General features: G+C 63.7%; 9 protein-coding genes across 25 annotated transcripts; 7 read left to right on the forward strand and 2 right to left on the reverse strand.

Annotated features, from left to right (window-relative positions):
* The first annotated feature begins 8,015 nt into the window (after positions 1 to 8,015).
* SEC16A (SEC16 homolog A, endoplasmic reticulum export factor) lies at positions 8,016 to 92,787 on the forward strand. Of its 2 annotated transcripts, XM_047698786.1 has the most exons (65): positions 8,016 to 8,352; positions 10,008 to 10,089; positions 26,319 to 26,581; positions 27,150 to 27,488; positions 29,443 to 29,565; positions 29,911 to 30,144; positions 30,475 to 30,630; positions 30,830 to 31,015; positions 31,160 to 31,273; positions 32,115 to 32,228; positions 32,359 to 32,592; positions 32,692 to 32,802; positions 33,233 to 33,425; positions 34,416 to 34,561; positions 34,710 to 34,823; positions 36,403 to 36,522; positions 36,810 to 36,962; positions 37,476 to 37,704; positions 38,290 to 38,491; positions 39,176 to 39,329; positions 39,418 to 39,602; positions 40,087 to 40,219; positions 40,532 to 40,789; positions 40,864 to 40,976; positions 41,426 to 41,997; positions 42,170 to 42,598; positions 43,086 to 43,234; positions 43,935 to 44,151; positions 44,286 to 44,373; positions 44,465 to 44,630; positions 45,176 to 45,471; positions 46,603 to 46,750; positions 46,842 to 46,939; positions 48,140 to 49,127; positions 64,464 to 66,928; positions 67,640 to 68,038; positions 69,835 to 69,974; positions 72,830 to 72,927; positions 74,208 to 74,334; positions 74,818 to 74,992; positions 75,090 to 75,264; positions 76,348 to 76,490; positions 77,046 to 77,107; positions 77,219 to 77,357; positions 77,664 to 77,909; positions 78,897 to 78,994; positions 79,633 to 79,714; positions 79,919 to 80,036; positions 80,223 to 80,334; positions 80,519 to 80,624; positions 81,208 to 81,348; positions 82,178 to 82,291; positions 82,510 to 82,702; positions 83,272 to 83,514; positions 83,979 to 84,061; positions 84,864 to 85,007; positions 86,947 to 87,027; positions 87,176 to 87,232; positions 87,338 to 87,449; positions 87,840 to 87,977; positions 88,197 to 88,291; positions 88,854 to 88,928; positions 89,361 to 89,420; positions 90,281 to 90,340; positions 91,154 to 92,787. In XM_047698786.1, the coding sequence occupies exons 1-65, from the start codon at positions 8,292 to 8,294 to the stop codon at positions 91,220 to 91,222; spliced, it is 13,518 nt and encodes a 4,505-aa protein (XP_047554742.1). In that variant the 5' UTR covers positions 8,016 to 8,291; the 3' UTR covers positions 91,223 to 92,787. The 2 variants fall into 2 exon arrangements, with proteins under 2 accessions (XP_047554742.1, XP_047554743.1); XM_047698787.1 differs by lacking the exons at positions 8,016 to 8,352; positions 10,008 to 10,089; positions 26,319 to 26,581; ... (29 more) ...; positions 46,842 to 46,939; positions 48,140 to 49,127 and adding an exon at positions 60,449 to 60,623 and having other exon boundaries at positions 64,399 to 68,038; positions 69,838 to 69,974; positions 74,821 to 74,992.
* A 331-nt stretch (positions 92,788 to 93,118) lies between these two features.
* Positions 93,119 to 104,612, forward strand: INPP5E (inositol polyphosphate-5-phosphatase E). Of its 4 annotated transcripts, none has more exons than XM_047698805.1 (11): positions 93,119 to 93,151; positions 93,993 to 95,041; positions 98,730 to 98,853; positions 99,193 to 100,151; positions 100,686 to 100,810; positions 100,921 to 101,040; positions 101,278 to 101,385; positions 101,934 to 102,095; positions 102,176 to 102,291; positions 102,785 to 102,921; positions 103,223 to 104,612. In XM_047698805.1, the coding sequence occupies exons 2-11, from the start codon at positions 94,236 to 94,238 to the stop codon at positions 103,353 to 103,355; spliced, it is 2,790 nt and encodes a 929-aa protein (XP_047554761.1). In that variant the 5' UTR covers positions 93,119 to 93,151; positions 93,993 to 94,235; the 3' UTR covers positions 103,356 to 104,612. The 4 variants fall into 4 exon arrangements, with proteins under 4 accessions (XP_047554761.1, XP_047554762.1, XP_047554760.1 ...); XM_047698806.1 differs by lacking the exon at positions 93,119 to 93,151 and adding an exon at positions 93,170 to 93,214; XM_047698804.1 differs by lacking the exon at positions 93,119 to 93,151 and adding an exon at positions 93,462 to 93,704.
* Positions 104,613 to 106,366: 1,754 nt separating this feature from the next.
* PMPCA (peptidase, mitochondrial processing subunit alpha) lies at positions 106,367 to 115,455 on the reverse strand. Of its 4 annotated transcripts, none has more exons than XM_047698816.1 (13): positions 115,314 to 115,455; positions 114,011 to 114,213; positions 113,531 to 113,610; positions 113,208 to 113,290; positions 112,238 to 112,332; positions 111,080 to 111,180; positions 110,378 to 110,641; positions 109,658 to 109,750; positions 109,459 to 109,577; positions 109,272 to 109,362; positions 109,062 to 109,124; positions 107,617 to 107,761; positions 106,367 to 106,629 (listed from the first exon to the last, which is right to left on the reverse strand). In XM_047698816.1, exons 1-13 carry the CDS (start codon positions 115,385 to 115,387, stop codon positions 106,460 to 106,462), a joined length of 1,581 nt encoding a protein of 526 aa, XP_047554772.1. In that variant the 5' UTR covers positions 115,388 to 115,455; the 3' UTR covers positions 106,367 to 106,459. The 4 variants fall into 4 exon arrangements, with proteins under 4 accessions (XP_047554772.1, XP_047554775.1, XP_047554774.1 ...); XM_047698818.1 differs by having other exon boundaries at positions 106,487 to 106,625; XM_047698817.1 differs by lacking the exon at positions 106,367 to 106,629 and adding an exon at positions 106,644 to 106,898.
* A 52-nt stretch (positions 115,456 to 115,507) lies between these two features.
* ENTR1 (endosome associated trafficking regulator 1) lies at positions 115,508 to 121,620 on the forward strand. Of its 4 annotated transcripts, XM_047698812.1 has the most exons (10): positions 115,508 to 115,710; positions 115,845 to 115,994; positions 116,624 to 116,692; positions 117,541 to 117,656; positions 117,933 to 118,346; positions 118,868 to 118,941; positions 119,261 to 119,372; positions 119,567 to 119,629; positions 119,951 to 120,090; positions 120,640 to 121,620. In XM_047698812.1, exons 1-10 carry the CDS (start codon positions 115,641 to 115,643, stop codon positions 120,731 to 120,733), a joined length of 1,302 nt encoding a protein of 433 aa, XP_047554768.1. In that variant the 5' UTR covers positions 115,508 to 115,640; the 3' UTR covers positions 120,734 to 121,620. The 4 variants fall into 4 exon arrangements, with proteins under 4 accessions (XP_047554768.1, XP_047554770.1, XP_047554769.1 ...); XM_047698814.1 differs by lacking the exon at positions 116,624 to 116,692; XM_047698813.1 differs by lacking the exon at positions 115,845 to 115,994 and having other exon boundaries at positions 115,509 to 115,794.
* Positions 121,621 to 122,709: 1,089 nt separating this feature from the next.
* On the forward strand, positions 122,710 to 144,242 carry SNAPC4 (small nuclear RNA activating complex polypeptide 4). Of its 6 annotated transcripts, none has more exons than XM_047698793.1 (24): positions 122,710 to 122,771; positions 123,436 to 123,574; positions 124,297 to 124,343; positions 125,257 to 125,424; positions 125,529 to 125,654; positions 126,178 to 126,256; positions 126,616 to 126,697; positions 127,480 to 127,584; positions 127,671 to 127,743; positions 128,078 to 128,242; positions 130,719 to 130,866; positions 131,045 to 131,151; positions 131,298 to 131,392; positions 132,986 to 133,080; positions 134,002 to 134,081; positions 134,398 to 134,877; positions 135,774 to 135,857; positions 135,993 to 136,233; positions 136,654 to 136,724; positions 137,190 to 137,300; positions 137,952 to 137,976; positions 138,520 to 140,186; positions 141,156 to 141,279; positions 142,177 to 144,242. In XM_047698793.1, exons 2-23 carry the CDS (start codon positions 123,445 to 123,447, stop codon positions 141,270 to 141,272), a joined length of 4,296 nt encoding a protein of 1,431 aa, XP_047554749.1. In that variant the 5' UTR covers positions 122,710 to 122,771; positions 123,436 to 123,444; the 3' UTR covers positions 141,273 to 141,279; positions 142,177 to 144,242. The 6 variants fall into 6 exon arrangements, 5 of the variants coding, with proteins under 5 accessions (XP_047554749.1, XP_047554747.1, XP_047554748.1 ...); XM_047698791.1 differs by having other exon boundaries at positions 122,746 to 122,792; XM_047698792.1 differs by having other exon boundaries at positions 122,761 to 122,813.
* A 6-nt stretch (positions 144,243 to 144,248) lies between these two features.
* Positions 144,249 to 152,130, forward strand: CARD9 (caspase recruitment domain family member 9). Of its 2 annotated transcripts, none has more exons than XM_047698810.1 (12): positions 144,249 to 145,607; positions 145,781 to 145,918; positions 146,521 to 146,825; positions 146,892 to 147,071; positions 147,228 to 147,377; positions 147,660 to 147,785; positions 149,136 to 149,327; positions 149,798 to 149,839; positions 150,054 to 150,099; positions 151,310 to 151,386; positions 151,755 to 151,831; positions 151,932 to 152,130. In XM_047698810.1, exons 1-12 carry the CDS (start codon positions 144,980 to 144,982, stop codon positions 152,029 to 152,031), a joined length of 2,061 nt encoding a protein of 686 aa, XP_047554766.1. In that variant the 5' UTR covers positions 144,249 to 144,979; the 3' UTR covers positions 152,032 to 152,130. The 2 variants fall into 2 exon arrangements, with proteins under 2 accessions (XP_047554766.1, XP_047554767.1); XM_047698811.1 differs by having other exon boundaries at positions 147,234 to 147,377.
* Positions 152,131 to 152,199: 69 nt separating this feature from the next.
* Positions 152,200 to 154,022, forward strand: DNLZ (DNL-type zinc finger). The gene is given in 4 exon segments (XM_047698860.1): positions 152,200 to 152,541; positions 152,988 to 153,127; positions 153,769 to 153,884; positions 153,887 to 154,022. Coding segments are annotated over 4 exon segments (507 nt in total). The 5' UTR covers positions 152,200 to 152,340; the 3' UTR covers positions 153,937 to 154,022.
* A 3,448-nt stretch (positions 154,023 to 157,470) lies between these two features.
* On the reverse strand, positions 157,471 to 176,552 carry GPSM1 (G protein signaling modulator 1). Its single transcript, XM_047698924.1, has 12 exons — positions 176,419 to 176,552; positions 175,573 to 175,708; positions 174,806 to 174,948; positions 174,149 to 174,272; positions 173,846 to 173,961; positions 173,006 to 173,162; positions 172,168 to 172,276; positions 170,879 to 171,002; positions 165,186 to 165,255; positions 159,642 to 159,798; positions 158,994 to 159,201; positions 157,471 to 158,380 (listed from the first exon to the last, which is right to left on the reverse strand). The coding sequence occupies exons 2-12, from the start codon at positions 175,690 to 175,692 to the stop codon at positions 157,471 to 157,473; spliced, it is 2,238 nt and encodes a 745-aa protein (XP_047554880.1). The 5' UTR covers positions 175,693 to 175,708; positions 176,419 to 176,552.
* Positions 176,553 to 199,004: 22,452 nt separating this feature from the next.
* Positions 199,005 to 234,913, forward strand: CCDC187 (coiled-coil domain containing 187). The gene is given in 36 exon segments (XM_047698866.1): positions 199,005 to 199,226; positions 199,228 to 199,254; positions 199,383 to 199,483; positions 199,486 to 199,908; positions 200,007 to 200,105; positions 202,027 to 202,120; positions 206,021 to 206,121; positions 206,124 to 206,207; positions 206,641 to 206,661; positions 206,664 to 206,708; positions 206,711 to 207,652; positions 207,655 to 207,687; positions 207,690 to 207,790; positions 208,048 to 208,142; positions 210,131 to 210,510; positions 210,513 to 210,623; positions 210,626 to 210,688; positions 211,085 to 211,193; positions 214,008 to 214,123; positions 218,209 to 218,273; positions 218,518 to 218,631; positions 219,601 to 219,697; positions 219,700 to 219,733; positions 219,845 to 219,936; positions 222,155 to 222,232; positions 223,061 to 223,204; positions 223,207 to 223,258; positions 224,219 to 224,311; positions 225,475 to 225,508; positions 225,510 to 225,617; positions 226,525 to 226,661; positions 229,021 to 229,184; positions 229,577 to 229,710; positions 230,058 to 230,170; positions 230,695 to 230,771; positions 231,232 to 234,913. Coding segments are annotated over 36 exon segments (6,309 nt in total). The 5' UTR covers positions 199,005 to 199,155; the 3' UTR covers positions 232,989 to 234,913.
* The last annotated feature ends 5,340 nt before the right edge of the window (positions 234,914 to 240,253 follow it).

The raw sequence follows: 240,253 nt of genomic DNA on the forward strand, positions 1-240,253 counted from the left end.
CCGTGGACACAGTGGCCCTCTCCCTGCTTGCTGTGGCGCGGAGGTGAACCCCCCCCGACATCAGGCATCTGGCGCCTGTTACAGCTGAAGAGGGACCGGCTGTGCCCACGTGCCCACGTGCCCACGGTGGACCGGGAGGCAGGGGACCGAGAACCTCTGCTCTCTCCACCCTCCTGGGATGCCCCAAAGCCACCTATGAGGGAACCCCAGTTACGCTGCCCTCAGCCCTCACGTCAGTCCCTAGGGTCACGCTCCCAAGCGCCCATCAACGTGGCACCTTCAGACCGCAGAGGCTTATTCTCCCCCGGTTCTGGGTTGGGAAGTCTGACAGGCGTCACAGGGCACGCTCCCTACAGAGGCTGTGGGGGTCCCTTCCGCCTGTCCCCACCCCTGCCCCTGATGGTGGTCCTCGCAGTCGCACGCGTCCCTGCTGCTCTGGTCCCGAGACACAAGTCACTGGAGGACGGCCAAGCCCCCTCTGGCCTGCCTCATCTCAACTCGACCACACCTGCGAGGGCCGCGAGGGAGACGTGGTGTGTGGACAGGAGCAAATTCACCCAGATTCCCATCAAAGGACCCACCATGGGCCTGCGGCTCACCGGGCAGTCACCGATTCCTTGTGGCATCCGCGGTGGGTCCCCACGGGAGCGGGGAGGCAGGGTGAGGACAGGGAGCTGCTCTGGCAGAATGTTCTTCCCCACATCCCTGCACGCCGGCCTCTCACTTCGCTGGGTCTCTGCTCCTGGGTCACCTCCTCATGGAAGCCTCCTGCACTGACCCCCACCCCAGACGGTACCCCAGCACTCTCCTCCTGCCTTCTCTTCCTCCCCCAGGAGCAGGGCACCCCCAGAGCCACGGAGAAGGGACGCTCTGGGTCACTGTCCCGTGTCAGCACCGAGCACGGCAGGAAGGTGCCCCATAAACACACCCCGGGTCTGGAGACCCAGCGACCTCCTCCGCAGCCCTGCTCAGATCTACCCAGCAGCTCCCTGGGCCCCCTGGGTGCACCAAGTTTGTTCTGCTATCCAGGCTGGGGTCAGCCCAGGTGGCCATGAAGCCCGGGACTGGACGTGTAACCGCTAACCCGGGGGAGGGGCCCAGCTCCACAGACAGACGGACGGCTGGGCAGGTGGGCAGGGAGGGTGCTGTGGCCTATGACCTGGCACATGGCGTCTGGCTGTCTGGGACCCGCAGGCCCTTGGTGGCAACAGTGTGGGAGGGACGGGAGCTGTGGGTGGAGGGACAGGGACACCTGCGTGTTCTTCCCTCGCATCACCTCCAGGGCTGCCGTCCTAAGTGGGAAGCCGATGTTGAGTACAGCCTCACTTGGGAAAGGAGGCCGGATGGCCCCCTTGAGTGAGGGCCTCTGGGGAGCCGGGGGAGGGGTGCAGGTCCCTCTCACGGGCAGCATCTCGCCCCCTGCAATTCGAAGGCTCATCTCTCCCCAGCCCTGCCCTCTGGGAACCAGCTTTCCTTCGAAGTAGGAGAGCCCGTTCGTGCATGACACCACCAGAGAGTCCCTCCCCACCCAGCCTCACGGGGCAGCCACATGCACAAGGTGCCCGCGTGCTGGGCGCTCAGCCCACACCCAGACATCCACCACCTGCCCCCCCCCCCGCCGCCCTGAGCACAGCACCGGCCTGAATGCAAGTCCCGAGTGGTGGGGCTTGGCCCAGCCCCAGCACCCCGGACCTGGCCTGACAGTGGCCCCGGGCGCCCATGTCCAAGTCCTGGCCGAGGCTGCAAGGCCCCCCACAGACACACACCCTAATCCCATTAGGGCCCGCCTGCTGGTACTGCCAGGGGAGAGTATGCTGTCTCCCCTCTGCAGGGTGACAGGCCGGGTGGGGCGCTTCGATCTGATCTGCTCCATGCAAAGACCCTACTGTGGCTGAGGAAGCCCGAGACAGGCTGGGGCAGGCCAGGAGCCCCCTCCTCCAGCCGGTCCCCGCACGCCCACCACATGAAAGACTTGCCTTTCCTTGCTGATTTTTGAAAATTATTGCACCAAATGTTTACCAGTGAAGCGCTGATTGTGATGATAAGGAGGCTGGGGGAGCCAAGAGAAAGAGCCCAGGGCGGGAGAGAGGGAGGTCACAAAACCCCCTTTCTGGGCACGGAGCTCCAATCCCAGAGCGTCCCTGGAATTTGCCACCAAAGAGCCTGTTTTTATTTAAATGGCCCTGAGCAGAGTCTCTGACTAAGCTAACATTCCCACGCCAACACGCAGGCGTCTCTCGTTTTTTGGCCCACTTTTTCCTTAGCTGTCAAGGCATTAATATAGAAGAATTCTGGTCTTACTTAAGCACGGGGTTGGGGGGGTTTCCCTTCCCCTGGGAGATGCAGAACTAGCTCCAGCTGGGCTCTACCTGCGGCCCTCTGAGCTGCGGTTTGCTTCAGGAGCACTGTGGGCCGAACCCCGATTTCCAGCCTCGCTCGCTCGCTCGCTCGCTCAATCGCTCGGTGGCAGGGGGGCCAGGGGGAAGTGTGGGGGAGGACGGAAGTTCTAAACATGTTTAAATGTGTCGGGAGCAAGCGGGAGGGAGCCTGAGAAAGAGGCTGAGGCCAAGGATGGTGGAGCCCCACCTGGGCTGTAGGGCCGCCTGGCCCCTCTTGCGCAATTCTTCCCTGTGAAAATAAAAGTGGACTGACTTTTAAAGGGAAATTTCCAGCTATTTTTAACCCCAGAAAGGAAGAAAGGGAACGAGGAGGAGGAGGCCAGGAGAGAGGGAGGGAGAGAGGGAGGAGGGACTCCCTGCGCAGCGGCCAGCCTTTCTGTGAGTGACTCAGGCCTGTGCTAAGCCGCCGTTTCTACTGAGCCTGAGGGGTGGGGCTGAGCAGTTTCGTCCCCTGGGGCCCTCTCTTTTTGGAGAAAGTTCTGGGCTGCAGCCAACCTGGCTGGGCAGGGTGGAAGGTCCCCAGAGCTGTCCTCCTCAGAGCCCCCCCTTCCTCCTCCCCTGAAGGTTCTGTGGGGTCCTGGAACCCATGGGGTGAGGACTGGTGTGAGCAGACCCCGGTGCCGGGCTGGGTTCCACAACCACACTCAGAGCATCGGTGTCCTGTCCATCCCCCGGGCATGGGGACAGCTTCCCTGTTGGGTCCCAGCCCCCTTGGCCAGCCCCTGCCTGGAGGGTCATGTCTGAGCTCCAAAACCCTCTCAGAGCCTGTGCCCATGATGTCCCTCCTCCACAGGGCTCCCCTGATTTTTCCAGCATCCAAGCAGTACCCTCGAGTCCCCACAGAGTTTTCCTCCTCGGAGCCTCAGCCTCCAAGGGACACCCAGAGTTAAGCCACCAAACCCTGAGTGTCCCAGCCCCAGGCCCGGCTGGGCTGGGTTCCAGTTCTGTGGCCCGCTGAGGGAATCCAGGGGCCTGGAGAGGTCCACGCAGGGATCCTCCTTCTCAGGGCAGGGGACGCCATGCCCAGGGCCACCTGCAGTGGGGTTTCCGTTCTGAGCAGTGCAGGGGCTGCTGGGAGAGGCAGAGGCAGGTGGTCTCTGTCAGGCTTTGGCGCCCCGGCAGCCCGTGTCTCAAGTGACAAGTCTGTGGTCGTCACAGGCCACCCCAGCCCATGCTCACTAGCTCACCTGCTCAGGAAGGCGGGCTACCTGTTCAGGGACTTGCCCAGGCAATGCACTCCCTGGGCTCCAGGCCTGCCTCCGTGATCCCAACCCTCCTTCCTGGCGCTCGCCGGCAGGAGGGAGCGGGCCCTCGGCCTGCGCTGACAAGAGGACTTGGGCCTCCTGCGCAGTGACCACCAGGGTAAGTAGGTGTACAGGACCCCCGCAGGCAGGGCCCCGTGCAGGTTCCTGCTAGTCACAGCTGCACAGGGAGTGACAGACGTCATCCGGGAGCTCTGCGATGGCTTCCTGGAGGAAGAAAAGACTAAGGGGTGAGGGGTCATTTCTGCAGAGGATAAGACGATGCAGACAGCAGAGCAGGGCTCTGACCCATCGCTGATGGGTCCCCAGGGAGACACCCAGCCCCTGCAGGTGGCCCCAGCCAGCCCCCTCCTCGGGCCGACGGCCGGGTACACACCTGGGCCTGGTGACTGCGGACCCCTACATAAGGAGCAAGAGGCAAATGGGGAAGTGAACTATAGAGCTTGGCCTAGGCCCTTCCTCCTCAGAACAAGGGGGAGCCCTCCAAGGTCTGCTTGAACCCATCCCCAGGCAAGCACAACAGCACGCTAGGGGCCCCGCATCCAACTCTGGGGACTAGGTGGCTAGCCCCGCCTGTCCATCCGAAGCAGGGCCTCAAAGCCCTAAGTCCACACCTTGGGAAAACTCTCAGCCCTCTGGGAAATGCTCTTGAATTTAGGAGATAGGACTCTGGAAAGGACGTGGCAAAAGGGCCACTGAGGCCCAGGGGCAGTGCTGGTCCCTTGGGGGGACCAGTGGCCAGAGTCCAGTGCTGCGCCCGCACCTGGCGTTGGCTGGTTGTGCCCGGGGTAACAGGCCGGACACTCCTCAGGCCCCCAGGCTCTCTTTACAAGGAGGTCACACATGTTTTACAATCAGCTTCAAAAGGTGGTGAGTGAGGCCCTGCCCCTGTGTTCTACAACCTTCCCACAGCTGCTCTGGAGGGCACCCCTCCCCCAGGTCAGGCCAGCGCCCCTGTTACGGGCCAGACCCAGACCCTCAGCCCAGTTTGTGAGTCCTAGCTCCTTCCCCTCTGCTCCAGAACCCATGAACCCACACCAAGCAGACGTGGGCTCACACCCTAAGTCCCACCGGCTGCTCCCACCTCTCGAACCACATCAGTGGTATCTGCCCGGCCCACCACAGCCCTCCAGGGACCCACCTGCTGCTGTGGACAGCGGCCCAGACCAGGCCTGGCCAGGAGCCAGCCTTGGCCTAGCTTTTCTGAAAACTCAGGAGCACCTGCTTACTTTTCCCCAACCCCCCAGGGCTGTGAGGGGCCCCGGGGGGCCCAGAAGCACCCAGACCAACCACAGGGGGAGGAGCAGGCCCAGCACCCGCCGACCAGGAGACTTGGGCCTCGCCACTCCTTAGAATCCTGGGGAGCTCTAAACACATTGCCCCCCCCCCCCGCCCCCAAAGCAGGCTGAGTCACTGCTGACCACCCCCTTGCCAAATGGGCCGGGAGGGGTTTTCTTATGGGGGCAGGAATGGCCCAAACATCAGCATGGCCTCCCCAGCCTGCCCTGACCATGGCACCCCAGTATCTGGAGGCAGCAGGGAGAGGAGCGGACCCAAATCAGTCCCCCTAAGGTGAGCGTGTGGGGCTCTTTTCTCCGCTGGGGCCTGAAAGCTGGCCAGGGGAGACACCGAGAACCTGAGCTGGCCCCTGGCCACAGCCAGCAGCCCCTCCAGAAGCCAGCCCTGCAGCCTCACCCCTACGGGTTCAAGCTCCCCAGCCAGCCTGGGGCCCCTTCCCCAGAAGCCTTGTCTCAACCAGGAGCCCAGCCCCTCGCCACCCCACCCCACACCCTCCATCAGGTTTCTGGAGTGGCCTGTGCCCTGCGTCTACCTCCCTTCCTTTGCTTCTCCCAGGTGCCCCACATCTACCATCCACACGTCGTCATAGACTGGCTGAACCCCTCCCCTCCCATCCCCTCCCTCCAAACCCCTGGGCTGGTAAGTTTGATCAAGAAGAGTCAGGCCAGGGGCGCCTGGGTGGCTCAGTGGGTTAAGCGGCTGCCTTCGGCTCAGGTCATGATCCCAGGGTCCTGGGATTGAGCCCCCGCATCGGGTTCTCTGCTCAGCGGGGAGCCTGCTTCCCTCTCTCTCTCTGCCTGCCTCTCTGCCTCTGTGATCTTTCTCTGTCTGTCAAATAAATAAATAAAATCTTAAAAAAAAGAAGAAGAAGAAGAAGAAGAAGAGTCAGGCCAGGCCAGAAAGCTCAGGCCTAATTTGTGAATGAAAGAGCTCTGGGTCCCCAAGCCAGGGGCCCTGCCCACCCCCATCCGCCTCAGGCCAGCCCCTGCCTTGGCCAAACACAAACTCTTCCCAGTCCCAGGTACTCTGGCTTTCCTGGGTCTCCTTGGCCCCTCTTGCCCATGGGGGTACCCCAGGCAGCAGGTGGCACAGGGGTTGGAAGCCTGGGAAGCCTGGCTGTCCTGTCTACCAGGGGCTGAGGAGAGCCCTGGCTCCTGGGTGAGGCCCAGAGTGGAGTTAGCACAGCTGGGCCGACCCAGGTAGTGCTTCCCTCCGCAGTGCTCCCTCCTCCCCTCCTCCCTCCAGGGCTCCCTCCTCTGGTCCTTCCTCCAGAGCTGCCTCCTCCCCTCCTCTCTCTGAAGCTCCCCCCTCCACTCCTCCTTCCAGGGCTCCCTCTACCCCTCCTTCCAGAGCTGCTCCAAGGCAGGAGCGTGAAAACCTGCTCCCAAGCCCGGGCTGAACTTTTGGCCCAAAGCCCATTGACAGAAGGCAGGGCCCCAGCCGAGGGCACCCAGGCAGTGGCTCAGGGAAGAGGGGGTTTCTCCTGAAGCCTTCAGTTCTTCCCCAAGAGTAGAGGGTGTGTGGTGCTCAGAGCCCTGTGCCTGTGGGCTGGGGAGGGGGGGACAGAGAGGGACTTTGCAGCCACTCTCTTCCTTCTACGGACAATCTCCTCCAGCCCCCCCACCCCCACCCCGCTGCTCTACATAAACATGTCTCTGCCTCCAGGCGCCTCAGCTCCCGGGCCAGTGCCCGGGAGAGAAGTTACCCCAGGCTCTGGGAAGTGCAGCCAGCTTCTGGGGGGAGATGGGGGCAGCTGCCCTGGCCTGGCCTGGCTGTCCCTCCAGCACTCACAGCATCCCAGCCGCCACCAGTGCCACACACAAGCCCAGCGCGACAGGTGCGCTGAGAAGAGTCAGGTGTCCAGTCTGCCCACCACCAGCCATCCCACTCTGCCCACGCTGAGGCGCTCCCCGCATGCTTCGCGGCCTGGGGTTCTGCGGACCTGCAAGTGCTCCTTCCCCAGGCTCCTTCACCCAGCTACCGCCCTCTCAGCCTTTGAGGCTCCCCTCGGGCAGCACCTACCCCAGGAGCCCCCCAGGACGCGGCGCCGCGGCGCCGGGTGCTTGTACCTCCTCCCGCGGTGCTGACCGCCCTGTATTGGGACAGAGGTGTCTGTCCCCAGGGCCAGGCCATTAACTTTGGTTTCAGGGGAGGCTGTGGCAGACATTTCCAACGCACAGCGCTTAACCCGGCTGGGCACAGGATGCCCAAATCTGGCATCGCGGCGGAGAAATAAATCATGCGGAAGGAGCACGTGTGAGGCACCCAGGGCTGCATAGGCGCTAGCAACGAGACTGGGGGGCTCGTGGGCTTTCCCGGGCATCTTAGGCTGGAGGCACCAGAAAAGGGGCTGGACTGTGACCAAGGAGCGTCTAGGGGCGGGTCCCTCCTGGGGGAGTGGCAGCGCAATCGTGTGACCGGGCGTTGGCCCCAGGTTGTCTCGTTGGGGCCCCCAGAACCCTCTTTCCAGAAACCGCAGCCCTGGTGCCACCGTCCCTCGGGGTCGCTAGAGCTTGAGTGTCCGTCGGGTCTCCTGGAGGCTTACAACTGAGTCCTCAGGGCTGCTGGGAGGAGAGCCCTGGTTCAGGGTTTACGTACGGCTGTCGGGGCATGACCTCTCCCGCCCCGGGCCTGGGGACCCCTAAGCGGCCTCGGCCGCCCGTCCCCACCGCGCACGGTACCCTCAGACTCCCCTGTGCCCACTCCGCCCGCGCCTCCTCCGCTATTGAGATGCAAATCTTTGCCAATTGTCGCCGAGCGCGGCGACCGTCGAAGCCGGATCCTTCCGCAGTCCGGAACCAAACTTTTTGTCGCTGAAAACTTTCGAACAAGAAGTAGTCCCTAGGGCTGGCCCTGGGCGCCCCTTAGCCCAGCCAGGGCCTCCAGCACCGGGGAACCAGGGTTCCCGACGCGCGCCCAGCCGGAGCAGACGAGGGCGGTCGGCGCGCGCGCAGGGGCGAGGCCTGGGAGGGCAAGAGGGGTGCGGAGGGATCGGCGGGGCGGGCCCGGGGGGCGGGGCCGGCGGGCGGGGGCGGGGCGCACGGCGGACCGCGCCTCACTAGTGCCTCGGCCGCGGGAGGGAGCGCAGGGGCGCGGGGCGCGGGCGCGGGCGCGAGCGCAGCGGAGGAACGAGCCGGGGAACGAGCGGGGGCACGAGCCGGGCCCGGAGGCCGCGAGGGTCCCAGCGCCGCCCGCCCGCCGAGAAGCAGAGAGCAGCCGCGGGCCGCCGCCGCCGCTCGTGGGACCGTCCGGCGCGCGCCCGTGCGCCCGAGCCCCGCCGTCCCGGCGCAGGAGGCCGCCCCCCGGCGCAGCGGGCAGGGGGCGGGCAGGCATGCTGCGGCTCCCGGCGCCCCTGCTCTGCCTGGTGCTGCTGCCCGCGCTCGCCGCACGAGGTAGGCGCCCGCCCGCGAGCCCGAAACTTTCCGCGCCCTCCGGAAACTTTGACTGCGACCTGCGCGCGAGCCCCGGGCGGCTGGGAGCGGGCGGCCAGCGCGGGGAGGGGGGACCCGGCGACCCGGGGCGCGGGGAGAAGGACCGAGCCTCCCCCGCGCCGCCTGCCCGACCGGGGTGGACCCGCGCCGCCCGCGCCTGGAGCCGGGTTTGAAGCCGGGCGTGGGGCGCCGGGGGCCCCCGGGGCCCCGGGAGGCCCAGCCCTGGGCTCGCCCTCCGTCAGCCACGCGTGGGGCTTGCCGCCGGGGCGGGCGGGCGAGCTGCCTACTGCTTTTCGATTTGAATCGAGTCGGTTTTGGTTTCCTGTTGCTTTGGGGGCCAGTATCTTTTCCCTCGCCGCTGGTCCGCGTCGCGGGCGGATGTTGGGGCGCGGAGCGTGGGGTCCGGGCCGTCGCGCTGCCCTTACAGAGCTGTGCGGCGCGGCCAGGCTGCCTGGCCGTGGTGGGCAGCGGGGCGCCAGGCGGACCGGCCTCCTCCCCATTCAGGACAGTTGGCGAAGGGCCGGGCGAGGGGCGCGGACCCCGGGGTCTCCTTCCCACGCGCGATCGCCACCCCCAGCCAGGCCCCCCGGCGGTCTGGTCTGGGCGGGGGCCGGGGGTGGCGCGGGGGTGCGGAACCCCCAGCCGGGACTGGCGGGACTTTCACTTTGCGGAGTTGGAGTTTGGAAACTCCGAGGGTGAAGGGGGACGTGGAGGAGGCGCCCGTGTCCCTCTCCACTTCACGTCGAGGGATCCAGTGGAGATTAATTCCTCTCTGGCCCTTAAAAGTTGGAGGGGAGACTTAGCGCCCCCCTCCAGAAGGTGGGGTCCCAAGTCACACCCGTCCCCACCCTGGAGGGGCTTAATTTACACAGCGCTGGCGAGATGGGGAGGCAGCGACTGGCTTAATCCCTTCTGGTCGAATTCCTTCCAAACGGGTGTCTTCATTCCCCTCCCTTGGGTGAAGCTGAAGATGCCCGCCCCCCTGGGGCAGGTATTGGGTGTCCTAGAGGCGGGGCCAGGTCCCTGAGGTGTAGCCCAGTGCCCCAGGAGGCGGCCCTGGTGACAATGGGCTGCTCTGATTCCTAGGCGGGCTGGGCGTCAAGCCTCGCAGCTGTCGCCTTTTCCCACGAGCTGGGGGGGGGGCGCAGTGTGGCCACCCCACCCCTCAGCACCGCCCCCTCACAGAACATGTTTGAACAGTAAGACAGTCCTGGTGGCTGGATAGGGGCCCAGCCCCCCTGGGCTCCCCGCTGAAGCCCCATTGAAGAGGGGTCGGGGGTGCTTGGGAGAGTGGCCCAGGGTCATGTCAGATTTCTTAACTGTTGTCCAGATGGCATTTCAGGCCACCTTGTCCACTTTGAGCGTGACCTGCCCACCTGCCACCCAGCCAGCCTGTTGCCCTTCCTCCCCATTTCTGACCACGGAACTCTGGGCAGAGTGTTGAAACCCCTTGGGGTTCACATTTGGGGGTTTCTGAGGTCCCTGGCCCCCAGCAAGCCCATGATGACGCAGAACCTTGTAGGTAGAGGGGTGGCTATGCCGCTTGGGGAGGCCCCTTCCCTGGGTTCAGGGCCCTCCCACCACCCAGGCTGACCTGACGTCTTGCCCCTCCCCAGGTCTGCGATGTTCCCAGCCCAGTGAGGGCTGCCTGAATGGCGGGAAGTGTGAAGTGTTCCCCAACGGCACCGAGGCCTGTGTGTGAGTACGCACCCCTGCGCCCCTGTGGGGACCTGTTGCTTTTGTCGGGAGCAGAGCCCCTGCCTTGTGCATCAGGGGCCAGCGGGGACAGAACACTAGGCCATTGTCTTGTGGAGATGGCCCAGAAGGCTGGGCGCGGTCACGTGCTACTTTTATTGGACAAAGTCTGGCAATTACTTAATCACCAGCAATTACACTGTGTGTGTGGAGCTGGTCCGGCTGCTGGAGGTTCGAGCATGCCTTTGTGGGCCACCTTGGACTCCTGGGGTGTGCTAGGTGGGAATTCCTGGTACCCCATTTCTCCCTAAAGTCCCTGAGAAACAAGTGACCCTCCGGAGAGGCTGGGGGCCTTCAGAGAGGCCCGGTCCCTGGGGGGTGCCTCCTCCGGGCAGGGCCTCTGAGCCAGAAATGGGCTGGTTCAAAGCCAGACCCGCTCCTCTGGCCCTTCCCGGCTCCCCCTCTCTGACCTCAGGGGAGGTTGGGGAGCTCATCCCCCAGGTTGGGGGGGTTACGCGTGCCTGCCGGGGCTCAGGTTCTGTCTTGGCATCTATAGCTCCAACCTCCCCCCCCACCCCCCTTCCCCTGCACCAGACGCCCATCACCCCACCCATCGGCTGCCTGGCCTTGGTCCCCAAAGCTGGGGCAGGAATGTGTGTTGTGGGGTGCGTACCCAGGGCTCGCCCCGATTGGGAAGGGGACTCCTGGTTCAGTCCCGCACCCCACCTGCCCATGCACACCGGCCGCAGAGGAGCGTTTATGTTGTGCCGGTGGCCTGCGGCTGGACTTGGTGAGGTGGGAGTCCGAGGAGGTGGTTGGTGGCTGGAGGAGGGGCCCCTCCTCCCCTGGGGTGGGGGGCAGGGGCACCGAGGAAGCAGGGGCTCCCCAGCCGGTCCGGGTCCTCCGTTCTCCTCGGGTGAGCTGCATTCCCACTGCTAAGGGCCCCTTCCCTTGACAACCCTTGGCCAGTGGGCAAGCAGCCCCTCCTTCCCTGCCTCCACCCTCCCCGTACTGAAGCCAATTAAGCAGGTCTGTGAGCGGTTTAATAGACAAAGAGGACTGTGTCTTTGTCAGATGCTAATGAATGCACACTACTTTTTTTTTTTTTTTTTTTGGTTTTTTGGGTCCTTTTTCTTCTCCTGCAGAAGCCTCACCAACGCTTGATGCCCTAAATCTTGTTTCCTTTCATTCAGAGACCGACAGCTGGGATTCAGGGGAAGCGCGGGGGCTATTGTCGGGAGGCGGATTAATGCCGTGTGATTAATTATGCGTGGCTTCCCAGAATGCATGACTCCCGACTCCCTTCCCGCCGACCCTGCTCTGGCAGCACTCACCCATGGGGCGTGTGGGGGGGCGGTCCCTGCACCTCTGCAGAGGCTCTGGGAAGGCAGGAGGGGCGCTGTGCTAGGGAAGGTCGGAGCCATCTTTCATCAGTGCCACCAAGGAGCAGGGCCATCCCGGCCCAGGAGCCACTGGGGTCTCCCTGGACTGGAGCCTGGGGCCACAAGGGGGCTGCCTTGGGATGTGGCCCCCTCCTTTCCATTGGGGCGAGACGCTTCCAGGGCACAGAGTAATAGTGCAGCATGCCCTCCCCTCCCTCCGTCCTAGCACCCTGCCAGCCCGAGCCCGGCCAATGGGGGCTGGGGTGGTGGGCTTGTCTCCTCCCTGGGGCCTGAGGCCCCCTCCTCCTTGGCGTGAAGCCTGCCTCGGTCTGGCCTGGCGCTTAGCCGAGCTCAGCCCACAGAGACCCCATTGTGCACACCCCACAGATCCACTTGGAAGACGGAACGGAAGCCCTGTCCTCAGAGGCCCTACCTCTGGGTCGCACCGCGTTGGAGACTGGGGAGTAGGGATGGGGTGCCTGCCAGCCAGGCCCAGCGGTAGAGAGGCCCAGGTCTGGACTCGGGATGCCACTCGGGGACGTCATGGCCAATCCTGTGGTGGGCCCTGGCTCCCTCTGTGCCTCGGGCCAGTGCCTTCTGCTGCGACCTTCTGTTCCCCTTGAGGCCCTGGAAAGTCTGCTAGGTGGGAAGCTGATCGGGGAAGGCACTTTCTTTCCCCCAAGGTGTGAGGGCGGAGGACCCTGGTGCCAGCCTAGGTAGCAATTCCGACTCTGTAGCATTCGTCCTGGACCCTCTCAGAAAGTCCTTGATCTCTCTGGGTCGGTTTGCTGGCTCCCCTATGGAGACGGTAGTGTCCCAGTGCTGGACACGTTAGTACCTGGTGAGTCATATGTTTCCACCCGAAAGAGAAGAAACCTTTCCCGGAGCCCCACTAGTCAGGTGGCTGTAGGGTTCAGGGTTAGGGAAGAGGTTTTTGCTGGTGTGAAAACTTTCCCAGGACGGGCACCGGGACTGGTGGGCTAGTGGCTGCCAGGGACAGGCCATGGGGCCTGTCCCTGTGGGCCGAGCGCCAGGCCCAGGGCAGTCAGTGCCAGGGGCAGGGGACACTCATGAGGCCTCCCCCTCTTTTCTTTTGTTTGGAGGAGGGAGAAGGCCCAAGGGGATTGTTGTCCACTGGGGTGAGCGTGAATCCTCCGTCTGAAAGCCTTACGGTGGGGGGCTGCCCCGCCCTGGGTGGGGAGCTGAGGCCCCAGGATTGCTAAGCTGCTCCCCCCACCCGTGAGAAAGTCTGCTCCCCAGGTCGCCGCCCAGGTGATCGCAGAAACAGGCTGAGCCATCATGCCTGGAGCACCTGGGAGGGAAGGCCAGTGGGCTGGCGGCTGGGGGCTTAGCTCCGGGACTAGCCCGTGTTTGAGGCTGGCTCCGCCACCCACCAGCTCTGTGACCCCAGGTCGCCGGGTCACCTGAGCTCCGACCCACGACTGATCTCTCCGTGGTGTGAAGATTGCGTAAGGGCTGCTGGCCGAGTGTCCGGTCCCCCCACTTCTCCCTTCAAGCTGACCGGGCAGGTTTCAGGATCCTCGTTCTCAAGTGTCTGGTCGGCCCACCAGTCCCTTTGGTGGCGGCAGAAGGCGCTGCCCGGGGAGGGGCTCCCCGGAGCTGGCGGTTTTATTGCGGCCGCTGGCTCGCACCCCCAGTCCCCTGTGCTCTCCCCCAAGATGCTTCCGAGCACCTGCCGGGCGCTGCCCAAGGAGCTGGCTGGCAGGCGCAGGTCTGCCCCAGCCTGGGCCCTCCTGGGGGTGATGCGGTGACTTTCCCGGCAACACCACGTGGGTGTGACGTGTCGGTCGGTGGTGAGCGCGTTGGGCGGGGCAGCCTGACCCGGGGCTGACATGGCTCCGGCCTGTGACACCATGTGGGTTGGGCACGGGGCGGGGGGAGGGGGGTGCCCTGCCCGGATGGCAGAGCACAAAGTGGCACCTGGCCCTGCCCCTCTCTCTCTCCAAGCCCGTGTCCCTACCTGCCGCCCTGTCGCACCCACGCTGTCCCCAGCTCTCCCTGGCTGCTCTCCGAGGAAGCAGGGCCTGAGGGACAACTTCCCTTTACCAGAGGAGGTTGGGAGGTTTGGGTGGGGAAGTGACGGGGCCTAGCTTCAGAGGGACTGTCCGTCAGCTCCCATCACCTGGCCTGGCGGTTTCCACTGAGTCACCTGGGAGTCTTGGGCAAGGCTGGAGGAGGCCTTGCCTCCAGGCCACCGTGGGGCTTCCTCTGTTTCTGCGGCGTCTGGGACCCGGGACTGTCTTAGACACACACGGGCGAGACACCCAGGGTGAACCAGACCGGCCTCCCCTGCTTATCTGTTCCGTGTGGAGACCTCAAGGAACCCACCTTCTTTTGAAGGAACACGCCTCCTGGGCCCAGGCCCTGCCCCTGCACCATGGCTAACATTTTTCCCGTAGCAAGAAATATATATATTTTTTTTAAAAGAGAAAGGAAACTGTGCCCTTTGCAGGAAGAGGGTGGGTTCGAGTCAGCCGTTGATGGAGGAGAAGCTCTTCAGCAGGATGGCGGGGGGTGCAGCTCGGGGCTGGGACCCCCAGCAGCTGGCGGCAGGGGAGGGGCCCACGGGACCCCACAGGAGCCGGTGACAGCCCCTGCTGTGCTCACCATGCCTTCCACGGGCAGCCGGGGCCATGCTGGGCCGAGGGGTGCACCGTCCCGGAGTAGGGAGGGCACCTTTCCTGTTTCGCGTCTTGTCTAGAAATAGTGGGAGGATGTGGCTTGCAGACCTGGTCGAGCGTCTAGATTGCTTTCCTCAACAATGTAGCAGGAAGACGTCCTCGCGCAGATGGTCGCCTTGACCGGCCCCCGAAGGCCCTGGCAGACCCGTTGCTCGGCTGGCTCATACCCCCTCCAGGTGCGGCCGCCGCCCGCTGGTGCTGGCCAGCACTGCTTGTCTTTTTTTTTTTTTTTTTTTTTTTAATTTCATTTTTTATAAACATATAATATATTTTTATCCCCAGGAGTACAGGTCTGTGAATCGCCAGGTTTACACACTTCACAGCACTCACCATGTCTTTTATTTTTTTAAGCCAGTTTACAGGTGGGAACAACTGAGGTGGCGAGGGGAAGGGGCGGGCGGGGGCTGGGGCTCTGCCTATGTCGGCTCTGTGTGCAGCCATAGCCGCAACTCGCCAGAGGCCGTGACAGGCAGCCGGCTTCGGGGCATCGGACTGTGGGGCCGGGGTGTCTGTGGTCCCGAGGCTCCCTGGGACGGCCGGGGCTTAGCTGGCTCTGGTGGGCTCTGTGGGCTCCCCACCCATGTCCCGCCATGCACAGTCTAGAAGATGGCGGGGCCCCCTTCAGACACACATCGCCTCCCTAGGACTCAGTTTCCCCCTCTGTACGTGATGGCGTTCCCCTCCGTGGCATCCCAGCAGGACCCTGGGATGGGCCCATAAATGCCCGGGTCAGGGCAGGGGTGCCTGGCAGTAAGGCGGGGCCGGTGGGGAGGGCAGGTTCTGTGAGTCTGGGCCCCGCTCTAGGCTCCAGTGTTCCCAGCAGATGCCCCCCCACCCCGGGGCTGGGCAGTGCCTGCTGGGGAGGGCGCGCTGAAGCACAGGTGTTCTGGAGGAGGGCAGACAAGCCGAGGAAGGCCCTTTTCGGGAGCAGCCCGGGCCCTGGGGTGTCTTCTCAGACTGGGCCCCACCTCCCCACCCCAGGACAGAGGGGCTGACAGATGGGTATTTGGGGAATCAGTCACAGGCATCGTGAGTTTTGCTGTTTTAGCCACTTGGAGGGCACCATCGGGCACCTACTGCATTCCTAAGCCTGTGCCAGCACCAGCGCCATCCGGCTTGGGGCCTGCCGTCCGTCCGCAGGTCAGCCCTGCGGCACCGCATCTCCTCTCCCACACGGCGGGGCCTGCGTCGGCCTTGCCCGCCTCCAATATCTACTAAGCACTCAGTAGAAACCCTCCTCCCGCCACAGCCCTGCAGCACCAGGCCCCGGGCCCCAGCTCCACAGCCCTGCGAGCTCCTGCTCTAGACCTCTAGGCCCCTGCCCTGGCCAGCCCTACCCTGCTTTCCGCCCCCGATTTGCCTGTCCTGGACGTTTCCCACAAGCACAGTCCCACGACGTGGCTGCTTCTGGGCAGTGTCTGTCTGTGGGGCCCACCTGCCCTGGACCCCAAGTCCCCGAGACCAGGGATGGGCTGGTGCTGGGCGTCAGCATCCAGGTCCTGTGGTCTCGGCTGAAGTACAGAGGAGGTGGGGGTTGGAAGGCTTCCTGGAGGAACTGGCACTCGTGTCTGGGCCTGGGTGGCCGGCCTGCAGTCCCAGTGACCCTAGGCATGCAGCTTGGCATGTCCCCAGGGGAGTTACCCGGGAAATCCTGACTTGCCTGTGGCCCTGGCCAGGCTCCATGTCCACTCTGGACCCTGCTCTCACTGGCCGCCAAGCACCAGCCCGCCCCAAGGAGCTCGCAGGGCTGTGGCGGGAGGAGGGTCTTACTGAGCACTTAGTAGGTGTTGGGGCAGGCGAGGCAGACGCAGGCCCTGCCGTATGGGAGAGGAGATGCGGTGCTGCAGGACACACTGCAGGACAGACAGCAGGCCCTAGGAGTAGGGGTGCAGTCATCAACCGCTGGCCTTTCTGGACTTGAAGGATGGGCTCAGAGTTACTGGGTGTGGCCCTGTGGAAGACAGAGAGGGCTGGGACCCAACCCCTCACTCTTAGATGCAGATGGGGCCCCTGCAGACTGCCTTCCGGGCTAAGGCAGGCTCCGTGTCTCCCCTGGGGCAGCACCACGGTCCCTCCCGGTCAGGGTCCCTCCCGGTCAGGCAGACTTGGGCACGCTGGCACCCAGGCTCACCCCTGTCGGTGGGGGTGCGGCTTTCTCGTGTTCTCTGAGACCTGTGGAATTCTGGGGCAGAAACTCTCCCCCCTGCAGTGTTTCACCAAGTGGTGGCAACGTCCCACCCCGCGCCTCCTGCTCCTGGGGGGTAGCATTCTGACAAAGGCGTCCCTCACAGCTTTCTCCCGGCTGGGGGCAGGGATCAGCGGGGATCAGCGTGTCAAGTCATTAGCGCTTTCAGGCGAATTACTTTGCTTAAGCCCCTGCTCCCTGGCTTCCCCCTGACGCTTCTTTGAGTGGGTTGTGGACCCCTCGGTCTCCCGCTGGGCAGCCGACCCCCTCCTGCCCCCACTGCCATTTGTTGTCCTGTAGGTCTTGAGCTCTCCTGGGTGGGGGTGGGGGGCTTTCTCAGGAGGTCACACCTGCGCTTCCCTGCCCCGCCCCCAAGCAAATGAAGGCAGCTCTCTGGGGTGCACAGCTTCCAGGAAGAAGGGCCTGGGGTCCTGCTCTCACAGTGGGCCTTGGTGGGGAGGTGTGCACTGGGGAGCCTGGCCTCCGACCCCCACATGTGCAGTTTCCAATCCCAAGCATCCCCTGGACACAGCGGCCACCCCCTGGCTGAGTCTCGGTCTGGGATGCCCCACACGGTCCTGGTCCTGGCCCAGCTGTGGCTTTGGACCCTTCAGCCCGAGAGCTCTCCCTGCTGAGGTGGGGACCCTTGCTCGCTCCCCGGGCCCTCCCCCGTGCACAGGCTGCTCAGAGATGGGTGTGCATGTGGCGGGGGGTGGCGCTGAGAGGCTCGCCAGAGAAGTGGCCACATTCTGGCGTGGTGCTGGTCTGGGACTGGGACCTATCCTGGCCACATGCTAATGAGTGGGTGAGGATTTGTCCCCAGCTGTCCCAGCTCACCCCTCCGTGGGCCGGCTGTCCGTCGCGTGCTCTTGAGGGCTGCAGTTGGTTCCGTTAAGCTGGGTAAGCGGCACCCTTGTCACTGTTGACCCTGTTCATTTGCTGAGCAAACAGCTCCCCTATGGGGGAGCTGAGGCCTCGGGGATCTGGGCGGATGGTCACGGCCGTCCTGCCGTCACAGCAGTGGGCCCCGGGAGGCTGGGGTTTGAGAGGTGGTCCCAGAACATCTGAGACGCCCCTCAAGACTTCTTGGCCCCACACGGGGTCATGCAACATGATAGGAGGATACCGTGATGGCCCGCAGGCCCTCGGCTGCTCCCTTCCCTGGGGACACTTCCGGGCCCGGGCGGTCGCCCGGCTGCTGGCCTTCTGCCTTCTTCACCCCACGGTCGTGGCCGGGCCTGGGTCACAGCTGAGCCACAGGCATCTGCCCAGGGGGCCAGAACCGAGGACCCAGCCAGACCTGCAGTTGACCCTCCGCCGACCGGCCTGGGTCACAGAGCCTGCTCAGTGCGCCTGCCCTTGTGGGGTGTCCCCTTCTGGGACAGGAAGCTGCCAGGAGGAAGCAGCACAGGCCTCCCACCAGCCCGGCCAGGCTGCGGAGGACAGGCAGCGGGAGAGAGGGATAGCCGCTGTAGGACGTCGGGAGGGGGGTAGGCGGGGAGAGCGGCAGCTGGCAGCCTCTGGAAAGGTCTGTCCAGGCGTGCGCAGCAGGGCCCTTCATGGGGCTGGGGACCTGCCTCCCACCATTTCCTCTGTGTCGGTTGTTGGTGAGCGGAAACTGCACAGTTACTGGAAATGAGAGGTTTGGGGAAGAAGCCAGAGTTTTGAGTGTGTGTGTGTTTTTCCCCTGATAGCTTTTCAGTAAGAGCGACGCTGAGCTCAGCCCGGGCGGTGGGGAGGGTCCTGCCGCACGTCCACCTGTGCCCCAGAGCCTCTGTCTCCCCTCCCTCAAGGGCTTGGGTGAAGTGACTACCTCTGGGCCTTCCGGGCCAACCTGTCCGCCTGGCTGGTCCCGGCTCCCATGGGGCGGCCCATGGGGCGGGGCGGCCCCCTCCCCACTTCCCCTCCCTGGTGTCAGAGTGAGGGCGGCCTCGGCCCTGTCTGCCCAAGAGCCCGGCAGGCCAGACCGTGTGTCCCGGCGTCCACGTGTGGCCGGGGCTCAGCACGTGACAGCCTGTTCCCCTGGTGCTCTGCAGGCACTGTGCTCTGCTCCTGAGCCCAGGCCAGTGCTGGAGGTGGGCACACAGCAGGAAGTTGAGGCCAGAGGCCGCTGGGTGGCTCGAGGTTCTGGAAGGAGCGGCAGCCCAAGCTGGTTGCCCTGAGCAGGGCTTTCCCCCGTTTTAGCACGCTGCTCCCGCGGAGCTGGGGTGGCGTTTCCATCAGCAACACAGGCCGGGCAATGCACTTCCTCCCCCACCCCCCTACTGGGCTGAGTGGCCTTGGGCTGCCCACTCACCTCTCTGAGCTCCTTTCCCTTGGGGAGGACCGGGACCAGGCGCCTCTAGCCGGGTGAGGCGTCCCGTAGAGCTCCTGGCCAGCAGGTGCGACCCTTATGGCCTGTCTGAGGTGATTCCAAGTCAGTGTCCCCTTTCGGTCTGTCTGGGTTCACACGTGGCTCTAACATGGTCGGTCCCTGACAACAGGTTGGGTGAGTTCTCTGCACCAGAGCCATCCCCTCATGCTCCGAGGCTTCGTCTAGAAAGTTCTCCTGAGACAGGCCCCACCCGGGCACCTGGGCCGAGCTCATGCCAGGGCAGAGGGTCAAGCACAGTCGGAGAACTGGCTGCAGGGAAAAGCCCTCCTGAGGACCGTAGACCCATGCCAGCTGTCTCCAGACAGCTGGGTGTCCCCAGAGGATAACAATGCAGGCCCCACCTTCACCTCCTCAACCCCAGGCCTGGCCTCTGTCTTCTGGCATTTGCTGCGTCCCAGGGCACCTTGGAGGCCGTGCCGAGCCTGGGGCGACGGCCGGGGCGACGTAGCCAGGTACGCAAGCCTGTGGGGGGAGCGTGGGGCCTGGTCTTGGGGCGGGGGTGCTCAGGGGGCATGAGTGGGCAGCGGAGGCCAGAGAGAAAGGGCTGGTGAGCGGTGCAGGATGGGAGTGACACAGGACGGGAGTGAGCTCTGGGACCACCACAGACCGTATTGCCGTGCTGTGGCCCGGCCGGAGGGAGCCCACAGGTGGCCCTTCCAGGTCCCCGCAGGCAGGGTAGCCCTGCCGTGTGCAGCAGGGGGCAGGCTGGCTGTGAGCTCCGGCCCTCTCGCGCCAGCGCCTATGGCTAGGAAAGCCCCCCAGCCCCGTGGAGGAGGATGACCGGCCCTCCCGCTGGACGAGGGCTACAGGGGAGCCGGGCCCAGAGACGGCCCACCCACCCGCCAGCTGGCTGGGAGGCTTCCTGATTCCCACACCCCCACCCCCCACCCCAGGTTTTGTGTTTCAGCTGAGCTGGGGGTAGGAATGCATTGTCTGCTGCATCCCTCTGGGGCTAGGGCGGTCAGGTGAGAAACCCAGGCCTCCTGGGCGGGGTATCTGGGGTATAGGGGACACACACCCTCCCGCTGGACGCGTAGCTGCCTCTGGGAGGGACTGGGGGACAGCCTGGCTCTGATGGCCCCTGGAGGACTGGCTGCTGGTTAAGAGCTGTGTTCAAGTCCAGCTGGTGCAGTGGGCATAACGTGCTGGGCCCTGGTTTCCTCATCTGTGAAATGGGCCCAGTATGTGCCTGCAGGGCCGGCGTGGGAGCCCGGTGAGGGGAAGCCGGGGGGTCTTAGCACAGGTTCTGTTTCTTAATTCTGGAAGCCATGTGAGAGGGTCCTTGGCGTACTCTGCAGACTCTGGGAAGGAGCTCAAGTGCCCCTGCGGGTCCACCTTGGCTGGCCGGGGGTCGGGGGTGTCACTGTGCAGGATTCTCCTCTCCCCACGTCTCCTGATATGGCATCTGCTCCTCAGTGGAGGCGGGAAGCTGCCAGAGTCATTTCTGGCTTTGGCGGGAGCTCAGTCTGCGGTTGCTGACTTCATTAATCGAGTTTTGGATTAAGCCCTCCCTATGGCCTCATGTGCCTGTCGATTCCTTCATTGCTTCTGAGAGATTGGGGGTGTGGGTCTGGGCTCCATCCTGCTTGGGAACAGAGGCCCCTGCCTTTGTGGGGGGCAGTGGGCCTTCGGGAGAGCCCAGGAGAGGTCACACCTGCCACCCTTGTGTCTAGTTTGGGGCTCTGTCTTTTGGCGGTCCGGGGTGGGGAGGCGAGGATTCTCTGAGTGGGGGTGGGCAGCAGACTTTCCTCACACGCCTCATCTCCACAGGGCTCTCTTGTGACCCTGGGGGACCCTGATCTTGCTGGCTGTGCCAACCAGCAGCCCTCCCCACCCCACAGTTGGGCCTGGATTGTCTCTGTCCCCGGGTGCTGGGCCATCTCAGAAAGCTTCCTGGTTCCCGCACTGGCTCCTGCACTGGCCTTTCCCTCCCTCCAGACCACTGGCCACTTCCCACGCCGAGGGTGGGGCAGCCCTGAGTGACATGGGGACAATGAGCCACTGGGGGCATTGTTTTCCCTGCGGTGGGAAAGGTGACTTCCCAGGAGAACAGGTTCCTCCCCCACACAAAGGGCTTCCCCCAGAGCTGGGGAAGGAAGCCGGGCTCTTCCTGCATTTCCTCTTCCCAGCGTATTTTAGACCTTCCAAAGATGCAACTTGGGGAAAAGATTCAAGACAAAGAGCCGCAGGGCCGTCAGCAGCTGTTGGGGCCGGAAAGCCTGGGCCTTGGGTCAGTTCTTCCATCTCCAGTGGGGGGCGCTCTCCCCAGAGCTGAGCTGTCCTGGCCGTTCCCAGTGGGAAAGGACACCTGGTCCCCAGATCGGCCACCGTTGTGGGAGGCCCACTGAGGTCACCGAGCTCCCTGCCCAGCCTGTGGTCATCACGCCATCACTCAGCTGTTGCCTCCTGTAAGACAGGTGGCTCCTGCTGGGTTGTGGGGGGACTTGGACTGGCCCTGCCCGAGGGAGGGGCCGAGGTCCTAGGACTCCTCCCCGCCCCCCGCCAAGCCTTGACCAGAGAAAGACTTGAGCTCACTGACCCCACTACCCACGGCTGTAGCTCTGGGGACCTCGGGTCTGAGGTCTCTCTGACCTGCCCTCGGTCTACCCCGTAGAGAGAGAAGTCCACGGGCGGCCCCGTTGAGGCGGGCTGGGACATGGATGGTTCTCTTCTCCCCAGGCCAGGGGTCTCCAACACTCCCGGCCCAGTTGCCCAGGGGTGGGTGGGCCCTAGTTTTATGTCTGGTGTTGGTGGTTTGGCTGGAAGATGGTGGTCCTTTGCTGAACAACGTAGGATTGGGCTCTGGGAGGAGCAGCAGGCAGCCAGGCTCCCCTGGCCCTGGTCACCAGGGACATCAGTGATGTTGACTTGGTTGACCCGGACACAGCAGGAGCCCAAGGGCCCCTGAACTGCTTCCTGGGCGGAAGACTCGTGGAGGGGCAGCAGGGGTGTCATGGGAGGGGGCTTCTAGGCAGGCAGTTCGCTGCAGGCCGGGCGGGGGCCATGTGGGGGTGGGCAGCTTGGGGGCCGGGGTGGTGAGGAGTGAACCTCCTTGTTCTGCTCCCCAGTAACCGATCCTGTGGCCACAGGGCACCGGCCCTGCCGGTGGTGGTGGGAAGATGGGTGGTTCTGTGGGGCCGGGTAGACTCGGTGAAGGAGGGACGCTGATCACATCCCAGTGGCTCTCCACAGCAAGGAGCCCTGGCTGCAGGCTGCCCGGTGGGCTGGGCGCGGCACTCCTTCCCTGCGACGGGAGGCATGGGCCTTGCTCCCCTTTGGAGTGCCCCCCACCCCGAGTCCTGCACTGGAGCTTGTCCCGGTCCCGGCAGGTTGGGTCGCCCCTGGGAGGGCACGTCCTTGCGTCCCCACAACTTTCCGTAAACACGCAGAGCTCAGCTGGGTCCGTCCGTGTGTTCCCAGAGATGTGGTGAATCACGCAGAAACCAAATCCAGTGCTGGCGAGTGTGAGTCCCCTGCGCCGATCGGGGAGGTCGCCGGATGACATGCACGAGGGCCCTCTGAGCACGTGCAGTCCGTTGAGCTCCCCCCGACTCCACTGCACTCGGGAAACTGAGGCCCAGGCAGAGTGGGACAGAGTCCCTCCTCCACCTGAGCCCCCAGAGCCCCTCTGCTCCCGCTACACTCCCCCTGCACCCCCAGGAAGCAGCTCTCCTGGGGTATTGGGTTCCTCCTACAGGGACAGAGCGAGGGGTACCCCATTGCTGCCCCCGGCCCCCAGCTGGCCAGGGTGCAGGCCCCGTGCTTCCCTCTGGACCTCAAACTCCTTGAGGGCAGAGCCGAGCCCAGCTCTCCTCACCCCTCCCTCCGTCTCTGTCTCCTAGTTTGGGGCTGAGGGAGCTGTCATCTGTCCCCTGGGGGTGGCAGATGGCTGCTTAGCTTAGAAAGGAAAACAGCACAATTTAGAATTAGTCCCGGGTAAAAGGTCACAGCAACATCTGCCTCCAGATGCTTTTTGGAGTCGCATTTCTATGGAGCGCCTGGTGGGGAGGGCAGGGGCCAGCAGGAGGGAGTGGGTGGAAATACTGAGGTGGGAACAAAGCTGGCCAGGGCTGGGGACAGCAGGCCCAGCAGCCATTTGGCGGTCCTCCGTGGGCCAGGGTGGCTGCCGGAAGCCTGGCCCGTCTCGGCCCCCTCCGTGGCCTTCCCCTGGAGCCCCCAGCCCACCTGTCCCTCACCTGCCACGGCCAGCGTGGGTCGGCCTGACGGGCGGGCAGGCAGCTCAGAAGACGGGAGAAAGGGCAGGTCGGGGGCAGATGCTGGGTGGCCTCCAGGAGGGAGCCGCTGTCCCTGTCTGGTCTGCAGGGGGCTCCCCCCGCCTGCCCTGGGCTCTTCACCCTGCCCGGATAGGAGGATATGCGGACCCGCCCGCAGGAGCCTTCATTCGGGTCACTTGAGGCCCCCCCGGGCCCGCTCTAGGCTGGCCGCTGTCGGGTGCTGTTCCCCTGGCCAGGCCGGGGCCCCTTCCCACCAGGCACTTACTTAGAGCAGCCCTCCAGGACCGGCACGGAGGACAGACCGGCCTCCTGGTCCCCCCAGCCCCCTCTGGGAAGTCTGGGGGCTGTGGGCAGAGGGGCCCACAGGTGTCCATCCCCGGGCAGCTCCCGTGCTGTGGCGGGTGGGGAGAGAGGTATACACAGGGGCAGAGGGGAGGGATGGCAGGGTCGGGGGCTGGAGGGGGGACAGGCACAGTGGGGAAAGGGTGGCCTCCAGGACTGGCCCAAAGCTAACCCAAGCACCTGCCATCCCAGACCCTGTGTCTGGCTCAGGACTTCCCCTTGGCTCAGGCTCCTGGCTGAGCCGCGGTTATAGGTCGTACCCCACACGGCCCCACAAAGCATCTGCCTCTATTGTCCGGTCTGCAGGGACCCCCCCCTTCCCTCGTGGGCCTGGCCGTCCTGGGGTGCGGATGGCGTCCTGGGGTCCTGGGGTGGCGGATGGCGGCCACGTCCAGGCCCAGCCCAGGAGCCAACCAGGCTGGACAGCATGCCTTCACGGTAGTGTCTGCCTGGCCTGGGCAGGACTAGGGAAGACAATGGGCCTTCTCAGCTGCCGCTTTCCCCCCACAGAGGAGCCTCCCTGGCCCCTGCCCCGCCCGCCCTGGTTGGCGCCCGGCTGGGAGCAGCTGCCGCCCGCGTCCCCGGCCACAGGCGCACCTGCTCCCCGGCCAGCCTTTGTCCATGCTACCGACGCCTGATGTCTTGGCGTACTTTCCCCCGCTGGCCTCATCGGCGAGGATGCCACCCATCCCGGTGGATTGTCCCACGGTCTTGCCACCAGAGTCCCCCTCCTGAGCCGGAGCAGGGGGGCTGTTCACAGGGGCTCTGTCCCACTGCTGGAGGGTTTAGGGATGAGCCTTCCAGTCCATCTGGGGATGCCCAGCATCCCAACAAGTTAGGAATCCATCTAGTGGCGGGGGGACCCAGGGATACCCCCTGGGGGACCCTGAAGGCTTCCCTCCCCTCAAACCAGCAGAGCTCCGAGAGAGAGGGGGAGGTGTGGTCAAGGTAGGCTCCCACCCTGCTCTAATGGCCCAGCGTCCTCCACCCAGCACCCACTGCCCGCCCGCCCCATCCGTGGCTGGGAGAGAAAAAAGAGCCTTTTCTCCCAGCGGGAGCAGTGGCCAGCTCCTGCCTGACAATGGAGGGCATTGATAGGTTGGGGGAGGTGCTGCCTGTCCCCCTACACCCGTCCCCCGTTGCTCCTCTCTGGGCTCCCAGTACCGCTCAGGCCAGGAGTAGACGGTCAGTAACTCCCCAGAGTCCTAGAGCGTGGTGGTGTGTGGGGGGCGCCGTGCCAGAGCCACCAGCCCCATAGCCTGCTTCCTCAGCGGGCTAGGCAGGAGCCTGTCTCCGTCCTGATACCTCCCTGCCCCCCACAAAGGGCGACTGGTTTTCCTGAGGCCAGCTGGCTTGGGACTGTTGGCTTCTGACAACAGACGGTGGGTCAGGGTGGCCATTTTGTGTTGTCCTTGTTGCCTTCCACAAGTGGCCGCCACAGATAAAAACCTGCAGGGAGACAGATGCAGCCCAGGCCTTGGGGACAGACAGGGGACAGCTCATTGCTGAGAGATGCGGAGACCCTGAGACCCTGGCTCCCCAAACTGCCACCCCCCCATGTGGCTCTGGCTCTAGCCCCTGGGGCAGGCCGTGGGGAGGCAGTGAGGACCGGCAGGCTGCCTCCTGCTGAGGGTGGTGTCCCCAAGGGACGGCTGTGGCTGTCGCTTCGGTGCCAGGGCCGGGGGCAGCCCCTTCTTGGCGGGGCTCTGGCAGATGGGGTGTTTCTGTGCTCAGGAGAGCCCCCTCTTCATCCGGGGGCCTGAGCTTCCCCGCCCACCTCCGCTTCTCTGCCAGGGGGCGGAGGGCCTGCCAACCCGGTGCCTGGAGCTGTGGGTGTGGCATCCCACTGGCCTTCCCAGGCCACCGTGGGCCTGAGGCAGTCCAGGGCCCTGTTACACCTCGCAGCCTGCGCCCCTGGGAAGAACGATGCCTGGCTGGTCCCAGGGCCTCACTGCACTTCCCCTCGAGTGCGAGGCCACAGGGTGACCTCAATGGCCCATGTGAGGCCCAGGCTCCAGAAACTGGGCCAACAGGTGTCCAAGGTGCTCTGGGATGGGGGTGGTCTGTGCAGAGCCCCATCCCTGCAAAGAACCTGTGAGACGCCCCTTCCCAGTTTGTCCACTCCCAATGGAGCCTGAGCAGCGGGTTCTGGGGCAGGGCACGGAGCTGGCCAACGTGCCGGCCTTCACCCCCTGCTCCCCAGCCCCGGGCTGGCTCACCGAGAGCTCGGGAAGGATGCACTTCTGCACCTTGATTTCTGTTGCCGTGAAATGGGTGTATTTTTTTGCGGCTGATGTCACCTGGACATTGTGAAGACTTGATCCCAAAGGGGGAAACCGTGTCTGGGTGCTGGGCGTGGGGGATTAGGGGGTGGGGTTGGGGCACAGACTGTGTCCTAGCGGTGTTCCTGTCAGCTAAGAGCCCCCAGCAGAGGGAACTCCACCTCAGAAAGGAAACGGGGAGCAGTCTTCCACATCTCGGGCCTCTGTGTGCTGGCGATCCATGAACCCTTTTATTACCCAAATAAGGCTCGCTGGTTGCAGGAGAGGTAGCAGGGAGAAGCGGACAAGCCCCCAGCAGGGGAGCCGCAGAGTGCTCCTTCCTGGGGCACAGCTGGCACTGGCCGCGTTGCCCCCTCTGCCTGCTCACCCAGCTGCTCACGCAGATGCCCGCGCGGGTTTTGAAACCCAGGCTGTGCCCACTGTGCATTCTGCTCTCCAGCCCGTTGCCCCAATTAACATGATCATTTTTTTTATTGAGATGGAATTCACTGAATGTGAAGTTAACCACTTTAAAGCGTTTAGTTCAGAGGTGGTTGGCACATCTGTGGTCTTGTGCAACTACCTCCCGTGTCTGGTCCCAGAACCTTCCAGCAGCCCGGAGGAGCCCCCAGCCCGCGCCCGGCCACACGAGCTGTGGGCCCTGCCGACGCCGGGGTGGGGAGCGGGGGCCAGGCCGGGGTGGGGGGCCGGGGCGCGGGCATGAGTAACCGCTCTGGTGTGTCCCCCACAGCTGCAGTGGGGCCTTCGCGGGCCAGCGGTGCCAGGCGCCCAACCCCTGCCTCAGCGCCCCCTGCAAGAACGCTGGGACGTGCCACGCTGTGGACCGTGGGGGTCTGGTGGACTACGCCTGTACCTGCCGCCTGGGCTTCTCCGGGCCCCTCTGCCTGACACCCCGAGACAACGCCTGCCTGTCTACCCCCTGCCGCAATGGGGGCACCTGTGACCTGCTCACGCTCACCGAGTACAAGTGTCGCTGCCCCCCAGGCTGGTCAGGTGAGAGCGGGCGGCGGCCCTGAAGACCCCCGGCCCTGACCCTGCCCCGGCTGCCCACGTGCTGGGACGTGCAGGGCCAAGGCCCAGCCCATCGGCGTGGCAGGGAGAGGCTCTAGGGCTCTTTTCAGTTGGTTGGGGTTGGTGACCCCTTCCCTAGAGTCTGCATGCCCCTTTCCAGCCCTGAAATTGGTTTCCGCTGCTCTGGGGCCCCCGCTCCTCCTCACCTCCATGAGGACGGGGCTCCTCCGTCTGGTCTTGAGCTCGGGGGCGGGCCAGCTTTCAGTGAGGAGCTCTGATGCCGCACCGGGCCCTGGAGGGGACAGACCGGCTCAGGTCTCGAGGTTGCCTCCCCCCACCAGCCATGCGTCCCGGGCACCTCAGTCCCTATCCACAGGAAGATGGCCACATCCTGCTGTCGGGTCCTGGGGACTAAAGAAATGCTGCTTTAGGACTGTGCGGGGTGGGCTCCTCCGTGGTGCCCGGAAGCCACCCCCCGGGGCCTGGAGGAGGCTCTGGGTGCAGCCAGCCGGGAGCCCGTGTGACCCGCTCGCTGCCCCTCGCCCACCAGGGAAGACGTGCCAGCAGGCCGACCCATGCGCCTCCAACCCCTGTGCCAACGGCGGCCAGTGCCTGCCCTTCGAGGCCTCGTACATCTGTGGCTGCCCGCCCGGCTTCCACGGCCCCACCTGCCGGCAGGACGTGAACGAGTGCAGCCAGAACCCTAGGCTTTGCCAGAACGGGGGCACCTGCCACAACGAGGTCGGCTCCTACCGCTGCACCTGCCGCGCCACCCACACCGGTCCCCACTGCGAGCTCCCCTATGTGCCATGCAGCCCCTCCCCCTGCCAGAATGGGGGCACCTGCCGCCCCACGGGGGACACCACCCACGAGTGCGCCTGCCTGCCAGGTACCGTCCCACCGGCCGAGGGGGCCCCAGGGGTGCGGGAATGGGGTGTCCAGTGTTGAGGCAGGGAAGGGTCTGGAAGGGTTACCAGTCAGGAGGTAGACTGCATGGGGCCTAGGTGTCACCCCAGTCCCTGGTCATCACTCCGTGCCCTGGGGGGGTCTGCTGTGACCCCCTAACACTTGTTCCCCTGCCCCCTTCGGTAGGGACCCAGGGTCCCTGCAGCCCTCAGGACAGGCTCATCGGTGAGATGCAGCCCTGGGTGAATTGAGCTAGACAGGGGTTCCCTCTGCCCCCCAGGCACCCCTGCACTCATGGCCCCTGGCTCTTTGCCCTGCTCTGGAACTCCTGGGTTGGGCACGAGCCCCCTCTTCTTGAATTCCCTGGAAACCATGTGCCGGTGGTGAAGCCCACCACAGCCTGCCTCCTGTTTCACTGGGACATGTCTCCTGTGGGTATAGGGGACCGTGAGGGGCGGCCACCCACGGCTGGCCCCCAGTAGTTCCACTGGCCCTGCTGCATGGGCTGGTCTTTGCACCGTAGTTTCTGAGTCAGTTTTCCTGCTGCCGATCTAAAAACTACTGACGGGAAGCTTGCAAACCTCGCAGTCTGTGGGCTGCATGGCCGGCACTTACCTGGGCCTGGGGCAGGGGAGGAGCAGGAGCCGAGATGGTGGGGTCGTGGGGTTTGGCTGCTGGGTGTACAGGGCCTAGCTGATCTGGGGTTACTGGGAGGGCTGCCCCAGCAAAGGGGAAGTGTCCGCCTGCCTGCTGGCCACAGAGCCCTGGGCCTTGTTACCGCATCAGCCACCTTTGCGTGCAGACGCCGGGCGTGTGCATTTCCTGGGTAGCGCTGGGTGTTCCCCTTCCTACCTGACCGCTCCAGTGCTGCTGGCTGTTTGGATCGCCCAGGCGGGCTGAGAACTAAGCCCGCTTGCCAGGACCACCCCTGGGTTCTGGGTTCGGTTGCCTTTTTGCTGGCCTGGTGAGCTCGGGCCTGGGACCTCCCATCCAGCCACGTGGCTCACAAGGAGCCTGCCTTCCCGGGGCCACAGTGAGGGCTGGAGGACCCACCAGAGGATACCCCGTGCCCGAAGCTTGTCCAAGGGATGGGGAAGCCATGGTCAAGGCCGCTCCAGCACATGTGGGAGCCACAGCCCAGGCTTTGGGCTCCCACTTGGAGGGAGCGTCCTCCAGAATGCTACCCACTTAGCACCTTGGCTCTTTCCGGCCTTTTGCTTTGGCCCCCACAGCACTGGTGGGGTGGGGGGCCCCAAGGGAGGAGACGGCTGCTCCAATGGCAAGAGAGGGGTTCAAAGGCACCCCGGGAGGGGCATTAATTAGTAAGCGGCTGTAGGTTTGGTCTGTTGCCAGCTCACCTTTCTTGGTTGATGATTGAGCGAGTGGGGGTTGAGCGGGTTAGTAGCTGACCTGCGGGGAGGCCGTGAGGCAGAGGTTGGCCCCAGCTGAGGGAGCCACACCTCTGTTCCTGGGAAGCCGAGGGCCATGTGTGGGTCCCCTGCCCAGAACCCTCCCCAGCCCCAGGGCAGTTCCCTAAGACAGGGCATGTGCTGCGCCCCCATGGGGCGCCCTGGGGACCCCCACATGGTGCCTGGCCTGGAGGCAGCCACAGGGAACTCTACTATATGAGGCTGTTTCCAAGTGAGCCTCCAGAGTCCCGCATTCCCCAGTCCCCATCTGTTCAACAGGCCCTGGGCCAAGTGATTGCTCAGAGAGGAGCGTGTCACTGCTGGGCGCTGGAACGTAGGGCCTGGTCCCACAGAGAACAGGGGACAAGGCCTGGACCCCAAAGGCCCCAAGGCAGCGGGCGCGCCAGGGCAGGCCGACGGCAGGCCACAGAGGGGCAGCACCCTGCCCGTGGGTGCAGTGGGTCCAGCCAGGAGGACACTGGAGCCGCGGGCTGGGCCTGACCGGGCCCCCGGCTCCCTCCGCCGCAGGCTTCACCGGCCAGAACTGTGAGGAGAACGTGGACGACTGTCCCGGGAACAACTGCGAGAACGGAGGGGCCTGTGTGGACGGTGTGAACACCTACAACTGCCGCTGCCCCCCGGAGTGGACAGGTGCGGCCGCCCGGTCTGGCGCGCAGGGATGGCGTGGCCTAGGGCAGCCCTGGCCCGCCACCAGCATCTGAGGTCCCTGCCCCCGTGGCCGCACCCACTCGACCTCAGCTGCCTGGCGTGGGCCCCCCGCAGCCTGGCCCTGGGCGGGCCGTGCTGCAGCTGGGCTCCCTGGGTCTGGGCCACATTTGGGGCTCACATCCAGCGGGTGGCGCACAAGCGTGGCCCCTGAGCCCCGTGCCCATGGCAGGGCAGCGGCTCGGGCTGCTGGTGGGTGGAAGGCTTTGCGGCGGAGGCGGCCCAGGGCCCTGGCGGCGTTCGCCCAAACCGATGGCCTCGGCCCCGCAGGTCAGTACTGCACCGAGGACGTGGATGAGTGCCAGCTGATGCCAAACGCCTGCCAGAATGGCGGGACGTGCCACAACAGCCACGGCGGCTATGCCTGTGTGTGCGTCAACGGCTGGACAGGCGAGGACTGCAGCGAGAACATCGACGACTGCGCCAGTGCTGCCTGCTTCCACGGTGCCACCTGCCACGACCGCGTGGCCTCTTTCTACTGCGAGTGTCCCCACGGCCGCACGGGTGAGCGCCAGGCTGCAGGAGCGGGGCTGTCCGGGGTGGTGGGCAGCAGGGGAAGGGCACCGCTGACTCGGCAGCTCCCCCGGCCGCGCCTGGCAGGCACATCGTCCCTGGGACACGCAGATGGCAGCTCCCAGAGTCCCCAGAGATGGCGCGAGAGGGGCCTTTCTGGAGGGAAGAGGGCTGGGGCGTGCTTGGGCAGGCCTGCTGGTGACGAACCTTCCGGCATGACCTGGGTGTCGTGAGCCTGACGGGGCCGCTTGGTAGTGTGGCCGTGGGAGGCCGGTCATCCCCAGGCAGGGGGTGCCTGACTGACCGCTGCCGCCCTGCCAGGTCTGCTCTGCCACTTGAACGATGCGTGCATCAGCAACCCTTGCAACGAGGGCTCCAACTGTGACACCAACCCTGTGAACGGCAAGGCCATCTGCACCTGCCCCTCGGGGTACACGGGGCCAGCCTGCAGTCAGGACGTGGACGAGTGCTCACTGGGTGCGTCAGGGCAAGGGATGCTGTGGGGAGCACAGCCAAGGGGGGCTGCTGGACCAGTGTTTACAACCTGATGGGGGAGCCATCGCTTGGAGGACTGCCAGTCTGATGGGGGAGGCAGGCCTGTCCCCGCACGGTCCAGAGGCTGGGGTGCCTGAAGCAGACTCTCACCGGGGCTGCACGCCCCCCCACCCCCCACCAGGCGCCAACCCCTGTGAGCACGCGGGCAAGTGCATCAACACACTGGGCTCCTTCGAGTGCCAGTGTCTGCAGGGCTACACCGGCCCCCGCTGCGAGATCGACGTCAACGAGTGCATCTCAAACCCGTGTCAAAATGACGCTACCTGCCTGGACCAGATTGGGGAGTTCCAGTGCATCTGCATGCCTGGTACGAGGGGCCAGCCTCCGGGCTGGCGGGGCGGGCCCTGGGGTGCCGGGCTGTGGGCTCTGCGGGCAGCGGGAGCTGGCGCCGCATCATCTGGGCCCAGGCTGCTCACGGGCCCCTGAACCCCCTCACCGCCCCCCACCCCAGGCTACGAGGGCGTGCACTGTGAGATCAACACGGACGAGTGTGCCAGCAGCCCCTGTCTCCAGAACGGCCACTGCCTGGACAAAATCAACGAGTTTGTGTGCGAGTGCCCCACGGGTGAGGCCTGCCCCCTGCAGGGCTGCTGCTGAACCCCACACTCTCTGGGCCGGGAGCCCCAACACTCTGCTGGGGGGGCGGTTCCTTGGCTTCATCCTGTAGGAGCATCTCCCTACTGCCCTGAGGGGGTGCCGCACAGCTGCCCCCGGGGCTGGGGGACAAGGACTTCATCTTAGGAATGACTAGGCCAGGGTGGGCAGGGGCTGCTGGCCCCTCACCTTGCTGGGGGCATCAAAGGAGCCCAGGACCCAGAAATCCTCCTTGCTGCCAGGGTTCCCTGGAGCCAAGAGCACCCTGGGAGAGCAGTGTACTCCCTGGACCTCTTAGGGGCATGGGTGGGGAAGAGGGGCCAGCCTGGCTCTCGGAGGGCTCACAGCTGGGAGGGAGTCGGCCTGGCCTGCACTCCCAGCAGTGGGAATGACCCGTCATGGACACTGGATATAGCCCACAGTGGACGTGACCGTCAGGAGCATCTGAGGGGCTCAGGGAGGGAGGGGTCTGTAAGCCTAGGGGTGCAGGGCCCCAGGAAGCATTAGCAGGTCAGAGCCTGGGCCTGCAGGGTATAAATCAGCCATCCCAAACCCTGGGCACCTCCTTCACAGCCGGACGCGGCTGAGGACACGGCAGCTGAGCTCAGCTGGGCAAGGGCCCTCTTGGAGGAGCAGGAGCTGAAAGGGACAAGAAGAGAGACTGGGAGGTGTCCCAAGCCCGGGCTTGGCTGCAGCAGGCTCTGGGGAGCCCATCGCAGGAGCTCCCCGCTCCGGTCCAGCTGGGGCTCAGCAGGGGTCCCCGGCACCGCTGCCTCTAACAGCAGTGACAGCAGCCCCTCCCCCGGCCACAGGCTTCACCGGACATCTGTGTCAGTATGACGTGGATGAGTGCGCAAGCACACCCTGTGAGAACGGCGCCAAGTGCCTGGATGGGCCCAGCACCTACACCTGCGTGTGCACGGAAGGTGGGAGCATGGGGGGTGTGGGGATGGGGGCGAGGGGAGGGTCTCCCATGGGGAAAGGCACAGGAGGGCCAGACCCAGCTGGCGGCCTTCCGGGAGCAGCCACCCTGACGCTCCGGGCCCTGCCCCGCAGGCTACACAGGGCCGCACTGTGAGGTGGACATTGATGAGTGTGACCCGGACCCGTGCCACTACGGGGTGTGCAAGGACGGGGTGGCCACCTTCACCTGTCTGTGCCAGCCAGGCTACACGGGCCACCACTGTGAGAGCAACATCAACGAGTGCCACAGCCAGCCTTGCCGCCACGGCGGCACCTGCCAGGACCGGGACAACGCCTACCTCTGCGCCTGCCTCAAGGGGACCACAGGTGCCTGGCTGGGGGCCGGGGATAGGGAGCACAGGGGCGCAGGGCTGGGGGGCGTGGGGGCGGGCACCCGGGCTTGACCGCTGCTCTGCCCGCCACCAGGACCCAACTGTGAGACAAACCTGGACGACTGCGCCAGCAGCCCCTGTGACTCGGGCACGTGCCTGGACAAGATCGACGGCTACGAGTGCGCGTGTGAGCCCGGCTACACAGGTGAGCGGCGCAGGGCCCCAGGCGGGCGAGGTCAGGGGCTACCGAGGGCAGGGTGCTGTGGGCCACCTCCCAGGCCCAGCTCCCGGGCTGCCTGCCGCGGTCGTGTGGCGGAGAGTGCGGGAAGCCTGGGGCTCTGAGTAGCACCGGGATGGGCACCCTCGGGCCTCTGGTCCCTGGTCAGAGCCAGACGCCTACGTGCATGTCCTGCATCTGCCGCAGCCTGGGCAGCGCGGTGGGGCAGTTGGGATGACGTGGGCCCTGCCCCCAGGGACCCTGCACTCACGCCGAAGTCCCTGTGGACCCAGGGAGGGGTTGCACGGCATCCCCAGGTCAGCAGAGGGAACCAGGGCTTGCTCACTGAGGTGCCTCCTCTTGCCGGGGGAGCTCGGGGCCCCTGGAGCGTGCGCGTCTGAGCCCTGCCCGCCCACAGGGAGCATGTGCAACGTGAACATCGATGACTGCGCAAGCAGCCCGTGCCACCACGGGGGCACCTGTGAGGATGGAATCAACAGCTTCACGTGCCGCTGCGCCGAGGGCTACCACGGCCCCACCTGCCTGTCCGAGGTCAACGAGTGCAGCAGCAACCCCTGCGTCCACGGGGCCTGCCGTGACAGCCTCAACGGGTAGGCACGGGGTGGGGGCGCTGTCGGGAGGCAGAGCTGTCGGTGCAGGTCCGAGTTGACCCGGAGCACGTGTGATGTGCTCATCTGTCCCGTTCCTTGTCCCGGCTGCTGGCAGCTCCCAAACTGCACTGAGTTCACATTCGTGAGGTGGGTGAGGTCACCCAAAGACGGGGGACTGGGGCGTGAGCTGCGTGACCTCCCAACAAAGGGGAGGGGCTGGAGGTGGAGTGAAGCCCCGAGGCCAGAGATGGAAGCTGGTGCGCTCGAATCACCAGGGGTCAGGGGTCGGGAGAGCTTCCGGGCAGAGGGCGCATGGAGCTGTTGGGAGGGTGGCGCCCAGACCGCGGGAGGCCTGGTGCCCCCGCTGGGTTGCTTCTGAGGTTCACTCTGTCCGACCACTCCCCCAGCAAGTACACTCTTCCTGCGAGTTCTGTGAGCCGTCCTGGTGCACTCTTAGCCTCGCGGACCGGGTCTTGGGACACTCAGTTGGTGGGTGACTGCCTGGCCCATGGGACGGGCGTCTGATGCGGGTGCCGTGTGTGCGCCCGAGCCCATCTCCTGCGGCGTGTCGTGGGACACCCGGCTGGCGTCCTGAGAGCTGGGGAGCCGGTTGGTGTGGGAGAACCTTGCTCATGGGGTGTCAGCAGTGCGAGGGCAGGGGGTGAGGGGGGCTTGCTTGGTCTCTGACACCTGCTGCATGCCCACACTGCCCTGTGGGGGTGGGGCTGTGGAGTGGGCAGGGATCCCTTGCTCTGTGTTCAAGGCTACGTGCTGGCTGAGTGGCAGGGGGCCTGACCATGTTCCTGGATGAGGTGCTGTCCCAGAGGTGGTGGAAACCCTGTGTCGGGCCTGGGGTGCTGTTACCCCCACTTTAAGGGGCTCTGACAGTCAGAGTGGACCATGGACCAGCACCTCTGCCATCAGACTGTAGGATGGTGTTAGAGCCGGGAGCATGGGCATGCGTGAACCGCCCCGTGGTCCCCACTACAGGTACAAGTGTGACTGTGACCCTGGGTGGAGTGGGGCCAACTGTGACGTGAACGACAATGAGTGTGAGTCCAACCCCTGTGCCAACGGTGGCTCCTGCAGGGACATGACCAGCGGCTACGTGTGCACCTGCCGCGAGGGCTTCAGTGGTGAGTGAGCGGGGCCGGGTGGGGGACTCTAGGCCGACCCATGGTCCCGCCATGGGCACCGGCTGCCACCGGGGTGGGGACCACGTGGGGCTCTGCTTCCACAGCCCCATGGTGACGGGCGTACCGACTGTCGGCACTCTCTCTCCAGGCCCCAACTGCCAAACCAACGTCAACGAGTGTGCGTCCAACCCGTGCCTGAACCGGGGCTCGTGCATCGATGACGTGGCTGGCTACAAGTGCAGCTGCCCGCTGCCCTACACAGGTGCGGGCGGGGTGGGCGGGCCGGCCGCGGGGTGGGGGGAGGGGCGTGGCGCCGCAGCCCCTGGCCAGTGGCTGGCCTGCACACCTCTGGGCCCTGCCTTGAGGCTCAGGCCTGGCCACACTTGGGCCTCCCCCTGCGGGGGTCCTTGCCAGATTCACTGCAGACGTACGGAAAGCTGGGGACGCGTCATCATAGGAGTCTGTCCCAGACTGTTGGTTCGGCCGGCCGGCCGGCCCACCCAGGAGCTGGGGTCCTCTGCAGCAGAGCTAGGAGCTGGGCCTGGGCTGTTGGCCTCCTCGACCCGGTGTCCACACTGCATGGGCCCCTGGAGCCAGACTGCACCCCCCCACCTTGCTGGCCAGGCTTGAGGGATCCCTTTGATGGCCTTCTTTGTGCTGGGGAACAAGGAGCCCTCTGTGAGGACCAGCAAAGGCGGGAGGCGTTTCCCTGGGTGTCCTGGCGTCTGCTGTTGGCCCCGCCAACAGGATCGCAGGACACGGTCCCCTCTGTGGAAGAGATTTACAGAGTGCTGCAGAACAAAAGTCCATAACCGGTCCCGCCACTGGGTCCCCCTGGGAGTGGGCAGGGGGCGCTGCTGCTGAGCCTGGAGGTCTGGAGGTGATCCTGTCGGGCCAGGCAGGTGGGGTGGGGGCCTGGGCCCATGCTGGCGGCCCCACGACATTGGGTAGCTGGTGGCCGACATGGTATTTTCTTTGATCGAGGCTGGGGACCTGGATTTTCTCTCCTGCCTCGATGAGGAAGCTCCCGGCTGGTAGCTGCCCAGGGGCCCCATTGCTGGGGACACACGGGTTCCTTTCGGATGCAGTATCAGAGGCTGGCAGGCCTGGTGGGGAGGAGCTGGCCTGTGCTGACCCGCTTCCCGTCTGCCCACTTCCTGCTTCCCTCTGCACAATTGTCGGAAACTCTGGCGAATTTCCTGCCTGCCTAGGTCACCGTGGAAACAGATAGAAAGAAAGGCTCTGGAAAATCACCCAGCAGGCCGGGGAGATAATGGGCCATGGGGAAGATAGTGCTTCCTTTCTTCCCCGGGATTCGACCCCCGTGGCTGTAAACAGGAAGGCTGTCTGCTGGGCTCTCAGGGAGGAAAGTCACCCCAGTGTGACACTCCTAGCGAGACTCCCTTCCCTGTGCCTCGGTCCTGTGTCACTGGGGCTCCTCCCCTGTTGTCCAGCCTCTGCTCAGGGGCCTCCAGGGCCTCCAGGACCAGGCCCTGGCTGCCTGTGGCACAGAGCCCTCGGGAGATGCTCCCAGGCCTCCCGGAGACCAAGAGAGGGGGTGAGGCTGTGAGCAGGCTGGGCCCCTGTGATGTGGGGGGCCGCCGGTCTGCTCCCAAGGGGTTGGCACCCAGGCTATATACTGCAGAGACGTTTTGGAGCAGGGCGTCCCTCTGATTTGTCTTCAGGGCCCCGTTTGGGTCCTGACCCAGCCAGGAGCTTGCTGGGGGTCCCAGTGCAGCACTATTCACCTGCCATGGGGCCAGTCATCGGGAGATACCATGGGGCATGGACCCACTGGGCCGGGCTCCCTGGGTCTCAGCCCTTGTCCCCCTTCCCCTTAGGAGCCACATGTGAGGTGGTGCTGGCCCCGTGTGCTCCCGGCCCCTGCAGAAACGGGGGCGTGTGCAAGGAGTCTGAGGACTATGAGAGTTTCTCCTGCATCTGCCCCATGGGCTGGCAAGGTGAGGCCTCCTGCCCTGCAGCCCGGCCTGGGTGCGGCCCTGGGGGCCAGAGGCCTAGGGCCGAGCCAGCAGGGAGCAGTGCACAAGAAGCAGACGCGGGCCCGATGGGGCCTCACTGCCCTGAGTTCCGTCATCGGCCCAAGGTCGGGGGCTCCCAAGTCAGAGCACCCTTCCTTCTTGGGATGTCCCCGGAGGACTGTCCTGGGCCACGGGAGGTCCCGCTGCCGGGAGGAGGGGAGAGAGGCCTGGAGGCAGGGGACTGAACCCGCACCCCCCCACCCCCCCAGGACAGACCTGCGAGGTCGACATTAACGAGTGTGTGAAGAGCCCGTGCCGGAACGGCGCCTCCTGCCAGAACACCGATGGCAGCTACCGCTGCCACTGCCGAGCGGGCTTCACAGGGCACACCTGCGAGACGGACGTGGACGACTGCCGGCCAAGTGAGTGGCCCTGCCAGCCTGGCCCCCCAAGATGCTCTGGGACCTGCAGCTTCTCGCGTGGCCATGGGGCAGAGAGCGGGCTGGGGTCTGCTCGGAGGACGGGTGTGGCAGCACCTGGGGGCACGCCCAGGGCGCACGCGGGAAGTGCCAGGGGTAGCCTCGCGTGGACCGAGGAGGGTGGTCCTGGGTGGCCTCAGAAGCCTCCAGAGCCGGACTGCCGGTGCCTCGCGGTGGGTGCTGGGAGCTCCTCCTGCAGCGCCATGCCTGGCCCCACCAGGCGTGCCCTCATCGGTCCTTCATGTGACCCACAAGGAGCAGGGCTCTCAGCCAACCCGAGAAACCAAGCATGTCGTCCAGAGCCGCCAAGCAAGCAGGGGAGTTGAGAGCCCAGCTCCGTCAGCCTTCAGGCTGCACGTTCTGTCCCCGCCCCACAGCCTGGGGCTGGGGAGCCTGTTAGGGAGCGTGGGCCCCCGGTGTCTGCCGCCCTAAGGCCTACCTTCTGTCCCCGCCTAGACCCATGCCACAACGGTGGCTCCTGCACCGATGGCGTCAACACGGCTTTCTGCAGTTGCCTGCCCGGCTTCCAGGGGCCCTTCTGCGAGGAGGACATCAACGAGTGCGCCAGCAACCCGTGCCGCCATGGGGCCAACTGCACAGACTGTGTGGACAGCTACACCTGCACTTGCCCTGCGGGCTTCAGCGGCATCCACTGTGAGAACAACACGCCCGACTGCACAGAGAGGTGAGTGCCACTGGGCGACCTGGACCGCAGGTGGAGGTGGCCGGGAGGTGGGCCAGGGGCCGGGTGCAGTGCCCCGTGCACCCAGCTGGTGTCCCTGGGCCAGCCCTCACTGCCTGTCCAGTCAGACAGGGTCCCCTGGATCCTCAAAGGGTCAGTGGGAGAACCAGGAGGCCTGGCAGTTTCTCCGGAAGAGCTAACGCGCCCTCCTCTGTCCCACAGCACCAACGCTGACCCACCTTGTTTCCTTCTTTACCTGGGCTGCCAGGGAACTCCACACTCAGTGATCTCGTCCTTTTTTTCCACCACGGCCCTCTCGTGGTGGCCACATGGGTTCTGTTTTTTCCGCACGTTTCCATTCAGCTGCACATTCCTGTGTTATGAAGCTCTCAGCTCGGCTTGTAAGGAAGGCAGCAGAAGTGGGTGGCAGGAGGGCCTGAGGTCCCTGGCTCTGAGGTCAGCCACACGATGTCACGCCTGCTCTGGCTGTCAGGGCCCCGCCGCCACTGTCTGAGTCAAGGGAGCAACTGCCCGGTGGGTTCCCACAGCCGTGCTCATGCTTCCCTGCCGCTGCTTGCCCACCTCCAGCTCCTGCTTCAATGGGGGCACCTGTGTGGACGGCATTGACTCCTTCACCTGCCTGTGTCCGCCGGGCTTCACGGGCAGCTACTGCCAGCACGATGTCAACGAGTGCGACTCGCGGCCCTGCCTGCATGGGGGCACCTGCCAGGACAGTTACGGGACCTACAAGTGTACCTGCCCCCAGGGCTACACGGGCCTCAATTGCCAGGTGAGTGAGTGGGCTGTGGGGGGGCCCGGCAGGTGGTGGCCAAGGCGGGGCACCGGCCCCCAGCGTGTCATCACAGCCACCCCGCGGGCCCCACTCACGTCGGCCTCCCTGCGCCACAAAGGAAAGCAGGAGGGCTAGGAGGGCAGGGGGGGTCATGGTCACAGGGCTCCCGGAGACCCCGATTGCCAGCCCAGGGCCTGGCCCAAGGCCACACTGTCCCTGGAGGAAGCAAGTGCAGAGCTGGGGCTTTCAGGTCAGGAGCAGAGGTTTATGGAGTGAGATCAAGAAGGGGAGGAAAACAGCTAAAAACCAGCTTTTTTATAGAAAATACACAAAAGTATTGAAGATGTACATTTATTGAAGATTTTCACGTCAGATACTTGTTACAGAAAGTCCCAACAGACTAGTTTACTTCCCAAGAAGAACCTTCCTTCAGGAAAGGCCAATCGGGATTGGCCGAGGGCCCAGAGAAAGAGAGCGCCCCCCGCCCCAACCCCGGCCCAACTGGCTCCTGAGCAGAGGGAGGGGCAGCCCCCGGCCTCAGCTTCCGCGTCTGTAGGGTGGGCTCCCAGCCCCCACCCCAGGCATGGGTACTCTGGCAGGTGTGTGCTGGGTACCGACGGGTGGGTGGGCCCAAGCAGGGTTGGAGGGGTAGTGAGAGTCCGGGCACCCCGCCGCCCCCAGAGCCTCGTGCGCTGGTGCGACTCCTCCCCCTGCAAGAACGATGGCAAGTGCTGGCAGACCAGCGCCCTGTACCGGTGCGAGTGCCACAGCGGCTGGACTGGCCTCTACTGCGACGTGCCCAACGTGTCCTGTGAGGTGGCCGCCCAGCGGCAAGGTAACCAGCTGCGGGTGACCTGGTGCCCCCTGGGGGTCCCCCACCTGCCGACCCCGGCTCACGCCCCTGCTCTTCACCTCCCCGCCAGACATCAACGTCACCCACCTGTGCCGAAACGGGGGGCTCTGCGTAGATGCGGGCAACACCCACCATTGCCGCTGCCAGGCAGGCTACACGGGCAGCTACTGCGAGGACCAGGTGGACGAGTGCTCACCCAGCCCCTGCCAGAACGGGGCCACCTGCACCGACTACCCTGGTGGCTACTCCTGTGAGGTAGGCACCCGTCCTGCGGGGGCAGGGGATGTGCTGGGAGGGCCACTGTGCGCCAGGCCCTAGGCTGCGAGCAAGCACGGCAGGGAAGACTAAACCAGACAGATATGGTCATGGGAAGGGAGGGCTGTGACAATCAGGGAGGACTGCCTGGTAGAGGCATCCACGGAAGAGGAAGACCACTTGGAAATATGGCGTAGAGTCGCCCTCTGTGTCCTCTTCCCCAGAGCTTTCCCTCTGGGCTCAGCCGACACCTGCTGAGAGGTGGCACCTGTTCCACGAGACAAGCTTTGGCCCAGGCTATGACCCTCCTCAGCGTCCACTGGGTGGGGGTCTTCCTCTGGGTTGGCCACGTGTGAGGGACTCAAGCCTTCATTGGTTAAGAGGGTAGTCCGTGTGGCCCTGTCAGCCCTCGCAGGGTGCAGAGGGCCACAGCTCAGTCCCCCACTGAGCTGTGGGCCTCCACCCCTTGTCTGTGTCTCCGCAGTGTGTGGCCGGGTACCATGGCGTGAACTGCTCCGAGGAGATCAACGAGTGTCTGTCCCAGCCGTGCCGGAACGGGGGCACCTGCATCGACCTCACTAACACCTACAAGTGCTCCTGTCCCCGGGGCACACAGGGTAAGGACTCGCCACACCCCAGGGCTGGGGTCCAGGGCCAAATGGGCGCATCGGGCGCCGGCCGCAAGCATGCCAGACCCAGACCCGGCTTCCGTTCTGCCTTGTGGGGCTGAGCAGAGAAAGATCCAAGGGATGGAGCCTACCAGGCCACTGGCACAGGGCAGCCTGTGGGGTGGGGAGGCCCTGTGGGTGCGTCCTTTCTCCTGAGCCTCTGTGTGGTCCCATCCTGACTGCTGGAGGGAGCGCCTTTGGGACGGAGCTAGGCCAGCATGAGGCCAGCGCAGGTCCCTGACAGCGCCCGGGCTTCTACAGGCATGCACTGTGAGGTCAACGTGGATGACTGCAGCCCCCCCATCGACCCCATCTCCCGGGGCCCCAAGTGCTTTAACAATGGCACCTGTGTGGACCAGGTGGGCGGCTACAGCTGCACCTGCCCACCCGGCTTCGTGGGCGAGCGCTGTGAGGGGGACGTGAATGAGTGCCTGTCCAACCCCTGCGACGCCCGTGGCACCCAGAACTGCGTGCAGCGCGTCAACGACTTCTACTGCGAGTGCCGCGCCGGCCACACTGGTGGGTGCCGTGGGTGGGCGGGGCAAAGGCTGGACTGTCCGCGGCCAGTGCCTCATGCCCACTCTCCTCTTCAGGACGCCGCTGTGAGTCGGTCATCAACGGCTGCAAGGGCAGGCCCTGCCAGAACGGGGGCACCTGCGCGGTGGCCTCCAACACTGCCCGCGGGTTCATCTGCAAGTGCCCGGCGGTAGGTGCCACGTGGGGCTGCTTGGTGTTTGGTGGCAGGAGAGTGCCCCCTTGCTGCCATTGATCAGGGAGCGCCAGAGGACAAGGGCCGGCTGGAGCTGGGCTGCGTCCTCCTGGCTCCCAGACCCAGGCTTTCTGCTGCGAGTTCATTTTCAGAGGCATCTGGGGTTCACAGCGCTGTGGTGCGGGCACTGGCCACGCCCCTTTCTCCCCGGTCCCGCCTATAGGGGTGACGAGGGGTCGGCCCACACTGGTTCCGCTGCTGCTGGTCAGGGTTCCAAGGAACCCAGCGGACATGCACCCTCCAGGGCTCAGTGCCCGCAGCTCCCGGAGCGCCCCTGACAACCCCTGGGCTTCTGGTACATGGTGGGGTGGGGGGTGCTGTGCCGTCCAGCGCACAGCGCACGGGCTGCGGGCCCCCTGATGCGCGGCCGCTGCCTGTCCCCACAGGGCTTCGAGGGCGCCACGTGCGAGAACGACGCGCGCGCCTGTGGGAGCCGGCGCTGCCTCAACGGCGGCACGTGCATCTCGGGCCCACGCAGCCCTACCTGCCTGTGCCTGGGCGCCTTCACCGGCCCCGAGTGCCAGTTCCCAGCCGGCAGCCCCTGCGTGGGCGGGAACCCTTGCTACAACCAGGGCAGCTGCGAGCCCACGGCCGAGAGCCCCTTCTACCGCTGCCTGTGCCCTGCCAAGTTCAACGGGCTCCTGTGCCACATCCTGGACTACAGCTTCGGGGGCGGCCTGGGCCTGGACATCCCGCCACCGCAGGTCGAGGAGGCGTGTGCGCTGCCCGAGTGCCGCGAGGAGGCGGGCAACAGGGTGTGCAGCCTGAGCTGCAACAACCACGCGTGCGGCTGGGACGGCGGCGACTGCTCGCTCAACTTCAACGACCCCTGGCAGAACTGCTCGCAGTCGCTGCAGTGCTGGAAGTACTTCAGCAACGGCCGCTGCGACAGCCAGTGCAGCTCCGCCGGCTGCCTGTTCGACGGCTTCGACTGCCAGCGCGCGGAGGGCCAGTGCAAGTGAGGCGGGGGGCGGGCTGGGGCGGCGCTCGGGGAGGGCGAGGGGGGGGGTGGGGCACAGGTAGCTCGGCGGGTGCAGGTGGGGGTCCCGCGAAGGGGGTGGGCTGGGGGGGCTGCCGGCTGGGCGGGGCCCGGTGACAGCCCGCGCACCCCCGCGTCCCTCCGTCCGCAGCCCCCTGTACGACCAGTACTGCAAGGACCACTTCGGCGACGGGCACTGCGACCAGGGCTGCAACAGCGCCGAGTGCGAGTGGGACGGGCTGGACTGCGCGGAGCACGTGCCCGAGCGGCTGGCGGCCGGCGCGCTGGTGCTGGTGGTGCTGACGCCGCCCGCACAGCTGCGCAACCGCTCCCTGCACTTCCTGCGGGAGCTCAGCCGCCTGCTGCACACCAACGTGGTGTTCAAGCGCGACGCCCACGGCCAGCCCATGATCTTCCCGTACTACGGCCGCGAGGAGGAGCTGCGCAAGCACCCCATCAAGCGTGCGGCCGACGGCTGGGCCGTGCCTGGCGCCCTGCTGGACCGGGTGGAGGCCGCCCTCCTGCCGGGCGGCGGGGCCGGCCGCCGGCGCAGGGAGCTGGACCCCATGGACATCCGCGGGTGAGTAGCTCCAGCGGCTCCCCTGGGCCCTCCGAACTTGATGGCGGGACACACAGAGGGTCCAACAAGACCGGGGGCTTCCAGGGCACTTCCCGACACCTCCCAGCAGGGGTGCAACACCTGGGGTCAGCTCCAAGATAAGGACTGGACTCCCTGAATCTCTGTTCTCCTGAGATGGGAGAAGGACACTTACGGCCCCTGGTGGAAAGGCAGAGGGCGGCAGGTCTGGCTGGGAGAGCACTTTGAGGGGTGTCAGGTGCCACAGCCCTGCTGCGTGCGGTGCTGGGCTTGGTGGGCTGCAGAGAGCATGGTCTGCCTCCGGGGTGGTTCTGTGCTGCCGGGGCTCCCTGTGGCCCTGGGGCCACCTCACCCATCCTGGGAGTGTCCCCCTCCACCACTGCGACGACGTTGTGGGCCTGAGGGGTAAATGGGGCGACTGCAGCGGCAGACTGGAGGTCTGAGCCCCCTGATCTGGGTGTTCCCCCAGATCCATCGTCTACCTGGAGATTGACAACCGGCAGTGTGTCCAGTCGTCCTCCCAGTGCTTCCAGAGCGCCACGGACGTGGCCGCCTTTCTGGGTGCCCTGGCCTCACTAGGGAGCCTCAACATCCCTTACAAGATCGAGGCTGTGCAGAGTGAGTGGTCCGCCCCAGCCCTGCTCCCGGGGGACGGTTTGCTGGCTTCTAAGGAAAGTCTGCCTGGGAGGGGGCATGTCTCCCAGTCCCCCCACCAAATGTTCGCATTCTTTGTGCCATTTTCCGCCCATGGGTGCATGTCATGCCATCCAGAGCTCAGGAAGCACTTTTGTGGGATTTTCTGCCTGGTGCACCCTCCCTACCCGTAGTGACAGCTGTCGGTGCGGCTGGCCCAGGGGACGGACACATCTGCCAGAAAGTGGGAGCCTTTTTCTCCCCCCCGCTCACTCCCCTGATAATTTTCTTTGTTGGGTATTATTTCAAAATCATTACAGCTTTTTAAAAAAGAGAGAGAGGGGGAAGAATTGATCGGTGTCATGTGAAGTGTTGAAGTTTGTATCTCGAAAATCCCCCTAAATCCTTTGTCTTAACAGCTCAATGCGAGTGCGGTGATTTGAAGTTGGCTAATCCTTCTCCCTTAAAGGAGAAAAAAGTAAAAGCCGTCTCCAGATCGTTGGCTGGCGCGGGAGAGAATTTAGCGATAGTTTGCAATTCTGATTAATCGCGTAGAAAATGACCTTATTTTGGGGGGTGGGATGGAGGAGAGCGGGTGAGAAGGCGCCCAGCCGCGGAGCCAGTCCTCTGCCCCCCGGCTGCCGGCCTGCCGCGGAGCCGCGGCCTGATGTCTGGGCGCCCGCAGGTGAGACCGTGGAGCCGCCCCCACCCCCGCAGCTGCACTTCATGTACGTGGCCGTGGCCGCCTTCGTGCTGCTCTTCTTTGTGGGCTGCGGGGTGCTGCTGTCCCGTAAGCGCCGGCGGCAGCATGGCCAGCTCTGGTTCCCCGAGGGCTTCAAGGTGTCGGAGACCAGCAGGAAGAAGCGGCGGGAGCCCCTCGGCGAGGACTCCGTGGGCCTCAAGTTAGTGGACGCACCGCGGCTTTGGGGGCTTGGGGGAGGCGGAGTGCACCCCTGCCGACCCGCAGGCCACGCCTCGTGCGGTCCGTGGCCTCAGGAGAGCCCCGCTCAGCCCCGCCTCCCACCCCTGCCCCTAGGCCCCTGAAGAACATGTCAGACGGCGCTCTCACAGACGACAACCAGAATGAGTGGGATGACGAGGACCTGGAGGCCAAGAAGTTCCGGGTGAGTCTGGCGGGCTCCGGGGCCTCCCCAGGCGGCCCCACCCCTGACCCAGCCTGCACGTGACGCAGCCCTCTGTTCACCCCTTCCTCAGTTCGAGGAGCCGGTGGTTCTTCCCGACCGGGATGACCAGACAGACCACCGGCAGTGGACGCAGCAGCACCTGGACGCCGCCGACCTGCGCGTGTCGGCCATGGCCCCCACGCCGCCCCAGGGTGAAGCCGACGCTGACTGCATGGACGTCAACGTCCGAGGGCCAGGTAGGTGCACAGCCGGCCACCTGCACCGCCCCCCAGAGGCTCTCAGGATAGGGTCGCCCTCGCCCAGCAGCCTGCCAAGGTGGGCATTCTGGAAGCTGAGCACCGGGGGCGTGGGGGGTGGGGAGGAAGCTGTGTCCCTCCTTGGAGCAGGGTGGGACCTCCCGGGAGGCTCCATCGTAGCCAGCTCCCGCCTGGGGGAGGCTCTCTGCCCACCCAATCAACTGCTTGTCCTGAAACATCCGTCCGGGGAGCTGATTTCTCAGCCATGCATTTCTTGCGTGGTCTCTTCTCAGCTGGGTTATCGGGGAGGGTCTCGTGCAGGTCAGGAAGCAGAGTCACAGGGTCACCTTTGCCCACCGGCCATTTGGCGGCTGGACTTGGCTCTGACCCTTGGGAAGCTCAAGTTGATTTTGGGGGCCCCGGGTGCCACGGGCTGGGCCGCACGTCCGCACACTGCCCACCAACTCGGGACCATCGGCACGCCCGCCAGTGCCGCCGCTGGGTGCCCGCCTTCCTGACGGAGCCCTTGCCCCGCTTTCACACAGACGGCTTCACGCCCCTCATGATCGCCTCCTGCAGCGGCGGGGGCCTGGAGACGGGCAACAGCGAGGAGGAGGAGGACGCGCCCGCCGTCATCTCCGACTTCATCTACCAGGGCGCTAGCCTGCACAATCAGACGGACCGCACCGGCGAGACCGCCCTGCACCTGGCCGCCCGCTACTCGCGCTCCGATGCGGCCAAGCGCCTGCTGGAGGCCAGCGCAGATGCCAACATCCAAGACAACATGGGGCGGACCCCGCTGCACGCGGCCGTGTCTGCCGACGCACAGGGAGTCTTCCAGGTGGGCAGCTGCCGCCACATGTGCCCTTTCACCAGCCCCTGGCCCAGCTACCTGCCTCCTGGTCCGGGCTGGCGACTAGGCCACGGGGCACCAGAGCCCCAACACTGAGTGGGGCCCATAGTATCCCGGCAGCCCCGCAGCTCCGAGTCAGGCACGCGCAGGGACGGCGGGCTGGAAGGGGGCCTGCAGGAGGTTGACGTGACCTGGGGGTAGAGGGTGGGGGCTTAGCTGGAGGCGTGGCTCCTAGTGGTGAGAAGGGCTTCATGGCTGCCACCTGCAGTGGCGGCCCTAGGGCTTTACCTCGCGGGGAGCCCAGGGATGGGGTGTCCCTGCACAGACTCCCTTTGCAAAGCCACCAGCGGATTCCCTGCTACGAGTCCCCAGGCTCCTGCCGTCCTTGCCCCGAACAGACAAGGTTGGGCACAAGTGGGGGGGTGGTTGTCACGAAGCTGTTACCGTAGTGGTTTGTGGCGCGTTATCCTCCTGTAGAAGTAAAGGAGTGAGGCTGTTGAGGGAGCACCGGGCAGACGAGCCCCTGGAGGCAGGCTCTGGCTGTGTCCACTCTGACGGCCTCTCAGGCGTGCGGACGTGTAAATCCCGTGGGCGCTCCATGGGAGTGAGGCCAGCCCTGGTGCTGCCCGGCACCCGGCCCCTTGCCCCACCAGGGAACAGTGACCTTCCTTCCCGCCTGGGACCCAGGGCACAGCAGCACCCGAGGGACTGCTGGTGCTTCTGTGTCCTGCATGGACGCGGCATAGCTCAGCAGTTCTCAGTCCGTGGTCCAGGCATGGCTCTGCCCACTGTGGCTGGGCAGGGATTTAATCCTTCCGTGTCCTGGGGTGGGTGGGGAGGGTGGCAGCCAGGCGCAGGGTGAGGATGAGACGTCCTCACTTGGGCATCGAGGGGACAGGTCCGTGTGGTCAACATGGCCAGCACCCCGGCTCCTGTACCCCCAGCCGTGGCCGGCACAGTTCCACTCTTCCTGTGCTCCTGCTGTCGTCTACACTGGCTGGGCCCATGCGGACCCCAAGAGGGGCTCTGTGGCGTTGCGGGCTGGTTCCCAGGCATCGGTTCCAGGCCAGCAGCCTCAGACCCCGGTGTGCCAAGCCTGAGCCCTGCCCTGTCGTCTAGATCCTCATCCGGAACCGAGCCACAGACCTGGACGCCCGCATGCACGACGGCACGACGCCGCTGATCCTAGCCGCCCGGCTGGCTGTGGAGGGCATGCTGGAGGACCTGATCAACTCGCACGCGGATGTCAACGCCGTGGACGACCTGGGTAAGGCAGGCTGCAGCCCGGCCCACGGTGGGGTGGGGGTGGGGCACCGCCGCCAGGGCTGCCCCAGCCTAGCCTCTGCTTCCCCATGCAGGCAAGTCTGCCCTGCACTGGGCTGCCGCCGTGAATAACGTGGAGGCAGCCGTCGTACTATTGAAGAACGGGGCCAACAAAGACATGCAGAGCAACAAGGTAGGCTCGGCCGGGGCGGGGCTGGCGGGTCCCTCCACCCCATGCCACACCTTTCTTAGCACAGCAGCACCGCACCCCCCCACACCGGCGTGAACCCCTGGGCTCTGACTTCCAAAGCTGGAAGGGCCCCCGATGAGCCCTGAGCTCAGGGCCTGTGCACAGCTCGCTCTTGGGTCCGTATCCTCATGCTTCCTGACGCCTTCCAAGCACTCGCGTGCTCAGCACGTGGCTTGGCCATGGCTGTCCTGCGTCACCAAGATCGGCACCACACCTTCTGTCCTCGGCGGTCCCCAGGGTGCGGAGGGTTGAAGCAGGTGGTGCAGAGAGAGCCCGAGCACTGCTGGATGTGGGGTTTGGGGCTTGGCACGGTGTGAGGCCCCCGGTGTGGAGCCGAGTGGCCCCCTTCCTCCTGGTAGTACCACGGCTCCTGGGGCTCGCCATTGCTCAGTATGTGCCCAAGGCTCAGGAAAGCCCATAGTCTGAGCTCTGGGGGCTCACAGGGTGCAGGCAGACACCCCAGCTCCCCAGCAGCTAAGCCCTGCCTGCATCTCCCTGACCCCCCCCCCCCCCCAGGTCTCTCTCCTTCCTTCCTGGGGGACACAGCAGCCATTGGCCCTTGGCATTCCTGAGTCCCCTGCGGGTGACATGTGACCCATACCCTCCCACTGGGGAGGCTGAGCCTCAGAAAGGCAGGGACTGCCAGAGGGCATCAGGCTGTGGCCAAAGCCCTGTGTGAGCCAGGGAGGCACCATCCGGCCGTGCAGCAGCCTCCCGGGGACGGGTGGCAGACAGGGAAACTGAGGCTCCAGGAAGGAACTAAGGTTCCCTTGGGGACCGTCTGGGATGGGGCACCCCCACCCTGGTGCCCAAGGACACACAGTGGGGTCCCTGAGCCCCTGAAGTTTGTGTGCTGTCGTGGCCGTGCTATGCTGGTGGCCAGGGGGAGGTCCTGGTTACAGGCTCTCACAGGGTCTGCGTCCTCCATGCTGCTGAAGTCCCAGTGACCCAGGATGCAGGGTCCCGCTGACCGCCTCGGAGCGGCTCAGAGATGGACTTTAAGGCCATTTGTTAGACCTGACCTGGGCAGCTGACCGTGGGGTTATGGGACAGGCTCCTCGCGGGCGTTTCTCTGCCTTGATCCCTCCGGTGATGGGGCGTGGGTGCGGGTGACCCCTTCACCTACCTGCCTGTCTATTCCAGGAGGAGACACCCCTGTTCCTGGCTGCTCGGGAGGGCAGCTACGAGACCGCCAAGGTGTTGCTGGACCACTTCGCCAACCGGGACATCACAGACCACATGGACCGTCTGCCTCGCGACATTGCACAAGAGCGTATGCACCACGACATCGTGCGGCTGCTGGATGAGTACAGCCTGGTGCGCAGCCCCCCGCTGCACGGCACCGCCCTAGGCGGCGCGCCCACCCTGTCCCCGCCACTCTGCTCCCCCAACGGCTACCTGGGCAACCTCAAACCGGCCGTGCCAGGCAAGAAGGCCCGCAAGCCCAGCACAAAGGGCCTGGCCTGTGGCGGCAAGGAGGCCAAGGACCTCAAGGCGCGGAGGAAGAAATCCCAGGACGGCAAGGGCTGCCTGCTGGACAGCTCGAGCGTGCTGTCGCCCGTGGACTCCCTTGAGTCGCCCCACGGCTACCTGTCGGACGTGGCCTCGCCGCCCCTCCTGTCCTCTCCGTTCCAGCAGTCCCCGTCCGTGCCCCTCAGCCACTTGCCCGGCATGCCCGACGCCCACCTGGGTGTTGGCCACCTGAGTGTGGCTGCCAAGCCCGAGATGGCAGCCCTGGGCGCAGGCGGCCGGCTGGCCTTCGAGGGGGGCCCGCCCCGGCTCTCCCACCTGCCCGTGGCCTCCAGCACCAGCACAGTCCTGGGCGCCGGCGCGGGCGGCGCAGCCGTGAATTTCAGCGTAGGGGGGTCTGCAGGCTTGAACAGCCAGTGCGAGTGGCTGTCCCGGCTGCAGAACGGCCTGGTGCCCGGCCAGTACAACCCGCTACGCGGGAGCGTGGCGCCTGGCCCCCTGGGCACGCAGGCCCCGACCCTGCAGCACGGGATGCTGGGCCCGCTGCACGCCGGCCTCTCCACCACGGCCGCCCTGTCCCAGATGATGAGCTACCAGGCCCTGCCCAGCACGCGCCTGGCCGGCCAGCCTCACCTGGAGCCGCACCTGGTGCAGGCGCAGCCGCCGCCCCCGAACTTACAGATGCAGCAGCCGGGCCTGCCGCCGCCGGGCGTCCCGCCCCCGCAGCCCCTGCCACCGCAGCCCCCGCAGCCACACCTGGGCGTGAGCTCGGCCGCCGGCGGCCACCTGGGCCGGGGCTTCCTGGGCGGTGAGCCGAGCCAGGCGGACGTGCCGCCACCGCTGGGCCCAGGCGGCCTGGCGGTGCACACCGTCTTGCCGCAGGACAGCCAGGCGCTGCCCACCGCGCTGGCCCCGCCCATGACCACCGCCCAGTTCCTGACCCCGCCCTCGCAGCACAGCTACTCGTCCTCGCCCGCGGACAACACCCCCAGCCACCAGCTGCAGGTGCCCGAGCACCCCTTCCTCACCCCGTCCCCCGAGTCCCCAGACCAGTGGTCCAGCTCGTCCCCGCACTCGCACGTGTCCGACTGGTCGGAGGGCATCTCCAGCCCGCCCACCAGCACGCAGGCCCACATCGCTCACGTGCCCGAGGCGCTCAAGTAGACCGCGCGGGGCGCCTGCGGGCTCTGCACCCGCACCCAACGGACGGAAGGGACCTTTGCTTAGGAAACAAGTTTTTATACAAAATAAAAGGACAAGGACTTTAATTTTTTTTTAGTATTTATTTATGTACTTTTATTTTACAAGGAAACACTGCCTTTTTATTTATACGTAATGTTTTCTATGGCTCCAGGTAACAACTTTTATCTGTTCCAAGAAAATAAACTAGTTCTCAGCCGTGGTTTTCCTACTTGTGATAAATATGGTTACGTATTTGTAAAATACAAACAAAGATTCATGATTTATAGATGCCATTTATTTATTGATTTTTTTTTTTTTCCTTCAAAATCCAAAAAGAAACAATGTTGGAGAAGGGAGGTTAGACCCAGCATGGTCCAGGCTGCTGCGAGGGTGCCTGGACCCGCTGCCACGACCCCAGATGCCCCCCCCCCCCGCATCCCCTGCTTTGTGGGAGATGCGTCCAGACACAGTAAGAACCCTCGTCACACCTTGGCACGTGGATTAATTTGCATCTAAAATAGGGATGTAAAATGTCAAATGATGGGGTTTATACATTTTGGTGGCTTTTTTTAAGTGATTTTTTTGAAAACATGCTTTTAAAGATGTGTTCTTGGGGTGTCCCGGAGCACACTTCCTGGTACTGATCATGAATCTTTGTTTGGGGTTCAGTATTATTGCCTAGTTATGGATTGGTCTTGTGAGTTCCTGTTCCTTCCAGAAGCTCCTCTGCCCCCACGCCTGGATGTTCAGGCATGTGTAAGAGTGAGGAGTCCGGTGGCCGTGGGGCGCTCACCTGGGCCGCCACGTGGAGGAATCCTACCCTTTTCTGGGGAAAGACACTGCCTGGTTGACCGCGATGGGCCGGCGGCACTGGGTGGGCCTGGGCTCAGCTGGAGGCCCTGTTCCCTTGAGAGACTTCCTAGAGCGACCTCTGCCAGGCTTCGGAAAAAACGGTTGCGTCTGGCCTCGGTTCACAGAGGTGGCTCATGCCAGGGCCCAGCGTGGCTCGAGGGTACGAGCAGCTGAGACGGTGCCTCTTGGGGCACGGGAGCCAGCTCGAGGACCACCCTTCCCGGTAATGGGGGGGGTGGCGGCGTGTGCCCGGGAAGGGAGCAGATTCTTACAAAATCAAGTATAAGCCTGTGGCAAAGTAAATGTCTGTAAATACATTGTCAAAGGTGGATTTTGTTTAAAAAATCTGAATGAACGAGTCTGTCGGGGTCATGCTGATGAGGGATGTCAGAACATGGCTCTGCTCGAGACCCAGGCCTGGCAACCTGACCTGCAGCCACCTGGACTGTAGCTCCGAAGAGCAAACCCAAGGAAGGCTCACATTGCCTCCTCCAGGCAGCCTCCCTGGCCTTGCCGGGGGCAGTGTTGTGCCATCCCTAGTGGGCATGACCAGACACGCCCTAAGATGTCGATTCTTGTTGTGTTTTGTAAAAATAGAGTGTAGTTTACAGGGAAAAAAAAAAAAAAAAACTTTTTAAAAGTTATCTACGTGCAAAACTGTAGGTGATGAAAATGCTGTATTTTTTTTTCATCTTTTTTTGTTAACTGATATGTAATAAAAGTAATGCTGATGGTCATCCCAATTTTGCTAAACCTGGTGGTGGCATCGGCTCCCTTTCTTGGAGGAAGGGAGGGCAGGCCGTTCTATTCCTAGGGAACCAGCAGTTCTGCTCCTTCTGATGGGGAGGATTGGAGACCAGCCAGCCCTAGTCTTTTAGAGGTTCCACAGTGTCTCTGCGTCTGTGTGGGCCAGGCCCCCCTGCAGGGGTCTCCTGGGTCTGGGAACGTGGCTGTCACCAGAGCAGGCTTGATTTAGGCTTCCCCCATCTGTTTCAGTCAGAGGGACAGGGCACCACTTACCCAACCTAGGGATGGCAGCCAGGAGCCCACTGTGGGCAGGAGGTATACGGGGAGGGGCCCAGAGGCCACAGTGGGAATTCCAGACCCCAGCAGGAGGGCAAAGGGGGCCACAGAAGCGTCTGAGCAGGGGCACCACGGGGGTGATGGGGGGAGTGGGGAAGGTTCTGTGAAGCCGAGGGAGTACCACCAAGGAGGCCTACCCCTGCCAGGCCCCCACAGGGGCCTCCCCTTCTCCCTCCTGCCTCCACCCGGCCCCACCCCAGCTGGTAGATTCAAACCAGATTAACAGAGGGGAAGTCTGGCATCCCCTTCTGTGGCAAAGTGCCTCCCAGCCTCCGCAAGCCCAGGTGCGACTCAAGATCTGAGTTTGGAGGCTTCGTTCCCACCTGGCACAGTGTCAGGCCCCAGGCTGTGTAGACTGGACAAGAGCTTCCAGGAAATGGAATATGGTGAGCGGCCTAGCGGTTGTGTATGGAGAAAGTAGACCCAGTCTCAGATCTGCCCCGAGATCTCCCAGCGCCCCGTGACCAGCTCCTAGGTGTACGCGCAGAAAAAGCACCAATGGGCCAAACAAGTCCACACACGCCCCTGTTCATGGCAGCATGAGTCAGAGCAGCCAAGAGGTGGGAACGGCCCAAAGCCCGTTGGCTGGTGCATGGGTCAACGAGGTGTGGTAGGCCATGCCGTGATGGCTCATTTTATGTGTCAGCTCGGTTGGGCCATTTGGCCAAACATGAGAGTGTTTCTGGATGAGATGAACATTCGAATCCACGGCCCTCAGCATGGGTGGGCCTCGCCCCATCAGTGAATGGCCCGCATAGCCCGGAAGGGCTGAGTAAGAAGGAAGTCCTTCTGCCTCACGCTTGTCTGGGGACACAGCTCCTTTCCTCCCTCTGATGTTGGACTGAAGCATCAGCTTTTCTTGGGACTCAAGCCTGCTGACTTCCCAACAAAAACTTAACTGTCAGCTCTGCCAGTTCTGAGGCCTTAGGACTCAGGCTGGAAACTCCAGCACCCATGGTCCCGGGACGCCAGCTTGCTGACCGCAGACCTGGGGACTCCTCAGCCTCCGTAATCTTACGAGCCAGCTCCTGATCAGAAATCTCTTGATACCTACGTGCAGCCCTGTTGGTCCCGTTGGTCCGGAGAACCCACGCTGAGCACACGGTGAATACTGTTCGGCCCTAGAGAGGAGGGAAGGCCTGACTCACAGCACAGAGCAGCCAGACCCCGACACAGGAGGCTGAGCCGGACACATCACTGCCCCGAACAGGGGGGCCCAGAGAGACAGAAGGCGGACTGGAGGCCCCGGGGCCTGCCTGCAGGGTCTGGGGAGCGACTATGGGGCCACGAAACGTGGGCGTGCACGGGGCTGCCAGTCGCACAGCATTCCGAATGTACTAACTGTGACTGATTTGCTCACTCCAGCAGCAGCCACTCTGTTTCATCTCAGTCATTGCTTCAGAAGAAGAACTCCCAGCAGTGTTTGAAGTTTCCAAGAAGCTTGTTTGCGTCGTGGGATCCGCTGATGCAGTGGGATGGGCCTCGGGGGTCCTGATGCTCCCCAAATTCACCGGAGCCCCTGGCAGCTTGAAGGGGGCCCAGAAAAGAGGGCAGGCCTTGGAGCGTTACACTGGGTGTGCTGGAGACAGGGCCCTGCCTGTGTTTCCCAGGGGAGGCCAGCCCCTGGCCGCAGGCTCTGTCCTGCCCTGCCGGCCCAGCAGTCTCTTCCCCAGGGACTCATCCCCACCCACCTGGCTCAGAACCACTGGCTGAGCTTCTCACCTGTTTTTCTCCCTAGGGCCCAAACCTGCTCCCTGACTCGAGCCTCTCCACCAGCGGGCTCTCCCTCTACCCTTCGGTCCTCATTCTCCGATGTCCATGCTGAGCCAGCCTATTCTGCCAGTCCTCACCCTCAGAATGATTCCCGTCTAGACACCATGGTCCTCCCCGAGAGGACACGGGCCCTGACTTGGGGCATCTGTTACAGCTAAACTGTGTCCCCCCCAGAATTTCTACGTGAGACCCGAGGTCTCGGGATGTTGGGACGTGGCCCTATGGGGAGAGCGAATGAAGGTAGACTGAGGCCGTCCGGGTGCACCTCCTCCAGTCTGGCCGGTGTCCTCAGGAAGAGATGAGGACAGAGACACGCACAGGAGACCACCAGGTGGGGACGCGGGAGCACATGGCCATCTACGAGCACAGCAGGGAGACCTCAGGAGGAGCCGCCCTGCCTGCGCCCCATCTCAGATGTCCAGAGTTGAGCACATTCACTTCTGTTAACCCCAGCAGACAATCTGAGGGGCCAAAGGCACATGCCAAGGGCCAGGGCGCCGGGAGCCCCTGCCCGCGGGCCCTCTCTCTCCTCGGGAGGCTCGCACTCTACGACACTCCAGCACGTGAGACCAGCACCAGAGCCGCCTGCCCGGCCCTGAGCCTTCCTTCCTTTGCGGGTTGGAACGGGGGACCTTCTTCGGAGCTGCGCCTTCCAGCAGAAGTATAATGCAGCCCACAAACGCAATTTTAAATATCTCAGTAGCCACATTAAAAAAAGTGAAAAGAAACCAAAAAACCTTATTCGTACAACTTAGATAATCCAATATATCCAAAATATTAGCAACTCAACGTGTAATTGACATAAAGAGTTAATGAGATCATGTGCATTCTTCTCTCTCTTTTACACTACGGCTTTAAGACCCAGTGTGTTTTGGGCTTTCAGCACACCTCCATGTGGACCGGCCCCGTGCTCAGCTGCCCCGTGTGGCTCATGCCCGCCACGCTGGACGGCACAAGTTCCAAGGGGCCTCCCGGCACCTGTCGGTGCCCAGAAAGCCCGAGACATGGCATCGGCGTGGTTCTTCCAGGGAGATCCCCAGATGTGGTTCTGCCCCCTTCTGGCCGGAGCAAGGAGGGGACGGCATCCGTGCCCAGAGATTTAACAGCCCTGCAGAGTTGCGGAGGGGCTGAGCTCCACTCCATGGCCACTGACAGCCTCCAGAGCATATCTGCCGGCCAAGACTGGGCTCGTTACTGGAGCCCATCTTCACGCTGGTGCCACTTGGGTCCCACTGCAGACGGGTGACAGGTCTTTCATGGGCTGGCCTGATCTAGAAACAACCCAGAGCCCCACAGGAGGAGACAGCACTGTCGGCACAGATGGGCCATGGAGGGCTTCCCGGGGCCATTCCTTGCGGGACCACCCCACAGTGGGGGTCCCTGGCACAGTGCCAAAGAGTTAGTCTGCCCAAGTGCCTCAAGCAGGAACCTAAGCGATGTGGTCTGGCTGGATGCCAGGGCACACGGAGACCAGAAAGAAGCCTTACGTCTCAAAGTGTTGCCTGGGGAAGCGGTGACAGGTTTGGGGAGCCCTTGGTCGGGCTTGTGTGTCCCGCGGATCTTGGAGAGGGCCCTCACGCCCAGCGGGTCCCGAGCGGTTGCAGCCTGAGGGGCCGCCCCAGGTGAGCCCAGGCTGCAAACACGGCTGTGCCTGCCTTGTGTGCCCGGCCCCACTCCCCGATTTGTGTCATTTTGGTTTCACCTTCCTCGTGGCCACCGTTGGACCAGAGGCAGGTGACTCAGCACCTCTGAGCCTTGGTGTTCTCAGAGGTAAAGTAGGAGCTGCTCGCAGCCTCCCTCCTGAGCACGTGGAGGGGACCCGTGAGGTTGCCGACAGAAAGCTCCCGGTGTGCGGTTAAGGATGCAGAAATGGCACAGCTGCCATTATGACAAGTTCTAACACCGTTGTGCTCCCCACACTTGCACGCCCGTGTGGTCCTGAAGCCTAGCGGCAGCCCCGATCACAAACCACAGTCGTCCTCCCCATCCCACATTTGCACTACAAAAACGTCGCTCTTGGTGTGACGGGGCAGGTGTGCAACGGGTCTGGAGGCTGGATTGCGAGGTTCTCCGTGCAGCCCTGGGGCTACTCCTGGACCAGAGAGCCCGTGACGTGTGCCCAGTGCTTACCACAAATCTAGGCTTCTCTGTGGTCATACTTACTGCCCATCCAGTTGTATGTTTTCGATGACATCGCAGCGTGTCTAAGGTCAAAGCGCCGCTGGCCTCAGAGCAAACACACCGCGTTAGACCTTCAGTCACCCTGTCTGGACGTTGCTCCTTCCTAAGCACTAGCCTCAGGAGAGTGCGGCCTGAAGTGAGTCACCTGCTCTCTCCCGTGTTTCCTTGTCTGTAGGACGGAGGAAAGGGAGGCCGCTGGCAGCACCTGGCGAGGGACAGGGTAACGCAGAACGCAGGGGCTCTATATGGGAGAGAAACACTTTCCAGCCCCCGGAGCCGTGAGGATGAAGTCAGTGCGCGCAGCCAGAGAAGCACAGGCTCTCTGCCGTGCCACCAAGCCCAGCTCTGGGAGGACTTACGGGGAACCTGCTGTGTTCAGCCCACCAACCCCTGCTCCCGGGGCCAGGGGAGTCCAGAGAGGAACAATCCCCTGGAGAGGGCCACGGTCGGGTGGTGATGTGAGGAGCCAGAATCTTTTGTCCTGTTGCACTGGGGCCAGATCCCACAGGAGCCCAAGGTGTCCCTGATGCCCACACCCTGAAGCCCGAGTTCCCCAGGCGCAGGCTTGCAGGGCCCATGGACTCGGAGGCGGCTCTCTGCCTCCACCTGCTGGCAGCGTCCGGCTAGTGCCCCCTCTGGAGAGCCGGTGGTACCACCGGGACTTGATCATTTCTGCTCCCGCTCACAAATCGCTCACGGTTCTCCCGTCACCGGCACCGTGTTATAACCCCGTTTCACAGATGGAGAAGCTGAGGCTTAAAGGGGCAGGTGACTTCCCCAAGTGCACCCATCTGAGCCAGGGCCGGTGATTCTCCAGGTCCATGTTCTCATAACATTTCGGGAAGACACATGGCTCGGCCACATCACTTGCAGACAAGAACACTAACGCTCAGGAGTTAGTGCTGAACCCAGCGTGGAACTTGGCAACGGGCAGATCTGGGCGTTCTTCCATGCTCCAGGTCAGCTCTTCTGTCTTCCCAATCCGCAATACCCCAGGCCTGAAAGTACTCCCCACGGACGCTCGGGGCTCTTGCCCTTCTGTCTTGTGTGCTCCTTTAGGTGACGTGTGTGCTGATGCTGTGCAGGGGGCCACAGCCGCAGCTGGCAGCGAGAGAGCTGGGTCCTGCCCTCGGAAGTCACCAGTCTGGCCCAGCAGCCTAACTGCTCCCCTGAGGCCCCAAGGCCACCTCGTGGGCTTCTGGCTCTCAATAGCACCTTGCCAGAACCAGGGAGAGGCCAGACTGATGATGTCACACCTGGTGGGGAGCCCCTGAGAGCCTCCTTGCTTTCAGAAATCAAGTACAGGACCCGAAGAGCCCCAGGCAAGGCACTCCCGCCTGAGGCCACCTCCCACTGTCTATGTTCCCGCCCCTTGCCACTACAAAGCTTCTGTTTGCTTCAGCCACAAATGCACCTTTTCCTCCATCCCTGGCTCTACCCGGTCACCAGCAGGTGGGACCCAGGCCTTGCCAGGTGCACCCACACTGAACACGTTGGCAGGTGCCCAGTGTTCATGCTCCCCAGGGCAGAGGCCTGTCCAGTCAGTCCCACAGCCACAGCTCCTAGCCATGCCTGGCACACAGTAAGGGTCCAGCAAACGACGCATACAGTTTTGTGAAAGAGGTCTCTCTCAGTTTTTTCCCAGGGCCCCACTACAGCTACCGGGACACGACTCACTTTCTCGCCTGACTCCAACTGTGGCCTGCCTCGCATGGATTTTGCGTCCTTCCTGTGCTTTCTAGGACACCCTTCTCACTATGTCACCTTACATGTTTAGTACTTGGCTCAACAAGGAAAAAAATGTTCTCCGAGGCTTCCCAGGTGCCAGGCATGTTTGCAGGTGCCGGGGAGGAGACAAGAGAGAAGGTGCCATGCTTGTGATTAGCCAGGGTCTGGATTTTTTCCTGCAAGGTGCCCCCTGGGGTCTGGGACGGCTCTATTCCTGCTGGCTTTCCCCCCTAGCTGCCCCCACAGAGGTGCCTCCCTCTCCTACTCCTTACAAACCACCAACCGGCGCTCCACACCATGGGGGCCACAGAGGCGGCGCGAACACCCAGCTCTCTCTGCCCCCCGACCTGCACTCTCCTGAGGGAACAAACATCCCCGTCCTCTGCATTCAGACCTGCTCAGCTGTATGGCCTCCTCTTCCAGAAGCCCTCCCTGCCAGCTCTTCCCACCTCTGCAGCCCTAACGCACTTTTCCCCTGGACCCCTCAGCTGGCCCTGTCTCACGGGGACAGCCCCTTGCTCTCTCCAGGCTGAGTCATGCAGGCCCCCTCCTGTGCCCCCAGCCTCAGCGCCCAGGACCAAGGGCTGGAGTCAGAGGCTGAGCAGAGCACCTGGTGTGGAGCAGAGCCGCCCCACCAGCACCCACTTACACACCGCCCTCCTGCAGCTACTTTATGCCCTGCAGGAGTGAGGGGCAGAGGCTCGTGGCTCAGAGCCACCAGCCTTCAGCTGCTGCATGGGGGGCCCCTGACCCCCTCCCACAATGTGCTCAAGGTCTAGACCAGCGTTGTCTGACGGAAATATGCCAGGCACATGTGGAATTTCAAACTTCCGATGAGCTACATTAGAGGAAACAGATTAAATAAACGTTAATAGTTTATTTAACTCAATATACCCCAAATGCTGTCATTTCCATGTGTGACAGAGAGCTGCCAGCGGGCCGTTTGATGCACCCTGGCCTTTGTCGTGTACTTAGAGCCCATCCCAGCTCCGCCCAGCCCCGCTCACAGGCGCTCAGTGGCAGCCTTCTCTGGACCGCGCAGGCTGCTGGGAGGGGAGAACGGCTGTGCTGGCCAGCGCGGAGCCCTGGGTCCAGGCGCGCTGTCCACAGGGCTGCAGCTCATTATGGAGCTTTGTGTGAGGAACTAACGACTCAGGAAAGGGCGACTGACTCCAGCCCCCACAGACGGGCTTCAGGGAGGTGGTGCCATTTGTATGTAGCCTCCATAAGCCAGGAAGGAGGAGGAAGGAGAGAACGAGGGACACACTGCAGGTCGAGGGAAGGATGGCAGCTACGATCAAGGCAGTGCACCCCCCTACCTGGTGCAGGCCCCTTGCCCCTGACGGGCCCGGACAGTCCGGTTCCTGCCTGCTGCTTGGCTAAAACACCAAGAGCACGTTGTGCAGGTGCTCACCCCGCCGGGACTCCGGGCTGGTGAGGATGGGATGGTCAGGAGCAAGGAAGCTTAAAAGCGGCGGACCTGGGGCTCAGAGCCCAGGATGCCTGACCTTTGGCTTTCCTGCGGGCCCAGATCCCTCTCCTGCACACCAGGCCACGAAGGGCCAAGCCTGTGAGGGCCTCCACTCAGGAGACTTAACAGGAGGGAGGAGGGCATGGGCCCTTGCACCTCTGCCTCTGTTTCCCCCTTTCGGGGGAGTTAACAGGGACCCCTGTCTCTGCGAAGCTGCTTGTTGGGACAAGGTGACTGCAGCAGGAAGTGAATCGAGGGCGGTGAGGGCCAGGGCTGAGTTCCAGCTCACGCGGACTCTGTGTTCAGATCGGTTGGGACCTTGATTTCTGCAAGGCAAATGTTAGCTTAGCAGAGTAGCCACGTCAGATGGGCTGAAAGTCCCCGGGGCAGGCCCCGGGGCCCTGACAGCGTGGCCGCTCCCGGCCAACGTCACAGCACACAAGTGGCTGAGGCACACTCCTTCCTCCTTCCCAGGCTCCCGAGGCCCACAGGTGACCAGGGAGCCCTCCCGCCTCGGCAGGCCTCAGCGGCTGGTGCTGCACAGCTGCGGCAGGCGGCGCGGGCACCGGGGGCACCGGGGGTTGCTGTCGGGTGGGCAGCGGCGCGCCTCTTCCCGCCCTGCGGACGGAGCCGGGGCAAGCGCAGGCAGACGGCTGCCCTCCCCGCCCCAGGTAGCTATGCAGGTGAGCGGACCCGGCCTGGTGCCTGCTTCCCCACCGACTGGACTTCCCTCTCCTCGCGGGGAAACGTGGACACACAGGGCAGCACCGCCTCGTCCCCGCGGTCCTCCACGGGAGGGCCCGGACGCCGCCGTCCACGGGCAGGAGCGGCAGGCCAGGCGCGGCGGCCGGTCCCTGGGGTGGGCGCGCGCAGCACGGGACACGCGCTCAATGGCCGCGGGACGCCGAACCCGGCCCCGGATCCCGTGCAGGCGGCCTAGGGGCCGCGGCCGCGCGCAGACGGAGCCGGGGGGGCTGCGGCGGGCTCGGAGGGAGGGGACAGGACGGCAGGAGCAGCGGGGCGTGCGCGAGGGCGGGGCCGGGGGCCGCCTACAGGACGACGCCAGGGTCGGGCTCCCGAGGGCCGCGCGCCGACCGAAACGAACTTCCCGGGCCCAACTGGAACCCCGAGCCGCCGGCGGCCGTAACCAGGCAACCCGCGAGCCGCCGCGAGGTGCGCAGGCGCAGCCCGCCGCGGCGCCGGCGCATGCGCGGCCGCCTCCCGCCGACCTCCAGCCTTGGAGGAAGTCCAACGGCAGGATGGGAGGGTTGCGCCTGCGCCAGGGCGCCGCCGAATAGCCGTTGTCGGCGGGGGCGCCCGCTGGCCTCGGTCGTTCAAGGCTGGTTCTTCACCTAGGTTTGACTGAAGAGCCCCGACTCTCCTCCCACCCTAAGACGAGAAAAGACTGGGAGAAAGAGCCGGCGGAACGAGCGCGACGTCTCCCAGCCGCCCGCCGCGCGCCCGGCCCGGCAGGTGGGCGAAGGGCGGGTCGCAGGGGGCGGGGCCAAGGGGCGAGGCCAAGGGGGCGGGACGAAGGGATGAACGCCGAAAGATTGGTCGCAGGCGAGGGGCGGGGCCAACGGGGCGGACGAATGGATGGCCGGCGAGGGAGAGGGCGGAGCGAACGTACGGGGCGCAGCGTCACGGGAGCGGTTGCGATGGGCGGGGCTGATGGGCGTGGTGGGCGGGCGTGGCGCGCGCTGACGTCGCAGTCGGACACGTCGGCGGCGCGGCGGCCGGAGCCGGATGTGCCAAGATGGCTGCTGCGGCTGTGGTGTCTGCGCCCGTCGGTGCTGCCGGGCCGGCTTCCGCCCGCGGCTCCTGAGGGCTTGGCCCGGGGATCGCGGACGGGCCGGGCGTGAGCCCTGGCAGTCCTGTGGCGCGCCGGTGAGGGCCGGGGTCGGGCGGAGGGGAACGGCCGGGCCGGGCCCAGCCCGGAGCGGACAGCGCGTCTCCGGGTGCCGCCGGGGGCGGGTGGGGACCCGCGGGGTCGGCTGGGGCCGTGGGGGGCCGGGCGCGCGGACCGCCTGCCGTGGGTCTGGCGCCCGCCTCGTCAGACTGAGGTGGACCCCGGAGGGAGGGCCGGCGCTGTGGCGGGCTCGGCTGTGCCGACCCTTGGCTTGGCCCCGGCGGCCTGCGTGGAGGCGGTGTTGGGATGGCTGGAGGGTAGAGCGGGCCGGCAAGTTTGTGAAGAGTGCCGGCGTGTCCGGGATGTCTTCGGTTCCGCGTGTGCTTTGCTTGTAGGCTGCCGAGTGGTGTTGTCCCCGTCGGTTGAGAGGTGTCCTGCGAGCCGCGCTGGTGAGCGCACGGGCTCGCAGCGGTGGTGTCCGTCGGGAGCTCCGTGGCCGGGCGACCGAGATGTCGCGGCGGAGGCCGGCCTCTTGGTTTCACGCCGAGGCTCAGAGAGCTGTGGGACAAGATCATTACAGCTCTTGGGGCGCAGACGTTGCGGTCGCGGGTCTGCGCGCGTCACAGCCGTTTAGGATCGGTTTTCGCTGCTTCACCTGCAGACGCTCTGAGATGGCTCGGAAGTGCCCCGAGCTGCCTCACGTGTGTGCGGACGTTAACGAGCGCAGAGCGCAGTCCGCCAGCCGCGGTGCGGCGGGAGCGAACCGGGTCTCGCCTGGTGTTGCTACACTGGTGCTTGTGCAAGTTGGGCGCCGCCGGCTCCCTGCAGGTGTTCCTCCCCCGCGCTGTTATCTGCGGTTCTGGGGGCTGTTGTCTTACAGAGATGAGGCAGGGGGCCTGTTCCTGCCATTCATTCACCTAAATAGTAGTAAGTCCCCACATCGTCCGGAAAGCACTCTCTGGCGTAGCCTGTTGATTTTAATGATTGCTTCTTGCTCTGCAAAGCTCCTTCCTGAATGTCAGTGTGTCCTTTAGGATCATTGTCATTTTTTTCACTTTTTTTAAAAAAAAGATTTTATTTACTTATTTGACACAGAGACACAGCGAGAGAGGGAGCACAAGCGGGGGGGGGGGGCAGGGTGGGGAGTGGGAGAGGGTGAAGCAGGCCTTCTGCTGAGCAGGGAGCCCGGCATGCGACTCGATCCCAGGATCCCGGGACCACGACCCAAACCAAAGGCCCATGCCTAACGACGGAGCCCCCCAGGTGCCCAGATCTTTGCCATTTTTAACAGTATTTAGACTCCCTTCTCTAAATGTGTTGGATCCTGTACGTAGGAAGGGTGGAGTTTATGGTGTCTTTGGTGGAGTGTTCCAGAGTCTGATAGGGACATCCACACTCACAGTTGCGGTGAGGGAGATTGTAGGCAAAGGGTCGTCTCCCAGGTGCCTTCTGGCACTCCTGTGGGTTTACACACTCCTTGCTTGAGGCAGCAGCTCTGAAAGGATAGGCATGGGCTTCAGGCGTCTCAGTCCCACAGTCGGGAATTTGTATTGGAAATAGGTTGTGCTTAAGTATTTCCCAGAGATGCAAGGCGGTCTACTCGAGGGCTGGGGTTGTGAGTAATGCCTCTGTAAGAGCAGCAGCTGGTGCCTCTGAAATACTGCCTTTTTAAGTCAGGTGGCCAGAGCTTACAGGACGACTTCTGGAGGGAGTTGAGCCCCCTGGGGTCAGGAGAGAATGTTCCCGGTTGTGCGGTGGGCATACTGGTTAAAAAGCTCTCAATTTCGGGCTGGCGGGGAGGGAGTAGGGGATTCTACTCTATAGGGAAGTGAGAGCATTTGCTTATAAAAGGGTTTTTAGTCTGGGAGTTGAGAAAATAGTTTTTAAAGAAAGTTTCTTCAAGGAAAGCATTTAAGTATAAACCTGTGAAATTTACATTTTTGATGACATTTCCCTATTAAACAACAGTAGGGATTAAGGCATCCCAGAATCTGCTGTGGGTAGAACTTTGTAAGATAAAACGCAGAAGAAACCTTGGAAATTGTCATATTGCTTCTCTCACTTTACAGATGAAGAGACAGGGTCACAGAAAGACAGGGAGTGTGCCCAGCGCCATTCAGCTGGGCACCCAGCCTTGCTCTCCCAGTCATACCTCCGCTGGGTAATCCTCTGGGCCTCTGCCATGTGTGGTTTTTCTTTTCTTTTCTTTTTTTTCTTTTCTTTTCTTTTCTTTTCTTTCTTTCTTTCTTTCTTTTTTTTTAAAGAAAAGCTTTAAAATGCTGCTTAGAGTGGCCGAGGGTCCTCTGCTAGAGCCTTGCGAGGAGGAAGTTGTGTCTTGGAGGGTGTCCTGGGTGCCTCTGTTGCGCAGATAACAGGAAGAGGCTCTGCTTGCTCTACTCTCAGTCTATGGAAAGCTGAGCAGTAAATGTTCTTGGTTTTGAAACAGCGGCTTATCACCCGGTGAGGTCTCCAGTGCTGATCCTAATATAGTGCATTAAATGTGAGTGAGTTTCAGCGTGCTCTTCCCCAGGAAGGTTCCCTGTTGGCCTGGGACAGGGCATGTGTGGGCAGCAGTGGTAGTTGACTAATGGATTCCTAGGACTAGTTTCCAGAGACATAGGAGCTTTCGTTTGTAAATAGCTGTATTTAAGAGACATTCATAAGTGCGTTCTTGTATCTGGCTGCCAGAAAGATTTCCAAGAGCATTAATGTTGTCCCTCTGCAGAAATGTGTGGGTTAGGCTCTGGAGTCCTTCTACGATTTCTCCCTCTGATGTTGACTTATCCCCGTGATGGGCTGAGCTTACCCTGTTTGTTTGTGAGGGTGGTACTAGGGGGAAGGACTTACACATAGAAAAAGACAGTGACTGGGTTTTTGTCTTAAAAGTACAGGTTAACTGTTCAAGATTATGCTTAATGTATTTTATTTAGGAAAAAACCCACCCAGCAAGAAAAAATACCGTAAAGATGAGTTTGGTCCTTTGTTTTCTATAAAAGTTTTGTTGGCTCTCTATTATTGAAAATTTTTGAATGAAGTCAGTTGGGCAGTTTTAAAGCTGCTTTAAGTTTACTTGGGGTTTTCATCCCGGGCATAGTTGTTACAGCTCTGCTGGGCAGAGGCCACTTGTCCTGCTGATGCTCTTCCAGCAGTCATCACACAGAAAAGGAGACCTTTTGCACGGGGGCATAAAAGGCGTTTTTATTTACTTTAGATTTTGCAGCTTGTACTACTTTGTGCTCTATAATGCTCTTTCGTTAAAATGGAAATATAAATCTTCAACTTGTGTTTTCAAGATTTGACGTTAACCTGTGTGAGAAGTGTGATGTGCAGTGTTAACAGAGGAGGAGGCTCTTTCGGGGTCTGGTGGTCATTTGGGGAGTTACCATCATACCTGGTGGTGAGACCAGCATTGCAGTTGTATTTCATCTCTGCCTGCTCGGTGAGGGTGTCGCGGAGGCATCGGGCATTCCGCGCGGGTATTCAGCTGGGTTACGAGCCGCAGAGAAGGCAGTGACTTGTGTGAAGTCAGTCAGGGAGCTCCGGGCGCGGCCTGCCTGCGTTTGCATCCCGGGCTGGTGTTGTGTGCCTTCTGGCCTGTGCACTCAGCGGCCCTCGCAGCAGCAGCAGCAGCCCCTCCAGGCTGCAGTTCTGGGCGGGAGGCGGTGGGAGCAGGGACAGCAGGCCTCGGGACCAAAGCCGCAGACTCATGAGTGGTTTCCAGCCTCTCTCTGTTTTTTTAGTTTTCCTAATTCTGTCTGGGAGTTTGAATATATGGATTTTATGCTAATTTCTTCTTTTTCTTTTTCCGTTCAGATTAAGGAAAACCTATATCCTGCTTCTTTCTGTAAGCAGCATCTAGTTGTGCAGGAGATCAGTCATGCAGCCGCCGCCGCAGGCAGCCCCGTCGGGCATGGTTGGGCCACCTCCAGCTGGGACTCCTCAGAGCATGTTCTGGTCCAACAGACCGTACAGGAGACAGGCAAATAATAATGCACCCGGAACTCCGATCACCTGCCCGCTGCAGCCCGTGACGGATCCATTTGCTTTTAGTAGACAGGCGCTACAAAGTACATCGTTGGGCAGTTCGTCCAAAAGCAGCCCACCCCTTCCGCAAGGCCCGCCCCCACCAGCGTTCCTTCAGCACCCTGGTCTGCCTGCGGCTCACACGAATGCCGGGGATACCCCCCAAGGACCGATGTCGCAGCCCAGAGCAGATGGCAGTCTGTTTTCCAGCGTGCTGACCCCTTCGGCACCATCGGATCCCGAGGGGAACAAGAGTGCCGCGGTGGCTCCCAGCTCAGAACCTGAAGCTCAGACTCTGCCACATCCTCAGTACGTTCCAGGAGCGGGTGCAGACAGTCCTCACGGGGGCCGTCCACACACGAACACGCTTAGGCCCGATAGGCCCCTGAGTAGGCAGAGCCCACACGACAGTGCCACGGCATCAGCACCATCCCCATTCTTCCCTCAGCCTCGTCAGCAAATGCCAGGGCACTGGGGACCAGGGCAGGGAGGCGCACAACCCTCAGGTCAACATTATTGGCCCCGCCCGGAAGGACCTGTTCAGAGCGCGCTGCCCCACGCCTCCAGCGTTTCTCACTTCCCTGCTCTGTCTACCCTGCATCATGGTCCCAGCCACGAGCAGCTCAACCCGCTGGTATCTTTGTCAGGACCCTTAGCCAGTGATGGAAGCAACGAGGTGGCCTGCCTGCAAAGTGGAAACCGTTCAGCAAATAACTTTGATCCTGAAAATGTGTTCAGGCAAAATTCTAAAGCTGGGAATACTCGGGCAAGCCAGGAGCTCAGGCCAAATCCAGGAGTGAACAAAGAGCAGTTGCCGGACCTTGCTCTCAGTAATCCCCTCACTCAGGGTAATAGCCCAGAAAGCCATTTGCACTGCCCCCCAGGGGCCGGGACCAGTCAAGCCTTGTCAGAAGCGGACTCCGGGGCGCTCTCCATGTTTTTCCAAGGAGGGGAGACAGAAAATGAGGAGAACCTCTCATCCGAAAACACCGGCTCTGCTGGTCGGTCTGACTTCGGTGGCTTCTCCCCCAGCCCCGCACTTGGTCACCCTCCTGCACACATGGGAGCAGGCGGCATCTACCAGGCCTTTCCCAGAGGTTCCAACAGTGAGGCCACGCAGCAGGGAGGACACCCGCAACCTTACTTTTATCAGACCGCAGGCGCCCCGCCTGACCACCCCACCGCGGCAAGTGCTCCCGTGACCACGTGGGGTGGCACACCCGGCGCAGGGGTGCACGCGGCCAGCAGCTCGCAGTCTGAGAACGTGGAAGACCTTGAATTCATTCAGAATCAGGAAGTTCTGCCAAGTGAGCCTCAGAGTTTGGACCTTTCCTCCCCCAGCGATCAGGTCAGATATGGGCCCCTGCCCGGGCCAGCAGTTCCCAGGCTCGGCATTGTGGGCCACTCTGGGGGTGGGGGCCCAAATCTCGAGGCGCCAGATTCAGCGCCGCACCCCGTGCGCTCTGATAGTGTGTCATCCGGTTACAGCGGCAAGAGCCACAGGAATCTCCCCAGTGTAGCCAGGCCCCAAGATGTAGGCACTTTCATTCAGCAGGAAGTTGGAAAACCTGAAGATGAGTCTCCAGGGAGTTTTTTTAAGCAAATTGATTCTTCTCCTGTGGGAGGAGAGACAGACGAGACCACTGTGAGTCACCATGGCAGCCTGTCCCAGCCCTCAACCCCAAGTCCCCCAAAACCCACTGGAATATTTCAGACAAGTGCAAATAGTTCTTTTGAACCAGTGAAATCCCACTTAGTTGGAGTCAAACCCATCGAGGCCGATCGCGCCAACATGGTGGGTGAGGTGAGAGGGGCCATTGCCCACCAGAAGCAGCGCAGACCCGCTGCTGCCCCACCTGACACCTCCCCCGGCAACCTGGAGCAGCCCCCGGACAACATGGAGACCCTGTTCACGCTCCAGGCCTGTTCTACCCCCTTTTCTGTACCTGCGGAGCCGGGGCACGGGCTCGTGCACACCAGGGGACCACCCCTGGAAATTCTGCCCCTGGCAGCCGAGAAAAGGCCTTTGGCCAGAAGCCAGGGGGTTGTGAAGTGTGAGAGCCCAGTGACGACGTTGTGGGCGCAGAACGAGTTGCCAGATTTTGGAGGCAACGTCCTTCTAGCTCCAGCTGCTCCTGCGCTGCACGTGCCTGTGAAACCGCAGCCGTCAGAAGTGATTCAGCCTCCGGATGAGGGTGTGTCCGCTCCACAGTCCCGGCAGCCAGGCTCTGGCCTTCTGCACAGTGGGGACAGCACTGGTGCTTCTGAGAACCTCGAGAACCCTCCCAAGATGGGAGAAGAGGAGGCCCTCCCGTCCCAGGCAAGTTCTGGCTATGCCAGTCTCTTATCCTCGCCACCCACTGAATCTTTGCAGAACCCACCAGTCTTGATTACCCAGCCCGATCGAAGCTATAATTTGGCTCAGCCCATTAATTTTTCTGTGTCCTTACCGAGTCCTAATGAGAAGAATCAGCCCTGGAGAGATGCTTTGGTCGGGGATAAACCCTCAGCAAGCAGCTGGGCTCTGGGGGGGGACTCTGGAGACAGCGCCCCTATGTCTGGGAACACAGCCGGCCCTCTCACCCGCTTGCCTTTGCCTAACAATTTTGCGCACAGTGGTTTTCCACAAGTTCCTGGTACTTCAGAAATAGTTTCTAATCAACCTGCTACTTCGCTGGTTCAGCCACCACCTCATCCAGTTCCAAAGAACTTGGTTTCAGAAAGCCAAAATACTGACAACGCAGAGAACGGTCTTCCCGAGTTGGTTAGTGGCCCTGCTGGAAGCACAGGCGTGACGTTGGTGCCGCCTGCAAACGCTGCCGCGGCACCCGCTGGTCATAAGGCAGATCGCTCCAGTCATCGAGAAGAAACTTCTGGAGCCCTAGACTTCACACTCAGTAGGACTTTGGAAAGTCCTCTAAGAATGTATAGCCCACCCCGTTCTGACGGCTCCGCGTGTCAGCACGCCGCCAGCAGTCATCCGAGGCCACCTGGGCCAGGGCCGCATAACTCAGACCATTTCTACCAACAGGTGATGAAAGACACTCAGGACCAGCGTGGCCTCGAGAGAGCCCAGCAGGAGCCAGCACCGCCTCCTCCACAAGGGCCCAAACCGACATGTTCAGAACCTTCAGACCCGGGAAGTCCACCTGTGCAGGGACAGCCCCAAAACTCAGTCCCACCACCCCCAAGTCCAGCTCCGGCTGACACAGGTCAGCCGCTGCCACCCCGGCCGCCTCGGTCCTCCAGCGCATCGGTCGCGTCCGCCAGCTCGAGTCAGGCAGCCGTGCGGTCAGACCAGCACTGGCTGCAGCCGCCTGCTCCAGACTTGGCGTCTTACTACTATTACAGACCACTGTACGATGGCTACCAGTCCCCTTACCCCTCACCGTACCCACTGGAGCCTGGCGCGGCCCCCCTCTATTACCAGGTACGATCAAGCTCTCGCACTTGAACCCTGCGACCAGTGGTTCCTTTCTCTTGAGTTGTGGGCTGTGGTGGGCTTCTGTTGCTCGGTTCGGAAGTAACCCATGGTGCCACCACCGTGCCGAGTGCCGGCTCCAGGCACCGTGGTGGGGGACAAGCGTGCCTCTCACAGATGCCCAACGCGGCCCGTCTCTTGGGAGTTTACTCTGCACGGCTGTGCATTGCATCGTAAGGGGTACCTGATTACTTCACACGGTATCCTCCGACTCCCACGGCTGAGAAGCCGTCTGCCCCTGTCCCAGCGGCGGCTTCTCTGTGGAGAAGCTTCGGGAAACTGGGATGGCCCCTGCGAGCTTCAGCGTGGTTTTGGCGTGAAACACCTACCTGGCGAGTTGCAGGGACGTGTAGTCTTTGAGGTCCCTCCTTGAGAACAAAAACATTTAGAGGTAAAAGTTAGGTCTGGAATGTCATCCTAGTGAAACAGCCACGGGGGATGAAATGCCATAGACTCTGAGGCGTCCGGTGGCCCCAGCAGCGGGGCGGGGGCGGCTGCTGTGCTGTGCGGAAGCCTCAGCCTTCACGGTGGCATGTCCTGGCGCGTGAGCCTTGCTGCGGTTGGGTTCTGCCCGGCCTGTGTTGCTCTGAAGCGTGTGCTTCGAGCACACACATTGGATCGCTGTCTGTATCTCATCACGTCTAGTCCCAGCCCAGCATCACCCAAGGTTAGCCGAGTTCAAAGGAGTGTGGGCTAGAGGTTTGGAAAGCACGGTCCTCCTGGGCAGGGGCGGGTGGCCATCCTGGGCTCTCGTAGTCAGAGGTGGATGGGGTTGGGCCAGGCGGCAGCCCCCAGTGACAGGAGGCTTGGGTCTCCTTTGTGGGCTTTGAGCATCTTTGGGTATGTGTGAAGAGCGCACAGCCAACCACCGAGAGCAGCAAATCCTAAATTCTGGAAGGAGCCCATAGGACTCCTGTTGCCACACATGGAAATTGACTTCCAGTGCGCCCAGAGCCCGGGGAGCTGGCAGAGTGTGAGGGGCCAGCGTACCTGCTTTGGGTCCTTTGTACAGCGGCTACATGTGCGTCCCGGGAGCTCCAGCCAGAGCCCGGCGTCACCTCTGGGAGCCCGCTTCCTGGTGCCCTCCGGCCTTGTCGCCGCAGCCTACAGCAGTGGTCAGGAATAAGTCCGTTTTACGTGATTCCTCCTCTTTTGCTGGGTGATGGCAGAGAGTCAGGCTCGTAGCCCAGAGGGCTGGTTCCGTCTCCTGCCAGGATCGTTTCATTCCTGCCCCCGGTCTTCGCACGGCCGCCCCTTAGAGACAGAGCCGTGGCCGTTCATCGGTCTGTAATGGGGCTGAAAGCCTCAGGAGAGGAAAACGTGATTCTCTCTGGAAGGCTTCTTGGAGCTCAGGGACACACTGAGGTGGAACCCTGGGGAGTTGGCTTACCTAAGATGGCATCTGAAACAGCACAAACTTGGGGGGTCACAGCACCTCCACATTCGAGACCTCGGGGACCAGAAGCCCAGTGGGGCCCTCTAGAGTCTCTGTGGCTCTGTAGGGGCTGCCCACTGACACACTGGCCATCTGCTGAGCAGGCCCAGGGCGGTCCCTTCGAGGAGGATCCTGCCACCCACCGGCGGCTGCAGATTTTGGACTGTAGGCTTTCTGTTTTGCATGAAGGAAGCCCCACGTCCAGTGCTTCTCCTGGAGGGCCATCCCCGGTGCCATTTAGAGCTGGTGCCAGGGGCTTGATGCATTGTCTCTTTACTGGTCTCTGATGTTATGCACATCCTTCTTCCAGCAGGACGTCTACGGCCTGTATGAGCCCAGGTACAGGTCCTACGACAGCACGGCGTCTGCCTATGCTGAGAACTACCGCTACTCCGAGCCTGAGCGACCCAGCTCCCGAGCAAGTCACTGCTCAGACCGGCCGCCTGCCAGGTGATGGGCCCCGTGGCCCTGGCTGTGGGAGTAACGCGGTGCCCTGGGAAAGACGGCGCTCGTGAAGAGTTGTATCGGCGTGTTTCTTCTGTGTGTAATCGGCACGGGCAGAGCGCACGGGCACTTTGGAATGGGACAAAGCCCTCCCCTGCGGCCATGCTGTGCGGTCAGCCAGCACTGGGGCGGGCAGACCCTCGGCGGGGTCCTCTCGGGGCCAGCTGGTCACCCCACTGCCGAGGCATGCGCGGCTCTGGCGTTCGGCTGCCGGGGTGTTCGGGGCCCTTAGACCGTGGCAGCGTTGCCCTCGCGCTGAGCCTCTGCCGCGCCACTAATCACAGACGTGCTTGATTCTTCAGTCAGGACGCCTGTCCACGTCCCTTTCCCAGCCCTGCCCCGTGCTGGAGGCCCCCGCGCACCTCTGTCCTGCTCTCTCTTGCTGACCAGGCACATCCCAGCTGTGGGATTATAGATGAGGGATTCTTTCTTTCTTTCTTTCTTTTCTTAAGGTCTGTTTATTCGAGAGAGAGCAAGAGTGCAGAGGGAAGGGCGGGGGGAGGGAGAATCTCAAGCAGATTTCCTGCTAAGCGTGGAGTCCGACGCAGGGCTTGACCTCACGACCCTGAGATCGTGACCTGGGCTGAGATCAAGAGTCGGGTGCTTAACCAGCCGAGCCTCCCAGGCGCGCCTGGATGAGGGATTTTGAAAGATCCCTGACTTAGCCAAGCAGGACCTCAGCGGGTCCCGGGGCTCCCACCCAGAGCCGCGGGTAGAGCCACAAGGGGCAGCAGGCCTGTTCCCAGTGCGGTGTTGCTGCCTGCCTTCCAGAGCCTTCCCCCATACTCGGCCATCGTCAGGTTACGGGGGTATGAGTCGGGGGTAGGTTTTACTACCAGAGTACGTGCCTTCTTGAACTTGTAATAGAGGAGGTCCGATCGCTGATAGAGACCTCGTGCGTGCGCTGCCTTTCAAAATCTTGGAGTCCTGTTGCTGGTCCTTGGGGTCCTTGATAGCTTGTCTGCAGATGAGGTTCTGTCTCCGTGAGCCTTTGCCTTTTGAGCTGCCCTCTCCGTGCACCACTGACCTGCACGTGGCCCAGCCTTCTAGGAACTTATGTAAGAAAGTTCCCGAGGGGTTAGCTCTTGGATAAGCACCTGGAAGGAGAGGTTTGAGGTTAAGTATTCTGACTCAGGGAAAGCCACGGGCAAGTGATTCCTAGAACCCCGTAGGCATGGAGGAGGGCACGGCCAGGGCACATCTCGCCATCCCAGTTCCTGTCTGCTTGCCCACCTGCAGGTTAACATGGAACCTCATTCTGAGACTCTGAAGGTGGCCCCATGCCCTTAAAAGTCACCCAACCAGAGGCTGGGCCCAGGTTGCACAGGAGTGGTTCCGTCCCATCTCACAGTGTCTCTGTCCTCCTCTTGTCTTCACCGCTCTCCTGCGCTGGCTCCGTAGAGCAGCCTGTCCTTCCTGCCCTGCTTTGGTTGGCGGATGTGTGTGCATGTGCATATGTGCTCGTGCCTGGCGTGAGCACGTCCCTGCACGAACGTGTCTTTCATTTTTGTGGCTATCTTTGCTGGTGGATGAATGGGCTTGGTTGGTGAGGGCAGCGAGGAGGTGGTGTGCTCTTGGTTCTGCCCTGTGTCAGGTCATTATTCTGAGCCCACCACTGGTGCCCTTGGGGGCCCTCACTCTGTAGATGGGTGGAGTGGAAGGTTCTCCTCCAAAGCCCTGGGAAGGGACCTTGTTCCTACAGCTGAGCCATGGGAGCAGGTGCTCCTCCTGGGCCGCCCGGCCTCAGCTGAGTGAGACATTCCTGAAGAGCCATGAGAAAAGTCACATTTTAAATATCAAACATTGTCTAAAAGTTGTTATTAATAAATACAAATGCTAGTAAGTGTTCCTGAGAGTCCGACTACCCCAGAGGGCGGCTCAGTTGGCTCAGCGTCTAGCTCTTGATTTCGGCTCAGGTCTTGATTTCACGGTTGTGAGATCGAGCCCCCCATAGGGCTCTGGGCTGGGTGTGGAGTCTGCTTGGGATTCTGTCCCTCCCCCGTCCTCCCAGTCACCTCGTGCATGTGCACTCTCATTCTGTTGGAGGGAACAAAAAGGAATTGCTCTGGAAGGTCTGACAGCTGACATCACTACGTTCTGCTTTCTGTGTGCTGAGTCAGACTAGTAGCCTGGTCTGTGAGGCCGGCCTCCATCAGGCGCCTTTTCGGCCTCACAACAGTCACTTTTAAGAGGCCCACGCCAGGGGCTAAGCCAGCCACAGCCCTGCACCTGGATGCACAGCGTCATGCGTCCAGAGGATGCGGCACGTGGTCTGTGTGTGTGGGTTTGACGGCTCAGGGCGTTTTGCTCCCACTGAGTGTGATTCCAGAGACCTGAGAATGGGTTTGAGCCTTGGCCTGCAGGGCACAGTGCTGACCACACAGAGGGCGGCCGGCTCGTGGATGCCGTGTGGCGCTTAAATAGGTACTCCAGAGGGGGGTTTTAAAAATTCTGTGTATTTGTCAGAGAGAGAGCACAAGCCAGGGGAGCAGCAGGCAGAAGGGGAAGCAGCCTCCGCGCCGAGCAGGGAGCCCGATGCAGGACTCGATCCCAGGACCCTGGGATCATGACCTGAGCCGAAGGCAGACGCTTCACCGACCGAGCCACGCAGGCGCCCCAAGAGAAGAATTTTAATGAACCGTGTGGGAGGGGGTCCTGGCCTCTCCCCGTGACTGTTTCGGATTTCCGGCACGTGTTTTTGTGGGTGCCGACGCCGCGGCAGCCGAGTGCGTGGCCCGACGTCCCAGCCTCGTCTCAGAAGTGAGTAGGCGGGTTGGTTTAATGGTGTTGTGTGCTTTCAGGCAAGAGTACCCCGAAGGTTATTACGCCTCCAAAAGCGGATGGAGCAGCCAGAGTGACCACTATGCGGACTACTACTCCGGCCAGTATGAGTACGCAGGTGCGTGCGGGCTTCTCCATGGCCCCCATGGGCGCAGCCCGGTGCTTGGCTGTGCTCTGCGATCGCTTCTCAAGAGACTGTTCCGCTTGTTAGTTCTCGTGTGTTTTTAATCCAGGAGCCAAAAGTAATTGAAAGTAAGCTGTGTCTGGAAATACTTATGTCGCTGTTTTTCATTAGGAAATGATGATTCGATTCTAGCGTTAATGTCTCTATCACGTTAGTCGTTTCCTTTGACTTTCTAGCAAAGCGTGGTGATGAGTAGTTCCAGAGCAGCCTTGTCTTTACGTGGTTACTTAAACTGATTAAAATAAATAAAGTGGGACACCAGCTTCTGGGTCGCACTGGCCATGTCTGGCACGCCAGTGGCCTCCCGTGGCCAGGGGCCTCCTACTTGTGTGGTGCAGACGTCAGATGTCCCCACTGCACCAGGTGCTGCCTGCTGGTCTTGGCGTGTTCCCGCTGGGCCTTGCGTGCCCATCAGCGGCCCTGCCTCTCCCTACTGTGTGGTGCTGGGAAGGGTCCAGGGCCCACAGCCTCTTGGGTGTCCCAGCACTGCCACCCCGTCTGCTGCTTCCCACAGGCCTCTTTCCCTCCTCTGTTTGTACCGTTGGAAACTTAAAGTCCACCCACACCTGCCGAAAGTGGCACATCTAGTTTATAATGTTAACATGTTTTTGTTTTTGTTTTCAATTTTTTAGTTTTGGAACATTTCCTAAAACTTCCTAGGTCACGTTAGAAGACATGTAAGGGAAATTTGTAGTCATGGGATTAAGTGTTAAAAAGTCGTGACTACGGGGCGCCTGGGTGGCTCAGTGGGTTAAGCCGCTGCCTTCGGCTCAGGTCATGATCTCAGGGTCCTGGGATCGAGTCCTGCATCGGGCTCTCTGCTCAGCAGGGAGCCTGCTTCCTCCTCTCTCTCTGCCTGCCTCTCTGCCTGCTTGTGATCTCTCTCTGTCAAATAAATAAATAAAATCTTAAAAAAAAAAAAAAAAGTCGTGACTACGAATAAAATTTAACAGAGATGTCTTCTAGCGGGTTTTTAATCGTGTGTGGAGAGAACACCCAGTGGCCAGCAGGTGTCACGCGTATAGGCGGGACACCACCCGGGTCTCACAGTTAATGGTCTCCAAGGTCATGCTGATTTTGGGGAGGAAAGTTGGGTTCCTCTAAGAGCCTGGAGGCATTCTTCAGTCCTGGGGTGGTGTGGTTTCTTTGGCTCGGCTTTCTGAGGACTGTCTTCTCTCTCCTGTTGTCATAAACCATGAATCCCCTGCTTACAGACCCAGGTCGCTGGGACCGGTACCACTATGGTTCCAGATTCAGGGATCCCCGCACCTGTGACCGGAGGTATTGGTATGACGCTGGATACGATGCGTACAGGAAAGAGAGCTATGCTTACGGCGACAGGTTGGTACAGTGCACTTGATGAGAAGGGCTGCTCGTACTCAGAGCTTTGCTCCTGCGTCTCTGCCCTCGTGTCTGTCAGTTACCCGAGTTGCCGTTGTGTTTGGGATCCTGGTGAGCAGCTGACACTGGGGTCCCTGTCTGAAAGAGAACCAGGCCCTGCTGACAGTTCCCACCTGGGCTGTTGGAGGGGAACTGGCCTCAGCACAGGCGCTGGAGGTCGGCTCCTCTTCCTCTTGGGTCTGGGAGAGGCGCGGCTGCACGCAGCACGAACTTGAAGGAGGTTTCTCCAGATCTGAAGGCAGAGATCTGAACTTGGGCTTGGGATGTGGCCGCTCTCCGGAGGGTAGGGCCTGACTGGTCTTTTAAGGGTCACGATCCGCAAGGGGGGTGACGACATGGTGCTTGCTGTTGGGTGGCAAAGGGCTGTCGTCCTGGTGTCACCTACCCACTGTTCTCTTTCCTCGCCTCTGTCCCTGGTTCCAGCAGGTCCGAGAGGTACGATGACCCCTGGAGGTACGACCCTCGCTTCACGGGCAGTTTTGACGACGACCCCGAGCCCCACAGGGATCCTTACGGGGAAGAGGCGGACAGGCACAGCGTGCACAGCGAGCGCTCAGCCCAGAGTCTGCGCAGTAGCTTCAGCTCCCACTCGCGTCAGGTGGGGGCCTCTCCCCGTCCCTTCACACGTGACCTCATGCCTGAGCCCCCTGTGTTCCCAGGAGTTGATTTTTCCTGTTTGCCTTATGTTTTCCCAGAGTCAGATTTACAGAAATCACAGTGTGGCTGCCGCTCCCTATGAGGCCCCGCCTCCTCCCGGCTCCTTGCCTGGCGGTTATGCCTACGGCGCCTACAGCAGTAATTTTGGCAGTGGCCAGGGCTTCCCGGAGTACGGCTACGCTGCTGAAGCGGGCTGGCCCACCACGGAGCAAGGTGTGTGTGTGCGCGCGGCACCCTGTGCTTGCACAGGTGCAGAGGGAGGTCGAGTCACACTGCCAGGGTAGCCTTGCAAGCCTAGGGTAGTGGAGGGAATGGATTTCAGCTCGTGGGAATTGCCAATGGCGTGGCCTGGTCTTCTGTGCAGAATAAGGACTGCTGTGAGTCCCAGAGCTTGTCACAGCGGCCAAGAGCTGCCCAGCCTGTCCATAGTAGCCATGTCAGTGTGGCTCTGAGGACAGGCTCCCTGCCAGCCTCTTGGGTGCGGCCGTACTGTTTCCCGGTGCTGGCCGCTTGGGTAAGTAGTTTGTGTGGGAAACTCCTAATTCCCGTGCAAAGCTCCTGTGCACGGACTTGTCACCTGTGCCACGTTCTCAGCCCCTCTTGGAGACGATCCATCAGACGCTTTTTCTGGGAGCCATTGATGCAGCGGTGTGTGTCAGCTCCTGTGCAAATCTCTGTGCTTCAGGCATCAGCCGTCGTCGTCCTTGTGCCCCGTGCTCGTTGCTGCCGGGGGCCGGCCTCTGAAGGAGGAGCTGGGGGCACGGACGCTCCGGTGGGGCCTCTGGCAGCCGGCGGCCAGACACTGCTTCCGAGTAGTCTGTGCTTGACTCACGGGGCTGTTTTATAGGAGTTTTATTTCCAGAAGAGAATAGTTTTCATTTTTAACAGTTGAAACATTTTCTGACACACACCTGAGTGCTCCTTTTTTTTTTTTTTTTTAAGATTTTATTTACTCTTCTGACAGAGATCACAAGTAGGCAGAGAGTCAGGCAGAGAGAGGGGGAAGCAGGCTCCCTGCTGAGCAGAGAGCCCGATGCGGGGCTCGATCCCAGGACCCTGAGATCATGACCTGAGCCGAAGGCAGCGGCTTAACCCACGGAGCCACCCAGGCGCCCCCTAAGTGCTCCTTTTTGATGGGATGTTTCATAATTATCGCCTTGCGGTTGAAAGGCAGGTTGTCATCAGTCCAACCTGGGGTGCCAGCCGTATGGGCACCTGGAAAAGCTGTACTGTCGAATTGGTCCAAAAGCAGTAGAAAGTGTCAAGCTGATTCTTTCTCACTTTATTTAAACGTAGCTCCGTCGAGACCAACTTCTCCGGAGAAGTTCTCAGTGCCTCACGTCTGTGCCAGGTTCGGGCCTGGGGGTCAGCTCATCAAAGTGATCCCAAATCTGCCCTCGGAAGGACAGCCTGCACTGGTTGAAATTCACAGCATGGAGGTAATTACGTGAGTGGAAGCTGCGTCACGGGACTGTGCTCTGAGGAAGTGACCTTGGAAGATGCTCTTTTCCCCCGAGTCTGGTTCGTGGTGGTTGTGTTGTGCTGGGCAGTTCCTGCTGTCAGAGGCGGGACGCTGAGCACCTGGCGGGGGTCACCTTCGACTTAGTTCCACTGCAGATTTGTTTTGTCTTTATTCATGTCTCTGGCTTGGCAGGGAGGACCCTGCTTGTGTTCATCTCGTGGCTTTTGGTCATGGGTAGAGGAGCTTTGTGATCTGGTGGCAGGTGGGGTGGGGGGCCCTGTTCCGTGGCCCTGGCAGGCCTCTTCTGAGCACACGTGAGGGCCCTGCCCCCGTTGGAGGGGAGACCTGGTTCTAAGTGCTTCAGAGAGAGTTTGAAAATCACGGTGGGACAGCAGACAGGCCCATACCTTCGGGGGGCGGGCAGGGACGGCACCGGGAACTTAGCCAGTGCAGCCGGCGGGCACGGGCGGGCGTCGCTGTGCGCCTACCCGCTGCGAGCTGCTCTCTCTCTGCACCCCTCCGCCCGCCTCAGACCTTGCTGCAGCACACGCCAGAGCAGGAGGAGCTGCGCTCATTCCCGGGCCCGCTCGGCAAGTACGTTCCCCGCAGAAGCGTCCTTGGCGTCCGCGCGGAGGCGGCTGCTGCGCTGGGCCTGCCTCGCAGACGTGGGTGTCTCTGCTCACGGGGCGTGTGTCCTTCTTGCAGGGATGACACCCATAAAGCGGATGTTATTAATTTCGCACAGAGCAAAGCTACAAACTGTTTGCAGAACCAGAGTTTAATTGACAAGGAGTCTGCGAGTCTCCTTTGGAATTTCATTGTTCTCTTGTGCAGACAGAACGGGGTACGTTTCCGTTGGCGACTCGCTCGGGGAGACTGTCCTCGTGGTGCTTTGGGGAAGTGGAATTCCAGGGTGTGGGGTTTGGGGTGAAGGGAGGTTCGGGTCCACCTCTGTCCGGTCATCTGCGGTCTGTCCCTCCTGCTCCTGGCTACGCCCCGGGACGTGGAGTTGAGGGGAGGGTGCTCACCTGAGGAGTCCTGTTCAGGGCCTCACCTGACCTGGACCAGCCCCCACCCCCACCCCCCGCCACAGGAAGTCCTGTGTGGAGTGAAGCGCTTTGATCTCCTTCTGCCCCTGTGGCCCCTGCAGACCGTGGTGGGAACAGACCTCGCCGAGCTTTTGTTACGAGACCACAAAACCGTGTGGCTTCCCGGAAAGTCACCCAACGAAGCCAACCTGATTGATTTTACTAACGAGGCTGTGGAACAGGTAGAGGAGGAGGAGTCCGGGGAGGCCCAGCTCTCATTCCTCACCGACAACCAGACTGCCAGCAGCAACACCCTCGAGAAGGAGACGGAGAGGTTCCGGGAGCTGCTGCTGTACGGCCGCAAGAAAGTGAGTGGCCGCGAGCCCCTGGGGTCCCCAGGTGGGCCCTAGCGTGTGCGGTCCTGCTCTCGGGAGCGGTGGCACCTTGACTGCGACCCGGGGCTAGTGTCTGTGGAGTCTGGTGTGTCCGCTCCTGCAGCAGAGCCGTCTTCCGAGGGTTGCCAGGGTCGGAGACTCGCCTGTGCTGTGTACACGTCTCGGACAGACTCACGCGCGGACTGAAGTCAAACCGTTCTCGCACGGTTAGGCATACCCTCGCTGTCACCTCAGCGGTGCAGGTGCTGGGGGGGTGCCCCACAGTGGCCCAGCGCCAAGCCCTGGCCACGGAGGGAAGCTCCCCAAGATCGTGCAGCCCGGAGCGAGGGCCACGCCTGTGCTCTGGCGGCTGGGGTCTTGTGGGCCCAGAGTTCTTGGTACTTTGATCTCGTGATGGCAGCTGGAAAGCTTGTATTTGGTAAATAAACCGTTTTCATGTGGGCGTTTTACAACGGATCGGAGCTGTGGGATCTGTCAGCTTTGCTCAACGTTTCCCTCTGCTGTAAGCCGTCCATCTCTGTGAAGACGCTGTCCTCTGAGTGCTACCCTAGATGATTCTGGACTTGGGGGGGCCGTGTTAGTAAAGGCTCCATCCGTGTGGAGGTGGTCATCGTGGAGGGCACAGTTGGAGGCAGCAGGACCGCTGCTCGCCTGTCCTTGTTCCTCGTCCGGGTGCTTGCTCCGGACGCTGGCTGCGGGCAGCCGACCCAGCAGCACGGGCCTTCGCAGACTCGGGGCCGCAGCGACTTTCCAGCTCGGGCAGATTGGGAAAAGCGGGCTGCTGCTTCGTGTCTGAACCGGGCGCGTGTGTTGGCGGGCCTGTGACTCACGCACTCCTTCAGTGCGCTCCGGTCCCTTGCCCCTGCCGCCCACCATGCGTGATGACCCCCGGGTGTGGCTTCTGCTTGTGCATGTCACTGAAGGTCTGGGGACGTGGGTAACCACTGACATGCTTTGCAGGATGCTTTAGAGTCTGCGATGAAAAACGCCTTATGGGGTCACGCTCTGCTGCTTGCAAGTAAGATGGACAGCCGGACACACGCCCGCGTTATGACCAGGTAGAGAATCTTGCTGTGTAGACTATTTCTGGGCACGTCCTGCTGGCCTAGTCGCGCTGCCTGGTCAGCTCTTGGAAGCACCGTGACCTGCAGGGCTTGTCTTGGAAAGCTGGGGCGGGTCCCCTGCACCGGGCTGCTGTCACACTGGTGTGGGCATGCTGGACCCTCTTCCCTGTGGTTGTACTGCTGAGGGCCTTGTAAACATTTTTTACCACAGAGTTTTCTACACTCTGTGAAACCACCATGAATTCTTTAGTCTTTCTCAATTCATTTGTTGAAATGCTGGGCTTTTTGTACACTGTGCCTGGGTCAGGCCCCCGACAGTCATCAAAAGACCAAAATGAAACCGGCCTTGTTTCTGTTTGTCATTTAAACAGAGTCAACTGGGGCACCAGGGTGGCTCAGTGGGTTAAGCTTCTGCCTTCAGCTCAGGTCATGATCTCAGGGTCCTGGGATCGAACCCCACATCGAGCTCTATGCTCCGTGGGGAGCCTGCTTCCTCCTCTTTCTCTGCCTGCCTCTCTGCCTACTTGTGATCTCTGTCAAATAAATAAATAAAATCTTTAAAAAAAAAAAAAAAAGAAAGTTTAATAAAAAACAGGGCCAACTTAGCTTTTTCTCTCCTCGTGTCTGCCTAGGTTTGCCAACAGTCTTCCAATCAATGACCCTTTGCAGACAGTGTACCAGCTGATGTCAGGGCGGATGCCTGCTGCGTCCACGGTCAGTGAACAGGGGCTCCCCAGGGTCCCTGTGGCCTGGCTTCCCGGCTCACTCTCATGAGAGCTGGCCTCCTGGGCCACAAGGCCCGCACTTTCTCTTGTCCCGGCTCCGCGCTGTACTCTTGGATCTCACCTGTGACGAGATGAAAGTGGCGCTCCCTTCTGAGGATAAGGGTTTGTTTGTTTGGCTATTTTCTGACCTCAGTGTTGTGGAGACGAGAAGTGGGGTGATTGGAGGCCTCATCTCGCTATGGTTTTGTCCAATCTGAGCAGCAACGTGGATGTGGAGTCCAGGGCGATGGCCACCATGGGCGACACTCTGGGTAGGTCAGGCGTGGGCATGGAGGTTGGGGAGCCTGACACGCTCGGGCGTGAGAGCCACTGTCGGGGTGTGGAGGGCCACGGGGTTTTGCCACTCGTGCAGCCCTTCTGGTGGTTGCTGTCCGTGTGTTGAGGTTTTTGGGAGAACTCAGAGCTCCTGAGCCCTGGCCTGCTGTATGTCTCCTCAGCTTCCAAAGGTCTCTTAGATGCCGCGCACTTCTGCTACCTCATGGCCCAGATCGAATTGGGGGTTTACACAAAGAAAACCACAAAACTTGTCTTAATTGGATCGAACCACAGGTGAGGACCGTCGAGGGGTTTGTTTTCCTTTAGAAAGGAAGCATTCCTCCGTGAGCTGACCCAGAAGCAGCGCACGCGCCTGGCAGCGGCAGCCTCCCGTCTTGGTGGCGTGCTGTTGGTCACGTGGTGTGACGTGCTTCTGGGTGCCTTGTCTGGACACTGAAGTTATTTCTTTTTTCAACAGTTTGCCATTTTTAAAGTTTGCAACCAATGAAGCTATTCAGAGGACAGAAGCCTATGAGTACGCCCAGTCTCTCGGGGCGCAGACCTGCTCCTTCCCCAATTTCCAGGTGAGCGGGGGCCCACGCCGGCCCACGGTTTGAACGAGTGGGCGGTCAGTGCTAGCAAATGTTTGTTGAGGGCTTTTGAGCTCTTCCCCCCAAAATGATAGTTTTTGGAAATTCTGGGAAGTCCTTTGATCTGTACCTCTTGAGAAGTCCTATCGAATTGAGGATTTTCTTAGCATTTAAAACGTTTCCCGAGTGTTTGGTTTCCAGTGCTTCCTCTGCACGGTTTGCAGGGTCGTGGGGTGGGTGTTCTGTGACCAGCAGGCATGTGGGTGTAAACACTGTAGTGCAGGGTTTGTGGGGATGGCTATCCCGCCATGCTAGCTGCTGGCTGGCCAGGGCGCTGTGGTGACGAGCCCTGTGTCACAAGCCTACAAAGTGTGCTAAAGAGGAAGAGGGAGTTTCTGAGAAGCTTAGTTGCAGCTCTCATGAGAAGTCCTCTGGGGAGGGGTTCTGTGCTGCTGGGTGGCCGTGGGGCACACGTGAGGCGCATTGGGCGTTGGGGTAGCGCCCGCTTCGGGGCTGTTGGGTGACACGGGGGCTGGGAGGCATGTCAGGACAACGGTGCTACACCCCCTGGTCCCAGGTGTTCAAGTTCATCTACTCCTGCCGCCTGGCTGAAATGGGGCTGGCCACGCAGGCCTTCCACTACTGCGAGGTGATCGCCAAGAGCGTCCTGCTGCAGCCGCACAAGCACTCGCCCGTGCTCATCAGCCAGCTGGTTCAGGTACGGGTTCTCGGACGCCCCGGCAGCAGCCGATCCCTGCGCTCGGGCACTGAGGGGTGACCGTGTAAATGCTGTGGACTTCTTGAGCAGCTGAGACATTCAGGCGTCCTTGGGCAGGGAGTGGGTGTTTTGAATTTTCGGGGACCTCAGCCCGCGACTGAAGCTGGGCTGTAGCTTCAAAGGGAGAAGGACGGCACGTCCAGGACGTCTCGCTCCATAAAACAGACGCCGTGTGCGCGGCCTGCGGGAGCGGGGGAGGCGCGCGTGGGACAAGGCTGGTCAGCGGCCGGTGCACGTGGCCAGTGCACCCTCCCCCCCCCAAGGACCTTCGTTCTGGGAAACGCGCTTCCGTGACAGCTGAGAGGGTGTGTTACTGTGGGGAGTTCTCGGCGTCCGCGGACGGACACAGAACATTTGGGGGCGTCCCGTTCCCGCAGCTTCGGCAGCTGTTACTCAGGCCCTGCGTTCGCCACACCCCCGTCCCGCACCCTCCCCGTCCTGTCCCCGCACCCCCCAAGGCCCGTCAGTGTGCACGTCCCGGGTTAGTCAGCGTTTTGATCCCTGAAGCTGTCTGTGGCATCGGGGACGGGCAGCAGCCGCTGGGCTTGCCAGAGCCAGTCTGGTCCCGCATTCCCTTCCGGCGACTCGGTAGTGCGAGCGACGTGTCGGGCCGGGTTCACCACCACACGCTTCAGACACCTTAGGTGGCGGGAGCTCTCCGACCGGACCCTGAAGATGCCTTTTGTTCCGGGTGGTGGTGGCTTTTGAAAACACGGTCCCTTGTCACACCAGGTAGTAACAGGGCCCTTTCCTCCCCGTGTGTGTCCAGATCGCGTCCCAGCTGCGGCTCTTTGACCCGCAGCTCCGAGAGCAGCCCGAGCAGGAGGCCTTCGTGGAGCCGGCCTGGTTGGCGCAGCTGCAGCGCGTGGACAGGCAGCTCAAGGTGCGCGGGCGCTTCCGGTCTTGGGCCAGGAGTCGGATACGCTGCGACCATAGTGGTTCACACGCCCGTCGTGTTCACGCCGTGCGTGTGAGGGGCAGAGAGTACGCTTGAGGGGTGTGCGCGTTGGTCAGCACGCTCCCGGGAGAGGGAGGGCCCTCCTGAAGCGCGGCCCAGTGAGGGTCCGGCTGTCGGGAACGCCTGCCCTGTCTCTCCCTTAGGAGGGCGCCACGGTGTGGATTCGGGACGGGACCTTCCCCCAGCGCTGTCCCAGCACCCCGAGCTCTGAGGTGGGCCCGTGTGATGGGCCGGCACTCGGCCCGCCGGGGGGCCCGGGCGCCGGCAATCCATTGCTGGCGCCACCTGTGCCCAGCGCTGAGCACCTGGGCCAGGGGGTGCGGCTGCTGCCTTCAGGTGAGCCCCAAGCTGCTGGAGAAGCCGCAGGCCTCCCCACCCTCCCCTCGCCACCGCTGCTTCCGCAAGTGGAACGCTGCCCTCCTGCCTGAGGAGAGCGGAGGGGATGCGTCTTCCCTTCCCCCTCCCCACGCTTGTTCCCTCGGTGGGCCTGTTGCATCTAACGGCTGCGCCTTAAGCAGCCGTCCGAGCGGGCGGGGGCCTGCGGAGCTCTGGAGGGGGAGGAGGGGAGTGGGGAGGGCTCCATGAACTCCGAACTCTCTTTTAGGCCCCTGCTCCCGGGTTGTGCTGGGGCCTTGCTGGGAGTCAGGCCCCAGGCCCCACGTGACATTTGATGATGTCCTCCCCTTGTCCCTAAGAAGCGTATGTTTTGCTTTTCCCCCAATGACTGATGACCTGGCATTGTCAGCACTCTTGCTGTGATGACTTGTTCTCTTACCCGTAATGAGAGAACATGGCCCTGGGAGAGGACGTGTGACAAAGGGTTGAACGGCCTCCTGTTTGCTTCCCTGAGTGCCCAGAGTCCGCGCCAGTACCTCAGGCTTCTATTCCCCGCTCTTTTGGTGCAGCTCCGCCGACGCTCCCCGCCAGCCAGCCGGCCCTCCCCGCCAGGGTGCCGTTGTTCCCGGTGCCCCCAGCCACGGGCCCCCTTGAGCTGGGGCCCAGCTGTGGACCCCCGGCTGCCTTTGGCTTTCCAGAGCCCTCTGGGCGTGAGCCTGCGGCTCTGTACACGGGGCCTGGCCTGCCCCCTTGCGCACCGACTCTGCAGGAAAGTGAGCACGTGCCCCAGGAGGCCGGGAGCCAGGACCCAGGTAGGCCTGCTGGAGCGCCAGCCCGAGAGCAGAGCTGGGGGGTTTGGCGTCGAAGGAGGCAGTTGGTGGAAGAGCCTTCAGTTGTCTGAACTTGACACAGGTTTTGTTCGTTAGCATGTGCTGAGGCTGGAGGGCTCACGGATGTCAGTGCTGCCTTCCTCCGGGACTTAGCTGCGTGTTGGCGTGCAGGCGTGAGCAGATGTCCGGGGGCGGCGGGCGGGACCCATGAGGCTTCTCGTGCCTGCTGTGGGCCTGCCTGTCTCTGTGCCCTCGACCAAGGTGACGCGTGCACCCCGCTTTCCGAAAGAACCGTTTCCGAGGACCTTTCCGGCCTCGGACTCTGAGCCCCGCGGTGGGAGGCCCTCGGCCAGGGAGAAGCTGTGCCATGTCACGTGTACGTCATGTCAGCTCCTGTCCTGTGTCGGTGACACGGAGCCCACAGTGGCCCTCTCTTCTGTTGACAGGGGCGATGCTACCGGAGGCACTGGGTAGGAGCTCACTTCTGGAGCTGAGAGAAGAGGGTTTCGGTGGAAAATTTACTAACCTGGTACTTGCCCACTTTTTTCCCCCAAGCTCTTTGTTTTACTTAAGTTGCGTTGATTAGAAGCCCAGCCTTGCTATTCTCCAGTTGTAACGGGAGAACCAGGAAGAGCGCACAGCTGTGGCTCGTTGCTCCTTGGCCGGAGAGCCCTTGCTGCTCGCGGGGTCGCTGGGAAGGCCCGACGAGCTCGACCGCTTAGTGGCGCACGGACAGTCCCTCTCTGGAGGCTGCGTTGCTGACGATGACTTTTGCAAAATGGAGAGGCCTCCCCGGTCCTGTACCCCTCTCTGCAGTAGGATCCCTGACACCTCACTGTCCGTCTTGAGATCCTTGCCACGTGTCTCGGCTGCTCTGGCCGCAGCGGGGAGGGACACCTGCTTTTCTGCGCGGTGTGTCCCACAGCTGCATCTCCACACACCGGGGCTTCCGTGGGCACGCCGCCACAGGCGCTTGCCGTAGGCTAGACTTCCGTTGGGCGTTCTTCCGTGAAAATATTCTCACGTAAAGTGAGAGTTTATGGAAGACGGGCTCTTCGCTCAGCTATAAGTATTCTGAAAAAAACAAGTCTTTGTTTTAACATGCCTCCTCCCCATCTGCAGCCAGCGTCCCCTCGACACACACAGTCAAACCCCTTTTTCCAGCCCAGTAGTGCCCAGTGCACCCCAACACAGTTGCTTGGGGGAGCAGGCGGGAGGCAGGGGCTGCTGTCCCTTCCCCTCCCCCGCTCTGCTCTCATGGCTCACAGGGGTTTTCAAGGCCCCCAGAGAGGTGCCTTGGGTGAGCCTGCTCCCGCGTTGCCTTGGGACAGGGCTCCTCCGGCCTGCCCCAGGACTCCGAGGCGCCCCCGACGGGGGAGGGTGCCAGCTCCAGTGCTCTGCAGCCGCCGACGTCTGCTCCAGAAGTGAAGAGACCCGCACCGGCAAACAGGAAAGACACCAGGGAGCCCAAGAAGGTGAGACATGGCCTGGCTCCAGCAGGGTGGGGGTCTGGGGTCCAGGGAGGAGGGACAGCTCCCGCAGACCGCTTTCCCCTACACTGGCAGCGGGCCAAGGCGTTCCCAGTGTCCTCAGCACCCACTGAAGTGTGCAAAGCTTCCTGAGTGCCCGTGTGTCCACGTCCTGTATGACCACTGGCCGGAGCAGAGTTGGAACGGGACCAGGAGGCCCCGTGGGTCCCCATGGCCTGTCAGAACCCACCCCAGACGGTGGCCTCTTCAGACTTTGGGACTTGTCCCATAACTTCCTGTAAAGGCGGTTAATCTTTCAAAATCCTCGGGTCATGGTATCTGTTATACGCAGCTGCTAAAATTTTATACTTCCTCTTTCTTGGTAATAGACATTGGCCTTTTTTTTTTTTTTTTAAAAGATTTTATTTACCTGACCGAGAGATCACAGGCAGAAAGGCAGAGGGGGGGCGGGGAAGCAGGCTCCCCGCCGAGCAGAGAGCCCGATGCGGGGCTCGATCCCAGGACCCTGAGACCACGACCTGCTGAAGGCAGAGGCTTGACCCACTGAGCCACCCAGGCGCCCCGGCCTTTTTTTAGATGGTGATGACATAAGAGCCACGCGCTCTTGGTCTCCTGTTGGCGAAACCGCTCCTTCCTCTCAGGGCGTGCCTAGGGCCCGGGATCGCTGTGTGTCCAGTGTGGGGCGCTACCAGGCTCTTTTCCTGGACAGTTGTACGCAGTGACCTTCCCCCAGCAGAGCCAGAGAGGCCCAGTCATTCCTTGTCACCAGCCCGGCTGGTGACATTGCTCGTCCCCGCGCACATAGGGTGGTCGGGCCGCCCCACAGTAGCCTCTCGGCAGGGGTTGTGGTGCCTCCTGGAGCTTCCGCTTCACTCCCCTGACGTGCGGGGGTGCCGAGCACCTTTCTCACGCGCCTGTCACCGCCCGTGTTGTTTTCCTGCGTGGTGCTGGCTTGTCTTCTCCCACTTGAGTGTCTTGGCCCCAAGTCCTCTGTGACATGTGCGTCACCGGTGCCGTCCCCCAGCCTGTAGACCGTCTCTTTACTCTGCACGTGGGTTTACGCGGGACTGGTTCTTGATTTCCATACCATTTAGCAAATCGAAGTTTAGTTAACTGTTAGCGTCTTTTTTTTTAAGCTCGTGTTTATTTATTAGAGCAGCGAGCGCACAAGCAGGGGGAGGGGCAGAGGGTGCGGGAGCAGCCGGCTCCCCACCAAGCAGAGCGCCTGACATGGGCCGCATCCCAGACCCCACCTGGCTGGGGTCGTGACCCGACCTGACAGCAGAGTTGGGCGCTCGAGAGACTGAGCCGCCCAGGTCCCCCTTGACGCCTAGCATCACAAGGGGGACACAGATCAGATTCCGAGCATGCGTGAGCCTGAGCTAGAAGAGGACGCTGACCCGTCGTGAGCGCTGCGGAGGTCAGAGCGGCGGGTCTGCGAGCACACGCCCGCTGCCTCCTTGTCTGTGTTTCCGCTGAGGCACGGCCTGCCGGCATGGAAGTGAGCGTCCCTGACACGTGTGTTCTCCCAGCATAAGGCCACGGGGCGGGGGACCGTCCACGGGGCCCACAAGGGCGTGGCCGGTCTGCTTGCTGCTGCTCAGTCTGGGAGGATGCCAGAGCCTGCCACTCGTTGGCATTTAGACAGGAAAAGCTCCAAAAGGCACGTGTTCAGATGTTAACCATTTTAACCGTTTTTAAGGGCACGGTTCTGTGGCGTTAGCTGCCCCCGCTGCCCGACTCCGGGACTTGTGTTCTCAGACCGGACCTCGGCCCCGGTGCACACCATGCCCCTCCCCTCCCGCATCTGTGCGTGCGGCTCCTCTGGGGTCTCCTGGGAGCCAGTCCTCAGGGCCTTTCGGTGCTGGGCTCACCTCACGCGGCATTGTGTCCTCGAGGCGGTTCTGATGGTTTTCATGTTTAGAGCGGCGAGTCCTGGTTCTCCCGCTGGCTGCCTGGGAAAAGGAGGACAGAAGCTTACCTGCCGGATGACAAGAACAAATCGGTAAGCACTGTGCAGCGCGGCCCCAAGGGGCGTGCGCCTGCGTGGGGGTCGCCCATGGGCGTGGGGCCCGGTCGCCCAGGCCCGGAGGCCGCAGGCGCTGCTTCCCCTCAGCTCTGTCTCCTGACGTTACTTTTCACGATCGCGGCAGATCGTCTGGGATGAAAAGAAGAACCGGTGGGTGGACGTAAACGAGCCAGAGGAGGAGGTACGTCTGGGTTCCTCGCTCTGCTTGCCTGGGCCCCTGCTCCGCGTGCCGTCCGGCAGCTCTGGGTCCGCAGGCAGGGCTCTGAGCCGGCTTTCCCCTCCACAGAGGAAGGCTCCGCCGCCCCCACCCATCTCGCTTCCCAAGGCTCCGCTCGCTGCGCCCCCTGGTCCTGGAGGGCCCCCGAGGGCCTCTGTGAATATGTTCTCTAGGAAAGCAGGTAACAGAGTCGAGCCAGAGATTAGAGTTGGTTTGAGAACTTGCTTGTTCCGCAGACATGCCGGAGCTTAAGGGCTGGAAGTACAGGGCAGATGGCAGTCTGTCTGTCTGCAAGGGGGGGTCCTAGTTTTCCTCGGGCGAGTCTGCAGGGGGGGCCCCCCACTGTCCCTAGAGCGCGAGAGCCCTGCCCTGCAGCCGCCGAGCTGCTAGCGAGCAGCGCAGCTCTGGTAGCCTCAATGTACAGAATGGGCTCCTCCCCCGGGGTAGCAGCCGGGCTGTGCCTCATGGAGAGCTGCATCCCCGTCTGCTCTTCCCGCTCAGGGAAGGGGGACCCCGGGGGAACGGGATGCTCTGGGGTGCTGACCCAAATCTGCCACTTCTCCCGGCACAGCGGGAGCCAGAGCACGCTACGTGGATGTGTTGAACCCCGGGGGGCCCCAGCGGAGTGAGCCGGCGCTGGCTCCTGCGGAGCTTTTCGCCCCCCTGGCCCCGCTCCCGATGCCTGCACATGTGTTCGGGCCGAATCCAGGTGGGCAGTGTGGGACCTTCTGACCTCTGATCCCTTTCCTGAGCTCCTCTGGCTTTAATCTCCCGTAAGAATAGTGACCCGGCCCATGTGCAGAGAGCTGGGGCTCATCTGCTCGTTCACGGACCCCCTTCCCTGTCCCCCACGAGCGGGACTGTGGGAAACGACAGGCCAGCGGCGTTTTGAACAGAATGACAGCTTCCGGCGCTGTTCCCTTCACAGATGCAGAGGAAGTCCCACCTGCAGCGGGGGCCGGCAGGGAAGGGCAGGCGCCTGCGGGCGGTCCGGCCAACGCAGAGCCGGCCTCGGAGCCCCAGGTGAGCAGGGCTGCAGGCCGGGCAGGAGGACGGGGAGGGTTTGCCCCACACCCTGCCCTGGAGATTGGCCCGACCTTTGTGTCAGGCCCATTGTGCACCCGGGGACCAAGTCCGTGTGTGTAGGAAGTGTCTTTGCCCTGAACAGACTCCCTCTGGAGATGGGGAGTGTGACCGTGAGCACGAGGCCTCGTGGTTGTCTCACTGAAATCGTAGTCGGAGAGGTGGTTTTTAATTTGGGGAACTGGGGTGTGAAATCACGGAGAATCTGGTGTCTGAGGGGGACAGTGGATTGCGAGCCTGGGTCCCCAGTTAATGAGCTGCTTAACACGTAAGGGGTCACGTAATGCTTCAAAGTCCGTTTCCTGCTCCGAGTTGGGATGACCAGGCCGTCGTGGGCCCGGGATCCATGTTCCTTGGAGATGGGCGGCGGAGCGGCGGGCCCTGCATCTGCTCAGACCAGCGCCTTCCGTGGAGCCCAGCGCCTCGGGGCTGGGCTGGGCGGGGGCGGGGTTCCCGTGTGGTTCCGCCGGCGGGAGGGCTGCACGTCGTCTTCCTCCCGCAGGCCTTCAGCTCTGCCCCTTCACTTGCTGGCCCCGAGCTCCCACCCGCCGGTGAGGACGGCTCCTGCAGAGGAGAGGTAAGGCCCTCCCACCAAAAGGACCTGCCCAGAAGCCCGGCCCGGCACGTCGCTCGCGTGCACTCGGCTGCTTCCTTCAAAAGCGAGTCTTGATGAGCAGCTTCTTAAAACTGCCTGGTGTCACGTTTGCACAACAGACGGTCCCACTCGTCTGTGCAGAATTGCCCGGGGTCCCCACCTGGAGCAGGGCTGGAGTGCACCTGCCCCTGGCTCTGTTCAGCACGGCCGGGCCGCCGAGGACCCCCAGCTGGGGTGTTTTCTCTCTAAAAGCTGCCCCCGAAGGCAGGCCTTGTAAAGCTAACTCTGGCTCCTCTCCGTCTGACTGTCCCGGTTCTGAGGGCATCCTGCAGCTCTCGGGTTACACGGACTGCTCAGAGCGGCAGCGTGCATGCTGATTTTCTATTTGTGTGTGTTTTGTGTGTGTTCCTGTAGCTTTCACGCTGTAGTTCACTGAGTTCATTGTCACGTGAAGTAAGCCAGCATTTTTATCAGGTACCTGTGCCTGGCGGTTCTCACTGGACACGCGTTGAACTGGGTCGCCTTTGTGTCCCCTCTGAGCGCGCTGTGCTGGCTGGCCACTGTGCCGTGTCACTAACGCGACCCGCTGCCTCCCCACCCGCCACACACCGGAGGATGTAGTGTTCCTTTCTCCCCAGGTCCTCAGGGGGTCGGGAGCCGTCCTGATGCACTGACGGGCATGTAGACCCCGATGTGCCTAGTGAATGAGTGCAATCTGTTAAGTCTTCTTTCCGGATTGGTTTTTCCACGTGGCCAGCCTCCGGCGTGGCCTCACCGTGTGTGAGTGGGTTTCCGAAGCCCACGGGGCAGGAGGGACTTCTGTTCTCTGACCAAGTGTGAGATGGCGTCTTGTAGGCCAGGCGGGGCGTGGCAGGAAGCTGTCCTCCGGCCAGTCTGGGCGGGAGATAAAGGAATGCGTCATCTTTCGTGTGTATCGTGGGACAGAGCTTCCGTTGGCTCAGTAGAAGGCTTCGTGTGACCTTTTTCTTTGCGCACTAAAGCACTGGCTTTCGTAGCTGGGCACCGAGGTCTGAAGTCCTCAGAAGCGTCTGCTAACTGCCCCATGTCAGCACGAACGGGACATCTTGGCGCCGCGCACTCCTTGTCCCTGCATGTTCTGGTTTCGAGGCATTTCTCTCTGCATGCTGCTTTACGTGTCATCATTTTCCCGTGGACCTTGGCGTAATTGCGTCCAGGGCTGCGACAAGTGTCTCCACCTGCATCTGTGGCTCCCTTAGAAGCACTGGGAGCGGGTCCCCAGGAGTGTGTCTGTTCACAAAGGGAGCGAGCACGGCGCTGTCGGCGGTGCTGACATGGCTCTCTGTGGTTCTCAGGCTCCCAGCGACCACCCCGGGGCAGCCGCACCCTTCTACAGCCCCACTCAGTTTGCACAGGTCAGTGCCCTCCTGGCCCCCGGCCCGCGCCTGCTGACCCTTCTCGATCGGCCCTTTCCCGCTCCTGGCTCCCGCGCTTTCCTGCTGACACACTGCGCCGCGGGTCTGCCTCTGACTCCCACGCACGGGCCTGGGCCCTCCTCCCGGCCAGCCTGCGTCCTGCAGTTCGGGGTCGTTGCTGAACGTTCCCTTCCGTTTCTCTGCCTCTGCCGTCTCTCTTCTCCGTGCCCAGTTTTGCCCATAGCAGACAGACTGGCTGCCAGTTTGGGGCGAGCCAGGGCGGGGTGGTCCTGGCATTTAGGATGTAAATGCTCGCCTGAGCCCAGGTGTCCTGGTGCGGCTCCTGTCCTCACTGCCCGGGGTGACCGGGCCTGCTCCCTCTGCACCTGGCTCTCGTCCCCCTACCAGCCTGACCTTAGGGCTACCGCGTCCCACCCAAGTTACAACCGGGCCACCGTGCACCTGCTTTTCACTCCCAGGATGTGCTTTTTTCCGTCCTGTTACCGCCATCTTGTAGTCATTATTTTACACTAATTCTTTGGCACACATTCCAGCCAGGGTGTGCGAGGAGGCTCAGGTAAACACCCGCGCGCTGCCACCGCTGCGGCCAGCCTCCTCGCTTCACCACCTGGCCAAAGCACACACCTTTAAGAACGATCGATTTGGTCCTGGCCTGGCCAGTTACCAGGGGGACTGCCTGTGGGTCGGTGTAGACGGTCCCGCCCCCACCGTCCGAGTCTCGAGGTGTTCCCGGGGTGCCACCGGCCTCGGAGGCCTCGGGCACACGGAAGTCAGCGCTCTTTTTCTCTGCAGGCCTCGGCCCCCTCCGGAGGCTCCAGGATGGGGAGGATTGGCCAGAGGAAGTACCCAGCGTTGAGCTAGAAGAGTCCTCACCCTGGAGTAGCATCTGGAACCCTGAAGCCATCATTCTGCTCCAGCAAGAACTCAGATGGATCGCCTGCACCGTCCCTGCGTCCCCGAATGGGCACGCAGTGATGCCACGTGATCGAACCTGTACTTCCACCGCCGTCTGTGAAGGGTGGCCCGAGGCAGGTGTGCAGCCCCTGGAAGGTGCTGGCTGGAGCGGGCGCTCTTGGCTCCTCCGTTCCCCAACAGTGATTTAAGGGTAAAACTGTCTGTCCTGGAAGAGCGTCGTGCCGGGTGAGGCTGGAGACGTCTTTGCTGCAAGAAGGATCTCGCTCTTGAGGAACCCAGGTGTCTCTGCAAACCTAACCGTGCTTCCCTGCCCCCCAACCCCCACGGGGTCCTTTAAAATGCTGAGTGAAGAGCAAGCCTTGGACCCAGGAGAGGCCCCACCGCCTTCCTGGCGGCCGTGGGAGGTCCTTTCTGCATCAAAGTCCCCGAGGAGCTGTGGGCTCGGTGGCAAGAATTCGGTTAGCTTTCGAGAGAGGCCCGAGTCCCCGAAGCGCATCTCCGGGCGGCAAAGACGTTTCCAGCTTCTCTGGTGCCCCGTGCGAGCCAGGGGCCCGGCTTTGCCCGTCCACGGGGGGCGGCCCTGCGGCTGTGCCCCCCGCGGACTGGCCCCCATTGGTCCACCTTACTGAAACTGTCACTGTGACAAGTTGGACGGGGCTTTCTCCAGTCTGTGACGAGCCTGACTAGACACCTCGAGGGGCCACAGTGCCCTCTGTGTCGCCATCGGCACTGTGCTCTGTCCTGACTGGTCTTCATGGTGCCGTCCAGTTGCCTTGCTTTCTCTCACCTGGTTGCCGTCCTCTCAGGGTGGTGACATCTGGAAGAGAGGGCGGAACGGACTGTTGACACACGCTCTGAGTCCGAGGCTCTGTTCTTCCCGCACCAGATCCGCAGGTAGTGTGCGGCCCGCCAGCCGCGCGAAACCACTGAGGGGACCCTACCCCCGGACTCCGAGCTTTACGGCTTCATCGACTGTTCAGAAAATTCCTCTCTCGTTCTTGTTAGGTCTGAAGAGACTACAGAAAAGATTTAAGTATTTATAAGAATCATTAGAAAATAATTTCTGTAGGTTCCTCCGGGGAGTGTAGTTTGCTTGGGGTCTTAAATCTAAATGCAGAAATGGTCTAACTGTGGAATCCGTGCAGGCCTCCTGTTTCCCCCCGGGCCCTGGGTCATCTCAGAAGGGCCACGGAAGTTGTCCCATGGTGTCGCCCACACGCACGTCTGGGTGCATTTGTTCACTTGGAGAGAGGCCGGGACTGATTGACGGGGCAGCAGTCTCTTGTGTCCCTTGGTCCGCGCTCGGGGGGTTCCTGGGACCCCAGACCCTCCTGGCGGCGCGCCCCTGGCTTCCTCTGCCTGGCCTGCCGCCGTTGCCCGCAGCGGCTGCCAGCGACTTTTGATTCAAGAAGCTCCCTGCGAGGCCAGGCGGGAGCTGCTATTTTTCCTAAATGCAAATTGTTACACTGCAAATTGGTAAATAAAGTATTTTGCGCTCGCAAGCGCTGTCATCAGTTGCTTCCTTCTGTCTGTGGGTCACCGTGGGTGGTGGTGGGGGGGGACATGGCCCCTGCCTGGGGCTGCGAGCTTGAGGGGCTTTGCGTTGGGCGCGGGTGGGTCCGCTGGGGAGCCCCCACCCCTAACCCCTCGACAGCAGGTGGGGTGCGCCCCTTGGGGAGGCCTGCCCCAGTGTGTGTCGTCCCTCTGGCCCCGGCCCCGGCCCCGCCCCCGGCCTGGGAAGCTGCAGGGTGGGAAAGGGGGGCTGCTCCGCGCTCTTGGGCGTGCGCTGGGTCCTCCGGCCGGCAGGGGCCGCTGCGAGGACCGAGCCCGGCCTTTCTCGGACGCCCGTTGCCGGGGAGCGGGCGGCGCGTTGAGGTGGGTGCAGGACGGTCCCTGGGCGGCGGCGCGGATGCAGGGCCCGGGGTGGCCCCTGGGCGGGTATGCGGGGCGACCTCCGGGCAGGGGTGCGGGTCTGGAGCGCGGCGTGAGCCCTGGACGGGGACGCGGATCCGGGGCGCAGGGTGACCCCTGGGCGGGGTTAAGGGCGCAGGTCCGAAGCGCGGAGTGACCCCTGGGCCGAGGCGGGGGCGCGAGTCCGGAGCGCGGGGCGACCGGGAACGGCGCGGGGCCATGAGTCCAGGGCGTGGGGTAACGCTTTGCAGGGGCGGGGACGCGTATCCAGGGCGCGGGGCGACCCTGGGGTAGGGCGGGGGCGCGAGCCCGGAGCGAGGGTTGATCCCTGGGCGGGGGCTGGGGACACGGGCCGGGGGCAGGGTCCTCCTGCGCTGCGGTCGTTGCCCTTGGGCCCCGCGGACTCGCAGGTTCTGAGCCCGGGCCTGCGGCGGCGGCGGCGGCGGCGGCGCGGCGGGCGGAGGGGGCCTCCCTCGGGGCGGGGTCTGCGGGAGGAGCGGCGGTGATGGGCACGCAGGTGAGTGAGGGTGTGGGGACCCCTTCCCCCGTCCGAGGCTGCTCGAACTGGCCTTGACCTTTGGGTTGTGGTTCTGCCCTGGTCCTCCCCCAGAGCCCCAGGAAGGCACAGGCCCAGTCTGCACGGTGGCTTCCCGGGAGGAGGTGGCAGGCGACACGTCTGAGTGTGTGTTCTCGCTAGACGGCTGCCGGCCTGTCCCTCTGTCTCCCTGCACCGCAGTCCCATGGGAGCAGTCACGTGGCACGGGGGTCGTGGCTGTCCCAGGCTAATAGCTCGGTTTTCCTGTAGGTTCCTGTGGGGGACCGCAGGACTTCTGGCTTCCCAGCCATGGAGCAATGGGCCCTGCCCCCACCGGCCGGCCCCGGGCCTGAAGAGGAGCCCCTGCGCCTTCTCTCCTCCGCAGCTGCCAGCCATGGTCTGGCCGTGCATCCCTGACCCTGGGCTTCCCTGGCAGCCCAGAGCGGGAACTGTCCCCCCGCAGCGGGAGGGAGGCGCGGGCTGCCAGAGCCTGGGAGAGCTGGCCCCTGGACTATGCCATCCAGGTTAGCGGGCGTGGGCCATTCAGGGGCGTCTCCCCCGCAGCCCGCCGCCCAGGGCCACCTGCAGCCTGAAGACAGAATGCTCAAGGGACAGCTTCCAAACATGGGCAAAGACCTCGAAGCCCACCCAGGGTCCCCACCTGCCAACAATGGTGAGGGCCCTGAGAAGAGCCCAGTGCTCCCCCCGAAACTTCCAGCACAGATCAGCAACGAGGACCCACAAGCCAAGGCAGCAAGCTTCATCCCAAAGCCACCGCCGAAGCCCCGGCTGGAGCGAGCTCTGTCCCTGGACGAGAAGGCGTGGAGGCGGCGGCGTTTTCCAAGCAGCCACGAGGACCTGGCGGCGCACGTCGGGGCCAGCCCCTGTAGGGGCTCCTCACAGGACGAGGTCCTCAGGCCCCCCGCCCACACCGACTCCCCCCACTGCCTGAGCGCCTCCTTGCAGGAGATCCCCACGTCCCGCAGGGCCCAGGGCAGCGCGGGAGGGAGCCCTTCCTCATGGGGTCACTGTATCTCCGGGATGATCAGCACTTCCCTGGACGTCCTGCACCGGGACGGGGCCTCAGCCCGGAGCCCCGCCAGGCTGCCGGCTGTGGACCAGAAGGTGGCCTCCGGTTCCCTGCGGCCGGCCGACCGGGTGGACTCGGGTCAGGCCGACCTCAAGGCCCGCCTGCCAAGCAGACTGTTCCGGGCCCACAGCAGCCTGGGCCCTGGCCGGCCCCCGAGCCCCCTGGCCTCTGAGGCGAGATCCTCCTTTAGCCTGCTGGCTCCCATCCGTGCCAAGGACGTCCGGACAAGGTAGGGCCCCAGGGGGACGGGGGGGGCACCATCGGTGGCCTGGGCTTTAGCGTTCACGTGCGGCCTCCATGAGAAGCACGTGAAGGTTTTCTCACAAGACTGTGCGGTGTAGAGGTGTGGAGCTCACCCCCCAGCTCGAAGCTCCTTCCCAGAGGGTCACGCCTTCGAGAACTTTCCCTCTGTGTTTCAGCACCACTCAGGGTTGCGTGCCTACGAAACAAGGTTCAGAGGCGTGCGTGACCTTCCCCCCACAGCGCTGCGTCTCGGTTGCTCTCCCTTGTGTGTGTCGGGACAGGCTCCTGGGGCTGTTGGCTGTGCGCCCCACTGGCCATTGGCTCCCATTGGCCCCACAACCACGGAGGACGCTTGGTTTCCAGGCCTTATGGGACCTGAGAAGCTAATGCATTTGGCCTTTGTTACAGCTTATAAAGAACCTAGCCAGGCGCTGCCCCCCCAACCCGCCGCTGATGTCTCTCCTTTGCGCCGGGGTCCCCGATACTTCTGAGCCCAGCCTGTCGAAGCCCACGAGTCTGGTCTTCTCCCGCGTCCTCAGCTGTGGGGCTCACGCTGCGGCCAGAACAGGCCTCCCCTGCCTGCTGCTCCGGTGCCAGGCCTGGCCGCTGGCCGCTCTCGACACTCCTGCCACTTGGCCCGGGCCTCTGCTCCCTGCCTGGGCTGGGCCGGTTGTTTGAAGCACACACAGGCCCCGCCTTGGGGGTCCCCACGCCACCCACTCCCCAACATGGCACCCAAGGCCCCAAGTGAGGCCCCAGCCCCACTTCCCTCACCAGACTCCTCACCACCACCCCACCTGCTGCCCTCTGCAGTCCAGACCAGGCCGGCACCCGCCCAGCCGGGCACAGAGTCCGCAGAAGGTGGGGTGTTCACTGTGCTGGTGTCCACCACCTGGGACCCCGAAGCAGAAACCCTAAAACAATAGGACCGTGTTCTCTACGCCTTCTGGAGCCCTCAAGTCAGAGCCCACGGTGTCGCAGGCTGCACTCCTTCCGGAGGCTCCAGGGGAGGGTCCTTCCTGCTCTTCCCGTTCCCGGTGCCCCGGTGGCCCCCGGTGGCCCCCGGTGGCTCCCTGGCCTCTGCCCGCACGCGGTGCTCCGCCGGGGTCTGCGTCTCTCGTCTCACGGGGGCGCTGGTCGTTGACTCTAGCACCCAAACAAAACCCGGGACGCTTTCGGGTGGCCATCCTTCACTAGCCACACTGCAACGCCCCCGTGGCCACAGAGGTTCCCCGTGTGCTCTTGTTGTCGGGAAGCAGGGGAAGCTGGGGGGGAGCGCAGCTGCGCCAGCCAGAACCGGATCCGCCGCTAGGGCTTCGGGCACGTGGCGCGCTCTGCGCAGCTGCGGTTACCCGTGCGCGCACAGCACGCGGTGCCAAGGACGGGACTGTCGTCTCAGAGCCGGCTCCTCGGTCCCCGCTTTCAGACAAGCAGCAAACAGGAGGTTGGTGGGGGTCCCTCAGCCCAGATCCGCGTGCAACGACCCCATCTCCAGCCCCTCGGCGTGCCCTGGAGCGGGTGTGGGGTGCGCCGGGCCCGGGGAGTGGCTGCTCGCAGGTGTGGGGCAGCCACACTTCACGTGAGGACACTGATGCTCGGATCTGTGTCATTTTCCCTTGTCACCAAACATGGGGTTTTCTTCCCCAGCCATTTGTAAGTGTGAAGACAGCCCTTAGCTCGTGGACTGGCCACAAACAGCTGGGACGTGGGCGAGGTCGGAGCGGACGCCCCGCGCTCAGGGTGATGCAGGCCACAGGCACCACCATGGCCGACCCCACGACCTGTGGGTCCTGAGAGGACACCGTGCCCTCAGGCGCAGAGTGGGGGCTCCTTCGGGGCCCCCACGGCCAGGAGGCAGAGGCTCTCTGGGTGCCTGACTGCGTGGTATGGCCACAGCCTGCCGGGGCTCCTGGAGTAGGGCTGAGGCAGCAGGGCCCGTCTGGGCACGATCGAGTGCGTGTCCTGCACTGCCCAGGGAGGATGTGGGAATCGCTCCTCGGGCTCCTGAGAACTGCTTTTCTGCTCGCAGCGGTCAGCCGGGGTTCCCGAACCTCGCAGGCGATCTGACGTCCTTCAAAGGAGCGGGTTCCTACTCGCAAGACTAAGCTATGAGGTTTTCTTAGCGAGTTGGGGTGAAGAGTCACCAGAGGCTTGGAAGTTCCCCGGGGTGGCCGTTACAGACGCTGGCTTGGCTTCTCAAGGCTGCCGCAGCATGGGCCGTCCGTGGGGCAGCCGTGGTGTCGGGCCAGGCCGGCCGGTGCGAGGCCTGCGCTGCAGGATGGGCAGGCAGCGTGGGGGGCAGCAGCCAGGCGCGATGGGCTGTGCCCGGTGGTCCACCCCAGTGTTCGGAGCCCACCAGACCTTCTTCCCACACCGCAGTGCCCAGCTGCCAGGCCTTGGCACAGAACCTCCTAGGCCCCCACCCACTCCTGACAGACGGGACTGGGGCAGCCCTGCCAGCTGCCCCGGGAAGGTGGAAAGAGCCCTCATTTGCATGTGGCCATCAAAGTGATGGCTGACGAGGGATGTTCTCGTGGACAGATCAGGGTACCAACCCATCATGGTGTCACCGGAGTAGGCATAGGACCCACGGAGCTTATCGGGGCACATCTGTAGGAAAGGGGGAAGGAGTCTAATTAGTGTCTGACACAGCTAGCACTCAGGACGTGATGAAGCTCCCCTCTGGGCACTGGGGGACCCACGGCCAGTGTGTGATGGCACTGGGGGTGAGGTGGGGGACCGGTGGTCAGTGTCTGCAGCAGATGGATGGCACTGAAAGACCTAGAAGACAAAATGACCGAACACTGGTGTGGCTGTTGCCTGGGTGCTGATTCTGGGAGCATCCTGATCTCCAGCTGGGTTGGAAGAAGGTTCTGGAAGGGGAGCTCATGTGAACAACCGTGCATGAAGTGAGAGGTTGCAGGGAGGCTGGTGTCGCACCCCAGCGCAGGTGACCAAGCCTGTGTGCGCGTGCTGGGCTTGTCCCTGCGTGCAGGAGAGAGCAGCCCGGTGGCCATGGCTAGGCAAGTGTGTGAGCGCAGTTTTAGCACACTTTGTGTGATCCGTCGGCTGAGGACGATTTTTTTCATGGTTGAGAAACCTGGTCTCATGTCTCCCGAGACATGAAAATTACACGACATCAGAGCCTGCAGGCCCCAGTGACGCTCCATCACTGCCCAGGCTCGCCCCCTGCGAGTGGGCTCCGCGAGGCTGCTGTCCCCAGGGTCCGACGCAGCTGGAACCATGCGTGCGCACGCTATGCTCCGGAACCCTTGAAGCAGGCATGACCGGTGGTTGTCGCGAGGGTGGACATGTCCCCTGTAGCTTTCAGGTCCCTGGAGGCCACGCTGAGGTGGAGGACACGTATCACCCTGGCTGCTGCTGTCCAGGGCAAAGAGCCCAGATTCCCCTCAAGTTGCTCGTCTGAGGACGTGACGGAAAAGTTGAACGCGTGCCGGTGTTTGTAGAATGGGGAACAGAGAGGGTTTTCCGAGAGGGCAGTGGACCATCGCGCTGTGCCCCCTGTCGACCTGCGGGCTCTCGGGAAATCTCAGCTCTGGGAGAGCCTCCCGAAAACGGCAGGGGCCCGAGGTGACAGGTGTGGCTGGGCGGTGTCCCCTGCACCTGGGTCCGTCTGTTCGGATCCTCGACCCCCGGCTGCTCACTCTCCACAGGAGCTACCTGGAGGGGAGTCTCCTGGCGAGCGGGGCCCTCATGGGGGCGGAGGAGCTGGCCCGGTACTTCCCGGACCGCAGCATGGCCCTCTTCGTGGCCACCTGGAACATGCAGGGCCAGAAGGTAAGCCGCCTGCTCCCGCTCCGGTTCTCTCCCAGGGCTGCCGGCCACACACGGGCTGCCCGGACTCTCCCCAGCAGCCGGGACGCCCGGAAGGCCCCGGCCTCACCCACCTCCCCACTGCCTGCTGGGGGAGGATGTGCTCTTCTGACACGGGAGCTTGCGGCTCCCAGCGGATGGGCAGGGAACAGAGACCTCCCTGGGGCCCCCACCCCCACGCACAACCTTCCCCCGCCGCCCCATCCACATCCCACCGCCGGACCAGCTGTGGCTGTCGGTGAGCCCGCACGGCCGGGTCTGGTCCTTGTCACCTTGGGGTCACTTTGGGTGTCGTTCATTCAGCCACCTGTGTGCGGAGGTGGCAGTGGAGACCTCCAGCCACTCTGCTGTGACGGCTGCTTTGTCCTGACTGCCAGTCGCCCAGGGCCAGACTGCACAAGCCAGAGGACTGGCTCTTGCTTCAGGGGAGCCTCTTGGACCCCGTGCTGGTGGCTTTCTCGCCAGCTCAGCCATCTCTCCCTGGGACGACTCCTCACGGCAAGGACTGTCCTTGGGTTGGTGGTCTCCGTCCCCTGGATGTGGGGTGCTCTGATTTCTGAGGGCCGGGCGTGGGCTTCCTGCACTATGGGCGATCCTAGCGCGCCCCGGGGTGCAGCAAAGGGCACGGTGGTTGTCACGGTGGCATCACAGAAGGACCTTCACTCCACAACGTGGTGGCCCGGGCTGGCCATGGGGACGGGCGCTGGGGAGGAAACAAGGCAGGGCCACCTCCTGTTCAGGGTTTCGCTGAGTAACCGGGAGTCCCAACAACACAGGCTCCGGAGAGAGACAAGTGATTCTCCCTCACGCTCAAGGAGGAGGCAGGTGCCGGGCTGGCAGCCCCACTGTCCCAGGGACACCACTGGGCCTGTCCAGGGGATGGCGCTCTTGTCCAGGGCCCCCGAGGGCTCGGAGGCTATGCACGTCCAGCCACGGGCAGGAGCGCTCACGTCCAGAGCCACGGCACCCTGGCCCAGGCAGCACCACCTCCCCACCCAGGGCATATCTGGGGGCGCGGGGCACAGAGGCAGGCGTGGCAGTGACCAGTTGGGGTGGAGGGAGGCCTGCCTGGATGCGTCGCATGGGCCATGCTGGTCCCCAGGCTGTGGGAGAGGCTGGGCCGCCGGCCCCGCGGGAGGCCCTGGCTATCCACGGTCCCTGCAGGACTTGCCCCCACACCTGGACGAGCTCCTGCTGCCCGCCGAGGCGGACTACGCCCAGGACCTGTACGTCGTCGGGGTCCAGGAGGGCTGCTCCGACAGGTAGGGAGCACCCCTGCCCTACATCTGCCCAGCCCATCAGCCCTGTGGGTCCCTGGGAACGGCGCTGAGGTGGGCCTTTGGGGGCAGGACTGCCCACCAGAGCTGCCTCCGGGCCCATGAGCAGCTCCGAGAGCTGAGAATAAATGAGCTTCGCTTGCTGACGCACCACTGAGGGAGAGGCCGCGAAGAGCGGCGGAGCCCCGGCCACAGCCTGACCCCTGCGTGGGCTCCTAGGTCTGCAGCGTCCTGGCACTCCGGTGCCCCCTAAGGCAGCCGCAGGAGGCCCGCCGCGTGCAGGTGCCCCTGACCTAGGGGAAGGGTACGGGGTCCAGGCCTCCAGAGTAGCCGGAGAGCACGCTGGGACCAGTACCGGACATAGACAAGGCCGCCCGGGGCCCTCGTGTTGCTTGTCTGTCCGCCACTCGCCCTGCAGGACGTGGCCGGACAGCAGGACTCTCTGGGCTGCAGGGTGAAGGGCAGCGGGGCTGGGGGTTCCATTCCCCGTTCCCAGGCTGTCCCAGCCTCTGTCCACAGGCGGGAGTGGGAGACACGCCTACAGGAGACGCTGGGCCCCCGCTACGTGACGCTGTACTCGGCGGCGCACGGGGCGCTCTACATGTCCGTGCTCATCCGCAGGGACCTCATCTGGTTCTGCTCAGGTAGGTGGGCCGCTGTGCTCCACAGCGGCGCCCGGGGCAGCCCCGGCCTCGTGCAGCAGGGGCGCGCAGGGCGAGCGGGGCCAGCCATGTCACCCCGCTCTGTCCCGCAGAGGTGGAGAGCTCCACGGTGACCACACGCATCGTATCTCACATCAAGACCAAGGGGGCCCTGGGCGTCAGCTTCACCTTCTTCGGCACCTCCCTCCTCTTCATCACGTCGCACTTCACCTGTGAGTCCCAGGCGTGCGGGACACCACTCCCTGTCACTGCCGGGAGGGGTCCGGGAGGCAGAGGTCCCGCTACCTGCAACGGTGTCGTCCGGTCGCACACAGCTCCGTGGTGGGCACTGGAGAGGAGGCCGTGGGGCGGTGCTCTCGGCGGTACAGCGGCTGGGGGGCAGTGAGCACGCGGGTGTCGCCTGTGTCTGTGAGCCCCACTGCAGAGGCCCCCACGCTCTGTTCTCCCAGCTGGCGACGGGAAGGTGAGCGAGCGGCTGCTGGACTACAGCAGAACCGTCCAGGGCCTGGCCTTGCCCAAGAGCGTGCCCGACACCAACCCCTACCGCTCCGACGCTGGTGAGCTCCCCTCCACGTGCTTCTGCCTCGTTCTCTGGGTAGTTCAGTGAAAGAGACTTTGGGAGCTTTTAAGAATCAAGGTCAGGAAAGTCTAGAAAGTCACCCGGTAACAAGAAAAAGACGGCTCTGAGGCCTGGCGCCGGGCTCCTCACGAGCTGGGCCGGTCAGCCCGTTTGGCGGCTGGCGTTCACCAGGAGCCTGGCCTCGCCAGCCCCGCTCTGCATCCCCCACTCCCCCACAGGCCCTCCTGCCTCCCGACTGCCCCACGGGGGCAGCGGCCTGGCAGAGGCGGCGTGTGTGGGAAGCGTGGGCTCCTGTGAGCATGGGCCGTCACGTGGTCCCTGCATGGCTGTTGCTGTGGGAAGTGAGAATCGTGGACCTGACTGTCGAGAGGCTGCGGGGCACTCCCCCCAAGGCTGGGGTGGCAGCACCTTCCCTGGGGAGTCCTTGCACGTGGCTCCGGCGGGACACCGACCAGACCAGTCCCCATCGCTAAGGCGTGGTGAGCGCGGGAAGGGCCGGGTTCACATGCTTTCCCATTTGGCCAGCGGATGTTACCACCCGGTTCGATGGGGTGTTCTGGTTTGGAGACTTCAACTTCCGTCTGAGCGGTGGGCGTGCGGCCGTGGAGGCCATCCTGAAGCAGGACCTGGGGGAGAAGGTGTCAGCCCTGCTCCAGCATGACCAGCTCACCCAGGAGATGAAGAAAGGTGAGGGCCGGTGGGTGGGGGCTCCCCGCCCCCGAGAAGGCACGGCCTGTGGGGTTGACGCAGGGCTGGGACTGTTCCAGGGTCCATCTTCAAGGGTTTCCAGGAGCCGGACATCCACTTCCTTCCGTCGTACAAGTTCGACATCGGGAAGGACTCCTACGACACCACCTCCAAGCAGAGGACCCCCTCCTACACGGTGAGCAGTCCCCGGGGGCCAGCCCGGCTCTGCGGCCGAGCTCTGGGGCTGCTCCTGCTGGCGAACCGGAGGCTGCGGACCGAGGCCGGGCTAGCGGGCAGCGCCCTAGGGGGCTGCAGGGCGTGCAGGGTGCGGTCAGACTCCGGCCTGAGCCACTCCAGACCAGTGACCACAGCTCTCAGAGCCTGCTGGGGCTGGGAGCGGTGCCCTCCGACGGAGGCCCTTCTGGGGGTCGGCTGTTGGTCCCCGGACAGCGAGGCACGTGCCGCACGCTATCACTTGTCTGAGTTGTTTGTGGTGGGACCCCCGCGGTTGGCTCCGGGTTCCAAGCCTGAAGCTGCTGCCTCGGCCTGGTCCGCACCCAGTGCCCACACACCGGTCGGTGCCCTGGGCCCAGGGGAGGGCTCCAGAGGGTGAGGTCTGACGCAGGGACAGGCATGCAGGCCAAGAAACCAGGGGGCATCTGGGCCCCCATCTGTGGGCTTTTCTACAGGACCGGGTTATGTACAAGAGCCGCCACAAGGGTGACATCTGTCCCATCAAGTACTCCTCCTGCCCAGGCATCAAGACATCTGACCACCGCCCCGTATACGGCCTGTTCCGGGTCAAAGTGAGGCCGGGGAGAGACAAGTCAGTACCCGGGCCACATGTCCTCACGTTTCTGGCTCTCGGGGCCTGGGGCGGGGGGAGGGGAACGGGATTCCTGATCTGAAGTGGCTGTCACACAGGCGACACGCCCAGGGTCGGGGCTGGCCGGCTCTTCCTGACACGTGCGCCAGCCCAGGCCACGGAGGGGTTTCTCATCGTGGACGGTGGCCACACTGCGGTGTGCGGCGGGTCCCAGTGGCCCGCAGGGAACAGGCGTCGGAGTTGGCCTCCCGGAGGCTGGGGAACAGCCGGGCCCTCCCAGCTGACACCCTTCCTTCCACAGCATCCCGCTAGCTGCCGGCAAGTTTGACAGAGAACTGTACTTAATAGGAATTAAAAGACGCATTTCCAGAGAGATCCAGAGGCAGCAGGCACTGAAGGCTCAGCACTCCAGCAGCATCTGCACCGTCTCCTGAGGGTTCCCGAGGACCCTCATCACCCACGTGGGAGGTTACTTGACCAAAAGCCCCTAAAAAGACAGAAGAGGTTGCTGTGTGGGACTTCTGCTTCTGGGCAGCGGGCGGACCCATGCTCGAGGCTGACCTGCTTCCTTACCAAGAACCCCACGGGGAGGCCAGAAGACCGGCCAGGCGGTACCACGGCGCCGGTGCCCGGAATGGAACCAGCCACACTCCTTGACAGCACAGTCCGCGTCAGGCCCCACACTGGCCACGCCACCCGCGTGGTCCCTCGGGGCAGGTGTCCAGGTGGGTCGTGGTGGGGCCTGGAGCAGCTCGCTCGCCCACAGCTGACGTCGACAGTGCTCGCCTTGTGGACCTGCCGCCCCGCAGCGCTAACTGGGAGGTGCCCTTCTCCGTCTGAGCACAGGGGTCCTGGTACTAAAGTGGCTGAGCTGCTCGGGGTCTCCATCCCACTGGTGCTCGAGGACCAAGCCCAGGCCCAGCTGGACAGGCCAGAGCCAGCTGACTTCCAAGGAGGGAGTGCGCTCCCACAGCCCCACTGGGACAAGAAGGCCTGGCCTGTTTCTGGGCCGCCTCTGGTCTTCGGGGGGCTGGCCCGGCCCCTCCAGCCATGAAACCATTTCCCTGCCCTCTTCTGGTTTTGGTGATTTCAGACCATTGGCACACATATCGTCAGCCACAGATAGCGTTAACAAAGCCTCGGGTGTCCCCACCACATTCCAGATCTCCTCTTTCTTCTGGGGCTGAGCCTGTGATCACCCACCATGGCTCCTAACGATAGCCTCTGTAAGTGGGAAGACCAAGGGGCACTCGATCTAGTCTTAAATTATTTATTTTTCCATATTTATATTTTTAAATAAATCCATATATTAAACCTCAAACTCTTTCTGGCCAAAGACTGAGTCCTAGAAAGAGCTCATCTGTACACTCTGCCCATTCTCCTGATGTCTCAGAGAACAAGGTCGTCCAATGGCAGGTCTGGCATACACTGCGCCCAGCTGCCACCCCAACTGTGGGGCTGGCGGGAAAGGGACTTTTAAGGGAGAAGGGGACACCCCAGACCTGAGCGGAAGAAACAAGGCCCCTTCCGAAGGCCAGTGTACCTGCTCTGTGAGCGCCCACTTCCGCAGCACGGAGCCGGGCACAGCCGGTCTGACACGGGAAGGTCTGTTCATGAGACAGTCCAGTCAACCCCATCGGACCTGAAACTTGTCTGTCTATAAAATTTTGCTCAAAGAAACGTGCTGTTGAGTTTTGAATTGTGAACTGAAAATGTCTGTCACAGATTTTTATGGTGAAGAGCCTGGAGAGGCCTTTTCATGCACCTTCCTGGGTACCATCCTGACGATGGGACCGAGTGATGGCATGGTGTGTAGGCAGTCTGGCCTGAGACAGGGCTTTGTGTCTTTGGGGATCAGGACACAGGTCACGGGTCCCGAGTCAGGACACTCGCTTAAGAGGAGCCAGGAGATCTGAGAGGAACCGGTTTCACTTGGGAAGTCAGGTTAAAATCCCGACGAGTGCGGAGAATGCAGGCCAGTCTCTGAAAACCAGCTTCAGAGAGTCGGGAAGCACGAGCAGGAAGGGGGTTCTCATGACCCGGCTCTCGTGGCCTCCCCACACTCTGCTCACGCCAAGCCTCCCTCGGGCACCTGCTGAGCCTGAGCCGGCCACCCTGAAAGCCTCGTTGAGGGGGAGTGTGACCACGTGCAGCGGGGGTCAGAGGTGCCCAGCCATGACGGGGCCAGGGGAAAAGCAGGAGCCAGTGGGAAAGCAGCACAGGCAGCGTGGCACCAGCTTCTGAACAGACTCCGGGGCCTGGGCAGCAGCCAGATGTGGTCAGAGGCTCAAGCCCAGCTGCGCGGGTGCTCCGGCTGGACCCAACACCCACCCGGGCCTCGGTCTTCCCAGGCTCTGCCTTCCCACCCCCCACCCCACAGCATGCCCACCGTGCAGCTAAGCTTCTGCCCTCCATCTCCTTTGGGTGCTGCCCTTCCCCTGGGTAACCAGAGAACTGCACAGTCCACGCTGCTGCCCACCTTCCCTCCGACTCAGGCTCGTCTCCCTCGGCCCCACCCCAGTGGGCACAGAGCCTGGCATCCACCCCCACAAATGCAGTCACCAGCGCGTGTGCTGGAAAAGCATGGAAACAGGACGGCGGCCCCGGCAACATGGATTAAGTAACTGAAGAAACATTTACGCGTTGATCTCCCCAAAACAGCCCTGCCCTCCCGCCCGAGCAGCCGAGGCTGGGCTGCAGGCTCTGTCCCCAGCTGCTGAGTGCTAGGGACCGCGGCGGCCCTGCAGCCACGAGAGGTGGCCCGCATGGGCTCCGGGGACTCTACGTGCATTCATGTCTGAGAACTACGAAGCTACCACACGTCACTGACGTCACAGGCCCCGCGGCGCTCCACTTCCAGCCACGCACCCGCAGGACCTAGCGCTCCTCCGCCTTCCAGCAAGCTCCTGGCTTTGCTCTCCCTCCGGCCGCCGAGTCTGAGAACCCTGCCTCCCGTCCTGTGCACTCGGACGCATCTTAAAGGAAAGGACGAGAGGCTTCATGATACTGGGTCCGAGAGGCCTCCCCTCGGAGACAGCTCGCTTGCCCACGTCCAACCCTATTCTAGGGCCGCTGCTGAGACACCCCGTCCTCACAATGGTGAAGGGAACACTGTGCTGAGGAAAACGCTCCTTGAAGCCAACCAGGGGCTCCTGCCCTGCCCCGGGGCCTGTGGGGAGGCTGGGCGGGCTCATGGGCCCCGTGGCCTCTGTGGGGAGACAGTCAGGCACTGACCGACTCATGACAGCTCACCTCCGGGAGCGCAGGACGGAAGGAAGAGCGCTAACCCACTCCCCCGCACCAGCCGGCCTGGAACTTAACTGTGAGCCACCAGTTTCTAGCCACGCTGAGGGCAGACCTTTACTCTACTGAGTGGCCTAGTCAACAGGGAAGAACCAGAAGCTCAATGACATTAAACGTGTTCAAATTTAAGAGAAGAGTCGCGTGGTTTGCACCGTTTATCAATCTTTGCACTAAACTCACACCCGAAGAAACATGCTGCACCCACCGCCCAGTCGGGCCGCGTCTCGGACGGCCTCTAGCGGAAGAGCCGGTAGGTCCTGGGCAGGCGCCCATCTCTGCTGGACAGCGCCGCCTGGATGTGCTCGTAGGCGGGCAGGTCACTCAGGTCACCCAGGGCGGCCACCGCGGGCTTCCTGCGGAGCATCTGCGAGGCAGCTCTCCGGATGTCCTCTGGTTTCACGCTGCCTGGCACAGGGGACAAAAGGACCTCAGAAGCACGGCCGCCTCCTGCACGGACTCTGTCTCCGTGCGTGGCTGCAGCCACGGAACAGCCCCGGGGGTCCGAGGCCGGGCTGCAGACTCCAGACTCCAGAGGGTCCAGACTCTGCTGCGAGGAAACGACACGGTGAGTGAGACTGAGGTCAGGGAGGTTTCCTTGGTGAAGGGGGAAGTACCAATGGTTTTAAAGGATTTTCAAATGCGAGACGTGTCAGTTCCCAGAGCAGCCCACACCCCTGTGAAGGAACAGCTCCGTCTGTACAGCAGTCCCGGGGAGAGGCTGCAGGGAAGGAAAAGCACCGCCGCCCGGGGCTCCGTAGGGTGGGCAGCCACACGCCGCCTTCCGAGGCGGGACCTGGGGCCTCGGCCTGCGTGGGCGCAGAAAGCACAGCGTGGGAACACGTGAGGCAGTGCTGCTACAGAAGATAAGGCCTTAGGGAGAGCAGCGTGCCGAGCCCCGCGGCCTGAGGGGCTCCCCGAGGCGGGGTAAGGATGCACCTGTGGACGAGGCACGCGGGACCTGCCACGAGGTAACAAACGTCACCACAGAACCACCGTCCCAACCCTTGTGGGCTCACGGACCCTCTGAGGAGCTGATGCAGTGTGGACAGACTCGTCCCTCAAAGCGGAAGGAACACACAGAGGAAACTCAAGGACTTTTGTACGTCACTCCTGGGAAGTCATGGCAACCTCGGTGCAAGTCACAGAGGGAGACCCCCATGAGCTGCGTGTGGAGCATCTCTGTCCGTTACCTCACCGAGTGTGCCCGGAAGCCCTGCGTGGCAGGCACGGCCCCTCTGTGAGGCGCTGGAAGCCGGAGTCGCGGGACTCGGCTCTCAGGGACGGGAGGCAGGGCCAGCCCAGGGCGAGGGCTCGGGCGCGAGAGCCACAGATCAGTGGGGCCGTGCGGTCCCCCGGGAGGGAGCCCGATCGGGCCGGCGGGCCAGTACTCACGGATGAGCGCACACAGCTCGTGCGGCAGCTTCCTGGAGCGCGTGGCCAGCACCTGCCTCCCCACGTCCTCGAAGATCACGGGCCTGGACTCGAGGTTCATCATGAGCATGGACATCAGCTGCGTCTTGGCCCGCTCCAGCTCCGCCTGAGACGCAACCCCCCGCCCCACGGTTCAGCTCGAGGCGGCTCCCGCGCCGTTGCCCGCTCTCGGCCGCAGCACAAGCAAGATGGATCCTAGAGTCGGGGGCTCCCCACGCCCCCAGGCAGCTCCGAGGGGACCAGCTAGATCTACCGCGGTCTGGCCTTGAGCCGCGGAGCACGTGCGACGGACAACACCGTGACTCCTGCAAGTTCTGCTCCCAGCGCTCCACCAGACACCGAAAGGCACGGAAAGTCGCGCGTGGTGATAGGCGGGGCGGACGCGCGACGGGAGACAGAGCAGAGATCCCGTGTGGTCATCTCCACGAGGATTCCTGATTCCTGACGGGTTCTCCCTACTCTTCCTACTGCGGGCAAATACTTAACCCTTACCTCAGACTAGCTCCATTTCAACGGGAAGTGTTTCCTAGCAGACTGCCAACCAAGGCCCAACATAAGTTTTTAAATACGTGTTCTTAAAATGAGTCTTTTGAAATATGCTTTTATTAGAAATGACCTTTTTTCCTGACTAGAAATGGGACCACGTGATTACTGCAAAAATCACGGAATGAGCAGGAAAGATATGCAGGGGACGGCCGTCCGCCAAGCCCCGCAGGCACTCGGGCCGCGCTGGGGCTCTCCGCCCGGGGCCTTCTACGCACACGCACTGGTCCAGCAAGAAACAAGATCTCTGAATGCGTAAAGTGACAAAAACTAACTCCCAAAAAACAAGAAAACAAAGACATAGGTTAAAACACAAAACGGGAGCTCAGCGCGCCCGGTGGGCTCTGTCCGCAGAGCATGTGGCTTTCGGTATCGGGGCCGTGAGCTCCAGCCCCACGCTGCAGAGATTACTTCAAAAAAAAAATCTTTAAAGACAAAACCAAACCAAACCAAAAAAAGCAAAATAAAAAATACACTGGAAGTGAGGGGAGGGCCTGAGAACCACCTGAAGGTACCTGCTCATCCCGTGTGATGTGGCTTTAATTCACACGGTCCTGCAGGGTGGCCGGACACACGAGACCGCTCGGCCTCATTCCTTCTGGCAAAGCCGAAGGAGGCCCCAGGCCAGGCAGGTGTGAGCAGGCCCAGGGCAGGGGAGGCAGCAACTGTTCTCGGTGCTGACAGCAAGGAGCAGGCGGGGAGCTCGGCTGTGGGCCTGGGCCACCCCGGGGGCTGCACTATTCTCAGATGCCAGCAGGGCTGGGAGCACAGAGGACGGGCCCACTGCCAGCCACCCCCACACCATGTTCTCTAACCTGCTGACACTGCGGGGACGTCTGGAGGTGGCTCCGTGCTGTACTTACCACATCCACGGTTCCAGCCATTAAAATAAATTCCTTCGTGAGAATCTCCACCATTTCTCGAACCTTTAAGGAAGAGGACACAGATGAAGGGTGTGATCCGGACTAAGAGCCTCTCTTCCAATTCAGACGAAATGCCCGAGAGCCCGGCTCTGTGTCCTGATACAAGCCTCACAGGAGGCGGAGGCCACCGGCTTTGGGCCTGGCCCTCACCTGCCGGGGGTCGGCGCTGGCGTGCACGCACAGGAGGCCCGTGTCCTCGTAACTGTGGTGGTACGAGGTCGCATTGTACATCCAGTGGTGCCTGCAAAGGACAGGGACAAGACAGTGGCACAGTGCAAAAGTGCGCTCAGCGGGGCCTGATGGCACAGGGACGGCTGGCGAAAGCAAATCAAGCTACCTGTTGAGCACGTTGAGGTAGAGCCTGGTGAACATGCCTTTGCCAGGCCCGCCCGCGGAGAAGGAGCCGCCGCCTCCCATCATCATGTTGAGAACCGCGAAGGGGATGAAGTCCTCCTCCTGCGGGACACATGAGGGCAGAACTCGGCCAGGGGGCGACGCCAGACTCCCAGACGTGGTGGGACCCAGCTGAAACTTACCAAGAAGGAACAGCTCTCCAGTCCTATCATGATGTGCGTGAGCTCGGGGAACGGGGCGGGGCCCAGGCTGACGTTGGACATGTCTCTCTCCAGCTACAAGCAGAGTGAACAGTGTGCCCACACGGAAAACAAGCCACAAAAGCCCCTCAGGTCAGGTCAGCCTAAAGATGCTCCGTGGGACACCTGCGCGGTCCAGCTGTGTGTCCAACTTTTGATCTCAAGGTCGTGAGTTCAAGCCCCACACTGGGCTCCATGCTGGGCGTGGAGCCCACTTCAAAAAAACAAACAAAGCAAAAGACCCCACGAGGGCTCTACAGAAACCACGCGTGAGTGTCAATAAGTTCCTTCAGACACAGAAACGATCCTGTAGCTAGACTCATTTTTTTAAAGATCTTATTTATTTACTGTAGGGGAGAGGGGGAGAGAGAGAGCACAGAGGGAGAGGCAGACACCTACTCAGCAGGGGGCCCGATGTGGGGCTCAATCCTGGGACCACGACCCAAGCCAGAGGCTGACACTTAACCGACTGAGCCACCCCGGGGCCCCTAAACTCCTTAACAAGCTCTCAGCTTTGAGCAAGAACACGTCCTGCTCCAAACCCAGAACGTGTGTCGCGGCGAAGCCACGAATGTGTGGCTAATTCTAACACCGGCGCAATGAAGCGGAGAACGTGCCAAAACCAGAAACTAGACAATGCATACACACCCCACCTCGAGTTACCTTGACCATGCCCCCAGTGTACTGTGCTACGGATCTGTCCACGTCTACAGCCTTCGCACACCCCCAGGCTGGCCGGGCTCCCAGGAGGTGCTTTCTGGCACATTCCACCAGGTGCTCATGCTCCACACCCACCCCTGCCAGCACCATGCGGTCGGGGGTGTAGTAGTTTCTCAGGTAGGAATGAAGCACTTCTCGATCAATCTTTCCTATGTTTTCTGTGGGGCAGAAACGGTGGAGGCCAACTGTGTTTTCCTGATAAGCAGCCTAACAAAAGAAGGGAGAAACATGGTGACAGACCAGGGCCCGGTCTCCCCCTCAGCGGGGCCTGCTGTGACACCAGCTGTGACCGGAAAGGCCAAGGGGAGCTTAGCTTTGCTAGCTTGGCAGGAACAGTTTCGTGTGTTTATAAAAGCAGTAAAATCTCTCTCCAGAACGAGGCCTCAAAAAAAGGAAAAAAACTTAAAACAAAAACCCAAAAAGCACGTCAACTAAAATGCTCATTCCAGAAATGGATGAAGATCCTGTCCCGGGTAAGGACATGAAGAACACGCATGAGCTGCTGGTGTGGGAATGACAGAGCTTCTGTCCATGCCTGCAGACGGCAGATGTGCCCTCCCGACCATGCTGGTGCAGAGCCGGGGGGGGGCGGGGGGGCGGGGAGGGCACTGACGCAGAGGCGGGTGCTTATGGGTTCTCTAGTACCTCGTGAATCATCTCCGTGAGAAGCGGTTCGGGGTCAGGCCGCATGTTAAGGTCCTCCAGCTCAAACTGGACAGCCATTCGTGTCATCTCTATTTCTTCATCTGCAGGGAACCCAGACAAGGCTCAGACCGCACGAGCCAGGAGAGAAATGGAGCTGGGCCACGCCACCAGGCTGGGCCAAGGGTCATCGGCAGGCAGGCACCAGTATCTCCTTGGCCTTCGTCTGGGTGGACCTGAGGGTGCTTGCGTGAGTGAGGGGGTCAGCAGCACGGGGCAGAGCCCAGAGACATTGGGCCTCTTCTCCGGCTCAGCCAGAGGCAGCCACGTGGACCAGCCACAAACCTCGGCTTCTCAGGAGAGGCACTCAGGCCCCTGACCCATCTGCCCAAAGCACAGGGTGCGAAGGTGTCTACAAAAGAGGCACCACCCAGCATCACGGCGGCCACTTCATTAGCTCGTTGGAGCAAGTACTAGAAGAACTACAAGGCCAGGCTGATGCGGCCCACTCCGGCCCACCGCGGGCACAGAATTCAAGCTCCTGCCACCACCAAGCCAAGGAAGGGGATGGACACAGGGACGTGGAAGCTTCCGGTACCACACCAGCCCAGAGTTTACAGACATTTCTGAGGGGTGCCCGGGTGGCTCAGTTGCTAAGCATCTGCCTTCGGCTCAGGTCACGATCCTAGGGTCCTAGAATGGAGCCCCACATCAGACTCCCTGCTCGGCAGGAAGCCGGCTTCTCCTCTCCCACTCCCCATGCTTGTGTTCCCGCTCTCACTGTCTCTGTCACAAATAAGTAAAATCTTCCCAGGGGCACCTGGCTGGCTCCATTGGAGCAGCGTGCAACTCCTGATCGTGGGTTGTGAGCTCCAGCACCACGTTGGGTGTAAAGATGACTTAAATGAATAAATAAAAACTTAGGAAAAAAAAAAAAGGAAAGACCTAATTTAACTGAAAATGTCAAAAGGCACAGAATTACATCGAAGTACTAAGCAAAAAAGACTTTCCCGACCCTCAGCGTTATTTCCAAGGAAATCGTGCCAAGTCACCGGCAGCTGTGTGTGAAGGCTGCCTACAGTACTCCTCCCCCGGGGCCAGCGCCTCCACGTGCCTCCCCAGGGCCCAGCCTCCAGCCCCCTCAGGCTGCCCAGGGCCCACCTGTGAGTCTGGGGTGCAGGACCACGTCAGCCAGCAAGCCAACCACCGTGTCCAGGCCTTTAGAATCAGCAGACACAGCATACATGGTGGTGTCCCTAGAAAGCAGCAATGACACCAGGCACTGAGGTCAGCACAGGTACAGACCAACAGGGGCTGTTCCCTGCCCCCAGCATGGAGGACCAACATACACTCACTATGTCCCATCTTACAGTGTGACGTCCAGCATGCATTGGAGTGACAGCAGCTGTCTAGCCAAGATGGACAGGAACCATCTTGAGACATTTCCACGAGCACAGGACCCCTGCCACGGGGAGCCCTTTTATCACGTGCTTCCTGAGCATCTGCTGCCCCGACCCACTGGTCAACGTGCAGTGCGCACGGCCTTACCCGGCTGAGGAACAGAGCCACACGTGGCAGACAAACACCACCTCCCCACCCACTGCACCCCTACGTCTGTGTGCTGGCCGCATACTGGATCTCCCCGTTCCCAAAAAGCCCGCTGCCTCTTCCTGGCTGAGCCTCTCCCCATGTTGTCCTGGGCCGCCTCCTCCCCTCAGCCGCTTTGGCAAACTCCTTCCACTCCAGTCCAATGACGAGTTTACTATCAGTCCGACTCCACACCAGGTTGGCTGCCTTCCCCGTGCTTCCGCCAGTCTCGGTTGCTGGCTCTCGTGTCCGTTACCTGTGGTGCAGCGCTCTGCCAGATACGTGAGCGTATGGGAGACGGCACCTGCTGTGTCCCTAGTGCCCAGCTGGCAGTCTCTGGGCACTACCTGGCTCTGCAGCGTGTTCTCTGCTCTAAACGATGCTGCCTACATGCTTCCCCTCACAAGTTCTCCACCCAGCCCGGCCCAGGCCAGGCTCACTTCTCACCACTAACCCCCACAGCCTCTCCGGGGCGGGTTTCAGTGGGACTCTGACCAAAGATAAGAACCACAGTTCCATGTGGGTCCAAAGTAACCTGGCATACCTTGACGTCTGGCAGTCACAAATACCCCCGTGCTTTTCCAACGTCAGCAGAATTTCATCTTTACTGTCAAATCCATCTGTCGACTAGTAAAAATAAGCAAACCTAAGTACGCAATCCAAACCAACCTCTAAAATACGTTCTTTGAGAAAAAAAGTTTGTTTACTTTAAAAACATGTGAAACCAAATCATCTTTTAACCTAAAAGCCTTTTAGTAGAACTACCTTAGCAGCTTAGCCGCTTATTAAAATAACCATTTTAAAGAACATAGAAGTTGATAAATCCTTCCCAAATATAGTCTCAAAGATTACAAATAGGACACTGACCGAAAATGCCAATTTTTCCAAAAAGTGAGCAATTCCGCTAAGATATTTTGCTTCGTATCTTGATCCTGAATTAATAAGAACTGGCGATAAAAAGAAAACGGACAGGTTAAACCAAACACTGAAGAGACTGGACTCAAGAGAAACCCTGAAAACGGACGGTGATGACACAGGCCGACCTAATTACATGAGGATGCCGGTGTGTCCACCACCTGGGCTAGGTCCCAGTGGCCGCACACCAGCCGACACTGACGGAGTTGTGTGCTTCATGTGTGCGGCGGGAAAGTGTGAGGTTTCTCGGAAGGTAGAAAGGGGAAAAGCCCACCACCAGTGCAGCAGTTCATGGTTTGCAGCCGCGGCTTTCAGGGCCTCTGCCGTCCTCTCCGCCCCCGCAAAGCACAACTCGGGACAGTGCGTTAAGCTCAACAAGTGTGGGCCGTGGAGACCAACGGGATGACGCGCGACACCAGCAACAGTACTTACCTCCTACTGTGCAAAATTGTCCGAATTTGTTTTGGGAGGCCACACGAAGCCCATTCTCCAGCGTGGTGACTTTGGTTTCAAACTTTTCCTGCCCATCGACTGTAGCAAACACAGGCTCAGGCACGCCAGGTAAGGGGGACGAGAGCGGGACGCGGGGGTAGGTGCTGCTGCTGCTGAACCCTCTGCGTGCAGGGGCTCCGGACCTAAACAGAAAAGTTGCGCCGTTATGCAGACCTGAGACCCCCGAGCCTGGGGTGGCCATCTGGGCGCAGGCGGTCTCGTTCTGTCCACACTAACACTCGCTGTGCCCCTTTCTGCGGTTGTTTCCACACCCCCCCACCCCGAGGCCACACAGAGGAGTGATGAGGACCACCGCGGCTAGCTGCGAATCCTGGCTCAGCCCGGGCCTTGCAGCAAGTTGGTCACTTCTTTGGGCCTCAACTACCGTCTCTTGTGCAGCAGCGACCGCACCGCACTCTGTCCGGAGCTGTGCGGGCAAACAAATCTCCCTCTCAGCCCCACGGGTGCAAACAGAAGCCAGACCCCTGAGCCGGCCCAGAAGCCCTGCACGGTGCGAACTCCAGCTCTCTCCCCAGGTCATGCCTTCGATCGCTTCCCTCCACCCCCGCGAGGCCCCGCCCGGAACACACGCGGTTCCCCAGCTCCGTCGCTCCCGACCTTCCCGTTCGGGCCCGGCCGGCGCTCGCCTGCCCTTCTCTCACCCCTCGTCTGCCGGCGTGGGAGCGCCGCCGCTGCGCGGGCCTCCCGAAGTCACACTCCCCGGCTGCCCCGGGCCCTACACCGCCCGCCTCCCGCTGGAGCGTTCACGCGACCGCCCCGCCCGCGCTCCCGCAGCGCCGGCCCGCACGGAAGGCCGTCCTCCAACGGTGTCCGGGTGGACGCGCCCGCGGCCAGGAAGGCGGGAGAGCGAGTGGCGGGCAGAGAAAGTGTGACGGCCCGAGGCCAGAAGGCCCCGCGCGCTCGGCCTCACAAGGGGGCCGGCGGCAGGGCCGGGCCGGGCGGAGATGACACGTGGCCCCGGGCGGGTCCCATCGGCCCGGGAGGACAAGGCGGGAGAGGGCCCGGCGGCCCGGGAGAGGCCGGGCGAATGGGGCTCGGGGCCCGGACCCGGGGACCCCGCCACGGAAGCGCCCTCCGCGCCTCGGACACAGGGCCGGGGTCCCGAAGCCCGAGCCCGAACCAGCGGCGCCGCGTCTGCGCGTGGGGAAGCCAGAGGCTGAGCGTCCGGACTGACGCCCGCCGCCCCGACCCCCGGCCGGCCCCCGGCGCGACTCCGGCTCACCTCAGCCGCGAGCGGCGCCACGAGCCCGAGCCGCGAAGCAGCAGCCGCGCCGTCGCCAAGACCATAGCCGCCATCTTGGGTCTCCGCCCCCTGCTTCTGTCGTCACTTCCGGACCCGCCCCCGACGCCCCGCCCCTACGGCGCCGGCCCGCGGCGCTCGTGCGCGCGCTTCCGGTGCCGGGAGCGGAAGCCGCGGCTAGAGGCTGCGAGTGGCGGCCGGGCGGCGGGCGACGGGGGCGGGCGACTCGGGCCGCGGCCGGGGCGGAGCCGGGGCCATGGGGCCGCCGCTGCTGGGCTAGGGAAGGCCGGCGCCGCCGGGCCCGCGGCGATGGCGGGCTACGCGCGCCGCCCGGGCGTCCCCCCGCTGTCGCGAGCCCGGAGCCTCGTCATTCCGGACGGTGAGCGGCCGGGCCGGGCGGCGGGGCCGATCCCGCCGGGCCCCCGGGCCGCCCCCGGCCCCGCCCCGCCGGACCGGGCTGCAGGTGAGGCGGGCCGCGGGGCGCGCGGCCAATCGCTGTCGTTGTTGTTGCAGCCCCCGCGTTCTCTGAGCGCCGGTCCTGTCTGCCCCAGCTAGACTGTGAGCGCCCCCGTGGCGGGGGCCTGGACTCCCACTTCCTCGGCATTCGGCCGACGTTTATGTGCTATGTGCCCAGCCCGGTGCTAGCTTCCGTGGGAGACACAGGTGAGACGCCAGCCTCAGGGAGCCCCCCGCCCGCTGGCCCGTAGGGACTCGCTGGAGGCCAGCTGGCTCCCGACCCAGCGATGGGCGCCCAGTGCCGCTGAGTGCAGGCCCCTGGGGGTGCGGGTGCAGAGCGGCCCCTCCCTGCACAGACCCTTCCCGTGTAGGATGGTAAGTGCCGAGAGAGAGGTACGCCTCGGGGAGCACTGTCAACCACCGCCTTTTTCCAGGAGAGGTGGAGGACATGGGACAGTGTCCGGCTTTAGTCCGGGGTTACTCTGCCTGGAGCAGCCCTGCGGCAGGGCGCCCAGGGTGAGGGGCGAGCCTTTAGGTGGGGTCTCATCGGGTCGTCATAGGAGAGTGGCAGTCTGTGAAGGTGTATTCAGAAGGCATGGCAAGGCAGAGGAGGACACACGCAGCCACACTGGTCATCCGAGCTTACTGGGAGCTTTTTCTGAATCACACATGCCGGGGCCCACGGAAGCCACAGCGTCTCCACCAGCAGGAGCCGGGGGCTTGTGTTTGAGCAGTTCCCCGGCCTGTGGCAGTCACTGCGACGGAGACCCTGTGTTGAAAAGCAGTTGTCACAGAGGCCTCTGTGATCACGTTAAGGCGATGACATCTCTTTGCAGATTTTGGCTACGGAAAGGGGAAATGTACTAAGCAAGGTGTGCCAGGAGCCCAAGAGACACATTTTGGAGGTAGGGTGGTTGGGCCGTCCTCTCGTTTTCCCTCTGCCCAGCGCAAAGTGCCAAACAGGTGCCTCACGGCAGATTGTCGGTCTGACAGCGCGTAATTAGTGTGCCAAGTGGTGGAGGAGTCCTGCAGACTCAGTCTTAACCCCAGTGTAGAAAAGGCGTGGCTACGAGGACAGATGAGCCTGATGTGCAGGGCGAGAGAGAAGTGGGAAGGCACACCACAGGGGTCTGAAGAGGCCGCATGGGCTAGAAAAACGGGAGTCAGCTTTACACAAGGTTGGCTCCTGGGCTCAGATGGTCATTGCTGGTTAGGGATGGGAAGAGCGGGAAGCAGGGAAAGAGAGAAAGGAAGGAAGAATGGGTGAGCAGGGAAAGGGATAGAGGTGGAGCAGGGTTCCTCAAGCTGGCTGCGCTGTTGGAGCTCCTGGACAGCCCCCAGCATGGTTATACCCCAGGGCAACTACCTGAGTCCGTGGGAGTGGTCTCCATGGGCAGCAAGGAGCAGGAGCGGGGGGGGGGGGGGGGGGGGGGGTGTTGGAAGTGGGAAGGAGAATTCTTAACTAAAACTCTACCCCCGATACGGGGCTCAAACTCATACCCCAACGTGAAGAGTCACCGGTCCTACTGCCTGAGCCAGCCAGGCACCCCGGGAAGGAAGTTCGGAATGCGGAAGGACAGCTGTTTTATTGGCTAGGTTTTTCATGTCCTGGCGTCGCTGAATTCTGGTGGGATGAGGAGGGTGGCGGTCCCGATTTTAGATGTGGTTGTGTTCTAAAAAAATTAATGGGGAAGTTTCTCTTTGATTACTTTTGGGAGACTTTTTGCAATTGTGTCGTATCATACTGTTTCAGACGATAAACTTGAAGACCTTGCAGAGGCCAATCCGTTCTCCTTTAAAGAGTTTCTAAAAACCAAGAACCTCAGCTTGTCAGGAGAGGATCCAGGCAACAACAGAATTTATTCAAAGGTAGATCCAAGGCGTCGTCTGCGGTGACTGTACACAGAGAAACATCCAGAGGACATCTCTCTTCCGACGTGGGAGACGCTGCAGGAGCTGGGGGGGCACAGGGAGCCGGCGGCTAACGCCGACGGGAAACTCGGGTGGAGAAGCTTCCGGGACCCTTCCCGGCTCTTCTCTTTCCTGGTAGACAGGACAGGGCTGTTCCTTCCACTGCCAGCCCCTCGGAAGCCAGGCTTCCAGCAGCTTCTGGGTCTGAGCTGTGCCTCCGGCTGTTTTCTTTAGGAAGCCACGAGACACACACTGGGACTTGGCCGCAACTCCCCGACCTCCCAGACCGTGGGGTATGGCCTGGAATATCAGCAGCCATTTTTTGAAGACCCCACGGGGGCTGGCGATCTTCTGGACGAGGACGAAGACGAGGATGAGGACGACGGGTGGAACGGAGCCTACTTGCCGTCCACTGTGGAGCAGACCCGCCCCTCGGGGGTCGCCGCCAGCACATCGCCCTGCAGCACATACATCTCCTTTTTCTCCACCCCATCGGAGCTGGTGGGGCCTGAGACCCTGCCCCCGTGGACGCTGAGCGACTCTGAGTCTCGTGCCTCTCCGCCAGGGAGCCCCAGCACGGACTTCGCGGCCCATGGAGAGTCCCTGGGAGACAGGCATCTCCGGACACTGCAGATTAGCTACGAAGCAGTAAGTGAGGGACTCCGAGTGGCGCCGTGTGTCCGAGTGGCGAATTCGCAGATGACCTGGAGCCTCCCGGTAGCCTCGGTGGCCTGGGGTCTTGGCACCAAGGACCAGATGGTCTGCGGTGCGCCCTGTGCGACACCCCGCATTGACAGATTCCCCGCGCGCCGTGCCACCGGCAGAGCTGTGTGCGGGGCACTGAGCTGCGGCCCGGCTGGGGCAGGAGCCTCAGAGACCCTCCCAGGTCCCCCCCTCAGGAAAGGGTCCGCTTCAGGCATCCGCTCAAGGATGTCTTGCTGTGTTCTAAGTAGAAGAAACATTTATAGGAGAGATTATCACTTAGAAGAAGGTCAGGAGTAAAATGCGCGTCCGTGACCCTAGGCCTTTAAAGGGAGAGCTCTCCACTCCTGGTTCTCCTTTTCTCCAGAATATTAGCTTATCAAGAAGTTGCACAGTCACTTTGCAGAAATGCAGCCTCCGTTTGAGTGAGACACAGAGTTTTTAATAGGGGTTTTCTTCCTCTGCAGTTGAAAGATGAAAACTCGAAGCTGAGAAGAAAGCTGACAGAGGTCCAGAGCTTCTCTGAGACTCAAACAGAAATGTACGTGCGCCCTGAGTCAGCACTGCCTCCAGAATGCCGGCGAGCACGCCCGTCCGTCTGCTGTCGGGGACGGGGCGCCGGGGCGGGACCACGCTCGGCTTTCCCTGTCCGCGGGTCACCCATGTCACACACGCTCCTCGTGTTCTGAGTGAAAGCTCGGACCAGACGCCGCGCCCCCACCAGCTGCGCTTACTGAGAGCGGCAGAGCCGTGGGTCGCTGGCCTCATGGTGGTCAGCCGCCCGCCCCACCCAGCCGCCTCTCAGACGCATTCGGACAGTGAGCTCCATGGGTGATCGACAGCCTGGTCTTTGTCCCCAGGGTGAGGACACTGGAGCGAAAGCTAGAAGCGAAAATGATCAAGGAGGAAAGTGACTACCACGACCTGGAGTCTGTGGTCCAGCAGGTGGAGCGGAACCTGGAGCTGATGACGGTACAGGGGCCGGGAGGGCGCGCAGGGATGTGTCCCCTCCTCCACCGCCAGCCCGCAGAGGTGCAGCGCCGGGAGGGACCCCTCACGGTGTGAGCCGGAGGCCCTTGGGTGGGGGCAGAGGGCCACCTTCACTCTGTTTCTGCATCTTGCCATGTTACATGGTGCTGGTGCTTGTTTCTTTTTTGTCGGGACAGAAACGGGCTATGAAGGCAGAAAATCACGTCATGAAGCTGAAACAGGAGATCAGTTTGCTCCAGGTGCGTGGCCAGCATGGGCACAGGGTCTGGGAGCCTCCCCAGCAGCGCTGGCTCTCCCCTTGCCCGGTCCTCCCGACCCTGTTTGCTCTGCTCAGCGGCAGGGTGCTGGGCACAGGCTGCATTGTCCAGGACGGCATGGGGCCCCACATGAGCTTCCCGATTCTGTGGAGGAGTGCTGAGGGTGGGCCCAAGGACGGGGGAAGCCCGGGTCTCCGGGGAGCCCCCTCAGGAGACGCCTGCCTCGGGGCCCAGCCCGTGTCCCCTCACTGCCTGTGCCGAGGCTGTGGCCGCCAAACTGCTTCACTGCTTTCACCGCCGCAGGCACAGGTGTCCAACTTCAAGCGTGAGAATGAAGCCTTGCGCTCCGGCCAGGGCGCCAGCCTGGCGGTGGTCAAGCAGAACACCGACGTGGCCTTGCAGAACCTCCGTGTCGTCATGAACAATGCCCACTCCTCAATAAAGTGAGTGCGGGGTCGCTGAGGGCGTTGGGCACAGGCAGGGTTGAGGCTGAGACGGCCAGCGGGCCTGGAAGGAGCAGGGTCCTCAGCTCGGTGTTTGAAAGCACGACCACAGTAGGCATAGCGGACAGGGCTCTGGGAGCAGACGTGCACTTGTTGGCGCTGTTAACCTTGAGCTTGCACTGCGTGTGCCCGGCTAGCAGGCACTCGGACCATCTGCGAGGTAAGCGGTTTTTACCGGAGCGCTGACCTCACACAGGTGGGAGTCCCAGCTCCATCACCTGCCGGACACTTCTGTTCTGCACGGAGAGGAATAACAGTGTTTCCCTCTCGTGGTAAGAAGCAGATGAGTTCGTCGGAGACGCCCTGGAGATGGCCGCTGCGGTCGCTCCCCTTGGGTGCCCCATCTGCCTGCCCCGGGGCCGGGCCCTCTGGGGAGGAGCGGCGGCCGCCGGAGTCTGCTTCCCCGCAGGGGGCTTCTTTCTGGCCTCTGTCGGGTTGTCATCGGAGAGTCGTGGTAGCGGGCCCATAACAGCCACATTTGCATTTCAGGCAGCTGGTTTCGGGAGCTGAAACGTTGAATCTTGTTGCTGAAATCCTTAAATCTATAGACAGAATTTCTGAAATTAAAGATGAGGAGTCTTGAGAACCCTGACGTGCTTCTAGGCCGTAGCCTCGCTCATAGCCGGACGTCTCTGCTCACCAGATTTGGAAATGCCGTTGTGTCTTCAAATACGTCGTGCTCACCCGTAGTAAAGCTGTTTATCATGACCTGCTAATTTCGTGACCTGCGAAGTGTGAGCAGCCTCTGCAGGGAGAAGCAGCCCCTGTGTGAGCGCCGCACCGGCTTCTCCGCAGCCCTTCTGGAGCTTGAGCTCCCGCTACTTCCCAGACTAATGCTCTATCGGAAGACGTTTCTATAAAAGCCAGTGATTTTTTGAAGTTACTAAACCTGAAAAACCACAGTTCTACAATGAGTGTCTTCCGTTGTCATTCTGGAATGTTAATTATAAGATAAGTCAATTGCTCATTCTTAATTTCGACAGGAGAGAAAGCAGGGGAACTGCGGTCAGTAGCTGCTTCCGAAGACCTAGGGCCCTGCAACCTCCCTTGGGGCACCTGCCGGCTCGGAGTCCACTCTTGTGGGCCTGTGGGCGTGCCTGCCGTGGGAGACCTGAGCGCGGATGCCCCATGCGGGGGCCCTGGGTCACCCAGGCGGGCCACTGTATGCGGCCATCTAAGTGCACCTCTGTGCCATGGGGCGGGTTTGAAAAAGTGCTTTGGCTGGAGGGTTTTGATACGTGTTTCAAGGAGGTTTATATCATGACATTTAGGCTTCAGGAGTTCAGAGTGCAGAGCCTCCCTGTGTTGGCACAAGGCCTTTCCAACTGCTTTGCCACAGATGGCAGGCAGAACATGCACTACGTGCCTTCTTGCCTATTTTTCTGTAGATGTTATTTTTCTAAATAAATTTCCCTTTTCCCTCCTGTTCAAATTGACATCTTTTCTATTTAATAAATTGTGAAACTCCTATGAACTGTTCCTTTTTTTGTGACCTAACCTGGTCTTTATGCTTGAGAAGCATGGTATTGTCCTCTGACTTCAGGGCATGCATCTTGTCGTAGGGGGTGATTTGTGCTGATAAATTAAGCATTAATCCGTGGCCTGTGGGGTCACGGGTAGACTGACACCATGCTGCCCGGGCCTGACCACGGTGGCCCGCACACCAGATGCCAGAGCTGCGTATTTTGGAGTGGGCACCGTTGGAACCTCGTGGCAGAGCATCCTTCAGTCACGCCGAACTTTTTTAAACATCACAGCCCAGGCTCCAGCCTGCCGCGGAGAAGTGGGCTCTCGGCTCTGGCGTCAGGGGCAAAGTGCTAGGGAGAGGTTCTCTTCTGGGTGTGCAAGGGGTTGGGGCGCTATGAAAAGGCGGCCCTGACCTCTGCCCCCTGCAAGGGCAGGCAGAGGGGCCGCGGGAAGCGCGGAGCTTCCTCACGCAGTGCTCCCAGCCGGAGGCTTACCCACTTGTGCGCACGGCCAGCGCCGCCTCAGAACTTCCAGCGTCACACGGCGGCCCGTTCGTCCAGTCTGGCTCTCCGGGGCGTCCCTGACCCTGACCCTGCTCTGTCCACCAGGGGAAGGCGCACTCCCGGTTTCCAGCGGACCTGGCTGAGCCCCGGAGACGCCCCTCAGACGGGGGTGGAGGGGGGTGGCGCCCCTGCCCTGCCCCCGCTCCCGCCCAGCACACGCCCCCAGGAGGAGCCACTGCAGGCGGGCCGCCCGGGGCTCGGGCCGCCCCCCGACGGCCTAGAGGTACGCGCGGGGCCCCGGGATTGGGGGTGGGTGCTGAGGCGGGCTCCGGCTCTGGCCGCCGCGGTGCGGAGCACTTGTCCGCCTTGCTCGCCGGAGCGAACAACAGACCCGGATAGAATTAGCACAGGCAGAGACGAGCGGGGTCCGCCGACGCGGAGGTCACTGCGAGGGGAAGGATGCGGAGGTCCAGCCCCGCCCACCATTCCCGCCCCGGCCCGGCGCTCCGCAGTCCCGAGGGCGGCCGCGCGGGGGCAGCACTTCCCGGCCCCGGCCCGGCGTGCCCCGCGCTGAGGCCGCGGGGCGGGACTTCCGGTCTCGCGACCGCCAGAAGAGTGGGGGGCGGCGGCGCGGCGGAGGGCGAGGTCGCGGTGAGGCCGGCGGGGTCGGCGGTGGGGCCGGCGGGGTCGGCGGTGGGGCCGGCGGGGTCGTCGCCGGGGAGGGGCCCGGGCGGGGCGGGAAGCACAGAGCCGGGGCCGCTGTCGCGCGGCGGCGGAGGCGGCAGCTGGGCTCACGGCCGGTCGGGCTCCCTGTCCCCGGCTCCTAGGTCGGGCCGCGCTCGTGAAGCCGCGGGATCCTCCTCCCTGCCCGACCCCCGCACGGGCGCTGCTTCAAGGAGCAGGTCCCGCGGGCGCCCTGTGGGTGCGGGGGCCCTGCCGCGTGTCCCCGGGGTCCGCCGTACCTGTGCTGCGCGCCGGGGCCTCCCTCGCCCGTGTGCCCTGGTGACCTGGCGTCCGGAGCCTGCCGTGTCGGCCCCGGTGCCCGTGCGGCCGCGGGAAGACGGGCTCTGAGGCCCTGCCGGTGTCCGCGCCCCTGCCGCCCGCTGGCCACAGCCTCTGAGCGGGCCGGCCGCATCCACATGGCCTCAGCGCCCAGGGAGCCGGCAGCGGGTGCTTGTGGGGTGTGGGGGCGTCCAGCCGCGGTCCAGGCCCCCCACCCCGCCCGAACTGCCTGCTCTGGACGGGTTCTTTTGTCCCCCCGCTGGCATGTGTGAAGGGCGGGTCTCTGAAGTCCTGGGGACTGTGCCCGTGGCAGGTCAAGGTCATGGATGTCGACTCGGAAAGAGAGAAGATAGCGAAGGAGATTGCAGAGCTCGAGCGGATCCTGGACCCCAACTCCTCGGGCGTCAGAGTGGGCGTCTCAGCATCCGGCCTGGGCTTGGATTCCGATGCAGGTGAGCTCTCACGGGCTGCGGCTGGAGCCCTTCCGGCCCCCTCCAGGCCAGTTCAGTGCTCGGCTGCGCTGACCTTGGCCTTTACGCCCCGAGGTGGCCGTTGGCGCTCGGCCTCAGAGGGCCGGGAGTGAGCGCGCTGTCCGGTGAGGGCGGCCGGCTGTCCTCCTCAGCGGTGGGAAGGTTGCAGAGCTCAGCTTGTCAGCGGCCATCATGCCGGACAGCTGAGAGCCACCCCCACGTGCTGTCCTCGGTGCTTCCCTGGACCCAGAGGCCCCTCGCACAGCTCTGATTGAGAACCTGCTCGCGGGGTCAGGGTCTAGGAGAAACTGGGCCCTCGGGCCTCTCCCCAGCCTCGGGGGCAGCTCTGAGACTGTTCCGCAGAGTTTCCGACTCCTCCAGGGCCTCCGCCCTGCCCCCGCCCCCACTAACTGCAGCACCCCTGGGACGGGGCCGGCTCCTGCAAGGGCTCCCCGCGTGGTCCTGGCGCGTCTGCCCTCTCTGGCTGACCCTGCCCTTGGTTCGGGGCCCGTCTTGCCTGTCAGTGAATAGCGCTCAGCCGCTGGCTGCTGGGGACGTAGGCGCACTTCTGTCCCAAGGCCCTTCAGCCCTTCCCCTGCCGGTGGCCATCAGGAGGCGACCCTGTGCTGCACCTGCGGGTCGTTTCTGGGGTGGCTGTGGGCTCCTGTCACCATCAGCTGCCCAGTGTGTTTGTGTTCCCACAGATTCGCTGCCAGACGAGGACTCAGAGGCTGCGGGATCCCCAGGCTCGGTAACTACTGGCCTGAGCTGGCTGTGGTGCCCACTGATGCAGACGCCACCCCTACCAGCGTACCCAAGACCAAGGGGGGGGTGCTCAGAGCACGTTTCAGGTTTTCCGTGTCTTTGTTATTGCCAGTGACGTGTCCGCAAGTATTTGTCACCAAAATTGAAATTGCTCCAGGATGACCTTCGTCTGAGGCTCGGTGTTCACGTCTCCTGGCTCTGCCGAGCTTCCTGATGGGTGTGTGCGTGGGCGTGGCGCCACACGTGGAAGGTTTCGGGCGAGCTTACCGCCCGGGTCTGGCCCCTGTGACTTGCTTGTCTGTGCCCAAGTTTCCAGCATGCAGTGGGGCAGTCACAGCACAAGTCAGACCCAGGACGGTGCCTGGCACATAGTCCTGCAGTCAGGCCGGTTTTTAGTGCTATTTTTGTTTGTTTTAGGATGACACGTTAATTTGGAGAATTTTTACAGTTTGTTGCGTGTTCTCTCACGAAGGCAGCAGGTGCAGAATTAATTTCAGTTTTTAACGGCGGGATATTGCCCCTGGCGTAGATTTACTGTAGTTCCTCGCCCAAAGGTCCTGCTGGCCATCCTCACACGTGTTGTCCCCTGGTGGTGACAAGGGCACACGAGCCTGTTCTGAGCCTTGAGTGCTGTAGAAACGTCTGTTGTGGAAAGAGGACGGTAAAGAGGCTCCTCGTACATTCCCGCCCGAGACGTAGTCCCAGATGTTTCTTTCCTCTGTCTGAAGTTATGGAATGGGCACGCGCTGGACACAGTCCCACATCGGGGGTCTCCTGCTGGTCCCGGGACCAGAGCATGAGCTCAGATTCTCGTTGTGCTGCCCTGGGTCGCGGGCTGGGGGGTCGGGGGTGGCGTCTGTGTGCCTCCTTCCTCAGCAGCAGTTTTCCCCCATAACCAGGAAGAGGAGCAGTGGGGTGAGGCCAGCAACGGTGAGGATGACCCCAAGGACAAGACCCTGCCCGAAGACCCAGAGACCTGCCTGCAGTTGAACATGGTCTACCAGGAGGTCATCCAGGAGAGGCTGGCGGAGGTCAGCCTGTTGCTGGCCCAGAACCGAGAGCAGCAGGTAGGACAGGGCCAGGCCCTAAGAACCCCCCTGGCCAGACACCCCAGAACCAGGGCTTTGAGCGCTGCTGCCTGACCCCAGAGGGCCCCTTGTATCTGCCACAGGAGGAGATCCTGTGTGACCTGGCAGGGTCCAAAGGCCCCAAGACGAAGGATGGCAAGAGCCTGCCCCCGAGTCTGTACATAGGGCACTTCATGAAGCCCTATTTCAAGGACAGGGTGACCGGAATGGTGAGTGGCGGGGGCCCTGCTCTCATCAGGGAGGTTGGGGGTGGGCAGCAGGCTGTGTGGGAAGGAGCTCTCGTCTCCACACCTCCTGTGGGTGTTGGGAATTCCTGGGACTGTCCAGGAGGATACGCTCTGGTCTCTTTGAACTCTTTTCGGTTGCCGGCGGTGAAAGGGTCTCTGGCCCTGGAGCGTGGCCTGCTAACCTCAGCTTCGCAGATCATCCCCGGGGACGTTTCCATAAGAGGTGGCACCATGGGCGGGGCAGCTTGGGCCAGTCGTGCCGGCCTGGTAGCGAGGTCCTGTGGAGTTGCTGAGCGCGCCCCACACGCCTCTCGGCCCCCAGCCACTCCCCAGGGAGCAGCTCTGGACCCAGGCGTCTGGTTCCGGGCCTCCCACGTGGCCAAGCTGCTCGAGGAGGCCGAGGGAAAGGTTCCAGAGTCCTAGTGGGGCCCAGAGCGACGTGCTCGGCCCGTAAGGTGAACGTACCCGGATCCTGGCCACGACCTGACAGTGCTTTATCGGGCAGGGGCCTCCTGCCAACGAAGAGACGCGGGAGAAGGCCGCCCAGGGCATCAAGGCTTTTGAGGAGCTCCTGGTGACTAAATGTACGTGCGCGGGCTGGGCCTCAGCGCCACAGCCCTGCCTCTCCTCAGACGCCCTCCTGCGGTTCTGTGGGCTCCTTCGCGCTCTGACCCCTGGGACTGGCCCCTCAAAGCCCCTGCCTGGCTCACGCCACATGGGGACCCCCATCCCCACGGCTCACCGTCTGGTCTCCCCTTCTGAAAGCCCAGCCCCAGGGGCCCAGCTGTGAGCTCGGGCCAAGGCATCCAGCTCACTGGGCAGAGGGCCCCCTGCCCGCAGCCGGCCCCCCTGCCAGCCCTGTGGTCCTGGCCTGGTTGTGTGCCCACCGCATCCTCGCATCAGGGCAGGGGAAGGCAGTGCTGACGTCGTCGTGTCTTGTCAGGGAAGAACTGGGAAAAGGCCTTGCTCCGAAGGTCGGTGGTCAGCGACCGCCTGCAGCGCCTGCTTCAGCCCAAGTTACTGAAGTAAGTCTGAGCACAGCTGCGGCCGGTGAGCGGGGGCAGCCTCCCCGGTGAGTGGGGGCAGTCCGGGCTGGACACTTTGTGACCGCTACTCGGTGTGGCCGCGTCCCTCCGCTCGCAGCAGGAGAGGCGCTGATCCCTGGGACTTTCCCCCACAGAGGCACCTGGGCTCGAGGTCGGGTGTGCGAGAACCAGGCAGGCCCGGTGGCCGCGTTCAGTCATGCTGCTGGGGCAGTTTCTCTGGCCTGAACGCAGATCGTTCGCGAGACGGCCTTTTTATGTTGTGCTGGTGTGACACCATGTGACCACATCACATGCACCTGTGGCTGGGCCAGGGGTCCCAGGAGCTGCCTCTGGTGTCACGGCTTGATGTGTGGGTCAGGATTTGTTTTCAGGGATGGTTTCCTCCTCCCTGGCCTCTAGAAGGGGCGACCACAGACTTAAGTAGGCTTTGGCTTGTCGCCAGGCCGCCCGCAGAACACCTCCGTGTATACTGGGCCCAAGGCGGGCAGTTGGGATGCTGGACCAGTAGTCATTACTGTCTGTGTCTGATGCGACCATGGTGACAGCCAGGAGACGGAGCGTCGCTGCTGCCCGTGGGCGGTTTCCTGCTTGGGGTCGGAGCCAGGCTTTGGCATCTGCTCCCTGACACATGGCTTTATCCTGTGCAGGGACATGCATGCTGGGGTCCTCGGGGAAGCCACGCTGGCCCCAGCACGCCCACCCCTACCCCCCAGAGTGCGGCCTTGACGTGGGTGACCCTGGTGTGTCTGCCTGCCCCATAGGCTTGAGTACTTGCACCAGAAACGGAGTAGGGTGACAAGCGAGGCAGAGCGGCAGGTCCTGGAGAAGCAGAGCGAGGAGGCAGAGAGGGAGGTCCAGGAGATCCGGTGAGCTGGGTCTTACGGGGAGGGTGTGGCCTGGGGAGAGGTGCAGAAGGCCTGGCATGACCCTGGCAGCCTGTCCCTTCCACCAGGCAACTCCCAGAGGAGGCCTTGCTGGGGAACAGGCTGGACAGCCACGACTGGGAGAAGATTTCCAATGTTAACGTAAGTTGGGGCAACACTGGGCTGATGGCTCACGGCCATCCTGGCAGCTGAGGGCAGGGGCTGGGATCGGCAAGGTCAGATTCAGGCAGTCGGGCTGTGTCCCCGGTGGCCGCACGTCTGGGCAGCTGCACGTTGGGCTGTCCCCCCGGGGTGTGCTGCCTTTTCTGAGACAGACGAGTGGGAAGGTTCAGGCTTTATGCTTGGAGCCGAGCCCCCACTTCTGGCTGTGTGAGTCCTGGCAACCTGGACGGGGATCCCACGTCTTCCCAGGTGCTGAGCCGCCAGCTGTCTGTGAGCGACGGCCCCTACAGGTTAGGTTTCTCTGCCGGTGCAGTTCGAGGGTGGCCGCGGCGCGGAGGAGATCCGGAAGTTCTGGCAGAACTGGGAGCACCCAAGCATCAACAAGGAGGACTGGAGCGGGCGGGAGGTGGACCGGCTCAAGGCCCTTGCAGCCCAGCACGGCCACCTGCAGTGGCAGGAGATCGCCAAGGAGCTGGGGGTGAGGACTGGAGGGGCCTCGGGTGCAGGTCTGGGGAGGCTGGGCAGGCTTGGGGTGGCCACGGGCCACGGGCCACAGCCCAGTGCTGGGAGCTCGCCAGTTTCTTCATCCTGCCGCTCTTGAGGGTTGGCTGCGGGAGGACAGCCTCTCCACTGCCCTCTGGGCTGAGTCTCTGGAAGCTTACGGTTCCTCAGCCTCCGTCTCCGAGTGCTCCCCTGCCCTCCCCTCCTTCCCAAGGCCTGTCTCTGGCTTCCTTCTGGAGCCTGCCTCGGATCTATGCAGCTCAGGAGTTGGTTCCGACGGGTTCTGAGAGGAACGCTTTTCCCGGATTTCTCTGGGCTCTTGGGCTATTTCCAAGGTGAGGACCGAGGGCTTCGCTTGGCCTGTCCCCGCCGTGCAGGTGTTGGAGGCTCGCCGCGCTGAGAACGGCTGTGCCTCTCGCCGCCTCCGTGGGCCTTAGCGTAGGGAGGTGCTTCTCTCGTACGTGCTCATGCGTCTCGGGACTCCGGGTTGTGCCCTGGTTTGGGTTTCGGTGGTGCGCGGCCTGCGAGGCTGAGAAGTGTAGCCCCATGTTTGAGCCGATCGCTGCCGCGGACAGGCCCACGATCGCCACGGACCGAGCTAAACTGAACCGAAGCCAGAGACCAGTGTAGACCCCAAGGCGGGGCAGATGGCCTCTCTGACCTGCTGAGCTCAGTCCATAGAGCCGCCCGGCCAGAGCGCCGTGCCGGCATCAGAAAGGCACGGTCCCCCCCACCCCCACCCGTGTCTGCTGGCCACGCTCCGCACGCGGAGCCACTGAGGAAGCTGGCGTACGCACGCTTAGGCTGTGTGCCCTCAGTAAGTCGGGCTTAAAGTCGCTTTTAGTCTTTTTGAGTTTCTGGGGTTTTATTTAGCGCGTTGGTTGAGAACCATGTTGGTTTGCAGTAAACGGAGAGGAAGGCACAGAGCCTCCCCGTACGTCCGTCGCCCCCGCCATCGGCGTCCCTGCCAGAACGGTGCTTCCGTTTAAGCCCGGGATGGGCCTATGCTGCCGCACAGGCACCTGAAGCCAACCATGGCGGGCGGGGCTGTCCTGAGGGCAGGGTGCCCTGTGTGGGCGTGGGCAGGGCACGGGGACACGCATCTACGGGGTGGCCTCGCACACTTGGGTGCCCCGCCGGCCTCTCCTGGGATGGCCCGGAGCCGGGGTCCTGCCACGTGCGGCCCGTCTGGACGGCCCCGTCCTCTTGGCAGTGCAGGTGCCTCCGGGCCCTCTCCCGGCCTGGCCGCTCGTGCTGCTTTAGCGCAAATAACACGCTGTTTTCTGGACGGACCTCGCTTTGTCCCTCCTCCCGCTGAGGGCGTGCTGGTCATGCTTGGGATCTGGTGGCTGGGAAGCTGCTGTTGAGGTCTGTGCGCAGGCATTTGCGGGGACGTGAGTGTTCAACTGCTCCGGGTAAACGCCGGGGAGCCGCCGCGTGCTGAGAGGACGTCTGGTTCTGTCCTCCACAGTGGCCGCCCCATGCCGTGACCCCCAGCCACAAACAAGGGTCCTGCTGCCCCGTGTCGTCCCCGGCGTGTGGCGGCGTCCGGGCTCCAGACGTGACCGTCCTCACGGGCACGTGGCAGCGTCACATTCGCGTCTGCGTCTCTGTGTTGCCGAACACGTGACACTCTCGTTCTCGCCCGTATGTCATTGTTGGCCTGATGCCCGTGGAGACTTTTGGTTTATTTTTCATTGTTTTCTGATGAGTTTTAGAGACCGTTCTGCGCGTTTGGAATCACAGGCTTCCGTGGTTTTTCTTCTTCGCGACGGCCAGCTGCCCTGGTCTTTCCGGGACCGCGCTCTTGGCATCGTGTCCTAAGAGGCGTCCCCACACCCAAAGCTCCTGGGCCGGCAGGCTGCACGTGTCCGGCCGTAGGTGTTCTCTGCACCCCGAGGGTTTCCCTTAGGAGAAAAGAGTTCAAATCGAGGCACTGTTTTCCCGTCGGGGCACGAGTGAGGGGACAGGCTTGGGCTCCACATCTGCTGTGGATGCCGGCGGCTCACGACCCGAGCGGGCGCGTTTATGGGACCCGGGCTGCAGTCCTCCCCGGAGTTCTCCTAGGACGGTGTCCGCCCCTCCAACATGCAGGCACCACTCAGCCGCCCTCGACGGAGGCTTCAGGGAGGCTGGTCGGGGCCCAGCTTAGGGCAGCAGCGCGGCCCCTCACAGCGTCAGAGGCACGTGCTCTGCGGGAGGCTCCGCCCCCAGCTGCAGACCGGGCCGTTCCCCCTGAGGAGCCCAGTGTCGCTTTGGGGTCCCGTGGATGCAGCGTCACGGGCTTTCAGGACGCGCTGTGTGTCTGTGAGCACGCAGACTGGGTGCTTCGTGGCCTTCTGGCCTCAGGCCCTGCGCTGTCCCCGCGGGGTCTGATGGGAGCAGCTAGCTCACTGCTCTGCGGGGTGCGTGCCAGTGACGCCCGCTCTGCTTTGCTCTGGGGCCTCGGGAAGACCAACCGCAGCGCCTTCCAGTGCCTGCAGCAGTACCAGCAGCACAACAAGGCCCTGAAGCGCAAGGAGTGGACGCGCGAGGAGGACCGCCTGCTCGCCCAGCTCATCCGGGAGATGCGCGTCGGCAGCCACATCCCCTACCGGAGGAGTGAGTGCCCGCCCGGGCCCTGCCGCCTGGGCCCCTGCTGCGGCTCACAGGGCCGCCCCCACCCCCAACCCGAGGCCCCGCATGGGCGGAGGCAGCGCGGTCGCGACCAGCTGGTGGGGCTGGAGGGGGACGTCCAGGGTCACCCACCCTCTGCACCGCGGGTCCCCTCTGTCCCCAGTTGTCTACTACATGGAAGGGAGGGACTCCATGCAGCTCATCTATCGGTGGACCAAGAGCTTGGACCCCAGCCTGAAGAAGGGGTTCTGGGCTCCCGAGGAAGATGAGGTAAGTGGACGGCCAAAGAAGCCAAGGGGAGCCGTCCCCCAGGATGGGAGCCTAGCGCCCGCCGTCCCTGCCAAAACGGACTGACGCGGCCTGGGGAGCTCGCAGTGGCCTGCAGAGGCTCACGTGTTTGCCATCCTATCCTGCAGAAGCTGCTTCAGGCAGTTGCCAAGTACGGGCAGCAGGACTGGTTTAAAATCCGGGAAGAGGTGCCAGGTAGGAGCGATGCCCAGTGCCGAGACCGGTGAGTTGGACCTCGCTGAGGAGGGAGGCCTTGCTGGGGTCGCTTCCAGGGAGGCCAGGAGGGTGGGTGAGCCGTCTGTGGCCCCGGATGGTCTGTTGGTGGAGGCTGGGGTGGTCGTGAGAGCCCTGCGTACCCAGGGTGGCTGGTCGGGAGGCAGGATCCTTGTTTTTTCGAACCAGGCTTTTGTACAGGCACAAGTCACGGTGGCCCGGGGACGTTCCCCTGAGCCTGTGGCTCAAGTTCGTTTTCCAGATCCCTGACTGCAGGGTCTCTGGAAGGCTGCCTGGGCAACCTCTTTTCCTCAGCCTGGCTTTTTATAACGGTTCCTAAGGACATAGTCCACGTGTCATGTGACACGTTCCTGCGAGGGGTGTGGTCCGGGGGTCACTGTCGTCAGTGAGCTGTGCGACTGTCACCCCAGGCACCTTCAGAGCGTGTGACCGGCCCCAGGGAAATGCTGTTTCCCAACGACAAACAGTTAAGGGCTCAAGCCGGGCCTTCTCCGGAGAGCACAGGAGACCGGGCCCGGCGGCCTCAGTCGCTGAGGAAACACCAGAGCAGCAGCAAGCTGGCACCTTGCGCGCCTCGGGACGGGCACTCTTAAGACCGCGCCAAGGGGCAGGTGTAGACGAGGGTGCAAAGCCGCATCCATAGAGGATGGCGTGAGCTTCCTGGGGGAGCTGGCTGAGCCGCCGCACGGCCGCTGGAACCGGGTACCTGCCTGTGTACGGTCAGAGCCGCGCCACTCACAGCGGCCACACGTGGGAACGGGGTGCCTATCAGTGGGGGGGCAAGTCAGCAACAAGAGTTGCGCTCACGCTGGACGGACGGCAGGGGACTGCTCGGCCTTAACGATGAAACCCAGGGCGGGCTCCTGGTTGGCGCGGTCAGTGGGATGTGCGACTCCTGATCTTGGGGCCGTGGGTTTGAGCCCCACGTCGGGTGTAGAGAGGATTAAAAAGATATGTGGATGACAAAGGCCTGACACTCCCCCTGTGGGCGCACCTTGGCAACATGAGCACGTGCACAAGCATCTGTGTGGACGGGCATGCTGGTCACTCCTGGGTGTGTGCCTGCAAGTGGGGTTTCCGGAACACACAGGGCTGCCCTGGTCTCCCACAGCGGTGTCCCCACGGGAGGCTCCGGGAGCTCAGCACCCCCGGCAGCTCCAGCTGGCGCAGGGTGGCAGGTGGCATCTCAGTGGCTTCTGTTGGTGGCCCCTGGCCTTGAGCGTTGGTGTGTGGACCGGCCCTTTGCATGTCTACTTTGGAGAAACGTCCGTTTATGCCGTCCCGCCCGGTCACGAAAGCACATTGTCCATGTGCCGTGGCTTTGTGTGCACGGATACGTGCTCCGCTACGAGTCCCTCATCCAAAGCCGCGTCGGCCTGGCTTTCCCGATGGCATTCTGTAGACACGCTGAAGAGGTGTTAATGCTGATGGGATTCAGTTCATCTGAATTTTCTGTTCAGTCCTGAGCTTTTGGTGCCAGGTCCCGGAGCCCTTGCCGGCATGGGGACGGCCGTGGGAACGGGGACAGCCACAGGAGGGCATCGTGGCGCCCAACATGCCCCCGTGTTGTTGCTGCTCCCAGGTACGTGCGCCGGCTGCAGGCTGGCTTGAAGAAGGGCCGGTGGGCTGCAAGCGAGGAGGGGAAGCTGCTCGAGCTGATCGACAAGCACGGCGTCGGTGAGTCCTGGGGCCGCCGCCTGGAGCCCCCAGGAGCGCGGCTCATGGCGATGCCAGCCCCCTCCCTGTCCCCAGCGTCTCCCCAGCTTGGGGCAGCGGCTCTTCCCCCTTGTGCCCTGATGCGTGGTCGGGATGGAAGGTTCAGGAGCACCTTGGCTCCACTCCTCCCCTAGAGACGGCTGCTCCCGGCTGCACACGCCTGCCCGACCCACTCTGGGCCCGTTGCTGGGGCAGCTTCGTAAAGCTGAGCCATTCGGCGTGAGCTCACGGGTTCCCGCTGTCTCCCGCTTTACGACGTAGCGTTGCGTCGTCCATTGTGAACCTTCCGTCTTCACGCATCCTGTGCCTTCCCGCTGCTGTCGACAGCGCGTCCTGTCTTCCTGAGGAAGACCCCAGAACGGCCTGAGCGGCCCAGCCGCTGATGCGCATCCCCGTGGTTTCTCGTTCCGGCTCCAGAGCCGGCCTGAGTGCTCGTTGTCTGCAGCATTTCCTTAGGAGCAGACCCAGGGTGTGGGGTTGCTGGGTTTAGGCACACACGGAATCCTGACTGGCACAGCGTCCCACTGCCCTAACAACAAGGCACCGGTGTTCTCCCGCCTGTGCCGTCGGGAAGAGAATAATTTGCAGCGTTTGGTGTAGACGCCGGGGTGTGGCAGACAGGCAGGGGCCGTCTTCACATAAACGCAGATGGATTCTTCCCGCTCGTCGTGTGTCCCCTAGACTCTTTCCAAAGGCCTCGCTGTGCGCCGCGGTTTGGAAACTGCTCTCCCGCGGGGAGCCGTGCGCCGCGGGCGTTCGTTCTCAGGGAACGCGACGCAGGTCTTGTACAGAGACAGCACGCGCGCGAGAAGAGCCTCTCACTCAGGCTGTGAACTTGTCAAAGACCGTGGGAAGCAACTTCCACGTTGTTGTGCTTTGTAGGTCATTGGGCAAGGATAGCGTCTGAGCTGCCCCACCGGACGGGCTCCCAGTGTCTGAGCAAGTGGAAGATCATGGTCAGGGTGCGTCTCTATCAAAGTCCGTCTGAAAGTCCTGTCACCTGTGGGGCCAACATCACTGCCGAGTGGGGAGAGGAGGAGGGACATCTGGTTTCCAGTCCTGGCATCTCTTCTTCCCGGAAGCCGAGGGCAGAGAGCCCTGGCCTTTCCCGACAGCTACTGTCCCCTCAAGGCAGTCAGGGGCCAGGGGGCCTGTACTGCCAGTGCACCGTGTCCCAGCCTGCTTGGGCTCTCTCCCCAAAGGGCTAGCCTGCCTGCTGGTTGTCCCTGGTCCGTGAGCCCTGGGCAGCCGAGGCCTCCAAGTAGCCTTTCCCCACAGAAGAAGCAGAGTCGGGGGAGGAGGAGACGGAGGCCCCTTCGCAGCGTGCGGTGGAGCTCCAGCAGTGGGGACAGCAGCAGCGGGGACAGCGGTGGCGAGGGCGGAGGCAGCGGCGGCAGCAGCAGCAGGGACAGTGAGGACTCGGAGCCAGAGGAAGCCCCGGAGGCCCGGGCGGGTGGACAGGAGCTCCCATCGGCTCAGCACACTGTGCCGGACATGGACCTGTGGGTGCCTGCCAGGCAGAGCACCAGTGAGCCGTGTGGAGGGGGAGCCCAAGGCTGGCCAGGACTCCGTGCTGCCTCTTCCCGACCCCCCAGGAGCTCCAGCGAGGCTCAGGAGAACAGCAGAGCCAGTCGCCCCACCGAGGAGGCGGGCCAGGCAGACACTCCCTCCGGGACCCACAGCACCAGCACGAGAAGCATCGGGTGCCCAGAGTCAGTGGACACTCACGTCTCAACCTCAGAGGAGCCAGCAGACAAGGTAGGCCATGGTCCCTGGTGCTGCGTCCCACCTTGCTGCTCTGGGGTCGCAAAGCTGGAGCCAAGGCACTGCAGGCCGGTCTGACCTCACATCGGTGGCCTTCCTGGGTGCGGCAGAGCGGACACCTGTCCTGGCTCGATAGAGTGCTCGCTTCTGGCTGTCTCAGGAGGATCATGTCCAGAGCAGCCGCCTCTGTTTCCCCATGGGTTTGCTTTACAAGCCGAGCAGGAGAGCTGCTGAGGGTACTGCCTGGTGGGCCCACGGACTTGGAGCCGTTTCTGATCCATCTGTCCCCGAGCAGCAGCGGGGCAGGGCAGGGCAGGGCAGCAAGCAGAGGGTGTCCTCCTGGCTTGCAAAAGGCCAGAACCCGCCCCGCTGCAGGGTCCCGGTGTCCAGTTGCATGGGCCCACCTTGTCTGGCCCCGTGTACGCCTGTCCGGTCGGTGTCCGCCGTGTCGGAGTCCGCCGTGTCGGAGCCCTGGCTGCCTGCCTGGCTCCAGCTGCTTGCAGGGGTGTGGTGAGCAGGCTGTGTGTGCTGGGAGAGGTCGGAGACTCCCCTCGGTGGCGCCTGAGGGGACGGCAGGCTGTCCAGGCATCTGGACAGAGTGTCTGCACCAGTCCCCGCTGTGCGTGGCTTCTCTGCCACGTCTGTGACCATCAGGCTCCCATGGTGCCATCGGCAAGGGGCGCCAGCTGGAGGAGCAGGGGGCTCCGCCGGTGATGGCTGCAGCCGCGCCCAGCAGGCACGTGGGTGCCAGGCCTTTGGGACCCACCGAGGCCACCTTGCTTCAGGACACTTCCCACCACTCCACGTTGGGATCTGGGTGCGGGGGTGTGCATGCTGCCCTGCAGCCCTGTGCTCCCCACGGGCCCAGCCTCATGCCATCTGTCCGTCAGAGCGGGAGTCGTCTGCTGAAGGTGCCGCTGGAGACCGTGCTGCAGGCGCTCAGGACCAGCACAGCCCGCCGGCGCCAGACGCTGGTAGAGGCTGTTCCCCACCGCCACTGCCCTGGCGGCCCAGGGCCCCTCCCCAGTCCAGGGAGAAGGGGGTGTGGCATAGGCAGTCCAGGAGCCAAGCCTGGCTGGGAAGCCCAGGTGTCTCTCTTCCTTACTCAGGAGAAACTGAGGCAGCCGTGCCTGCTCAGCTCATCCCTGGGGACCAGCACCAGTGACGGTGTGGCCGGGCCCCCTGTACGGCAGCTGTGGCACAGGACGATTGGGAGCAGGCGGCGGTGGCGGGGACATGCCCTACAGAGGAGACTCCTTGAGCGTCAACTTCTGATGGCCGTGAGCCCATGGGTGGGTGACGTCGTCCTGCCGTGCTCTCCCCGGAGGCCTGCCACCGTACACACCCGAGGTACTGCCCCTGCGCTCCGCTGAGAGCCTCCTGTGGGGCCCGGGAGTGGGGAAACACAGGGCAGATGGAGGGTCGCTCGGCTGGGGCAGGAGGTTGCATGGGGAGGTCCCCTTGGAGGGCTGATTGGGTTTTGTCTCCAACCTGACTAGCCCAGGGGAGATGGTCTGGGAGTGACCAGCATTTGGGCCTTAGCTAGGGTTTTCTCGGGGCTCTGGTGCATGGTGCCTGCGTGCAGGTTTCTGGAGAGCTGGTCGTGTTCTCGGTGTTGGGGGGCTCCGAAGGCCACTCAGGGCCAGCCTTCTCTCCGGGCTCCTGCCCTTCCTTCCGGTTGAGCGTGGTGACAGGTGGATGCAGGGTTCTTTGAGGCCCGAGAAGAGGGGCCTTGCTAATAAGCACACATGCGTGCCCTTGTTTCCTCAGCCGACAGCATCAGGAAGCAGTTGGAGGACGCCCGGCTGGCGAGCACCCCTGTGTTTACCCTCTTTATCCAGGTGAGGAGTCCCGTAAGGCAGAGCCTTCCTCGGGTGAAGGTGGGCCCACTTCTTGAGGTCTAACTCTCTGAAGGTTCAGAGCCTTGAAAGGGTCTTTCAGTGGCCTGTGACGCTTGGCAGGCTGGTCCCTGAGGAAGGGGCAGCGCTGTCCCTACCACCATCAGTTAAACTCCATCTTGAGAAGCGACAGGGTGCTGGGGAGTGTGTAAATGGAAGCTTGGGGGACGAACACCCCAGCCCGGTGGGAGTTCTGCTCCGATGCCCCCAGGCCCTGAGGCCAGGCAGGGGCTGAGCGAAGGGGTCGTGGTCTTGAGGGGCTATGCCAGCCTCCGGACCTGCCCCGAGCAGTGGTCAGAGCAGGCTCAAGTTCAATTGCAGATGCCCTCGTCATCTCAGTCCTGGACGGGGAAGGGGGACGGGCTCTAGTCCGGCATGTGCCATGCGCGCATCACACGCATCCCTCAGTTGCTCCAGATCGATACTGCTGGCTGCATGGAGGTCGTTCGGGAGAGGAAGGCCCAGACTCCGGCCCTGCTCCAGACTGGCACTCGGGACCCAGCGCCTGGGCTGCTGCAGGTGAGGAGCAGGGGTGAGCACCAGACACAGGCTCACCTGGCTTGCATCACCCCTTCCTCCCTTTCGCAGCACCAGGAAGTAAGAGATGGGACGTGTTCTCGGCTTCCCTAGAGGCTGGGCCAGTCCCTGAGAGCAGCCCTGCTGGCTCTTGGCCCCCTCGTGCCAGCCCCCCTGGGAGGGGTCTCCCTGTCTGCCTGGAGTCCTGAGGGGCAGAGCCCGCACTGATACTGCATCGTCCCTGCGTGGAGGCCTCCAAGCCCTTGGGCACTGCTCTGGGCATCGGCCCTGCTGGGGTGGAACGCCGGGCGTGCGGTCTGTCAGTGAGAGGCCGTGTACCTGGGTCCAGTCACAACTGAAGGGAATGACAGAATGACCGGGTTGGCCCTTTGGAGCCCCATCCAGGCCCCAGAGCCCCCGAGTTCTGCCTGGAGAGCCAGGCCCCTGCTTCTCCCTCAGACCACACAGCCCTGACCCCACCATGATGAGCTCAGCTGGTGGTTCCTGTAAGAGGATGTGGGGAGGGAGGGAGGCCCGCCTTGGTGCCTGGGGCCCCGCTCCCACTGCAGGTGAGGGCAGGAGGAGGGTCTTGCTGCGGGTGGAGAAGTCGGCCTGGGCCTGGGACTTCCCAAAGCGCTGGCTCTTGTGTTTCAGATGTCGCCGTCGCAGGACGCCGCAGGTACCGTCTGTCGCTGCTCTTGTCTTCAGCACCTAACCTAGTGGGAAGGGGCGTTGTGTCTCGGGCTCTGAACAGCACAGCTGTGGCCTCGGTGACAGGTCTTGTCCGAGTCCCACGGCAGGGACAGTAGCACGCCTGCCGGGAGCCCGCGAGGCAGCTGCCCAGGCTCCTTCCTTGCACATAAGCCAGCCCCGGGTGTCCGGGCCGCTGCCAGCCTCCGCATGCCAGCAGCATCGTGCAAGGGTCTGGGGCCTGGGGAGACCCCGTGAGGCGGGTGGTGGTGCCCAGCAGTCGTGTTGGAACTACTGAAGGCCCCCACCCATGTGCGGTCTGAGCTGGCCGGTGCCCGGCGGGCCCTGCTGCTCTGGCCACGGCAGGAGCTCCGGGAGGTCTGGGAACGTGCAGATGAGACTCCAAGGCTCCTGCTCTGGGCCCCCAGCAGCTGCCCACCCTCCCTGCGGGCCCTCCGCTGGGACATTGGGGAGGCCTGTCCACGGTCCACTCACATGGAGCTCACCTGCACGTGTCCTGTGTCCCCTGCAGGCCGCGGCCTCCGGAACCCGCCAGCGCAGGAAGCTGTAAGGCAGAGCACCAGCCAAAAAGGGAGCAGGGGCTTGCGGCCCTGCCGAGCCGAGTCCCGTCCGCAGGCGCCCCTGCCGGCTCTGTGTGGCCCCCGCCCCAAGCCCAAGACTGTCTCCGAGCTGCTGCGGGAGAAGCGGCTTCAAGAGGCCCGGGCCAGGAAGGCCACCGTACGCACTGTGGCTCTCCCGCCACAGCTGCTGCTCTCCTCGCCACTGGTGCTCCAGCCCCGTCTCCCAGAGGCGACCCCTAACCCCGCAGCCTCGGGCCCGGCTGCCGCAGACCCTGCAGCCGCGGGACTAAGTGCGTCAGCTGAGGACAAGCAGCCCTCCGCCTTGCCCGTTGGGGCCCGCTGCCTGGCCTCCACAGAGGCTGCTCCTGCGGCCTGCGGACCTCCGGTTCCCAGCCAGGTCCTCGTGAGCGGCCATCAGGGCAGCCTGGGACAGTCTCAAGCCCCCGCTGCATCCCGGAAGCAGGGCCTGCCAGAGGTGCCACTCTTCCTCCCTGCCAGCCCCAGCCCCGTTCAGCTGCCTGTCCAGCCCCTCGGCCTGACACCAGCTCTGGCCACGCACAAGGGTGGGCCACACGTGGCAGCCAGCACCCCTTTGCCTGTCACCTGGGTGCTCACAGCCCAGGGACTGCTCCCAGTGCCAGCCGTGGTGGGCCTTCCTGGGCCAGCAGGTACCTCTGACCCCAAAGGACTGTCAGTGCCTCTGCTGCCCACCCTGCCTGGGATGCAGGCGGGCCAGGGCCCCAGGCCCCCTGGGCTCAGCCACCCTTGGCAGCCCCTAGCCAGCATGGACACAGGCTCAGATCCTCCCTCTAGGACAGACCTCTCGACCCTTCCGAGGTTCTGCCAATCCCAAAGTTCTGTGGAAGTGGGCGGTGACGGGTCCCGTGCCCATGGGGGATCTTCCTTCCCTGGAGAGGCCCAAGTGGCCAGGGAAATAGCTGTGCCCAGGATACTCTCTCAGACGACCATTACAGCTGATCACCTTGAAGCAAGACCCCCCTCATGCAACCGGCCACCTCTGCAAGTGGGCACTGGCCCTGGGAGTGGCCCAGGAGGGACATCGGGGTCCCCAGGGCCAGGGGGACTCACAGGGCCTCTGGGCCTGGAAAAGCTACCCCCACCCCGGCCTGGGGCTGAGAGGGGTACCCTGGACCTGGACCTCCTATCCCAGGAGAGCGAGGCAGCCGTGCGGGAGTGGCTGAGGGGACAGCAGGGGGTGTGTGTTCCCCCACTAGGGACCAGGCTGCCCTACCAGCCCCCCGCCTTGTACAGCCTCCGGGCCTTGTCTGGACTCCTGCTCCACAAGAAGGTCTTGGAGCGGAGAGCCGCCTCCCTCATGTCCAGCAGAGCGGCTGGGGCCCTGCAGGCCTCACTGGGACAGGTGCACCGGCAGCTCCGGGACAGCCCGGCCTACCTGCTGCTGAAGGCCCGCTTCCTGGCCACTTTCACCCTCCCCGCACTCCTGGCCACCCTGTCTCCACACGGCGTCCCCACCACCCTGTCCGTGGCCACAAGGGCTGAGCCCGAGAGCGAGGGTGACCTGGGGGAGCTGGAGCTCACAGATGGCTGCTCCGCAGGCGCTCCTCAGGCAGGGCCGGAGGTCTCTCCCCCCACTCAGGTAGGTGGCCGTGGGCACAGAGCGCCCCCCCCCCCCCCCCGCCACCAGCTGCAGTGCCCACACCCAGTCAGGGGAGTCCTGGCCCGTGGGTTGCTGAGGAGGAGGAAGCTGACTCCAGGTCTGCACAGTCTGCAGACGAGGCCCTGAGGCCAGCGTGGAAACAGAGGAAGGAAGCTCTCTAGCCCCTTAGCCCCTCTTGGGGCCCCCACCACATAGCCTCGCCCGAGGGATCAGGCTATTTTGGGCCCTGGCACCCCATGTGCACACAGACCCTCCACTGGGGCACCAGCTCTGCAGAGGTGGCTCTGCGTGTCTGGGAACACCGAGATCCTTCCAGCTGCCAGCTCTGGCACCGTGTACTCCAGAAGAGCTTTCTGAGCCATGGAGGCAAACTGCTTTCCTTAATCCCTGGCAAAAAGCCTGATAAACACGGGAAGCTGTGGCCCTGGGACTTCTGGCGAGGTGTCCTCTGACCCTGTTCCTGGGGCCAGCAGGGGAGCTACATCCTCTCACTGTGTGTCATGTCAGGGAGGCTGTGGCGTCTCCTGCCACTGGTGGCCCGTCCCCAGCTAGGACTCAACCTTTGTGCCGTCAGGACAGCAGAGGGGGGTTTGGGGCTGAGGCTGTGGGAAGGATAGCTTCCTGTCCCTTGTCCTGCCTGCAGGCTCTCCACTGGCAGCCACCTGTGTTCCTCAGCGCTGCCCTGCTGGCCTGGCTGGGAGAACCAGGACATGGGACGCTGGCTCTGGCGTCACCAAGGGAATTGGAGTCCCCAGGTGGGGATGCCCGGGGAGGGGGGCACGTCTACACTTCTGTGGCCTCTGTTCATCCACAAGCCACCATGTCTCCACAGGGACAGGTCTGGGGAGCCGTGTGTCCCTGGTGCTGTGGCGCCAGGACACAGCTTCCTCCCTGGCGTGTTCTGCTGGGGAGTCACTCTTGTCCTTTTGTGCCTGGGTTCTGTTACAGGGAGCCCCAGACCCTGGGCAGGGCTCTGACTCTTCCTGCCTAGACAGTTTTGACAACCTTGATGTGCTGAGAACTCGGCATTCCTGGCACGCCCGGAAGAGGAGGCGGCTGGTGTGAGCACAGGGTAAGCACAGGCCTTCCCTGTGGCCATGCTCTGGGTGTGTGGGAGCCAATAGCTGTCCAGATGCAGAGTAGGCTGGCCCTTTGGAGCTCCTATCAAGTGTGATGGTGTTAGGTTGGGTGTGGGTATATACAGGCCTCTGGGGTCTTGGAGGCCCTGGAGTGGGCCATCTAACCCCCCTTTGCCACTGGGTTCCACGCCTTCGGATGTGGTACTTCCTGCTTGCTAGCATGCATGTGCCTCGGGGCCTTTGCACTGCTGTGCTGTTTATCTTTCTTCTCTGTCTGTAAGGCTCTTCCCTTATTCCAATCATGTCTCTTCTGGTCAGTGGTCAGCTGCTCAGAGATGCTATCCATGGCTTTTTTGAGGCAGCGCCACAGTCCTAGCACCCATCTGTGTTGATGGCACTGTTCTCTCCACACTTGACGTGGTTTATAAGTGTCAGCAGTGGCATGAATGTGCACCCATGCAGGCAGTAAGGTGGTTGGTGCTGCTGGGGCCTCAGTGTGTGGATGGCAGGCACCAAGTAGGCACTCAGCACAGATTAGTTGAGTTCATGGGGTGGAGATCCCACGGAGGGAAGGACGTCCAGGTCTGCAGGTTCCCAGAGGTAGAAGTCGGCTCCTCTGAGCATAGTGGGGGCTATGCCTGGAGAGGTCCTAGGTCTGGGACTAGGGCAGATGGGTCCACAGAGGGGATGCTGGCAGTGGGGGATGTCCCATGAGAAGTCCACTGAGGCTCCCAGGCCCATCCTCAGCAGGGTCCCTGCATGGAATGCAGGTGGGCAGCCAGCCTGGTTCTGTGCCCCCCTGGGGCATGGTGCCTGCCTGTGCTTCTTGCCCTACAGTGCCGTCTGTGGGGTCTGGGGGTCCCCACCATCCGGGCATCTCTGTGTTCCAGGAGGCAGGAGCTGTGCTGGACCCTGGTGAGCCCACCCACCCAGAGAGCCCCGCACCAACGCTTCCAGAGAAACAGCCAAAGCAGCTGAAGGCTGGGGAGGCTCCGCCAGCAGGGACCGTGCGACCACAGGGGTTGGCTGGCCCTCGGGCATAAATTGGGATGTTTGAAGGAATAAAGGAATAGCTAATTTTTTTATTAAAAGGCAAGCCCCAGGCTCTTGTGATGTCCTGAGAGACTGGGCATGTGCAGAGGGTTGGGGCCTCCTCTGGCCGTGCCCAGAGCTGGCTGGCTGGGCCCTGAGTCTGAAGAGCCCCTTGAACCCCAGGCCTCAGTGTTGGGTGTGGGGGGCCCTTTCCACAAGACGCTCTTGTACCTTGGACCGAGGGACCTGCCGCGAGCTCCCAGGTGGCCGCTGGTCTTGGTGTGGCTACGGGGACTGGAATGGACCCACCGCGCTTCCTTCTGGACCACACTGCCCACCGAGGTGGGTGCCTGGAAGCAGCGACAGCCTGGCTGCCCACAGAGCCGGCAGCAGCCCCAGGCCAGCCCGCCTTCCTCCCTTGTGGCTGCTGCTTGGCAGGAGCCCAAGCCCCAGCCCCTCCACGGCTCTGAGGGATGCTCAGCTCTGGTCTCGGTGTACAGCCTTTCAGGGCGCTTGGTTCTAGAGGCTTTGTTCCTGCGTTCCCTGCGTGACCCTCCCCCGGGCGCCCCGTCCTCCACCTGCGGGGGTGCCCCCCCCACGCAGCCTTGGGAACACGCTTTCGCTTTCCAGCCTGCACCGGCACTGTTCCGGCTCGCGGCTGCTTTTCCGCGGGCGACTTTGGCCATGTGGTTATTTAGAGGTTTCTGTGTAATTTTCAAATGTTTAGGGATTTTCCAGTTAGTGTTTTGTTACGGATTTCCAGTTCCTGATAACACAACATGACGTTTCCATCGTTGAGTTTCTACAAACACCCACTGTGACAGGGACACTGGTGGTCGCAGTTCCATCAAGGGCCCAGAACCAGCTGCTCCTGGAAGCCTGATGTCAGCCTCTGTCCTCCCGGAGATCCGCGGGGGTGGGGGGTGGGCGTCAGGCTGCCCGCGCCCGCCGGACTCAGATGCTCCGGAGGCCCAGGGACGGAGAATGGCAAGCCCGCGGGCGGGGACCTGGTGCGGTGAGACGCACCGCCTGGGGTGGTGGAGCCGGAGCCCTGGTCTGGACCGTCTCTGCTGGCCCGACCTCTGCCGGCCCGACCTCTCCCTAGCTGTTGCCTCCGCCTGGCAGCTGGCGTCTCCAGCTGGTGAGGCACTGGCCTGGGCTTTCCCCGGCATGATCTGCCCTGACGGTCGGCCCGACCTCTGCTGGCTGGGGAACAGCCCTTCTGAAAGCAGTTTGTGTGGTGTCGGGGTCCCAGGAACCTGCTGCAGAGAGCTGGCTGAGGGGAGACGCTTCCTGGAAGGGACGGGCTAGTGCTGTGCTGGCTGTGGTGCGGGCTGGAGACCATGGGGGACAAGCGTGGCCAGGTCCCTGGCCTGCCGGCCGCAGCGGCCTTTCCAGCTACATGCCCTCTGGACGCTGCACGGCAGCCCTCCTAGGATCAAGTCCCTGCGGTGGGCGGCTGCACGTGTAGGCCCCGGCAGAGCGCCCGGAGCTGGGACCCCCACCCTCCTCTTACAGGTTGCCCGCACTGCTGGTTCCCAGCCAGCCCCTGCTGGAGAAGCCTCCGGAAGCCGGCGTCCAGGCCAGAGCAGACTGGACGGTGCACTGGTCTCCAGCTCCAGGGAGGGTCTTTGCTCACACTTCCACTTAGTGGGCGCCAGGGCTGGGCCTCCAGGCCTCCGAGCAAGACTTCCACTTCCCTCCGCCCCGCCTCCCGGGCCCTGCCAGGCCGGCGAATCAGAAGGCGGGCCCCGGGAGCGGCTCCCTCCGGGAGGACCTGCCGGGCTCCGTGGAGCTCCCCAGCACCGTCAGGAGGGCACAGTTCTCCCGGGCTCTGCCAGCTGCACCTACTCCCGCTCATCGGACCAGGGTGGCCCAGGCTGACCCACACCCCCCTGCGCAGGGACCCCTCCAGGACCTTGAGGTAGGCAGGGCTGCTGCTCTTTCTGAAGGTGTCCAGGAAGACGCCTGTCCCTCTGCTCGGGGCTCCTGGGGCAAGAACCCCAGAAGGGCAGCAAGTGACCTCAACTCTTCGGCCTCGTCCGCCTTCACCGCCACTGGTACCTGCTCGTTCATCTCTGTGGACTCAGCAGCAGGGGGTCAGGTGCGGCGAAGGCAGGGAGCAGGCTGATGTCCCAAGGGCCATCCACCGAGTTGCTGGAGTTCGCCTCTGGCTGGATGGGGTGACTGAGGGCCGCGGGAAGTCAGAGAGACTCCTGCAAAGACCCTGCCGGCTGCCCCCTGGAGCTTGCGGAGTGCTGTTTAGCTCCTCTGGCTGGAAACTACGTTCCCACTCCAGCTCAGGGCTCTCCGAGGCGGCGGGTCAGCAGCTCTGGTCCCGCCACCAGGAGCCGGCTTCTGGCTTGGCCCAGGCCTCCAGACAGTGGTTCCCACTCCCGCTGGTGGAAGGGAACCACAGTGGATGGTCCCAACACGGATGGCCCCCTTGGCAAGCTGGCACAATGGTGCCCGAGTGGGAGATGGAGAGGACCCCCGAGGTGTCTGGCACCCGGGACCTGAGAGCCCACAGAGGGCACCAGAGCGGCACTGGGGCTGGTCGTGGGTGATGCAGCGGCCCCTCCCGGGACGGCGAGCCTGACTGTCCCGTGGGCGGTCCATGGTTGCACCACCAGCCGCCTGCGGCCGCCGGAAGGAAAAGAGATGGTAGGGCTAGGCTCTGAGTGGGTGCCACGTCCAGGAAGGAGGAAGTCCCCCACAGCCCTGCCTGGCACGCAGGCACAGGCGGGCGAGTCACTGCCTCAGGCTCGTGGCCTCAGCCTGGGGAGGCCCAGGCAGTGGGTAGGAGGCGGTGGCCCAGCAGCCCCACACTTTCGGGATAGGGAGTGCAGAGCTCAGAGCAGGGCCACGGTGCAGGGCGTGCGGTGTTCTCAGATGCCACCCGTCCCTAGAGCCCTCCACGTCTTCCCCTACCATCATCAGAGCAACTCGGGGACAGAGAGAGCCCGGGTGCCAGGGGAGTGGCAGCAGGGCCCAGGTCTCGGCACCAGCACAGAGCAGGGAGGGCCGGGGCGGGTGAGGCCAGGGCCCGGCGTGCGGCTGTCCCTCCCAGCAGCTCTCCCACTGACCGCAGCCGTGACCATCACCATGTCAGACTATGAGAATGAGGACCAGTGCTGGGGCGCTCTGGAGAGCTTCCGCGTGAAGCTCATCTCCATCATCGACCCCTCGCGCATCACGCCCTACCTGCGCCAGTGCAAGGTGCTGAGCCCTGACGACGAGGAGCAGGTGCTCAGTGACCCCAACCTGGTCATCCGCAAGCGGAAAGTGGGTCAGTGCTGCCTCAGCCGGGAGCGCCGGGCACAGCAACGGGAACCCCCAGCACCCGCGCCCGGTCCCGCCCGTGGGGAGTGGTGGCGCTTCTGGGCACAGCAGAGGCCCCAGGGGAGAGCCCAGGGCGGGCGGGCAGGACGGCCACGGCCCAGCCAGGCTCTGTGGTTTCAGGCGTGCTCCTGGACATCCTGCAGCGGACTGGCCACAAGGGCTACGTGGCCTTCCTCGAGAGCCTGGAGCTCTACTACCCGCAGCTCTACAAGAAGGTCACGGGCAAGGAGCCTACCCGAGTCTTCTCCATGATCATCGGTGAGGCATGGGACCCCGTAGGCAGGCCGCCGAGGCTGGCCTGACGGACAAACCGGGGACAAGAGCAAGTGTAAGGGGCGCAGGGCTCAGTCCTGCTCCTCTCTCTGCTGGAGGAAAGGCAGGCCCACACTGGGGGAAGGGGGGGGGGGGCGCAGGCTGACTTACGGGTCAGAACCCGTCTGTCTGACCCCACCAAAGCCTCGGCTCCTGGAAGGACGGGCGTCTACTGGTGCTACCAACTGGCAAAGCCACACTTTCCCCGGCCCGGACGCATGTCCTCTCTCCTCCCAATCAAGATCATGACAAAATGAGCTGAAGCGGGAGGGTACCTGGCCTGAGGGCTCCCGTGCTTCGGGGTGGGCTGGGGGGGTGGGCTGGGGGGTGGGCCCGGGAGTGGGCCCGGGACCGGGCCGCAGGGTGGGTCAGGGGCTCCGCTTGTGTCCTCAAAGGGGAGCACCGGCACCTCGGGGTGGCCTCTCGGCCGGGCCGTGTGTCTCGTGGAGGGGCCCGGCCGGCCCTCGGGCCTGGGGTGCGGCAGGGTGAGGGTGCGGCAGGGCGGCCGCGGGCCGGGCGGGCCCTCTGACGCGGCCCAGCCATCACAGACGCATCGGGGGAGTCGGGCCTGACGCAGCTGCTGATGAGCGAGGTGCTGAAGCTGCAGAGGAGGGCACAGGAGCTGACGCAGCGGCTGGGCGCCCGGGACGAGCTGGCGGCCGAGCTGCGGCTGAAGGATGGGCTGCTCCGCAAGCACCAGGAGCGCGCGCAGCGGCTCCGGGAGGAGTGCGAGGCCGGCGCCCGCGAGCTCCGGCGCTGCAAGGAGGAGAACTATGACCTGGCTCTGCGCCTGGCCCGCCGGAGCGAGGAGAAGGGCGCTGCGCTCACCCACAGCCGTGACCTGCAGCTCGAGGTGCCCGGGGCCGGAGGGTGGCCGGGCGCCGGGGCGAGGCGGGCCGGCTGACGCGCCTGCCCGCAGGTGGAGCGGCTCAGGCACTGCCTCATGCGGGCGGAGGACGACTGCCGGGTGGAGCGCAGGAACACGCTGAAGCTGCGGCACGCCGTGGAGCAGCGGCCCAGCCAGGAGCTGGTGTGGGAGCTGCAGCAGGAGAAAACGCTGCTGCGGGCGCGCGTGCAGGAGCTGGAGGCCACCGTGCAGGTGGGAGGTGGCCGGCAGGGCGGGCCCGGCCAGGAGCCGAGGGCCCCAGGCGGGTGGGGGCGGTGCTCAGGGGAGCTGGACGGCCCGGCAGGACGCTGGTCCCAGAGCAGGGCCTGCTCGCGCTTAGCTGCTTCCTGTCACTCCATCCTGTTCACCCCCCAGGGAGGGGAGCTGGACAAGAGCAGCCCCTACGTCCAGGTGCTGGAGGGGGACTGGCGGCAAGCGCTGCGGGACCACCAAGAGCAGGCCGACACCATCCTGTCTCTGCGCAAGGCCCTGCAGCAGGGCGAGGCCCTGCACGCCCGGGTATGTGGCCGGCTGGGCTGAGGGACTGCCCCGTGTCCACACAGCCCCTGGGATCCACACCCCCACTTCACCCCTTCCTGGAGGTGCAGGGGCGTGGCCTCCTCATCCCACTCCTGGCCCGTACTCCCCCAGGAAGGCCAGGCCCCGGCTTTGTTCTGGAAGTTCAGGGCTGGCAGGGACCCAGGGGCTCCTGCAGCCTCCCCCTCCCCCGGCCGGGCCCGACCGGGAGCCAGAACGGGCGGGCGCGGGGCCGAGGCGGGGGCTAACTGCCCGCTCCCGCAGTGCGTGGAGGAGAAGGAGATGTTGGAGCTGCAGTGCCTGGCCCTTCGGAAGGACTCCGAGATGTACAAGGACCGCATCGAGGCCGTGCTGCTGCAGATGGAGGAGGTGGCCAGTGAGAGGGACCAGGTAGGCCGCCTCCCACCCCGGGGGCAGGGCGCCTCGCCCTTTGCCCTTTCAGGGGAAGGCGCTTGTCAGAGAGCTGGGGGCAACTGGGAACACCCGGAAGGCGACCCCTTCCCCCGCCGCCAGGAAAACCACTCCACCGGTGGTTGTACTTCCAGATTCTTTCCAAAGTGCATATAGTTCCATGTTTGTCTTACGAAACGGGAAGCTCTCTTGTTTGGCAGATAGGTTTGTTTTTTTTTTTTATTTTTTTTTTTGAAGAAGCGTGTGTGGGTGAGGGGGCAAGGGAGAGAGACTCCCAAGCAGACTCTTGGCTGAGTGGGGCTTGATCTTGCTACCCGAGACCATGACCTGAGCCGGAATCAAGTGTGGGACACTCACCTGACAGAGCCGCCCAGATGCCCCAGAAATAGCTTTTTTAACTTCAAACACTGTTGGCCCTTTCGTGGGCTGGCTGTGGTCCTGGGGACCGGGAGCGGGAGTCCGTCTGGACTGGGTCCCCATCACTGCTTTCTGCCACCTTCCCGCCACATCATGTGGGGTCCTTTCTGGTCAGATATGGTGGGTGCTTCGGTGACCGTCCGGAGAGGACCGGCAGCCTGTGCTAGGGACCTCTAGCTCTGCAGTCCCATGTCAGAAAGCCGCCCCGTGGGGGCCGGAGTGTGCAGAGTGAGCTTGGGGCACGGGGGCTGCCTTGAGGCCACAGGAGGTGGTGGGAAGCGGGAATCAACGCTACCAGGCCGGGGAGCGGGGCTCCCACCTTCCCTCGGGGGCAGGCAGAGGAGAGGGGTCACTGTAGCCACCAAAGGCAGGCTACTAGCCAGGGACACTGGAGCCGGGCAGCCCCGGTAAGCAGCTAGGATTCTCTCCGGCTGGTCCTAAGTCAGAAGCAGGGACAGAAAAGAGGCAGTTCGAAGTGATTCCTCCAGTCCTGGCTGTTTAAGGCCGAGGGCTCCAGGGCACGTGAGTTTGCCTCCGGGCGGCACGCCGGCTCCCATTGGCCGCTCGGCAGGGGTCAGAGTTGTGTCCTCGGGTGTGGTCTGGCCGGTGTGTGCAGTGGGACGGGCCGTAAAGCACGGGGTGCGCCCTGCTAGCCATCGAGTTAGTCCCCCGCAGGCCCCCGCAGGCCGGCAAAGCCGGGCGAGGGACATGAGCGTGGGGGAGGGGGGGGTGTGCCCCTGGGCTGCGTGGGGACAGGCGGGGGCTCTTCTGAGTTTGGGGCTGGAAGATTTACCCACATGTTCCCGGCACCCTCGTCTTCCCGTACTCCTGCGAGCCTTCAAGCACAGACTGGGCCGAGGGGCGGGGAGGGGGGCTCAGGGCCAGGGTCTCCCAGCGCCATGGTCCCCGCAGGCCATCGCCACGCGGGAGGAGCTGCACGCACAGCACTCGAGGAGCCTGCAGGAGAAGGACGCACTGCGGAAGCAGGTCCGGGAGCTGGCCGAGAAGGCGGACGACCTGCAGCTCCAGCTGTTCCAGCGTGAGGGCCAGCTGTTGGCCGCGGAGGGCAGGCTCAGGCGGCAGCAGCTGGACGCGCTCGTCCTGGTGGGCCTCCTGGGGGCTGGGGGCCTTCGTAGTGCCCACTGCTCAGAGCCACAGCCCTGCCACGGTAGAGCCCAGGGGACTGGCCTTCAGGGGCAAGGGGGTCCCCAGAGACACCAGAGCCCAAAGCAGGGGACTCCAGGCAGCCCAGGTCCAGGCCTGGCTTGGCTACTGTACCACGGGTGGCCTGGGGCAGGCCCCAGGCCTTCCCGAGCCCCCTCTGTTCTCTGTACGGGGTCCTCCTCCTGGGAGGTTGGAGGGGGCACAGCTCAGAACCTGGCAGGCCACTCCGGGGGTCAGGAGGGGGAGGGAGGGGTGTTCTGGGGTGCCAGCGCCGGCCACGGCCTGGAGAGAGGCCCCCTTGAGGACAGAGGCTGGCCTGGGACCCCCTCACCAAGCCCCACCCCACCCCAGGCCCTGGGGGTGGCTGGGTTTCCCCACGGCCTGCTGACCGACTCCTTCTGTGACCACAGAGCTCTGACCTGGAGGACAGCTCACCCAGGAACTCCCAGGAGGTGCGTGTGACCCTCAGTGGGCTCCAGGCCACCATCCCCTATGGGAGCTGGGCCAGCTGCTCTCCTCCCAGGCCCCAGCCGGGTGGGCTGACCGCCTTTGGGTCCTTGGGGCAGGCAGGCCCTTCCTGCCAGCTCGCTGAGAAACAGCGCGGCAGGTCAGGTGGGTCCCGGGGGGTGGCGGTCTAACTGGACGCCCATCTCTCTCCCTGGTTAGCTCTCGCTCCCCCTGGACCTGGAGGCTGTCCAGCTCTCAGACAAAGGTGAGGAGGGGGACAGCTTCTCATGGACGAGTCCGGCCGATGCCTCTTTGTCATCTTACTCAGCATCAGTCCCGACAGGGGACAGCCCTCTCCCACTGACCTCACAAGCCTACTTTACAGATGGACACATTGAGGCTTAGAGGGACGAGTGACCCCCAGGCTCCCCAGTGAGCAAACAAGAGCCAGGTGTGGGGGGCCTGCACCCCAGTTCTGATGTTGAGAACGCGTCCCTCCATCAGAGCCCACTCTGGGCCCAGGAATGCAGCGCTGAGGCACCTTGCTCTCCCTGAACTTCCGCTTGGGCGGGGGGTGGCGGGGGGGGGGGGAGTCTGCCAGCGAGTGTGGGAGATGCAAACAGGGGGAAGGGGGCGTCTCAGGGCCAGGCACAGAGATGGCAGAGAGATGGCCTGGGGAGTGACGAAGGGTGACAAGGGGTCGAGGCATTCATTCTGAAGGTGGCTGCCAGAGGGGAGGTGGGGAGGTGGCATGGGAAGCCAGACAGACCTCCTCAGGCTCAGGCCTGCAACGAGGGAGGCAAAAGAGGGACAGCCAGTGCAGAAGTGAGGGAGCAGAGCAGTCCAACGCTACCCAGAGACCTGAACTTCAGGCCATGGAGCCCCAACATGGGGACAGGTGGGCAGGGCCCAGCAGGCAGTGAGTGGTGGGGGGAGACCCTGGGAGCCCCAGCCCAGGGTTGGTGTGGCCCCTTGAAGGAGCTGGGGCGGGCTTCAGGGTGAGAAGCCAAGGAAGGGAAAGTGCCAGCCCCGGGAGAGACCTGAATTGGGGTCTTTCCCCCTGTGACGTCCGTGAAACTAGATGTCCAGACTCCCATCCTGGCCAGTGTAGGGGGAACTAGTCCATCTAGCACCTTCTGTCTGACGGTCCTGAGAGCCCTGAGCCCGTCCAGGCCCTGGCAGATCTTGAAGGGGCCAGGCAGCTTGGAATGTTGTGCTCGCAACTGCTGGGAGCAGAGCTCAATGGTGGGGCCCTGGTGGGCTTCCAGCAGCCTCTGCCTGCCTAGAGGGTCCAGAGTGGGCATTGACATCTCTGAGCGCCAGTCTTCTTGTGTACACAGTGGGAGGCCTCTTGGGGTTCAAGCGAGGGCCCAGGAGATGGTGCAGGATTGGCCTGGCAGCTTCAGGGGAGAGGAGGTGGCCAGGTGTGGTCCCAACAGCTGGGAAGGACCCACAGGCCTACTCCTCCATTCCAGGTGGCCCGGCCGAAGGGGACAACCCACAGCAGCCCTTTGCGGCTCTGCAGGAGGAGCAGCTTTCCCTGACCCCCAATGTAAGGCTGCCCCGGGGTCCCTGCTGCCCAGGGGCGCCGCTGGCACGGACCTCTGTGACCGAGCTGTGTGGCCGACTGTTCAAGCTGGATGCCTGGGGGTGATGGCAGGGGTCTCCGCCCACGGGCTCTGGGCTGCACAAGCCTGGAGCCGAGTCCCCCCTTGTGGCTGCGGCAGCGGGAGCGGGCAGGGGGCAGCGGGCCGGGCGTGGCAGCCGTCGGAAGCCTGTGTTCGAGGCCCCGGGGCGCGGCGACACCAGGACTCCCGCCCGCGGCGCGGCTTGCCGGCCGCCCGTGCGTCCCGGCTCTGCGCGGTCGCGGGGCGGGGAACCCCCAACGCTCCGGCGGCCTGAGCCCCGCTCCTCTCCCAGGACGCGAGCCCGAGCGGCGGGGAGCCCCCCGAGAAGGAGCGGCGGCGCCTCAAGGAGAGCTTCGAGAACTACCGCAGGTGCGCCACGCGGGCGGGGGGCGGCCCGGGGGGGCGCTGGCCAGGCGGGGGGGAGGGGCGGGAGCGCGGTCGGCCCCGCGGACACGCGCTCGCCCCGCAGGAAGCGCGCGCTCCGGAAGATGCAGCCCGGCGCGCGGCCGGCGGAGGCGGACTGGGAGAACACCACGGGCAGCGACAACACCGACACCGAGGGCTCCTAGCCAGCCCCGCGCGCGGGGACCACGCCGGGCCGGGGGGCGTGCTCTGGGCGGGCAGCACTGTCAGATGCAGTTCTGTGAATAAACGGCCGGGGTCCCGTACCGTGTCCTCCGCCCGCCTCGCTCCCGCGAACACCCCGAGCCGCGCGCGCACCTCCCGCCTCCAGGGGGCAGCAGAACGCGGCCTGCCAGTCGGCAGACGGAAGCCGAAAAGGGCCGTTGACGCCGCGTGCCCGCTTCCAAGATGGCGGCAGCGCGGCTTCAGCCGCGTGGAGGGGGGGCGGGGCGGGGCAGCCGACGTCGGAGGGCGGAATGCTGCGGGCTGCGCTGAGCCGCGTGCCGCCGCTACTGAGCCGCAGGTCCCCCCAGGGGCCCGGCCTGAGGGGTTTGTGGGGACGCGGGGGCGGCCCGGAGGCTGCGGAGAGAAGGCAGGCCGGGTTCGGGGTCTGGGGCTGGCGGCGTTTGAGCTCGGGGCCCGGGGCCGCGCACTACCAGCTTGTCTACACTTGCAAGGTGAGCGTCCGACGGGTGCGAAGCTGGCTCCCCGGGAGCCGAGGACAGTATGGAGGGGTGGAGCCGTCCCCGAGGGCGGGGCCTTTCTGGGAGATGGGTGGAGCTGTCCCGGGGGGCGGGGCCTTTCCGGGAGAGGGGTGGAGCTGTCCCCGAGGGCGGGGCCTTTCCGAGAGTGGGTGGAGCTGTCCCCGGGGGCGCGGTCTTTCCGGGAGAGGGGTGGAGCCATCCCCCGGGGCGCGGGGTGGAGCTGTCCCTGGGGGCGCGGTTTTTCCAGGAGCGAGGTGGAACCGTCCCCGGGGGCGGGGCCCAGCACACCAAGTCGGTGCGCTGTCTCAGGAGGCGGAGAAGGCCCGGCCCCGGGGTGAAGTCGATCCTCAGAGGGGGCGGGGTCTTCCTGAGGGGCGGGGCCAGGCACATGGCGTCACCTGGGCTGCGGGTGTCCCCAGGTGTGTGGGAGCAGGTCCTCCAAGCGCATCTCCAAGCTGGCCTATCACCGGGGCGTGGTCATTGTGACCTGCCCCGGCTGCCAGAAGCACCACGTCATCGCCGACAACCTGGGCTGGTTCTCAGACCTGGATGGGAAGAGGTGAGGCCCCGCGGGCAGGGTGGGAGGACAGGCCTGTGCACGCGGGCTGGCCTGCAGGGTCGGGGCCCCACCGCGCGTCCGCCTGGCCCCCCTCCTGTCGGGAGCCCCGGGGAGCCAGCGCCCCCAGCCTCCTCGGCACAGGAGGGGTTTTGGGTTTGAGTTTCGGGGAAACCGGGAATGACTTGGGCAGGGATGGGCTCAGCCTCCCCGGGCCCTCACCGCCGGCCTGTCAGGGTCGGGACTGTGAAGTGAGGGGTGCGCTGGGCTGATTCCCTTTTGTCGTGGGCTCCCTCGTCCCCACAGAGAGGTGTGGAGGGTCAGCTCCCGTGGGGGGCCTAGTGCCTCACTTGCGTCCTCTGCCCGCGCTGGCTGCTTGGTCTCGCCAGACTCGGGGTGTGTGTGAGGCTGTGTGCACCCCTGGGCAGGCGCCTCCTGGCTGGGGGTCCTGGGCTGTTCGTCTTAAGGTTGGGTTGGTAAAAGCTGCTTCTGGGGCTCTGAAGAGTCCGGAGGTCAGCATGTGGGGCTCGTGGGCACCCACGCTCCCGGCTCCAGCCTGGCCCTGGGCTGCCTTGGGCGGTGCTGAAGAGCCCAGGTACAGGGTGGGGGCCCTGGGAGGGTCACGACACCTCCTTCTCTCTCAGGAATATTGAAGAAATCCTGGCGGCCAGAGGGGAGAAGGTGTGCCGAGTGGCTGGCGAGGGGGCCCTAGAGCTGGTTTTAGAGGCTGCCGGGAACCCCAGATCCACCCCTGCTCCAGAAGGGGTGGGGACCAGGACCCCACTCATCCTGGCAAGAAGGAGCCCAGCTGACTCTGTCTTCTGCCTTCCGGAAGATGCTTCGGCCCAGGGCCTCCCGGGCTGGCCTGTTTTCTCTCAATAAACACACGTCCCGTGGAGGTGGTGGGGCCTGGCGCCTTCTTCTTGTCCCCGGTTCCGGAGTCAGAAGGAATCCCAGGAGCCTCTGCCAGGTGGTGGTCCTGGTCCTCCACAGTTCCTCTTCGCAGAGGACGGGCCCTGTACTTGTCTGCGAGCAGCTGTGTCTGTGTGGGAGGAGACGGGGTGGGGAGCCCGAGCCCCCTGGCTGTGGCCGGTGTCCCCAGACGGGTCCCTCTGCTCTCTGAACTGTGCCTTCCCACCGGATGAAGATGGGAGACCCTGTTAGGTGGAAGGCCGGGAAGACCAGACGTGGGACAGGCATGGGGCAGCGGGGACGTGCTCTGTAGGCTGGGACCCCAGGCTTGCTGGGCCTGGCGGGGACCTGGAAGGCATGGCCAATCAGCCACTCTTCCTGGGGGGCAGCACCCACCGTGGGTCCCATCTGGCCAGACACAGGGAGATCCTCCAGTCCCCGCTCCTCCCGCGCCCCTGCTGACCCTGATACTTCCTGCAGGGCACCGGGGAGCCCGTGCCGCCCTCGGCCCTGACCCTTGGCTGCGGGCCAGAGGGGGTCCGCACATCAGGCTGCTCACCGTGACCACGGGGGCCTGGGTGCCCAGCCGTGGTGGCAAGATGGGGGTGGGAATCTCGGTGGGCTGCGTGCCCCACGTGGCGCCCTACCCCCAGGGGCATGTGGTTTGTCTCCCAGCCCTGTTTGACGGCTTGTTCAGGATGTGCTGTGTTTATGGGAGGAGCGCGGGTATTTCCAGAAGTGTGACCTTCCCCATTAATCACCAGCCACGGCCCGCAGGTCAGGAGCATTGGAGCACTGCCTCAGCGCCCCGGGCTCTCCCATTGTTCCCTGGGGCGTTGGCAGTGTGTGCGTGACTCCCCCTGTCTTTCCCCGGGCAAACAACCACCTATTATCCCCCTCAGAGCCTCCCTCTGGAGACTCGGCCTGGAGGCTGAGCCAGCCCCTGCGCCTGCCCCTCCCCGTGGGCCTCGGGAGGCAGGGCCGGGCCTGTGCCTGGCTGCCTCGCTGTCCCCTGGGAGCCCGCTGGATCTAACAGTGCCAAGCTGGACAGAGGACGGCGGCCCCGGGCCAATTCCGCTCTCCACAGATGGGGAAACTGAGGCCGGGGTGTGGACGTGGGGATAGGCCACGTTTATATTTTCCTGTATTCTGATGCTTGACGTCCAGGCCCCACTGACCCTGGAGGGGCTGAATGCACGCCATGGCCAGGTACCAGCCAACAAGGGGGCCCCACTACCGAGCTCCTGAGACGGTCCACACTGTTGCGTCCCCGGGAAACCACAGCTCCTGGAGGCACTGAGTGGCAGCGCGGCGCCCCATAGCAGAGCCATCTTCTCTGGGTGCCCGGGTTCCCAAAGCACCAAGGATTGTCGGGTCAGGGGCTCTGTGACAGCCCCCCGGGGCCCCTGGGGGTGCCCCCTCTGTGGGCATGTCCTGACTGTGGTCCTCCTGCAGACCTCCCTCCCAACCTGCTTTTGGCCTCCCCGGTCCACCCGCACCTCAGGGGTCTCCCGACCCCCACTCCCGCCGGGCTGTGCGGCCTCCTGTGGTCAGACAGGTGCCCCGGGCCCAGCGGGTCACTACAGGAGAGGTGAGTGAGGCACCTCCTGCCTCACTGGGTCCCCGGACCCCTCAGCTTTCCTCCTGGGGACAAGGCGCCATAGAGCAGCTGGGGATTGGGGTGTCTGCTGGGGGTGTCTCCCCAAGCTGGCTCCCCGTCTTTGTAGACGGCTCCGTTGCACTCATCGGCCGTGGTGCCAGGGGTGTGACATCATGGGCGCTCTGCACCTTGTTCCGTGGCCCCGATCAGGTCCTGGGCAGGTGGGCCATGGCTCTGCTACTGCTGAGAACTCAGGACTGGAGAGGCAAGCACTCCTGGACACTGTGTGACTCTGTCCACTTAGCACAGACAGCCACTCCCAGGGTGGAGAACAGAACAAACCTGCCACCAGGTGGTTGGCTGGCACCATTGTGGGGGTAGGCTTGTAGCACAGTGGTGGCCCCAGGCCCTTTGCACAATGCAGGCTTGCTTACCCAGATGAGTTCAATCACCTGGGGCTTCCTAAAAGACCCAAATCCTCTCATCCTTAGGACTAATTCTGACACAGACATCATTCACTTGGCAGACTTTATTTTTTTGGGGAAAAAAAAAAAATGTACCTCTTGGGTTGGAAAGGACCCACTGACAGCACGGCAGACGACGCGTGTGAGCAATAAATATGCACGTACATTCAAGTATGTGGGGCGGCCCAGGAGGAGCCCGTGTTCTGGCATCGGATGCCACACCCTTCAGAGCATGGTCGCTGTGGGCCTGGGGCCCCCAGGCTGTACTGTGGGTGGGGGTCTGGCTGCCTCCCCACGCTTGGAGAGCCTCAGAGAAAGACCGAGGAGCCCGGCTGAGGCACCTGCTGGGGAGAAGGTAGCCCCCACACCCTAGGGACCATGGGGTTGAGGTGTGGGGCAGGGGCTTGCCAGAGGGCTGTGGCAGGCCAGGGCTGCAGCCCCCAAGAGGGCCTGTCTCCTGCCCAATCCTGTGGGCTGATGGTGTGTGCAGGCTGGACCCTCCCCACAGGAGAAGGCAGTGATGTCATCTTCCCAGCTGAAGGCTGGGTGCTCACTTGGAGGCACAGGGTTGAGCCGAGCTGAACCCCCCGCCCGGGCTTCTGCCAGCCGCCCCTGGCCCTGGTGTGGTGAGGGAGCAGACCTCGCTGCCTGCTGGCATCCCAGCCTGGGCCTGCTCCGTCCCTGGGCTTTCGGGGCTTAGGCTTAGGGTGTCACAGCTTATCACCACCCTTCCCCTCACCTCCCTCAAGGCCCCTGCCTGCTCTGGACTGGGTGCCAGCTGGGGCTGGGGGCCAGGGCCACGGCAACAAAGTGTGGGGAAACCTGGCCTGCCTGCACCGTCCCGTCAGGCTCCAGGCTTTCTGAGCGGCCTTCACCTCCTCCAGCCCAGAGGAGGCAAGCAGGTGGGCTGACAGGCAAGGGGCTGGGACTGGGCCAAGCATGTCTGCTCTGTCATCCCTGGGACCCTCCCCGGGAGGAACAGAAGCGTCCATGTTGCTGGCAGGCCCCGTGGCAGCGGCTTCAGAGCAGCCTTTGGGGGCTTAGGGGCAGCTGCGGAGTCTTCACATTTGCCGGGCGGGCCGGAGGGACAGAGCTGGGCAGAGCGGGGAGAGGCCAGGGAGGGTTAGGGACCAGCAAGCTACAGGCCAGACCTGGGGCAGGGAGGGGGTGGGGAGAAGGCCAGGCCAGGCAGGTCGGGGCATGCCTGCAGAAAGCCGTGTCCCACGTGGGAGCCAGTCCAGGACAGAGGCAGGCGCACCCACCCAGGGCAGCCCTGGCCTGAGCCTGCCCCTCCAAGAGGGGGCTGCTGTGGGGGCCGTGTGCCCAGCACCGGCCACAGTGGGAAGGGCCAGAGGGCGCAGAGCCTGCCCTCAGCCATGGCCTCTGGAGGAATGGGCTTCTCGAGGGGCTGTGGGCATCACAGGTGACAGTGAGCCCCCTGGCCCCAAGGCCCAGAGCTGGGCTGGGCCAGCCTGGCCGTGGCTACAGGGTCTTAGCTGGCCCGGGCTGGCCCTGCTGCCGGGGCTCGGGGCTCCAACCCCCTCCTGCTCGGGGTCCCGGCAAGATCCACCCGCTGCTCGTCCATCCGCTTGGCCTGCACCCTCTGGATGAGGCTGAAGAAGTCCCTCGTCGGGCATGGTGGGGCCGCGGGGGCAGCACGTCAGGAGGTGGGCAGCGCTGGTCATCGATCCTGGAGGACTGGGCAGACACAGACTCGTCGGTTGACAGCTCGGGCCTCCCCCGCCTCGGAGGGCCCAGCCTCGCGCATGGGCCCAGCGGTCCTTGGTCCTCGGGGACAAGGCCCAGGCAGGGGTTCTGCCAGTGGCTCTCTCTGCGTTTACCGGTAAAATCGGCCCCACGGGCAGTGCTGGGAGCCCCGGCCCCAAGAACGAGGATCCTCTGCCCAGGCACCCAGAGAGGAGGACTGAGTCACCGCCAGGCATGGGGGAGCAGGCCGGGCTGCAGGGCTGCTGGCTGGCCTTCCCGTACTGCACCCAAGACCCCCCGACAGGGATGCCTTCGGGAGCCGCGGGGGCAGGATTGGGGGCTGCAGCTCCCCAGCCCAAGGTGCGAAGCTCCCCAGGGCGCCCCGTCAGGCCAGGGGTCTGGGGCGGGACCGAGGAGGCCCTGGGGCTCCTGTGCAGGGCCTGGAGCAGAAGGGCCGGGAGCGGGTTGCGGCTGCTGGCGTGTGCGGGCGTGTGGGCCAGGGGTTCGGGGGTTCTCTGTAGGGGCCACTTCGGAGGATTTCCGGATTCGCCCAGGGCTGTGCTTTCCTCTGCTCTGTGGAACGAACGTCACGTCTGGAAACCACCCGTCCCCCAGGCTGCAGCTTTCCTGCCACCTTGCATGAGGTCCCTGAACCCCTTCTGCTGTCTCGCTCTGCCTGGGGGGCCAGGGGCTGCACCACGCCCCAGCAGCGCCCCCCAGCCAGAGCTCCTGCCCCATGAGGAACGGCCAGCCTGAGGGTGTCTGGGGGGGCCCAGGAGCATCTGTGGGTACCCGGTGACACCAGTGCAGCCGGCCTGAGCGGGACCGGCCAGAGCCCACCGCAGGCATGAGGAGCCTCCACCCCACGCGAAGGTGAAGGGGCCCTGGGCTGCTTGGAGGTGGAGAGGGACGTGGGATGGGGGGGCGCACAGGGGGGCGGGCATGGGGAGCCATGGGCGAGCATGGTGGAAGATGGGCAGGCACAGGGAGGAGGGCACGGGGGGCACAGGGTGGGCAGGGGAAAGATGGGGCGGGGCACGGGGAGGAGGGCATGGGGGCCCATGGGCAAGCAAGGGGGAGACAGGGGCGGGCACGGGGAGGAGGGCACAGGGGGCATGGGCAGGCATGGGGGAGATGGGCGGGCACGGGGAGGAGGGTGCCCCCAGTCCCCCAGCCGTAGGCCCACCTGGCACTGACAAGCATGTTGAAGAAGTCGTCCCCCGGCTCCTGTGGGTCCCCATCACGCGCAGGCGGCCCAGGTTGCTGTGGGTGACGCGCAGCCCCAGGCAGGCTGCCCACGCTGGCCCGTTGGTCGTCCAGCCGGCGGCTCTGGGAGCTGGCGATGAGGTCCAGGAGTTCCTCAGTCTGCGGGGAGGCCGTCAGCGAGGGCTGGGCTGTGGGGGCGAGGTGGGGAGAGGGGCCCCCACGGGCTGGGTCAGGCCAGGGTCCCATTACCACCCCTCCACACTTTGGGGGACACGGGGCTCCCAGCAGTACCCTAGATGCCCTGGGCTGTCCCTGCCACAGGCCCCACGCCCACCCATGGGGGCTCCTAGGTGCCGGGAAGAAGGCCTGGCTTCCACGCCTGCTCCTGGCCACGCCTGCTCCTGGCCACACGATGCACCCTGACGTGGTATGCCCCAGGGAGCAGGGATGACGACAGGCTTCCCGGGATGCAGCTTTGGGGGAGGCAGGGGATGAGGTGGTGACAAGGGGCACTTTTGCAGCAGGGGTATCCCACCCCTCGGGAGCAAGGGCTCCTGGGGGCCACTGTGGTGGAGGGTGGGGAGTGAGCGTGGCAAGGACAAGGGGAGCTCCATGGGGGGCACTCAACCGACCCTCTCCTCCGGGGTGGGGGCAGCTGTGGCCTCGGAGGCCCCAGGCTGGCCCTCCTCCAGGGGACAGCGCTGGTCGTCCATACGGCTGCTCTGGAACTTGCTCAGGAGATCAAAGAAGCACTCTTCGTCGGAGGATGGGGCCCGAGGGATGCTCTGGGGGGGTGGGGGAGGCATGCAGTCAGCATTGGCTCCGGCCCAGCCATGGCAGCCCGGCTCTGGTCACCAGCTCCTCAGGCCCCCAGACAGCACTGAGGTTGCTGCTCCGCCTGGGATGAGGTCAGGACCCTCGCCCCACCTGCCCGTCCTCCTCCCACACCCACCAACCAACCCCTGCTTGCCCTCCTGGAGCGCTTCCCAGCAGCATCCCTGTGCCCCATTTCCCCCACCCCTGCCCCACGGGACCCTATCACACGCTTGTCATGAGCTCCAGCTGTGGTGGTAGCTTTGGGACCCGACCACCCAGCATGGGCACTCGCTGGGGCGGCCAAACGCACGGATCAACCAGTAGCGAGTGAGCGACTAGACCCTGAGCCGTCAGGAAGCCCTGCTGCCCAGCTCCCGTTCACAGTGGCCTGTCTGTGCCAGGGACCCAGTAGCGACGGCGGATCCGGGACCAGCAGTGTCAGGTCCCTATCACCACAGGCAGGGTGCCACAGCTGGGGGAGGTGAGGGCTCCTGTGTTCCACCCAGTCCCACCCCTTCTGCGGTTAGACCCGTGGGCAGGCCCAGAGGACAGATGTGTGGTGGCCAGGACCCTGGGTGCAGGATGTCCAGGCTAAAGAGAAGGTGTGGCCGCCCCCCAGCCCCCTGCACGCTGGCTGCGGTGTCCAGGCTCTGCTCTGAGTGGCTGGGGGGCAGAGCCTGGACACATGAGGGATTCTGGGAGATGCCTCAGTGTGCAGCTTGGGTGGTGGGGAGGGCTGACCCAGGGGCCACCTGCAAGGTCTGGGCAAGCCCCACTGATGAGGTCAGGGAGGGGGCAAGTGGTCCTCAGAGTGAGGGGGGATGGGAAGCGGGAGTCCGGGCTACTGGACCTGCCTGAGTCCCACTGGCAAACCCAGTCCCCCTCTGGGCCTCAGTTTTACACATCCATAGGAGGGGAGGCTGGAGGCAGTGGTCTCTCAGGGCCCGAGAGTGACTGGTGGAGGAGGTGGCTTCCAGGAGCCACCTTGGCTACAGACTGGGTCCTCCCCATCCCCCTCTGATGCTGGTGGCCCCTGCCCAGTCCTGGCCTGTCCACCTCTTGGCTGGTTGAGGGGGCCTCCTGGGCATGCTCAGAGCCCTCGCTCACGGAGAGACCACAATAGCAACGGTGTCACCTACATGAGCGCTGCCTGGGGCCCAGATCTGACAACCCCCCCCCACCCCCGCCGCAGAGGTGGGTACCAGGGCGGGGGAGCTTGGTTGGGGATCTCCCAAACAGGCCCAGCCTGGGCCCCCCAGGGTGGTACGGTCCCCAAAAGCCATGAGGGATCCAGGGAGGGCCAACCTCATGGGTGGTCCTGACAGCCTACCAGGTGAGCCGTGCCTGCTACCGTGTGGGAGGACAGCGGCCCCTCCCCTGTCCACCAGGGCGGGCCCAGACTCAAGGTTGAGGGTGTGTGAGGAGCCTCCAACTCAGGGCTCTGCTGTCCTGCGTCCTTGGCCCAAGACCACACAGAGCCCGGAGCGAACTGAAAGCTGGCAGAGTGCACAGGGGCCTGGGGCTGGGGTGGGGTCCGGGGGTGTGCTCTTGGAGGAGTGGTAGGGCCAAGCATCAGCTCTGCACGGGTTGGGGTCGTGTAGGTGCCTCCCCAGAGGTAAGGGGCTGTTATAGGTTGCTTGGGGACCGGGGTCAGCCAGGTGTGGGGGTACACGCCACACCCCCCTAATGCTGGGGACCGCAGGTTGACTGTGGGTCAGGTGAAGAGAGCCAACCCCTCCCAGAAAAGGTGTAGCCGCGGGGCCCCTCTTCTCTAGACACCTGGGTCCTCAGCACTCCAGATTCCCCAGGCTGAGCTAGGTGCTGTTGCCAGAGGCTTCCCTGGCCCATCACCCCTGTAGCTGGGGCTGGGCAGAGAGGGCCCCAGAGCAGAGCTGTGCGGGCCCCCTGGGAAGGGCTAGGGCCTCCGTCGTTTGGGGGTATGTGGGGATGAGGCTCTGGAGAGCAGAGAGGCCCCCGCTCGTGTGGTTTGCCACCCTGGGTCCCTGCAGGACAAGCTGTGCCCTCTCAGTGGGCCCCTGACTTGGGCTCCCTGGGGTCCTGCTGGACTTCTGGCCTGGGACTTGCTGGCTCCCCCTCACCCCTGCCTTGGCTGGGTGCTGAGGTGCTGAGCTCACCCCAACAGCACAAACCTCAGGACAACAGCTCTGCTCTGCAACCCCCCTCCAGCATCACACGGCTCCTGAGCCTCCCGCGCCGAGGACCCGACACTCACGCTAGAACCGCAGCTACCTCCAGCGGCCGTGACCGGGCTGCGCACTATGTGCTGTCCCAGCCTCGGCCATGTGGCGTCTGTGCTGCCCCTGTAGGCTCAGTGCTTAATAGGGCCCCAGGGGCGCACATGTCCCCGCCCGAGGGCCCCCCTCCCTGCGCTCACTCGCTCCCTCGGGCGCACCACTCACACACGAGGCACAGACGCACACGCACACGCTCTGTAAACACTCGACTATTTCTAGCCCAGAGGCTCCTGCTCTGGCCCACGGGCGGTCAGGTCCGAGGGGTGAGGGGGATGGAACCTGTCTGGAAGCAGCGTTCCCACGGACAGAGGCCGCTGACCGGTCCGGCTTCCTTCCAGCTGGGTCAGCCCGGAGGTCGTCTCTTTTACAGCCTTGACTCCTGAGGCCGCAGCCGGGTCTGCCATGCCGCAAGAGGAGCCAGAGGATGCTGGTGGCCACTCGCCGTGCAGCAGCCCCAGGGGCCACCACCACCCATAGCGCCCTCACCGCCCCTGCCACTCGCACGGGGTCCCTTCCCTGCACCGGGTGGTCTGTGGAGCCTTGGCCTCTGGCTGGCCTCCAGGACAGTCCTCGCGCTGGCCCAGGGCCCAGTGCCGGCAGATCCTGGGGCACTGGGGAATTGGGTAGGAACCCTGGCAGGAGGAGAGGATGGGATGGGGACGCAGAGCCCCCAGGGCCCTCTCTGTCCTGCACCTACAGGGAGCTCAGAGCCCTGGAAGGAGGGCCAGCCCACAGTTCTGACTGTGGAGAGCTGGGCCAGTGTCTTCGGGACAGGGGAATCAGGCGGCCACTGGGGTCCAGGCCTCCAGCTGGGGCCAGCCTTGGCTCTCCACCACTGGCATTTCCTGCAAAGGTGTCCCCACAGCCCAGAGCCCTGCCAGGTCTCTGAGGAGCAGAGCTGGGGTTCCAGGAGCTGACCATGGCCTTGGAACCCCAGCTCCACCATTCCTAGCTGAGTGCCCTCAGGCCACCTCCCTCTCGCTGCCTGTGCATCGTTTCCCTTCTTAGGGCTGCTATGTGCAAGCCTGAACATTGGCTACTATCCCCGTTTGGTAGAAGGACCACCCCCTCCCCCGGATGGCCAGCAACAGGGACCGCAGCTAGGGCCAGGTTACCATGGGGAAAGGCCTTCCTGTTCAAGTCCTGCTGAGGCTCCCTGGTGCCTGGGGGCCCTCCCCTTGCCAGACACTTTCTGGAGGGACCGTGACACTTGGGACCGGCGCAGCCCTGATCCCCATGCTCCTGCCCCAGGATGTTCCCGGGGCCCCAAGCCCCGGTGTGATGGTGGCAAGGCCCCCCCGCACTGAGGGCCTGGGGGCCCAAACGCACGGTTGTGGTGGCAGCCCCACTCTGCTGGGGCCTCAGTGGCGCACCCCCTCCTCCCCCTCTCCCCTCCAAGGACACAGACCCCTGGCTGGCAGGCTGGAGGGCAGTGCCGGGGTCACACGGGGTTGGCAGACGCCCTCCCGGCTCAAGGGAAAGATGGCACGGAGCAGCCCTCTGGGGCTAAGAATACCCTGCGCAGCGCCCACGATCCTCAGTGTCGGGGCAGGTGCTGATTAAGTCTCAGAGGGAAAACTGTTTTTAGACTAATTTCCAGGCATTTGGACCCAGGTGTTCTGCATGCCTGGTGGTGAGGGGTGTGTTCTAGGCTGACCTCTGAACCTGGCTCGGCGGGGCCTCCCAAAACCCTGACCAGCTTCTCGCGACCAGACAGGCCAGCCCGTCTCGCGGATACCGCCAGGAGGGGGAGGTCCCGTCCCTCTGCGCCCACCGGTCTGCATCTGACGCCAGCCCATCGCTCCCTCACCCACCATCCGTCCGCTCGGCTCTGAACGCTGTGTACCCAGACAGGGCTGCCGGCCGGGCCCGAGGGCCTGTGGTCCCCCCAAGGTCGTCCTACAGACCCCCAACACGAGGCCTCCAGTCCAGCTTCTCTATGGCCTGGGCCCAGCCGAGGCCAGGGACACAACAGATGGTAGTGCTGTCCCTGCACCGCGCGCCCTGCGCTCAGGCCTGGGGGCGGAACAGGGCCGTGGCCTCTTGCCCCCGGCGGGTGGGGGGTGGACGCCTGGCCCAGCCCAGGTCTGCAGTTACAGGACGGCACCCAGAAGAGGTCGCCTACCGTGCGGGGGACCTGCACCCGACGTCCGCGCTGTCCAGCGGGGAGTGGCGCCCTCTCGGGGCTCTCAGCAGCCTCCAGCCCCTCCTGGTATTTTCCTGCTCCTCATGGGGAGAGGGAGCACGTCCCTGCCGGCCACCGCCACTCCCCCCACCTGGTGGCTGTCTCATTCTGCTCTGGGAGGGGGAGGAAGGCCAGGCATGGGCGGGGGCCGTCAGCAATCCAAATCGTGGGACCCCAAGAGGGGAGAGCAGCAGCTCTGTCTCCTAGACTCGCACCTAAGCTCTCAGGGGTCGGAGAGGGGAGGGAGAGAGGGCTGGGGGTGCAGAGAGGCAGGCAGGGCGCTGGAAGGAGCCTGTGAGCAAGGCGGCTGACCCCACACTGAGCAACGAGTGACCACGGCAGCCACGCGCCTTGTTCCCCAACAGACCCCCGCACTGAACCCTGTCCACGCTGGAGGAACCGGAGGCTCAGAGAGGCTAGCTCGCTCCCCCAGGGTGACACAGGCCACCTCTGGCAGGTACAGACTGGGCCCAGAGCCCCACCGTGCCCCGTGTCCAATCGCTTGGGGGCTTGCCAAGGTCTAGCTGCTCCAGCTGGAATGGCAGGGAGCACCCAGGAATGGGAGCCGCCCAGGACGCTGGGGACCGTGGCTGGGTGGGGCTTGGGGTCTACAATGGGTAAGGGCTGGGGCTTGTCCCCCGGGGCACATGGCTGGTGGGACCCTGGGATGAAGTGGGATGGGGACAGGGCCTTGCAGGGGCCTCTCCAGGGGCCAGTGGTTGGGCTTGCGCCTCAGGTTGCGGAGGGCACCCTTGGTCTCAGGTCGAGGGGATGCGACACAGACTGGGGTGGGGATGGAGGCGGCTCAGCAAGTACTGGGCCAGCTCAGGGACCTGCTCTCCGCGCTCAGCTCTCACGGCCAGGGGCTGCCCCTCTGGCCCCGGGGCCCCAGCCGCCCACCCTGAGCCCCACTCACCCGCTCCAGGGGGAGCCTCAGCAGGCCCAGGTCTCTGCGCTCAGCCTCTGTGTCCTCTTGGGCCTGGCACCTGAAGACAGCAGGCCGGGTCAGCCTGGCCCTGACCGGCGGCCGAGAGGTAGGCTGGCCCAGGCCACCGGGTTTCTCCGGGGAGGGTGAGGGTGTCAGCCTGCACCCTGGGGACTGGCAGGGGAAGTCCCCCTCACGGTCCCCTGTGGAAGCAGACCACAGTGTCTGCATGACCTTGCGCCGTCCTGACTGGACAGGGTGGCTGGGAGTGGGGATGGGGCAGACTCTCTAGGGCCTGGGAGGGGCCTGGGCGGGGTCTGGCCCTGGTGCTACCCCACAGGTCCGGTTTTCTGAGCTCCTGCCGTGCCCAGGGCCTCCCCACCAAACTCCGTGCTGATGGGGCCTCGGACCCCGACCTTTTCACTCCTCATCCTACACGCACACGGGCAGCCCAGGTCCTCCCGGAGCTTGAACACTCCCTCCAGCTACCACACAGGCTGGGCACCCCGCTGGGGCCCCTTGTGCAAGGGTGGGGCTGTGCGAGGCAAGGAAGTGCTGTGGGTAGAGTGGGCAAGGCCCGCGGTGTGGCGGACGCTCCAGGGTCCTGTCTTGGCGGCACCGGACTTGGACCCCCGGCCTGCCCCGGGGCTCGGTTGCCCCCGGAAGACTACAGGCCTGTCGCCCGGCGGTGCGGAGTGAGCCCCAGGGAAGCGTCCTGACCGCGCGGCTGGCTGCGTTGCTGGACACCTGCAGGCTACATCGCGAGGACGGCCTGCCCTCCGTAGCTACCCCGGCACGGCACGGAGCTCCACGCTAACACCCGTGGCGGACAGCGCAGCAGCACGACCCCACCCTGGGCCCACACGCGCTGCCTAAGACACGGTCCCCAGAGCAAGAGGGGCCGTTTCAGGTCATTCAGACCAGCCCAAACCAAACGCCCAGGGCTTCCTAAAAGCGGAATAGGTGTCCAGCCCTTCTCCCTGTCCTGGCCTGGGGTTCTGAAGCAGCCACACCCTGCTCCCCACTCTCCACAGGCCTTGGGCAGAAAAGCGGTGACTCTCGGAGGAGGGGTCGGGGGCTACTGTCCCAGGAGGTCAGGAAGGGGACAGCTGCAGCAGTCTGACCAGGAGATGGTGGCCTGCAGCTACCTGGGCCCAGGACGTGGGGCTGTCCGCTGCCCCTCCCCCATGCCTTCAGCTGCCGCGGTCAGGGCCAAGCCTGCCTCTGCCCCCTGCATGCAGCCCTTGGCCGGCAGGCAGCGCCCAGGTGTCGACCCCATGTCGTGTGGCCAAAGGAGCTAGAGCAGGCCCAGAGGGGGCGTCCCCTCTGTGTGTTTCCTCATAAGGGCACCCACTGCACCCCGTCCACCCCCACCCCGGACTAGACTGAAGAATCACTGGGATCCATCCCACACCAACCGCGACCAGCCATGGCAGGAATGGAGGGGCACCTCCGTTCCGGGGACAGCTGAGTGGCCCGTCCGGATGGGCAGGCCTCTGTGCATAGCCCGTACTCACCACAGCCAGCGACAACCCGGTTCTATCTCCCGCCATGGGTGGGCTGGTGGCCCCTGTTTTCTCTGCTCCCTGATACCCCGGGGCCCGATTCGATGTCCCCACCTTGTGTGCTGGGCCCCGCCTGGCTGGACAGTCAGGCGCAGGCCACGGTGGAGGCTGAAATGCCGCTCTGAGACACGGCTTGTGTCCGGCTCCGGGGCGGGCCCCCTCGTGGCCCTCTGAGCCTGGCTAAATGCACCCTCTGTCAGGAGAGCGGGCTGCCCTCACTGGGGCATGCAGGCCACACCAGCACTGGCACGCGTCCCATCCCACCCAGCCCAGAGGGTGAGGTCTGGAAACTTCCCTGAGCACCACCCCACTCCCGCCTGCGTCTGACCAGCACCGTCGTCATTTCTGCCCCACCAGTCTCGTGCTGCACCCAGCCCGACCTGCCCCTCCCACGTGCAGCTCGTCCCACCTACACGGGCAATCCCGCTTTCTAACTGCGTGGCTGTGTCCCCCCAGCTTCTCCCTGCCTTCAGTCTCTTCCAAAATCCCAGCAGCTACACCTTCAAAACAGATCCAGCATCTGAGCCCTTCTCATCTTGCTGGGGTCTGCCTCCCTGCTCTTTGACCCTGTCCGCGCTGGAGGGCCAGAGAGATGCCTGCAGGGCGTGTTTGATCTGCTTTCTCTGTTCACCCTGCAGGGTCCCCCTCCCCATCATTGCTCTGCCCAGCCAGGCCTACCCAGGCCCCAGGGCCTTTGCATGGCTATTCTCCATTTAAGTTCAGGCTCACTCCCTCCTTCCCTTCTTTAAGTCTTTGATCAGATGTCACTGCTACGGACCACATGTTTGTGTCCTCCACTTCCATATTGAAGACCCAAGCCACACCTACATCGTGATGACATTAGGAAGCAGGACCCTGAGAGGTGATCAGGGTTGAGCTGAGGCCCTGCGGGTGGTGGGGTGGGTGCCCCTGTGAGAAAACACAGAGCCCCTCTACCCCCAGACCCCACCGTCCTGGCTCCCTGCTCTTGCACTCCATTCCACAGCAGCAGCGGAACCATCAGAAGTAAACATCCAGGTCTTTAAGCCTCCTGGTCTGTGGTGTTCGGTTCGCTCCCGAGCTGACGAAGGCGGCGGCCCCCACAAGGCCGTGCACACTCACACCCAGCCTCACGCTGCTCCTTCTTCCCAACTCCTGCAGCGCATTATCTATCCACTACTGTCTGCCACACATTGTCACCTCTGGTCACCTTGGGCGGGCTCGCTCCCTGATAAGCAGCCCGTGTTTCCGGGTGTTTATTACGTGGGACCCGTCACACCCGGCTGCCCTCCCAAGACTCTGGATACGGGGCTCAAGAAAGGAGACTGCCAGCCGTGGTCACAGGGCCTGGAGACGCAGAGCCAGGGTCAGGACGTGAGAGGTCAGGTCCACTTGGCAAGCTCCAGAAGGTCAAGCTTGGAGCAGCCAGGAAAGGGACAGACATGAGGACAGCTAGGACCTCCATGGCCTTGAAGTCTTTGGCCGTGTGTCGTAGGTGCCTGACTCGTGAACGGGGAACAGGCCACCTGCTGAGTGCGCGGAGGGACAGGGAAGTGTCCACATCTTCAGCCCGCCCCAGGGAGTGCCCTCATCCCTGCCCCAGGACAACAAGGGCCCAGTTCCCAGGCGGGGACAGTAGGGCACAGCTGGGTCAAATCACGGGGTCCGCCAGCCAGGACTGGGCGGAGCCAGGGTCTGCAGCCACAGCTGTGGCTCAGACATTCGCTGCGCACATCCCAGCCCGCTATGGTGGCCAAACGCAGGGACCATGGACAGCCCATACCCTGTGGGACACAAGACCGCTGGGTCCAGCTCCCCAGGGCTCAGGACCGGCCCCACCCTCTTATGAACTGATCGGGCTGCCGCATCCCCGGGGGGTGCAGCGGGACCTGCATCTGACACGCCCTCGCCAGAAAGGGCAGGCACGTGGCCCGGCAGGAGACCAGACCCAGGCCCAGGCCCCTGCGGCCGGCTGGAAGGAGCCTGTGCCCACCCAGACTTGTTCTGGGGTCTCTGCTGGGATGGGGGCTGCAAGGCTGGGACCTACAATCAACCCACAGACTGAGCCCCGCCCCACGCCAGGCTCTGGGTCCTCCAGCCGCAAAGCATAAAGGACTCTTGTTTTTCTCGCAACAGTAAGAAAAGCTCGAGTCCATCACCCGCCCACCGTGGCCCTGCCCGCCGCGGCCCTGCCCGCTGCGGCCTCTTCACATCCTCCCAGGGCTCCAGGATATGGGGTGGGTAAGCCCCCTCCCTGGTCTACCCTGGCCCCCTTCCGTGCCCCACCCCCACAAACTGACATGCTGTACACACAAGTGCACCATCTGTACCCGCGAGGGTCTGTTTCTAGGCCCCCACCCATGCTCTGTGTGCATGCACGGAGTCAGTGAGGGAGTGATCCGGCCCCCGCAGGAGTGTCCAGTGGTGCCCCCTCCACAAGGCCCAGCCGCTGCCAGGCTCACCTGAACAGGGGTTCTCCTTCAGAGCTGCCCAGACTCCGGGGGCCTGCCCGCCCCCAGAAGCTGCACTGCAAGGTCTGAAGGCCCCCAGAGATGCCCGGGACCCCCACACCTGCCTCCATGGCCTCAGCGGGCTTCTCTGGAGAGCGGCCCCTGCCAGCACCAGCAGCGGGCGGGGAGGGGGCTTCCAGAGGCCCTGGCTGGGAAGGGTCTGGGCACGGGGCAGGGCAGCAGAGCCAGCCTGGGGAGGACAGAAGCTGCCTTGTTCCCAGCACGGGCCAGCCGTTCGCCCGTGATGCGCCCCGCCTTTCCTCAGCTCGCAGAAGGGGACGAGAGCGGCACAACCTGGACTAGCCACGCCCCTGTGGGAGCCTTTCCAGAAGCCCAGCCCAGCCTTGCCCCCACTTGCTGCTGGCTTCCTCAGGGGGGCCTCGCAGGGCCAGGGGCTCCAAGCAGAGCTGCCCACCTTCAGGAAAAACCCCACCCAAAGGGTCGATACCGTCCTATGCATCCTGGGGCGGGATGGGGGACGAAGGAGGAGCCCTCCTCCACCCCACCCCCTTCAGCCACAGCACTCCAAAATGAGGGTGGTTGGGGGTCCCAGAAGGCTTTGCGCCTTCACTCCTGTCCTCACCCGAGTGGGAGCGACATGTGCCCCCTGTTTCCCAGGACAGGGCAAGCTCAGAAACTCCCAGCATTAGGCATGGAAACCCTGCAGCCCCTCCACACAGCCCACAGCCTCTTCCCTAGCCGCCTCCTCAGGAGGCCTGACAGGCTCTGGAGGCTGGGGCAGGGCGGGCAGGCACCCCTGGGGAACACGGCCATGAAGGGATTGGGGCCCAAACTCAAAGAACCATAGGTTGGGGTCCGTGCAGGCAGGGAGGGGCAGCTAGCTCCCCACTTGGAGCCTGCCCCGCACCCACCTACTGCCCCCGGGAAGCCAGTTCAGGGTGGCCTCCCTGGGCCCCACACTTTTTATCCATTTTTTGCTTTGCAAGGAACATTCTGTCCCCACATGCCCCTGTGTGCCTCACGATGTGGACCTGTGTGGGGTGACCCGCAGCCCGTGAATGAGGTCATTACAGCTGCCTTGGCCCACCCCCAGCTTAGCGCCCTGAGCCTCTCTGGCTGACTGCAGCCTCCGCTTCCCGGCCCCGGGGCCCAGCCCTCAGCCCGGAGCAAGAGGATCACCGAGACAGGGGCGGTGAGTGGCCCTCTCCTTGTCTTCCCCATCCCCACGGTGTCACCGGGTGATAAGCCAGGGGCGCTCAGGCTGAGTACAGGCCCTCATTGCCGCAAAGACAACAAAGCACTGGCCTGAAGACCTCATGTTCCGGCCACACTTTTGTCCACACTGTCCCTGCCCCGAATGCCTTTCTACCCCTTACTTTCCAATCTCCCAGTTCCTCACCTGACCCCGGGGAAATAGGACCGTCTGTCTGTGCCCTCAGCACCCTGGACCCCCTGCCCATCTCGGTGCTCCAGAGCAGGGCCAAGAAGGGGGTGCCCGTGCAGATGCCCCCGCGGCCGGGGGCAGACCACCCTCACTGGGCAGCTCTGTCCAAAATTCTCCCGCTGACCTTCTGGTCAACTGCACCCAGAAGCCCAGGCACAAGCCCACGCCCCACACACTCCGGGGCGCCTCCTACCAGACCCCTGCCCACCCAGCCTGGGAACTCACCTTGGGCCTCGTAACCAGCCAGGTCTGGCTTCTCGGTGGCCGCAGGACTGGGCATCCGGCCCAGCAGCAGCTGGAGCTGCGCCACGTTCATGCGGGCCGTGAGCTCCCCGCTGCGGTCCCCAACCTGCAGTCAAGCAGAGCCCAGTTAGTGCGCAGGTGAGCGGGGAGGCTCCGGTGGACCGTCGCTGAGCCCTGCGCCTCCAAGGGAACCATGCCTCACTGTGCCTCAGGGATGGAGTCTGGGGTTTTTGGCCCTGGGTAAGGGGGGGCCATGTGGGCCCCAAGCAGCACCTCCATACCCCAGGAATGCCCGGGCCTCAGGCAGCCAGCCCTGTGCCATGTGGGGCACTCCTGCCAGAGCACCCTTCAAGGGCAGGTGGCCTGCCCCAGACCCCACCTTTCTCAGTACCGGAGCTTCCAATGCACCCCTCGGGCCCCTCAGGCCCCCTCCAGGGTCCCAGATCAGAGCAGAGGATGGCCCTGCTGCATAGGGGGAGTACACTACCCGAGAACAAGCCCGAACACGGTGAGTGGGCCATGGCCAGACCTCGAGTGGAGCCCTGGGGCCACTGGTGGGCCCCCACCTATGCTCAGGGGGCCATGGGGGCCGGCCCTGCTGGGGTGGGCTCTCCTGACCCAAGCTTCCCTGTTCCCCACCACCTGGGCTCCTATGGGTCTTGCCAATAGCAGGCATGGGGCTGTGATGGGTCTGGGTGGGCACTGGGTGCGTGGTGGGGGGATGTGGCCGTGTCACTGGGGCCGAGAAGGATGGGACTGAGAGAAGGGGGCAGGCTAGGCACCAGGAAGCCAGAGGCCACCTGGGACGACCTGACCATAGTAGGAGGGTCCTGGGTCCAAGGTCCCTTGAAGACCCTGCCTCCCATCCCCAGAAGGGTGTCCAGCTGGGGGGGTCCTGGGGGAAGAGCCTGGGGGCAGTCATGACTTTGTTCCCCTGGGCTGCATGTGGCAGGTCATTTCCACCTTGGCCTGGCCAGGTCCCATCGGGGATATAGGACCCGGGCGTGGGTGGGCCCACAGGGAATGATGACATTCTAGGGGTGGAACACAGGCCCCCTGCTCTCCTCCCCCCACGCCCTGACTGCAGAGATAAGCACCCACCGGCCTCTGAAGGCTTGCCCAGCACACAACAGCCCGGGAGGGATGGAGGAATGTCCAGCCAGGAGCCAGAGCACACAGAGGAGCTTGGTCCCAGGTGGGCCGGGCACTGGGGGGCCTCTGAGCAGCCGTGGGGGACAGGTGGCAGGGGAGGCAGGGCAGGCTGGGCTCACCTCCTGGGAGATCTCCAGGTGTTTCTTGGCAAAAGTCAAGGCCTGTGCGGGGCTCCCCATGGACACGTAGGCATTCCCCAAACTCCAGCACGCCCGGCCCTCGCCCACTCTGCCAGGGCGGGAAACAGGTCACAGGTACAGCCCGTGGCCTGCCGGGCCTCGCTGGACCCCTACAGGCCAATGAGGCTCTCACCCCCATAGCTCCCTCCATCCTTGAGGACAGGGACAGGGCACTCCCCAAGTCATTAATCTTTCAATTAAGGTGAAAAATCACACAAGGTAAAGGCAACCCCCTCAGGGCCAGCCCAGGGGCTCCGTGCACCTAACGATCCATAGCCATCACCATCTGGTTCCAAAACGTTGTCCCCCCAGGAGCAAGAGCTGGCCACTTGGAGCCCCCAGACAGGGCAGCCGGCCAGAAGCCCTCTCCTCCCCGAAAGAGGCGTGCAGCCCACCGATCGGAGGCCCCTACTCTGGCCGCCGCCCACACCTGCGCGTGTGTTCAGACTTCTGTGTCTCCTAGGAGACATGGGGTGCTCAAGGGCCACGGACGGACGCGGGTGACGAGGGCCCACCCCCAACCAGCACGCCCCCAGGGTTGCCACAGCAGCTGGCCCAGCACCCACCAGGTCTCACCGAGTCCCACTTGGTGCATGGCAGGGCCCGCGACGGAGGGAGGCTGAGGCCAGGCAGGGCTCAGAGTCGCCTGGCGGTCAGCGGCAGGCCAGGGCCTCGCTGGAAGCAGCTTACAGCTTAGCCCATGAGGACCGGCCAGAACCCCCCGGGGCTGGGCCCGCCCCCAGCGTCCCCATGGCCCCGAAGTGCCCGCCCCGCACACCTGTCGGCCAGCTCCTGGGCGATGAGCAGGTGCCGGAGGTGGTACTCGGCCGCGCGCATCGTAGTCCTGCAGCAGCGTGTACGTGTTGCCCAGGCTGTAGCAGGCCTGCGCCTCCACTGCCTGGTCCTTGAGCTGCCTCGAGAGCTGCAGCGTCTTCCTGAGGAGGGCGCAGGAGTCAGCCCCATGGAGGAGGGTTTCCAGCACCCCCCTTTGCTGGGGGGCCCCCATCTGCGGGGTGGACAGTGGGCAATAGGGATGCAGTCCATCTGCTCAGTTCCCTCTGCCCCAGGGTCCCACGGGGGTCTCCAGAGAGGACTAGGGGCAGCACACCCCAGCTCAGGGTCCTGACTCGGGATGTCAGGGCTCGGCACGGGACCCGGGGCTGGTGACCCGGTCTCTGTGACTCAGGCCAGGAGGTGGACGGCTTGCAGAGCCTCCCAGCACAAGCCAGGGACGCCCAGGAGTCCCCGTGGTCTTTACCCTCTGAGTCCCTACAAGACAGATCGCACCTGCGCCCTAGGGGTGTCGTGGGGGGCAAAGGCAGCTCCGGGGTTCCACTGACAGCCGGCGCCAGGAGGCCCTCCGCCAAGGTCGGCTGTGTCCCCGGCACACGGTGATTTCCGCCAGCACTTACCGAGTGAAGGTCGTTCTTCCCGTCCCTGGCAGCCCCCAGACGAGGGTTTTGCTAGGCCACCCTTCTGGGGTGGCCCAGAACCCCCCACCTGGCCCCTGGGAAGGCTGGGAGGTCAGGCTCACCTCTGACCTTGGGCTGGTGTCCAGGTGGCCCCCCTCCCCCTGGCTGGGCTGGGCAGGTGGGGGCGGGCGGGCAGGCCTGCCTACTTGTAGTACTCAGCAGCCACGTCAAAGCGCCCCAGGAAGATGTGGGCGTTCCCCAGGTTGCTGTAGGCCCTCCTCTCGGCCGCCTTGTCTCCAAATTCCTTAGCAATGGCCAGGCGCTGAGGACACAGACCCGAGGCCCGGGTGGTCACACAGCAGCCCTAGGACCCGAGGCGGACAGCAGACACAGCCTACATGCCCAGGGCGGCCAGGCCAAGGTCTGCGCGTGCAGAGGGGGTCCGCCCAGGTCCCTGCACCGAGCGCCGACGAAGCCAGGTGGCTGGAGGAGCCCCGCAGTGCACTCACCTCCTTGTGGAAGGCTGTGGCCTCCATGAAGCTCCCCAGCAGGTAGTGGGTGTTGCCTAGGTTGCCATAGGCCCTGCCCTGGGCCGCCCGGTCACCCAGCTCCTTCACCAGGGACAGATTCCTCCTGGGGGTCGTGTCTGTCTGAGCCACGTCCCTCTCAGTGCATGGGAAGCAGGGGCCCTGTGACACCCCCACCCGACCAGGCTAGAGGGCGATGAGCAGGCAGCCTCCGCTTGGCTCCTCCCAGGAGCACGCCCCAGCGAGCACCGTGTGAGCTCCAAGGCCGAGTCGGGGCTCGTCTGCCCCAGGCTTCTCCCATGCACAGACGCTCGGCCCCACACCCCAGGCCTTCTTGCAGCCAAACGTTTTCTAATGCCACACGTGGCTTCTCCGCACCGCCGTGGATGACTGACGTGTGGGGAGATACCGGGGGCTGGGGTGGAGCCCCACCAGACCCTGAGCACAGGTGCAGTGCGGGGGGGGGAAGGAGAGCTGACCGGGCTATTGCCATGCAGGGGTCTGTGGAGAGCCGATGGGGCCAGATAGGGGCGCCTGCCACGCCCCGTGACCAGCAGCAGGGCGTCAGGAAGCTCGAGAGAAAGTGTGGACACCCGGCGGCTCACCGGCTCTGCGGGCGCCCCTGCCCACCCCACTCACTCATAGAACTCGGAGGCTCTGCGCAGGGGCTCCCGGACGTCCGGTGGCAGGTGCCCAGGGTCCTGCGCGGCGGTCCAGGACAGCTGCTTGCCCTTGGCATGGTACACGTTGCCGATGTTGTACAGCGCCCTTGCCTCCCCAACCTGAGGGTGGCACTGAGGTTGGGGGACCTCTGTAGACCGGGCCCCCAAGAAGCCCACTGTCCCCGGTCCCTATATCCCCTGAGGCAAGGACCTGGAGGGGGCGATCACCACATCCAGACACTAAGGTAGGGCCGGAGCCCCAAGAAGGGCTGGGGGCCCTCGCGTGTGACGACTGCTCTCTGAGGACACCCCAAGTGACTGAGTCACAGGGGAGGGGTGGCCATGCCTGGTAATGGGCACCCCTCTTGTCTCTGCTGCCCAGGGGGAGGAAGGGCCTCCCAGCAAGGCCTGGCCCCCTTGAGCTGTGACTTGGGGTGAGTCACCCTATTTCCTTATCTGTGCTGATCTCACAGGGTCACAGAGGGAGGTCACAGAGCAGGACAGTCAAGTGTCCGCACCAGGCTGGGCCCACAGCTTCCCCATCCCCCTGCTGCCACGTGGCCATGTCTCCCTCTGGAGCCCAGAGCGGGGAGGTCGGTGAGAGGAAGAGCTGACATGGATGTTGGGGGGCTGGGGCCTCTAGCTTGGGCAGCGGGCCAGGCCATCCTCCCATCTTCGTCCCACGGGGGACGGCGTGGGGCCACAGGTCGGGGGTGCCGGCCTCCCAGGGAGCCACTGACTGACCTTGTCCCCCTGCTCTTGGGCGATGTCCAGGTGCCTCTGGCAGCAGACGACGGCCTCGTCAAAGCGGCCCAGGACCTTCAGTGTGTTGCCCAGATTCCCACTGGCCTTGGCCTCCCCCATGCGGTCCCCGATGGTCCTAGAGGGCAGTGGGGAGTGAGCAGCCAAGCTCACTGAGGGCTCCAGACGCTAGGTCCAGCAGGGAGGCCGGGCAGGGGTGGGGCTGGCCTGGCAGGACCGGCCCTGAGTCGACTGGGGCAATGCTGGGCAGGGGTCCTGTGGCTGGCGGGTGAGGCCCCCTTGGGCAGCCCCCGGGGCGGGGGGTCCAGCTGGGGGTCACTTCTCTACGGGGCCCGGCCTGCAGCTGTCAGGGCCTGAGGGCGCCGGATGGAGACCAGGAGGGCCGGGGACAAGGGGGCACCTGGCAGTGTGAGTAACTTTCAACACGCTGGTGGGGCACAGAGGACACCTGGGGCTCGCTGGCCGGGGAAGGGCCCGTGGGCATGGCTGGTGGGAGCCCTGGGGAGCTCCACTCCCTCTCAGGGGCCCCCGCTGCTGACTGCACGTGCGAAGGAGGGGCAGAGGGTGGGAGACAAGCCAGGGAGGTGTTCGGGGATGGGAGCAGCTCGAGCCAAGGCCCGGGGGCTGAGGGAGGGTGGAGACATGGGGAGCACAGGTGGTCGCCCCCGCCAGCCGACACACACACAGTCCCAGAGGCAGGACCACAAGCGCGGACATACTCGGGAGAGCAGGCCACAGCCAGGCCCACGGGCAGACAGACCCACCCAGTCCCGGTCCCTCCGCGGGCTCCTTGCCGCCGAGCTCCCCGAGGCAGGCGCCCGCGCTCACCGCGCCAGCAGCAGGTCGTGCCGGTGGTACTCCAGGGCCCGGGAGAGTACTCCTTCAGGTAGAAGTAGGCGTTGCCCAGCTGGCTGTAGATGGCACTCAGTGTCTTCAGGTCCTCGGTGCCCACCTGCACCGCTGCCTCAAAGAATGCCGCGCCTGCCTTGAAGTCCCCTGCCTTGCAGAGACGCTCCCCCTCCAGGGCGAGCTCCAGGCACGAGGCCTCCATCCTGGGCGGAGGGGAGGAAAGTCACAGCCTGCTTCTCACGCAGCCCTGCAGGGGACGCGGGCTCCCACCCTGTCGTCACGAGGACCACAAGGCCCTCTGACAGTGGGACCCACATGTGCGTGCTGTGCCTGGGAGCAGGTGCCAGGGCCGGTGTCCACGCCCATCCCCCAGCTGGCACACCTGTGCACCTCACCAAGGGTGTCTCACTGCCCGCCCCTCACTACCAGGGCTCAGGGGCTCCGGCAAAGGCGTGAGTCTGTGACCACAGCAAGGCCTCAGGCCACGGCGGCCAATCCCCAAACACAACCTCCCAAGAAGTCTCAGGCGCCCGGTGAGGGCCGCTCCGGAGCCACATCCCTCCTCCAAGGCGGCCTCGGCAGCTGGGAATGGGCGCTGAGCGTCACCAAGGACAACCGAGGCTCAGAGAGGTTTGGAGAGCTGGCCAAGGCCACACGGGCAGAACCTGACCCCCCCCTCGTCCTAGAGTACGCCCCCAGCCTCCAAGGTCTCCATGGGGGGCTGTGGGCTCAGGCATCATCTGTTCTCACCTCCCATCCATGGGGGAGGCAGGGCTGCATCCAAGCCAAGAGTCAGCCAGCCCTGCGAGCCGAAGAGCGCTCAGCTGCCCCAGGGCCACAACTGCCTGATGGACAGCGGCTCCCCCACCTCATGGCACTACCAGGGAAGACAGGACAAGACCACGTCTTAGGATGAACCCGACCCCTGGAAACTGCTCCAGGTTCCTGGCCCGTGAAGCAAGCTGACCCCAAGGGTCCAGAGTTCCACCTGACAGCCTGGGCCCCCGGCCAGAGGCTGCGCCAGCCCCTCCTCCCCTGACCTTCGGGCAGGGGCTTCAGAGAAGCAGGGCCCTGCTCGGCCCCTAAGGTGTGGTCTGGGCCCCCCAGCTGCTAGCCTGGGCCCTGCGGTCCCTGGGCCTTAGACACCTATCACGGGAGCCTCATATGCGGGGCCACTCAGTCAGGCCGGTCCTGGTTCGGGCCCTCCCAGCTGTGGGTCCTGGGCAGGCCACATCACCACTCAGAGCCTTGGTTTCCTCCTCTATCCTCTTCTGGCTGGTCCTGTGGGTTCCCGGCTCAAGGCCTGGCCCGTGGCCCTGCCCTTGGGTGGGAGAGTGAGGGCCCCAAGCTGGAGGGCACCCCTGGCAGGTGACTGTACATGCAGCCCTGGAAAAGTGGGGGCACGTTCCGCACAGCCGAGGGCCAACCCCGACCACCTGGGTCCGGGTCCGTGGAAAGCCTACGGGTAACTGAAAATGTCCACACCAAACAGCGCACGTGGCCCAGGACACCTGCCCCTCAGCTTTGTTGGGTCGCGCAGTGATCAGCAGTTACTGGGGGGGAGCACATGGCTCCCCTCAACCAACCAACAAATCTGTCTACGGCAGTGCTTCTCCACCGTTTAACCAAACCCCCTTCGATACAAACCGCGGTGCCCTGCCCACTTACCTCTGCATCGTCAGGAAAACATGCACTTTCAACATTTCCAACAGCACCGCTTACCAAGAGGCAGGGGTGCACCTGTGGAGCCCTGAGACGCTGAGCCCAGCACCCCACAACCCCATGGGCTCAGAGCTCTCTGCTGGAAAGCCCCCCACCTTCACAGCACTGTTTGCCCAGCCTCGACCCCCCAGCATCAGGGCCACTCCTCCTGGGAGGGCTGGGCTCTGGGACCTGGCACCGCCCTGCCTGCGTCAGGTTCGAGCCGAGCCTGGGGGGCCCCTCCGAGAGCCGGGGGTCAGAGCTTTGGCCTCATACCCACCCCACTCTGGGAAAGCCCATCCAGATGCCACGCTGCAGGAGCCCCCCAGTGGCCTACCCCCGTAACCACTGCCACGCGTGGAGCTCCTTAATCTAGGCCTGCCAGGCCTCACCCAGCTGGGCACCAGGCCATGTGACACCGTGGGCCAACCCTCTCCTCCCAGGGGACTTAGCAGCCTCAGGGCCGTGATGCTTGCCGTGTCTGGACCAAGCTCACCCTGCTGGCTCTGGCCGGGTCGACAGTGGGGAGAGGGCGGACGGCTGCCCCCAACCCCCGGCCTGCCTGGACACCGCGGAAGGAGGATTCTGGTGCAGGAAGGGCCTGGGGCCCAGAAAAGCAGGAGGTGGGGGCCCACAGAGAGGTGTCGGGCGTGGCCACCCCTGAGTCCCGACTGGCCAGTCTGACCCCGGCTCCAGGATCGGGAGGACGATCCTGGACAGGCCCTGGACAGGCCGCAGGCAGGGAGTCCGGCTGGAAGCCCCACCCCTCTACTGAGCCCGAGAGCCCCCCATGGCCCCTTGACCTCCAGCGCCCACCCCCCTGCCCCCGTCACCACCCAGCACACCTCTTCCTCCGCAGGTTACGCATCTTCTGCACGTAGAGCCACAGCTCCAGGCCCACGGGCAGCAGCAGGGGGCGGGGCCGCGGGGCACCGTACACCACCTTGCACACGGCCTTCTCTGCCATGCTCAGGGCCACAGTCTGGCCCTCGGCAGAGGCGGCCGGCATGGCGGGACTCCAGGCCTCCCTCCTGGCCCACCAGCTCCCGGCCCACCGTGGCTGCCAGTCCCCGGGAATGCCCCGGCCTCATGGTCCCCCTGCTTCCACCCACCCCAGAGCGGTGGGCCGAAGGCTCTGGCGTCCCAAGTTCCAGGAGACCCCAGGTCCTCAGGCAGGCTGTCCAGGGCCTCCCGGGGACTGAGGGGGATCAAGGGATCAGGACAGCTCAGAGCTGGGATCAGCACTGTCAGCAGGCAGGGCAGGGCCCAGGTGGGGGCGAGGCCTTCTCTGCCAGGCCACTTGCCCAGCTCAGGCAACTGGCATGGGTGGCAGAGGGCTCCAAGGCTGTGCAGCTCTGGACCATGGGAACAGGAAGGGGTGCAGCTCTGGGGTGCCCTCTGACCCCAAAACTACCTGGAGTCAGAGCACACGGAGAAACCGAGAACAAGAGGGAGGGTGGGAGGCCCAGGGCAAAGACCAGCCCAGGTACAGGATCTCAAGGCCAGCACCGGCCCTGGGGGCCCTGTTCACTCGGCGGGTGGGTCTGGTGAGGCTGAGTCTCCGAGGACCCGGGGCAGGTGAGGACAGGGATGGGGGATCAGGTCCCAGGCTGCCTGCCACACCAGGTCCTGCTGCCCAGAGTGTCCAGACCGAGTAGCCCCCCACGCTAAGGCTTCTGCCAATACCCCCATCCACCCCCTCAGGACCACTCAGCTGACAGGTACAGGGCGGGCCTGGGTCACCACATTTTCACGTCGGCTCCTATTAACGAACTAGTGCTCCAAACCCTCAGATCAACCCCAGGCCCCCTACTCTGCTTCCCAGGGCCCCGCCTGAAGGACAGGCTACCCTCCCCTGTCTTCCCTGAGACCCACCCAGGCTTGCCAGACCCACATTCCTGCTCAGGGAAGATTCCGGGCCTCTGCCCCGACACCAGCTCTGCAGGCTGTGGGTGTTTGCCCCGTCGCCTGGCACGCGCCCGCTGCCACAAGTGACGGACCGGTCTGCAGCCGCACGGGGCCGCCCACTCTAGCACCAGTCTGTGGAGTGGGCCTTCCTGCCTTCTAGCCACACGTCCTCCCTGCAGGACTGCCCGGGGCCTGTCCACCCACAGGCTACCAGGAGTCCCACTTTCGGGGCACGAGAGCCCCTGCAGCTCTGGGCTGGGCTGACCAGAGTTCGCAGAGCTCCCCAGGGCTGTGGCCTCAGCTCCCCGGCAGCCTCTCCTTTCCCTGGGAGGGACAGCCTTCCCATCTGGGATGTGTCGCCCTTCCTTGCAAGGGCCCACCAGGCCGGCTTGCCCAGAGGCCGGACCACAGTGGCCAGGAGGAAGGACACCGTCTGCCAAGCTCCTGCCGCCCGCCCGCAGGCTTACCGGTTAATAAAATGGTGATGGACTCCCCAGTGGCCAACCTTACTCTTTGGCCACATCACGCCCACACCCTTCCAGCCCCGCCTTGGCACCCAAGACCTCACCCTGCAGAAGCCATCAGCCCAGCCTCACTCGGACCAAACTGCTGCGCTCTCCACCAGGCTCCTGCCCTCACCCACCTGTCCCGCCAGCCTCTTTGGGGTCCTCCGGGGCAGACACCATGGCTGGTCTCCAAGCCAGGCCCCCAGCTCCCACCACACAGGGTTAGCTGGGGGCTGTGTCCCCCTTCCCTCCATTCTCTGTTAAATGCAGTCACTGACCTCCCTCTCCAGGGATGTCTGCTCCAGTCTGGGCCACCAAGCTGATGGGCCAGGGCCCCGGCTCACCCCATCCCGCTGCCCCCAAAAGCAAAGCCATTGGGACAGCACAGGGCAGGGAGCATGGTGGGAACAGGAATTGCTGGTGGAGAACACGTGTGTCACCTAGCTTGAGAAAGCGCTGGGGGTTGTGTTTCTAGTGAGCCCTGGGGCCAGGCCATTAGCCTGCAGATGTCCTGCCACTGCCGGTGCCTGGGATACAGTGGAAGGAGCCGTAGTGGGGACGGGTAGGTGGCAGGAGGCCATCCCACTCCTGAGGATGGCCCTGTCTGGCCACCTTATGCTTGGGACCCACATCTGACAGGGCTCCCCACGGTGGGGGTGCTCACCACTCCGCCAGGGCCTCCCCACTTTCAGGGACCTCCTGGCCACCTGCCCCCCCTCCCCTGAACCCTCCTCTCCCAGGCCCGTCGGCCCTTCCCTCCCCAACCCCTTCTCCAGGGAGGAGACTCTGCCTCCCCAACACTGTCCCCTCCCAGGGCCCCATCTGGGGACTTGTTGGGCCCATGGGCACACTCATGCCCCTCTCTGTGTGCATTCTGAGCCCAAGTCCCCCAGACCCCATGTCACCAGGCAGGAATTTGGCATGGGAAGGGAGCTGCTGGGGGAGGGCTAGGCCCGGCCCAGAGGTTCACCCGAACGACTGTCTGCAGAGTGGTTAAACCAAATGGCCGCTCATGGCCCCCTCAGCTGCCCTGCCATAGGTGCGCTTCCTGGCCCGAGTACCCAGGGGGTGGACGACCTCCTGACACCTTCCCCAGCCCAGAGGAAGCGCCTCCCTCCTCTCCAGCTAACAGCCCCCACCCATCCAGGATGCTCCCACACACGCTCCCCAACTCCCACCCCTGCCTGCCAGCCTCCAAAAGCCACCACTGAGCGGGACCCGCCCTGCCCACAGCTGGCTGTGGGTACCCAAACACCCTGTGAGGGGTGTCCGCACAGGCCCACAGGAGGGCTTGCGGCAGCACACCCCAAGTCTGTGCTCAGCCTACCCCTTCGAGCTCAACTCAGCTCTCGGCTGGCAAGGATGCCTGGCTGGGCTCAGGGCCTCTGCCAGCGTCCCCTCTTAGCTCTGTCCCTGCCAAGGACGGCTCCCCCCGGCCAGGGTCCTGCCTGGCGTGTTACTGCTGGGCCCCAGCACCGGCCCACACCCCCGACTGCCAAGTTGAGACTGTGGATGTGGACCAGCACGAAAGGGACCCCAGGCTCAGCTGTGCAGGGGATCCTCTAGGGTGGGTCTCCAGTGTCAGCTGCCAGGAAACCCACCCGCACACCCCTCCCCTACATGGGGCCCAGGAGCCAGGCCGGGGGGCTTAGCACTCAATCCTGGGACCACACAATGGCAGCTGTGTCTGACCAGTGGCACAGGGACCAAGGTGGGAGGAGCGGCAGGCTTCCTTTTCACTCACCACCAGGGCCTCATTCTGCACTTTGGCGGGGGGGCAAGGGGGGGGGCGCGTAAAACGGGTTTGCTGCTGACGCACTGGCCAGCCGGGGCTGGAGAATCCTCTTGGGCAAGGCTGGGCCCCTCGAAGGCCCAGCATCTGGGGAGGCCGCCAGGTCCTAGGAATGATGGTGTCCGTCCAAGTCCAAGCTTCGCCCTGGAGGCAGCCAGTCCAGCCCCTGCCTGGCACTTGTGCCGACTGTACTGGGCCCCCAGCATCCCTGGCAGAGTCCATCCGCCTGGGAGGACCTGGTGCCCAGGTGCTTGGGCACCTGGCATTGTCGTGCAGGACGCCCTGGCCCGGGGTCAGCAGGCAGGGCCGCCCGCAGGTGTCAGCTCAGAAAGCTCGGGCCACCGGCCTCCATGCAGGGGCCCGGAGGCTGGAGTCTTCTCAGGCAGACACGCACCCCACCCGGCTGGCTGGCTCTGCAGCCTGGATTCCAGCCTGTGGTCCCCTGAACCCAGATTCATGGTGAGGCCGGGGGGACAAAGCCGGGTTCCTTCAGCCATGCTGCCTCCAGAGAACCCAAACCGCAGTTGTGGGGAGGTGGTACCGGGCTTGGGAGGGAGCTCCTGGCGGGCCCCCTCCACACACCTGGGCCAGGTGGCCCAGCTGTCAGGAGCGCAGCTGGGAAGCTGAGGGTCTCCCTCCCACTGTCCCAGGGCAGGGGGTGGGGGGCTGTCCAGCAATCAGCAGCCCACCCCAGCCCACCGACCATCTTGACCACTGGTTAATTCTGGCCCCCAAAGGGCACCAGCCCTGGAAGGCCTGCGGCCCCCACCCTCAGTGCCCCCCATCCCTGCATGCCCTCCCCCTCACGGCCCCCACCCTTGCGGGCACCTCCCCCACCAGGGGTGTCCCCTTCCTCTGCATCCCCTCCTTCTCCCGGGGGCCCCTAGCCCAGCACCCCGTCCTCCCCAGTCCCCGCCCCCGCGGGAGCCCCCCACCCCTCCACCCCTCCTCCCCCGCGCCTCCACCGCCGCCAGCCCGCAGGGAGGGCGCGTCTCCGCCACGTTGCGCGCCCACCGCAGCCTTTGTTCCGGGACTCCCGCCTCCTGCCGCGGGTCCCCGCGCGTCCCGCCCGTCCCTGCGCGTCCCCGCTCGTCCCCAGGCCCCCGCCGGTCCGCCCAGCCTACCTGGAGTAGAGGCGCCGGGCCGGGCCGGGCAGCTCTTCGGTGGCGGGCGGGGCCGGGCCGGCCATGGGGCTGGGGTCGCCGAGGGCCGGGGGCGCACGCCCCCCCCACCCTGCTCGCGCCGCCCTGCGCCTGTCCCGTCCGCTGTCCGCCGCCCACTGTCCACCGTCAGTCCGTCCCTCCGTCGGTCTGTCCGCCCGCCCGCGGGAGGCGCCGAGGAAGTGATGCGCGCGGGGCGCCGCCCCTCCCGCCGTGGCCGTGATGTCACCGCCGCCCGCGAGGGGAGGGGGCGCGGACAGAGCCGCGGGTCCCTCCCCCCGCGCGCGGCCCCGGGGAGGGGGCGGGGCCTTTGAGCAAGAGCGTTCCTGCCCCCAGAAACCCCTCTCTCCGCAGCTCGGGGCTAGGGGGGCACGGGGGCAGGGGCCTGGCTCTGGGCTCGGCCCCTGGGCCCCAGGGTTCTTCTGGGACCCGCGGGGCGCCTGGGTGTCCCTGCAGCCCTGCCGGCCTCCCCACCCCCACGCGGGGGGCGTTTGAGGCCATCCTTGCCTTTATTTGGCAGGCGGCCAGCCCCCGTGGTGGTATCTCCTGTCCCCCCCTCATGTCCAGCTCCAACATGCCCACCCCCTTCTCAACTGGCAGTGGGTGCTGGCCCTGTGGTGACCCTCTGCCTGCCTTAGAGACAGCTGGGAAGCTGATGGGAAACACTGCTCCCTGCCCCCGTGTGACTCCCCTGGTCCTCTGGAGGGGGCCTGGGATCTGCACTCACTGCGACCTGTGTGGCCTGGCCAGGGGAGCCCCCCACCCTGCTGTTTCTTACTCCCCAAACCTGGGGTCACACCGCCTCGGCCTCCCGACCGTGGTCTCACTTGTGAAATGTGAGTGGAGGGACCCTGTGCCCACTCCCCCCACTGCCACCGCCCTCCTGTGTCCCCGCTGGGCCCCTCTTGTGGATGCCTGAGAGCCCTGCCGGCTGACACCTTACCCCGCGGCCTCCCACTCTGGGCTCTGCAGGGCTTTCGGGGCCTTTCCCCAGGGCAGCGCTGGGGGGAGGGGTGCGGGCACGCAGAAGGCCCCTTGGGCACACCTGGGTCTCACCTGGTTCTGTCCTGCGGTTCTCAGTCCCAGCCTTCCTGGTTCTCAGTCCCAGCCTTCCTGGTGCAGCCGGGGGACCTCCAGACCCTGGAAGAGTCGCTGAGGCCCAACAGGACAGCAACAACTCTGGGAGCAGGAAGCGGGCCACTTTCCCAGGAGAGCTGCCCTAAGGTCAGGGAAATGCCAGGGCCTCCAGCGGGACCCCCAGCAGAAACGCAGCCCACAGGCAGAAGCCAACGGCAACCAAAGTAAACAGAAGATAGAAAAGAGCCTGTTGGCCTGGGGCTAGTTTGTTTTTCCTACGGAAGAGAGGCAGCGGGAATGAGAACCATCTGTGCCCAAAGCCTTGGCGGCCTGGCAGCTCATCCCACTCGCCCTCCACCGTGACCACAGGAGCTGGGCAAGGCCTCGCTCCCCGGCTGGGGCCAGGCTGCTGGCTGGGGGGCTGGGGGGGCTATGGGCGGGGCCACCACCCTTATCTGCCACAGCCCCAGGCCTGCATCCTTGGGGTGCCTCCCGAGCGGGCATCACTCTGAGGCCGGAGCCCCACCTCTGCCAGACCAGAGCTCAGCGTCCCCAGGAGGCCGCAAGCTGCTAGCTCCTGTGGGTCCCCTGGGTCTACAGCCGGGGGGCCTGGTGCCAAGAAGGCCCTCAGAGTGACGGGATGTGAATGGCAGAATAGGGGAGAAATGCGTGGCCCCTGTAGCGGTCACTGCGGGGGGAAAAGCACCTTGTTTTCCTTCCTGGAAACAGGCAGACTGGGGAGCCAGGGTCCCTGGGCTGGGAGAGTCTCTGCTTTATATCAGAGCTTCCCGGGGGAGCGGGACCCTCTGGGGGTGCTGTGCAGTGAGCTGGTCACCAGCTCAGTCTGACAGGCCAGGCAGGACTGCCCCCTGTCCCCTGCACCGGGTCACCTGCCACAAGCTGTTCTCCTTTCTCTGAGCCACAGTTCTGCCACCCGGGAATAGGGTTCAGTGGCTCGCTCCTGCAGTGGACCGTGAAGGCCATGGGGGAGTGGATGCTGCTCCTCACTGTTCGTGGTAGCTGAGAGGCTCAGGGAGCACCAGCACTGGGAGCATTCTGCCTGGGTGGTTGGGCCTGGTCCCCACTGGGCCCCGATGGTGGTCCTGGGTCGGCTGGGACCCGACTCCTCTCTCCTGCCCAGAGAACCCATGCAGGGAGATGGCCCGTGATGAGGGCTGCCACCAGGCGACAGGCCAGTGTGCATTGCCTACACGGCCCCCCACCTGTGAGACGGAGCACATCACTGGTCCACGGAGAGCAGGGGGCTCCTGGGTGACAGGTCTGGGCTGGGAGGAGCTTCTGGAGGGCACCAGCCTTCTGTCACCGCCGGCCTCTCCGCTGGTCCCGTCTTCCCCCATTTGCTCTGCTCACCCCTCCCCAGCCTCCCCAGAGAACAGGGGAGCATGTCTTTACATTCTGCCTTGTAACTGCCTCTCCACTTCATGAGGCCAGGTGCACCAGCCAGACAGAGCGCTCCCACGGGAGGCCGTAAGCACATGCCCTCCATCCATCCCATCCATCCATCCATCCACCACACCCATCCCTAATGGGCCTCATTCCCAAAGGAGCGTTAGAGGAAGGAAAGCGATTTTCTGCCCAGACAATCCCTGAGCGGAACTCGAGGGGTAGGCACAGGCAGCAACGCTGACCCCGGTCTGGAGGCACCCGGTCTCGAGGGCTGACACACAGCATCCAGAGGGCCCCGGGCGTTCCTGTCAGCACGCGTCAGCCACGGTGCTACCCTCCCTCCGAGGGCACCTGCCACGTGCCTGCCCTGCCCTTCACCACTCAGCCTTTCTGGCACCCTGCCTCACCAGCACACCCTCCTGTTGTACAGGCGAGCACACAGAGCAGTGGCATCCTGGGTCTCCAACTGGGCCAGGGGGGACTGGGCTGCTGGGGCACGGACGGCATCACACCCTGGTCTCCTGCCTCACCCCTTCCTGGATCTGTCCTCTGCATCTGTCCCCAGGACATGCCTGGCGGGAGATGACGATGGATGGTTGCAGGGTTCTTTCTGAGCCCCTGGAAGTGGGGAGACCTGGTGGGCTCTCCAGGCTCCCACGGGCCCAGGATGAAGGCCAAAACCGGCGGAGGGCGTCCAGGCTGCCTGGAGGATCCGAGGGCGAGCAGACAGGCATACGGGCTTCAGCAGGATGTGCGGCCCCCAAGGCCCCCTGGGTGTTGGCTGAGGCCGGGGGTGATGGGATGTCCCTGTGGCCGGCGTGGCCGCATCCTCGCCCGTGGTCTCCCAGACCCCCCAGCCCCGCCTCCTTCCACTCCCACCCCTGCAGCAAGGCTGTTTCCCAGAAGTGGCCTAGTGGGAGATGGAGCACCGGCCAGAAGAGATCACTCAGGTGTACTGTGTTCCCAACGATCTCATGACCCGGAGAAGGAACTTACTGTCCCACACAGGTTGCCGGGCGAGGTGCCTGCTCCCGTGGCCCCGAGACCCTCATGGGTCAACCCCGCAGCCATTCCTTCTCTTCCTCGGGCCCTTCAAAAGTCCTCAGAGAGTGGGTCTGCCGGGTCAGTCTGTCGGGTGGGGTCTGTCGGGCGGGGCGTTCGGCTGCATGGGCACAGGCAGAGGGGAGCTGGCAGGAAACGGTCTATCTGCCCACCCCCAGGACTGCGTGCCCAGGAAATAGCTGGAGGTCCGAGGGAGGCCACCCACCACCCACGACATCCACGACAGCCAGCCCCGCGGCATTCCTGTGGCCCTGGCTGGTTGGCTGCTCACGCCCCCGGAGCCTCGGGAGGCGGGACACATGCACCTGGCGGCGACGACAGGTCAGCCTGTGCGGCTCAGCCTTGGTGATGCCCCACCCATCTGTGTCCCCAGCCTGGGCCTGGCAGACGTGGGGACGTGGAGAGAGAGGGAGACACAGAGACAGAGAGGGAGACACAGAGACAGAGAGGGAGGGCTGACCCTTGCAGCGGAGTCTGGGGGCTCCGGGTTCCCATGCTGGTGTGTGTGAGGGGAGGGGCGTCAAAACGTGAGCAAACATGGGACGGAGGAAGAGAGGAGACGTCCCGCCCCAACCAACCCGAGGAAGCCCCCGACAGCAAACAGAAAAGGCAGTGGGTTTTCCCTGCCCACAGTTCCTCATTCCAGGAGTTCCACCGGGGCTAAAAGCCACCCCAGCCCTTTGGCCCCGCGACCTTGGCCAAGCTCCCTGCCCCTTTGGCACCTGTCCCGGCGGCCACGGGGTGGTGATGTGACAGGATAGTGGGTGAGGCGCTGTGAGCACCCACCAGGCTCCGCTGACATGGGGCGAAGCCCTCTGTGGTGCCTCCAGGGCCGGGGTGCCCACGAGTGCACGCCGACTGGCTGAGAACAACGTTGTTCTCTCGGCTCCGGCAGAGTCCAGGTGTCCTGGGGCTGCACTCCCTCCTGAGGCTCCGGGGCAGTGTCCTCCCTGCCTGTCCCAGCCCCTGGGGCTCCAGGCGTCCCTCCACCTCCGCTCCGTCCTCAAAGGGCCTGTCCCCTTCTCTGGTAGGACAGGCCATCAGACGCAGCGCCGCCGACCCCAGGACGGTCTCATCCAGAGGTCCTGCACTTAAGTACGCCTGCAAAGACCTTTTTTCCAAACTGGGTCACATTGACACCAGGTGGGTGTCTTTTGGGGACCTCCACTACCCTCACTTCCCAGTGCTTCCTTACAACAGCTGCTGCGTGACTCAGGTCACGTGGTTTTGTGGCCTTCTTGCTGCGTACCATTAGCTCACGAGCTCTACCCAGGCCTCACAAAGACGTCTGCGCAGACGTGACTGGGGGCAGGGCTGTGTGACATTCGTCCGTGGATACGCCGCGGCTCCTTGACCAGGCCCTCGCTACCCCTTTCCCCCTTGTCCAGGGGAAGCGGAGCACCTGGGGTCCTGGGGGTGGGAGCGGCTCCTGGAGCAGAGTTGTCACACGAGAGAAAACCTCTGTCCGTGGGGACCCTGCCTGTCTAGAATGCAGGGACAGTGTGCACCTTGGGACACCACAGACCCATGCTGATGTCGCCCCCAGAGCAGGGGACGAGCCAGGAAGCAGGCCCAGCACAGCGTAGCAACTCACAAGCTTGGGCCCCAGCCTTCCCTGGGTCTCTCTCCTCTTCCAAACACAAGCCTGGAGAGTGACGGGCTGCTGGGGAGCCCTTGGCACAGGCCTAGAACACATCACACGCTTTGCAAGGGACAGCTGTCACCGGGAGACTTGCTCCCAAGCTGATGTCCCACCTCCCTGGCCCGACCCCTCCTGCCTGGCTTGGAGGTCTGGGCAGAGGCGGGGCCCTTCTCAGGCAGCAAGACCTGGGTGGGGAGGGGGCGTGGGGGGGGCTGGGCGTGTCTGGGGCCACCAGAGGCTGAGGGACTGGGTCAGTCTGCTAGCAAGGGGCCTGGAGCCCTGGCTGGAATGAGAGGAGTCCCCAGGGCCCTGCGCCCTGCAGGAGAGGCCTCCACCCTCAGTACCCACCTCCCCTCCCCTTCCTCACTCCCCCGGCTTGGCCCTCGAGTGCTGGGTGCTCACCACCTGGGAGCCGCGTGTCACATCAGGAGGAGGCTTGGTCCCGTGGGACCCCCTCACTCCCGTGGGGCCCCCCACACGTGCACCTGTGTCTGTGGGAGCCAGACTCCAAGGCCCCATCTGCCACCAGGTGTCACAGAAAAAGAACCCCAGTTCCTGCCCTGTCTCTGCCCTCACATGCGGTCACCCCCACCCAGGCCTCGGGTGGCCAGGCAGGCTAGAGGGACATGTTCCAAGGCATGGGGCGGGGAGGGAGGATGGTGGGGTGCTCAGGGGTCCGTGGCCTGGGCACAGTGAGAACGGGGACTCAGGGAAGGCAGCGGCCGGCACAGGAAGCTAGGTGGGAAGCTATGGGGGGCAAAGGACTTGGGGCCGAGCGAGGACGCAGCCAGCTCCCCGGGGCAGCCGGCATAGGAGATCTCAGGAAGCACCCAGTGCCCCTTCCCCGTGTTGACGAGACCTGCACCTGGACCTGGTTGCCAGGAAGGCAGCCAAGAGGAGCCGCCTGCCTCCGTGGGGTCCCCCCACAAGGTCTGGCTCTCGGTCCAGCAGCAGAGAGGGGCCTAGGAAAGCAGGAGAAGGGGCCACACCTCTTGCCCGCCCCCACCCGACCGACCCTCACCCTCGCCCACTTGGGGTCTGTTCCATGAGCCTCTGCCCTGTAGTTCCCCACAGCTATGGTTGCCATGGGAACCCTGCATCCTAGAGCCCCTCCTCCCACGGTTCTGCCTGAAGCTCAGCCAGGCCTCCTCTCCAGCCCTCTGTGGCCTCAGGGTGGGGTTCTTTTCAGAGCACATTCTTCCGTGCTGCCCTGAAGGAAGGACAGTGAGTCCTTTCCCTAATTTCCAATCACCGGGTCAGCTCCGTGGGTGAGGGAGGGATGCTGGAGGCACTGGGCCCTGGGTTCCCGTGCACGGCTTTCACTTTCCCCTTGGTGTGGGGCCCCCGCACCAGTGGCCCTAACCCATCTTGGGGGAAAGACTGCTGCACACGGAGGGGGTGGGCGGCTGTCACTTAGTGTAGCACAGCAGGCCTCCACGCAAGTCCCCAGGCCCCAAAGCCTCTGGAACCCCCCATTCTGGTCCTCCAAACCGCAAGCCTCCTGAGATGGGGGCACGGACATTTCCCAAGGGTCTCGCCTGGAACACCCGGGAAGGGAGCAGAAGGAAGGAAGGAGAGACAGGTCTGGCACCTCCCTCCCCAGACACAGGACCCGGGCTTCCAGGCTCCCTCCTTTCTCTGCAGGACTGGTCAGAGCTCAGAGCCAGGCTGACTGGGCAATTAGGGACCCACTGGGGACAAACCATCCATGTGCATTTGCTTTTGGCCCCTTGGAAGCCCCATTAAAATGACCGTAATGAGTTTCTTTGTTAAGTTACAAGCTCATAAAGACGCAGAGGACCCAAGAAGGAGGCAAGTAGCTGGGGGCCGGCCCTCAGGTGTCGTGGGGGGGGGCCGGATTCCAGAGGTGACGCCCCCAGCTGGAGGTTGGGACCAAGGGCCCACCCTGCAGAGGCAGAGAGCCAGGGAATGGGGGTGCTTACAGACCTCCTTCCCTCTGGCTCCACCCCCCAAGCAAGAGTGGAGGGGTCTTCTCAGGGTCTGGCCAGCCCCAAAGCTTTGGAGTGTGCAGCCCACCGTCCCTCAGAGTGACCAGTTTGACCTTGGCCCCACCTGCTGCAGGTCAGTTTCTCCGGACAGGGAGGCCAAGGCAGAGTTTGGGGTGCACGACGTGGGTCAGGGGCCTACACCAGGTGGCCAGGCCTGCGGGGCTCTGGCTGAGGGAGACTTGCTCCCACCCTGGGTCCCCAGGCCCCGCTGTCCTTCCTGCTGAGGACGCAGCCCGCAGGGGGATCCTGAGCAAGGCACCCTCCCCTCTCGGAGTCTGGCCCGGGGGCACTCCCGCCTGTGTTCTCCTTGCTGTGGCTGTGTCCCCAGCTGGGCCCACCCCCTCATGCACTCTGATGAAAGTGGGAGCCGTGTCACGGGTCAGACGTGCCTATAACCCCAGGGGGTGGTGCCGACTGAGGCCCTGTGGGCAGAGCAGGCCAACCCGTGCCCTGAGACCCCCTCCTTCGAGGAGCCCCTCCTGCCCTTCCGGAACAAGGAGGCCCAAGAGAGTCACCCGGTGGCCAAGCTCTGGGGCCCCGTGCCGCCCCGAGTGCTGGCAGGCTGGGCATTTGGAGGCAGGGAAAGCTGGACTGACTTTGGCCCCTAAGAGCTCACGGTGCTGGGCACACGGGTGGCCTCCGTCCGTCTCTATCAGTGTGGCCAGTGCCCCTCAGGCCAGCACCAAGGCAGCTGGTGACCCCAGCCAGCAGGGCAGGGCCAGGTCTAAGTGGCTTCGCACTGCTTCTTGGCAAGTGCTCGCTGGTGGGCAGAAAATGGAGGGAGAGGGAGACCTGCGTGCGTTGTACCCACACCCTGAGCCTCTGCCCAGACCTCTTTTCCTGCACCGTTCACTCCTTTCCTTTTTAGGGTCCGAACCAGCCAGGACGACACCCGCCACTGCCCTTCCAGCGTCTCTCTTCCACACATGGGGACCAGGTGTAGAGCCCTTCCCCTGGGAGGCCATGTTATCCACACAGCCTTCTGCCCTGTCCCCTCCTGGAAGGAGAGTGCCTTGCTGCCATACCTGCTCCGGCTTGACTCCCAGGGGCCCACCCAGTGACCAAGCTCGGCACACCCCACCCCTTCAGCTTCCTGGCTGGGCCGGCGCCCTCTGCAGCTGGAGGGCCAGGCTGAGGGCTGGGTGCCACAGCAGAGAGTGCCATGGGGCCCAGACCACGGTTCTGGGTGAGCTTCTTCCGTCCCACGTGGACTGGGTAGGGCCACTAGGCCTCGTGCGTGGGAGGTCTGGCCAGACTCAGCTCGCGATGGCCATCCTCGGTGCCAGGCCCAGCTGGGCTTGGGGCCCAGCTGCACACTAGATTTACATGCCAGAAGGCATGTGTCTCAGTCTGCTCGGGTTGGGTAATAAAACTCGGCCACCTTGGGCCAGGAGGACTTGCCCTGTTTTCTGACATCAGTGGAGCAGGGCAACCCCTGTGTGTGCCCATTCTGGTTCCCACTGCCCTGCTCCGGTGCCAGATGTCTCTGAGGGCTGAGGCGTCCCAGCCAGTGTGCAGAGTGTGGTCGGGGCAGCGGGGTCACACCCCTCCTGACCCTCGGGCCCCAGGATGCGGCTGCCTCCAGTGTGGTCTTGCTTGGAAGGCCAAGCTCTGGGCCAAGAGGTCCTGGCCAAGTGCCTCGATTTTTCAGGACAGTGCCCAGCAGCTCCCCAGGGCCGAGGGGCTGCTCCCCCATGCCGCTTCTGGGAAGGGCAGATGTACCCCCTGAATAAGAGACCAGGCTGCTCCGAGTTTCTCTGCCCCCAAACCTGAAGTTCCTGAACACTGAGAGGAATCTTTTGGTAAGAGATTTTACTAGAGTCTGTTTGGGAGGGAAAGACCCCCCTTCTGGGGGGAGGGGGTGGCAGGGACCGGCAGGGTTGGGGGAACCTCCCTGGGGAGCTGGCTCCCCTGGGCGTGACAGAGAGAAGGCACCACGTCAGCGGGTCCGGGAAGGGCCCTGACTTCCATCAGGCAGGCCGCCCGTCCCGGGGCTCCCGGGCGCCCCTGGAGTGCGAGTTCGGAGCTGGCCGGGCTGTGGGCAGCACGGTTCCCCCGCACGCCAACCCGCACCCACTGCTGGAAACCTCCCATAAGGGCCGCACGTACAGGCACAGATCTTAGCCAGATGACCAAACCCCAGGACCCACATGCACGTCCAGGCACAGAATGCACTGCTGGGGTCCCCCAAGACCCTCCTGTCCCTCCATGGCCAAGGTGAGTGCCCTGGGGAGCCCTCCCTGAGCCACAAGACTCCAAGGAGGCAGGAGACACTCAGGTTTTGAGTTTGGTCACTGGGCTTCCCAGCGGCTCTGCCTCTTCCCATCTCCCCGCACCGGGCACTTCTGTGCTGTCTGGAAGCCTGACCAGTCTCAGGAGTCCTGCCAGCCCCACACGGTGCCTCCAGGACAGGGCTCCTAGATGCCCAGCCGCAGGGGGTGGGGGCTGCTGGAGGTCCCTCGGGAGCAGGGGCGGAGGGCAGAGAGGGAGCGGTCTGGACCGCACTAGAGATCCCCCCACACCTGCCTCCTGCCCTGCCCCCACAGCCACGGGTCCCCAGGTGTGTCCCCTGCCCAGGTGGGCTGGATCAGCAGGTGAGGCTGTGCTCCACCCCCCCAGATTCCCGGAAGCCAGCCTGGAGGAGGAGCCTGCATGGATGGACTCCGAGGTTTCTCTGGCAACATCAGGGCGGGTCTCCCAGACTCCTCCCCCACCTCCCCGCGCACCTGGAAGCTTCGGCTTCGTTTCGTGTCGTGTCTGTGCTCCACCAGCAGGTGGTCGGTGGGCCTTCGAGCCACGGCCACTGCCCTGCGCCCTCCCTGTAGACAGCTGGTGAGTACCCAGGCGGGGGTACCTGAGCCCCACCTGGCCTGCCCCAGTGTCTTGGGAGAGGGTGTGGGGGGCACGGGCAGGTTGGGAAGGGGGTTAGCCTTTCCTTCTTGCACAGAGGTGGCTGAGAGCACCGTAGACATCCTTCTCTGTCCTGCCCTCCTGAGGAGGGGTCTCCCTGTCTGGGGTTCCCTCTGAGGCAAAGCCAGGCTGCCCCTGGGAGTGCGATGCCCCCCGAGCCCTACCCAGGGGGGCTGCCTGCCTCTGGGCTCAGGTACTGCTATAAGGCCAGCACTAGATTCCCCTGATGACCTGTGCCTCAGTTTCCCCATGTGTACAAGGGGGTGAATACACTCCCGGCCCTCGGTTGGGGCTGATGGGTGGTTCTGCATTGGGTCCCCCAGCAAGGCCATCATCTGATGAGGAGGCCAGCCCAGCCTGGGTCCTGTCTAGCTACCTCCCTGGGCACAGGGCCCATCAGGCCATCCTGTCCTGCTGGAAGGTTCCCATCCAGCAGTGTGAGTTGCTGGTTGAGGCAGAGGTAGAAGGAGACCCAGGACCCTGGCTGACTGTTCTGAGCCGTCTGAAGATGGTTTGGGCCCCAGGGTATGTCTGTGTCCACAGGCTCCTTCTCAGAGTCCCCAGGTGCCTGGCCTGCTCCGGTCTAGAGGACGCAGGACCCAGGGCAGGTTTCTGCTCTGTGTTGTGTGACTGTGGGCAAGGTGACAATGCCTTCTTCCTCGCAGGCTTGGGGAGGAGCCCCGGGTCGCCTGGGGAACGCCCCAGGCGCCGGGTGGTGCCCCAAACAGTCTCCACAAGTGACCCAGCAGCCTGAGGGGGGCATGTGGGGCAGGGGATGAGGACAGGGGCAGGGCCTGGGGGCGGGAGGAGTTCCCTGCTGACTCTGTGGGCATGGCCGTGAGTCCTTCTTGGCAGGAGTGGACGGTGGCTCCGGGGTCCCCTGGGCCGCAGGTTCCATGGGCAGTGGCGTTACGGGTCTTGGTTGTGTGGCCGCGGACGTTTGCTGGAGCCGAGAGGCCGTGGGGTGCGGGCAGCCTCCGCTCCACCGCACTCACGCGCATGGCCCCCTCTGCCTGCCAACCCGGCCACTTTATCTCTGCCCCACCTCCCCCACCAGGGCTTCCATCTGTCGTCCCTGATGGTGCCTCCTCCCAACGGCCAACCGTCTTCCCCAGATTGCTGTGGCTGTGTCACCGCCTCCCCGCCCGCCCTCGCATCTGCCGCCCTGGGGGCCCAACCGGCTGCGAGGAGTCCCTCAGCCTCTGAGAGCGGCTGGTGGAGATGCTGTGGCTGTTGTGGCAAAGTGAGTGGCAGAGGCGGGGGGACCCCGCCCTGGCCAGACTCCCGCACGAAGCCTGTGGCAGCCAGGCCAGCCCGCCCTGCCGGCCCCGCTCTGCAGACCCGGGCAGTGTGCATGTGTGTGCGTCTGTGTCCGCTGGGCCCCGGAGGGGTGTGCTCTTGTGCAAGAGGGCCTAGTAGGACAACGATTTGTTGCTGCATGTCTTCCCAGACACCACTGGAGCTTGGGTCAGCCTCCCACTGTTTCCTTTTGGCCCGAAGCACTCCCGCACCCCCCCCCCCCCCCCCCGCCTGGCTGCTGCTGCTGGCGGGGAACTTGCGGGCGGACATGTGGCTGCTGGGGACTCCAGTCTGGGTACATGGCCAGCCTGGGCGTGTTCGTTGCAGGGACCGCTGAGTACCCGGGGCTGGGTCTGAGCAGGTAGCTGTAGGGGTAACAGCCACGTCCACGCCCGTACCAGCTATGGTGGCTGGCAAGATCTCTGTGGTCTCAAACCCTGGGCGTGGTGGGCCCTTCTCCTTCACGCTCCACTGACCCTGTCCCCAAGCCTGCTTGGTCAGCCTGGGGCTTGCTGCCCTGGGGACGAGCCGGTGAGAAGCCACATCCAGCTCCTGGAGGACAGCCCCCACCCTGCCCCACCCCTCCAGCCTGCTTGGGAGCAGCCCAGCAGGGCCTGGGCCAGAAGAGTAGCGTGATCTGAACTGTGAGGGCCTGTGGGTGCTGTGGGTGGCCCCCCTGACCCGGGACAAAGGGCAGGAGCCCTGGTGAGTTGCCCCTTTCTGGCGGCACTTGGCAGATACCCACGGGACGGGCCAGTGGTGGGGACCTGGGCTGGCCATCCAGGCGCTGGGGTGGGCTGGGGAGGGCAGAGGTGTTCGGGCTTTCTTTCCTCAGTCTGCCCCCCCAGGCTGCCCCCCGAGGTGAGCACTGTGTCTCTGACCCTTCCTTTACTGACGAACGAACCACCGGTCTGAGGTCAGGGTCCCAGGACATTGAGGCACTGGGCAGGGCGTGCAGATGCTTACCTTGTTCTCCACAGTAAGCCTCAGGCCAAGAAGCCCACCCTTGTGGCCCTCCCCACCCCCCACTTCTGACCCTGCCGTGACCCTGGGCTGTGGGACCGCTCAGGGAGATAAAGTCACACAGGACCTTGCCATGCTGGGGCTCTTGCCGGGAGCTGTCCCTGTCGAGTGTCCCCAGTCCCCGTGGGGAGCAGACAAGTGGGCACCAGGATGCAGTGGGGCTGGCATTGGTGGGTTCTGATCCAGGAAGGAGGTGGGAGGGTCAGGATGGGGGTGTCTGCCACAGCCGGGGACCCTCCAGCTGGGCCTCTCTGCTCAGGGCTGGTGGAGACGTGGGGGCCCAACCGTGTAGGGTGCCCCCATCCCAGGCTGCGGCTGCTGGTCCCCACGCCACGGGTGGTGGCCCTGGCCGTGGCCAGCTCACAGAGCTCCTGTCACCCTGCAGGAGCCAGAGCACTGGGGGGGCCTGCTACCTCAGGCCAGCGGTGCACGGAGGGTCCTGGGCAGGCAGAGGACTCGGGGGGCCTCATGTTGCCCAACGGGGAACCGGCCCAGAAGGGGGGCGCCTGGTGGAGCAGGGGGCGGGGCAGGCGCTCTGGGCTCGTCCCAGCTCACGGGGTCGCTGCGATGCTGGGGTCATGTGCACCGTCACACTCTCGTTCCCGGATTCTCCTTTTACTGACTCTGGAGTGTGGCCACCGGCGGCCGAGTTCACAACCCCACCACTTCCCACAGAGGCCACTGCTCCGGACCCACGGTTCTCCTGCTCGTGGGAAACCGGGACCACCAGCTGATTTCCAGAGACACGTGGACATTGGCTCCAGTCGCCACAGCTCAGGATAACCCTTTCCCACCGCCCTTGAGGAAACAGGGCTAGGAAATCAGGTGGACGCTGGGGAGGATGCCTACCAGGACATCAGCTGATGTAGGCGCCCAGGGCCAGGCAGGGGCGTGGCCCTCCAGTACAGACCCCAGGGGCCGCAGTGACCGCGGGGTCTGTCAGTAGAAGCCGAGGGGGGTTTCTGTCCAGCATGGGGAGACTCTTTGTGAATCAGCAGAGGCTGAGCTGTCTCTGGGAGTCTCCCTCGGTTGTCCGGCCTCTAAGGGTAGTATAGAGGACAACATGGTCACCCCCTGGTGATGTCCCGAGCTTGTCAGCCCCGTGTAGCAGAAGGTGTCTGTAGGTAGTGTATCCCCCACAGTTCTCAGGAACCTGCGTGGGCCACGCGGCTCTCCTGGAAGGACCTGCTTTCCCAAACCCCCGGGGCAGCCCTCTGTGACACCAATCCCTCGCAAACATCATGAAGAAACATGGGGGTGGGGCCCATGGCATTTTGCCTCAGCAGACGATGTCCCCAGTGGAACGGGCCAGCCAGGGCAGGGCAGACTCTTGGCCGGGCGGACGGGGCAGAGGAGATGGTGGTCTCGGGGCCATCGGCAGGGGGACCATGTCGTTAGTCTAGGCCACCAGGTGTGGTCAAGGGCCCTGGGGCCAAAGGCTGGCTCTGCGGTCTGAGGCGCACGTTTTTCTCCCCTTGTCCCAACTGCAGGAGAAGCTGGTTTTGGAGTAGAAGGGGCAGAACCTCACATTCCAGGCAGGGCCTGTCCCTGGGGCGGCCCCTTTCTTCTGTTGGCTGAACATGGGGCCATGTCCTCTGTGACCAGGGGCCCACTGGGCTCAGAGCCCTGCCCTTTGTCCTGTCCTGGGGGCAACCGTCTCCAGGTATCCCTGCCTCCCAGGACAGGCTCTTAGAATAAGTGTCAAGGAGGCTCTCCATTCTGCCTGGAATTAGGAGGTCTTCTGCGGCAGACCCCTTTCTCTGGGCATCCTGAAAGTGAAGCGTTCGTGGCCAGCTCAGCCATCCTGCTGCTCATGGATGCGGTCCGCCCTGCTTCGTGCCCTCCTGCTGGCATGAACTCACCAGAAGCTCACAATACCCAGAGGCAGGGCAGGGCAGGGTGGGGTGTCTGGTCACCCAAGGTTACTCAGCTGGCTGGGGGCAGAGCAGGGATTTGAAGCAGCTCTCCTCCTCGGGGGCCATGCTAAGCTCAGAGCCAGCTGACAACAGCGTCCACGTCTTCCCCACCACACTGCCCTGCCAGGGTCGGCAAGAAGGCGACCGGACACCCACTTCAGGTGGACCCGCCTGGGGTGCTCCCCTAGGAGGGCAGGGCCAAGGATGCAGGCCTGGGGCTCCTGGGGCTCAGACTTCTTCAGCTAGCATGTCTGTGGGCCAAAGGATGCCCTGAGCATGTGCCAGGGAGAACTGAGAAGCCAGGGCCCGCTCGCCCTGACCAACCCCATGGAGCCGAAGGCAGCGGCCTGGGCGGTGGTTCCCAGCGGGCTTCGGGCTGGAGGACTGAGACTCCGTCCAGCCGCTGGGGCCATGTCCTCGGCTGGCTCCCCGGGGCCCCCAGGCTGACATTGCCCGGAACTGGGCTTGAGCCTGGGGTCAAGCCCCACCTCCGCCCCCAGCCCTGCCCTGTGGCTGCCCCCGCCTCCCTCTAGCTGAGCCCGCCTCCCCGTCCTGGCCAGTCCACTTGCCACACACACAGCTATAGACTCCTGTGCCCTGGGAGGATAGGGGCGGGCCTGCTCACGGTCCCAGCAGGAGTTGAAGGCCTTGCTGTCGCTGAGTGACATGGGGCAATTATGCTGTCACAGGCTACCCAGAATTCTCTCCCACCCTGCTGAGGGACAGCTGGTTAGGAAGGCTCCCCCAGGCCATCACCAGCCTGGGGCCTGGCAGCCCGCCATGCCCACCCAGTTTCCACGACTATCCTGAGGGTTTCCATCGTGGGCCAGGGGACCGGGGTAGGCCAGCCCTCTAGCCCGCAGTGGCCACCCCGTCCTGAGCAGGGATGGACACCGGGCTGCAGGCCAGCCGGCGGCCCTGGGAAAGCACCAGCTGACCCCAGGCAGGTGGCGACTGGAAGCTCACTGGGCTCTGCCCTTGACCTGGCTCGGTGGCCATGGCGACCTTGGTCATGGGGGTGCTTCCTGCCGGCCTAGGAGAAGTGATCCAGCCCCACCCCAAAGATAACCAGAGATGCTGCCCCCTGTCACTCTGGCTCCTCGGGACCCTGGGCCGCCCGCCACCTGAAGGGCCAGAGCCAAGCCAGGTAGTGTTTGTGCTGATGAGGCGGGGGTCCAGTGAGGGACGGCCTCCTTGCCCAGGAGGGTGGCCGGGTCAGCATGAGGCTGGAGGACTTGGGGGGCCGGTGTGCCCCTGCCGCACGCCTTTATGGACCTCAGTCTCCCCTTCTGTGAATTGGGTTGATGTTCATGCCCGCCTCCAAGGCTTGAGGGGGCAATCGGAGAGAAGGTCATGGCACTGCCCTGCCGGGGGCGTTTTATCGGCCCCTACCTTTCTCGGTTGTGGGTACCCTGAGACAGGAGAGCGAGGGAGCAGGGCGGGGGCTGGAGGGCTGCACCGGCTGAGATGCCCTCTGTTCAGCACGGCCAGGTCTCCACGCCTGACTCATGGTCTGCTTCTCTGTCCCCAGGGAATCCGGGCTCTGTCCCCCTGAGGCTGAGGATGAGACCATGGCTGCCCTGAGGTGGCCCGGGCCCTCCCAGCAGCCAGGTGACCTTCGGAGAGCTCCCAGATGGCCTGGTCTGACAACATCAAGCAGCCAGGCCCCCGGGGGAAGGCCCGCAACCACCCAGTGTGGTCAGAAGGCGAGGAGGCCAAGGATGGGGACAGCTTGGTGTCATCAGGCCGCCTCTCCGGCTCCTCTGGGGGCCATGAGCCCTGCACGTCTCCCCGGGCCCTGGAAGGAGAGGCCCCCCAGGTGCTGGGGCCCCGGCGGCAGCCCAGAGAGAACAGCCCACGGCTGGAGCTGCTGAGGGACAGGATCCGGGCCCAGGCCCAGTGGCAGGCCAGCTGCGCCTCCCTGGGCACCTCTGCCCCGTCCAGCGCCTCACGCCTCTACAGAGCCTCCAAGCCAGACGCCCGGAGGAAGGCGGGGAGGCCGAAGAAGGCCCCTCCGGCCCCGTGGGAGGCCCTCGGGCCCCTGGCTTCCGCCGCAGGTGCTGCTTGGAGGCGGATGAGTGGCTGCTACGAGGGGCCTTGCCCGCAGGGTCCGCACGGAACCCGCCCTCACGGTGCCCCTCTCGCTCCTCTCCAGGCTTAGGCGCCCTGAGGGCGGCTCCATGCCGAGTGGAAGACAAGACGATCCCCGGCCCAGGGTGCAAACCCTCCGGGGTCCCTCAGCGCCAGGCCTCAGGTGAGGGCTGCACGGCCGGCCGTCCTGGCAGCCCCCACTCCCGGGCCTCTGGCGGCGGTCAGGGCGGACGGATCTGGAACCTGCGGCTTCCCTCTGTCTATGCCACCGGCTCTAGTGTGACCCTGCTCAGACCGCACTAGAGAGACCCCTGCCAGAGAAGGGCCAGGCCCAGATTTGGACCGAGCCTCCCGTTTTCTGGAACGTGGCTTCCCGACCTCTGCCTCCCCCTCAGGGCAGGAAGGCAGGCGGGTCCTTCGAGGCGGCCCAGGTGCAAAGGGGGGGGGGGGGGGGGTTCCCTGTCAGAATGGGTGACGTCTTCCCGAGCAGTCACATACCAGCCACAGGGCTGGGCTGAGCCCTCCCCTAGGCCTGGGAGGTGCTGAGTGCTCGGTCGTGAGTAGGCAGGTTTCGTGCAGGTGGGAAGGGACCAGGGGCCAAGGGAAGATTTGGGCTCACTCCTTCACTCAACAGATAGGAGGGGTGAGGTTGGAGATGCAGACAGGAGGCCAGAGGGAGGTACACTTGAAGAGTCTGGAATGCACTTAGATGTCCCAGCTGGACATCTAAGCTGTCAGATGCTGGCTGGGTCCGAGGGTCCTGCCAGTCTGAGCCAAGGGGACAGCGTCCAGCTCTGGCCCAGCCGTGGGCTGCAGCCGCTCCCATGCCAGGCGCCCAGGCTGGCTGGGGCTCACAGCACTCACCCCACCTTCTCCTCCCTGCCCACGGGGACCCCAATAGCCTCAGCTCCCCAAGCACCGCCCACCCCCCAGAGGCCACTGGGACCGCTCAGCTCAGGTCAGGAATGGCCACGGGTCACTCGGGGCCTCAGCATCTAGTGTCATTGGTCACCACTCTTGACCGTCACGTCTCTTCCTCTGCGTGCTAGAACCCTCTGGAAACAGGCATAGGGCAGGGCCTAGGTCTTTTCTTTTAAATTATACTAAGATACACATAAGATTTACCCTCTTCACCACTTTTCAGTGCGCAGGTCCGGGGATGACAGCGCGTTCACACTGTTGTGCACGTCTCCCTATCCGTCCCCAGGACGTGGTCCTCCTGCCCAGACCGAGCTCTGTCCCATCACACACAGACCTGCACCTGCCCCTGCCACAGCCCCCTGTCTGTGGGTCTGACTCCTCTAGGGCCCTGTGTCACTGGACCTACAGAATCAGGGGCTTTTCGTGTGGGCTGGCCTGCTGGAGGCGCCTCCTGCCAGCAGGTTCTGGGCAGTGAGGACGGAGGAGCCGGCCCAGGCCTGGGGAGTCCTTCGGGCAGTCTCTTCCCAAGCGCTGCTGGCCCCGCTCACACAGCACTGGCCGATTGGCTTCCTTGTGCCCCCGCAGAGGCAGCCGTACCCCAGCCCACGGACAAAGACACTTGAGGCCGAACGGCACGGGGAAAGGTGACCACACTGGCCCTCGGGAAGCTGGTCCCCTCCTGCCAGCCTCTGTATTTGTCACAGGATTTGGACTACCTCTACCCCCTTGGGATCTCCATGTACCCTCCTATCCAGCCAGGTGGACCCCCACCATGCAAAGCCCCTGTAGCCCTTGTTCTCACCCCCTGCCCCTGCTGAGCCCCTGTCCAGCCTGGCTGGTCACCGCTCCGGGACAGCTCACTGAGTCAGCATAAAGGCTGTAGGTCAGCCTGAGGTGGGCAGGGGAGACCCAGCTGGGAGGCCACTCTGTCCTCCTTTTGGCCCAGGCATGCTGGAATCTGTGACCAATCTGATTGGGGGTCTCTCCCAAGGTGACCCCATGCAGACCATGGACAGGGGCGGGCAGTCAAGCGTATCCCTCTGGTCCTGCTCTCGGCTGCCGGCTCTGGCACAGGTCCAGGGAGCTGGCCGGACAGGCGCAGAAGCAGGGCGGCCTCTGGGAATGTCCCTGCTCACCTTCCCTCCCTCTCTCCTCCCCCGAAGTTCCCCGGGAGAAAGCCAAAAGGCAAAGTAGTTCTTGCAAGAGGGAGAAGACCCCCAGAGCGCCCGTCCCCCGGGGAGCCGCCAGGAAACCAAGGTAAGGTTTGCCCGTCGGGGCCGCAACAGGGCCTGGGGGTGAAAGTCCGTGACCCCACTCACCGGGTGGGCACACGGCTTTCTGGTCCATGCTTCTGGTGCCAAGACAGCTGGCCGCCCAGCAGAGGCCCGGGCTGCTGTGGGATCTGCAGGGGCTGGGCTTGGCGGGAGCGGGGGTGTTCTTCAGGGCATGGGGGAGGGCAGTCCTGGCGTCTGCATCTCGGGAACCGCAGACCCTGGCCGTCACCGCAGTGCCAGGGGTCCCCCCACGCAAGGGCCACCCCTGGCGATGGAGTGGAAAGGGAGCAGTGGGCTGTCCTTGCAACGGACCCAGACTGAGGAGGCCTCCAGGCACACAGAGCCGCTCACCCCCCGTGCTTCACACACACGGATAGCCCGCACGCGCCTGTGTGAGCGGGAGGGCTGCGAGGTGTCCGGGGGACAAGGTGTCTGCTCTGCGTCCACAGCGTCCCCGGAGCCGCCGTGCCACGGCCTTCAGCAGCGGACGCCCTGGTGGAGGGAGTGCTTTCCCTCTCTGCCGGGACTGGGTCTGACTCGGGGCAGCAAAGCCCAGAACACCTGCTTCCACCTGAGCCCTTGGTGGCAGGAAAGGCCTGGCGTCATGTCCATGGTCTCCGGGTCCTCCAGGGGACTTGAAGCAGGGGGTGCGCGTTGGCCGACCACGTCCCAGGAGAGTCACAGGAAGATGCGGGGATGGTGACGGGCTTGAGGTCCCAAAGGAATTTCTTCAGGCGTCTCTCCTCTGGGGCTGGGCTGAGGTGGTGGGGTGGCGGCGTTCTGGCAGGGACCCAGCAGTCCAGCCTGGGTAGGCTTGGGCCGTGCCCTCGGACTGGACCAGGCAGTCCCCAGGAGGGCCCTGTGTGGTGTGTGGGGAACGAGAAAGGCAGTGTTCCTCTGGGCGGTCAGTGCAGAGTGGCCACCCTCCCCGGACAGCAGCTTGGTGACCCTCACAGCCCTCCTCCAAGACAGGTGGGCTCCCATTCTGTCGATGGGGACACTGAGGCTCCCAGAGGCCCACGCGGGCGAGCCAGCTCCAGGCCTGTGCCCCCTCACCCGAGAGAGTTGGGCGATGAGCGCTCTGCCTGTGCCCTGCACCGTCTCTCTGCTGCGCGCCCTAGATCTGCACCTCTGCTGGGGGCAGTGCTGGCTCCAGCGGGATGCGTGACTTCCTTCCTCCTCCACGCTGGCTTCTGGGGCCCTCGAGGGAGGCAGGCGGCCGCCTTCACTGGGACAAACACATTTATCAGCAGGGCAGGAGGTGACAGGAGAGGAGGGCAAAGCCCCCCTCGAACCTGACAGGGAGGGACGCTGGGAGCCATGCAGAAGGTTCTAGAAGGTTCTAGAAGGCCCACTGAAAAGGCACAAGATATCACAGTTTTCTGCATTGTTGTCTCCTCCTGCCCCTCAGCTTTGTGGTTTGCTTTATTTTCACGGTCTGCTTGACAGATGACCTGCTTTCTGTCTGACACGGGGTCGGAGGACGTGCCGTAGCTGCATCCATCATCGTAACCACGGGTCACCCTGACGGACGGGACCATTAGTTTGCTGTCAGTGACCAAGTCACAGCTGGCTAAGGAGAGATGAGCTTGGGGTCAGAGGTCGGAGCCAGAGGACTTGGGAATTGGATGAATTAGGAATTTGCTGTAGTTAACAAAAAATTAAATCGCAATACTTATAACATATTCATCCATCCGGGCCGAAGGAAAATGAAAGCCCAATATTAATTCCAGATTATAGCCCTCACTTTGCATTTTTTATCATAGATTAGGTCGGCCCTGGAACTCTGACAGGGCACCTGGGGACTTCATCCATTTCCACAGATTAAAAATCCTCTTGTAAAAAAATTAATTGCCGTTAAACTGCTTGGCAGAAGAAAAAAAATGTGCCCATCAGGACCCATTTATCGACCTAGACCCTTCTGGCGGGCTAATGGGGAGGTGAGAGGCCAGGGATGGAGGGGCCTGGGAGGGGCCTGGCCAGCGGGCAGCCCCCTTGCCCGGGGCAGGGGTCCCTGCGTGGTGTCCCCACGGATGGAGCTGTGGTGGTGATTTTGCATGGCTCAGTAGTGCCAGGGGCCAGGGCACAGGAGCCCTTGCTGGGGAGCCCCACCCCCCTGGTCCCTTCCAAAACTCCGGCTCGCCCTCCCCAGCCAGCCCCTGTGGTGAGAGTGACCACTCTCCTGCTTGTGGTCTCTGCAGACGGGAAACAAGTGAAGTCACTCGCCCCAAGGCCCATAGCCTGTCCCGGGCAGAGCTGGAGTCGGGCCTTGCTCTCACCTGCAGGTGTCCCAGGGGTCTGTGTGGGGAGCGTGTGGCCTCAGGGCCCTCCCTGGAGGGGTGTGGCCCTTGGGACAGGTCCTGGAGGGACGTGGCTTTACAAAAGGGCAAGACTGCAAGGTGGTGTAGCTAGGGTCTTGCCATGGAGGCCTGGACTTCGGGGTGTGGCCCGAAGTCCTTTTCCAGGTGTGGCCTATGAAGGGCATGGCTGATGTGGCCCATGCCCCTTTTTGGGGCCTGCTGCTCCAGGCCTGTGATTATCTCTGGGTCTAGGTGGTGGGGGAGGGATCCTGTTGGTGCCTGCCCGGGGGGGTCAGTCTCTGCATGGCCTGGGCTGTAAGGCACCCTTCCTTGGCAAAAATGCCCTGCTTCGTGGGAGGCAGGACAGGTCTTGGCCTGGGAAGTCCAGCTTCCTGCCCAGGGCTGGCTCAGGGAGATGCAGTGTGCGTGTGTGTGTGTGCATGTGTGTGTGTGCATGTATGTGAGCATGTGTCTATGCATGTGAACACACGTGTCTCCATCTGTGTGTGAGTCTGTATGTATATGTATGCATGGACGTGTGTGTCTGCATGTGCATGTCTGTGTTTGTGTGCGTGCACGTGTCTGTGTGACTGCACGTGTGTGTATGTCTGTGGGTGTATGCCTGTGTGTCTGTGTGTATGTGTGCCTATGTGTGTGTGAGTGTGTGCTTTCTGTGCGCACACATGTGCGTGTCTGTGTGCGTGTGCATGTCTCTGCGGGAGTGTGAACACACGTGTGCATGTCTGCGTGCGTGTGTGCATGTCTGTGCACGCGTACATGTGCATGTCTCTGTGTGTGTGCTCCGTGAGTGTGAACACATGTGTGCATGTCTGTGTGTGTATGTAAATACGTGTGTGCACATCTGTGCATGTGTGCCTGTCTGTATGTGTGTGCATGTCTCTGTGTGAGTGTGAACACGTGTGTGCACATGGGCGGGGGTAGCTAAGGCTTGGCCGCTGCTCTGGCCTCTGCCAGCAGCCTGGTCTGTAATGGTGGGGGGGCTGATGCTGGCAGTGCTGTGTAATGTGGGATTATGAAGTAGGACTTTCATAAATGATGTTTCTTATGTGACAGCATTTGCTGCGGAAAGCTCATTCATGCTTCAGAGGCGGTGGGCGTCTGTGTCCCTGCTCCCTGGGACCCCTCGTCCATGGCCGGGACACGCTTGTAGGTGGAGCCTCACAGCAAAGACCGTGTGTGGTCCGATCAGGGCCGGGTCAGCCGTAGCACAGACTTGCACTCGCGCCGCCTCCCGACTCTGGCCCTTGCTGGGATGGGCCGGTGTTGACCCAGGATGTGCAGGGCACCTGGGCCCATGGCCTTGGTTTTACTTGGCTTACAGGCAAAGCCGTGGGGAGCGGGTTTTATTATCCCACTGACCGAGTGTCAAAGAAGTCAGGTCACCATCCAGAGTCACCCTGGGACTCGGCCGGGCCTCTTGCTGGCCAGTGGCTGAGGCTCACCCCAGGTCCTCTGAAAGTGTGTGACCTGTCTCCAGGGGCTGCCTGGGGCCGAAGACGACCTCGTGGGGCCGCCTTCGGAAGGCCCAGCCACTCCGCTATGTGTACGTTTTCTCTGTTAAGATTCTGAGTGGTTGGTGTGCACGCCTGGAGGAAAGGACCAGCCCTGGCGAGGGCCCTCCTCGGGCCCGCTCCTGCCCTCCCCAGGCTCCAGAACAAGGCTCCTCCAGAGACCAGTCCCCCACCGTGGACTTAGGTAGCTGGTACCTCTCCTCCTGGGCCCCCCCTGCTCTGCTGGGACGTCTGGAGGGTGGGCTCAGAGCAGGGAGGAGGGGCCTTGGGCGCTGCAGCCAGCCTTTCCCCAGTGGCCTGTCGAGCGCCCTGCCAACCCACCATCAGGACTTGGAGAAATCCTTATATTAAAAGCCAAGGAAAGGCTCCCAGGAGGCAGGCCCCAGCCGTCTAGTGTTTCCCACCATAGGGAGTGCAGGATAAGAGCGTCAGTGGTTCCTCTAGCAAAACATCAACCCCCACTCATGCTGTTTTCGCCAAGTCTAGAGTGGGGTGTCTGTGGTGTGGGCAGAGCCTCAAGTCACGCACATGTAGCACCTGAGCCCACGATGCGTGTGAGGGCCTAGGGGCGAGCTCCCTGGGAGCAGGGCAGAGAGTGCCTGGGTGGGAGCCCGCTCTGCTCCTTCTGGGGCCCCACAGCTCCGGACACCTGTGACCACCTGTCTTTGCAGGAGATAGCAGGAAAGTCGGAGCAGCGAGAGCTCCCCCGTCTGCCCCCGGATGCCCAGCCCAGCCTCTGTCGCCATGACCCGCCACTGTCCGCCAACACACCCCACCTGGCTTCCTGCGATCAGCCTGTGACCATCCAAAATGCTTTGACTATCCTTAGAGACCTCCGCCAGCAGATCCAGGCTGGGCTGGAGCTGGCCCGGCATCGCCACCCCAGCAGAGGGCTAGAGCTAGGACAGTCAAACCTGTGGCTGCAGGACCCAGCAGGGAGGAGGCAGTGGGGCCCCTGGAGCACCCCAGATGTGCGGGGCTCCTTCTCGAAGAGTCCTCAAGCAGGGACGAAAGGGAGGCGCTCCTCCCCAGACCATGCCGGCAGCTTTCCCACTGGACATCACTGGAGCACCCTGGCTGGACGGGATTCCTATCCCCAGCCGACTGGAGCAGCCCAAGGGCAGAACCCCTCCTTCCAGGGGCCCGGGAGCCCCCCCGAGAGGCTGACCTCCTTGCCTCACCGGCCCTGGAGTGCCTTGGCCGGGCAGGCCTCCAGGACCCAGCGGACTGGAACACACCAAGGATGGAACCCCTCCTTCCAGAGGCCCGGGGGCCCCCCTGAGAGCCTGACCTCCTTGCCCCAACAGCCCGGGAGCACCTCAGCCGGGCAGGCCTCCAGGTTCCAGCAGACCTGGGCTACTTATGCAGACTGGGAGACCCCTGTCCGAACACCGTGGAGCCCTTGTGGCCCACGGTCCTGGAGCGCCTCCTTCCCGCAAGGCGCCAGCACCCTGTGCAAGGCCAGAGGCTCGCACCAGCCGCCCTCGGAGACGGAGCACAGCTGGCTGAGGCCTGCCGGGGGTGCACCTGGGAGGGAGAAGGAGGGGCGGGTGCCGCCACCCTGCCCGAAGCCCCGGGGGGCCCTGGGCCACCCCTATAATGCTGAGGCACTGCGGGAGTTCATGCGCCAGAAGACTCAGGCCCGGCGGCGGCAGGCCTTGGAGGAGAAGGCCTCGGCCATGCGCGCCTGGAGCTGAGGAACCAGCGGCTGCAGGACGTGTAAGGAAGCAGCGGGAGGCCGTCCTCGGCAAGGCCGTCCCTATGGTCTCCCAGACGACCCCCGGCATCGTGACCTTCTTCCCGCACTGTGCACAGTCCAGGGTAGGTGCTGGGGGGGCGGTGAGGGTGCGGGGCTGGCCAGCTCGGCCTCCGAGCTCCCAGCAGACCCAGAGGCTGCCTCCCCAGGCCATGTAGGGGAGGGACCCACAGCCTCTGCCTCTGCCTCTGCCCTGGAAGGGGAGCCCCCATGGGGTCCAGCCTGAGCCCTCCAGAAGTCAGGGCTCGTTGTGGGGCTGAGACACAGGGCCTTGGGTCTTCCGGCCTGGCCGGGGCTCTGACTGTGCTCCCTTCTGCTCTAGGGCCTGGAAGCTCCCGGGAGCCTGGGGTCGCCTGTGCTGGAATGGAGCAAGGTGACCTCTGGCATGGTGCTGGAGGACCAGGAGGCCCCGGGCAGGTGGGTAGATGGGCTGCCGTTGCTGGGTGGGGCTCCCTCTGCGCAGAGCGGGTGATCATGGGGGACCCCGGACCTCACGGCCCATTCACGGTGCACGAGGCAGGGGCATCGAGCCACCCGCCCCCCGCTCCGTGTCGGGGGACCACGCCCTCTCCCCGCTCACAGAACGTTTCAGCACCACCCAACAGCACACCGCATGCCCAGCGGCTGCCCCCACAGCCTGGCTGCGCTCCGCCTCCGCGGACGCATCTGTGGGGACGGCTCCCACGAACGGGGTCCCACAGCACTGGTTGTTGGGGTCTGGCTTCTTCCTTGGAGCATGTCTTCTGGGTTCACCTGCTGTAGCGCACCGTGGGCCTTCGTTCCTTCTCTACGGCCAAAGAAGATTCCCCGACGCGACCTGCTGCACACGGCGTGGCCGTCGGCTGGCTGGGGGGCGGTTGGGCTGCCTCCCCCTTTGGTGGCAGCGGATGAGTTGTTGGGCTGCCCGTTTTGTGTCATGCTGCGGACCTGGGAATGACATCGCGGGCGCCTCTCCGGGGGAAGTCTGCGTTCCACTCTTGGGGAGCCGGCCGGGGGGCTTTCCTCACTGGCTGCGCCTTTCTGCACCCGCCTCCCCAGCATGGGGGTTCCCGCTTCTTCTGTGTTCCGACAGCCTCCTTTTCCGTTTTTCCCTTCCGTTTTTGCTTTGTTTTCACTATGCGTACTTTTTTTTTTTTAAGACTGTATTTATTTGAGAGAGAGAGCAAGAGCAGGGGAGAGGGGCGGGGGTGGGGGAGCAGGCTCCCGCTGAGCAGGGAGACCCACACAAGACTCGATCCCAGGACCCTGGGATCATGATCTGAGCCGAAGGCAGACGCCCGAACGAAGGAGCCCCAGGTGCCCGACTATTGTGTTTGCTAACGGAGCCCGGGCAGCTGTTCCGAAGGCCCCTCCCTGGGCAGCCTCTGGAGGGGTCAGGAGTCCGTCTGCCATGTTGCTCAGGGCACCCCTGCAGGGCCCAGGTCCACGGAGCAGCCCAGGAGGCTGCGTGGTTTTTACCTGTTTAACTGGATGTCTGGTCAGTGCAGCTCAGTGAGCGCTTCCAGGCTCCTGTCCCCGGACCAGAGCGACCCGCACCCACAGGCAGCCCCTTCCTCTGCAGACAGGCCAGCAGGGGGGCTCCTGGCCGCTCTGACCTGATGCCCCCCAGGGTCCTCCCCGACAGGCAAGGCTGTGGATCCTTTCCTCCTTGTGTTCTTTTCTCCCTCCACATTTTAGAGAAATTGTAGGGAAATACACGTAACGTGGATTAACCGTCTTCACCGCTTTTACGTGCACAGTCTGGGGGCGTTGGCGCACTCACACTGCTGGGCACTGTCCCCACCGTCCGTCCCAGGACTGGTCATCTGCCAACACAGGACTCTGTCCCGTGAAACCCTGTTCCCAGCCCCGCGCCCCACGCCCCCTCCCTGCATCTGTGGTCCGACTCCTCTGGGCTCTCCTGGGAGCGGATCCTTCGGGGTCGGTCCCTCTGCACCGTAGACCTCACTGGGGACCACGTCCTCCTCGTTCATCCGCGGTGTGGCTGGTGTCGAGATTCCTTCCTTTTTATGGAAAAGTGATGTTTTTGTTATTGTTGAATTGTAGGCGTTCCTCATACATCTGGGCATTGACCTTATGAGATATGGGGCTTGTGATAACCCCCCTCCCAGGCGCTGCGGTCTTGGCTGCCAATGGTCCACGCGCACACGCTGTGCATCCGAGACACTTTGCTTGATCTATTTCTTTCCTTGTTGCCCAGGCTTTCAGTGTGAAATCCCAGAACTTGATCTTTCTCAGGCCCTGTGCGGCCGGCTCTTGTCTAGAGACCCCGTAGCCACACCTCCGGCCGCAGACAGTCACTGTCATCAGACGCGCTCCTTCCCAGAAGCTGGGCCAGGCTCACCCCTGCACACCTGTGCTTCCAACGCGCCGCAGCCTGATCCTCTGCACCCTCTCTCCTGCAGCTTCTGCCTGTGTTTGAACAGAGCCTTGAACCGCTCTGAGACTCTAGAGATGGGCGGCCCCCGGGACGGCTGGGATGGTGCCCCCATGCTGATATCCTCCCGCTCCTCCCCGGGCCCCCTGAAGCTCCAGGACCTGACCACCCGCCCCCCGCGCCCAGGCGTGTGCATCTACCTGGACCCAGAGGAGAGCGAGCGCCTGGGCACCCCGGGGCCCCTGCATCTCCGCTATAAACAGGCCCGGCTGCAGGCACTGGAGACCATGGCCAATGTCCTGAAGCAGCGGATCGACATCCTCACAGCCAAGCTACACAGGCCGGAGACACCAGATGCTCTCCGGGACCCAGTGTCAGACCCCTGCACTGTGCCTGCTGCCCCTGTCTGCTCGGGGCCCTGGTGCCCGACGAGAGCAGAGGGGGCCCCTGGGACTGGGCTGACGAGCCGGCCAGGACGCTGGTCTCTCCCACCTGCTTCCTGGACAGCAGGCCACTGCCGTGGAGCCCGACTGGGAGAGGCGGCAGAGCGTGAGCCCGAGAGGCCACCACTACAGGGAGTCCCAAGGTAGAGCTGCTGCCCGGGCCACGAGCGGCCCCCAGCCCCACCAAAGGCCAAGGGGACCCCACTTCTCCCTGTCCCTCAGCTTCCTCTCCCTAAAAGGGGGATAATGATGACGATACCATAGCAGATGTCCGGGCCACCTGGAGGGCCGCTGGGGACAGTCCTGGCAGAGCCCGGACATGCGCTGAGCTTTCCGTCAGCTACAGACCCTGTCAACACCTCGGCCCTGGCGGGAGGAGGGGTGAGACCTGGCCCGAGGCTTATGTGTCTGCCACCTCCCTGCCCTGCCTCCGAAAGGGGCGAGAAAGTGGACACAGCCCTCCAGGCTCCTCCTGTGCTGGGGGTGGGGGTGCCCCTCCCTCCACACCGCCCCCACAGCGGTTTCTTCCTGTCTGCCAGTTGATGGTGTCCATCTCCCCAAAGGTTTCATTGAGGACGGGCGTTTGGAGTTGGATAAAAGGCTGGCAAGAAACACGGCTTCCTTCCAGACACTCGGTCCCTCATCGGGAGGTGAGCCTGCGCGTCCCCCACACGCCCCCACACCACGAGCCGCTGGCAGGGCACAGCGGGTGCACAGGGGTGCACAGGGGTCTGGGTGCAGCCGGGCTGCTGGGGGAGGGACCCAGCTCCTGACCCGACCGTGAGAAGCCCCCACACCAAAGGTCAGGCGCCGCTGGCTCTGTCTGGCGCTGCCACACGGGGCTCAGGGACTCCACTCTGGCTGGGTTGTGGGCAGTGGGCTCCCGACCCCAGCCAGACACTGCTGGCCGCACCTTCCTGAGCCCCGTGTCCCATGTCTAAGTGCTCAGGACCACCCACCCACGAACCCTGCACCTTCCTGTGGCTTTCCTCCCCAGCACAGCCTGAGGCCTTTGGGATCCCTTCGTGGAACAGAACACTTTCCCCCAGCAGGGGGCAGCATTGGGCTGGGCGTCAGGCTCTCCGCCACCAGCACCCCAGCCCCAGTGGAGAGGTCAGGGAGGGGAGAATCCCCAGAGGTTGCCCTGGGGTCTGAGCTCCAGGCCGACACCCCACATCTTCATGTCCCCCTGCTGCACAGCGGGCAGAGGGCCCAGCAGCTCACATCGCCACGGGTTCCCACCCAGGGGCCCGCACACCGGGGCACTGCATCCTCCCCGTCCCCCACCCTGTCACCCCGGCCCCGACCAGGCTGTGCAGGGTCGTGCCCCGGATGGTCCAGCAGCCTTCCTGGGCAGGGGTCAGGGCACAGGGACTTGCGGGGCCCTCAGCGTGTCCAGAAAAGCTGCCTGTCCTGTCCCTTGCCCTTTGCTGCTCACAGCTCTGTGGCCTCTGGTCGCCTCCCTCACTGCCTGGGTCCGAGGATGAAGGTCAAAGCCTCCTTGTTCAACTTGTGGCCCTCCCTCTGCTGCCCCAGGCTGGTGCCCCCAACTTCTCCAGACCCAGGTCCTGGTCCATCCTGCTGCCTCTCAGGCCAGCTTCTGAGTTGGGGTGGGGTCATGCCCCACACTGTCCCTTCCCTGCTGGGACCATGGGGCTCTGTCTGGCTGGGCACCCAGCCTGTCCGCAGCATGGCACGGTGAGGATGCCGTCCCCCGCTCTCCAAGGGCCCATCCACCCTAGCATCTCTGGAAGGAAGTGTGGGGGAGGGCACACCCCAGCTGTGTGCAGCCCCCCACAGGCCTTCCTGCACCTTGGGACTGTGCTGTCAGACCCCTGTGAGATGTGTTCTCATTCCCATTTTATAGACAGAAACACTGAGGCCCAGAGAGACCCAGTGACATGGCCGGGATCCCACAGCTCATGGGAGGCTGGACCCCAGTGCCCACGGTTCTCCCACTGCGCCCATTCCCGAGTCTGGACTCAGACTGGGCCCTGAGAGCTCGTCAGACATGCAGAGTCCCTGGCCCACCCTGCCCCACCCCCTGGCCCTCCTGAACCTGGTGCACGAGTCCTGCAAGGGATCGTCTGAGAAGCCCTGTCCTGGAAAGTCTAGGTCCGAGGTCAACGAGGCCCGCGGGCCCTGGCTGTCTGTGGGTAAAGCCGTATGGGCAGCCAGCCATGGTCAGCGCCAGGCTCATCAACACGCAGCGGGGCTGGGTCATGTCCCCAGAGGCAGGGACTATGTGGCCAGCAAAGCCCACGTGTTGCTGTGTGTCCCTTTATGGGGCGTGTTTGCTGACCCTAGCTGATCAGCCGATGGCCTCATGGGCATCCCCTTCAAGGAGAGCCGCTGGGTAGCCCTGCAGGGACGCGTCCCCTCCTGTCCCCTCCTGTGCCCTCCTGTCCCCTCATGGTCACACGCTCCTGCAGCAGCCCCATCCTGGGGTCTTCCTGGATTCAGCCCCCTGCTCTTCCATCCCCTGGGCTGCCCTCTTGCCAGGACCCTCTTCCCAGCCGTCTCCCCTGCAAGGCCATGGGCTGCAGGGGCAGGGGCCACAGAAGGAGGGCCATGCCCGCCACCCCCACTGGTCTCCAGCGGTCTCGAGTCGCTGTGTGCCTGGGGGAGAAACATGACGTGAGGCAGGGCTGTGTGCACTGCAGATGCCGGCACCCTGTTCCCACGGTCATTTTGGGGCACGGCGGCTCTCCTGGCCTACCGCTGTCTCAGGAAAGGCCCCTCTCATGTCTCCCTCCTAATCCTGTTAGTGACATGTGCTGGCCAGCCTCAGGGCAGGGGGTTAGGGTGGCCTGCGCAGGGGCGGGTCTCCGAGTCCAGCCGGCCCGGTGTGACCCCTGTGTCCTCGGACACCTGGCTGGCTCAGGCTCCCTCCGTGGGATGTGGCAGCATTTCGGGCCATGAGCAGGGAGTGGTGAGGGTTAGGGCTGGTGTGTCTGCCCTGCTTCTCTGGGCCTGGAGGACAATGCCCCTGCAGATGGTAGAAGGGACGACAGAGCAAAGAACATGCCCTGTGCCCCTTATCCCCTGAGTGGCTGTCTCCCCACAAAGGGCGTGGCATGGAAGCAGACCCAGAGCAGGCCCGGGCTTCTAGGCAGAGGGCAATCCGGTCCAGCACAGTGCCTAGCAGTGACAGTGGAAGCCGGGCTTCCCAGGGTCCCAGTGCCCCCTGCTGTGCCCCCTGCTGCTGCTCACAGATGACGCCCCCCCCCAGCTGGGGGACACTGCTGGCGTCAGCATTTAAGGGTGTCACCTGCTCACTGATGTCCTCCCAGTCCTCTGGTCACAGGCCCATTCCCTTAGGCTTCAGCTCTGGACACCGCGGGTCTGAGAGCTGCTTTGTTTAGGCCGAGGGAACCCGGGTCACTCCCCCAGCCCCCCAGCTGCCTCGTACCGTGTGGGTGTTCCCTCCTGACTCTGCTCACGTGCATGTCTGTGTGCTCCCAGCTCCCTTGGGGTGCCAGCAGTGCTGGACCCCACCAGCGGCTCCCTGCGGCTGGAGGACGTGCCAGCGGCCAGAGGGGCAAGCTTGCTCACGCCCTGGACCGTGCGAGGCTGCGGTAAGGGTGAGCCCGCGGACAGGCCCTGGGCTAGCTGGTCGGGTGGCCGGGGAGGTCCGCTGGGACCCCCTCCACTGCCTGATGCTCTGGTGCGTTCCTATGGGTTAGAGAGATCCTTTCTACGTGAGAGCGTCCACGCATCAGTATTAAAGTTTTCTGGAGGCTTTCGGGACCCAGCTGCGTGCCGTGTGCTCTTGCCACGCTTCTGTCGTGACCAACCCCTGCTTCGTCGAGGGTCCACTAAGGGCCCCGCTCCCGGGCCGCCGCCTCTGAGCATCCGTGGGCCCAGGTTTCTCTGCCTTTCCTTTTGCTTCTGAAGGGTGTTGTCCTGGGTTTCAGATGAGGAGACTGGCTGGGGACCACGGGGCTGGTGCAGAGCCGGGGTGCACGGGTGTGTGGGGCGGTGCCCTGCCTGGAGCGCTGAGTGGCCTGGGTGGGCTGGGGGGGTGCTCCTGGCACAGCGGCTGGGGACGCATGTAGAAAGCAGCCTGTTGGGGGAGGAGGGGTCCGTGCCATTCCCATCTTGTGGTCAGTCTCCCCACCTCCCCTGGGAGACTCCCAGCCTATGGAGTTGGCGCTGGGGAGCCTCACGCCCGGCCCTTCGTCTCCCCATCTCCTGAGGCCCCAGTAGCCTTCGCAGCCCACTAATTCACTCGTTTGTTCCTCCCTCTGCTCTTCCAGCTTGTGCCACTGAGCACCTGCTGTGCCCGACACCAGCCTGAGATCTGGCCCTGCCCTGGAGGCACCTGCTTCTAGTGGGGGCGTGCGTCGGGAGACGCTCGAGTGAGGGCACACAGCATGGCCGGTTCTGAGCAATAAGTGACAGGATGAGTGACCGGCTTCCCCGCAGAGATTTCCATTCTGTTTCCAGTCCTAGAAAGTGTGGCCCAGAGAGGGCAGTGAGGGGTCCAGGGACCCCAGGGAGGAGCCGGCATTAGGGTTTGGACGCAGGTGTCAGCACACCGCCCACCCTTGCTGCCCGTCTGGAAGGTTGGCTAAGCGGGGGGGAGGGGGTGGCTGGCTGTTGTGAGGGTCAAGGGTGATTCCTAGTGACCTGGGGCTAACTGCCTCCTGGCCAAGATCCTGCAAGGGGGTCAGGCTCTGGCGTTCCCTCCAGAGGGGCAGCCCGCTCCTTAACCCCCAGCCCCGTCCACCATGCCCGCAGGGCCAAGCAGCAGGAGTGGCTTCTTCCTCTTGGGAGGGGCATCCACGGTGGGGGCCGTGGTCCCCAGAGACCTCCTGAGAGGCCCCAGCAGGAACGAGCTCTACAGTCCCTGCACCGAGGTTGGGGTGAGGACCCAGGAGGCTCTGGCTTTGGTGGCTTCAGGGGACAGTGGGGATGGCCCCCGGGCCTGACCGCACCTCCACGCCTAGGCCCTGGCTGCCAGGAACCTGGCGCAGCTGTGTGTTCCTGAAAGCTGGGGGGGCACATGTGGCCCTTTCTCTTGACTGTCAAATGGGGTGACGAGAAGCTCAGAGTCAAGGCAGAAAGCCCGTGACCCTGAGGACGGCTGCTGCGGGGCTCTGAACTTCCACTGCCACTGGTTGGCAGCGCCCCGTCCCCCGGCCCTTCTGAGGGTACCCCCGACTCGTGCTCCCTGCGAGGTGTCTGCCTGTGGGAGGGGTCAGCATCGGTGGGGGGGCAGGCAGCCCTGCTTGGAGCCATGGGGAGGGGCGTGGGAGCAGAGAAGGGGACCCTCTCCGCATCCCAGTGGGAAAACCATCCGGCACAGGCTGCAAGGACTCCCACCACCAAGGTGTGAGCTTCCCCACGGACTCATTCGGGGGCAGCGGTCAGGGCTCGCCTGGGCTCCAGGACAATGACAGGCCTTCCTTCAGAGCAGCCCCTCTCCGCAGGCGCCCCTCCACTAGGCAAGGGGCCAGGCTGAGTTAGAGGGCCCCAGGCCACCTGCCATGTGGCCTCGGGGTCCCCAGGGCTCCCACCCACACCTGCCGTGCCTTCCAGAGAGAGGAGACAGGCAGAGCTGTCCTGCTCCGGACACGTCCGTGAACAGCCCTCCTGGAGCCTCTGAGTCTGGTCTGGGAGGAGCTGTCGGCCAGGGGCCCTGGCAGCTTCCACCAGCGGAACCCAGGCTGTCCAGAAAAGTCTGCTCCTCCCTGGCCCCACCTCCAGGCTGCCTCTCCAGGAGGCAGGGAGCAGGAGGGAAGACAGGTGGAGGCTCACCCCAACTTCTCGCTCCCTCCCACATCGCTCCTTACACTGACCGTGGTGCAGGCCTGTTTCTCTGTGCACAGACTGAAATTCTCCCGCAGGATCTCTTTACCCTGAGGCTACAGGCTGCCCCCAAGACTCATTTGAAATCTGAGCTGCCGGCGTCTGGAGTGGCCGAGAGCAGGATCTCAGGTAGCCGGAGACCAAGCAGCGAGCACACAAGCACACCAGAGCGCATGTGCGGGCTTGCGCGTGACACCACCTCTAGGAAGCCTCCCAGATGACACTTGGGCTGCGCCAGGTCCTACTGCTCCCCCAGTCATAGCTTGTGGGCCGTGAACACTTGACGGTCTGAGACCACGTTATCTGGTGGAACCCTCTGGAAGGAGGAGAGTGTTCTAGATTCTGAGAGATCCCGTATGGTAGCCATCGGCCACATTGGCTGTCTAGCCGGGATACGGGGCCAGTGTGGCCGAAGCATGGCATGTTGGGTTTTAGTTCCTTTTCACTTAAGTGTAAATGGCACGTGGTGGCTGGTGGCCCGGGCCGGAGACTGGGAGACGTCAGCTCCCAGGCCAGTGGTGCTCCCTCCCAGGGCATGGTGTCCTGTCAGCTCCCTTCTGGCTTCAGGCCTGATTCCCCGAGCCGAGCCTCACAACTGGGGACACGCTTGTCGTGACACCTGCTGTGGGGACAACCCGCTTTCTCCCGGGTCACGGCTCAGAGCTCAGGGCCATGGAGCCCGTGTCTGCCTGGTGACCAGGGGATGCTGATGCGATGTGGCCCTCCCTGGAACTGTGAGCCTGCTGGGTGCCTGCAGGATGGTCGGGCCTGGGGGTCCCGAGCACCTTCTCTGCCTCCAGCTTCTCCCAGTGGCCACAAAACAAAAGCAAGAGAGGATATTTCCTTCTTGAGGGAACTTGAGCTCAGAAGAGACTTCAAGCCGTTCTCCCCAGCGGGTCTCCATTCCCCGTGGAGGCCAGCAGGGAGGGAAGGGGGACCCCACGCTCAGCACACATTAGATGGCCTGAGCCCCTGCTTCTCCCCTGCTTCGTGCTTCAGAGTTTTCTCAATGCTGTGCAAATGCCCTGGGGCTGGTTTCGCTGCAGTCCACAGCCACTCCATCCACGGAAAGATGGGCCACTCTTCTCTCTCTGGAGCAGGAGAACAGTCTGGGGGACGACTTTCTCTCTGTACCCTGGCCAGTGATGGCAATGGTCATCCAAGAGGCACCAGGAGAGCCTAAGCCCTGGGAGTGAGCCCGCACGCCCTCCTCTGCCCGCTCCCACCAGGCACAGGCCCAGAAGACAGAAGGTGGGCCGAGGAGGGAGCAGCGGGCACCCCTCTAACCATGGAGTCGCCCTAGAGTCAGCCACCCAGGAGCCAGGAGCACCAACCGTGTGCAGAGCCCGAGCCGGAGCCCCCCCACTGACCTCAGGGACCGCCTGCCCTGGGCGGGGAGGTGGAGGTTCCCGTGCTCATTCTCCAGAGCAAGCCCAGACATCTCAGGGACGCCTGGGGACCGACCAGCTGAGACCCCGATTACAGCAGCAGCAGCTGCCCTCTGCCCCACACATTCTCGGTCATCTTGCTGCTGGGGAGGCCAGCGTGTTCCCGCCGAGGCGCTGAAGGGCTGGCAATGTGTCCCAGGTCCCCAGGGCAGGCGGGATGAGCCAAGGTCTGTGTGCGTGGCTCCCACTGTCTGCAGACTCAGGCATGTGTCCCGGGAGAGTGTGGCTGAAGTTCAGGCAGCAGGAACCCCAAGCAGAGGTGGAGTCGTCTCAGCAGCCAGCTGCCCCTGCCCCAGGCTGCAGGGGCAGTCCCTGGGGGCCGTGCTGGGAGTCGGGCACCTGCCCTCCTGTGGGCCGAGGGCTGAGGCCGCTCAGCTGCCCCTTCTCTGTGGCTCCCGCAGGTCAGCGCTCTGGGCACCTTGCCAACATCCCCTGGAAGTCCCCAAGCTCTCTCAAGTCCCTGCAGGTGTGTCCTGCCCCGCCCTGTCAGGCTGATGACAGCTGTGTCCCCGGTAGGCCCGCCTGGGTGGGGCTGGGAGTTACCCTCGCCCCCCTGAGGCTGAGCAGAGAGGCTGAGTTGGGGGCTTCTGGGGGCGTCCCTCAGGGAAGTGTGGCACAACCTGCCCTCTGGGGCTCAGGGCTTTGGGGCAGCCAGGGGGCAGCACTGTGGGGCCCCCCCGCAGGAATTGAGCCTCAGGCCTTCCCTGCAGCTGGACCAGGAGAAGCCGGAGCAGGCGCTGGCGCTTCTGCGGCAGCAGGCGGAGCTGGAGGTCTGGGAGACGCAGAAGGCCCTGGACCAGCTGCTCTTCAAGCACCAGCTGGAGGTCAGTTGGCCCGAGGACTCGAGGGGTCTCCATGGGCATGCCCCACTCCCTGCCAGGGGGCAGTGCCACCCCGCCTGCCCCCGCCCCGAGCCCGGGGCCCCCCCAGATGGATTCGGCTCTGTGGCTGCGTGCGGGCCACCTGCCTTTGTGGAAGGGCAAGGACACTGTAGCCACAGTGTCACCTGAACCGCAGGCCCGCAATGCCCGGAAGAGGACAGCATGGCTGCCTGCCAGAGGCCAGCTCCGTGGGCCACACACAGACGCTCAGTTTAAAGCAGAAGCAGGGTGTTTCGGTCCACTACTAACCCAGGGGCTCCTGGCTGAGGGCACTGATGACCGCCTGAGCCACTGTCCCGGGCATGTTGGCACCCACCCGAGTCTTGGGCCCTCTGCTGAGGGACTTGTGAGCTGATGATGTGTGCAGGACACACAGCCCTGGCAGGTCTGAGGGAGGGCCAGGGGCCCCACATCTCCAAACCACCTCTGCCCATTCCCCTGCGCTCGCTGGTCCAGGTGGTACAGATGCCCCCCCCCCGCCGTGGGAGTGACATCTGGGATCTCCTTGGATGTGACCAACCTTCTCTGTGGCTTTGGTTGGGGACTATTGGGATGTACTCACAGTACAGTTGGGGAGGCGTTCCCAAGAGGGTACCCGAGCCCGGGGGAATGTGTGCAAACACGTACACGCATGTGCCTGTGTGGCGGGTACCATACACACGCACCTCCGGGTGCCAGCTCTCTCCTTCCCCTGGCTGCAGCTGGGGCACAGGGCTGTGGCTCCCCGGCTGTCTGAGCCCCAGCACTGGCCTTACTCTGTGTCTGCTCGGCACCTGCCGCCTTCCCCCAGCCTGCCACGTCCAGCCCTGTCTGGAGGGAAGGGGGGTGCTTGTCAGCCCCACGTGGAGGACAGACGAAGGAGCCTCTGAGGTCAGGGCCTCCACGACACACTCTGCCTTCCTATTCTTGCAGCATCTGATGGAGAAACACTCCCCCCAGGCCAGACCAGACCCGGCTTTTGGCTTCTGCTTGGAGCAGGAGCGGCCACGGGTGTGTCGAGTCCTGGAGCCACAACATCTCCGAGCACCGAGACCGCCAGCCCCAGGTGGGGCCCCGGGTGGAGCTGGCCACAGCCTCCTGATGTAGCAGAGGTCGGGCCGGCTGGGTGGGACGGGCGCAGGCGGCTGGTGCCGTCTCCAGCACTTTCCCCCCACAGATCACAACCAGCCAGGGGCAGAGACGCTGCCACACCCTCCCAGGGTCCCCAGGAAGGACAGCAGAGTCAAGAGGACAAGTCCACTTCTGCAGGGTGAGAGTCCTCGAAACATGCCCGCAGCAGGTGCCTGACCCCGCGCCCGGGGCAGGCAGAGGGGCCAATTTCAGACATGCATCCCCTCTGTCTGCCGGAGGGCTCTCCCGGGCTTCCCCTTCCCTTTCCCCGGGCGACACCTGTCTTAGACAGTTCAGGACCTCCACGAGTCTCCTTTATTGTTGGAAACACTCTGTCCCCTCCGAAGGTGTCTGCACACGCCATTTCCCATGCTGGCTCTGCTGGTGTAGACGGGATTCTGTCTCTGGCTTCACTCTGCCTGGACGTCCATTCGCTTAGGACTGTGCCGGTGACACAGTCCCTTTGCTTTCGTAAGCCTAAGGACAAACTCCTTTCATCTTTGCCGAACGTAGACGTCCAGGTGGATGTTTTTCCTCCCGGCTGACACGCTGCCCGTCCTCCATTGCCTTGTTGGCAACGAGAAAGCTTGGGTCAGGCTTTCTGGGATCAGGCTCTTCTCCCACGCAGGAGGCACCTTTCATCTCCGGCTGCCTCTCCCGCTTTCCTCTTCGTTACGGGCTATGACGGGTTAGGGTGAAACTTCTCTGTCTCTTGTGCTCAGGGCGTGTTTGAACTTGTACCTGCTGGTGTGCTGTACTCATTTTGTTTCGGAATGTCCGGCCACACTCACTCCCGTGTCCTCACCTCGCCTCCACTCACCTAGGTGTTTCGCCACCTTTGGTTCTTTCTATGTGCTTGCTTTTCCTCCTTTTTTTTCTTCTGTGTTTCCTTCCGGAGAGTTCCGACTGCTGTGCCTTCAAGTTCATCCCCTCTTTCCTCTGCGGCGTCCGATCTGTCACTAATCCCACTCAGCGTCTTTTTTCTTCTCATGCATTTGGGCTTCGTCTCTAAAGGTTCCATCTGGGCACTTTTTATATCATCCCTGATTCTACTTGACTCTTTAAACATAGGAATGCAGTTATAAATGCTTCTAAAGTCCTTCTCTGGCTCATTCCACCATCTAGTTCGGTCTCAGCTGATGGATCACTCTCGTTATGGGCCGTGCTTTCTTGCTTCTTCACATGCCTGCTGGACACTTTGCATTTTACCCTGTTGGGAGCTACAGTTGTGTGCTGCCACACAAGGTGGTGAGCTTTGTTCAGGAATGCAGTCCCTTGGACGTTGTCGATCTTTCCAGGTGTTGCCATGATAATTGCCAGGAGCTGTGAGGCAGGGCTCAGTCTGCGACCAAGGCAGAACCTTCCGTGAACTTTGCCCTAAGACCCCTAGATCATGAGGTTCTCCAGTCTGGCTAGTGAAGACATGTGCGATTCTAGGCCTTCTGCTCCTTCCCGTGCTTCTCTCCCCAGCATGGTAACTTCCTCATATGGTTCCCACCGAAAGCTCATGGGAAACACTCCAAATCTCCAGGTTCTCCCTGTGTGGCTCTCTCCTCTCTGGTCCTTCTTTCATGAGTTTAGCTGCCTGGGTCTCTCCAGATTTCAGCTCATCTCCTCTCCTCGTGAAGTCTGCAAGGCTCTGCCTCAGTTTCCCCTCCATACACTGCAGCCTAGAACATTCTCAAGGCAGTAAGCTGTGACAGTCAGGGGTCTCACCCGTTTTCTGTCTCTCAGAGATCACTCGTGCTTTATTGCCTGATGTCCGGTGTCTGGAAAATTGTTCTTTCGTATATGTGTGTGAACATTTATGTATGTGTACGTGCATATACTTATGTCACTTTTTGTTTTATTGCATTTTAAAGTATATTTAGTGGGATGATAGATCACAATTCCAATCCCTTTTGCTCTCTTGGTGGGAAACACAAGTCCTCAAACGAACATTTTAAAACTATAGAGTCCTTTCTGCATCCCAGCCAGCACCGAGGGACAGCGAGCAGTGCTCGGGGCCAAGAGCCCGCTCAGGCTCAGATTTGGGCTCTGTCACCCCACCTGCTTGGTGCTGGACCTCATGGTGTCACTCTGTCCTTGGGGCCTCAGTGGTCTCCCTCTGTGGAAGTGAAAGCTGCAGGACTAAGTCCTCCCTGAGGCTCCTCTACCTTGGGGCCGGTCTTTTGTACATCAGTGGGTTCACACACTACCTCACATTGGGACAAAGAGATGGTTAAATTCTCCTGGTGTGAAGCTGTGTGTGGGGGGGTACTAAACTACCCCAGACATCCTACTTGAGAGGCCCTCCTGGAGAACAGGGCCCTGGAACCCCTGCATGACCCAAACACCCTGTGTTTTCTGTCCTCAGAGCCCAGACAGGAAGTGAGAGCAGACCAAGCTCCCTCCCAGCGGCCCCTGGCCAGGCCCGACCCTCCGGTCAGCCCCACCACCAGGTACAGGAAGCTGTGTGCTGGGGAGGGGTTCAGGGGAGCCACTGGCAGCAGCTTTTTTTTTTTTTTCGGAAGGAGAAAGTGGGGAGAGAGCATGCGCAAGCCGGGGGGGGGGGCAGGGGGGAGAGGAGCAGAGGGGGAGGGAGAAACAGGCTCCCTGCTGAGCAAGGAGCCCCATGTGGGGCTGGACCCCAGGATGCTGGGATCACGATCCCAGCGAGAGCAGACGCTTCAGTAAGCCCCCCAGGGGCCCCTGGCAGCAGCTTGTAGACTCAGATCCTCCCGCTGACTGCCTGGAGCCATCAGGCGCTGAGGCCCACCTCACCTAGAGCCTGCACCCAGGGTGTCTCCTCTGCAGATTCTGGGCTGGGGAGGCAAGCCCCCGGCAACCAGCATCACCCACCCTCCCAACTGACATCCACCCAGGCCCCGTCCTCGTGCCTGCGGCGGTAGGTGAGAGCAGGCATTTCGACAAAGTGCTTCAGGCAGGGCTGGTCCCCACTTTCAGGCAGCACATTTCAGGGCAGGTGGCCCAGTCTTTCCCTGACCCTCTTGGGCACAAAGAGTGCTCAGCTGGATCAGGTCTGAGGATGAGCCCAAGATGATGAGGATCCCGCCCTGCCCTTGGGCGCTCACAGCCGGGAAGGGGTCACTCCGCTTCAGGAAAGGAGGCACGATAGGGCGCGGGGGGGTTGGGGTTGGTGGGAGTTGGGAGGAGTGAGGCGGCAGTCCGGGAGGGCTTCTTGGAGGCGGTGCCCTCCCCTGGGCGGGGCAACGCTCCAACCCAGCGAGGCTGGTCCCGGAGTGGCCTGCTCGCTCTGCCCCACCACAGTGGAGCCTGGCGGGGCCCTGGAAAGCCAACGTCGCGGGAAGCCCCGGCCACTTCACGCTCCAGATGCTCGAGCTGAGCCTGCGGGAGGAGGAGCTGCGAGCGCAGCACCAGACCGCGCTGCTGCGCCTGCGCGAGAAGCGCTGGAGGAAAGGATGCGCGCTGAGCTGGCCTGGTTGGAGCAGCAGCGAGGGTGAGCGCATGCTCAGTCCCTCCCCACCCTCTCGGGCCCGCCCCCCGACGCCGGGCCCCGCCCCGAGCTCACGAGCCGGGGCGGACCCGGTGGCTGGGGTGCAAGACTGCGCCAGTCCCAGTCGTGAGGGTGTTCGCGGGAGGTTAGCGAAGCCCGTGAGGCACCGGGAACAAACGCCCGAACCCGCGCGCGGTGCCGCCTTCCCCGGGAGCCGCGGCCGGTCCTGCCGTCTAGTCGAGCGGCGCTCGCGGCTGCTGACGGCGTTCGGACACGCGGCCCGTCGGGAGAACCTTCCTGCGCCCCTCCTACGCCGCCGCCCGCAGGGGCGCGCCCGGCTCCGCACACCCCCTGCAGCCGGCGGCCGGGCCTCGAGCCGCCTCCCGCCGTGCGCCCTCACCCCCGAGCTGGCAGGGAGACGCCTGCAGAGTAGATGCCTGCGGGTGGGCCGTGTCCATGAGGACGGACGCCCCGGTACCGTGTCCTTGAGGACGGATGCTCTGAATCCGCTGTCCGCTGGCCAGGCCATGTCCGTGACGACGGACGCCCCAATGCCGCCGTCCGTGAGGACGGACGCACCGATACCGACGCATGTTCCCTCTCTGGCTTCTGAAAAGTACACCCCAGTGAAGGGCTTCCCAGGCTGTGGGTCCATGACGTGCCCCTCCCCAAAGGACCCTCTGGGCGGCTGGAGCTCCAGGGTGCAAGCATTGCCCTCCCTGCATCCGTCAAGCCTGAAAGTAGTCATGAAGCATAGGTGGGAAGAGTGACAGCTTGGGCTGGGCCCCCAGGTCTCCTGGGTTCCCCAGCCTGTCAGAACCTGTGGCAGGGGCCATCCCGGGTCCACCTGGCTGGCCAGGGGCTGGCCGTGTCTGCAGTTTTCCACATCCGCTTGCTGGATGCGAGGTGGGCAGCGCGAGGTGGCAGCGCGAGGTGGGCAGAGGGTCCTGCCTCCTCCCTCAGGTGTCTGGGTCGCAAGGGGAGCGCCGCGGTGCTGGCAGTCTTGGCAGAGAGGCAGAAGCAGGCCCTCAGCAGCCTGAGCAGGAGCAGGTAAGGGCCAGCTCAGCCCCAGGGGTGGGTGGGCAGCCGGCACCAACTCGGTCCTGCCACCCTCCGGGCTGGCTCGCGAGCACTCTGCAGCACCCGTGATAGTTCCCTGCCATCAGCACCCTCCCGGGGAGCTCTGGACCCTGTGGTGTGAGGGGAGCGTCCAGGGCCCAGGGGGGGGCAGCGTGGCCTCCATCCTGCCCCCTGTGGCCTCCTGCAGCCTCGCCAACGGGAGAATGACAGCTGTGTCTGCTGCGGGGGCTACAGGGGCCTTAGCACGGCCGGCACCACCCAGGAGGATTGTGCACGACCGCAGAGGGGCTCACTAGCTGCTCCGAGCCCAGTGTCCCGGGGCCACTCTGTGGTGGGACCAGTGTTAGCCCCCCTTATGCAGATGGAGAAACTGAGGCTCAGTGTAGGGGGCTTGCTCAGGGACCCGCAGAGGGGCGGTGAGGGGTGATGCTAGGTTGACAGAAACCCTCCCCCCAGATAGCCTGTAAGGGCCAGAATTCCAGGCAGAGGGGCCAACGGGAGGGGACCTAGACAGATAAATGCAGGGCACAGACACCATGACCGTGAGCTGTGAAGGCAGCTTAGAAGGGGCTCGAGTTATGACATGCAATGCAGTGGTGAACCAGGCAGTCTGAGCCCTGACTACTGAGGCTTGAGCAAGGGGCCCAGCTCTTGGGAACCTTGAGAAGGAACATAGCTCTTCTCACCTATAAAAGATGCCACCATCTGGGGAGGGTGTGCAGAGACCAAGCACATGCTCTGGGCAAGGTGGCTCTGCCGAACGGCGTCCCTCCACCTGCGGACAGTGCAACGAAGGGACAAGTCCAGGGGGTGGGGCAGCGCCCAGAACCTGGAGAGAGGGAGGGCTATGTGGGGGAGGGCAGAAGTGCAGCCAGCCTGTCCCGACCCATGTTGGGGGGCCCAGGGAACAATACCCTACCTTTCCTCCTGCCTCCTGCCAAGCCTCCTGTTTGCCAAACCCAAGGGTGGCCAACATGCTGAGCAGGGATGAGGAACGCACCTGGAGGGGCTCAGGGAAGGCCCCTCGGGAGCCGGGATGCCCCCCAGACTCCCTCTTCCCCGCTCATCAGTCTAATCCTGTGGGTCTCTCTCTGCGCGGCTGGGGTTTTGCTGACTTCTCCTCTGGCTGGTTCAGAGAGAATCCGGTGCCTGCAGAACGCTCACCGGTTCTCGGCACGAGGAGAGGAAGCTGCTTCTGCAGCACCAGAGGGACATCCTGTCCCTGCGGACGGCCGTGGCACAGCTGCAGCAGGAGCTCGAGGCCCGGACCGGGCTGCCTCAGGTGGGCGCACTCCCCAGGCTGGACGCTTGTCACCTGCCACCCGGTTGCTCTGGGGGACAGTGCAGGAGCCCCGTCATACAACTCGACCCAGAGCGGGGAGGGCCTGGAGAGGTCTAATGGGACAGCAGGAGGCAGTCGCCTCCTGCGGGGACCAAGGAGGTTTCCTGGATACCACCGCCCTGGTCAGGCTCTCCAGGGGGAGCCAGACTCCCCGCCCCCCACCATAGTAGGGGAAGGTGCTCCAGGCTCGGGTGAGAGGCCCTGTGGGAAGGAGGGGGTTAGACTAGAGCTGGGGATGGGACTGGGGCTGGTGGCTGCTGAGGCAAGAAGGAAGGGTGGCCTGGGCTCCTAGGGGGACAGCCCCTTGGGGAATGCCAAGCAGCAAAGGTGTCCTTGCTCCAACTCCCCGTCCCCACCAGCTGTCGCATGGAGGGGTCGTGTGGACACTAAGCGGGGCGGCCGTCCCCAGCCTCAGTGTATCCTCCGTTGAGATGGGGATGCTGACGGCCTCACTGGCAGGGTGAGGATGGGAAGGACTGGGTTCTGCGGGGTGAGCAGCGGGTGGTGTGTGCCCTGCCTAGGCCGGCCTGCAGGACAGGTGATCTGGGACTGCCCGTTGCCAGAGCGTGGCCTTGAGTGTGGGTACCGGTGACCCGGCGCAGCCTCGGAATCCCAGGATTCCAAGGAATCCCAGCCCTGGGCTTTACGTGTGCACCTGCCTGGGGGCAGTTGGCTCCGACGTGGGCAGCTGGGAGGTTAGAGCCGCCTGTCTCCGCCGGCGGAGAGCACCAGCTTCAGCACCGCAGCGCGGGCAGCCAGCGGCCCCGCGCACGCAGCCTGCCCCCTGCATTGCCTGAGAGCAGGTGACAAGTTGTGTTTCACACCGCTCTCCGGGGCTGTTTCTCAGAGGTCCGGCCCCAAAGTCAAGACCGCTCAGATGGAGGGGCCGGCACAGGGCTCCCTGTGCCCGTCAACACCACGTAGGCCTGGCGACCCCACCAGCCCCAGCCCCCGGAGAAGCTCCGAGAGCCCACGCGCCCAACTGTGAGTTGTCAGCGGCACTCCTGGTCTCCACGCTCACCATTAAAGCTTTTCCTGTGCCGAGTGGCCCCGGTGCTCATGGCTGCTGGGCCCTGCACGTCTCAGCCCTGCTGGTGGGGAGGGGGCGGCCCTGGGGACCCCGAGGGGACCCTGCTCCAGCTGGCTGGCCCATGGGGATGTGGGCAGAGGCCAGCGCGGCCCTGGGGTCCGGTGGGAGGAACACAGCAGAGGAGCACAGCGCTGGCTCACTCCTAGCTGGCTGCTGGCTAGAGTGTGGCCCTGGGGTGCCCTCCCTTCTCTGAGCCTGGCTCCTCCTCTGTGAAAGGGGACAGGGCTGCCACTATCCCTTGGCTACATGGGGTGCAGGGAGACAAAACAACTAGACAGGCTTGCTGGGGGGCAGCAGGTGGCCCCTGCGTGCCCCCCCCCCCCCCCAGCAGCCAGGAGCCTCCTCCAAGGCTGGCTCAGGGCTTTCCTACCAGCTGTGACGGCTGGGCCTTCTCTCACAGGCCTGGCCACGTGGCTGCTGGCCTCGTTTTGCGGCAAAAGGGCCTCTCCTGGCCGATGAGAGGGGCGCTGTCCTGAGAGGGTAGAGGGGGGAGTCCGATGACCAGGACCCCGACCCAGAGTCCTGTGGGAGAAAGCGAGCTGCTTTTCCCATCACGACTGTCCTACATCCCTTCCCTTCTGCCTTAATAAAATGGCCCCAGAGCTGTCGGCCCACCAGCCAGACTCTAATCCCAGCAAGCTGGGGGAGAGGACACAGGAGGCAGCCTCTACCCCGGGAAGGGCTCGCTGCCCCCACCAGGAGCAGCCTTCACAGGGACCCCCGCCTGCCTGCCTCCAGGACCCTTTGCCTGCCTCCACGCAAGGGGGTCCTGGCCCGCTCAGCTGCCCGGCCACAAGCCCCGCTTGCCCTCCCCGTGAGAGGGCTTTGCAAATAAATCTCAGCGTGGACCGATCTACCCTTCACGTTGCCTTCGATGGCCAGGCCCGGGGATCTCGAAAGACGCTGCCAGGCCCACTGTCCCCTCTGGGTCCCAGGGAGCCGGGTTGGGAAGGCTGGGTGGGTGGGGCCTGAGTACTGCAGGGACCAGCCCTCCTCCGAGGGGGCGAGGCCTCCCTTGATTTCTCATGACACCAGCGAGGCACTAGTCACCATCGGAAAGTTAGGGAACAGAGAAGCTGTGTACCCGGAAGGAAAAATCTCAAATTTCTCATAACCCTCCCTCCCTCACTGAGAGAGACCTTTGATTTTTTGCGGGAGGTCAGGCCACGCGGAGAACAGGAACTTATTTTCTTGGCTCCAGCAAGAGGAGCTCAGCGGGGCTGGGGCTGGGTGAGGGCCCAGGTGCACCCTTGAGCTGGGGTCCCCCGGGGCCACTCCCTGCGCTGCTCAGTGCCAGCCCCACCCCCTGCTCCTGGCCTGAGACCCTGGGTGTGGCAAGGGGGTGGGCAGGATGATAAGCCTTTAAAGGGCAAGGGGGCTCCCATTCCAGGTTATTTAGCTGGTCCTGTCCCCAAGGCAGTGCTGAGGGGTGGGTGATGGGCTCAGGCGCAGCCCCCTTGCTCTGTGCTCAGCGTCCTTGCTCCTGGGGCCGGGCAGGGGCCTGCGTCCGGGACACCCCAGAGTGGACAGCTGCCTCCCAGGCCTTGTCCCAGAGAAGTCAGAGCTCCAGTCCCTGAGCGGTCCCCTCCTTCAAGGCCCAAGATTACAGGCTTTAGGATGGCCCTGGGACCCCACTCCCTGTTCACGCCCCCGATGTGGGTGACCCCACTGCGGGGAGACGCTGGCCAGGGGAGGGCAGCAAGCTGTACCTGGTCGTCGTGTGCGCCTCGGGAGAGAGGGAGGAGAAACGAGGCAGGCCGAGCCTGAGAGAGAGAGGCAGCTGCGGCCCAGCCGGGCTCCCCACCAGCACTGACCTTCGCGCCAGGCCCTTGCCCCCAGCTGCCTCCTTGAGGCTGCGACGATGGGGGAGGGGGGCTCTTGATGTCCGTCCATGTGCCCCGAGCACGGCAGCGGGTCTGAATGTGTGGCATCTGGGCCTCCCAGAGCACAGGGGAGCCCAGTGGCCGGTCTCCCCTGTGCTGGGGACAGATGCCTCCCTCCCATCACGCCGCAGAACCGTGGCTATGCCCTGTTAGCCCCCAGCCATGGTCCCATCTGGGGGTAACGGCCTGGTGGGCAGGGCCCAGGCCCTGTCTTCCCTCACCCGTGTGCTGACCACTCAGCCACTGTCCACAACTGTGCCCTGGACACATGCCGTCCTGGCTTGTGGAGTGTCCCAGTTAGGATTCGTCACCTGGGGAGGGCACAGCCCTGACAGGCAGTCACAGACCCTCTCCACTCACTGCCTTGTAGCCTTCCCACTGGGCAGGAGGACGGGACACACCCCAAGGCCACTTCAGCTGCAGACAGTCATCGACCGCCTCCAAGACCTGTGTGGGGAGAGGACATGCCTGTGGCCAGTGGCTGGCCTGACGCTGGGGGCCCACTGGTAGAGAGCCAGATCCCTGTGGACCAAGGTAACCAGATAAGGCAGCAGCGGCCGAGGACTAACGGTCACTCTGTCCAGGGGGCCCTGGCCACTTGGGGCAGCACCAGACAGACCTGCATCCTGGCAAGCCTTGCCCGAGCTGTGCCACAGGGCCGTCCTCCACCTCCCTCTGGGTGCAGGGGCCTGCTGGCAGGAGGGTCCCCTGCACACACACCTCCACCACCATTTCCGGGCAGAGGGGAGGGCGAGGGGTGCTTCTCCCTGTCCTCAGTCTCCCCCTCTATAGGAGGGGAGGCCAGGTCAAGGGTGGGCCCATTTTCTGAGGCTGATTGTTCCATGTGGCTTCAGAATTCCTGGACACCGTGCCGTCCACACCCTGCGTTCCGCGCCCATCGGTGCTCACGGTCCCTTTGCTCACAGGAGACCCCCCGCCCAACCCCCGCCCTTTGTCGTCGATGGAGAGGACGCAGCCTCTGACAGAACGCCGTGGGCAGAAACTCCAGGGCCAGCACTCCCTGGGCAGAAGGAGTCCCTGCAGCCCCCCAGAAGCCAGCGTGAGTCGAGGCTTGGCCCTGCACCCTCTGTGGGGTAGAGTGGGGGCCTGGCCTTGCTTGGTCGGGCTCTACTGTGTGGCTTTGGATGGGACGGGTCACCCTGTCCACCAGATGAGGGCGTGGATGTTTGGGGCCTGTTTGGCCCTTCCCAGGTGGATTTGTCCATTGAGGGGGTGTTTGGAGCCCGCGGGGGGTATCTGGTAAGTGGGGGTCTCCAGGGTCGTCTTTAAGGGGGCGGTCTTTGTTCATTCCCATAGTCACAGGAGCGTGCTGGGGGGGAATCCACCGCTGAGGGGCCAGCACCGATGCCATGCGGTGGGGGCGGTCTCTCTCCAACATGCTCCCAGCAGGTGGCTGAAGGCATCATAAGCCCGGCAGGGTCGGAACCAGAGCTGGATTTTGCCGACAGCCCCAAGGAGGAGCCCTACCAGATGGAAAGCCGGGCGTCAGGGGGACAGAGGTGTGCGGTTTGCAGGGCTGCCTTGGGCCGGCAGGACTCTCAGGCAGGAGTCGGGACCCGGGGCATGGAGATGACTGTCCTCTCCTCCAGAGAACCTCATTCCCTCCGGGCACCCCTCGTCCTGGCCTGGGCCCCCTGGGCGCCCCCAGCCCTCCCCATGCTGTCTGGAGCCTGACCCCCTCTGTGGAAACAAAGACGTCCGCTGGCGAATCAGCCCCAGGTCCAGTGGTAGGGGCGGTAGGAGGGGCCCTTCTGGGGAACACGTGTCTCTGAGCTTCTCAGATGGCAACATCCCCAGAGACCTGACGCTGCAGGGACAGGCCAGAACCTGTAAACACAGGGCCCCTTACCCCCACCCGGGGAGTCCTGTGCCCTGGCGGTCCCTTCCTATTGGGGCAGATGCCTGGCAGGCCGTCTATCAAGCTCGAGCTGTCCCGCAGAGGCCCTGAGCCGTGAGGAGGAGGCTGGGGGAATGGGACCTTCTCCGGGGAGCCCCCGGGACACCCCCAAAACTGTGCCTGCAGGATGGAGACCTGTTGGCAGGAGGACCCCCACGACCCCTTCTCTCGGCCGGAAGCCGCCCCATGGACTGCTGCTCCAGGTGATCCCCCCACAAAGGCCCCACCTTGCACAAGGGACAAGGAATCCCCACTTCAGGGTCGTCTAAGACCAGCTTCTCAGTCAGAGCCAGGTTTCTCCCAGAGCCCCACAAGGGAGCCCTGCCTGCCCCCACCCTCCGGACACGGGCCCTTGTAGGGCAGGCGAGGGAGAACCCTGTCCAGAGCGTCTGGGCCTCAAGGAAGCCCGCCAGCGCGGGTGCAGCCTCCCCGGGGGCCTTACACACAGCAGCTCCCAGGCCAGACCCGCCCAGACGTGACTCCCTCCCGTGCGGGTGGGTGGAGAGTGGGGGGCTCAGCCACACGGGCGCTGTGGACATTTTTTCTGCCTGTCAGGGCGTTTCTGGTTTTGGGCCACTGGCTTGGGGCCCGTGGCTTGTGGGCTGCGGCCCGCATAAGCATAAGGACTGTGGGCCTCACCCCCAAACGCCCCTCTCTCTGCAGCTCCTGCGTCCTCCAGCCCGCGTGCGGGCAGCCCCCTGGGGCTGGGTCCCGAGTCCGAGTCCGAGTCAGCTCCCCGGACCTGTGCCGGGTCCCGTGCCGCCTCCCCCCTGAGCGGGCTGTCTTGCTGTTCTCTCCAGGACTTTCAGAAGGCGTCTGCCATGCTGGTGCAGCTTTCCGAGAGCTCCGTCTCCCTCTCGGACTGGGAAGCTGGGGACCCCACTGATGCAGACCCTGGCTGGTCTAGGGAGCTCTCACCTCAAGACTCCTGGGGCGTCCACTGGGGCGGGGAGCGGGTGGCCTGGGAGAGGCTGGAGGGCAACAGGACCGGTCCCCAGGGCGGCTCCCCCATGGACGCAGGGGGTCCAGAGCCCAGGGGAGGCCTCGTGCAGGCGGGCCGGCTGCTGCCTCTCCCGGATGCCCCTTCTGGGAGGTCAGGGTCAGAGCTGTCAGAGGCACCCAGCAAGGTCTGGGATGAGGAGAACCTGCTGGGGCCAGGCCCTGGTGCTGACCCAGGCTCAGGGCGCCACTCCCCTGCAGGAGGCTCAGCTCACCTGGAAGGTGGCAGGGCGCCCTGCTCTATACCTCCTTCCCTGGGCCTTGGGGAGGGGCAGGAAGCTTCCAGAACCAGCGGGAGCCTGATCAGTGGATTAAATACAGAAAGAGGCAAACAGGTGTCACCGGAGGCTGCCTTCCCACCACTCCCATCCACAGCCTCTCCCTCCCGTGACTTAGACCTGCCCCTTTCCTCTCCCTCCGGGTCCCTGGCATCCGGAGGGGTGGAGTTTGGTGAAGCGGGAGACACTGGGGCTCTACAAGCCTCGGCTGGCTGCCCAGAGGGGCCTGGGGACACTGACCTGAGTCCGTCCAACCACAGGAAACCTCAACAGGCCTGGTCTGAGCCTGAGGTCCCCGTGAGTCCGCAGGCTCCTCCTGGGGACCCTGGTGGTCTGGTAGCCCAGACACCCGAGGGCTGGGCACCTGGGCATAGGGGGAGGGGACACTCCCCTGCCCCAGAGGAAGCCTGCCCTACCCTGGCCAGCGGGGTCTTGCCCGAGATCCTGTCCCCCGTGGACGATGTGCTGTCCTATGGCAGTGCTGACCTTCCGTCCTCCACCCACAGGGACACCAGCCTCCCTCCTTGGCCTCCCACCCTCCCAGCAGAGCTGCACTCAGGAGACTTCCCTCCCCCACCTGAAGACGCCATGTCTCCTGGGGGCTCACCGGGCCCCCCCGGGGAGGATGCCTCCATTAGAACTGGGGAGTTGCCCTCCTTGTCTGAGGAGGTCCTGCCTGAGCCACTGTTCCCGGGGCCCCAAGAGTCAGGGCTCTGCCTGGGGGCGGGCAGACAGGGTGGAAGCCTTGGGGAAAAATTGGGTGAATCGTGTTCTGATGGGGGAGCTGAGGCTGTGGGCAGCCAGTGGTCTGAGCCAGCTTGCTGCCTAGGATCCTCCTTGTTGTGGGGGGATGGTGGTGCTGTGGGGGAGCTCCCAAGGCTGCCAGCGCAGCCCCCAACCCCATCCAGAGTGGCCTTCATGGCCAGGGAGGGTCTGCCCATGTTGTTGTCAGCCGGAGGTACGGGGCCGTCTGGCACCGGGCACAGTGACCCGGATCCTGCTTTGGGCGCGGGCTCCCACGCAGATGTACCTGGTGGGGAGAGAGCCGAGGTGGTGGACTTGGTGTCCAGCCAGCTCACCAGAAGGATCCTGTGCGACACGCTTGCTGTGCTCTCGGAGCTGGCCCAGCCGGCCGCCCGCTGATGGAGAAGCAGCTGTGTCCCCACGGCTGACCCGGCATGTCCCCAAGACTGATGAGACTCCTGAGGAGACAGGACAGGGCCTGCGGTGACACACACCTGTGACATTGCTGTGTCACTGTGCCTATGCATGCCCGTGTGTGTGGGAGGCTCCGGAAGCCTGGACCACTGAGGGCAGAGCTGCCGTTCAGAATAGCCACCTGCCGTCGGCCGTGCAGGTGGTCCTCTGACGCTGGGCGGGGGACTGGGCACTGGCGTGACATCCCGTGCAGTGGGCTCTGTTCTTCCGGGCTTTGGGTCCACGGCTTCCATCAGGCCCCAAAAGGGTCACTGCTGCGCAGTTCAAGAGGCGGGAAGCTGAAAGGTTGTGTGGGGCGTGTCCGAAGGCTGGCTGGCCCAGGACAGATGCGGAAGTCACACCCATTTGAGAGAGAACATTCTGGAGGAGCCGGGAAGGGGAGCAGCTCTGAGGCGGAACCAGGCGCCAGCCCAAGCTGACCGCCCGCCAGCACGGAGAGCCTTCCGCAAAGGCCACGGGAGAGAGCACTGTTCTGGGGATGTGGGAAGCCCGGGTGGAGGTGGGCAGGGGGCACATCTGTGCAGGCTCATTCCCTCAGCTCTGTGGCCCTGGGAGGCCCAGACCTGCATGTAGGCCAGCCCAGCTGTGTGGATTAGAGAAGTAGCCCACTCAAGGGCCAAAGGTCACGGGCCAAAGTTTGGCCTGTCCTCTGGGGGTAGGTGGGCCCAGGCCTACGTGAGCCCTCAGGACACCTTCTGGAAGACACAAGAGCCCGTTCCCTGGTGGCCATCTACCATGGAATGAGCCCTCGGGGACACCAGCAGTCTTCCGGGTAAGGGCGGGGTGCTGACCCCTCAGGCCTTGGCTCCTTCCATCCAGGGCCTCACACTTCTCAGCTTTCGGAGAGGAACTCATCCCCTCGACAGCATTTATGGACCCCTGGGAAGACCCAGACCTTCGTGACTTGTAGTTTAGGTAGGACACAGGTAGTTTAGCCCTGAGGTTGGCCCGTGCCCTCCACCTTCTGGCTCCGGCAAGCTGCTTCCTCCAGGCAGCCCTCCACCAGGCCCCAGCTCAGGGGCAGCCACGTGTCTGGGCCGGCTGCTGGCCAGACCCACCTTTGTCACAGGCTGGCTCGTCCTGGCTCGGGGCTCGGGTAGGCACAGCTAAGACACCTCACGCGCTCCTGCTTTCGCCCGGGAGAGGCTTGGACCGGGGTGGGGGTGTTCGCGCTCTGTAGACACATTTCCAAACGGCTTCTGAGCTACAGCTTTTTTATTGATTTCCTTCTAGTTTTCTGAACAAATTAGTCTGTAATTTTTTATTTTTCTCTATTTATTGCTGACCCTTTTGGATTTACGAGGCTATCTGAGAGGAATTATGTATCTCACACACACACGTTTGGCTACCATGGTAATAAATCTCTTGCGTCAAAACCCTGCAGATTTGCCCCCTTTCTGGTGGCCGTGGGTGGGGCGGCTGCGCTCCCAGCCAGACCCTCCTGAGCGACCTTCCCCAGTGCCGGTGGCCCCGCACCCACGACGGCCCTGCGCTCTGCGGGAACTTTGTCCAGCTCAGCCCCGGGGAAGGTGTCTGACGCCCTCAGTCTCCCCCGACCCGGCGAATGCAGAGCGCGACTCTGGCGTTCAGGTCCATGGAGCCGGCAAAATTCCACACCGAGACTGTGGCCGCCAGGGCCTCACGCCTTGGCTCCAATCCCTGACAATCTCTTGGGCCGATAAATCCTGATACCGGCCTCCAGAGAAGTCATTTTCTTTCATAGAAAACGATTATTTCTCAGTTAAAGCCCACATTTAATTTTCCAGTGACCTGTCTCTTTCAGCTGTCCTGCTTTGCCGTCCCCTTCTGCTTTTGTAAAATGCCCCCGGAGGCACCTTCAGCGCTTCAAACCCCAAATCACCAGACCAGCTTTATAGGGCCTTTTGATCCCTTACCCTGAGTGGCCGACACAGCCGTTCCTATAAAACACAGCCGGGAGGGGCGCCTGGGTGGCTCAGTGGGTTAAGCCTCTGCCTTCGGCTCAGGTCATGATTCCAGGGTCCTGGGATCGAGTCCCGCATCGGGCTCCCTGCTCAGCGGGGAGCCTGCTTCCCCCTCAATCTCTGCCTACTTTTGATCTCTGTCTGTCAAATAAATAAATATCTTAAAAAAAAAAAAACCCACCACCGAAGGTCAGGAGGGCAGGTATGGGGCAGCGGCAGCTATGCACCCCCAGGGGAACACAGCATTGCCCATCTGGATAGTGCCATCCTGTGCCCAGGGCACGTAGCCCCCCAGAGTCTGCCTGGACCATGTTCTCCAACTGTCAGCTGAGCGCCCGAGCAAATCCAGCTGAGATCAGACCTGTCTGTGCCCTGTGCCCAGTCCCCAGGCAGCATCCGGGCCCCAGAAGAAGGTCTGCAAGTCCCCATGGCCTACCCTCTGCCAGGCATTGATGCCAAGCTGCTCTCCACCATTTGTCCCCTAGCACAGGCCGTCCCATGTCCCCGTGAGCGCAGCTGGGAGCAGGTGGTAGACTTTGCAAAATGTGCCGACAGGTTTGGCACACAAGGACAGGATCATGGGCACACGTGCAGCTCCCTTGCACCCGTGGCCCTCCCTCCGGTGGCCACATCCACCCAAGCCATAAGATGACCCAGCGGGGCTGCTGTGACGCTCAGAGCCCATCCTAAATGCTGCTCTCCACCTCTTCCTGGGGGTATGGCAGGGATCCTGTCCCCACAGGTCCACCTTCCAGGCCCTCCCTCCTCAAGGTATCCTTGTGAGGACACACGGGACTGAACCCGCCCCACCCCCTGCCCCAGCCAGGCTCCGTTCCTGGCATGTGGCATTGGTCTGGAATAGTCGTCCTTCTAGAAGGTTTCTGAGGAATGGACGGTGTTCCCGAGCAGCTCCGTGGGGACACCAAACACCAGCTGGACGGCAGGGCCTGCTCCGGAGCCCGGGCTGCAGTTGGATCCCTCCCTTGGCCCCATGCAGAGCCTGCCCTGTCTGTGGGGCACAGGAAAGGCTCAGCGGCTCTGCCCTCCGGGGCTCGTGCCTATCCAGCCGCACAGGCTAGCGTGGCTCAGCCCTGGGAGCAGGGAAGGAGCTGCGCCTTTGCCAGCCCCTCCTGAACCTCAGGGTGCCCAGGTTGGAGACCGCACCGTCGAATTTGTGCCATGTGCCCTGAACTACAGTACCTGGGCCCCTGAGCCTCAGTTTCCCCCTCTGTAAACAGAAACACCATCCCTCACCGTATCTGCTCCACAGTGCGGGTGTCCCCACCGTTGGATGCCTGTGGTCGCAGCGCGTCATCCTGTCGGAGGGTCAGACAATCACCCTGGGCTGCTCATGTTCCTTCCTTAGCAGCACAGTCGCCGGGGCCCGCGCTCCTGTGGAGGGCAGCGCCTCTCTCGGGGCAGGGCGGTGCCAGGGTGGGGGCATGGGGCTTGGAGCAGGGCCTGGAAGGCCAACAGGAGCAGCAATGCTGCCGGTTTCTCGGATTCTAAGGTGCACCCCCCATACCTCGTTTCGATGCTTCTGAGCTTGGCTGCACTCCACACTCAACATGTGCGTTTCCAGGTGCAGCGTCTCCGTGCTGGGCGAAGCGGGTGCCACAGCTGGCTCGATGTCACCCAGCCTGTATGGGGTGAAGTGTCACCCGCCCATGCGGACTGGCCGCCAGCGGGGCTCACAGGGTCAGCAGCACGAGCCTGCCTTGTCCCCGTGTGGCGGGTGACCCCCTGCCCCCTGCCTGATGAGATCTGAGGGAAAGGAATCCCCACAGCAGGAAGGGGGGTTTGGCCAGTGCTCTCTGGGACTGGGGCTGGCGGAGCAGGTGCTGGCCGCCTGCCGGCCAAGGAGGGAACAGGAGAACCCCAAGGCTGTTCGGTGGGGCCAGCACGTACCCCACTGCCCCAGAGTGCTGCCCCAGAGCACCCTGCTCTGGCTCCCTTGCCACCTGGACAGGGACACGCAGGCCCCGGGGTAGAGCAGTGACAGTGGGATTTGCACCTGCGGAAGAGAGGGGCACCGTCCCTCCAGGCGGCTCTCGGTGTCTCCCCAGAATTCCTATGTTGAACATTAACCCCCCAGTGTGCTGGTGCTGGGAAGCAGTTTCGGGAGGTGGTGGGGGTTTGATGGGGTCATGCAGCCGGGGCCCTGTGAGAAGAGGCCCCAGAGAGCTCTCTCTCCCTCGGTTCACAGGGGCACCTAGAAGAAAGGCCCCAGGAGGACGCGGCAGGAAGGCGGCCAGCAGTTCACAAACCCAGGAGTGGGCCTCACGGGAAGCTGACCCGTGGACCCCTATCTGGAACGTCCAGCCTCCTGAACTGTGGGAAACCAATGTCTGTCGTTCAGGAAATGCCTGGTCTGAGCGGGCCAAAACAGCATCCTAGGTCAAATTCCTCCTGGGAGTGGGGTGCAGGCGTGCATGGCGGCCTGCAGGAGCCCGGCCAGCCTGTCTTTGCCAGCCCGATGACCAGCCTCCTGGTCTGTTTGCGGCACTGTCGTCTTGTGGCTTCGTGGCTGTGCCTCCCAGGTGAAGGTCTAACAGGTCACAGGTGAACAGGGCAGAGGCAGGGGGCATGGGAGGCCCAAAGGAGGCTGAGCTCCACCCCGAGGGTAGCAGGGGCTCCCATGGGCCCCAGCAGAGGAGGAGGGACCCATGGAAGCACAAGAGGCAGACAGGGGCTCCCTTAGGACGTCGGTGCAGCCCCCTCTGTGGAGAGGGGCTGAGCTGGGGAGATTCAGGGGTGTAGGGACTGGGTGCCTCAGTGGCTGGCTTTCGCCTTCCCTTTCCCTCCCTGGGTTCCACTAAGCACACCCTGGCTCTCCCCAACCTGTTCCCTACTGGGCGGGGCTCTCCCTCCTGCCTGCAGCCCTCCTACCCACTCCCAGATCTCCACTCCCCTTCCCAGAAGGTCTCCTGGGAAGAGCCATCGATCAGGTCCTCATGGATCGCTCCTTCTCTCCTTCGGCCTTTCCATAAACCGTCCCCTCTGTCCTCCTGGCCTCCTGTGGTGACCTGCACCAGCCCTACCTACCCTCAGAGCCCCACACCCCCAGAGCCCACCGGTGGCCTGGCACCTCCCTCAGATGCGGAAACAAGCTCGGGCTTCCACCTCACCCCGACTCCGCCCCCCATGTTCTTCACCAGTCCGCAGCTCAGTCCGCAGTTACTTCCTCCTTCCAGCTGCTCTGGCCAAAACCCTGTAGGAGGACATGACCTGTCTGTCTACATCTGGGTTTGATTCACCATGTGTCTTACCTTCAAGATGTTCCCAAAGTCCGACCCCATCACTGGCACTGCCATGTGCCACCATGAGTCCCACCATCCCTTGGGGAGCTGTGATGGCCCGCCACGGGCTTCCTGCTTCCCCTTGCCCCTCCTATATGGCAGCCAGAAGAGCAGACCCACATCCCTACTCAAAATCCTCTGATGGCCACACGACTTTCAGAGCTGGGGCCCTCATCTATAGTCCAGCTAGTAAGGGCCCACCCAGAGCTCCTCTCCGCTGGTTCTCTGGTTCCCTCCCTTCCCTGGCTCACTCTGCTCCAGCTGTTCTCCCAACATGCTTGGTCCTTCTACCTCAGGGCCTTTGCACATGCTCTCCCTCTGCCTGGGCTGCAGAAGAGCCAAGAGGCCTGAAGCATAAGGCTCTGACCAGGCCAGTGACTGCCACTGACTCACGTCTGCTCTGTGACCCACTTCCTCTCTTCTCTATTTCAGTCCCACAGTCCAGAGAAAATGTGGATATGCATAACAGTTACAAATAACAATTAAAAACCAGGTCTCCTGTTGAAGTAAGCAAAAAGGCATAGTGATAGGAGTTGAGGAGTCGATAGGTCATCAGGGAGCTGGAGTGAGCAAGGTCGTACCAAGCATCTGCAGGTCAGGCTCTATATGCCGAAAACTGGACAAGCAGCCACTGGGCAAAGAACCCATGAAGGGACCTAAAGCAGACACAGAACGTTGAAAATACAGTGTGGAAGGCTGAACCACGGGCCCGTGGTTACTCTTAAGGACACATTTGTCACCCATCTACATATATATATTTTTTATTTACTTGAGAGAGATCGAGAGAGAGAGAGAGCACAGAGAGGTGGAAGCAGGCTCTCTGCTGAGCGGGGAGCCTGACACGGGGCTCGATCTCAGGACCCCAGGACGGTGACCTGAGCTGAAGGCAGACACTTAACCACTGAGCCCCCCAGGCTCCCCTTGCTCAGGCTACCTCTGACATTAGGAAAAGTTACAAAGATCTCCTCGCGGACCCGAGGACAACCTCCTGAGGACAGCTACCACCATCTTCCACACTAGGTGAGGCACCTCGGGGAGCTCCCCCAGGAGACCCAACTTGCATGGCCCGCTCTGCTGCCCACGTCCTGTTAAGGGTCAGGAATATTCCCCCTCCATAGGAGATGAACTTCTAACAGATCTGAAGCTTCTTTTCAGGAAAAACGCAGCCCTTTCCTCGATGCCAGAAAAGTAATGACTATTAGTCTTTCTCGGTCATTCACAGCTTTAGGTGCCGTCTTGCTTCTCTTTGCTGCGGGATTACACGCAGCGCCTCCCTAGAGTGGGAACCTATCAGAGGCCCTGGTTATGCTGCTCCTGCATTTCCTATACAGACTTATTTATTTATTTGGAGCGCATGGGCACCAGCTGGGGGAAGGGCGGAGGGAGAGAGTATCTCAAGCAGACTCCCGAACTGCGGAGCCCACCACCCTGAGATCACGACCTGAGCCAAACCAAGAGTCAGATGCCCGACTGACTAAGCCCCTCCGGCACCCCCGCTCCTTTCTTCTCACAGCTTCAGCCCTGTGGGCTACCTTGGCCTTGGGCCCACTGAACTCATCGGTTGGGCACCCACCAGCACCTGTATTTGGGAGCAGAAGGGCAGCCTTAAGCCCGTTAAGTGTGTGGTGGTGCGCAGCCCACACCCATCCGCACTCCACACTGCTGGCCGTGTGTGCGCCGTCCCCACCAGCCACCTGCAGGCTGACCGGCCAATTCAAAGGAGTGGGCCAGCGCAGGCCAACCTGTCATTCCACTGGAGGGTCCATGCCCGCCGCTGCTTGAGCGACTACTCCAGGCTCTCCAGGTCTGCGGTGGGGATCCCCTCATTCAGGGAACCCCCTCCTTGGGTCAACGTGTGGCTCTTGACCAGCAAGGCCCCCGGCTGCCTCCAAGCACACGGCTCCCCCGGACCAAGGCGGAGCCCTCTGGTCACCGCGGAAGCACGACA

This window comes from Lutra lutra, chromosome 13, assembly GCF_902655055.1.
Source record: "Lutra lutra chromosome 13, mLutLut1.2, whole genome shotgun sequence".
NCBI classification, from domain to species: Eukaryota; Metazoa; Chordata; class Mammalia; order Carnivora; family Mustelidae; genus Lutra; species Lutra lutra.

Coding starts and splice junctions, on each gene's coding strand:
- SEC16A (XM_047698786.1), top strand. CDS start 8,292: ATGCTGCGGCTCCCGGCGCCCCTGCTCTGCCTGGTGCTGCTGCCCGCG. Junction 10,090..26,318: donor AACGGCACCGAGGCCTGTGT/GTGAGTACGCAC, acceptor TGTCCCCCACAG/CTGCAGTGGGGCCTTCGCGG. Junction 32,229..32,358: donor CACCTGCGTGTGCACGGAAG/GTGGGAGCATGG, acceptor CCTGCCCCGCAG/GCTACACAGGGCCGCACTGT.
- INPP5E (XM_047698805.1), top strand. CDS start 94,236: ATGCCATCCAGGTTAGCGGGCGTGGGCCATTCAGGGGCGTCTCCCCCG. Junction 100,152..100,685: donor CAGGAGGGCTGCTCCGACAG/GTAGGGAGCACC, acceptor CTCTGTCCACAG/GCGGGAGTGGGAGACACGCC. Junction 100,811..100,920: donor CCTCATCTGGTTCTGCTCAG/GTAGGTGGGCCG, acceptor TCTGTCCCGCAG/AGGTGGAGAGCTCCACGGTG.
- PMPCA (XM_047698816.1), bottom strand. CDS start 115,387: ATGGCGGCTATGGTCTTGGCGACGGCGCGGCTGCTGCTTCGCGGCTCG. Junction 114,214..115,313: donor TGGCGCCGCTCGCGGCTGAG/GTGAGCCGGAGT, acceptor TTTTCTGTTTAG/GTCCGGAGCCCCTGCACGCA. Junction 107,762..109,061: donor TGGCTGGAACCGTGGATGTG/GTAAGTACAGCA, acceptor GTTGCGTCTCAG/GCGGAGCTGGAGCGGGCCAA.
- ENTR1 (XM_047698812.1), top strand. CDS start 115,641: ATGGCGGGCTACGCGCGCCGCCCGGGCGTCCCCCCGCTGTCGCGAGCC. Junction 118,942..119,260: donor TCTGAGACTCAAACAGAAAT/GTACGTGCGCCC, acceptor CTTTGTCCCCAG/GGTGAGGACACTGGAGCGAA. Junction 120,091..120,639: donor AATGCCCACTCCTCAATAAA/GTGAGTGCGGGG, acceptor TTTGCATTTCAG/GCAGCTGGTTTCGGGAGCTG.
- SNAPC4 (XM_047698793.1), top strand. CDS start 123,445: ATGGATGTCGACTCGGAAAGAGAGAAGATAGCGAAGGAGATTGCAGAG. Junction 127,585..127,670: donor AGGGAGGTCCAGGAGATCCG/GTGAGCTGGGTC, acceptor CCCTTCCACCAG/GCAACTCCCAGAGGAGGCCT. Junction 137,977..138,519: donor GCCGTCGCAGGACGCCGCAG/GTACCGTCTGTC, acceptor TGTCCCCTGCAG/GCCGCGGCCTCCGGAACCCG.
- CARD9 (XM_047698810.1), top strand. CDS start 144,980: ATGGTAGGGCTAGGCTCTGAGTGGGTGCCACGTCCAGGAAGGAGGAAG. Junction 145,608..145,780: donor CATCCGCAAGCGGAAAGTGG/GTCAGTGCTGCC, acceptor CTGTGGTTTCAG/GCGTGCTCCTGGACATCCTG. Junction 147,072..147,227: donor AGCTGGAGGCCACCGTGCAG/GTGGGAGGTGGC, acceptor ATCCTGTTCACC/CCCCAGGGAGGGGAGCTGGA.
- GPSM1 (XM_047698924.1), bottom strand. CDS start 175,692: ATGGGGGAGGCCAAGGCCAGTGGGAATCTGGGCAACACACTGAAGGTC. Junction 173,163..173,845: donor GTGGCTGCTGAGTACTACAA/GTAGGCAGGCCT, acceptor CGCCCTCCTCAG/GAAGACGCTGCAGCTCTCGA. Junction 159,202..159,641: donor CACCCCGGAGGAGAGGGTCG/GTTGAGTGCCCC, acceptor TCGCCCCCACAG/CCCAGCCCTCGCTGACGGCC.